Here is a 288358-nt window from a genome sequence, read left to right on the forward strand (position 1 = left end):
TGGGACAACCACATATCACAGTCATAGTAAATACATTTTTACTCAATAAAGTAGCTACCAGTGAAGTCAGAGCTAGTACACAACACACACTGACAGGCACACACACACAAAAGGCCTCCTGCGGGGAGGGGGTTGGGATTAAAAATCCAAATATAGGACAAACCACACATCACGACAAGAGAGACACAACAACAGTACATAAAGAGAGACCTAAGACAACAACACAGCATGGCAACAACACATGACAACACAGCATGGTAGCAACACAATATGACAACAACACGGTAGCAACACAACATGGCAGCAGCACAACATGGTAGCAGAACAAACATGGTACAAACATTGTTGGGCACAGACAACATCACGCGAAGCAGCCACAAGTGTCAGTAAGAGTGTCCATGATTGAGCCTTTGAAAGTAGAGATGGAGATAAAAACTGTCCAGTTTGAGTGTTTTTTGCAGCTCGTTCCAGTTGCTAGCTGCAGCGAACTGAAAAGAGGAGCAACCCAGGGATGTGTGTGCTTTGAGGACCTTTAACAGAATGTGACTGGCAGAACGGGTGTTGTATGTGGAGGATGAGGGCTGCAGTAAATATCTCAGATAGGGGGGAGTGAGGCCTAAGAGGGTTTTATAAATAAGCATCAGTGGGTCTTGCGACAGGTGTACAGAGATGACCAGTTTACAGAGGAGTGCAGTGATGTGTCCTATAAGGAGCATTGGTGGCAAATCTGATGGCCAAATGGTAAAAAACATCTAGCCACTCGAGAGCATCCTTACCTTCCGATCTATAAATGATGTCTCCTTAATGTAGCATGGGCAGGAAGGTCATCTGAATCAGGGTTCGTTTGGCAGTTGGGGTGAAAGAGGAGCGATTACGATAGAGGAAACCAAGTCTAGATTTAACTTTAGCCTGTAGCTTTGATATGTGCTGAGAGAAGAACAGTGCACCGTCTAGCCATACTCCCAAGTACTTGTATGAGGTGACTACCTCAAGCTCTAAATCCTCAGAGGTAGTAAGTACACCGTTGGGGAGAGGGGCATTCTTCTTAACGAACCACATGACCTTTGTTTTGGAGGTGTTCAGAACAAGGGTAAGGACAGAGAAAGCTTGTTGGACACTAAGAAAGCTTTGTTGTGGAGCGTTTAACACAAAATCCAGGGAGGGGCCAGCTGAGTATAAGACTGTAACATCTGCATATAAATGGATGAGAGAGCTTCCTACTGCCTGAGCTATGTTGTTGATGTAAATTGAGAAGAGCGTGGGGCCTAGGAGCGAGCGTTGGGCTACTCCCTTGGTGACAGGCAGTGGCTGAGACAGCAGATGTTATGACTTTACACATTGCACTCTTTGAGAGAGGTAATTAGCAAAACAGGCCAAAGACCCCTCAGAGACACCAATACTCCTTAGCTGGCCCACAAGAATGGAATGGTCTACCATATCAAAAGCTTTGGCCAAGTCAATAAAAATAGCAGCACAACATTGCTTATCAAGGGCAATGGTGACATCAATTAGGACCTTGCAGTGACACATCCATAACGTGAGATTGCATACCAGAGAGAATACTATAGACATCAAGAAAGCCAGTCGAGTTGATTATTGACAAGTTTTTCCAACACTTTTGATACACAGGGCAAGATAGATATTGGCCTATAACCGTTAGGATTAGCTTGATCTCCCCCTTTAAATAAACAACACACTGTGGCTGCATTCCAAGCACTGGGAACCTCCCAAGAGAGGAGAGACAGGTTAAAAAGGTCAAAGATAGGCTCGGTGATGATAGGGGCTGCAACCTTAAACTTGACCCTTTAAACTTGGGGTCAAGTTTAAGGAGCTCCTTTAGCTCCTCAGACTCAGTGACCGCCTGCAGGGAGAAACTGTGTAGCGGGGCAGTGGAAAAAGAGGGAGGAGCATCGGGGCTAGTTGCAGTAGAAGGTCTGGGAGATGAGGAAATGTTGGACGGGCAAGGAGGCATGGCTGAGCCAAATGAATGAAGTGGTGATTAAAGAGCTCAGCCATGCACTCCTTGTCAGTAACAACCACATCATCAACATTAAGGGACATGGGCAGTTGTGAGGAGGTGGGTTTATTCTCCAGATCTTTAACCGTTTTCCAGAACTTATTGGGGTTAGACCCACAGAGAGAGAACTGCTCCTTAAAGTAACTAACTTTGGCCTTCCAGGTAGCCTGAGTGCACTTATTTCTAATTTGCCTGCCAGACAGACAGCCAAAGTATTTGTGTGCCGAGCCTTCAGCCAAATGGTGTTCTTGAGGTGGAGTAACTCTGCCAGATAACGGTCAAATCAGGGGCTGAACCTGTTTTTAATTCTCATTTTCATTATGGGGTCATGTTAGTTAAGAATAAGAAGATCCAAGCGTCTTCATCAGAGGGGATCAAGCTGATTCTATACCAATTTACAGAGGCCAGGTCATGAAGGAAGGTTTTCTAATTCAAGTTTTTTAGTAATCGTCCATGACAAATCAGGACAGGTCGTTTAACTGAGCAGCCGTTACAAACAAAGGCTGTAAAACAGTGATCACTAAGGGCATGACACGACTTCCGCCGAAGTCGGTCCCTCTCCTTGTTCGGGCGGCGTTCGGCAGTCGACGTCACCGGCCTTCTAGCCATCGCCGATCCACTTTTCATTTTCCATTTGTTTTGTCTTTGTTTTACACACCTGGTTTCAATTCCCCAATTACATGTTCATTATTTAACCCTCTGTTTTCCCCATGGTTTTTGTGAGTGATTGTTTGTTGTATACGGTCCGTTATTTGTGGGCTAGCATTATTACTTTGTAATTGTATACTTTTGAGTAAATTACATTTTATTACTCATATCTGTTGTCCTGCGCCTGACTCTGCTACACCAGCTCCACACAGGATTTGTAACAGGTCATTACAGAAAACACCAGACTGATACCTATCAGGATTATTTGTGAGGATAACATCAAGGAGAGTAGCCTTTTCTGGGTGTTTGGCGGTATACCTCATGGGATTGGTAATAATCTGAGAGAGATTTAGGGAGTCCCATTGTTTTAGGACTTTGTCAGGTGGTTTAAGCATGTCCCAGTTTAGGTCACCTAGCAGGACAAATTCAGACTTAGTGTAAGGGGCCAGGAGAGAGCTAAGGGCATTTAAGGTACAGGCCACTGCTGATGGTGGATGATAACACCCAGCAAAGGTCAACAAATAGCTATTTGAAAGCTTAATCCTTAAAACCAGCAAATCAAATTGTTTGGGGAGAGACTTGGTGGAGACAACTAAGCACTGAAGGTGTTCCTTGGTAAAGATTGCCATTCCACCACCTTTGGAAGATCTGTCTTGCCAAAAAGGTTATAACCAGAAAGATTAACATCAGTGTTCAAAACACTCTTTCTTAATCACGTCTCAGTAATGACCAACACATCTGGATTGGAGCTTTAGTTAATAAGCTTCTAGTGTTAACGTGCAGAAACCCAGGGTTTTACGAGAGCAGAAATCAGTGAAGCAGAAATCAGAGCACAAGTCAGAATTGGGGCTAGCAACAGTAGATGGGCCAAGGGGTACAGGCACATTTCCAGATATAATCAGCAGTAATACAATCAGGGCACAGCAGAGGACAGGGAGAGCTCTGCTGTGTTGATTTTTTTATGACATTTGAATGGTAACAAGATCATATTGTACAGCAATTTCATCAGGTAACATGAATACAAAGCCGTCGAGAGGTGGTTAGAATAGGATGGGAGGCCAAGAGTCCATGTAACCAATAAAGAGTGAATGTCTCGAGTGTGGGAACAAACATTGTCATGGGGCAATGTTTATCACTTTGTCACTTTAACTCTACCTATATGTACATATTACCTCAATTACCTCAGCTAACAGGTGCCCCCGCACATTGACTCTGTACCGGTACCCCTTGTATATACAGTCGAAGTCGGAAGTTTACATACACCTTAGTCATATACATTTAAACTCAGTTTTTCACAATTCCTGACATTTAATCCTAGTCAAAATGTCCTGTTTTAGGTCAGTTAGGATCACCATTTTATTTTAAGAATGTGAAATGTCAGAATAATAGTAGAGAGAATGATTTATTTCAGCTTTTATTTCTTTCATCACATTCCCAGTGGGTCAGAAGTGTACATACACTCAATTAGTATTTGGTAGCATTGCCTTTAAATTGTTGAACTTGGGTCAAACATTTCGGTTAGCCTTCCACAAGCTTCCCACAATAAGTTGGGTGAATTTTGGCCCATTCCTCCTGACAGAGCTGGTGTAACTGAGTCAGGTTTGTAGGCCTCCTTGCTCGCACACGCTTTTTCCGTTCTGCCCACACATTTTACATGGGATTGAGGTCAGGGCTTTGTGATGGCCACTCCAATGCCTTGACTGTGTTCTCCTTAAGCCATTTTGCCACAACTTTGGAAGTACGCTTGGGGTCATTGTCCATTTGGAAGACCCATTTGCGATCAAGCTTTCACTTCCTGACTGATGTCTTGAGATGTTGCTTCAATATGTCCACATAATTGTCCTCCCTCATGATGCCATCTATTTTGTGAAGTGCACCAGTCTCTCCTGCAGCAAAGCACCCCCACAACATGATGCTGCCACCCCCGTGCTTAAGGGTTAGGATGGTGTTCTTCAGCTTGCAAGCCTGCCCCTTTTTACTCCAAACATAATGATGGTCATTATGGCAAAACAGTTCTATTTTTGTTTCATGACCAGAGGACATTTCTCCAAAAAGTACGGTCTTTGTCCCCATGTGCAGTTGCAAACCGTAGTCTGGCTTTTTTATGGCGGTTTTGGAGAAGTGGCTTCTTCCATGCTGAGCGGCCTTTCAGGTTATGTCGATATAGGACTCGTTTTACTGTGGATATAGATACTTTTGTACCTGTTTCCTCCAGCATCTTCACAAGGTCCTTGGTGTTTATACTTGCATACTATTGTTTGTACAGATTAACGTGGTACCTACAGCCATTTGGAAATTGCTCCCAAGGATGAACCAGACTTGTAGAGGTCTACAATTTTTTTCTGAGGTCTTGGCTGATTTCTTTTGATTTTCCCATGATGTCAAGCAAAGAGGCACTGAGTCTGAAGGTAGGCCTTGAAATACATCCACAGGCACATTTCCAATTGACTCAAATGATGTCAATTAGGCTATCAGAAGCATCTAAAGCCATGAGATCATTTTCTGGAATTTTCAAAACTGTTTAAAGGCACAGTCAACTTAGTGTATGTAAACTTCTGACCCACTGGAATTGTGATACAGTGAATTATAAGTGAAATAATCTGTCTGTAAACAATTGTTGGAAAAATTACTTGTGTCATGCATAAAGTAGATATCCTAACCGACTTGCCAAAACTATAGCTCGTTAACAAGCAATTTGTTGAATGGTTGAAAAACGATTTTTAATGACTCCAAGTGTATGTAAACTTCCGACTTCAACTGTAGCCTCGCTATTGTTATTTTACTACTGCTGTTAAATTAATGGTTATTTTTATTTAAAAATGTTTACTTATCTATTTTTTACTTTACACTTAATTCTCTTAAAACTTCTTAAAGCATTGTTGGTTAAGGGCTTGTAAGTAAGCATTTCACTGTAACCTGTTGTATTCGGCGCATGTGACAAATAAAATGTGATTTGGTTTTTAATTTTATTTGAATAGCATAAAGCACAAGACAGAAATCTAACAACTTGGAGCTAGCCATTGTAAGTTCAAAGAGTCAATTACCCCAACAAGATAACTTGAGAGAGTAGCTCTCTGATTCCGAGGGGTTGGGTTAAATGCGGAAGACATTTCAGTTGAATGCATTCAGTTATACAACTGACTAGGTATCCCCCTTTCCCTCTAGGAGTCCAGTAGGCTATAAAAGTCTGAGATAAAATAAGTAAATAGTAGGAATATACTAGTTAATTAAAGTGTTTCTGAGTAAGCTAACATAATAAACTTCACAAGTTAATTAACCTACCTAAAATTCCGATCAGTCCAAAGTCTCTGGTGTGTGTGTAAGTGTGTGTGTGCTGGAGGCGAGCAAAAGCTCGGGACAGAGGGGGGAGTTTGGCGGGGGTACCTGTACCAGACAGGGGGAGACAGGCCAGGGCTGCCCGGGAACAGATTGCCGGGTTGATCCAAGCAGCGGTGCAGCAGGCAACAGGAGTAGGCGTCACAACTGCTTGGGAGAAGCTTTTTTCGTGAGGCTGAGTAGCAGAGGAGGCTTTCAAATTTAACCGGTCAGGTAAGTGGTAGGGCAGATTAAAAAAAACGTCTGAAGTGAAAAGCTTGGTGAAAAACCATGGTAAAGGTGGCTTTGATACTCGCCAGACATTCGGGCCTTCAAACATCAATAGCTCAATGGAACACACACTGACAGGCACACACACACACACACACACACACACACACACACACACACACACACACACACACACACACACACACACACACACACACACACACACACACACACACACAACACACATTGACAAGCACACACAACACACACTGATGTATACACTTGATTGATAATTCCTCAGGGCTGTTGGGAAACACCTTATTCATGGCTGATTCAGCCATAATACCATGCTTGGCTCTGTCTGTGCGTTTGTGTTTTCTATTAGAAGTGACACCTGAAAATGATTCAACATTGAGATGCTTTCTAGGAAATCCGAACTTTCTTTGGTCCAGAATGAGATCATTTTAAAACATGACGAGGACAATATATTTTCAATCATCAGAATTCTATTCTGTGTGCAATAAACACTACTTGTAATCAATCAAATGATTGTACTATATCATCCACTCCTTGATCATAGCAAGATGTCCCTCTTTGTCAGACTGAGACCAGATGAACTCCTTCAGCTGTAGTTGAGAGGCTGTGTGTGAGCTGTGAGGCAGAGCCCTTGTCTTATATGTGTGGGCTGAGGCGGGTTGAGGGAGTCTAGAGAAGGAAAAGCCAAACAATGAGACAGAGTGGAGGGAGGAGGAATGGGCCGAGGCGCGGACAGATGGGGGGGGGGGGGGGGGGGGGGGTCAGCGGGTTCATCCACCTGCTGGTCAGGGGCACAGCACTGGAACCACCCCCCTCTCTCAGCTCAACAGGTGTGTTGGCCCCTGGCCGCCGTGGGCCCATCAAAACAAGAGATTCACACGACTAGAACCATAATGAGAGGACACACACAGAAAACAATCATTACATGCCGAGTGAGGGAGCGCTCCGGGTATCACCTGTTTTTGCTGTTCTTTTTTTGGTACCGCTGTGTGGAATCGGTCACCATGGCAACTCTACTACGAGTCATGCAAAACGCTATTCATATTGGTACTCGGGGAGCATGCAGTGATTGGAGCCACATTTGTTTTGGGGGCTTTAGTTTCCTCACGCTAGGCTGCTGCTGCCTGCTGCTCTGATCGCCGATTTCCCCTGAACTGGTCTGCTAATTAGGAACCTTTCCGTCAGGTTGGTTTGCTGTGAGCCACAGGATGCAGGAGGGACAGCGAGGGTGTTTTATAAAGTGAGGTTTATGTTACCAAACAGGAGATTGAGATCACAATGTGCACGGACAGCAAATGGGCCAGAACTCAATCTCCTTTACTCTCCTGTAGGGTTAGTCTTTAGTTCAGGATCATTTCACTCCTGTCAAGTGCAGAGGGTCTGGAGAGCTGTGTCCTTTCACTCATGCATTATAGTAGACATGGAGCCACGAGCCAAAAGTCAATATCTATAGCAAAAAACATGGTAAAATGGAGAAAATCATTGAACTGCACACACACAAGACACAACACACACACTCAATTTCTCTCTGAGCTTCTAGGGAAGCAGAGCTCTAAATGACAGGCAGGCTAATGGCTCCCATGCCAGCCGTATTGTCGTCCTGTGAGACTTCCCTGAGCGGAAAAACAAAGGTTCCCGACGCGAGTGAAAGCCAGCACACATGCTCACAGTCACAGGACTGCAATGGGCACCACATCACGGCCCGCAGGCTCCAGTCAGACCAACCAACGGTGGCACAAATTGGTCCCTGGTGTGCAATGAGGTGGTACTATTTACTATCTGCCACTTTATTCCTTGTACATATCTTTATTTCTAGTTTGTGTGCATATCTACCTCAGTTACCGCATACTCCTACACATGGACTCAGTACTGCTACCCCTTGTATATAGACAGCCAAGTTAACATTACTCATTATGTATCTATTATTACTTTAATTATTACCTGTTTTACTTTTCTATTATTTCTCTATTTTCTTTCTCTCTGCATTGTTGGGAAGGGCCCGTAAGCATTCCACTGTTAGTCCACACCTGTTGTTTACGAAGCATGTGAAGAACACAACTTGATTTGATTTTGATGAATGGGGATCAGGCAGGCATCACATGGTGGCACTTCCTGGTCCACTCTGCCTAGCGGGTCACGCCTGGTTACAGCACATAACACAGCTGCTGTCTATTGGCCATGCTCCACTGAGGACCAGAGGGATGTGTGTGTGCTCTCTCCCTTTAGCTTGTATTAGAATGCCTTTTTAAAACATTCATGTTCCCCTATAGAAACACAAACACAAGTCACAACCCACCGTCGTCACAATATAACTTGTTGTTGTAGACCAGGGGTGTTCACTCAGGGCTCCCTTCCAGTATTGCCCCCAGCCCCCACCCTTATTTCTATGGGCACAAGCACTGTTCAAAACACAAACTGTTCACAACCCTCTGGTTGTGGGGATAGAAAATGCTGATGGTTTAAAGCTTATTTCCTGCAATTCTACACATTTTGTCGTGGAGTGCAGAGAAAGGGAGACTTAAGTTGAAAGCCGGACTGAGTCCCTTAAAGAAAAATGTAGGGCGCGTTGCCCCACAGTTTGGGAACCCCTGTTGTAGAGGACAGAGGGTAGAGGGTCGTCGGTAAAGCATGGAAACCCTGAGGAGATGTGAACGAACAGAAAAAGAACACCTCGTGTGTCACGTACGCATCACTAGAGGAGAGGAGGTATTTGTTTAACGGCTCAGCCATGGACCGAAACCAGCCATAACACATACTGTGGAAAAGATTCCATCACACACACAAACACACACACACACACACACACACACACACACACACACACACACACACACACACACACACACACACACACACACACACACACACACACACACACACACACACACACACACACACACACACACACACACACACACACACACACACACACACACACACACACACACACACATGAGCACGGACACACAAGACTGTTCTTACCTTATCCTCCAGGCGGATCAGTCTGGCTCCCACAGTGTGGTATTCCTTATCTACGCCTTTCTCTGAAAAACAACAACAACACAGCATCTCCAACAGCGACGGAAGCCAGGTTTCATCAGCGTGTCACACACCACTTTGCAATGAGCTGGAGGCAGTAGCCTATGCATTTCTGAAAACATGTACTTAGTTGTTTGAAATAGGAACCTTTCGATACATGTTACGAGGCATGTCTTACTTCGCTTTCCAAGTAGCCTGGTAGATCTCCTCTCTACATTTCTAACGGATATTTCCATCTCTGTCACATGAAAACGCTCGCATGTGCGGTGCCCTTTTGACTGTGTTTTCCGATAATTGCATTATGTAACATTCGCACGTAGCCTCCTGCCTTGTGCGCAATGCTGCGCTCATAATGTGAATAAATAGCAGTTTATCAAGATCTGAAGCTATACATTGTGATCCGTTTCATCAGAATAATTGCTTTCTAAAGTTATTTTTATGTAGTCTAGGCCTACTGGTTGTATGAATGTGGGGTCTATCTTCCCACAACTGTCCCAGAGTCTGTTTGGAATAGGCTATTTCTTTCTCGACAATCTGACCAATAGAATAGGTAAACTTTTGTACTATGAGCGTTAGTAGATTGACATATGGTAGTGATTTTGCTGTTTGTTGCTCATCTTGTTGGCTGAGGAAAAGTAAATGTGGACTGTTAGTCTAAAATCTTCAAAAGTGCGCATCATAATTCCGTAAGAAGGACCGCACATCATTGCATCCTAGACCTGCATGTTCTGTTAATATGAATGACCATCATCGTAATGGGATTTCTGTCATTCTGAGCACCATGGGTGGACGCCCGAATCAGGTACCCACCCAATGCATATGGGTCCGGCAGATTTCTCAAATGTCCGGTAAATTAAAATGTTGCCTGTCAAATGTCCAGCGGAAACCATGGTACTATGGTATGCTTTACCACCCCTGTGTCACACACACACCACCCCCCAACACATGCACTTCTTTATTTCGGGGCCCCCTAACGCAAATAACTCTTAGTCATGCAATGAGTCCCGATAAACATAACAACAGTATATCAGTGTAGTGGGGCTCCATCCTAGGGCCAGGGCAGGCTCAGCCAGGCAGACTGGGGGTAGTGGGCTGTATTTGACAGGCAGGCAGGCAGCTGTAGCTGTAGTGTTATCCTGTATGGTTGGCCTGGTTGTAATGGATGTCTAGAGTAAAGCCCCAGACTCCTAATCCAATACCAGGGCCAATCAAGCAAGTGTTTAACCATCTTAGTTCCCTTGTTAGCTCCATGGGGCAGCCAAGAAACGGAGGAGGAGGAGGAAGAGGAGGAGGAGGAGGAGAGGTGGAGAGGAGGAGGTTGGTACACAGAGCAGGAAGAGGAAGAGGAGGCGGAGGAGAAGAAGAGAGAAGGATAGGAGGGTGGTATGGAAAAGGAGGAGGGGGAGAAAGAAGGAGAGAGGAGAAAGTGGGAGGAGGGGGTACGCAGAGGAGGAGAAGAAGAAGAGAGAAGGCGGCGGAGGAGAGGGAGAGGGGATGGCAGCGTTGTGCAGACAAATACTAGCGTGTGTACCAAACACACATAGTCAAACATATACACACTTGCACACTACGTATACACACTATACACACTGGGGATCTCTTCGCAGAAGATTTAGTCTAGTCCAGCCTTATCGTCGTTCCTCGCTGTCTTTGTTTGTGAGATGAGGGGGCACAGTGAGGAGTGACAAGAGTTTAGCAGATCAACTCTGGCCTGGTGAGTTTCCTCTGGTGGGTTTTACCTGGCAAAAACATTCCTGGTTTCCCCAATGTGTGGTCTAGTCTGGGAAAAGAAGGGGAACATGAGAGACACGTTATGGGAAAATTGAAACTTTGGACGAAGCTCTGTAGCATTTGTTAGTGTTTCATGTCTGTGACAGAAATAGTGAGAAAGAGAGAGAGAGAGAGAGAGAGAGAGAGAGTGAAAGAAAGCTGAGAGACAGATATAGATAGAGAGGAAGAGAGAGACAGACAGAGAGAGAGACAGGGAGAAAAGGAGAGAGCGAAAGAATACAAAGTAAAAAGAGAGAGAGATTTAATGGCCCACCTCCTCTGTAGCTCCTTAATGCGGACCATCATGGTGAGGTGTCCCTGGTTGTACTGCTCCATCACGTCCCTCACGTCGTACGGCTTCCTCGCTTGCTGTGGAGTGGGAATATTGTATTGTAGCAACACAAACACAACACACACAGCACATTGTCACCCACGGTCATCCCTCGGGTCAACACTCGTCGCTCTTGCTGCTGGTGATGCTCTGATCCACCTCTACGCAGACGACATCATTCTGTATACTTCTAGCCCTTCTTGGACACTGTGTTAACAAACCTCCAGACGAGCTTCAATGCCATACAACGCTCCTTCCGCGGCCTCCAACTGCTCCTAAACGCAAGTAAGGCTAAGTGCATGCTCTTCAACCGATTGCTGCCCGCACCTGCCCGCCCGTCCAGCATCATTACTCTGGACGGTTCCGACTTAGAATACGTGGACAACTACAAATACCTAGGTGTCTAGTTAGACTGTAAACTCTCCTTCCAGACTCACATTAATAAGCATCTCCAATCTAGAATCGGCTTCCTATTTCGCAAACAAAGCATCCTTCACTCATGCTGCCAAACATACCCTCGTAAAACTGACTATCATACCGATCCTTGACTTCGGCGATGTCATTTACAAAATAGCCTCCAACACTCTACTCAGCAAATTGGATACAGTCTATCACAGTACCATCCGTTTTGTCACCAAAGCCCCATATACTACCCACCACTGCGACCTGTATGCTCTCGTTGGCTGGCCCTCGCTTCGTATTCGTCGCCAAACCCACTGGCTCCAGGTCATCTATAAGTCTTTGCTTGGTAAAGCCCCGCCTTATCTCAGCTCACTGGTCACCATAGCAACACCCACCCGTAGCACGCGCTCCAGCAGGTATATTTCACTGGTCATCCCCAGAGCGATTCCTCCTTTTGCCGCCTTTCCTTCCAGTTCTCTGCTGCCAATGACTGGAACGAATTGCAAGGATTGCTGACGCTGGAGACTCATATCTCCCTCACTGGCTTTGGGCACCAGCTGTGAGAGCAGCTCGCGGATCACTCCACCTGTACATGGCCCATCTGTGGATGGCCCATCCAACTACCTCATCCCCATACTTTTTTTTGCTCCTTTGCACCCCAGTATCTCTACTTGCACATTTCATCTTCTGCACATATATCACTCCAGTGTTCAATTGCTAAATTGTAATTATTTCGCCACTATGGCCTATTTATTGCCTTACCTCCCTAATCTTACCTCATTTGCATACATTGTATATAGACTTTTTCTATTGTGTTATTGACTGTAGGTTTATTTGCTCCATGTGTAACTCTGTGTTGTTGTATGTGTTGAACTGCTTTGCTTTATCTTGGCCAGGTCGCAGTTGTAAATGAGAACTTGTTCTCAACTAGCCTACCTGGTTAAATAAAGTTGAAATAAAATATATATATTTTTTTATGTAAAAACACAGTGCTTTGTTGTTGCAGTGTATATTGACGATGAGGAAGCCAAGGGAAAAGGGCTTGTTCAGTAGGCTTTCACATGTTATGTTGGGGGAGTTGTTTTGTGTGAGGAGAAAGCTATCTTGTGACTGAGGTTGCATCACCCAATAAAACATGACGAGCCAGTATGGTGGGGTCTGTTCATCATCCAGAAATAATGAAGTAATGAGAACATGGCTGAATGTGAAGACAGAAACGGTGGCCTGGGTTTGTTGGAGACTGTTGGAGAACAACAACAACCACGTTCAGATCTTAAAGAGAGTTGTGGACTAAAGGCCAAGTGAGGCCATTCTGTGGTAGGTGCCTAGTCTCCTACAGCTGTGCAGCGAGAAACTAACCACACAAGCGGAGGTTAACAGGGTTCCCATGATACTGAGGCTGAACTGACGACAGGCCAGACACAGACGTGCAGGTGCAAGTTGCAGGCACAGACGCCGTCTTACACACACGTACACACGTACATTGTGCACGCACCCACACATTGCGTATATGCAAATGCAAGTGGGCACACGCACACACGTTAGTCCTGCAGCTGCACAACATGCCCTTGTGCTTACCCTCACCTTCCTAAGCAACCACAACACTATTCTCTCTATCCTCCCTCCTCCTCCCCTCTCTTCCTCCACCTTGTCTTTTACCTGAAATTTCTGTCTGGCCACAAAGTACTTCATTCTCCGGAGTACTTTGACTGCTGCTTTGTGGGCGTGAGACAACCTGAGGGAGACAAACACAGTTCATTTGGTTGCACTGTTGAGAGGAGAACTGGCAAGAAAGGATTTCATTGTTCATGACGCTGTATCCTGTGCACATGACAATTACATGTTGATTTGATTTGTTCCAGCACACAAGGGGTTAAGCCTGCAGATGTTTCCCCTCGTCTCAGTTGTATTCCTTTACAAATGCAACCTGGCTTGTTTTCTGCTCTGAAAACAACAGAACATTTGTACAACTTGCATGCTTCCAGCCATTCTAATTGGCTTGTACTGCATTCATTTATGCAGAATGTTTGTACCGTGCAATGGCAAAACACATATGGCTTCGAGGGCTAGGAGAGTCCCCCTCCCTACCACACACACACACACACACACACACACACACACACACACACACACACACACACACACACACACACACACACACACACACACACACACACACACACACACACACACACACATGCACGCGTGTGCACAAAAGCACACACACTCTCAAACCCACGCACACACTGTGTGCTAGAACTGTATGATCTCATCCTCTGGAACTAAACAGGTTTCTCATACAACTCACGAATGTTGAACTCTGATGAACTTGTTGTTCGTCTGTAATATTGAAACTGTGAAGTTGTGTCCTTCTTTGAATCTGGAACAACCAAACATCTTGTGTAATCTGAGTCACACACACACGCACACAAACATGCACACACGCACACACACACACACACACACACACACACACACGCGCACACACACACACACACACACACACACACACACACACACACACACACACACACACACACACACACACACACACACACACGCACACTGGCTCAACACGCCTCATTTGTGTCAACAAATGGGAGAACCACCGGCACTAAACTAAACACCATAACAGCACACATAGTAGCCTAGCTATAGCCGCAAGAGTACAGACCCACTTCCTCCATCACGCAAGTGCTTTACATGATGTGTTGATGTTCGCTTGGCTTCACTGTCTAAGCTGAAATGCACAACAAGATGCACACAGTTCTGGTAAAAAAAAATGTTTTAAGAAAATTTTGTTGTGAGCCAAATGTGACTGTTGGAGATGACACGGCCATATTTGGGTGTATGTGTGATACTTAGATGTGTGCGTGTGAGGGCAAAACTTGGGAGGGTGTTTATGTGCGGTTCGACTGCTGACAACTTCCATGGGTCATGGGGTCATGGCTAGAGGATGACCACAGAGCAGTAGAGGAAGTGGTGACCTGCTAGCTAGATCTGGAAATAGGCCCTCGGAGTCTATTCCAGAACCGTTTGGATTATTTTTGGTCCATGTATAGAATGTGTGCCCTCTCATTTTACAGTTTAACATTCATGCGGTGGTTTCATATTTCTGGACTGTTATTATATTGTTGTACTATGCTGTCTCTGTACTGGAGGTACTGTGTGCTAGGACTGCAGCGTGACTAGTAATGCGCACTCAATGAGAACCCGTGTGTCTCTGCCTGTTGCTTCTCTCTGACACTAGCTGTGCTGACAGATCAAAGAGAATGCAAGCAATTCAATATGGATATTTTTGGGGATCTGTCTTAAAAGCTGAGCTGAAATATCTGCTTTTCCTTCACGCGTGTTTTAAAACATGTGACCTTTACCCTTCGGCCTTATCGCTGACATCAAGGGGGCTGGGTAAGCCGCCCGGGACGGCGTTTGGAGTGCGTCTCGAGAGACGCCGGATTAACGCTGAGCGACGCCACCGGATTCTTTAACAATAACATTCTGAAGGAATTCAGAGCGGGGACACCTTGTAAAATAGCACAGAGATGAGAAACGGGCACAGGAACAAACGAGAGACAGAAGACGGAGTTGCCATCCCCTTCAGAGATAACGGCACAACATAGTCTACAAAGTCCCAAAGTCTGGAGATGAAAAGAACGTGGCCCCAAATCTCCCCCCAAAAAACTTCCTCCCATAACTAGAGAGAAAGTGTGTGTGTGTGTGAGACACACTTTGCCAGGGCTCTGAGCGTGACTGTGGTGAGAGATAAGGTCTTCTCTGCTGAAGTGCTCCAAAGCAAATGAATGGCTCCATTCTGAAGGCAGCAGCCCTTTGTTGGGGGGATGTATGGGGGTACAAGACTTGTTGTGACTGCTGCGTCCCAGCGCTACAGCTGGCTAGCTGGTTCTCTGTGAAGAAGCACACCCTCCCGCCTTTGTGGAGTCAACAAGCCCGGTCTGAAGACTTCATTAGTGGGTAGGGGCAACAAAAGGACTTAACAGACAATACACTGACAGGGGCCATAAAACATATGGATCAAAGCAGACTGCTGGGACTGCTTTTTCCGCCCTCAGATCTGGAACTATACGAGGAAATGCACACGAACAATACCAAACAAAAAGCAGAGGCGTCTTTTTTTCTCTTCATTTTTGTACCCCCTCCTCCGTCTTCCCAAGTGCGAGAAGGATGTGTTTTTGCGCTGAGTTGTAGATTGAACATAATTGGGAAAGAAAACACATGTAGGAAACAGAAAACACGTGCCGTTTCGATCACGGGACTATTTCCCCCCTCGCTTCCCAAATGCACATGCATGTTTGGCAAGTGACCGTGATAAAAGAATAACATATTTTGCACAACTTAAAGTCGGCCTGCCCCAGATGCGGCGCTCAACCACATTTGGCGCCCAGCAACCTTTGGAATGTCAGCTTTACCACATCTCTCTGTCTCTGGTTGATGACTCACAACACTTGCTGCTAGTCTCATTCTTCTTCTCCTCTTTTCTCCTTTCTTTTATTTCTCCCTCTTCTCACCAGACCAGAGCGTTTGCCACACAACACAATGCATCCCAGGGCTCCTCTGGAGTCAGCAAGCATTTAATCTCCCACACACAGACTTCAATATTGTTTTGATTGTCCTGTGCCGTATGATTTCAGGGCCAAGGGCGACGCTTGTTTATTCCAGTGAATACCCAGGCTTAAGACTGCCACAGTCTTCCACAGACTCACCATTCTTCACCAGGGCTACTGTGGTAAATTCAATTGGGTACAGTGTTGAGGAGAAATGAGTTGGTGTGGTCCTTTGAAATCCTGGACAGATTATAGCCACATGCCATCCATTGGCACTTGGAAGTTTCTCTCTTAATAAAGCTTTCTGGGTTGATTTTTCCAGGTGGTTACTTTAGAAACCTCATAGTAGTCCTTAGTAACAGTCCTCCTCTCTGCTGTTCCTTGGCTGGAGCCAGTCTAATATCCTGTCTGTGTTTCCTAGGAGCACACAGTGTAATAACGTCTGGGGACGGAGTCCATCAGGGGAAAGAGGCTTTAGAGTCTAGAGTTACAGGTCGATGGTCAGAGCACAGCAAAGGCACAGGCCTGTGGTCGATGATCAGCTTCAGCAGGGGACTTTGATCAACGCAAGAGAAAACAGACACCCACAACATTTCTGTATCAAATCAGAAGAGGCCCTTGATTATCTCTACACTTTACACTTGAAATATGAGAGGGGTTTAACTAGCCAGGAGCCAGTAACTGTCTTTCATGTCAAATTCAGTCGGTGTGTTGTTGAATCATCAGAGAGACAGAGAGGTTGTTTGCATGCAGGAGTCTGTCTCTAGTCTCTCTCTATCCTGCTGTGTATAGTTACTGGTGATGTGTGTTGTTGGTTAGTTACTGACCGCTCTCTCTCTCTCTCTGGGGGTGTCTGCTCCAGTTGTCTTTGTGTCTGCAGCCCCAGTCAGAGACAAGCAGGACTGATCAATAGGCCTTGATCACACAATGTTTGAGATGTTTGAAACAATAGCAGGCTGCACTCAGCGCGGCTCGGCCCGGCCCGGCTGGTAATGAGCACGTGAACACATGAAAGCCTGTGTATTTAATAGCTGACAACAAAGAGAGGAGAGGCCGTGATTTACGTGCCGTGCCATGTCACCACAGCAGAAATGAGGAACAGTGGGGCACGAAGCCTGCTGCAGCCTGCCACATCTGTCATACATTTCTGTCTCCCAGATTCACCAGAGGAAAGGGCTGGTTGACACTAGCATGGGGTGGTAGAGGACTCCGTTTCTCACTCTCTCTATCCCACACACACGTAAATACACACACAACCGCATGCTAGTATCACGTGTAAACACACACAAACACATCATTCCACCACCCTGGTGTAATTCTAAAGGTACTGCAATTTGTGGTTTGATTTCGAAATGGTTGAGAGAGAACCAAACAAAGAAAATTGCCTCTCTAGAATGACTGAAGATATCATTCTGACCAAAACCCCACCCACATTTAATGAACCCACTTTCACAACGTGTTATTAACAGAGGAGAAGTGGAAAAGGTACCTCGTTGCTGATAGGGGAGAACGCTCGAACCAAACCGTTTTGAACACGTACAGAGTTGAACAGTTGAACTTTGACAACCCTGAATCCTGTGCTTGGATAATACCAGGAAGAAAACCTCAAGTTATGGACATGCGCACGCACACACCCACACACACAGAGAAATACAATTATTGTTGGACAGGGTTTAGTGAGTAATGTCTAGTTCTCAGGTGCAGGCTACACACCTCTATAGACCTTAGACATCAGTAGGTCCTGAGTCCTGCTCTCAGAGTTCAGCTGACAGAAACACTAAAGGCAGTTCGGCTCATGAGGGTTAAAGGAAAACTCCACCCAAAGCAGCATCACACACGGATGATTTCTGTCATTTTGAAAGTTACATACACTGTATCTTGCAAACTTGAGTGCTGACAAGCAAAAACATTTCGGGACTATTTCAACAATGGACTAATGAAACAAATATCAAAAGATTGGTTTCAGGTGGAATTGTCCTTTAACTCATTATTTCCTAAGGGCTAAGTGACAGAGTAGGCTACTTCCCTATGAATGTCAGGACATGTCAATAGTGGATCTGCTACTGTTAAACAATACTGCTACATGTAAATCACTTCCACTACAGCTTTAGTTATGCTAAACAGCACACAGACAGATACATGATGTCATTGAAATGATTATGTTTGTACAGAACCAGATTTTTCACTTTGCATACTTTGGCTGGCATGATACAGTAAAGAGCAACCAATCCACAGGTGAATAGGCTAAACCATTTTTGAAATACAGTTTTATCTTATTTATTTAATGATGGAAAGTCAAAGAACAGTCCAAGAACTCGCTTAAGGGTGATTTGATTTGATTTGATATATGTGCGAGTGAAAGAAAGAAGCTCTGACCTCAGCTTCACAAAATCTCCTTAATTAGGGAAGTGGTGATGTTGGAGGTTACCTAAGCTAAGGAGGTTATTCGACAAAGGAGCCGGCCAGAGCAGAGCAGGAGCTACCCCTTCCATAGAGAGAGGAGGGCAGAGCAGGAGCTACCCCTTCCATAGAGAGAGGAGGGCAGAGCAGGAGCTACCCCTTCCATAGAGAGAGGAGGGCAGAGCAGGAGCTACCCCTTCCATAGAGAGAGGAGGGCAGAGCAGGAGCTACCCCTTCCATAGAGAGAGGAGGGCAGAGCAGGAGCTACCCCTTCCATAGAGAGAGGAGGGCAGAGCAGGAGCTACCCCTTCCATAGAGAGAGGAGGGCAGAGCAGGAGCTACCCCTTCCATAGAGAGAGGAGGGGAATGGGACATGTCTCTGGTTGGTTTGGGGCATAAACAGCCCTTCAAATATGTGTCCCAACACTTCAAAGGCTGGCTCACTGACTGACTGACTGACTGACAGACTGACTGACTCTGCCATATAAGGAGGGGAGGAGAACCACCATCCACACACATACGTTACACAATCATACACACAGAAGCACAAGTCTCCATACCTACACATATACAGTAAACGAACATAGACCTCCACTCCGAAGCACAGTCACACGCCACCCCTCCCTCCCCTGTTAGCCTGAGCTACGGTATTGAGGAGCGGGGTGCAGGTTTGGATGATGTGGTGGGGAGTGTGTATGTGCGCGTGTGCGCGTGGGTGTGTGTGTGTGTGGGTGTGATTGAGAAGTTGGCGAGGAAGAGGAGGGGTATTGGGTTTCTCCAGTGGAGGACAAGCTAGAGAGAGAGGTGCCGAAGCAGGAGCTATAATTCATGGTCTAATAGGATTTGGTGCTGTTTAGCAGGATTAGTGCATGTTAGAGAAATACTCCCTTTATAGCTGCCAGTTAGGGGGTCCTGGAAAAACACCACACTGGATCCTTGTTTTAAAAAAAAAAAACTTTTTTGTGATTACCCCCTCCAGCGGAGGCCCTGGCTCAGTCGAAGCGTCTTTCCTATAGCTGGCTGTATTGGGATTAAATTGGCTGCTTCTTTCATAGGCGTATGATAATCCAAGCACATGAGCCCAGCGTGGGGATGTGAAGAGGGGGACTGTGTGTGTGTGTGTGTGTGTGTGCGTGTGCGCGTGTGCGTGTGCGTGTGCGTGCGTGTGTGTGTGTGTGTGTGTGTGTGTGTGTGTGTGTGTGTGTGTGTGTGTTGTGTGTGTGTAAGAAGTTAGAAGGAACAATTAGAGACACCTTCTTTTTGGGGAGCCAGGGGCTGCTGGAGGTGCGGTCACAGGCTTGCCCACATTCGTTCAGCCTGACTTAGCTCTCTCTATGGGCCCAGCCAACGGGAGGGAGAGACAGAGAGAGAAAGAGAGAGAGGCGAGAGAGGGAGAGAGAGAAAGTGAGAGAGATAGAGAGAGAGGGCGAGGGTGAGAGGAAGGGAGAGAGATGGAATAAGCCCAGAAGGCAGAGAGAGAGAGGCTGACCCTGCGCCTCCAGAGCTGAGGGCTTCCTTTCAGAAGCTAGGCAGGATTATAAAACCATTCTTTCTTTGAAAGAAGTTATTCTTCCATTCTTGTTTTTGTGGTAAAATGGGTGGGGGGGTATGGGGGTCTGGCTGACATTAAAGCCTTGTGTTTAATTACTCTTTTCTCTTCTGATCAGGCCTTTTGTTCCCCTTCAGCTGTGGGAAGGCCTGGTTGGCTTCTCTACAGGGTGGTGTGTGTGTGTGTGTGTGTGTGTGTGTGTGTGTGTGTGTGTGTGTGTGTGTGTGTGTGTGTGTGTGTGTGTGTGTGTGTGTGTGTGTGTGTGTGTGTGTGTGTGGTTGTGTGTGTGTGTGGTTGTGTGTGTGTGTGTGTGTGTGTGTGTGTGTGTAAGAAAGAAAGAAAGAAAAAAAGAAAGAAAGAAAGAAAGAAAGAAAGAAAGAAAGAAAGAAAGAAAGAAAGAAAGAAAGAAAGAAAGAAAGAAAGAAAGAAAGAAAGAAAGAAAGAAAGAAAGAAAGAAAGAGATACTGTAGGCACAGCGAGAAAGTTCGGTGTATCAAAAAGTTCCCTTCACTACCCGCTATGTGCTCCCTCCCTCCGTCCAGATCAGTAGAGGGAGACACCTGCCACTAGAAGAGAGAGAGAGAGAGAGAGAGAGAGAGAGAGAGAGAGAGAGAGAGAGAGAGAGAGAGAGAGAGAGAGAGAGAGAGAGAGAGAGAGAGAGAGAGAGAGAGAGAGAGAGAGAGAGAGAGAGAGTGTGCCTACTTGTAAACAGTATGGTTATGTTATATAAAATGTTGTGAAATTTACCATATTAAATGACAGAAGGGCATGTACATGATAGGCCTACCTGGCTTATATGATTATGATGGCCATGATCTTTCTTGACAGTGTCATAAAGTGTATTTTCTTAGTCCAAGTAAAGTGACACAGGATGGTCATAACACTTCATGACAGTGCCATAAAGTGTATTTTCCATTACGATGGGGAAAAAAACTCACTGTAAAGAATTCATTAAAACAACAACAAAAAAGGGAACTAACTATAAATTGCATTATTTATTCAAGTTTGTTTCTGCAGCCTCACTCAAGGTCTTCACCTCCACCACTGGATGCAGCAGATGCATTACTTTCTCTGGAAAATATAGCTCAGTAAAGAACAGAAATCAGAAAAGTGTATGCTACAATGCAGTGACACGGTGTGATTGAGAAGTTGGCGAGGAAGAGGAGGGGTATTGGGTTTCTCCAGTGGAGGACAAGCTGAAAACTTCACACCAAATATATTATGAGAATAGCAAACACTTTCAGGCATGTTCAAATACATTACAATCCCATTTTAACATAGCTAAAGCTAGCTCTCAACTGTTCATGTAGCTAGCAAGCTAATGTTAGCTACCCTATCACTAAAGATGGTGGTGTACAAAACAACTAAATACACCCATGCCTTGTTGAGGCAACAACAGTACATTTGATTCACTCTATATACTGATAATAGATAATTGTACAACAAAAATTCTAGAAGAGGCCTGTGTATTAAATGTAACAAATACCCATAATAACAACTAGCTAACTATGGCAGGCTAGCTAGAGCTGAGCGCTGAGTTAGCTAACGTTAACGGTTAGCATGCGACCGTTAGATACACATAAAAAAATAAAAAAATAAAAAATAAAATACTTATCATTAGCGTGGGTCATATGGACTCATGTAAATATACTTAATATGAGCCATCTTTTGTAAAAAATGAAGAAGAAAAAAACATTTATGAGCCAAAACATTTATAACGAAAATATGTTTAATCTGAGACGCCATCTTGTCTCATTGACTTGCATACAAATTTAGCTAGCCATGTTTGGCTACACAAAAATCACACTTTTTTTTCACTCGGTCAAAACAGTTAAATTATAAATAAAGATTATGGGAAAACTCATCACGGTTTAGATAAACATGTTATCTCTAGATTTCAAAAACGAAATCATGCTTGTAAATATTACAAACTTGAAAACAGGATGAATAAGAAAACACTGACAATTAACATTTATGCACTGGGCTTCTCTTCCTCCTTCTCTTCTTCCAACGTATGTGGTGTGCGCCTGCAGCTAACAGTTTGAATGTCTCCCCCTAGTGGTAGCGTTAAATATACATGTAGCTATATTAAAGCAAAACCATGGAGGGCTACAATAGTAATGTGCTGAACAAACAAACTTAGATTCCATACATTTACATATTTTGGAATCAATCACAGGAGGTTTTTTGTCCTGCTCCTGCATTAATCCCAGTCATCAGCGACAGAGCATTGGGCTAAGCACATGTTTGACATCAATGTGTGAATAATTACAATGGTAATAAAATGGCAAATTTTTGGAAATGTTATATAACATACTATTTACAAGTAGAATGGAATGGTTTACCTTGTGTGGTAGGATTTGTGCACTTTGACACTTTTATATAGGTGTCATAACCAGCCATAAAATATTGCTATATATGTCACAACACATCTAAATATACAGTATGTGTCATGACAGTGTTGTGACAAAGTTATATGCCATGGTTAAATAAAATGTTACTGTATTTTCTGTGTGTGTGTGTGTGTGTGTGTGTGTGTGTGTGTGTGTGTGTGTGTGTGTGTGTGTGTGTGTGTGTGTGTGTGTGTGTGTGTGTGTGTGTGTGTGTGTGTGTGTGTGTGTGTGTGTGTAATAGAAAGAGAAAGAAAGAGAGGGAGGGAAATTGGTGTGGCCTTTCTTTGTATGAACTGTCACCCTGACAGGAGAGAGAGAGGGAGAGAGAGAGATAGCGAGAGAGAGAGAGAGAGAGAGAGAGAGCGAGAGAGAGCGAGAGCGAGAGCGAGAGAGAGAGAGAGATATTAAAGGGAGTGAGAGATAGAAGAAAAATCTGAAAATGCTCCTGTCAAGCAGCACTTATCTCCTCCTTGGGGGCATGAAGGTAGGAGGCCCTCCTAGGCCCCGTCAAGAGCCCCACTGCCCCTCAGACATAGAAGTGATCCATCACACACAAATATGCACACACGCACACACACACCACAGAGTAATTAGGCTAGCAGCAGGGTCACTCGTCCAAACAAGGTGCCAGTGATAGACAGAAGGGCTGTCTCTATAGGCTAGGCTGAGAGGGAGACGAGAGGAGAGTCACGGGAAGACAGGAGGGAGGTATATTTGAGGCACTAGGAAGGGCTCTACTAGAGTGGCATGGAACCCCCTCTCTGTTGTTTGGGTAAGGGTGGGGTTGAGGAGGGGGAGGACTAGTAATGAGTCGTGCATAACTCCAAATATGAATTGGTAGAAACTACAGCATACATAGAGAGTAGACTGGTAAACAAAAGCTTAAAATAAGAAACAATTCAACAAGGGTGAACTTTTGTGACCAATGGGAAAGGAAGAGAACTGCTATTCTATGGAAAGTATGCCAAAAGGCAAAAGAGCTAAAGTTGCAATGAGTTGACCTGACTTTTCCAATCCCCTAATGAGGAAAGAGAGGAGAGGATACCATTACAGGTAAGGGATATGGTGGAGCCCAGGCCAAAGACCAAGACTTCACTTCACTGGAACTGAACACGGGGAGGAAATCACTATGAACAGGCTGACTAATACACAACTAAATCTTTCTTTCTCTTTCTCCCTCTCCCTCTCACTCTACCTCACTTCACCCTCTCTTTCTACCTTCTTTCTCCTTTTTTTCACTGTGACTTTCTGACTGAACTTCCAGAGTAAACTAAGCCAAAGTGGAGAAATTGAGATCTTAATAACATTTGTTCTGACAATGTGAGAAATAGACAGAGACAGAAAGACAGTGAGGACGCCAGAAAGAGAGACAGAGAGAGCTAGCCAGCCAGCCAGTCAGTCAGATGAACAGGCAGCCAGAAAGACAGAGACAGCCAACCAGCCAGACAACCAGCCAGCCAACCAGCCAGTCAGATGAACAGGCAGCCAGAAAGACAGAGACAGCCAGCCAGCCAGCCAGCCAGCCAGCCAGATGAACAGGCAGCCAGAAAGACAGAGACAGCCAGCCAGACAACCAGCCAGCCAGCCAGCTAGTGGTTATAAAGGTATAGTAGAGCAGGTGGGGAATGTACAGCATCAGATGAGCTGCATGTCCTGGCAGAAACCTATTTTACAACGTGTTCCAGTCCCTCTCCTCTCCAGCATACAATTAACATTTATAGTTACAGAGCTTTGCAAGAGACAGCGATAGACAGACAGAGAGTAAAGAGAGAGATGGTGTGAATGGGTTTGTCTCTGTCTCACTAACTAACTGTTGCTTGGGAGTAAAGATGTTAGGGATAACACAGGATGAATCACAATACTTTTTTTCTAAAATAACAATTGCTTGCCAAAAATGTCATTTTTGTAATGGCAAATATTTTTTTATAGCTATATATAATGCAAATCGAGGTGAGGGTGATGGAAATGCTTTTGGCGGTTGATCTGCTTCTGTTCTGTGGTGTGGCACTGTGTGATCTTTTGGGCTAAGCAATTGGATATCACAAAAAAAAGAGAGTCCATTTTAACAAAGCAAATGGAAGGACAAACAGTACAGATAGATAGCAATAAAAAACGTACCATAGAGGCTCAGAATAAGTTAGAGGAAAAACAAAAAGAAATGAACTTATTCATGAAAGATCAAGTGTAATATACACTGCTCAAAAAAATAAAGGGAACACTTAAACAACACAATGTAACTCCAAGTCAATCACACTTCTGTGAAATCAAACTGTCCACTTAGGAAGCAACACTGATTGACAATACATTTCACATGCTGTTGTGCAAATGGAATAGACAACAGGTGGAAATTATAGGCAATTAGCAAGACACCCCCAATAAAGGAGTGGTTCTGCAGGTGGGGACCACAGACCACTTCTCAGTTCCTATGCTTCCTGGCTGATGTTTTGGTCACTTTTGAATGCTGGCGGCGCTTTCACTCTAGTGGTAGCATGAGACTGAGTCTACAACCCACACAAGTGGCTCAGGTAGTGCAGCTCATCCAGGATGCCACATCAATGCGAGCTGTGGCAAGAAGGTTTGCTGTGTCTGTCAGCGTAGTGTCCAGAGCATGGAGGCGCTACCAGGAGACAGGCCAGTACATCAGGAGACGTGGAGGAGGCCGTAGGAGGGCAACAACCCAGCAGCAGAACCGCTACCTCCGCCTTTGTGCAAGGAGGAGCAGGAGGAGCACTGCCAGAGCCCTGCAAAATGACCTCCAGCAGGCCACAAATGTGCATGTGTCTGCTCAAACGGTCAGAAACAGACTCCATGAGGATGGTATGAGGGCCCGACATCCACAGGTGGGGGTTGTGCTTACAGCCCAACACCGTGCAGGACGTTTGGCATTTGCCAGAGAACACCAAGATTGGCAAATTCGCCACTGGCGCCCTGTGCTCTTCACAGATGAAAGCAGGTTCACACTGAGCACGTGACAGACGTGACAGAGTCTGGAGACGCCGTGGAGAACGTTCTGCTGCCTGCAACATCCTCCAGCATGACCGGTTTGGCGGTGGGTCAGTCAAGGTGTGGGGTGTCATTTCTTTGGGGGGCCGCACAGCCCTCCATGTGCTCGCCAGAGGTAGCCTGACTGCCATTAGGTACCGAGATGAGATCCTCAGACCCCTTGTGAGACCATATGCTGGTGCGGTTGGCCCTGGGTTCCTCCTAATGCAAGACAATGCTAGACCTCATGTGGCTGGAGTGTGTCAGCAGTTCCTGCAAGAGGAAGGCATTGATGCTATGGACTGGCCCGCCCATTCCCCAGACCTGAATCCAATTGAGCACATCTGGGACATCATGTCTCGCTCCATCCACCAACGCCACGTTGCACCACAGACTGTCCAGGAGTTGGCGGATGCTTTAGTCCAGGTCTGAGAGGAGATCCCTCAGGAGACCATCAGGAGCATGCCCAGGCATTGTAGGGAGGTCATACAGGCACGTGGAGCCCACACACCCTACTGAGACTCATTTTGACTTGTTTTAAGGACATTACATCAAAGCTGGATCAGCCTGTAGTGTGGTTTTCCACTTTAATTTTGAGTGTGACTCCAAATCCAGACCTCCATGGGTTGATAAATTGGATTTCCATTGATTATTTTTGTGTGATTTTGTTGTCAGCACGTTCAACTATGTAAAGAAAAAAGTATTTAATAAGATTATTTCTTCCATTCAGATCTAGGATGTGTTGTTTAAGTGTTCCCTTTATTTTTTTGAGCAGTATATTATTTAAAAAAACAACGCGAAATGGATGGAATATGTGATCCGTTTCAGGAAACTAGGCGTATGTCGCGGGTCACTACTTCACAAGCGTAAACTTTTTATCAAAATGCGTTTTTTGGCAGAAATGCCTTCTCGAACATGTGAACTTTCATGTGCCTTAATAACAAACGTGTATGCCATCTGTAAATACGAATACAATTGTTAAATTACGAGTCCAGTTGGTTTAGCAAAAGAAAAAGTCAGTAACCTCCCCGCTAGCCATGATTGGCTGAGATAATGTGTGGGCTGGACAGGCCGAGAGATGAGTTTGGATTGGTCTACCATATAGCACACTTCTGTCTATTTGAGCTGGTCAGTATGTCTAGGTAATCCTGTCTAACACAGCTTTTTTTTAAATGTATTGTGTATTAAAACTACATAATTGTTGCTCTCCACTTTCTGGAGGACTGAGTTTTTAAATAAGTGGAATTCGAGTATGATAGCTAAGGAAATGGAGAAAACACCTGTCTCCGGATGACATCTTCAAACTAAGGGCAACCATGGCATCTGACAGGAGATGTGTCCAACCATGAATGATGTATACAGGTAAGATAGTCTAGCTAGCTACATTTTCAGATATTACATGTTTCTAATATTGACAGAAAGAGACATTTGCTTAGCTAGCTATAGCCTAATGTAAGCTAGCTAACATTGAACCTGGTTGGTTAGTTACCTGCAGTTTCATGCAGGGTAGTAATGTCATGAGTTGTGGTTATGCTTCATTGTTTAGCTAGCTAGCTAACATTAGCTGGCTGGTTCGCTAGCTAACGTTATGTGTATGACCTTATTATTCATTACTCAGAGCCATTTGCTTAGCTAGCTATAGCCCAATGTTAGCTAGCTAACATTGAACCTGGTTGGTTATCTACCTGCATATTCATGCACGGTAGTAATGTCATGAGTTGGGATTATGCTTTATTGTTTACCTAGATAGTTAGCTACCTACATGTCTTACAAAAGACTCCACGATGCAAGCAACCATTTTGGGTGTGTTCATGAATTTAGTCTGGCCATCTACTCCGATTTCAGCGCACTCTCATGCGAGTGTGTCAGGGAGCGCAGAATAACTGATGAACTTACGAACGCTTAACACCCATTGAATATGGCCGGTGTCAGCAAACGTCGGCAAAAAAGCATAATTAAATTGTTGCCAGCAGCACAGTTACAGTAACCAACAATCTGGAAAACATGAAAACAGCGCAACCAGCACTGCTAGGGTGAGTAAAATGGTCAGAGTGGGGTGTTCTCTCATTATGTGTCTGGAAGTAGCTAGCAAGCTAGCCAATGTTAGCTTGGGTGCTTGACTGCCGTTGTCAGGTCAGAATGTTTGGATCCACCCTACTCATCAGCCAGAGCATCCACTGTGCGCTCTGAATGCAAAATGCTCAGAATTTACGAACGGATAATCTGACAGCACAGTTGCATTGAATCTCTGGATAACATAACAGTCTAACCAGGTCTGCTAGGGCAAGTAATGTTCAGTGAGCTGTTCTCTCTCACTTAGATGTCTGGAAGTAGCTAGCAAGTTAGCTTGGGTGCTTGACTGCTGTTGTTAGTACATTCGGATCAACCCTTAAAGAGATGGGTGGGACTAAAGTTTAAGAGGGTGTGAACGATGCTGAATGGGTGTAGACAAAGAAGGGCTCTCCAGTGGTAGCACCAACAATTCAAAGGCCATTTTCTCAAAAGTGAGTTTACAAGTTTATCAACTTTCAAAGCAAAATTACTTTCCCATTGTTCCTCAACTGTAGTGTATGATATACCATTTTGTAGCTCTACTTTTATCCCATGTAAAAAACAGAATTTCAAATTCACATACGGTCACATACGGGGAAAAATGCACCAAATTATTTTTATTACTTCAACATAGAAATGCTACCAAAAATAATTTACTGAAACTTGTTACAAATGACAGAGTAACCCATGATTCACCAAACAATATTTTCAAAGAGGAAGTAATGTCACGACTTCCGCCGAAGTCAGTCCCTCTCCTTGTTCGGGCAGTGTTCGGTGGTCGACGTCACCGACCTTCTAGCCATCATCCATTTTTCATTTTCCATTGGTTTTGTCTTGTCTTCCTACACACCTGGTTCCAATCCCATCAATTACATGTTGTGTATTTAACGTTCTGTTTCCCCTCATGCCCTTGTCGGAGATTGTTTGTTGTATGTAGGTGTTTATTGTTATTTCTGGTGTGCGACGGGTTTTGCACCCTCTATTTGTTATTTTGTTTTTCGGAGGTTTTGATGTTTATTAAACAGCTCAGTTTTTACCAAGTTCATTCTCCTGCGCCTGACTTCCCTGCCACCAGCACGCACCACATTACAAGTAAAGTACTCTAAGTATATATTTCATTTCAGTGTCCTCCATCTACACTAACCGAAGCTAATTGTATGGATTTGTTTTCGATTAATAATGTAAAATTAACAGCTGTACAGAAAGACTCGTGAAGTCCAAATTACAGAGAAGGAACTTCTTGATGCAATTAAAGCCTTTAAGTCTGGGAAAACTGCAGGGCTGCATGGCATAACAGTGGATGAACAGTTGAAGTCGGAAGTTTACATACACTTAGGTTGGAGTCATTAAAACTCGTTATTCAACCACTTCACAAATGTCTTATTAACAAACTATAGATTGGGCAAGTCGATTAGGACATCTACTTTGTGCATGACTGTTACGGCTGTCGAAAGGAGTGGACCAAAATGCAGCGTGTTGAGTGCTCATATTTCTTACTATAATGAAACACTTAAACAAAGAAACAAAACGAAAGCAAACAGTTCCGTCAGGCAACAGACAACTAAATGGAAAACAACTACCCACAAAAACCAGGTGGGAAAATGTTGCCTAAGTATGGCTCCCAATCAGAGACAACGATAGACAGCTGCCTCTGATTGGAAACCATACCCGGCCAAAACATAGAAATAAAATACATAGAATGCCCACCCCATATCACACTATTATATTGAAAGGTAGCCCACGACCTTGAACATCCTCTGCTTTTTCAGCCTTTTTTTCACAACTAACTAAACAGAGAAAAACGTCTCTCTCAGGTCAGGGCGTGATAATGACACAAGTAATTTTTCCAACAATTGTTTACAGACAGATTATTTCACTTATAATTCACTGTATCACAATTCCAGTGGGTCAGAAGTTTACATACACTAAGTTGACTGTGCCTTTAAACAGCTTGGAAAATTACAGAAAATTATGTCATGGCTTTAGAAGCTTCTGATAGGCTAATTGACATCATTTGAGGCAATTGGAGGTGTACCTGTGGATGTATTTCAAGGCCTACCTTCAAACTCAGTGCCTCTTTGCTTGACATCATGGGAAAATCAAAAGAAATCGGCCAAGACCTCAGAAAAAAAATTGTAGACCTCCACAAGTCTGCTTCATCCTTGGGAGCAAATTCCAAACGCCTGAAGGTACCATGTTCATCTGTACAAACAATAGTACGCAAGCATAAACACCATGGTACCACACAGCTGTCATACCACTCAGGAAGGAGACGCGTTCCGTCTCCAAGAGCTGAACGTACTTTGGTGCAAAAAGCACAAATCAATCCCAGAACAGCAGCAAAGGACCTTGTGAAGATGCTGGAGGAAAAAGGTACAAAGATCGTACTTTTTGGAGAAATGTCCTCTGGTCTGATGAAACAAAAATAGAACTGTTTTGCCGTAATGACCATCATTATGTTTGGAGGAAAAAGGGGGATGCTTGCAAGCTGAAGAACACCATCCCAACCGCGAAGCATGGGGATGGCAGCATCATGTTGTGGGGGTGATTTGCTGCAGGAGGGACTGGTGCACTTCACAAAATAGATGGCATCATGAGGGGGAAGATTATGCAACATCTCAAGACATCAGTCAGGAAGTTAAAGCTTGGTCGCAAATGGGTCTTCCAAATGGACAATGACCCCAAGCATACTTCCAAAGTTGTGGCAAAATGGCTTAAGGACAACAAAGTCAAGGTATTGGAGTGGCCATTACAAAGCCCTGACCTCAATCCCATAGAAAATTTGTGGGCAGAACTGAAAAAGTGTGTGCGAGCAAGGAGGCCTACAAACCTGACTCAGTTACACCAGCTCTGTCAGGAGGAATGGGTCAAAATTAACCCAACTTATTGTGGGAAGCTTGTGGAAGGCTACCTGAAACGTTTGACCCAAGTTCAACAATTTAAAGGCAATGCTACCAAATACTAATTGAGTGTATGTAAACTTCTGACCCACTGGGAATGTGATGAAAGAAAAGCCAAAATAAATCATTCTCTCGACTATTATTCTAACATTTCACATCCTTAAAGTAAAGTGGTAATCCTAACTGACCTAAGACAGGGAATTTATACTAGGATTAAATGTCAGGAATTGTGAAAAACTGAGTTTAAATGTATTTGCCTAAGGTGTATGTAAACCTCAGACTTCAACTGTATATATATATATATGTATATTTACAAAAATATACACTTGTTTTCCTTGTTTTTGAAAGAAAAGCACATTTTTTGGTCCATTAAAATAACATCAAATTGATCAGAATTACAGTGTAGACATTGTTAAGGTTGTAAATGACTATCGTAGCTGGAAACGGCAGATATTTTTATGGAATAACTACATTGGCGTATATATAAAACACAGGAAAATCACGTTTTTGACTGCACTGGGCCTTTGAATGTATCACCTGTCAGGTATTTTAATTGTCTGTAATGTCTAACGTTACTTGTTAAATGTTTGTAATGCCTTAATGTAAATTGTAATGTCTTTTTAGTTCTGTGTTGGACCCCAGGAAGATAAGCTGACATTATGGTGTCAGCTAATGGGCATCCTAATACATTTTTTATTAAAATAACTCTCCAGGGCTGCATCTCATTCCGAAAAGATCCTTCCCTTCTAACACCACTAAATACCAATTCAATCATCTCAGATCCACCAAGAAAGTAAATTAAGACTGAGGGGCAGATAAGATAGCACTTTATTAATCCCCCAAAGGGGAGATTTGATAGCACCAACCAATAAATACACAATGAAACACAAAAAAACAACCTTTTGAAATGAAATGCAGCCCAGCATTATAACAGACATAGTATTGTCATGCATAGCATAGTAAACCTTCATTTATCCACAATGACGAGTCTTCCGTCATCCATTTCACTCTACCTTTCTGAGGATGACTCATTGGACAAACCCAGACCTCCATCCCTGGGCTCACTGGCCAATCAAGGCTCATATCTCAGGTCTAACCTGGTCAGGTTAGGAGCAATGCGTAACATGCTGTTTCCGGGAGATCAGGTGATTGTACATAGGGAATTCACAGCCTCAGAACAAATGAAAGATGGTAAGAGTGGGTTCTGTAGGGCAGCAGAGCTGTGTTGGGGAAGTTGACCTTGCTTCAGTTTCTGTGTGAAGTGAGATCTGAGAGGGGAGCGTGTCACACTGCATTATGGGCCTGCATCTTGACCTTTGACCTCAGGCAATAACTGACTAACTGAACTAACTTTTTCCCCCAACTGATTTTCATAAACTTTCCACACCAGTGAAAATGCAGAACTCCGGATGCAGAGATTGGGCTCTGACAGAGACGTGTTATCTAATTTGGGCAAAAGAACAAACAGTACCCCTCAGAACGTGTTGGAACACGTTGAAAACAAAACTGCTGCCAAAACACAAGAACACAGCATCCGATTCATAGAGCAGCGTTGATAAAAACGAATTCCTGAACTAAACACAATCTCATTATCCAGTGACTGTGATAAAAATTCTGTATGTATTTCTATGCTCTAATTACATGTTTGCTGTGCAAGGTTGCACCTATACAGTTTGTACTACAGAAAGAGTATTGTCCCATGTCCGAGGACTTTCTCCCAGTGCAATATCTGTGGTGATCATGATGACTTCAGCACATAATTTTCATAGCTAGCATGCATTTTCATCTAAGGCATAAAATCATTCTACTTTTGTTTCGTTGTATTTCTCGTATTGAGTAGGGAGATTCTATATGTAAAGTGCCTTCATAAAGTATTCATACCCCTTGACTTAATCCACATTTTGTTGTGTTAAAGCCTGAATTCAAAATGGATTAAATAAATAAAAAATCTCACTCATCTACACACAATACAACATAATGACAAAGGGAAAACATGTTTTTAGAATTTTTAGCAAACGTTTGAAAATGAAATACAGAAATATCTAATTTACATAAGTATTCACACCCCCGAGTCAATACTTTGTAGAAGCGCCTATGGCAGCAATTACACCTGTGAGTCTTTCTGGGCAAGTCTCCACACATGGATTGTGCAACATTTGCCCATTAATCTTTTCAAAATTCTTCAAACTCTGTCAAATTGGTTGTTGATAATTGCTATAGATTTTCAAGTACATTTAAGTCAAAACAGTCACTCAGCTACTCAGGAACATTCACTGTCTTCTTGGTAAGCAACTTGGCATTGTGTTTATGGTTATTGTCCTGCTGAAAGGTGAATTAGTCTCCTAGTGTCTGGTGGAAAGCAGTCTGAACCAGGTTTTCCTCTAGGATTTTGCCTGTCCTTAACGATTACAAGCATAACCATAACATGATGCAGCCACCACTATGCTTGAATATGGAGAGTGGTACTCAGTAATGTGCTGAATTGGATTTTCCCCAAACATAACACTTTTTATTCAGTATGAAAACGGAATTGCTTTGCCACACTTTTTGCAGTATTACTTTAGTGCCTTGTTGCAAACAGGATCCATGTTTTGGAATATTTTTCATGCTGTACAAGCTTCCTTCTTTTCACACTGTCAATTAGGTTAGTATTGTGGAGTTCCTACAATGTTGTTGATCCATCCTCAGTTTTCTCCTATTACAGCCATTAAACTCTATAACTGTTTTAAAGTCACCATTGGCCTCATGGTGAAATCTCTGAGCAGTTTCCTTCCTCTCCGGCAACTTAGTTTGGAAGGATGCCTGTATCTTTATAGTGACTGGGTGTACTGATACACCATCCAAAATGTAATTCATAACTTTACCATGCTCAAAGAGATATTCAATGTCTCTTTTTTTTTACCCATCTTCCAATAGGTGCCCTTCTTTGCGAGACATTGGAAAATCTGTGGTTGAAATTCACTGATTGACTGAGGGACCTTACAGATAATTGTTGGGTACAGATATGTGGTAGTCATAAAACAATTATGTCAAACACTATTATTGCACAGAGAGTGAGTCCATGCAACTTATTAAGTGACTTGTTAAGCACATTTTTTACTCCTGAACTTATTGAGGCTTGCCATAACAAATGGGTTGAATAATTATTAACTCAAGACATTTCAGATTTTCATTTTAAATACATTTGTAAAAATGTAAAAAAAAAAAAAATTATACACTTTTGATATCATGGGGCCAGTGACATTTTTTTTTTATTTTTGATAAATTCAGGCTGTAACACAACAAAATGTGGAAAAACTCAAGGGGTGTGAATACTTTCTGAAAGCACTACAAATCTCACACAAAACATAACTGTTAAGATGAGAAGGCAAATATCCTATGTTGCTCATACTTTACCTCATTGTACCACAACATAGTAAAAAAAGTCTCAATATACACTTGAGTGCACAAAACATTGTGAACACCTTTCCATGACATCGACTGACCAGTGTAGATGAAGGACAAGACACAGGTTAAAGAAGGATTTTTAAGCCTTGAGACAATTGAGACATGGATTGTGTATGTGTGCCATTTAGAGGGTGAATGGTCAAAACAAAAGATTTAAGTGCTTTTGAACGGGGTATGGTAGTAGGTGCCAGGCGCACGAGTTTGTGTCAAGAACTGCAGTGTTGCTGGGTTTGTCACACTCAACAGTTTCCCGTGTGTATCAAGAATGGTCCTCCACCAAACGGAGATCCAGTCAACTTGACACAACTGTTGGAGGCATTGGAGTCAACATGAGCCAGCATCCCTGTGGAACGCTTTTGACATCTTGTAGAGTCCATGCCCTGACAAATTGAGGCTGTTCTGGGGGTAAAAGGAGAGGGGGGGTGCAACTCAATATTAGGAAGGTGTTCTTAATGTTTTGTACACTCAGTGTATGTTGGGCTGTGAGTCACATGGAACCACTATGAGACATGAAGCCCCAGGGAGAACATTCACTGCACTGACATCCCTACAAATGGCATTTATTCACCATAAAAAGGTTTCATATGAGATCAGCTGATTTCTGTGTAAACGGTTCACCTAATCTTGAGTGTGATACGAAGCTGACTGCCTGTCATTGCAATATTTACACTTCCCAGGGGAGGAGAAGACTGAGAAGAATGAAAGAGGGCGAGAGGGAGAGAAAGAAGGATACATTCGTGGTTTCAAAGCAGCAGTTATGAAAGCAGTTATCTGGAATGAGGATCTGGGAACAGGACAGGGTGTTATGCCATAATTGGAGGCTTGTCCAGGGCCAATTTCTCCAAGCAAATTATCAACGCATGGATTGGATAGCAGGGACACATTGTGAAGACAGGGGGAACAGTGGGGGCTTTGAGAGGCCAGCGCTAATAGAATCATTTAGCTAGCGGCCTAGCTGTGCAGGGGTAATGACAGCGTGTGATGGATGGGAGAAGGGCCCGCATTTCAACGCATCTGCTGCTGTCTGCTAACGCCATTCGCTATAGGCCTCACTAAGACGGAGAGTAGCACTCCTAAGGTGTGTGTGAACAGATTATGGAGTAGGGTGTGTGTGCGTGTGCCAGATCAAGCCAGTGACACAGAGGGCCCTGTTCACAGTCTTGGGCCAAGGTCAGCCCAGGTGGATTAGAATAAAGGGGCTTGTTGGTTTTGGATGAGAGTGACGTGGCAACACAGGTGGAGCTCAGTGAACCACAGCTACTAATGCAATAAGTATCATAATGAAATGGATGTGTTTGGAGATATGGGTATACTAAACTATGTTGGCTACATATGCAATGAATATTGTAATGTGATGTATATTTTCGGTAATATAAGTTACTGAGCTCTTTTGGAAACATAATATGAACTCATTTAACCATGAAATTAAGTAATTCATCATGTGGAATTGTGGCGCCATGAAAAGTATTATTTCTGAACTGTATAGGAAACGATGAATGTATAGTATGTATTATACCCCAGGTCCTGGACTTAAACGTACCCATCACAACCCATTCATCACAAGCACTTTATTACAGCGCTGGCTGCCCAAGGACAGGCAGACATGGTGAAACTGTAATGAATTCAAAACAATCCATATAGTTTCCCTTCCATCTCCTACTGAACGTAAAGTTAGGAATTCTCCAGTTCTGGTCTCACCTATGAAATAAAGTTTTACTATTGAATGGAAAAGAAACCCTACAGGGCTCTGGAGAGAAAGTGTCTGCAATGATAGAAACATCCATCAACAATTCCAATTCAAAGAAAGGCCAAACATTTTAGAATGGCCAAGTTTTTAAAAGTGTCAAGAAAAAACAAAGTTGACTTTTTTGGAGTTGAACTAAGGTGCTGTTTATATATCAGAAAGAGGGGGTAGGAGGAGGTGGGAGGGAGTTTCATAACGGAGTGTAGTGGTGAGCTGCCTGCCTGTCTGCCTGTCAGGAGTGGTCCACTCTGCTCAGCCCAGGCTGCTCTATTTCTTCGCCCTGACACTTTTATAGATCTACTGGGAGAACAACGCACCACGGCTGGGCTGGCACTCCCTCCCTGCCTTCCTCCCCTCTACACTGCTGTGCACAGGCACACATGTTCACACACAAACAATATACGTGTGCACGCACATATACAGTTGAAGTTGAAAGTTTAAATACACTTAGGTTGGAGTCATTAAAACTTGTTTTTCAACCACTCCACAAATTTCTTGAAAACAAACTATAGTTTTGGCAATTCGGTTAGGACATCTACTTTGTGCATGACACAAGTAATTTTCCCAACAATTGTTTACAGACAGATTATTTCACTTATAATTCACTGTATCACAATTCCAGTGGGTCAGAAGTTTACATACACAAAGTTGACTGTGCCTTTAAACATCTTGGAAAATTCCAGAAAATTATGTCATGGCTTTAGAAGCTTCTGATAGGCTAATTGACATCATTTGAGTCATTTGGAGGTGTACCTCTGGATGTATTTCAAGGCCTACCTTCAAGCTCAGTGCCTCTTTGCTTGACATCATGGGAAAATCAAAAGAAATCAGCCAAGACCTCAGAAAAAAGTACGCAAGTATTAACACCATGGGACCACGCAGCCGTCATACCACTCAGGAAGGAGACACGTTCTGTGTCCTAGAGATGAACATACTTTGGTGCGAAAAGGGCAAATCAATCCCAGAACAACAGCAAAGGACCTTGTGAAGATGCTGGAGGAAACAGGTACAAAGTATCTATATCCACAGTAAAACGAGTCCTATATCGACATAACCTGAAAGGCCACTCAGCAAGGAAGAAGCCACTGCTCCAAAACCGCCAGAAAAAAATCCAGACTACGGTTTGCAACTGCACATGGGGACAGAGATCGTACTTTTTGGAGAAATGTCCTCTGGTCTGATGAAACAAAAAAGGAACTGTTTGGCCATAATGACCATCGTTATGTTTGGAGGAAAAAGGGGGATGCTTGCAAGCCGAAGAACACCATCCCAACCGTGAAGCACGGGGGTGGCAGCATCATGTTGTGGGGGTGCTTTGCTGCAGGAGGGACTGGTGCACTTCACAAAATAGATGGCATCATGAGGAGGAAAATTATGTGGATATATTGAAGCAACATCTCAAGACATCAGTCAGGAAGTTAAAGCATGGTCGCAAATGGGTCTTCCAAATGGACAATGACCCCAAGCATACTTCCAAAGTTGTGGCAAAATGGCTTATTAAGGACAACAAAGTCAAGGTATTGGAGTGGCCATCACAAAGCCCTGACCTCAATCCCATAGAAAATTTGTGGGCAAAACTGAAAAAGTGTGTGCGAGTAAGGAGGCCTTACAAACCTGACTCAGTTACACCAGCTCTGTCAGGAGGAATGGGGCAAAATTCACCCAACTTATTGTGGGAAGCTTGTGGAAGGCTAACCAAAACATTTGAAATAAATAATTCTCTCTACTATTATTCTGACATTTCACATTCTTAAAATAAAGTGGTGATCCTAACTGAGCTAAGACAGGGAATTTTGACTAAGTTAAATGTCAGGAATTGTGAAAAACTGAGTTTAAATGTATTTGACTAAGGTGTATGTAAACTTCCGACTTCAACTGTACAAACAGGCATAGATATATATATACATACACTCACACACACACACACACACACACACACACACACACACACACACACACACACACACACACACACACACACACACACACACACACACAGACAAAGAAACATGCAAACATACACACACACACACACACACACTCACTCACTCACACAAACATACAAGACAGACGGGGGGGTGATCACTATCCGAAAAAGAGCAAGAGAAAGGGCACAAGAAGAGAAAGAGTAAGACAGGAAGAAAAAGCGAACAAAATAAAAGTCAGTTACACAGAAGGAGCGAAAAGAGAAAAAAAGTGAAAAAAATGATGAACAAAGAAAACCAGTGTAGAAGTAAATAAAACAGAGAAAAACTAAACCCGGCTCCAAGGAGGAGGAGAACAAGAGGGAAGAAGATGAAGGAAAAGAGGAGAGGGAGGAGGAGAAAGTGTCAGGGCCATGGTGATTAAACCTTCTGTCTCCTCTCTCCAGACACGTGGACGGACTTAATCAAGTGGACGCCAGCGAGCCACATTTTCACATTACTCTCTGGCTGGGAGCCTGACAGGGCCGAGTGGAGTGAGGGGGCCGCAGCCCCCAAGCCCCCAGCCAGAGCCATGCCAGAACACATGTGAGTGGAGTTGGAGCCGGCCCAGGGCAGAGCAGGCAGGGCAGGGGGGAGAGGAGGGGAGGGGAGAGCAAACTCAACTGTTATTAGCAGGGAGGACAGACAGAGGAGAACAAGCCTCCCCATCTCATTCTCTCTATCTTTCTCCCTCTTTCTACTGTCTGCTATCCTTTACCCCCCCTTCCATCCACTCCTCCTCCTTCTCTCTCTCTTTCTCTTTCTCTTTCTCTACAAACACTCTTTGTCAGCCCCTTTTTCTTTCTCTTTTCTTTTCTGCTCTTATTTCATTTCTCCTGCTCTTTCCTTGCCAAAGGCCAAACGGCCGGCGAGGGAAGAGGTTTCATTAAATAAGCAGCTTATCTCCATGGAACAGACCAGAGAAACACTCTGATTCAGGCTGCTTCATGTCATTACAATGAATTACAGTACATTTAGTAATGAGTCGACTTTTAATCACTTTGTGTCATGTTTCTAGATTCAGGACTAGATGACCGCAATGTGCAATAAGCATAACTGCTGCAATTTGGGCAGTACTCAAAGAAGATGGATGTAGAATTGTATTTGCACATCTAACTAAGATATATGATGCACAGGGGGTTTGTTGATAAGGGGGTGGGGGTAGGCAAAGACAGATAGTGTATGTGTTTTATCCTCCAGGAGAATGTACCATGCATTTTATATACTGCCTTGAGTCAACCACACACAAAAGCAAAGTTGCACACACACACACTCTCTCACACACACACACTCTCACACACACACACACACACACACACACACACACACACACACACACACACACACACACACACACACACACACACACACACACACACACACACACACACACACACACACACATACACACACACACACACACACACACACACAGACATACAGGGCCTGCCTTCAGAGGCTCTCTGAGTGAGAGCTAATTAAGTTGGCGATCACGATGAACAAGAGCCTCCTATAGGCTAAGCCATCACTCAGGGCCCAGTGTAATGAACACCCACCTACAGGTGTGCTGATCCCTGACGCCCTGAATACATACCCACACACACATAGGCGTGGGGAAATGTTTGGGGGTGGGGGTGTTGCGTTATAGACAGCTATATTGGTTCACTAATACAGGACTAGTAAAGGCCCAGTGCACTATTTTTATGAAGAATCTTTTTTAGTATCCAGAATTGTAAATAATGTCACAGATCTGGGTTGGATCTGATATGATTGTCACGGGTATGTGTAATTATAACTGACTTGTCCGGAAGGGCGCGTGCATTTCCAAACGCCACTGCTGCATTAGAGAAAGAGAGAGAAATTGTATCATTTATGCTGCTGCTCTTGCTTTTCACAAGAGTGGAGCGTGTAGCTTGCTGTTGGCCAATCGTAAGTCATCAAAGAGGCAATAGGCTACAGTCATAGAACCTTGCTCCGTGTGGCAAAAGTTAGGAGATATCTAATCCATGGAAGATGGAATTACAATGACAGAATTAAAAGTTAAGGACAGGCATTAAAAGACAAGGCTACAACGACCAAGAGCCAACAGGCAGGATGCTACTTAATATTCTGAATGGAGGTGTTATTTGTAACTGTAGGATCAGAAAGCATTGCAGCCTCAATTAGCCTAGCTAGCTAACGTTAGCTTAACTAGCTTCTCCCGGATTGATGCAGTCAAGACAGGTACTACGTAATCATATTTGATGATAAATAACCTGGCTCTGGCAGCTATTAATCTACTATAGTTCGAGTCGACTTGGTGTCTCTCGTCTCTCCCTCCCTCCCTGCTCCCCAAGCCACTCGCTCACAGTACGGCCCTCCCCCGCCTGCTAGAGCTGCACCTCTCTCCCTTCTCTCATGCTGTATCAGCGCCGGTTAATAAAGTACCTTAAAAAATGTACTTTTCTGCTTCTTTCCTCACTCCGATCAGATCGGACTGAGTCTTTATCTGACGAGGTATATAGGGAACGGATCTAGTTGTCCTCTGGTCAGTTTGGAAAGTGTCTCTATTTAAAAAAAAAAAAAAAAAATATTTATGCATATCAGTTCCAAGTGGGAAAGCCTCAGGTTCATTTCGGAATGGGTCCAAACCCATGAAGACCTCTATTTCACACACATGCATGAAAACACACATATCTGCATAAGCACGTGACACATTTTAACGTGTGTGTACAGAAAGACACTAGCGCACACACACTCAATAGAAGACCTATCCACAATACACAGATTAATACAACACTTATCTCGGAAACCCAGAACTAAAATATTGTATAAATATTGATGCTCAATTAAATACTGGTGGCAGATGTGTCATAAAAGACACAAGAAGAGGAGCAGAAGCAGGGTGGTCACTCCAACCCCCTCTCTTTGCAAGTTACGGATAAATGCATGGGCCTATGTCCCCTCCCCATCCGAAATTCCAAAGATTCAAGCACTAGGGTTGAATATTTTCATGGTATTTTGCAAATGTTCCACCCCGAGAATAAATCACTTTCTCCTGGGTAACCCGGTATTTCCGGCCAAAACCGGAAGTTTTCAGAAGTCTTATAAAGCATATAAATGGGCCAATATCAGATATTTGATTAGAGATTTGATCAAAAATTCAAGCCTGATGCTACCTGAGCGTGATGAGCCATACATTAAATACATTTAATGAGCCCTACATTAAATACATTTTATGAGTCCTACATTAAAGACATTTAATGAGCCCAAGCCCAAAAAAGACCAAACAATTGTGCCATTTATCCAATACACATACAGTGCATTCTGAAAGTATTCAGACCCCTAGACTTTTTTCACATTTTGTTACGTTACAGCCTTATTCTAAAATGTATTAAATCGTTTTTTTCCCTCATCAATCCACAAACAATACCCCATAATCACAAAGGAAAAACAGGTTTTTAGACATTTTTACAAATGTACAAAAAAACAACAACTGAAATATCACATTTACATAAGTATTCAAACCTTTTACTCAGTACTTTGTTGAAGCACCTTTGACAGCGATTACAGACTCAAATCTTCTTGGGTATGATGCTACAAGCTTGGCACACCTGTATTTGGGGAGTTTTTCCTATTCTTCTGAAAATAGCTGTGGGGTGCGTTGCTGCACAGCTATTTTCAGGTCTCTCCTGAGATGTTAGATTGGGTTCAAGTCCGGGCTCTGGCAGGGTCACTCAAGGACATTCAGAGACTTGTCCTGAAGCCACTCCTGCGTTGTCTTGGCTGTGTGCTTAGGGTTGTTGTCCTGTTGGAAGGTGAACCTTCACACTGGTCTGAGGTCCTGAGCCCTCTGGAGCAGGTTTTCATCAAGGATCTCTGTACTTTCTTCCGTTCATCTTTCCTTCAATTCTGACTAGTCTCCCAGTCCCTGCCGCTGAAAAACATCCCCACATCATGATGCTGCCACCACCATGTTTCACCGTAGGGATGGTGCCAGGTTTCCTCCAGACATGACGCTTGGTATTCAGAACAAAGATTTCAATGTTGGTTTCATCAGACCAGAGAATCTTGTTTCTCATGGCCTGAGTTCTTTAGGTGCCTGTTGGAAAACTCCAAGCGGGCTGTCACGTGCCATTTACTGAGGAGTGGCTTCCATCTGGCCACTCTACCACAAAGGCCTGATTGGTGGAGTGCTGTCAGAGATGGTTGTCCTTCTGGAAGGTTCTCCCATCTCCAAAGAGGAACTCTGGGGCTCTGTTAGAGTGACCATCGGGATCTTGGTCACCTCCCTGACCAAGGCGCTTCTCGCCCGATTACTCAGTTCGGCCGAGCGGCCAGCTCTAGGAAGAATCTTGGTGGTTCCAAACTTCTTCCATCTAAGAATGATGGAGGACACTGTGTTCTTGGGGACCTTCAATGCTGCAGAGATTTTTTGGCAACCTTCCCCAGATCTGTGCTACAACACAATCCTGTCTCGGAGCTCTACGGACAATTCCTTTGACCTCATGGCTTGGTTTTTGCTCTGACATGCACTGTCAACTGTGGGACCTTATAAAAACAGATGTGTGCCTTTCCAAATCATGTCCAATCAAGTTGTAGAAACATCTCAAGGACGATCAATGGAAACAGGATGCACCTGAGCTCAATTTTGAGTCTCAAAGGAAATGGTTTGAATACTTATGTAAATAAGGACAGAGAGGACAGATTTCCACTGGTCTAATGTCCATTGCTTGTGTTTCTTGGCCCAAGCAAGTCTCTTCTTCTTATTGGTGTCCTTTAGTAGTGGTTTCTTTGCAGCAATTCGACCATGAACGCAGTCTCCTCTGAACAGTTGATGTTGATATGTGTCTGTTACTTGAACTCTGTGAAGCATTTATTTGTGCTGCAATTTCTGAGGCTGGTAACTCTAACTCTGACTGACCTTCATGTCTTAAAGTAATGATGGACTGTCATTTCTCTTTGAGCTGTTCTTGCCATAATATGGACTTGGTCTTTTACCAAATAGGGCTATCTTCTGTATACCACCCCTACCTTGTCACAACACAACTGATTGGCTCAAACACATTAAGAAGGAAAGAAATTCCATTATTCTGTAGAAAATAGTAAAAATAAAGAAAAACTCTTGAATGAGTAGGTGTGTCCAAACTTTTGACTGGTATTGTACTTTAATTTTTTATTTTACCTTTATTTAACTAGGCAAGTCAGTTAAGAACAAATTCTTATTTTCAATGACGGCCTTGTTTAGGGGCAAAACTATATTTTTTCCGTGTCAGCTCAGGGATTCGATCTTGCAACCTTTCAGTTACTAGTCCAATGCTCTAACCACTAGGCTACTTGCCCCCCCAAAAACACAGGACTAGAATTAGATCCAGAAGGCTTTCACTTCTCTTCACGAAGATTGAATGGTTATGGGTCTGAATAAATAACTGCTGTAGTCTACCGCCATGTCGTGTTCCCTCTTCTTTCAAACTACCTGTGTGTTCTATTGGCTGCTGTATTTAACATTCAACAGCAGTCTATTTGTATAAGAAATGCAAAAAAAGTATAATGTCCAGCAAGCTATTCTAGTCTAGATTTTCCTGCATGGGACTCCAAGAGCTAAGGAACGTTTTTTAAGGAGAGAGGCCAGTGGAGCACAGGTGTGTGCGTATTGCCCAAGAGACAAACGCTATAAATTAGAAACTCGTTATCTATACAGGGCTATACATCAATCTAACCCGAAAGGTTGCTGGATCAAATCCCCGAGCTGACAAGGTAAAAATCTGTCGTTCTGCCCCTGAGCAAAGCAGTTAACCCACTGTTCCCTGGGCGCTGAAGACGTGGATGTCGAGTAAGGCAGCCCCCTGCACCTCTCTGATTCAGAGGGGTTGGGTTAAATGCGAAAGACACATTTCAGTTGAAGGCATTCAGTTGTACAACTGACTATCCCCCTTTCCCAATCAATCTAGAACAGGATTATCTATTTTGGATGCAATTTGATGGAGAGAGAGAAAGACTGTGAGAGAGTGCTGGAGCGTGCACTGATTTAAAGCAATGATATTCGAGTGATAGGCTGTTTTAAAACTGCAGCTGCAATTTAAAAAACACCTTTACAATGAACAAAAATAAAGCGACCCCCAAAATCCAGATGGAGATGGGTAAATTAGATGCGTATTCGGTATTTATATTACATTTTTACATTTACATATTACTGTAGCGTATTCCGTCTTTATATTACATTTTTACATTTACATATTACTGTAGCATAGGCTATGCTGCAGAAAATGCAGGCCTACCTGTCACAAGAAAAAAAGTTACCATGATGAGATGATAGGTCTACATTCATTGTGAACTGCGCTATATACTGAGATAGGCTGTCTGTCCTCACCCTGAGCGTTGATGATTCATCATGCAGAGGCCGTAGAGAAGACAGATATAGATCGCATATAATTGAACAGTTCCATTTCACACCATGCTGTTCATATAAATCATTTATTATAATTTACCAGTGTCTCACAGTTATTTATCCTGGGAAATGGGAATGATTTTGGGCTGTAAATCTCAGTAATGTGGTTCCCGCCATTGAACCCTAACGAGCACCTTCCTCGCAAGTTGTCGCATCCCACAGTTGTTGACAGACGCTGTGTGTCTGTCCACGAGAGATTTAAACACAGCGCTAGAAATAACACTTTGACCAGAGGCTCTCCCAACTGATTCTCTTTTTCCATTTCCACGAATGATTCAAGTCCATCAATTCATTTCCTAGAAGTGTGCCAGATAGGTCCATGCCTCGAGTACGCTGCCCTGCTTTTACAGCACTAATTAATGGACCTTAATTGCTTTTGAGCAGAAATAGGTTGTATCCCAAATGGTACCCTATGCCCTATGTAGTGCACTACTTTTGACCAGGGACCATAGTAGTGCACTATATAGGGAATAGGGTGCATTTTGGGACACGCAATAAGTGGACCCGTAGAGACATCCTACTGTTGTATAAATGAACTGATTATTTCCTCTCTGAAAACAATAACCCAATGTTCCTGCTCCTCCCTGGAGGCTTGTAAAAAGCGGTCTTTCCCTCCGTTTCACATTTTACACTGGATGGATTGTCAAAGCTCAGGAGTTACCTAAATTCTTCTTGTGTGTCTGACAAATGAGACCGAAAGTTAAAGTTGTGATCCGCAAAAGGTGAAACGGCGCCACTGGTCGTCCAAGGCTCATTTGTTATTGTATTTGTTTTGTTGACAAAATGGAGGTGAGGAGCCTCCAATCGGAGCTGAGCAGTGTGTTAAAAACATTGTGGTACATATTCTGCTGTTCCATGTATTTTGTGAAGTGCACCAGTCCCTCCTGCAGCAAAGCACCCCCACAACATGATGTAGCCACCCCCGTGCTTCACGGTTGGGATGATGTTCTTCAGCTTGCAAGCCACCCCCTTTTCCCTCCAAACATAACGATGGTCATTCTGGTAAAACAGTTATATTTTTGTTTCATCAGACCAGAGGACATTTCTCCAAAAAGTACGATCTTTGTCCCCATGTGCAATTGCAAACCGTAGTCTGGCTTTTTTATGGCGGTTTTGGAGCAGTGGCTTCTTCCATGCTGAGCGGCTTTTCAGGTTATGTCGATATAGGACTCGTTTTACTGTGGATATAGATACTTTTATACCGGTTTCCTCCAGCATCTTCACAAGGTCCTTTGCTGTTATTCTGGGATTTATTTGCACTTTTTGCACCAAAGTATGTTCATCTCTAGGAGACAGAACGTGTCTCCTTCCTGAGTGGTATGACGACTGTGTGGTCCCATGGTGTTTATACTTGCGTACTATTGTTTGTACAGATGGATGTGGTACCTTCAGCCGTTTGGAAATTGCTCCCAAGGATGAACCAGACTTGTGGAGGTCTATAATTTTTTTCTGAGGTCTTGGCTGATTTATTTTGATTTTCCCATGATGTCAAGCAAAGAGGCACTGAGATGATGTCAATTAGCCTATCAGAAGCTTCTAAAGCCATGACATCATTTTCTGGAATTTTCCAAGCTGTTTAAAGGCACAGTCAACTTAGTGTATGTAAACTTCTGACCCACTGGAATTGTGATACAGTGAATTATAAGTGAAATAATCTGTCTGTAAACAATTGTTGGAAAAAGGACTTGTATCATGCACAAAGTAGATGTCCTAACCGACTTGCCCAAACTATAGTTTGTTAACAAGAAATGTGTGGAGTGGTTGAAAAAGGAGTTTTAATGACAAGTACAATTCCGACTTCAACTGTACATGTAGGAAGTGACTAGGCAATCAGGATAGATAATAAACAGAGTAGCAGCAGTGTATGTGTAGAATGTGAAAGTGTGTCTAAGTGTGTGTGTGTGTGTGTGTGTGTGTGTGTGTGTGTGTGTGTGTGTGTGTGTGTGTGTGTGTGTGTGTGTGTGTGTGTGTGTGTGTGTGTGTGTGTGTGTGTGTGTGTGTGTGTGTGTGTGTGTGTGTGTGTGTGTGTGTGTGTGTGTGTGTGTGTGTGTGTGTGTGTGCGCGTGTGTTGGAGTGTCAGTGCAGTATGTGTGAGTGTGCGAGTAATCCAAAAGGATCCTTTGACCTCCATGAAAAAAGGCTGAATGAGAATGATCAAAACCGCTCTTTGTATCAACATGCAGTTTCCTTCATTTTTCTAGTACAATGTCCACATCAGGAAATGAGGCTTGACTTCAAAGGCCAAATAGGAAGTAACTTTCTTCCCCCTCTGGGTGGATCTGATCTCTCAACTACACCTGACGAACACAGACTGCGTCTTAAGTGGCACTCTATTCCCTGCAAAGTGCACTATGTAGGGAAAATAGAGTGCCATTTGGAACATATCCAGAGATTGAACAACACTACCATTTTGTTCCCATATCATCATTTGAAGCACAAGATGAAATCATACTATTGTATAATGGTGGGTTGGTTTTACCCTCTAAGCTAGCCAGAAGCAAAAGAGGGGTGCTAGGCTTGTATAAGGCTGTATAGTTGGGGGGATAGTTGTCTGTGATGGAATGCAAATATTTAACTTGTCCCATGGTATAAAATGAAAATTACACAGTGCAATCCAAATACCTGTTTAGCTGCCCAGGTGACCGTCCCGCCCGCCGCCCGCCTGTCTCCTCCATGGACCTAAACACTGCAATTACCCAGAGGCCTCAGGGGCAGCCGAGGAGGGAGCAGTGGAGGATCTTATTTTCTCTCACCGGACCTGGATTTAGCAGGATATGCAGTTTTAACGTGTACTGCGAGACAACAGATGACATATCCAGTCAGAAAGGCCCTGTGAATGTTTACATAAGACTGTTTACATTGTAGACGTAAATATTTGTTTCTTCACGGTCACGAGCTGGCCTTTTGGAGTGCTCTGATGCAACACTGGAGGCTTGGGTCAAAACCACTAGAGAGAGGGGGGGAGTGGTCTGGTGACCGTTTTCACAGTGACCAGAATTAGATAAGGCTTGGACTGCTCTCTCGTTGAGACATTCTTACATCTCATTGTGCAAAGTGGTTGTTAATGGAAGGGACTGTGGCGATGTAAGACAACTGACTCAGAAGAGAGGAAATGTTGTTTACATTGGCTGTCCAGTCACAGTATACAGTGAGTGACCAGTAGTAGTGTCCAGACGGCCCGGCCATGACAACAGTGCCCCCTGTTGACCACAGAACCAACAGCAGCAGGACACAGGTGACCTTGATTTAGGGTCAGAGAGGAGCTCCGTGGGCAGTGAAACCTTGCTGACAAGTCATTGTCACAAAGGGCTGAAGAGATTTGAACAAAGTTGTACTAACGTCAATCACAGGGGACTACAACAACAGTGATTGGAGAAGCTGTGGTACCAAAGTACACAATGTATTTTACATGTGGACATTATGAGAACAATATTGTACTTACATTGGTAATGTGGCAAAGTACGGGATAATCAACGAGAGACTATGCTTTCTCTGGAAAATAATGCACGATGTGGAGGGTGTGTTAGTGGAATGGAATGGAGTGGAAATGACCTTCCACGGAGTTGCATTCTTTTTTCCAGAGAATGTATAGAGCTCTGACTTGATTATCTGTTTTATACCATAGCTATAATTTAACACATTTGCCACTAGAAATGTTTTCATTTGTCAGTAGAAATGTGACAACATCCACTGAAGTAGCTAGCAAGTTTACTAGATAGCTAGTGCAGTTACATTGGTAACCAAACAAACAGACTTGCTAGCTTAGCTAACAAAACCATCATCCTAGCTTGCTATTATGACAATTGAATTCATCAATGCCAATACAATAATGTTTTCAATTCGACTTTTGCTTTCAAAACCAGCTCAAACATAGAACATCTAAGAATGAACTTCATATCTATTGAATTACACTACCAGTCAAAAGTTAACACTACCAGTCAAGGGTTTGTCTTTATTTTTACTATTTTCTACATTGTAGAATAATATTGAAGACATCAAAACTATGAAATAACACATATGGAATCATATAGTAATCAAAAAGTGTTAAACAAATATTTATATTTGAGATTCTTCAAAGTAGCCACCCTTTCCCTTGATGACAGCTTTGCACATATGGGATGGCGTATGGCTACAGAATGCTGTGGTAGCTATGCTGGTTAAGTGTGCCTTGAAATCTAAATAAATCACAGGCAGTGTCACCAGCAAAGCACCCCCACATCATCACACCTCCTCCTCCATGCTTCATGGTGGGAACCACACATGCTTAGATCATCCATTCACCTACTCTGCGTCTCACAAAGACACGGCGGTTAGAACCAAAAATCTGAAATTTGGACTCATCAGACCAAAGGACAAATTTCCACCAGTCTAATTTCCATTGATGGTGTTTCTTGGCCCAAGCAAGTCTCTTCTTCTTATTGGTGTCCTTTGGTAGTGGTTTCTTTGCAGAAATTAGACCATGAAGGCTTGATTCACGTAGTCTCCTCTGAACATTTGACGTTGAGATGTGTCTGTTACTTGAACTCTATGAAGCATTTATTTGGAGCTGCAATTTCTGAGGCTGGTAACTCCAATGAACTTATCCTCTGCAGCAGAGGAAACTCTTGGTCTTCCTTTCCTGTGGCGATCCTCATGAGAGCCAGTTTCATCATAGCGCTTGATGGTTTTTGCGACTGCACTTGAAGAAACTTTCAAACTTCTTGACATTTTATGGATTGACTGATCTTCATGTCTTAAAGTAATGATGGACTGTCATTTCTCTTTGCTTACTTGAGCTGTTCTTGCCATAATACGGACTTGGTCTTTTACCAAATATGCCTATCTTCTGTATACCAACCCTACCATGTCACAACACAACAGATTGGCTCAAACGCATTAAGAAGGAAAGAAATTCCACAAATTAACTTTTAACAAGGCACACCTGTTAATTTGAATGCATTCCAGATAAATACCTCATGAAGCTGGTTGAGAGAATTCCAAGAGTGTACAAAGCTGTCATCAAGGCAAACGGTGGCTACTTTGAAGAATCTCAAATATAAAATATATTTTGATTTGCTTAACACTTTTTTTGGTTACTACATGATTCCATATGCGTTACGTGGTAGTGGTGTGTTAGAGTGAACGTCATTGAGACCAAGCAGCCAGTGATACATCTCCAGTATATTGGCCTTAACACCTTTTCTCCACAGCCTGTGAACCGCAGCACCTGCTTTATAATAAACACACCTGCAGCTAGAACAGCCATGAAATACACAGCATGACTGAAGGAGAGGAGCACACCAAGGGCCCGTCCCCCAGTGGCACCATATTCCCTATACAGTGAACGACTTTTGACCATGGTCCGTAGGGCTCTGGTTTACAAGTAGTGCGCCATGTAGGGAATAGGGTTTGGGATGCAGACCAATACAGTCACACAGGAAAATCTGTTAAAGACGACTGTCCAGTATTATTGGAGTAGCGTGCGAGGGGAGAGGAGAAAAATGACTAAATTGCTCGTAACACCACCACACCCAAACTTTCAGCAGCTCGAGCATAAACACACATGCTCTTCATAACAATTCAACCGAAATGAAGGAACAGAGCTCTGCTGGAGAGATCACTGGCTTTCCGTCCAAGCAGCATTTACCCTTCAACAGAGCCACAGCTCAGTGGAGACTGGAGAAAGAGGCACCTGGAGAGGGATAATGCCCAGTAATTGGTTGATTCACTGTGGCTGTTTATTTGACTGTGATAATGGAAAGGGATCAGTGACAGGTCCAACGCTGGCTCCAAGTGGAGCCGGTGCTGGTGTTGGTGCTGATGTTATACAGAGCAGCAGAGAGAGAGGCTAGTCCAGTTGGACCAGTGGAAAGCACTACTGCTCACTTACAGTCACACCAGTACAGCACTTCTCTAGCAGAACCCCGAGGGAGAGGAAATGAGCAGGGGGCTAGAGGACTATAGCAGATGGGGACAAGTGGAGCAGGGTAGTACGGAGCGGGGAAGTAGGGGAATTAGTGATAGAGCAGTTGGTAGAGGAGGAGGGGAAGAGTGGAGAAAGGGGAGGAGAGCAGCAGTGGCGTTGAAAAGCTCCAGAGATTTACTGCTCCCAGATGTGGGGAGGATGTGTGTGTGTGTGTGCGCGCGTTCGCGCGTGCGTGCAAAGGCCTCTGGCTGGATGGTTGGCGTGCAGTCCCCGGGCTCTGAAGCCCTCTCGCCGTTAAGTGTAGTCAGTCACGCAGGCAGCAGACACACAAACACAGGCAAGTCATTAGGGTGCAGGACTTGACAGTCGGGCCTGCAGGCCGTTCATCACCTAATAGACGGACATGACAGGGAACACAGAGTGAGGACGCGCGCTCCTTATCGCCAGGGGCCCCAGCTAAATACAAGCCACCTGTAGGGTCAGCTCCGAGGACACTCTACAGGGAAAAGATGGAGCTGAGCTCGCCGTGTGTAACCTGACACAGCACACACACATACACACTCTCTCGCATGCGCGCTCCCCAGTCCCTGCTCTGACAAATACACACACAAAATGACAATCACGCTCCACATCCAATGCCCCTAAAACACACATAAGCACACACGCTCCTCTAAGTGTACTAACTTGTTGCAGGTTTCTGTCCTCTCTTTTGATTTTTATTGTAAGTGTAACAATATTCGCCACATAATAAAATGCCTTTTACGGCCCCCCGCTCATCAGAAGGGGCCCCTGGTGCCGAGTACAGATATCACTGCACCACTCACTGCCATGCCCCGCACAGCTTTTATGATAATTCATCACATATGACTCCATATTTCTCATATAAAAATCAATTAAACGGTTAAATCTGACTTCCAGTCAACCTTTTGTCCGCCAGTCAACCATAGCCACCCCAATGAGTAACCAAGAAGTAAAAAAAAAAACAATTTGCTCTGCAAAACCAACGTAAATGTTGGTTTAGTGTTGAAATGGGGATATCTGTTTACTGCCAATATAGGGCTAGGGGTAAAGTGAGAGGAGGGTAAGTAAGTATACCGTTTCTGCTTTTTGCTTTCTGCCAGGCCTTCCAAGCTTTCCCTATTTGCCCACTGTTCTTAGATAGACGGTTGATAAACAGAGTGTAGCAAGTCAATCTCTAACTATCTCACTGTGTTATCCTGGTGGAGCTACAAGGTAGGAGGACTCAGGGGGAAGCAACAGGCCTTTTTATCCTCTGTGATTACACATTGGCACAGAAGGCCTGCTGGTACTATATCATCGGAGCACTTGAAAGTACATCTGCGTGACTGAGACTAAAACAGAGCCGAGATTCAACAGAATATCACAAGTTCCTGATTTAATCTCATAATAGTTGGCCTTTAATGTTTAAATTCAAGACATATGTGCTTTCGACTTGGGTTCTTTTCTAGTCTTGTGCACGTCTCTGAGGGCTGGACCAAGAGAGGAAACTGTGTGTGGGTGAGATGTGTTCTTGGGATTGATTCACTCTCTGGTTTAGTTGTTAAGGGAAGCTTAGACAAAACAGTCACACTTGATTCAATACTCCTGACCTCCTGAAAATGACAAATGATGACCGTAAAAGATGACAGATTTTCTTCAATTCATAGTTACAATCCCAACATCCTTGACAGTCATTCTCCTGTGAGAACCAAAAGCATGGCTCTCACTCTCATCATAACACACACACACACACACACACACACACACACACACACACACACACACACACACACACACACACACACACACACACACACACACACACACACACACGACTGCTCTGCCACACCACATTCTCCCGCTTACAATCGACCCGGATATTCATTTGCAACAGTGTGAGTGTTATGACTGAGAGGAAGCGATGGGATTTGACTAAAGCAACACCCCCAGCAGTGACCCAGTGTCCCATGTAGCCGGTGATATGAACACAAAGCCAAACCAAGATTCCACACTAGGACAGATATACCGTAGACAAACCATACACATACAGTAGTTGAGGCTTTTTTTGTGTCCGTGTGTTTCTCAAACAAAATGGTTGCCAGGTCCCTTCATATGGTCAGTCAGAGTCAGTGTGGCCTGAGATGGCTGGCAGCTAGGGGAGCTAGCTACAGTAGCAGTGTGTCCCTCCCTGTCACCACAGTGTCACCTAGCTCGGCGAGATTAATCCAGTGATAACACAGTGGCAGGGTCACAGCCAACAGCTATAAAGCTGATCCCCCCTGGCTGGTGTGGCTGTAGTAGGCACCGTGTGACAGGATGTATTCTCATTGTCTCTGGCCATGGGAGATATTGTCCCTGGGACCAGAGATAGAGACAACTTCAATATCCTTTAGGAAACTGGGTCGGTTTTGCACTGCGGTAGTTATTGTAGCTAATTAGGTATTGTTGGTAAGATCAACTAGAGTTGTGGGGTCAAGGCATTAGGAAAACCACACAAATGATGATGATGTCAATGGTAATGCTGACGATGATGGTGGTGGTGATGATGATGATGGTGAGGATGAGGATGGAGATGATGAAGATGATGATGAAGACGAGAACAATAACCAAGATAAATGTCATCTTCTAAAAAAATCTGTCTATCTGTCTTAGCATTAGTGTAATCAGTGTAATCCTACGAGTCATTAACCAAAGACTTCGATCAGAGGTTAAATCCGAGTCTCTAGCATAGCATGCATGGGGCTGGAGTCTGTCAGCAGTTGTCAGAGTGAGGTCTGAGGAGTGAACGCGTCCCTGTTGGAAGTGGTTACTGGACAGAGACAAGCGACACAGCCCAGGTCACTCCATTACACTGACAGAAAGGCTGGATCCAGAGATCTCTGTTCCATTATTAAAGCAGCCCAGGGGCAATGATGAGCCCAGCTGCAATCAGACGCCGGTTAGTGTTTTTAGTCATGAATCTTGTTCTGGAGGCAGCTCTGCAGAGTGGTCACTAGCTGGCATAGCCATAAAGTCATAAAATGTTCAACCTAACCCTAACCATACTGCTAACCCTAATGCCTAACCCTAATCTTAAAAGCTAATAAAACATTTTATGAATTTTTATTATAGACTATTTTGTCTTTTCAGCTGGCCTATCCAAGGGGAAATCACTCAGTTCTGCCTACAGGACAAGACTCATGACAATAAAAGTCTCATGGAGGCTTGTCACCATATCAGCTTTCTGAGATACATTGGGATCGAACATGTTAAGACTCCTAGGAGCGTGGAGATACTGATAATCTATTACTGAGAAGAGAAATGTATTGGATTCACTGTTTGTCCGCCATTTCTCCTAAAGGTCTTAACCAATAGTTTGATATCAGACCATTTCTCACATAAATATGTTACGTTGATTTGTCCTGCCATCCAGGTCTCATTTTGTACATATGCATATATTATATTTTCTGTAACTACTACATGTGCCCATTGATATCAAATTACTAGAGGTACACAAAAGGAGGAGGTCAAAAGGGGGGTGAGTGTAACCGATGTGAAATGGCTAGTTAGTTAGCGGTGGTGCGCGCTAATAGCGTTTCAATTGGGTGACGTCACTCGCTCTGAGACCTGAAGTAGTTGTTCCCCTTGCACTGCAAGGGCCGCAGCTTTTGTAGCGCGATGGGTAACGATGCTTCATGGGTGTCAGTTGTTGATGTGTGCAGAGGGTCCCTGGTTCAAGCCCAGGAGAGGGACGGAAGCTATACTGTTACACACACACAAACAGTTTCCTATCCCTGCATGAGCTGTGCAGTGTCCGCCATCTGCCCCTGCTGCAAGACAACAAAACAAGCCTCCGTAATACTTACAGTATGCTGAAGACAGGACATTCATAAAGGAGCTTGGTCCAGTGAGGAAAGAGCTGCCTGCCAGGGGTTTGACGTGGCAGCCAACAGCCACTTGACTTCCTGCTTGCACGTGTGTGTGTGTGTGTGTGTGTGTGTGTGTGTGTGTGTGTGTGTGTGTGTGTGTGTGTGTGTGTGTGTGTGTGTGTGTAAGGATCCGTGTTTGGAGGGGGGTTCACACAGACCCCCACAATGCCAGTCCGTCTGAGTGGAAAATCTCATCACAATGGACCAGCTTTAACAAAGCTCACCGTCTGCTTTCCGCCCCAGTAAAACTCTAACAGAGAGGCCCAGTGCTGCTCTGGCTGTCCTCCCGCCAATCTGTTTTTCTTTCTCTGCACTATCAGACCAGCTCATCTCACCCACCTCTGCACTGGGCCTGAGACCGACCAGCTAAAGCCTATAGTCTACAGTCAATCCACTGCATGGGGATATAGTGCTCTGGTTCCTGTCAACATCCTAGTGCTAGCATAATAGCTTACCGGCCGCTCAAATTAGAAAAACACAGAGATTGCAGATTCGGTTTCTTTAAATGATACAGTAATATGAGAAAGAGCCAATCAGACTTATGATCAAATCTACAGCGATGCAAACACTGAAGAACATCTGTAAGTTGTTCAACCGTCATCAGTTGTCTAACTGTCATCAGCTTCTAGTTCTAAGTTCCAGAAGACACAGTGTGCCTCGGCGAGGAGGATTTCCAATGGCCACAGGTGGTGCCAATATGGTGCCTGTCATAACACTGTCACAGGACCAGATCAAGCCTTAAAACAGATGCTGTCAGAGTAACGTCAATGGATTCTATGCATCACTCAGGTGTAGTCAGAGGCCCAGGATCTTTCCTGCTGTGTGTGCATGTGTGCGTGTGTGTGTGACACCTGCAGCCCACCACTCCGTCGTGAGGCCCCTAGTGTGTGTGTGTGTGTGTGTGTGTGTGTGTGTGTGTGTGTGTGTGTGTGTGTGTGTGTGTGTGTGTGTGTGTGTGTGTGTGTGGTGTGTGTGTGTGTGTGTGTGTGTGTGTGTGTGTGTGTGTGTGTGTGTGTGTGTGTGTCTGCCTGCGTCCTTTGGTGAGAAGATGTTCCAGAAACTCTCTGCCACACTCACTTATAGAGCCATGCCCCAGCCCCGTCCCCCATGCCCCAACCTCGTATCCCAGAGGTTTGGTTTTAGTGTGGATGGTGTTACAGTAAGTCCAGCTCCACTAAAAATAAACAGTTCATTTAACGATGCAGCAGCCGGGATGATTTATAGCTGGGTCCAGTCACAGACTAGTGGAAAGGCTGATGCTCTTTCACTGTACTGTACAGCTTTGACTTGCATGGCCCCAAGGCATCTCATCCCACCCCTTCCTCAGTCTCCCTGTATGTCTTCAACCAGAGCCTGAATTAAAGACACTTTTATATTATATTAAGGAGCTTGGATCATTATCTAGGGTTCATTCAGGCTGTCCATTCAGCAGCATGCAGATAGACAGTCACAAGGCTTCCATTCTCCACCAAGCTGGTGCTGTTTTCTCCCTTTTAAAAGATTAATTACACAGATGTTTCCTTGTTTTGCTGTTGGCTCTTTCTCACATAATATATCAAACAGAAAGTTAAGTCTCTCTCTCTCTTTCTCTCTCTCTCGTTTTGCGGTTGGCTAGTTTTCACATTATATATCAAACAGAAAGTAAAGTCTGTCTCACTCTGGGAGCAATGCGTTTTTTGTTCATATTTACAGTGCATTCAGAACCCCTTGACTTTAAGTATTCAGACTCCTTTACTTTTCCCACATTTTGTTACGTTACAGTCTTATTCTAAAATGTATTCAATTGTTTTTTCCCGTTCATCAATCTACACACAATACCCCATAATGACATCACAATACCCCATAATGACATCACAATACTCCATAATGACATCACAATACCCAATAATGACAAAGCGAAAACAGGTTTTTAGAAGAAGAAAAAAACGGGAATATCACATTTACATAAGTATTCAGACCCTTTACTCAGTATGCAGTAACTACAGCCTTGAGTCTTCTTGGGTATGACACTACAAGCTTGGCACACCTGTATTTGGGGAGTTTCTCCCATTCTTCTCTGCAGATCCTCTCAAGCTCTGTCAGGTTGGATGGGGAGCGTCGCTGCACAGCTATTTTCAGTTCTCTCCAGAGATGTTCGATCCGGTTCAAGTCCGGGCCACTCAAGGACATTCAGAGACTTGTCCCGATCCACTCCTGCGTTGTCTTGGCTGTGTGCTTAGGGTCGTTGTCCTGTTGGAAGATGAACCTTCACCCCAGTCTGAGGTCCTGAGTGCTCTGGAGCAGGTTTTCATCAAGGATCTCGCTGTACTTTTCTCCGTTCATTTCCCCTCTATCCTGACTAGTCTCCCAGTCCCTGCCCGCTGAAAAACATCCCCACATTATGATGCTGCCACCACCATGCTTCACCGTAGGGATGGTGTCAGGCATTCTCCAGACGTGACGCTTAGCATTCAGGCCAAAGAGTTCAATCTTTCATCAGACTAGATAATCTTGTTTCTCATGGTCTGAGAGTCCTTTAGGTGCTTTTTGGCAAACTCCAAGCGGGCTGTCATGTGCCTTTTACTGAGGAGTGGCTTCCGTCTGGCCACTCTACCATAAAGGCCTGATTAGTGGAGTGCTGTCAGAGTGACCATCAGGTTCTTGGTCACGTCCCTGACCAAGGCCCTTCTCCCCCGATTGCTCAGTTTGGCCAGGCGGCCAGTTCTATGAAGAGTCTTGGTGTTTACAAACTTCTTCTATGCAAGAAAGATGGAGGCCACTGTGTTCTTGGGGACCGTCAATGGTGTAGAATTTTTTTGCCACCCTTCCCCAGATGTGTGCCTCGACACAATCCTGTCTCAGAGCTCTACGGACAATTCCTTCAACCTCATGGCTTTGTTTTTCCTCTGACATGCACTGTCAACTGTGGGACGTTCTACAGACAGGTGTGTGCCTTTCCAAATCATGTGCAGTCAATTGAATTTACTACAGGTGGACTCCAATCAAGTTGTAGAAATATCTCAAGGATGATCAATGGAAACAGGATGCACCTGAGCTCAATTTCGAGTCTCATAGCAAACAGTCTGAATACTTACTTAAATAAGGTATTTCAGTTTTTTGTTTTTAAATATACTGCTCAAAAAAATAAAGGGAACACTTAAACAACACATCCTAGATCTGAATAAAATAAATAATCTTATTAAATACTTTTTTCTTTACATAGTTGAATGTGCTGACAACAAAATCACACAAAAATAATCAATAGAAATCCAATTTATAAACCCATGGAGGTCTGGATTTGGAGTCACACTCAAAATTAAAGTGGAAAACCACACTACAGGCTGATCCAACTTTGATGTAATGTCCTTAAAACAAGTCAAAATGAGGCTCAGTAGTGTGTGTGGCCTCCACGTGCCTGTATGACCTCCCTACAACGCCTGGGCATGCTCCTGATGAGGTGGCGGATGGTCTCCTGAGGGATCTCCTCCCAGACCTGGACTAAAGCATCCGCCAACTCCTGGACAGTCTGTGGTGCCACGTGGCGTTGGTGGATGGAGCGAGACATGATGTCCCAGATGTGCTCAATTGGATTCAGGTCTGGGGAACGGGCGGGCCAGTCCATAGCATCAATGCCTTCCTCTTGCAGGAACTGCTGACACACTCCAGCCACATGAGGTCTAGCATTGTCTTGCATTAGGAGGAACCCAGGGCCAACCGCACCAGCATATGGTCTCACAAGGGATCTGAGGATCTCATCTCGGTACCTAATGGCAGTCAGGCTACCTCTGGCGAGCACATGGAAGGCTGTGCGGCCCCCCAAAGAAATGCCACCCCACACCATGACTGACCCACCGCCAAACCGGTCATGCTGGAGGATGTTGCAGGCAGCAGAACGTTCTCCACGGCGTCTCCAGACTCTGTCACGTCTGTCACGTGCTCAGTGTGAACCTGCTTTCATCTGTGAAGAGCACAGGGCGCCAGTGGCGAATTTGCCAATCTTGGTGTTCTCTGGCAAATGCCAAACGTCCTGCACGGTGTTGGGCTGTAAGCACAACCCCCACCTGTGGACGTCGGGCCCTCATACCACCCTCATGGAGTCTGTTTCTGACCGTTTGAGCAGACACATGCACATTTGTGGCCTGCTGGAGGTCATTTTGCAGGGCTCTGGCAGTGCTTCTCCTGCTCCTCCTTGCACAAAGGCGGAGGTAGCGGTCCTGCTGCTGGGTTGTTGCCCTCCTACGGCCTCCTCCACGTCTCCTGATGTACTGGCCTGTCTCCTGGTAGCGCCTCCATGCTCTGGACACTACGCTGACAGACACAGCAAACCTTCTTGCCACAGCTCGCATTGATGTGCCATCCTGGATGAGCTGCACTACCTGAGCCACTTGTGTGGGTTGTAGAATCCGTCTCATGCTATCACTAGAGTGAAAGCACCGCCAGCATTCAAAAGTGACCAAAACATCAGCCAGGAAGCATAGGAACTGAGAAGTGGTCTGTGGTCCCCACCTGCAGAACCACTCCTTTATTGGGGGTGTCTTGCTAATTGCCTATAATTTCCACCTGTTGTCTATTCCATTTGCACAACAGCATGTGAAATTTATTGTCAATCAGTGTTGCTTCCAAAGTGGACAGTTTGATTTCACAGAAGTGTGATTGACTTGGAGTTACATTGTGTTGTTTAAGTGTTCCCTTTATTTTTTTGAGCAGTGTACATTATCAGAAAAATCTAAATGCCTGTGTTCGCTTTGTCATTATGGGGTATTGTGTGTAGATTGATGAGGATTTTTACTTTATTTAATCAATTTTAGAATAAGGCTGTAACGTAACAAAATGTGGGAAAATTCAAGGGGTCTGAATACTTTCCGAATGCCCTGTATGTTCTGAATGTAGAGGGATCTGTAGAGACTACTATTTAGTCTCCCAGCTGACTTTCAAACAAACGTGAATGTATTTTCTCAGATTTATCTGAGAAAATGAAAAAGAAAGTGGACCGACTGGTTTGGTATCATTGGAAAATGATTTGATTTCATGAAGTGAAATGAACCTTGGCTGAACATTGGCTGCTCCTCCAGTGATGTGTATCTTGACTCTTGTTCTGACTGATTGGGGCTGTAGGTTGGCTGACAGGGGTTTAAAGATACAGTAACACTGCAGAAAACTGAAACCTGGACGTCTCTTCCATCCCCCAACGTGTGTAACTCAAACCTGACCCCCCCTGACTCTCAGGCCGACCTGTAATACTAGCCTTGCCTTCGCCAACGGTACCCGGCAAAACACACACATACACACAATTGCAGCAGCAGCATCTATAATAGATGCCTGGAAACATATGCAGTGCCTGGGCCTAGAACAAGGAACAGTACCCTTTCTATACGGCCACTGGCCATATGGTGACCAGGACTCCTCTATGTGGTAATTGATGGTATCAGTCGGTGGAGACCCCTGGACCGGCAGAACGTACAGGATCCACGTTGCAATGAAGGGGGGGGGGGGGGGGGGGGGGGGGCTACTGTTTCAACCCTCCTTCTCCTTTCAGCCATTCATCCACATAAAGAGTTAACCCCCGCTCCCGAGCCCACCACGCTGCCATCGTGCCTCCCTCCGCTGGCTGATAAAGGGCCTTCTCTGTGGCTTGCCTGCTGGCCCAGACCCCCTCTCTCTGTGGCTTCAAAGCCTCACGGTGGCTCTGCCTGGCTGGCTGTCCCACCTCTGCTGCTCTGTTTAACCCCCAGACTGAACACTTTTGACTGGAGCACTACTGAGCCAGATGGTACCCGCTCCCTGGAAAACACGCTACGCCAGATTGGGAGTGGGGAAAAACACGACACCAGGGCGCTTTACGCCAGTGACCTCACAACAGCCACACTTCGGTGATGATTAACGGAAATAGTCATCCCCATCAGTCAGACATCGTGTATGTTGGATTTGATATGCGGAACAACTGTGAACCTCAGAAAGCATGGATCAACACATGCGAAAGGGTTGGAGGGAGTCCATTCAATGACTGTCTCAATCGGACAACTATAGACCATGACAACGCCGCTCAATACCGTGGCTAGGAAAATCTCTAAAGCCTAGCCAGTTGACCTCGCTATGAGAATGAAGAAAGACAGCATGAGCCAATGGAAAGTACACACACACACACACACACACACACACACACACACACACACACACACACACACACACACACACACACACACACACACACAGGACATCCCTTTTCTCAGGGTTTCATCCACTCACGTGTGAGTGTGAATTTTTCCACGGTTGTGTTCACCGCTCTCCCCCGTCTCAGGGGTGAGCGTCAGGCCATGGGACGGGGTGTGAAAGTGTAGGAAAGAGAGGACAGGAAATAGGGGGAGTGTGACAGCATTGTAGAAGGAGAAGACAGGAGATAGGGGGCTATAAAAGCTATTGACGTGCGCACTTGGTGCTGAACTTGACATTGTAAGCACTAAGTAGTCTGATGTAGCTAGCGACCCAGAATGGCCTCGTCTTTAGGATGACATCCTTTCCTGTTAGAGCAGGTGTGTCCAACTCATTCCATGGAGGGCAGAGTGTCTGCTGGTTTTTGGTTTTCCTTTCAATTAAGACCTAGACGACCAGGTGAGGGGAGTTCCTTACTAATTAGGGACCTTAATTCATCCATCAAGTACGAGGGAAGAGCAAAAACACGCAGACACTCGGCACTCTGTGGAACAAGTTTGACACATGTTAGAGGATGGACATTCCAGAGATTCAGCACCCAAAAAAGGTGCCATACGAAACCCTGCTCTATTCTCAATGTAAATTGGAATGATCTGACAGTCTATTAATTTGATCCTTGAAGTAAAGTGTGCAGCAGCAGCAGCAGCCACACAATGACTCTGGCAGGCTGCTCCTCTCTGTCTCTCCTCTCTGTCTCTCCTCTCTGTCTTTCCTCTCTGTTGCTCCTCTCTGTCTCTCCTCTCTGTCGCTCCTCTCTGTCTCTCCTCTCTCTCTCCTCTCTGTCTCTCCTCTCTGTCTCTCCTCTCTGTCTTTCCTCTGTTGCTCCTCTCTGTCTCTCCTCTCTCTCTCCTCTCTGTCTCTCCTCTCTGTCTCGCCTCTCTGTCTCTCCTCTCTGTCTCTCCTCTCTCTCTCCTCTCTGTCTCTCCTCTCTGTCTCGCCTCTCTGTCTCTCCTCTCTGTCTTTCCTCTGTTGCTCCTCTCTGTCTTTCCTCTCTGTTGCTCCTCTCTGTCTCGCCTCTCTGTCTCTCCTCTCTGTCTTTCCTCTGTTGCTCCTCTCTGTCTCCTCTCTGTCTTTCCTCTCTGTTGCTCCTCTCTGTCTCTCCTCTCTGTCTCTCCTCTCTGTCTTTCCTCTGTTGCTCCTCTCTGTCTCTCCTCTCTGTCTCTCCTCTCTGTCTCTCCTCTCTGTCTCTCCTCTCTGTCTCTCCTCTCTGTCTCTCCTCTCTGTCTCTCCTCTCTGTCTCTCCTCTCTGTCTCTCCTCTCTCTCTCCTCTCTGTCTGTCCTCTCTGTCTCCGCTGGGTAATGTCCATTCAATATGGCACTGGGCTGAGTGAGCTGAGTGGGCTTTGGCTCTCTCTCTGGTCTGTATATTGTAGGTCTTCTCTTGACCTTGCCAGCCAAACAAATATGGCTGAGCTGAATGGCGGGCCTGTTCTGGTGTGGCAGTGGCGTGACGGAGGGAGGGATGACAGCACATGGTGATGACAGCTCTACACAGCGCTGCCGCGACTCTGCCACACACAATACCTTCCACTGTACACCTGTCCTGCCCCCCCAGTCCTCCAGTCACTCCCCATCCAGGCTGCCTGCCTGTAGCCCACTTTATTCTGTTTTGGCCATTAACCCCCCCCCCTCCTGCTTTCAATTAACCTGCTCAAACCGGTGTGTGTGTGTGTGTGTGTGTGTGTGTGTGTGTGTGTGTGTGTGTGTGTGTGTGTGTGTGTGTGTGTGTGTGTGTGTGTGTGTGTGTGTGTGTGTGTGTGTGTGTGTGTGTGTGTGTGTGTGTGTGTGTGTGTGTGTGTGTGTGTGTAAGGGTGGTAAGTGGAGCCAAGACACAAGGGAGGTTAGTGGGGGAGGGAAGGACAGAGGGGAGGCAGAGGAGTGGAGGGCACTGCTACATGATCTCAATAGATCACCCCCTCCCTCACTCCCCTGTGACTCCATCATCCCCAGGACCATGGAGAAGTCAGGGCTAGTGGGGTGTCTGCTGCCCAGCTCCCCCCGGCAGAGCTCCTATTGTTGGGCCAGTGTTTGCCCTGCGCTGGCCTGTTTGCTCGGAGAGAAGGGGAGAGATGCCCGAAGAGGCTCTCCATTTGTTTAACGTCTCCCGCTCCATTCAGCCTGGTGGGCTTTGACAAATGAAGGCAATAAAGAGGCAGGCCTGGCAGGAGCTCAATTAACCACAAGTGGGGAGCATGGGGGATGGCTGAGACCCCTTCATGGTAGAGAGAGGAAAACTAAATCTTAGGGAGGGGTATTACACCCTGGGTACATTTGTCCGGCTGTCTGTTGGTCTATCCGTCTACCCATCAGATGCCCTGACTCTTGGTATATGGAAGCAACTTGAACTCGATGAACTGGCGTCAATAGCACTGAGAAAAAGGGTAAGGACATATCGGAAACAAATATTTTCTGTTGGCATGCAGATGTCATTGCATTACATTTCCACTTGTTGCATCATGACACTACAGTGGTATGACATGGTGGCGGATCACGGTCAGACAACCCATACAATGACATCATGACACACATGTCAGAGAGAATGGAAACTCCGATGCCTTTTAGGGCATATCCAACCCTAAGACTCTTCCAATTAAGTTCCTGTCAGCGTTAATGCTGGAGCAAATACTACTTATGCAGAGCCAAAGAGCCTACAGAGCTGAGGACAACAGGACAGACAGCTCTGGGTGTACCCATCCTCTGTGACACTCTGAACACTAGCTAGCCTCAGCCATTCATATTCAAATAGAAATGTCAATGGGGGACAATATCTTTGCTTAACCTGGTTCCAGATCTGCTTGTGCTGTATAGCTGACAACCATAGGAGTGTTGGCTATACAGCACAAACAGATCTTGGACCAGGCTAGTATAGGACTCCTCCGGTCTCTAGCCCAGCGTCTGTTGAACTTTGGTTCCAGCTTGTGGAGGCATTGACCCCTTTCAGCCAGCCTAAAGGGGAAGAAAGGCTCCTGAAAAAAACCCTGAAGGCTGCCTAGCGACAGAGAGATGAGTTAGTGGGATCAGTCAGTCCACGACAGCCCTTGAATTGTCTGTTAGTTTACCTCTTCTGTTTCTCAACCCGGCACGGGGGAGCGAGGAAAGGATGGGGAAAGACTGTACTTGGCTGTGGCATTTATTTAAATAATATAAATCTAAAACAAAGAAGTATGTAAAAGTCCTCCTTGGAACCCTGCCTTTAAAGATGAAAGGTTTCTCTCACTCTCACTCTTACACATGCACACGCACATGCACACGCACGCGCACGGTAGCTCAATTGGTAGATCTTGGCGCTTGCAACGGCAGGATAGTGAGTTCAATACCTGGGACCACCCGTACATAAGATGTGTGCACACATGACTGGAAGTTGCTTTGGATAACAGCATCTGCTGAATGGCAATATACTATATTATAGGTGCGCCTGAGCCATGCGAGAGAGTTGGAGTTGGGGCCACAGGGCCCTGTACTCTGCTGTGTTTTTCATGTAGGGGCTTGCTGTTGCCGTTGGTGCTCAGCCTCACCGCAGCAGACAGTTTCCTGTTCAAGGTGCTTTCCCTCTCACTGTCTGTGCTTCACTCACCACCGCCTCCACAGCTGTCTGACTGACAAACATGCACAAACACATGCACGCACACACAAGCACACATGCAGACACGCACACAGAGGTCTGTCATCTTCTGGTTTCGCCTCGACATATCAAACCCACACACACTTGAGAGAAGAAAAAGAGAGAGAGAGAGAGAAAGAACGAGAGAGAGAAAGAACGAGAGAGAGAGAGAGAGAGAGAGAGAGAGAGAGAGAGAGAGAGGTGGGTGGGTGGGTAAAGTACAAGCAGCTGTAGAGAGACACCTGTTGATGTGATGTGTTCACTTCATCTTCTCTCACGTCAGGTCCGGAGTAAAAAGACTCCAACATCACAGATCAAAAGAGTGTAACAGCTCTGACCATACAGGAGTACGCACATTCACACGTATGCACTGCACATACACACTTATGCACTGCACATGCATACACTTGGGACGGCACACACATGTCCACGGCTGTCAGTTTCGGGAGCAGGTCCCTCTGAGTGCATGCTGAGAATGCTAATGCAGTGATGTGAGCTCAGGTTTTCCACTTGGCTGGGCTGTCAGGCAGGCAGGGCCCCTGACACAAGGGCCACACCCTGGGCCCTGGGCTGGCAGATGTGGGATGTTTGTACAGTATGAGTTTCACTACTGACCCCAAACCAGCTAATCTATTTCATCTCTGAAAACAACGGAAATCAAATGGACTTTTCCATCATGGAATGGGTTGGCTGTGCCGGGCCTTGCCTATGGAAGATTTTTTTTTTTTACATAAATAGGGTTCCGCAAAAACACCTTGTCCGAAAAAATATTGTTTAGGGAAATAATTATGTTGATGTGTGTGAAAATCCTGTCAGAACTGATTTTTGACCTTTGCCCTCTGAGTCAGCCAGGCAGACAGTTTCCCCAGCTCCTATGGTACTGTATTGCTTCTCCTGACTGATGATGCACTGTTTCTCATTTCCTATTTGACCCTCTTCTTCCTCTCGCAGATATTCTCTCGAGGTCAGAAAAAAATAAACACTTTGTCAGGTTGTCATCTTGTCTTGTCAGAATGTACAGTACAGTGGATGTTTACTTAAACTCTTTGTCTCCTCATCAGTGCTCGTTATGTCAAAATCGTCACACAGGTAGGGGCGTGCTTGACAGGTTTGAAAGCGGAGATATTTTCACAGCCCACCTCCTATGCATCACACCCATCAGAATGTGTGTTGTTCTTTGGGGCTCAGCACCTTTTGAGTGATGAGTCTAATCGAAGGGCCCCCGGGGAGTGTGTTTCTGCAGCCGCAGCACAGAGCCGGAGTCTCCCTCCCTCCCTTCACCCAGCCAGCGCTTCGTGAGGTCAAATGCAGGTCACGGCGATAAAGGATGAACTCCTGACACTCATCCCCGGATGAGGCGCCTCATTGTGCCCAACAGATATCAGACACAATGAACAAGAAAGTCTAGGGACTATTTTCTCTCGACATGGTGCTTCTTTTTAGAGCGACGCTGCTTATAGGCACAGCCATTATGGCTGGGTAGTGACCCCATAATGGACGGGGCGCCTCGTCACATTTATTAAAACATTTCATATCAATGCAAATGAGCTGAGAGGGAGTTCATCCAACAAAGCTTTTGGGATGATAATGTCTCAGGGATGTGATGTGATGAAAAGACGGGGTGATTTTGTTTTGCTTCTTGTTCTCTTTTGAATTCATTACAATCACAAGCTACTCTTCATCGTGCGTAGAGAGAGAGAGAGAGAGAGAAGAGAGAGACAGACTTCTGCAGTATTTTTCAAAACAGCAATAAGAATACTTGAGGATACGTGAGGCTCGGAAGAGCGATATTCTGACAGGAACTCCACAAGAAACCTGGATTTCACCCAAACACAATATCACTTAAGACAAACCGTCATGGTTTATAACGTTTCTGTTTGAGTCTTTCCCCCTTCTTACGCTGAAGCAGAGGCAATTTACATGAGTCTCTCCTTAAAGTATTGTTTTGCTTCATGATAAATCAAAATCGTTTTCTAAAAGCTAAATTAGAGGGTGCGGACATGACCTGTGTATTTTTATGAATCGCTAGCAAAAACGGTTACATTTCTCTTAAAAGAAAACGTCTCAGAGCCGAACACAACACTGAAACATGATGAAAATAGGCCTATCCCTCATGAACTTTCAATATCAATAATCATACTGATATACTGGAGCAATGACATTATACACTATATTACCAGAATTGACTGTTGTAAGCCATTGTGTTGTGTGACAAAACTTCACGTTTAGAGTGGCCTTTTATTGTCCCCAGCACAAGGTGCACCTCTGTAATGATCATGCTGTTTAATCAGCTTCTCGATATGCTACGTCAGGTGGGTGGATTATCTTGGCAAAGGAGAAATACTCACTAACAGTGATGTAAACAAATGTGGGCGTAAGGAACATTTCTGGGATCTTTTATTTCAGCTCATGGGACCAACACTTTACATGTTGCGTAAAAAATGTTGTTCAGTATAAATACAAATAATTAAAATGAAAGGCGTTTAAGCCTGGTCTATAAAAGAGAAGATTCATGTGTGAAAGACATAGGCCTACACCCAATTGACATGCACTCTGCAATAAGCCTGGAGCAAAATATTTCATTTATTATAGGTCGCTCTTTTTCTTCTATTCAAGGGTTTATCAAAGAATTCTAAATTACACAATGGGCAAAACAACATGACATTTTCTCCTCATCGCTCAGCCAAAGGTCAGACATTTCTGATGCCAAGCTCCCCCTATGGAGAGGTCCCAATGAAAAACTGTGCTGGCAATCCAACAGTCTATTCCAAAGTGTCCCCATGTACACCTTCCATCTCAGGTTCAACTCATGTCCCCAGCTTTTGCACACCTTCCATCTCAGGTTCAACTCATGTCCCCAGTTATTGCCAGTAGATGCGCAAACTTGTTAACACCTAAAAAGTAAGGAACTGCTCTGTTATGGACAAGTAGATTTTTTAAAACCTTAAAGAACCCCATCCTCCTGCTGAATAGTCCAAAACGGGACACACACGTCTCACTCACGTCTCATCTTTCTGTGTTTTTGTTTTTCCTATAACTCCTCCAAGAGCTCTACTTGCTGAGTCGGCCAGGGCAGATGTGCAATACATAAAGGTGATTTTTTTTAAATCAAAATAAAGACTCAAACATTTATAATTGCTAGTAAACTCAAGAATTTCTTCACCAAAACAAAACTGAATAACCCCTCTCTTAGCACCTTGTTTTCTAAAATGCATTATCAGTGTTTTTGTCTGGTTGACAAAAAGTCTCCATCTTGACTGCACATACTAACTTGTTCAGTCTTAGCAGGCAGAATAATATCACCAGCATATAGGAGGACACTTAGCATTTCATTATCATATCTTACAATATTAACTGTTAAACTTTATTTTGCCAAATTATTAAAAAACATAACCGAGCTGGTGATAGAGCGTCTCCTTGTTTTACACCCGAGGGTGTTTGAAACCAATCTGTACCATATTCGTTAACATGCACACATTGTGTGTGTGTGTGTGTGTGTGTGTGTGTGTGTGTGTGTGTGAGTGTGTGTGTGTGTGTGTGTGTGTGTGTGTGTGTGTGTGTGTGTGTAGGGGCTATAGGGATCACAGCTGAACTCGTAAAGCCTTGGCCACAGAAGCTCAAACAGAGTCAGTCAACGCAGCAGAAGTGAAGGCCTCTGGGGCCGACAGACGAGTGAGGACGAGCTCTCTCTCTCTCTCTCTCTCTCTCTCTCTCTCTCTCTCACAAAGACCTCTCATACTGTAAACCGCTCCCTCTCTCACCTCTCTCTCTCTCTCTCTCTCTCTCTCACAAAGACCTCTCATACTGTAAACCGCTCCCTCTCTCACCTCTCTCTCTCTCTCTCTCTCTCTCACAAAGACCTCTCATACTGTAAACCGCTCCCTCTCTCACCTCGCCTCTCTCTCTCTCTCTCTCTCTCTCTCTCTCTCTCTCTCTCTCTCTCTCTCACAAAGACCTCTCATACTGTAAACCCTCTCTCACCTCTCTCTCTCTCTCTCTCTCTCTCTCACAAAGACCTCTCATACTGTAAACCGCTCCCTCTCTCACCTCTCTCGCTCTCTCTCTCAAAGACCTCTCATACTGTAAACTGCTCCCTCTCTCACCTCTCTCTCTCTCTCGCTCCTCTCTCTCTCTCTCTCTCTCTCTCTCTCTCTCTCTCTCTCTCTCAAAGACCTCTCATACTGTAAACTGCTCCCTCTCTCACCCCTCTCTAAGACCTTTCATACTGTAAACTGCTCCCTCGCTCACCGCTCTCTCTCTCTCTCTCTCTCTCTAAGACCTTTCATACTGTAAACCGCTCTCTCTCTCTGTCTCTCTCTCTCTCTCCCTCCCTCTCTCTCACAAAGACCTCTCATACTGTAAACCGCTCCCTCTCTCTCTCTCGCTCTCTCTCGCTCTCTCTCTCTCTCTCTCTCTCTCTCTCTCAAAGACCTCTCATACTATCAACTTCTCTCTCTCTCTCTCTCTCTCTCTCAATTCAATTCAAAGGGCTTTATTGGCATGGCAAACATATGTTTACATTGCCAAAGCAAGTTGAAATAGATAATAAACAAAAGGGATATAAACAATTAAAAATGAACAGTAAACATTACACTCACAAAAGTTCAGAAGGAATAGAGACATTTCAAATGTCATATTATGGCTATATACAGTGTTGTAACGATGTGCAAATAGTTAAAGTACAAAATGGAAAATAAATAAACATAAATGTGGGTTGTATTTACAATGGTGTTTGTTGTTCACTGGTTGCCCTTTTCTTGTGGCAACAGGTCACACATCTTGCTGCTGTGATGGCACACTGTGGTATTTCACCCAGTAGATATGGGAGTTTATCAAAATTGGATTTGTTTTCGAATTCTTTGTGCATCTGTGTAATCTGAGGGAAATATGTGTCTCCAGTATGGTTATACATTGGGCAGGAGGGTAGGAAGTGCAGCTCAGTTTCCACCTCATTTTGTGGGCAGTGTGCACATCGCCTGTCTTCTCTTGAGAGCCAGGTCTGCCTACGGCGGCCTTAATCAATAGCAAGGCTATGCTCACTGAGTCTGTACATAGTCAAAGGTTTCCTTAATTTTGGGTCAGTCACAGTGGTCAGGTATTCTGCCACTGTGTACTCTCTGTTTAGGGCCAAATAATAATATTTATAATTGCTAGTAAACTCAAGAATGTCTTCACCAAAACAAAACTGAAAAACACTTCTCTTAGTACCTGGTTTTCTGTGTTTTTATCTGTGTTATTATTATCTGTGTTTTTATCTGTGTTATTATGATCTGTATTTTTATCTGGTTGATCATAAGTCTCCATCTTGACTGTACATAATACCATTTTCTGCAAGTCTTGTTCAGTCTTAGCAGACAAAATAATATCATCAGCATATAACAGGATACTTAGCATTTCATCATCATATCTTACTCATATCTTACATATTTAGCTATTTACTTTATTTTGCCAAGTCATTAACAAACATAGCCAACAGAGTTGGTGATAAGGTGTCTCCTTGTTTTACACCCGAGGGTGTAGGAAACCAATCTGTAGGATATTTGTTAACATGCAAAGTGTGTGTGTGTGTGTGTGTGTGTGTGTGTGTGTGTGTGTGTGTGTGTGTGTGTGTGTGTGTGTGTGTGTGTGTGTGTGTGTGTGTGTGTAGGGGCTATAGGGATCACAGCTGAACTCCTAAAGCCTTGGCCACAGAAGCTTAAACAGAGTCAGTAAACGCAGCAGGTGTGAATGCCTCTGGGGCCGACAGACGAGTGAGGGCGAGCTCGCTCTCTCTCTCTCAAAGACCTTTCATACTGTAAACCGCTCTCTATCGCGCTCTATCGCTCTCTCTCTCTCTCTTTCTCTCTCTCTCTGTCTCTCTCTCTCTCTCTCTCTCTCTCTCTCAATTTCTCTCTCTCTCAGAGACCTCTCATACTGTAAACCGCTCTCTATCACTCTCTCTCTCTCAATTTCTCTCTCTCTCAGAGACCTCTCATACTGTCAACCTCTCTCTCAAAGACCTCTCATACTGTCAATATCTCTCTTCTGAGATGGCACACTGAGGTATTTTACCCAATTTTACCTAATACACAGTGTACAATGTAAAAATACAGGGAAATACAGTGCATTTGGAAAGTAGTGAGACCCTTTGACTTTTTCCACATTTTCCACATTTTTGTTACATTACAGCCTTATTCTAAAATGGACAAAAAAAAATTAAAAACATCAATCTACACACAATACCCTATAATGATAAAGCAAACCCTTTACTCAGTGCTTTGTTGAAGCACCTTTGGCAGTGATTACAGCCTCGAGTCTTCCTGTGTATGATGCTACAAGCTTGGCACACCTGTATTTGGGGAGATTCTCCCATTCTTCTCTGCAGATCCTCTCAAGCTCTGTCAGGTTGGATGGGGGGGCATCGCTGCACAGCTATTTTCAGGTCTCTTCAGAGATGTTTGATTGGGTTCAAGTCCTGTACTCCTGCATTGTCTTGGCTGTGTGCTTCTGGTTATTGTCTTGTTGGAAGGTGAACCTTCACCCCAGTCTGAGGCCCTGAGCGTTCTGGTGCAGGTTTTCATCAAGGATCTCTCTGTACTTTGCTCCGTTCATCTTTCCATCGATCCTGACTAGTCTCCCAGTCCCTGCCTCTGAAAGAAATCCCTACAGCATGATGCTGCCACCACCATGCTTCATCGTAGGGATGGTGTCAGGTTTCCTCCAGACGTGACGCTCGGCATTCAGGCCAAAGAGTTCAATCTTGATTTCATCAGACCAGAGAATCTTGTTTCTTATGGTCTGAGTCCTGTAGGTGCCTTTTGGCAAACTCCGAGCGGGCTGTCATGTGCTTTTTACTGGCCACTCTACCATAAAGGCCTGATTGGTGGAGTGCTGCAGAGATGGTTCTCCTTCTGGAAGGTTCTCCTATCTCCACAGAGGAACGCTTGACCTCTGTCAGAGTGACCATTGTGTTCTTGGTCAACTCCCTGACCAAGGCCCTTCCCCCCCAATTGCTCAGTTTTGCCGGGCGGCCAGCTCTCGGAAGTGTCTTGGTGTTTCCAAACTTCTTCCATTTAAGAATGATGGAGGCCACTGTGTTCTTGGGGACCTTCCATGCTGCAGACATTTTTTGGCACCCTTGATGTGGAAAATTGATGAGGAAAATGTTGTATTTAATCAGTCAACTTTCCGAATGCACTGTAGGCTAGTCCTCTCTCACAGACCTGTCATTGACCTTCAGCTCATACAATCTCTCACTGTTTTTCTCAGACGTCTCACAAACCACAGACTTCTTCTCTTAGACCTTCCACTTAAAAAATGGAGTATCCTTCACCAACTTCCATCATAAATTATATCTTACAGATCTCCCTCTTGCTATTACTCCTCCTTTCGTACAATACTGAGGACTCAGACCAGACCAGCCCAGCTGTGGCCTATATGCCTTTACCGTCTAATAACCATGACGTTCACGATCTGTGTGTCAGAGAGGGCTGAAAGGCTGTTCATTAGAGCCTGTCACACACAGAGAAAAAAAGGTCAGAACCACGGCTGGGACAACACAGCTGACGGACAGGGAAACACAGAGCCGTCTCACATACTTCTAGTACTATTGCTCCACCCTACTGAGCTTTGATAAGACGGTGGACTGCCTGCAGGATTTGTCGGAGATTTAAATTGACTGACGATTCAAGTTCATTATTTAAAGTATCATCAGATAAAGAGTATGAAATTAGATGTCTTTTAAACACAATATTGTATTTGGGGGAAATCAGACTAAAGGAGGAGCTACAAAGTGGTGCAAATGGTGCAATGTTCAACGGTCACGAGGTACAAATTCTAAAAGAAATCCTAATTTACCCGTGGTCTCAGCCTTGTACCTCGGTTCTGCTTTAGTAGGGGGGAAAGACTGCAAGTCATTCAGTTCATATTCTGCATCAACAACACTCTGGGCCTCGGGGTTGCAGTCTAAAAATAATATCTGGGTTGCAATGAGCCAACTTCCACAAACAAAAGTTTCAGGAAACCGCCTTTTCGCTGCATTGCCATGGTTACTCACCACACGCGCTGTGAGATAGGGGTGACTGGTCAAACTAAGAGCCCAAGACTCTCCTCTTCCCAACTTTAATACAACCCTGCTATAACTACTGACAGATGTGTTAAAGCATACGTTTCATATCCCAGAGAGTACACTAAGGCCATGACCCCCAGGTATACACTATATCTAGAGGCAGTACTACCACCTTCACACTTAAGTAATGTTGAAAGATAAACGCAATGCAATTTAAATCAATGTATCTACATTACCTACATAATCTGTGTTAGTAATGGTGGGGTATAGAAACTGAGACAGGGCAATCATTTAGGCAAGAACCCTTCCCCTCCACCACTGGGTAGCAGCTAGTGGCAGTGAGTTCAAAACACAACGACGTTTTGCTCCCCATTCAATGTGGACCACCATACTTTCTCCCTCTCTGTGTCCCTGCTCCTCCCCTCTAAACCAGGTTTTCCCAAACTCGCAGCCTCTGGATGCCTGTGTATAGTCTATCCCATGTACTGCATGGTGTATAGCCTGTTAGTGTCGGTAACGCGTTTGGTCATTAGAGCCTGTCTATGATTATTGTGTGCGCCGGTTTAGGCCTCAGGCAGACAGGCCACTCCTATATGAGGAGAAAGGAGGTAGATTTAAATCCATATGCGATGTCGGCTTGACTGAAGCCGAAGGTGAGAGGAGGGAGGAACTAATGGGAATGTCAACAAGCAACAGGCCTTTGGAAACAAAGACTGTTCATGTTCAGAGACTGTGTGTGTACAGCAAAAATATTGTTTTAAAGATTACACTGATTTATATAGATTCAAATCTCTGGGGTGAATTATTCCACAAGCCTCTTTACCCATTATCTAAACCACTAATTATCAAATGGATGAATTCATTTTAATGTAGGCCTAAAACAGATTGTGGTGATGTAATGTCAACGTGCTTTTATAGGCATGCTCGTGACATTCTGAAAGAGCCTGTATTCACAAAGCATCTCTGAGTGCTGATCTAGGATCAGGTCCTCCCTGTCCTTATAACCTTATTCAGATTATCAAAAAGAGAACAATAATCCTAGATCAGCATTCCTCCTAATTTTTAGACACTTCATGAATACGGGCCCAGTGCTGCTTTTCATGAGCTAAGAGTCAGTTGCCTGGACTCTGAAACTCATCTCCAGACAGGCAGGTTGAGAGTTTAGCCAGGGTTGAACGCTCGTGAAACGAACAGGTCAGAACACATGGTCTACTTTAATGGTTTCGTGCAGCTGGAGAAAACAGATTTCATTTGGCAATTGGCTTGACAAAATTCCCAGTTGCACATTTACATACTGTAGATTCAGAGCAGAAGAGAGCCATATAGTAATTGCTTCTCTCTGTGAGACGCTGAGGGTAAATGAAAGAAATAGTGCAAGGAAAATAGAATAATGTTGTTTGAGTCTACTTCCTCTGCTTGGCCCTCTTATGTTGAACATAATCAACAGCTCCCTATCCTCCGGATCTGTACCAAACTCACTAAACATGGCAGTAATAAAGCCTCTCCTGAAAAAGCCAAACCTTGACCCGAAAAATATAAAAAACTATCGGCCTATATAGAATCTCCCATTCCTCTCAAAAAAAATTGAAAAAGCTGTTGCCTTCCTGAAGACCATTAATGTATACTAAACGCTCAAGTCTGCTTTTAGACCCCATCATCGTACTGAGAATACACTCATGAAGGTGGTAAATGACCTTTTAATGGCGTCAGACCAAGGTTCTGCATTAGTCCTCGTTCTCCTAGACCTAAGTGCTGCCTTTGACACCATCGATCACCACATTCTTTTGGAGAGAGTGGAAACCCTAATTGGTCTACACGGACAAGTTCTTGTCTGGTTTAGATCTTATCTGTCGGAAAGATATCAGCTCGTCTTTGTGGATGGTTTGTCTGACAAATCAAGTTTAAGTTTTGGTGTTCCTCAAGGTTCCGTTTTAGGACCACTATTGTTTTCACTATACGTTATACCTCTTGGTGATGTCACTCGGAAACACAATGTCAACTTTCACTGCTATGCGGACGACACACAGCTGTACATTTTGATGAAACATGGCGAAGCCCCAAAACTGCCTACCATGGAAGCCTGTGTTTCAGATGTAAGGAAGTGGATGGCTGCAAATGTTTTCCTTTTGAACACAAACAAAATAGAGATCCTAGCTCTAGGTCCCAAGAAACAAAGAGATTGCATCCTCATAACGTTGCAAAAATCAGATTTTGTTTTATTTAAAAAATTATGCAGAAAAACTTTGCCACTTCTAGATTAGACTACTGCAATTCTCTACTCTCCTGCTACCCGGATAAAACATTAAATAAACTAGTGCTAAATACTGCTTCTAGAATCTTGACTAAAACCACAAAATTTGATCACATTACTCCAGTGCTAGCCTCTCTACACTGGCAGCTTCCTGTTAAGGCTAGGACTGATTTCAAGGTTTTACTGCTAACCTACAAAGCATTACATTGACTTGCTCCTACCTATCGCTCCGACTATATACTAGTTTCACAAGACGCAGGCCTCCTTATTGTCTTTAGGATTTCTAAGCAAACAGCAGGAGGCAGAGCTTTCTCCTATAGAGCTCCATTTTTATGGAATGGTCTGCCTATCCATGTGAGAGATGCAGACTCGGTCTCGACCTTTAAGTCTTTATTGAAGACTCATCTCTTCAGTAGGTCCTATGATTGAGTTTAGTCGGGCCCAGGGGTGCGAAGGTGAACGGCAAGGCACTGGAGTGACGAACCGCCCTTGCTGTCTCTGCCTGGCCGGCTACCCTCTCTCCACTGGGATTCTCTGCCTCTGACCCTATTACGGGGGCTGAGTCACTGGCTTACTAGTGCTCTTCCATGCCGTCCCTAGGTGTGCGTCACGTCGTGCCAGGCTTTTTTCTCTATACTCAACTTGACGTGATCTTCCTGTCCGGGTTATATCCTGCCTGGTCGGCCCTGTCCGGGGTATCGTCAGACAGGGCCACACTGTCCCCCGACCCTCCATGTCTCAGCCTCCAGTATCTATTCTGCAATAGTGCCGAATGGCTAGAATCAGTCTGTCCTATCTGGTGTAATTTTCCTGTCTTAACTGGTGTCCTGTGTGAACTTAACTATGCTCTCTCTAATTCTACATCTCTCTCTTGGAGGACCTGAGCCCTAGGATCATGCTTTGGGACGACCTGGCCTGATGACTCCTGGCTGTCCCCAGTCCACCTTGTTGTGCTGCTGCTCCAGTTTCAACTGTTCTGCCTGCGGCTATAGAACCCTGACCTGTTCACCGGACGTGCTACTTTGTCCCGGACCTGCTGTTTTTGACCCTCTCTCCCCTTCCCTTCCTCCCTCTCTCCCTCCCTCTACCGCACCTGATGTCTCGACCTCTGAATGCTCGGTTATGAAAAGCCAACTGACATTTTCTCCTAAGGAGCTGACCTGTTGCACCCTCTACAACAACTGTGATTATTATTTGACCCTGCTGATCATCTATAAACACTAGAACATCTTGAACAACGATCTGGCCTTAATGGCCATGTACTCTTATAATCTCCACCCGGCACAGCCAGAAGAGGACTGGCCACCCCTCAGAGACTGGTTCCTCTCTAGGTTTCTTCCTAGGTTCCTGCCTTTCTAAGGAATTGTTCCTAGCCACGTGCTTCTACATCTGCATTGCTTGCTGTTTGGGATTTTAGGCTGGGTTTCTGTATAAGCACTTTGTGACATCTGCTGATGTAAAGGGCTTTATAAATAAATGTGATTTGATTTGATTCGCACCATGTGAACTCAAAGTGGAAGTTCATCCAAAAGTTGCATTTCAAGCAAATGCTTCACATCTGGTGCTGCTTTTAGGTACCACTACTAGATACTTATGCTGGTTCTACTGCAATAGTATTATTACTACTATTACTGTACCTCGACTATCACTTCAAACAACCACTTTAACTTCTCTTTCACTACCACAATGACTATTTATCCGATGTAACTATTTACTCAAGCAAGTCTATTAATACTCTAGTGCTAGCACTGGGTCAGGTACAGTATAGTAGTGGCGTGTGTGGAGCAGGAGCAGTTAGCCAGGTGGGTCTGTCAGTCAGGCCGTCAGGTGGGTTAGTCCAGCAGGCAGGCAGGTGGGTCAGTCAGGCAGTCAGGTGGATTAGTCCAGGAGGCAGGTGGGTTAGTCCAGGAGGCAGGCAGGCAGGTGGGTTAGTCCAGGAGGCAGGCAGTCAGGTGGGTTAGTCCAGGAGGCAGGCAGGTAGGTGGGTTAGTCCAGGAGGCAGGCAGGCAGGTGGGTTAGTCCAGGAGGCAGGCAGTCAGGTGGGTCAGTCAGTCAGGCAGGTAGGTAGGTGGGTTAGTCAGGCAGTCAGGTGGGTTAGTCAGGCAGGCAGTCAGGTGGCAGGCAGGCAGGTGGGTTAGTCCAGGAAGCAGGTAGGCAGGTGGGTTAGTCAGGCAGGCAGGTGGGCTAGTCCAGGAGGCAGGCAGTCAGGTGGGTTAGTCCAGAAGGCAGGCAGTCAGGTGGGTTAGTCCAGGAGGCAGGCAGTCAGGTGGGTTAGCCAGTCAGGCAGTCAGGTGGGTTAGTCAGTCAGGCAGTCAGGTGGATTAGTCCAGGAGGCAGGCAGTCAGGTGGGTTAGTCAGTCAGGCAGTCAGGTGGGTTAGTCCAGGAGGCAGGCAGTCAGGTGGGTTAGTCAGTCAGGCAGTCAGGTGGGTTAGTCAGTCAGGCAGTCAGGTGGGTTATTTAGTCAGGTAGTCAGGTAGGTTAGACAGTCAGGCAGTCAGGTGGGTTAGTCCAGGAGGCAGGCAGTCAGGTGGGTCAGTCAGTCAGGCAGGCAGGTGGGTTAGTCCAGGAGGCAGGCAGTCAGGTGGGTCAGTCAGGCAGGCAGGTGGGTTAGTCAGTCAGGCAGTCAGGTGGGTTAGTCCAGGAGGCAGGCAGTCAGGTAAATGTCAGTCAGGCAGGCAGGTGGGTAGGTTAGTCAGGAAGTCAGATGGGTTAGTCAGGCAGTCAGGTGGGTTAGTCCAGGAGGCAGGCAGGCAGGTGGGTTAGTCCAGGAGGCAGGTGGGTTAGTCAGGCAGGCAGGTGGGCTAGTCCAGGAGGCAGGCAGTCAGGTGTGTTAGTCCAGGAGGCAGGCAGTCAGGTGGGTTAGTACAGGATGCAGGCAGTCAGGTGGGTTAGTCCAGGAGGCAGGCAGTCAGGTGGGTTAGTCAGTCAGGCAGGCAGGTGGGTTAGTCCAGGAGGCAGGCAGGGTCTCCTCAGCGAGCTGTGCAGCTGTGCTGCTGACAGATCTACGCAGGGCAGAGTGCATCCGCCCTCTCCAGCCTCTCACATCAAAGGGCCGTCCACAGCTCTCTTGAAGCCCCCAGGCCCTCCTGCAGCCCCCCCCCCCCCCCCCCCCCCCGGCCTACCACTTCAAAAGGCCTCTCAGCGCATCCCAGGCAGATTCCCATCAAAGGCAGGGACGGCTGCTCACCCGCTCATGCAGGCAGATATGATTAAAAGCACGTTATTGGAGGGAAGGAGGGAGGAGAGTGTATGGAAGAGATGAGAGAATATCTACACTCTTAGAAATAAGGGTATGGTTAGGGTACAGTTACAGGTACAACTAATCCAATCAGTTAGTTAGATTTCTTGCACCCCTTACTGAAATCGTTATTCTAGTTTAAATGGCTAAGGTATTCTCCTTACAATGTTCCTAACCCTGGCAGTCATTGTGAATGCAGGTTGCGGGTGAATAAAATATCCAACTGTTGGATAGATATCCTATCACTGGCTGGATTCCAATAGGAATAACACATCACTTTGCAAGCCAGCATAATGTGACTTGCAGGTAGAGTTGAATTCTGGGAATTTTGGGAAAGTCACCAGAATTTTGCTGTCCTGATGTGGCCTGTATACCAGGAGTTTCAGGCCACTGTATTAGGGTAAAACTAGGCCTCAAAATAAGGCAGGATGCCTGATGTCATAAAGAGTTTTGTTTTAATGATAACATACACTTATGAACTAACTTGGTGAAGGCACTGAAAATAAACAAATTCAACAACCATGTCTTTGTCATTAACAAATACAGTTATGGGTGGTAACAATTCACTCGAAAGAGCAAGGCACACTGAGAAATTATATTGGAGGCATGGCTTAGTGGGGGCTTAGCTGTCATTTAGTTATTTTTAGCCACCCGTGAGTGGAAGTATTGTACCAGTTTAAGTGGTCTATGGTAGAGGTTTTTGTCACTTACTAGGAACATATGGCTTTTCTAAATGAACGCTTTTGTACCTGTGGACTATATGTAAGAAAGGTACTATCTGAGCTAGGAACTGGGGTACAATTATGAACCTATAACTGAAGGTACAAAGTATGCCCTAACAGGGTACTACCCCTGTGACAAGCAGTACCCCCTTTAAGAACAAATCAAAACTTTTATTTCTGAGTGTAGGTGGAATCATTTATCTCTGTCTCGCTCTTCCTCTGTCTCTCTATCCCTCCCTATCTCTGTCTCTTTTACGCACTCTATTCTCCCTCTCACATTCTCTCTCCCTCTTTCTCTATATCCCTGTCTCCAGTGCCTGGACACTCAGCATCACTCAGACAGGGAGAGAGGGATGGATAGAGGGATAAAGAGAAAGAGGACACTCTTTGCAGGGTGATTAATATGTCCAGCAGCAGGAGCTCAGAGATGGTGTAGTTTGGCAGGACTGTCTGGCGCTCTCTCCCCCAGACCCGGTCAAGGTCAGGTCCCAGGTCATTTAATATAAGCCACAGGCTACACAGCCAATTCACACCTGAAATTGCCCCTCTGAGCTGGAAGTGTCCCTGAATAGCTGCATTGTTGTCCACCGGGAGTTTAGACAAGCATTGGTTCAATGAGAGCCTTAGGAGTTGGAATAATTTGACTAAATGCATGGGATTTGCAAATGTGGATTATCACTGGACCTGACCATCACACCCCCATGGTCAGGTCCAGCTAGGAGGCTTCCAGTCTAGTCTGACCAGTTCAACCATCCATTTTTTCATTGAAACACCAGTTGAACCAGATACACTTCTTACAAATTCCAGTATAATACAGTGTTTGAAACAGTTGATCTTTTGTATGATATAATTCAGGTGTTTTCTTGGTAACACAAACGCTTTAGATTCCATCAATATCTTCATTGTACTTAGCAATTTTCAGCATGTATCTACATTTCCATTCATTTCATGCTTGTTGCAGTTCATATGTGCAGCTTGTTGTTATTGAAAAGTGCCAGCGGTGTTTGGGTCATGATACCTCCCTGCACATTATCCCAACTCATTAGAGTAAATGTCCAGACGTCAGAAGAATGTTTTATGGACTCTTGAGAAATTACTCCCAGCACAAATCAGTCAGTGTTCTGCAATGCAGCCGGGAAGATAAGAGGTTTATATTCTTAAGGGGGGCAGGCTGCCTCAGAGAGGCTTAGGCCCAGTGTGGCGAATTAAATTGAATGCCCAGACAGAATTAGTTCTAAGCAGACTGAGACCCATTTTATGAAACTGAACAATTAGGAGGATTAAAACTAATAATTCAGCAGGGGGTGGGGGGGTTGGTGCAGCTGCATGACAGTTGCAACGGCAGTAACACCCAGCAGTAGGGGTGCTGGTGGTGAAGACTGGGACGGAGGGGGGTTTTCTGGTGCTTGTGTACGAAAAGTGACAACTGGCCGAGAAAAAATGAACTTTGTGAGAGAGGTAAACACAATCCCAAACACTATAAATTGTAGGCCTCACTCCTCAAACAGACAGCTGGAATGGGGTGGGGATTTTATGATTTAGGGGGATGCAATATGTAAATATAATATACAAAGTATTTTATTATATTTGAACAATATTTATACAATAAATGTTGTTTTATACAATTGCATAATATTTGTACACAGTAAATTTAGTCAAATCCATAAAAAAAATGTTTTTAAGCCAGTTGAGAAAATGTGGTATAAGAGGGAAGGGATAGCCCACTGGCTGACTGGCTGGCTGACCCGCTGGCTGATTGTCTGGCTGGCTGACTGACTGGCTGGCTGACTCGCTGGCTGATTGTCTGGCTGGCTGACTGACTGGCCGGCTGACCCGCTGGCTGATTGTCTGGCTGGCTGACTGACTGGCTGGCTGACTCGCTGGCTGATTGTCTGGCTGGCTGACTGACTGGCTGGCTGACCCGCTGGCTGATTGTCTGGCTGGCTGGCTGACTGGCTGGCTGACTCATTGGCTGATTGTCTGGCTGGCTGACTGACTGGCTGGCTGACTGGCTGGCTGACCCGCTGGCTGATTGTCTGGCTGGCTGACTGACCGGCTGACTGACTCGCTGGCTGGGTGCAGCAGCAGCCACAATCCCCCTGTCATCCACCTGTGTGTAAAAGGCCCTTTGTCAGAGCAGTCTAATTTGATCTGACTCACCCTACACATGTGGAACAGCTCAGCAGCTCCCCTCACTCCTACTGATTATACAGAGAGGGAGAGAGGGAGACGGAAAGAGAGACGGGGAAAGAGGGAGGGAGAGAGAGAGAGGAAGCGTGCCATTAACAGTGAGCTGAGGGGAGTAGAGTGCCGAGAGTGGAGTGTGGGCGCCCAAGCGTGAGGCTGTCAGGGAGGGTCACCTCATACACACCCAAGGCAAGGCTAGCTCCCCAGACTCTCCTAAGTTTGAATTTAAGCGGACCCCAAGGAGGAAGGATCCTAGTTTGCTGGTCCCTGGCACAAATAAGGTTGAGAAACATTAGTCTAACCAACCTCTACTCATCCCTAACCTCCCCCTTTTCTAAACATCTACCAAGAGCAACTCTACTCTCCCCTTCACACTGCCTAGAGGAGCCAGGGCTTTTGCTTACATTATGGGTGTGGTAGGTAGACATGGGAGAAGTTACCCTCGGTGTAGCTGCAGCTACAGTAGACCTGGGTAATGAAACACCTTAGATATTGGGAGAGATCAGCAGCCCTGTCAACCTTTCACTGGTGGTAATAAAGTATTCAAGACAAGTATCACTAGAGTAAAGCCAGCTCACCCATATCACTTCTCTGCATTGAGCGGTTGGACTAATCCGAAGTCACACAAACCACAGCAAACAGCACGACACATCACTCTGAGACCCCGAGGGCAAAGACATAGAACTGGTGAAAAACTGTATATACACCGGATTTTCTCACCAACCGTATGCCGTTGTTATTTCTACTGGTCCCGTGTGGCTCAGTTGGTAGAGCATGGCACTTTCAATGCCAGGGTTGTAGGTTTGATTCCCACGGAGGACCAATACAAATGAAAAAATGTGGCACTCACTACTGTAAGATGCTCTGGATAAGAGTGTCTGCTGAATGATTTAAATGTACGGGAAATATTTAATCCCCTCTCTAGTTCTGTCACCATTTGTAATTATAATCAAAGTACAAAGTGACCAGGATGAAGTTTATGTTTATTGTTACTCCAGAAAATAGTAAAATAACTCTATGACCCCAGCTCAACACCAGAACATCTCTCTTTCTCCTCGCAATGCCCCTTTCATTCATTCATTCATTCTCTCTCTCTCTCTCTCTCTCTCTCTCTCTCTCTCTCTCTCTCCACTTACCTCGCTTATAAAATATCCATTTATTCTATAAACATTTCTTTGGGGGGGGGCACTTTCCAGTTTCCCCTCGTACCACTTCGTCTTTGTCATGGGACAAATTCTCTTAACTACCTCCACCACCTTTTCTATGCTCAAACGACAAACAACAACACACTTCAACAAGTGAAGGAGTTAGAGTTAGCGTTCCACTACACAGTGCTATTCATTAGTCTCACATGTCAGCTCTCCCATCAGTGGGTGCATTGGGGAGAGGGAGCTACAGCGAGCTCCAGTGTGGACTCCCAGAATTCAAGGGGACTTCCCCTGGCCTGTTTGTTGCATGGGCTATTTGCTAAAGCTCGTCGGCACACACTGAAATTCCTCAACCCAATCCCCAAACCCACTTACCCCCCTCCTGACCCCCTCTGGTCACTGACCACTCTGAGACAGACAGACAGACAGACAGACAGACAGACAGACAGACAGACAGACAGACAGACAGACAGACAGACAGACAGACAGACAGACAGACAGACAGACAGACAGACAGACAGACAGCAGGAACTCTGGGGTCAAGACCAAACGCTGACCCCTCCAGGGACATGGCAACTCTAGTCAGACCCAGCAGTAAGGATGAGTGGACTCCCTCCAGACATGGCAACTCTAGTCAGACCCAGCAGTAAGGATGAGTGGACTCCCTCCAGACATGGCAACTCTAGTCAGACCCAGCAGTAAGGATGAGTGGACTCCCTCCAGACATGGCAACTCTAGTCAGACCCAGCAGTAAGGATGAGTGGACTCCCTCCAGACATGGCAACTCTAGTCAGACCCAGCAGTAAGGATGAGTGGACTCCCCCCAGACATGTAGGACCGGGACATACACTTGATCCTCTCGGTATGAGTGATGATGAGTGATCCTCTCAGCATGAGTGATGGTCCCATCAACGTCAAAGCAACATTGTATTAGCCTCCTCTCTACTGCTGTTCATAGGTCATGGGATGTTATAATGAAGTTGTGATTGTGGGCGTATGATTGTTTGGCTATTGCACCAGTCATGTGTACGCATTCACATTAGGAGTGTGATATCTTTAAATGTGTCATGAAATCAAATTAGTGTACTCCATGTGTTCTGTGCACTGTTTGTGTGTGTGGCTGTGTGCACACACATGGCCTTTTGAGTTTTGAAGTAGATATGATTGGATAATAAGAGCATTTAGTTTGGGAATTCCCAGTTTATGGCTGCTTGGACATCCCCAGTGTCATGGGATTGTTTGTTCACATATAATATGAAATAATAAGAAATTATTATTTTACTTTGTTTGTGGGTTTTCCCCTAATTTCCACTTGAAATGTCTGTTTTAATTTATTTTGCAACAAAATGATTTTGTTTCAATGAGAACACAGGTTAGTTCAGGTCAAATTTTATTGCATGACCCAAAACAAACAAAATGAAGTCAGAGGTACTTGGAAATACAATCATAAAATCATATCAGCTAACGAAATTGGGGGAAATAACAACGTCTGCTTTCAGGTCCAAATGGCTTTTATATAGCTACTGGGAAATTAGGAAAAATAGAATCATTTTAGATTCTTGGTCTCATCCCAAAACAAAGAGTTCATTCAACCTTGAATCACATTTTCCCATATAGTCGAGTGCGTTAATGTGTAGAATTTAGAATTTGGAAATCAGCTTTGTTTTGTCATATTGTCCAGGGCCTAGTCAGTATACACAGGGCTGGGTCTTTTCCCAGTGTTCAAGACCTATGGGTACGCTGTAAAAAAAATCATATTGTTTTTACAGTAACTTACTGGAAGCAAGCTACCTGTAAGATACTGTAAAAAAATGGAACAGTATGTAATCTTACTGTAAATCCTTATTTGCATATTTCCCAGAGTGCCTTGCCGTTCGAATGAATTCTAGATACCACCCATGTGACAGTATTTGTTAGTGACAGACTGTATTTGGTTGATGCATTCATCCGTGTTCAGTCTTGTGGCCTTCACTAAGTTCTTAAGCAAATAAAACTCATGGTTTACAGGCTTTCAAAATTCCAGTAACTTTCAAAAAATTCTCAGATTTCCCAGAAATCCTTGTTGAAAGATTTCCGATTTCCTGCTTATTCCTTCCCATTTCCAGGAATCTTCCAACCAGATACTTTATATTGGGCAGACAGACCAGTTCCCTTGCTGTAATCAATTAGTTGAAATCTTGGCTTGAGCAGAACTTCCCGTACAATTTCGATAACTCCATGAAAGACATAGCTCTACCATTGCAATTTACAAAATCATTTAAAAACAAAATAGCCTTTCTCATAAATACAGGTATTTTATCAACCAGCACATTTCAGTTTAACAGTAATATATGTTGTACTATTTGTTCCATCTTTTCTAGGGGATGAAATTGAAATTGTAACCAGCTCTGAATTACTTGTTTAAAAACAGAGAAACTTTGAACAAGGTTTCATTTTCAATTGCGCAAAGGGGAAAAAAATCCCTTTTTAAACAATGGACGAGCTTTTCTTAGTAATCGACTTGAGAACCATCTTATGATCCAAGTACAACTTTTGTATAAGTGAAGCTTTTAGAGAAAGGTTTAGTCATTTTATATTTAATAATCTCACCCACCCAGTTCATATTCATTATATAGATAGGCACGCTTTATCTTGTCTGGTTTAGCATCCCAGATAAAGCCAAATATTCTTTGCTCATATGATTTGAAAAAAACGAATCATCAGGAGTAGGCAGCGCCATAAGTAAGTGAGGAAACTATATATGTTACTGTTGATTATACAGCTACTTACATGACAGCTATAGGATTTGTTTTAGGGCTCTGGTCAATTTCAGAATTATTTTAGGCCTCTGGTCAAAATTAGTGCAGTAAACATTAGGAACACCTGCTCTTTCCATGACAGACTGACCTGGTGAATCCAGGTGAAAGCTATGATCCTTTATTGATGTCACCTGTTAAATCCACTTCAATCAGTGTAGATGAAGGGGAGGAGACAAGTTAAAGAAGGATTTTTAAGCCTTGAGACAATTGAGCCATGGATTGTGTATGTGTGCCATTCAGAGGGTGAATGAGCAAGACAAAATATTTAAGTGCCTTTGAACGGGCTAGTAGTAGAGGGGCCAGGCACACCGGTTTGAGTGTGTCAAGAACTGCAACGCTGCTGGGTTTGTCATGCTCAACAGTTTCCCGTGTGCATCAAGAATGGTCCACCACCCAAAGGACATCCAGCCAACTTGACACAACTGTGGGAAGCGTTGGAGTCAACATGGACCAGCATCCCCGTGGAATGCTTTCGACACCTTGTAGAGTCCATGCGCTGACGAATTGTGGCTGTTTGGGGGCAAAAGGGGGTGCAACTCAACATTAGGAAGGTGTTTGTAATGTTTTGTACTCTCAGTGTATAGGGAATAGGGTGTTATTTGGGACACATCCCTAGCCTCTGTCCATCAAGTGTCAACTCCACTCTGCCAAACACTGTCTTTTCACAAAAAGCTCATCTGAATGCTCTTGACAATCACGTGAGATGAGCCCAGTTACACAAACACAGCCTGCCCTATCCTCCACCTCCAACTCTCAAAAACTCCTCTCTCCTCACTCAGACATTTTCTTTGTCCACCCTCTCTTCAGTTCCCTATCCAATGATTTTCAGAGAGAAAACTAACCAAGAAAAGAGTTGTTACAGTTTTCTTCCAGTAAAATAGCCATGATTTTCCTCTGAGATTTGCTGCAATTATACACTGAGCCATAAATTCTCTACACTGAGTAAATATTGTGCGTTCTTACAGTAGGCAGTAGGTCACAGTAATCTAGTACATCACTGTCCTAATATTAATTGAAAATGTCAGACTTCTATTTTCGCCGGGTCTCGTGCCCCCTTCTGAATAACATTGTCAGTGACACCAGAAAGAGTGTTTCCCTCGCAGGCAGGGAGGGGTTCAGTCAGTCAGTCAGTAATCGGAGACCCAGGCTAGCTAATCTCAGCCCTGTTGTGGTGTGTAGGGAGACAAGGAATGGCCAGGGGTGCGACGTGCAGTGTGTCTCTGCCGTGAATGTCTCCCTAGAGAGAGAGAGCCAAAGGAATCTGTGTCCGCATGCTACAATATCCTGTTTGGGCTCAGGCAGAGCAGACTGATCAGATCACAGGCTGTTTCAGGCCTCTCCTCTCCTCCGCACAGCCCAGCCTTCTGCTCGTACATCACACTCATGACCTGTCGCCTGGCCTGGACCAAAACACCAGGCTCTGTTATTATCATTCTTGTTGTATGCACTTCTGCTCCGCAATGCTGCAAACAAATCATGCGAGGTTTCTTTCCATGATTATGTGATATATCATGTGAAAGGGGGAAAAAGAGACAGTTGACTGCAAGCCAAAATGGAGACTCCGCAACAACAATATACAACAATATACAGTCATTAAAAGCTAAACAATAGTGTAAAACAACTTGTATTCCCCCAGAGCCAACGATAGAAAGGGAGTGTCAGGGCTGGGGTGTGTGTGTGTGTCTGATAGGCTGAGGGATGGCTGCTACTCCTGTCGGGGGTGTGTGTGTGTGTGTGTGTGTGTGTGTGTGTGTGTGTGTGTGTGTGTGTGTGTGTGTGTGGTGTGTGTGTGGTGTGTGGTGTGTGTGGTGTGTGTGTGTGTGTGTGTGTGTGTGTGTGTGTGTGTGTGTGTGTGTGTGTGTGTGTGTGTGTGTGTGTGTGTGGGGGGGAAGGCCAGCCTCTGTTTTTGCATGAAATGAAAATAGAGTTGCGACGGTCTGCTTCTCGTAAGGAGCAGAAAAACAGTGCTGGCCAGTGGCAGGTACCTCACATCCAAACAACGTGAGTGCACTTCCTGAAACTGACAACATTGTACGGGGGCCAACGTGACAGCGGTCTGCCAGAGAGAGAGAGTGAGGATGGAGAGAACCTTTTAGTCAGTGGCGTAGCGCAGTTTTCGTTAACATTTTTGCATGCTACTCTAGATTTAGAACATAAAAGAACATTTATAAAGCAAACATTATCCCTTAGGTCCAGCACAGCAAATACTTCAATTGTTTAAGCATGTTTCAGAACAGTGATAAAAAAAAATTCAAAAATCTGAATATTGACATCGGTGCTGACAAACCACTGACAAAGTTGACGACAGATACTCAAAACAGACATATTTTTGCCTCCAAAAATAAAAGTTCAATAGAAATATAAAGAAAATACGGAAAAAGATTCATTTGAAAATCCACAGTAAAAACCACTCTGATGGAATTGACAGTAGACATTTTTTTTCTCAGTTGCTTCATGACTGTAAAACCGAATTAAATGTAACATATCTGAACAAAAATGTATATTCTATCTTAATATATCAGGGAGATGGAGTTGACAGTTTATGGTTGTAACCATGGTGATTCCAATATTGTTTGTTTAAATCTATTAAAAGTAGAGAGCTTTTATAGATGTGGTCTTTCTGCACTACATGTAATGAGGACATGAATAAAGGGGTCCTTAATGGTGGAGCTGTCCCTGCTCATTCCTAATTCACTTTGGATTTTAGACCAATCTGACAGAGTTTACCAAATCTCCAGACAATTGTTTTGAATTTTAAACACTTAAAATGTGGAGCCAACATGGAAAATTCCAAAAACAAATCTTTTCCATTTTCGACTAAATGAAAATGTTAAGATCAAATAATGCAACAAAATATATATATTTTTAACTATAAATATAAATGAAAGGAAATGATCTTTAAACTGCTCAATGTTCTCATAGCAAAATGTGTAGAATAGCAGACAATTAGCTCAGTGATTCTTGAAAGTCAGGAAATGTGGGCGGGGGGGGGGGGGGGGGGGGGGGGGGGCTAATCTTGCGCTACCCCAGTGCCTGCATCCTAATACACTGGGGCTGACCTGGATCACTTGCTTATATATAGGGCTGTATCACTGGGCTGTATTACTGGATTTTATCACTGGACTGTATGAATGGGCTAATCCTGTCACACACTGACTGGGTATAAGGGCTGGAAAGACAATAGGTTCTAATGATAGGCAGCAGGTAGCCTAGCGGCTAAGAGTGTTGGGCCAGTAACCGAAAGCTCGCTGGATTGAATCCCTAAACCGACTAGGTGACAAATCTGCCGATGCAAGGTACTTAACCCTAATTGCTCCTGTAATCGCTCTGGATAAGAGCGTCTGCTAAATGACTAAAATGTCTACAATAATAATATATCAAAGTCTGTTCCAAAAGACTGTGATCTATTCCAAAAGAAAAGTGGCATGTACTTCGTGCTGTCATCTGTTATAGGCTGTTATAGACTTTTCACAGCTTGAAAACAGTGCTGTAACTTCTGACACGAAAAGTGGATCCTTTTGGAAAGAAACAAAAAAATATGTATTTGACAGAAAAAAAGAAAAATATGGTTTCGATAATAAATTATTTTGTGTAATTCCTCTCTGTACAAAACTGGGGGGAAATAGTTTTAGACGTATAATATAATGAATTCCTTGCAGTGGCCAGGGAGAGGGCTTGACCGAGTTGGGCAGGCCCACCCTTACAAACCCTGGAAAACACTTAACATTGACATTTCCACTTTCACTCAGTGCTCTGCTGCTTAAAGGCCCAGTGCAATCAAAAATGTGATATACCCATGTTTTATATATACTTCCACACTATAAGGTTGTAATAATACTGAGAAATTGTGAAAATTATGATAATGCCCTTATTAATATAAGAGCTATTTGAAAAGACCACCTGAAATTTAAGCCTGTTTTGGTGGGATGGAGTTTTGGCCTATCTGGTGACATCACCAGGCGGTAAATTAGTTAATAGGCCAATAAGAAAGAGAGTTCCAAACCCCTCTGCCATTGACAGCTAGTTTTCCATTTTTCCCTCCACATTCAGACCACTCCCAGACAGTCCTAGCAAAATTATTACCTAAGAAATGTCTCTTCGCTAGGAAGCCATTTTTGTTTCTTTTTGACAATTTTAATTGAAAACTAACCCAGTACGGTACTTAATCGTTACCCAGAAATGATTTTATATTGAGATAAAAACATCTGCATTTTACATTTTTCCTTTTAGTCACTCTGGAAATCTGGCACGGCAGCAGTACGATTGAATGAATCCACACTATTCCAAGGACAAAAACAAAACCACATCTTAAATGATTGTATTGTGTAACTCAATATGAGTGTGAAGCAGATGAGTCTGGTGGTAGGAGCTATAGGAGGACGGTTTCATTGTAATGGCTGGAAGGAAATGAATGGAAAGAAGCCAAACATGTGATTTCCATATGTTCTATGTGTTTGATACCGTTCCATTAATTCCATAGCCATTACAATGAGCCCGTCTTCCTATAGTTTCTCCCACCAGCCTCCTCTGGTGTGAAGATAATTCAGTGCAGTGAGGAAAGATGCAGCTATAGCACAGCCTGGTGCTGACTGAAGAGATTTCTCGTAGTCTAACTCTGTTCCCATCCCCCACTTCATAGTAAGCTACTGCTGACGTTTGGCCTTTTTCACTCCCATGTTTGTTTTTGGAGTTTCTGTCTAGAATAACCTTTATTTTTCTCAGGGGAAGGAAGTATCAGCCAAAATAGCATTGCTACTATGAATAATTTCAATGGTATTTAAGTATTTTGTCCCAGTGTATAGAAAGGTGATGAACCTTTCTGTATACTAAAAGAGGGACAATAGGCACGCTGGTGAGTATGCCCTCCTCATATGCTAATGACATCAGGCTGTCTAGTGTCCAATAGTGTTTTCCGTTCCCCACCCTCATGACTCATAGAGCACCCGTTCCCAAAGAAAGTTCTCACATGAAGACCTGGAAATATAACATATTTTGTGAGACAACTTTTGCACCATAAACAGTACAAACTAAAAACACTTGATAATTCAGTCATATAGCTAAACCCTTATGTACCTAGAAGCCTTTCCACCCCTGTACCCTGGGTCTGGCTGGGTCTTATAAAGTTGTCTCACTGTGGACCCCACAGCTATCAAAGGCCTCTGCCCTCACTCCTTCAGTGAGGGGCGTTAACAGGAAATATAATGATAGGCTGGACACTTCCTGGGCCTCTGTGGCAGCCATAAAAGCCTTAACAGTCTGTGTCAGTCCACCCCAGACCCTGACCCAGTGCACTGCACAAAGCACGGTGCCATGTAACCACCTCTGATAATAACACATTCATAATCCATACATAATACATTCATAAGCAGTACATGATCATTTTACCACTATGTCCTTCACTTTTTCCCATTTGCCTCATAAAGGGGCAATCATCCATTTTTGTACTTCTAAATTAACAATCTGTACCCATTGAACAATATAACTTGTTTATGAATTTGAGAGTGGTTAAATGTATCCATACCCACTTTGTTATTTTTTCTACTGCTGATTGCCCCTTTAAACCAAACTTTTAATTAAAAAAACCCTGTGAAGTAAAACTCAACTTTCATCCATCAAAAGACGCTTCAGATTCAGCTTCAATCCCAAAGTTCCGACCAAAGACAGGGTTTTTTAATAAAGGATTAAAAGAAGCCATAAAGTTACAGTAGCATGCTGGAAAAGACTTTACAGCACATATACACTTGTAGGAGAAAAGTGCCAGCTTTTCAGCACTCTGAGAGACTTATTTAGAAGGTTATTAGTCCCACTTCCAGCCCCAGCTCCTGGGAGGGCTATCATTAGGCTAGGCTGGGCTTGGGCCTGGCTGTGTGTTTGGCTTCCATTAGGAGCAGTGGGAAATACACTACTTCTAGGGGACTGATGAATTAAGTTCACTGATGAATTAGGAACTCTCCTCACCTGGTTGTCTAGGTCTTAATTGGACACAAAATTGAAAGGAAAAAAATAAAACCAGCAGACACATGGAATGAGTTTGACACCCTTGATCTAAAGCTTTTCAAATCAAATCAAATGTTATTGGTTGCATACATATATTTAGCAGATGTTATTGCGGATGTACCAAAATGCTTGTGTTCCTAGCTCCAACAGTACAGTAATGTCTAAGATTTCACAACAACACACACAAATCTAAAAGTAAAATGGAATTAAGAAATATATAAATACTATTAGGACGAGCAATGTCAGAGTCCGGAGTATAAATATAAATATATATACAGTGGGGGGGAAAAGTATTTCATCCCCTGCTGATTTTGTACGTTTGCCCACTGATAAAGAAAGGATCAGTCTATAATTTTAATGGTAGGTTTATTTGAACAGTGAGGGACAGAATAACAACAAAAATATCCAGAAAAACACGTCAAAAATGTTATAAATTGATTTGCATTTTAATGAGGGAAGGTCCTGGGGATCAAATACTTTTTTCCCCCACTGTATGTGATGGGATGTATAGTTATTATGGAAAGAATATTTAGTATATCTGTAGAATACGTAGGATAGAATAGTACATATACAGCAATAGTTGAATGGGATGGCATTGACTAGAATACAGCATATAGATATGAAATGAGTATGAAATGAGTATGTAAACATTAGTGTGACCATAGACCAGAGATTCCTTGTCTACGTACATAGGGCAGCAGCCTCTAAGGTGCAGGGTTGAGTAACCGGTGGTAGCTTGCTAGTGACAGTGACTAAGTTCAGGGCACGTTACTGGGTGGAGGCCGGCTAGTGATGGCTATTTAACAGTCTGATGGCCTTGAGATAAAAGCTGTTTTTCAGTCTCTCGGTCCCAGCTTTGATGCACCTGTACTGACTTCCCTTCTGTATGATAGCGGGGTGAACAAGACGTGGCTCGGGTGTTTGATGTCCTTGATGATCTTTTTGGCCTTCCTGTGACATCCGGTGCTGTAGGTGTCCTAGAGGGCTGGCATTGTCCCCCTGGTAATGCGTTGGGCAGACCGCACCCCCCTCTAGAGAGCCCTACGGTTGTGGACGGTGCAGTTGCCGTACCAGGGGGTGAACCAGCCCGATAGGTTGCTCTTAATGGTGCATCTGTAAAAATGTGTGAGGGTCTTAGGGGCCAAGCCATATTTCTTCAGCCTCCTGAGTTTGAAGAGGCGCTGTTGTGCCTTCTTCACCACACTGTCTTTGAGTGTGGACCATTTCAGATTGTCAGTGATGTGTACACCGAGGACACCTACTCCACTGCTGTTGATGTGGATGGGGACGTGCTCCCTCTGCTGTCTCCTGAAGTCCACGATGAGTTCCTTCATTTTATTGACATTGAGGCAGAGGTTATTTTCTTGGCACCACTCCGCCAGGGCCCTCACCTCCTGCCTGTAGGCTGTCTCATCATTGTTGGTAATCAGGCCTACTACTGTTGTGTCGTCTGCAAACTTGATGATTGAGCACGCACCCTTATCCTCAACATGGGCGAAGAAGGTGATAGCTTGTCTGGGAGCAAGACGTCGGTGTCCGTGATGTGGCTGGTTTTCCCTTTGTAATCCCTGATTGTCTGGAGTCCCTGCCACATACATCTCATGTCAGAGCCATTGAATTGTGACTCCACTTTGTCTCTGTACTGACGTTTTGCCTGCTTGATTGCCTTACTGAGGGAATAAGTGCACTGTTTGTATTCAACCATATTCTCAGTCACCTTGCCATGGTTAAATGCGGTGCTTTGTCCTTTCAGTATTGTGCGAATGCAGCCATCTATCCACAGTTTCTGGTTTGGGTAGGTTTTAATAGTCACAGTGGGAACAACATCCCCATACTCTTACTGATTAACCTGTTATGACTAGGGGGCAGTATTTTCACGGCCGGATAAAAAACGTACCCGATTTAATCTGATTATTACTCCTGCCCAGAAACTAAAATATGCATATAATTATTAGCTTTGGATAGAAAACACACCAAAGTTTCTAAAACTGTTTGAATGGTGTCTGTGAGTATAACAGAACTCATTTGGCAGGCCAAAACCTGAGAAGATTCTGTACAGGAAGTACCCTGTCTGACCATTTCTTGGCCTTCTTGATTATCTCTATCCAATACAGGGGATCTCTGCTGTTACGTGACACTTCCTACGGCTCCCATGGGCTCTCATAAGGCGGCAAAAAGCTGAATCGTGGCTTTGCAGGCCCTGGCTGAAAAACATTAGCTCGTTTGGATAGTGGCCGGTCAGAGTACTATGAGACTGAGGCGCGTGCACGAGTCGACTCCATGTTTACTTTCTTTCTCTTTGAACGAAAACAACCACTCCCGGTCGGAATATTATCGCTTTTTTACGAGAAAAATGGCATAAAAATTGATTTTAAACAGCGGTTGACATGCTTCGAAGTACGGTAATGGAATATTTAGAATTCTTTTGTCACGAAACGCGTCGGGCGCGTAACCCTTCGTCACCCTTGGATAGTGTCTTGAACGCATGAACAAAACGCCGCTATTTGGATATAACTATGGATTATTTTGAACCAAACCAACATTTGTTATTGAAGTAGAAGTCCTGGGAGTGCATTCTGACGAAGAACAGCAAAGGTAATAACATTTTTCTTATAGTAAATCTGACTTTGGTGAGTGCTAAACTTGGTGGGTGTCTAAATAGCTAGCCCTGTGATGCCGGGCTATCTACTTAGAATATTGCAAAATGTGCTTTCACCGAAAAGCTATTTTAAAATCGGACATAGAGGAGTTCTGTATCTATAATGCATAGAGGAGTTCTGTATCTATAATTCTTAAAATAATTGTTATGTTTTTTGTGAACGTTTATCGTGAGTAATTTAGTAAATTCACCGGAAGTGTTCGGTGGGAATGCTAGTTGTGAACGTCACATGCTAATGTAAAAAGCTGGTTTTTGATATAAATATGAACTTGATTGAACAAAACATGCATGTATTGTATAACATAATGTCCTAGGCGTGTCATCTGATGAAGATCATCAAAGGTTAGTGCTGCATTTAGCTGTGGTTTTGTTTTTTGTGACATTATATGCTAGCTTGAAAAATGGGTGTCTGATTATTTCTGGCTGGGTACTCTGCTGACATAATCTAATGTTTTGCTTTCGCTGTAAAGCCTTTTTGAAATTGGACAGTGTGGTTAGATAAAGGAGAGTCTTGTCTTTAAAATGCTGTAAAATAGTGATATGTTTGAAAAATTGAAGTTTTTGTATTTTGTGAATTTACTAAATTACTCACGATAAATGTTCACAAAAAACATAACAATTATTTTAAGAATTATAGATACAGAACTCCTCTATGCACTCGATATGTCCGATTTTAAAATAGCTTTTCGGTGAAAGCACATTTTGCAATATTCTCAGTAGATATTACCTTTGGTGTTCTTCGTCAGAATGCACTCCCAGGACTTCTACTTCAATAACAAATGTTGGTTTGATCCCAAATAATCCATTGTTATATCCAAATAGCGGCGTTTTGTTCGTGCGTTCAAGACACTATCCGAAAGGGTAAATAAGGGTGACGAGCATGGCGCATTTCGTGACAAAAAAAAATCTAAATATTCCATTACCGTACTTCGAAGCATGTCAACCGCTGTTTAAAATCTATTTTTATGCCATTTTTCTCGTAAAAAAGCGATAATATTCCGACCGGGAATCTGCGTTTAGGTAAAAAGAGGAAAGAAAATAAAGCACGGGGTCGACTCGTGCACGCGCCTAAGCCCATTGTCCTCTGATCGGCCACTTGCCAAACGCGATAATGTGTTTCAGCCAGAGGCTGCCTCGATATCATTCAGCTTTTTCCCGGGCTCTGAGAGCCTATGGGAGCCGTAGGAAGTGTCACGTTATAGCAAAGATCCTCAGTCTTCAATAAAAAGAGCCAAGATGAACAACAACTTGTCAGACAGGCCACTTCCTGCATGGAATCTTCTCAGGTTTTGGCCTGCCATATGAGTTCTGTTATACTCACAGACACCATTCAAACAGTTTTAGAAACTTTAGGGTGTTTTCTATCCAAAGCCAATAATTATATGCATATTCTAGTTACTGGGCAGGAGTAGTAACCAGATTAAATCGGGTACGTTTTTTATCCGGCCGTGTCAATACTGCCCCCTAGCCCTAATTAATTGTGCAGTGGTAAATTGTATCATAAAAGTGGATGCATAGGTGTGATTCTAAATGACCTCAGTGAGTATTCTACAGGATGCTTGGGTGTGAGAAACTATGCCGCAGTTCCAATGAGGATTTACCGACGTGTTTTAACCAAAATACTTTTCTGTTTCCATCTACGCGGGCCGACACCCGTATCTCACTGGGCCATGGCTCCGGCGGACCTGCTCTCACTTGGAGTCAAGGCACTCAGTACTTTTCACCTTGCATTTACATAACAATGGCTAACTGTGAACTTTAACAGCGTCTCATAAAGAAAAAGTCTTGAATGATGCAGAGGTTCATGATTCTGCTCGCCACAACTCTTTGTCACTCTCCTGATGGAAAAAACAATAGGCCGTGGCTGCAGATCCAACATTTGTCTAACCTTTTTTTTCGCCAGACTGAAGGTCCTGAAGCGGATCACTTTCTACGCATCTGTTTTTCAACCTCTACTTTACACATTTTTGTGGTCTCCTTCCCTTCACTGTCAATCGTGAATGATAATTCTTCAAGTTTTACTGGTGAAATGTCCATGCAGCAGCTGCATATAAAACCATTTGATCTCAATCAGTTTCATGGGGATATGCATTTCCAGTGTTGTTTTGAATTTTAGAGCAGATGGTGTTAACAAACTTTAGCATAGCCTACCTATGTATTTTGCCTAGTAGTGAGCGCTGTTGAATTTTGGCCACATGAGAGAAAAATGCAGTGGTGTTTTACTCTTACAGTAAACGTTATTCCATGTCATTATATTCTGTTATGTACAATACTATCATTATGTGATCTTGCAGACGTTGATCCAGCTTTGATCTAAATTCATTAAACAAGAACGATTCGCCAGAATAGAATGTTCTCTACGAGTAAAGCAGAGACTGTGCGTAAAGTAGAGAAAAAAAACACATGTGCAGAAGTTTCGGGGATCTTTACCCCGGGGGAAAAAAAGGTCAGGGAAAAGTTGGCTCCACAGCCACTCCGAACACAATAACACTAGAACTTACATTAACATAAAAGACTGGCGGCACACTGGTGTGGGGGTAAGTCTCATTGGAAATGCACCATAACTAACTCGCTGCTGCTGTCCGTCAGTTTGGAGCAGTTATGTCAAGTATTAATGAGATATTATGTTCCTTCCAGGGCCCACGCAATAAGTGTAAGGGCTGGCTCTGTAGCACCATCTGAGTATATACAGTACCCACAGTACAACAGGCCTAATTCTGAATCTGTGATTGGTTCCATACACAAATCTGCTGTGTAATCTGACTGAGGGCTGCATAGCTATATGACACTGGCCTCAATCAAAGAGCTCTCCTGGCATTCCAAATATTCCATCATTTTTCATTCTTCAATGAAAAACCTTGTGGTTGCTTTACACATTATTTGCCTAGTATCATATTTGGGATGTTTCATGATGTTTCAATGATACACTTGTAGCATTTTGTTTGTTATTGAAGAATCATAAAAATGACACGTAAAAAAAAATCAATCCCCTCCCAGGGTTTATTCAGCCAGGTGGGGCTTGCTCTTAGCACAAGTGTGACTGACACACACACACATCCTGTGTGGTCAAGGCTGCTCCGGGCTGCCCTCTCCTCCTCAGGGTTCCAGCGGGAATCCGCCCTGGCCCAGCATCTCTCTGTGTGTGTGAGAGAGAAACCACAGGGCCCCATGGACCAGCTCCATCAACAGGCTCCTTATTCAGCCCCCAGCCTGAACACTGGGCCCTCTGACGGAGCCCAGGCACCTGGACGCGGAGCTGAGGAGCGCGGGAGACATCAGAGGCGGGCAGCGGCGAGGTTGCCACACCTGAATAAACCCTCCTGGACCACATCAATGCCAGGACTGGGCCACCTGAAACTGCTCCCCTGGCTGCCAAAGCCCCAGTCCAAGACCCAGCCCAAGCCCCGCATAGCGACGGCCAGCAGCGCATAAACAGCTCCACTCAGGTGCTTCTGTGTGCCACTGTTTTCATTACTGGGAGTGGAAACCGAGCCCAGTGGAGAGGAGGAGACACAGAGGAAGGGATGGAGTAGTATTTATACAGGTGTTTCAAATAGGTTGAGCCGCATGCGAGACAGATACACCTCTGAAATAGAGTGGATTTGTACTAGTCTGTGACTCCCTTCTCAGAAGTCCAGCTTTGTGGGCCTATGGGAGCCGGGCCTGATCAGATGATTAGGAGGTACTGCTGTAAGACACAGTTCGACTTCACATACAGCAGGGGTCGACAACAGGCAGCCTGCGGTCCAAAACTGGCTTTCTTTTTTGAGCCCCTTAAAGTTGTTAGTAAAAGAAGAACAAATATACAGTACCATTCAAAAGTTTGGGGTCACTTAGAAATGTCTTTGTTTTTTGAAAATAACTTCAAATTGATCAGAAATACAGTATAGACATTGTTAATGTTGTAAATGACTATTGTAGCTGGAAATGGCAGATTTTGTTAATGGAATACCTACATAGGCGTACAGAGGCCCATTATCAGCAACTATCACTCCTGTGTTCCAATGGCACGTTGTGTTAGCTACTCCAAGTTAATCATTTTAAAAGGCTAATTGATCATTAGAAACCCTTTTTGAAATTGTGTTAGCATAGCTGAAAACTGTTGTCCTGATTAAGGAAGCAATAAAACTGGACTTCTTTAGACTAGATTTGATTACAGGCTCAAAATGGCCAGAAACAAAGAACTTTCTTCTGAAACTCGGGAGTCTATTCTTGTTCTGAGAAATTAAGGCTATTCCATGAGAGAAATTGTCAAGAAACTGAAGATCTCGTACAACTCCCTTCACAGAACAGCGCAAACTGTCTCTAACCAGAATAGAAAGAGGAGTGGGAGGCCCCAGTGCACAACTGAGCAAGAGAACAAGTACATTAGAGTGTCAAGTTTGAGAAACAGACACCTCACAAGTCCTCAACTGGCAGCTTCATTAAATAGTACCCGCAAAACACTAGTCTCAATGTCAACAGTGAAGAGGCGACTCCGCGATGCCTTTTAGACAGAGTTCCTCTGTCCAGTGTCTGTGTACTTTAACCCATCTTAATCTTTTACTTTTATTGGCCGTTCTGAGATATGTATTTTTCTTTGCAACTCTGCCTAGAAGGCCAGCATCCCGGAGTCGCCTCTTCACTGTTTCTCAAACTATATACACTGCTCAAAAAAATAAAGGAACACTTAAACAACACAATGTAACTCCAAGTCAATCACACTTCTGTGAAATCAAACTGTCCACTTAGGAAGCAACACTGATTGACAATAAATTTCACATGCTGTTGTGCAAATGGAATAGACAAGAGGTGGAAATTATAGGCAATTAGCAAGACACCCCCAATAAAGGAGTGGTTCTGCAGGTGGGGACCACAGACCACTTCTCAGTTCCTATGCTTCCTGGCTGATGTTTTGGTCACTTTTGAATGCTGGCGGTGCTTTCACTCTAGTGGTAGCATGAGACGGAGTCTACAACCCACACAAGTGGCTCAGGTAGTGCAGCTCATCCAGGATGGCACATCAATGCGAGCTGTGGCAAGAAGGTTTGCTGTGTCTGTCAGCGTAGTGTCCAGAGCATGGAGGCGCTACCAGGAGACAGGCCAGTACATCAGGAGACGTGGAGGAGGCCGTAGGAGGGCAACAACCCAGCAGCAGAACCGCTACCTCCGCCTTTGTGCAAGGAGGAGCACTGCCAGAGCCCTGCAAAATGACCTCCAGCAGGCCACAAATGTGCATGTGTCTGCTCAAACGGTCAGAAACAGACTCCATGAGGGTGGTATGAGGGCCTGACGTCCACAGGTGGGGGTTGTGCTTATAGCCCAACACCGTGCAGGACGTTTGGCATTTGACAGAGAACACCAACATTGGCAAATTCGCCACTGGCGCCCAGTGCTCTTCACAGATGAAAGCAGGTTCACACTGAGCACATGTGACAGACGTGACAGAGTCTGGAGACGTCGTGGAGAACGTTCTGCTGCCTGCAACATCCTCCAGCATGACCGGTTTGGCGGTGGGTCAGTCATGGTGTGGGGTGGCATTTCTTTGGGGGGCCGCACAGCCCTCCATGTGCTCGCCAGAGGTAGCCTGACTGCCATTAGGTACCGAGATGAGATCCTCAGACCCCTTGTGAGACCATATGCTGGTGCGGTTGGGCCTGGGTTCCTCCTAATGCAAGACAATGCTAGACCTCATGTGGCTGGAGTGTGTCAGCAGTTCCTGCAAGAGGAAGGCATTGATGCTATGGACTGGCCCGCCCGTTCCCCAGACCTGAATCCAATTGAGCACATCTGGGACATCATGTCTCGCTCCATCCACCAACGCCACGTTGCACCACAGACTGTCCAGGAGTTTGCGGATGCTTTAGTCCAGGTCTGGGAGGAGATCCCTCAGGAGAACATCCGCCACCTCATCAGGAGCATGCCCAGGCGTTGTAGGGAGGCCATACAGGCACGTGGAGGCCACACACACTACTGAGCCTCAATTTGACTTGTTTTAAGGACATTACATCAAAGTTGGATCAGCCTGTAGTGTGGTTTTCCACTTTCATTTTGAGTGTGACTCCAAATCCAGATCTCCATGGGTTGATAAATTGGATTTCCGTTGATTATTTTTGTGTGATTTTGTTGTCAGCACATTCAACTATGTAAAGAAAAAAGTATTTATTAAGATTATTTCATTCATTCAGATATAGGATGTGTTATTTTAGTGTTCCCTTTATTTTTTTGAGCAGTATATATATATACAGTGAGGGAAAAAAGTATTTGATCCCCTGCTGATTTTGTACGTTTGCCCACTGACAAAGTAATGATCAGTTTATAATTTTAATGGTAGGTTTATTTGAACAGTGAGAGACAGAATAACAAGAAAAAAATCCAGAAAAACGCACGTCAAAAATGTTATAAATTGATTTGCATTTTAATGAGGGAAATAAGTATTTGACCCCCTCTCAATCAGAAAGATTTATGGCTCCCAGGTGTCTTTTACACAGGTAACGAGCTGAGATTAGGAGCACACTCTTAAAGGGAGTACTCCTAATCTCATCTTGTTACCTGTATAAAAGACACCTGTCCACAGAAGCAATCAATCAATCAGATTCAAAACTCTCCACCATGGCCAAGACCAAAGAGCTCTCGAAGGATGTCAGGGACAAGATTGTAGACCTACACAAGGCTGGAATGGGCTACAAGACCCTCGCCAAGCAGCTTGCTGAGAAGGTGACAACAGTTGGTGCGATTATTCGCAAATGGAAGAAACACAAAAGAACTGTCAATCTCCCTCGGCCTGGGGCTCCATGCAAGATCTTACCTCGTGGAGTTGCAATGATCATGAGAACGGTGAGGAATCAGCCCAGAACTACACGGGAGGATCTTGTCAATGATCTCAAGGCAGCTGGGACCATAGTCACCAAGAAAACAATTGGTAACACACTATGCCGTGAAGGACTGAAATCCTGCAGCGCCCGCAAGGTCCCCCTGCTCAAGAAAGCACATATACATCCCGTCTGAAGTTTGCCAATGAACATCTGAATGATTTAGAGGACAACTGGGTGAAAGTGTTGTGGTCAGATGAGACCAAAATGGAGCTCTTTGGCATCAACTCAACTCGCCGTGTTTGGAGGAGGAGGAATGCTGCCTATGACCCCAAGTACACCATCCCCACCGTCAAACATGGAGGTGGAAACATTATGCTTTGGGGGTGTTTTTCTGCTAAGGGGACAGGACAACTTCACCGCATCAAAGGGACGATGGACGGGGCCATGTACCATCAAATCTTGGGTGAGAACCTCCTTCCCTCAGCCAGGGCATTGAAAATGGGTCATGGATGGGTATTCCAGCATGACAATGACCCAAAACACACGGCCAAGGCAACAAAGGAGTGGCTCAAGAAGAAGCACATTAAGGTCCTGGAGTGGCCTAGCCAGTCTCCAGACCTTAATCCCATAGAAAATCTGTGGAGGGAGCTGAAGGTTGGAGTTGCCAAACGTCAGCCTCGAAACCTTAATGACTTAGAGAAGATCTGCAAAGAGGCGTGGGACAAAATCCCTCCTGAGATGTGTGCAAACCTGGTGGCCAACTACAAGAAACGTCTGACCTCTGTGATTGCCAACAAGGGTTTTGCCACCAAGTACTAAGTCATGTTTTGCAGAGGGGTCAAATACTTATTTCCCTCAGAAAAATGCAAATCAATTTATAACATTTTTGACATGCGTTTTTCTGGATTTTTTTGTTGTTATTCTGTCTCTCACTGTTCAATTAAACCTACCATTAAAATTATAGACTGATCATTTCTTTGTCAGTGGGAAAACATACAAAATCAGCAGGGGATCAAATACTTTTTCCCTCACTGTATATATATATATATATACTGCTCAAAAAAATAAAGGGAACACTTAAACAACACATCCTAGATCTGAATGAAAGAAATAATCTTATTAAATACTTTTTTCTTTACATAGTTGAATGTGCTGACAACAAAATCACACAAAAATAATCATTGGAAATCCAATTTATGAACCCATGGAGGTCTGGATTTGGAGTCACACTCAAAATTAAAGTGGAAAACCACACTACAGGCTGATCCAACTTTGATGTAATGTCCTTAAAACAAGTCAAAATGGGGCTCAGTAGTGTGTGTGGCCTCCACGTGCCTGTATGACCTCCCTACAACGCCTGGGCATGCTCCTGATGAGGTGGCGGATGGTCTCCTGAGGGATCTTCTCCCAGACCTGGACTAAAGCATCCGCCAACTCCTGGACAGTCTGTGGTGCAACGTGGCGTTGGTGGATGGAGCGAGACATGATGTCCCAGATGTGCTCAATTGGATTCAGGTCTGGGGAACGGGCGGGCCAGTCCATAGCATCAATTCCTTCCTCTTGCAGGAACTGCTGACACACTCCAGCCACATGAGGTCTAGCATTATCTTGCATTAGGAGGAACCTAGGGCCAAAACGCACCAGCATATGGTCTCACAAGGGGTCTGAGGATCTCATCTCGGTACCTAATGGCAGTCAGGCTACCTCTGGCGAGCACATGGAGGGCTGTGCGGCCCCCCAAAGAAATGCCACCCTACACCATGACTGACCCACCACCAAACCGGTCATGCTGGAGGATGTTGCAGGCAGCAGAACGTTCTCCACGGCATCTCCAGACTCTGTCACCTCTGTCACGTGCTCAGTGTGAACCTGCTTTCATCTGTGAAGAGCACAGGGCGCCAGTGGCGAATTTGCCAATCTTGGTGTTCTCTGGCAAATGCCAAACGTCCTGCATGGTGTTGGGCTGTAAGCACAACCCCCACCTGTGGACGTCGGGCCCTCATACCACCCTCATGGAGTCTGTTTCTGACCGTTTGAGCAGACACATGCACATTTGTGGCCTGCTGGAGGTCATTTTGCAGGGCTCTGGCAGTGCATCTCCTGCTCCTCCTTGCACAAAGGCGGAGGTAGCGGTCCTGCTGCTGGGTTGTTGCCCTCCTACGGCCTCCTCCACGTCTCCTGATGTACTGGCCTGTCTCCTGGTAGCGCCTCCATGCTCTGGACACTACGCTGACAGACACAGCAAACCTTCTTGCCACAGCTCGCATTGATGTGCCATCCTGGATGAGCTGCACTACCTGAGCCTCTTGTGTGGGTTGTAGACTCCGTCTCATGCTACCACTAGAGTGAAAGCACCGCCAGCATTCAAAAGTGACCAAAACATCAGCCAGGAAGCATAGGAACTGAGAAGTGGTCTGTGGTCCCCACCTGCAGAACCACTCCTTTATTGGGGGTGTCTTGCTAATTGCCTATAATTTCCACCTCTTGTCTATTCCATTTGCACAACAGCATGTGAAAGTTATTGTCAATCAGTGTTGCTTCCTAAGTGGACAGTTTGATTTCACAGAAGTGTGATTGACTTGGAGTTACATTGTGTTGTTTAAGAGTTCCCTTTATTTTTTTGAGCAGTGTATATATTAAATATATATATTTTTATTAGTTTGTTTAGACTAATATCATCAGGAATTCAGCTAAAAATGTGTTTATTTTAGAAAATATATATATGTTTTCTTGTGTCTCAATATAAGTTTTGAAATAATTGTTATTTTCAAATGTAATCTGTTTTTGGGCCTAGTTATGGTCAATTTGCAGTGTACAAGTTATTACAATTATGTTCCAGCCAGCCGACCAAATCTAGTTGCCTACCCCTGACATACAGTACACTGTACTGAGTGACTCTGATGACCATTGACCCTAGGATGACGTTTCTTACCCCCACAAAGATATTAACTCCACATTAGATTGAAATATTGCTTGATAGTATAGACATAATATGGCTTTCTCTACAACACAGAAACGTATACTTCCAGTCAGCAGAGTTGTGCCAATTTTAAAGTCCATTATATGGAAAAGAGACATATAACATGACGTATCCCCCTAGACACTGATGCTAATCTCTCATAAGTATAAAAGTTACAGAATGATTTGTGTTTGTGTAAATATATTGGTTCATAGTGTATTTTACATTTTAACCCCAGGTCACCTTTTCATTACAGCTTTTCTACACTAACATTGAAATGAATGGTGGTTAATTTAGTTTCCAAAAAAAGCTGATAAATGCTTAAAAAAGTGTCATGAACAAAATATATTATAATAGCTACGGATCAAAACACTGTAAATGTCAGTAATATAGTTTAGTGAGTGTGTGATTATTAATAATCCTTAGGCCTAATCATGACAAATACAACAGTAATTTCAGTGATATCTCCCTCTCCAAAACAAAGGGAGAGCAAACATGACATCATCAGAGTTCTGCGAGGCATGATGCAAAAAAAAACCCTGGCAATTTCCTGAGTTTATTATTCTTTTCAATCTCTCCCTTTTTTTAAATATCGTTTCAGTTACGTTTTGCCGTGGTAGGGACGGGCCGTACCAGAGGAAAAAAGAACAGAGTCTTGCTGCCAAAAGCGGCCTGGACGATCTGTTAGTTTAACATCTCACTACATAGGAAATCTATGAACTGCTGCTGAGCCTGAACAAATACACCAGCAGCATGAATATATGTACTTGGTGCTCAGACCTACACTATACACCACCATACATGCTCTTACCACACAATCAGGGCTTTTGTGTGGGGAGTGGGGACGATACAATATTTTGGGACTGTGCATAGTGCAAACAAACATACACACTACACACTACCACATACAATAAACACACACAATAAATCAAGAAAAATGTTCTTCTAGCCTCTCATATGATGCTCTTGTACTTCTTAGCCCTTGTATTTACTCAGCCTAGACGTACTACTGTTGATGTTAGCGAGAGTATTTTTATGCAGCACTTTTTATCTCCTGTAAGTGAGGATATGTTTTTATTTTCTATTTCCAGTCTGACTTAATTTACTGCTTAGCTGTGACTGCTTAGCTGTGATTTCAAATCTGCGGTGAGGGATCATAAAGGGGCATTCCTCCAGTGAAGATCCCTGCCCATAAACCCCAAGCCTCCACCACTGGGAGTAAACACTGGGCTTTAACGACAACACGCACAGGGCTTTCATTAATGCTGCCCGGCCAGTGTCAGCCCCAAGTAAATGTACTCTTTAATTAAATACTTTATGGAGGGACCTTTTATTGCCTTGGTCTGGCCTGGTGTACTATACCTCATTAAAGAAGGAAAAAAGCCTGTTGGTTGCTAACCTTTACATTCTAGTTGTTAGGACTTTGTTCCATATCCAATGATCTCTTTAGTATTGACTCTGTGGGGACAACTGTGGATATAAATCCAACTATGCATCTTCTGAACTGTGTAATACCCACTTCTTAATGTCTCCGCTTCAGTTTCATACAGACCCTGATATAATTCTGGGAGTTTCACAAGGAGCCAGCGTCTAGCTACATGAACGAATTCAATCAATCTTGGACACTCACCTAGAGGCTATCGGAGGAGCTTGACCTTCAGCTACCATTCATTTCAGGGACGCTGACACTTAATATGAATGTTGTCACCGTATCAAATAAAACAAACTCCGCACTGACTTGAGGATACTTTTTATGACTAAAATGTGCATTTATTTTCTTGTCAGCTGCAACCAAACACCTATAGTTGGGCTTGTTGGAACATTCTGGTGTCTCACTACACCGCTTATAATTTGTATTTCCACATCGTTCTTGAAATCCTGCGTGTTCAGATGCTGTAAAGCAGTCCCGTGAAGCATTTCAAATATGAGTAAGACATGTGGATGAGTGGGGACTGAGCGAGGGCTGTAACCACATAAAACTGCAGCATTTGTAATGAGATTAACTACTGTCTCCTATGGCAGTCATAGGGCTGGGCCAGTATGTCCAGGGAGATGAATCAGTATGTGGCTGTTTTATTACAAGCCTTATGATTATTTTCTCTCTCTCTCCCTCCCTCCTTTTTTTTACTGTTCAGAGCAGCCAGGCAGCATTAGACTAGCCCTTCTTTCTATCTAAAGACTGAGAGTGCATATATCTTACCTAATCCAGTGTGTGCTAAGATTTATATAGCCTAGAGCTGACAGAGAACATTGTCAACTTGTCACTCGACAGTAAGAAGAAATATTATGAAGATTAGTTGCTGATTTTCTAATTATTTTTCGTTGTTATATCCATCATGAAACTCCATAAAACATGCCCTGTTAACAACATACTGCATTAGTACTTGTGTTTTTGACCTAAAAAGTCATACTAGGTACACCAAGCAACATATAAAAGTATAGGGCCATATGGAGGCCACACCAATGTACATACAATCAATGAAAATTTATAACAGAGTGAGTTGCACAACAGACAAATGACTATCAGTGCAAAGGCAGCCAACACCGACGAGCTCGCCTCTCTCTCTCTCTCTCTCTCTCTCTCTCTCTCGCTCTCCTCTCGCGCTCTCTCGCTATCGCTCTGGAGAGGTGCCAGGGCACACCCCAAAGGAGGGACAGAGGAACTGCCCCGGGTCACTTGATGACAGACACACAACTCCAGTCCGCTGCCTTGGGACAGAAGAGGTAGAGAAGAGAGGGTGGAACGAGAGAGAGAGCGAAGAGAGGGTGGAGAAGAGAGAGAGACGAAGAGAAGAGAAAAAAAAGGAGAATGGAGGAACCGTAAATGAACACCACAATCAGCAATATACGGACTCCCTCTATTTGGGGCCAAATAAGTATTTAAAAACATTTACTTTTCCTGCAGGACTAAGCTCTGTGAATGTAAATCTGTCAGTTGGGTTTGTATCTTGATGACAGGGAAAATTAAACCAACTTCTCTCATAGATACACATACAGACCGTATATAGAGCAGTGTGTGTCATCATAGCCAGTAGTTTCTCACACATTCTGTTGAGTATAGCACAATTATCGGAAATAACTATTTATCACACTTTGCCCGAGTCCGGAGAAAGAGCGAAGGAATTTTAAAAAATGGCTAATTTATACGGTAACATAAACAAATGTATACAATCCGCAGAAGTGTTCTTTGTACAACAAACCCCAAACAAACACCCTCCAAAATGATGGTGAATATCACACTGACTACTTCAATTAATTCAGTGTTTCTCTCTGTTAAGCTTGCATTATGTGGGATTTCTGTGCATAAGGTTCAGATAATAAGTGAACAATTGGTCTCGGCGGAGAGGTTCTGGATACCTCAGACAGCCGCCTTCAGGCCAGTACGGGGGAGGGGGGGGGGGGTCTGTAAGACAGAGATCACATGGAGGGGTAGTGATAACAATCACATGGAGGGGTAGTGATAACTAGTGATAACAATCACATGGAGGGGTAGTGATAACACTTGTGTGGAGGGGTAGTGATAACACTCGTATGTAGGGGTAGTGAGACGGATCGCGTGGAGGGGTAGTGAGACAGATGGCGTGCAGACGCTGTGCAGTGCCACTTCCTCTTGGACAGCCCAGTGTCGTCACAGTCACACACGTATTTCCTCTGGTCTGAACCACTCGGAGGGAAGTCTAAAATCTACTACTGGCCTGCTATAGTCCTGCTATCTGCTAAAGTCCTGCTATAGCCCTGCTACTATAATCCTGCTATCTGCTATAGACCTGCTATAGTCCAGCTATAGCCCTGCTACTATAGTCCTGCTATCTGCTATAGACCTGCTATAGTCCTGCTGTAGTCAGCTGTAGTCCTGCTATAGACCTGATATCAGCTGTAGTCCTGCTATAGACCTGATATCAGCTGTAGTCCTGCTATAGACCTGATATCAGCTGTAGTCCTGCTATATTCCTGCTATATTCCTGCTATAGACCTGATATCAGCTGTAGTCCTGCTATAGACCTGATATCAGCTGTAGTCCTGCTATAGACCTGATATCAGCTGTAGTCCTGCTCTAGACCTGATATCAGCTGTAGTCCTGCTATATTCCTGCTATATTCCTGCAATAGTCCTGCTATAGACCTGATATCAGCTGTGGTCCTGCTATATTCCTGCTATAGACATGCTATAGACCTCATATTTGCTATAGTCCTGCTATAGTCCTCCTAGGAGACCTGCTATAGAACTGCTATATTCCTGCTATAGACCTGATACCTGCTATAGTCCAGCTATATTCCTGCTATAGACCTGATATCAGCTATAGTCCTGCTATAGACCTGATATCAGCTATAGTCCTGCTATATTCCTGCTATAGACCTGATATCAGCTATAGTCCAGCTATATTCCTGCTATAGACCTGATATCAGCTATAGTCCTGCTATAGACCTGATATCAGCTATAGTCCTGCTATACTCCTGCTATAGACCTGATATCAGCTATAGTCCTGCTATACTCCTGCTATAGACCTGATATCAGCTATAGTCCAGCTATATTCCTGCTATAGACCTGATATCTGCTATAGTCCAGCTATATTCCTGCTATAGACCTGATATCAGCTATAGTCCAGCTATACTCCTGCTATAGACCTGATATCAGCTATAGTCCTGCTATACTCCTGCTATAGACCTGATATCAGCTATAGTCCTGCTATATTCCTGCTATAGACCTGATATCTGCTATAGTCCAGCTATATTCCTGCTACAGACCTGATATCTGCTATAGTCCAGCTATATTCCTGCTATAGACCTGATATCAGCTATAGTCCTGCTATACTCCTGCTACAGACCTGATATCTGCTATAGTCCAGCTATATTCCTGCTATAGACCTGATATCTGCTATAGTCCAGCTATATTCCTGCTATAGACCTGATAACTGCAATAGTCCTGCTATAGTCCTCCTTATAGTCCTCCTAGGAGACCTGCTATAGACCCTGCTATAGAACGGCTGGGCATCCTTGCATCCTTGCGAAGGTTAACACTGTTAAATGTCTTACTCATGTTGGTCACAGAGAAGGAGAGTCCACAGTCCTTGGTAGTGGTCCGTGTCGGTGGCACTGTGTTATCCTCAAAGCGGGCGAAGAAGGTGTTTAGCTTGTCCGGAAGCAAGAAGTCGGTGTCCGTGACGTGGCGGGTTTTCCCTTTGTAGTCCTTGATTGTCTGTAGACCCTGCCACATACATCTCGTGTCTGAGCTGTTGAATTGCGACTCCACTTTGCGACTCCTTTTGTCTGTTTGATTGCCTTATGGAGGGAATAACTGCACTGTTTGTGACTATAACCGAAGAGAATTCTCAAAAGGATTTGAGTTCCTGTATGTTATCACAATCACACCATGAGTATCATCAAGAACCTTCGGGTGGTTGTTCTTGGCGACTGGGATCACAGTAGACGATTTCGGCACCCTCACATTTCGCCTCTTTCTGCAGCCTATTTAACTAGGTAAGGTTACCATCTTTAAATGACTTTCTCTTAGTTTAACAGCACAACGAGAGACTTGCTAACCCAGGGTTTACTATTGGGGTACACCTTCACAACCTTATCTGGGACGATATCTTCACAATATGAAACCCAAGAGCTAACAACATCAGTGAGCTCATCAATGTCTGTGCATGACTCTTTAAACGGTGTGTGTGTGTGTGTGTGTGTGTGTGTGTGTGTGTGTGTGTGTGTGTGTGTGTGTGTGTGTGTGTGTGTGTGTGTGTGTGTGTGTGTGTGTGTGTGTGTGTGTGTGTGTGTGTGTGTGCGTCAGTGCGTGCGTGAGTACGTATGTGTGTGAGTATGGGGCAGGCAGGGTGTAGCAGCGTAGCAGACAATGAAGCCAAATGATAGTGCTGCTGTCTTCCATGCCGTGACACTAAGTGAAAACAAAGCAGCTGTTATGGGAGTGCCCCCTTCCCAAATCTGTTAGAGCCTCTGGCTCAGCTTTACCCCCGTAGAGCAGAGATATGGACATGACAGTGTTCCATGACACAAACACACTAGCATACACTCATAGTGACCTACTGATGGCAATTATCTCAACATCTGCTCCTCACCACCCTATACACTCGGAGTAATAAACCAGAATCATCTCAGAAATGCCTGAATCAATTAATCTGCAAGACTGTGAACATACGGAATTCATTGACAAAAAGATAGACTTAGAGGTCAGACACACAGAGAAAACTGACAGCCGATAGGTACTTATCCCAGTAGCCTAGTGGTTAGAGTGTTGGACTAGTAACTGAAAGGTAACAAGATCAAATCTCCGAGCTGACAAGGTACAAATCTGTTGTTTTGCCCTTGAACAAGGTAGTTAACCCACTGTTCCTAGGCCGTCATCGAAAATAAGAATTTGTTCTTAACTGACTTGCCTAGTTAAATAAAGGTAAAATATATGTTTTTTTTCAAAAGCGGTACCTGTTGTGTACCAACGAATCTGACATTTCGACTTGTAGAATTGCAATGCTCGTTAGTGGCCAACGAGTTGACTTCGAGCCAATCAAAGAGCACAAAACTCCACGTGGGGGAGCCGACAGGAATGACAAGAAAAGGATAAAAGAGGGCACTTTCCCCGGTGTAATCCACCACCTTTTCATCAGAATTGTTCTAAAACAATACATCTGCATAATATAGATTTTTCATCTAGCTAAGGAGTTTGGTGCTTAGAGAAGGATTTGTTTGTTCAATTTGATAATGTGCACTACCTCAGCTAGTTAATGTTACCTTGCTAATTCCGCCAGGGAGTCACACACACTTCATATGAAACTGGGGGGGCAATTGCAGCACAATGCACACAACACTAAATGCTTTACCTTGGTGTATTTAAAGTGAACTGCCAACACTCTGGTGCTAAGTACCTCTCGGCAGTCAATAACCGTGGTGTGTCTGAGTCCTAAGAGTGTTTTTACTATAATAACACACAACACTATCAGCCACAAATGGTGAGTGGCCATTTTCACTGTTGATTTAGGAAAATGCTATCTTGTTCAAATCAGAATAAAAACGTGTGGGGAATTACTGTGTGTGTTGACCTAGAGCATAGTGCAGTGATGTAGCGGCATGTAGGCCAAACCTTTTTCGGTCATATCGAAGGATATCACACACAAAAACAGAACTCGCTTTTCAATTCTACCAAAACACGAGGCAGAGAACTCAACTTCCCGGGCATAGTTTAGGCGTAGCCTACCACTACAGTGTAACACAATACACTGGAGCATAAACAGTGCAGTAACAACATAACTACGGTACCAATAAAACATACAGTAACTGGATTATATCAGATATGTTTTTGCAACCTCAAACGAAAGCGGACATAGCTACACATAGTGGTTTTCCACCCTCCATGACGAATGAACTGAGTACAGTGTTGCCCCACTTAGATGTTGAAGTACTATATGAGTACTGTATCTGGTGTGTAATAGAAGAGGGCCATCTACTGTTGGGAGGGAGAAGGATCAGTTGAGCTTTGGACACGTCTTTACACGTCCATCATATGCCCTTCTAAAAGATCCAAGAGAACTACTATTCACATGATGGTCAGCCAGCTGACCTCTTATGATGCCCTTCCCATGCGCATCGTTTTCAAGGCCAGCAAACAACCATATACAAAAGCACATAGACGGAGGCTACATACTGTCAATTATGGCCTTGTTTAAGATACCGTAATAATAGACGGAATCTTCTCCACGCCCAGAGTTGATTAGTGTAGGTGCTGGAGGCAAAAGCAAAAACTGGAGAAATAGGAAAAAGTCTCCTCACACTTCCGGTAAGATGCAATTGTAGCTGAGCTTCGGTCAGTTGACCTTCAATGGAACATTTTCATTTTGTTGAAGAAAACAAAAAGATTGCCAGGTGAATCAAAAACATAACACGTTTATAGACTTGATTGAATCATTATTACAGGGGTGGAACTATCAGATTAGTGACGACCTATACCATTTGGATAGTCGTTCATTAGCTTTTATAAGATTTCCCACTTCAGTCATTCTTTTTACATGTGGATGGAGTATATAATTGGAGTAAATAACATCAGGGTATAAGGGAGGGCTGGGGGATAGGGGGGTAATAATAATAGTGTAAAACCCAGCAGGCAGTACAGTACCTTCTTGAATTAAAGTGGTGAGTTGAGACTGAGTCCTGGACCTTTGCCACGAATGGGCTTGGGAGAAGCATTTGTGTTCCTTTTACAAAGATTCTGGGCTGGGGGTTTGTCAGGAGAGGAGGATGGAGGGAGGGAGGAGAAGAGATTGAATCCAAAGAGGAATGCAGAATGAGGAGGGTGTTAGAGGTGATATTGGATTAGCTGAGCTGGGGAGTGGCAAGGAGGTCAGGGGAGAAAGGAGAATGCCTACTGTGTGGTGTGTATGTACACACCGAGAGACACACACATGCACACACACGCACACACACACGCACAAGCACGTATGCACACGCACTGCTCTGTACACTCGAGTCCATTGTATGTTCTCCCCCTTCCACAATTTTTTATTACACATTTTTTATTTATTTTATTTATTTATCCTTTATTTAACTAGGAAAGTCAGTTAAGAACAAATTCTTATTTACAATGACGGCCTACACCGGCCAAACCCTAACCCGGACGACATAAGTACGTCGAATCCAATTTGTGTAAATAGGTCATGCAAAACCCTTCACTCTACAAACTCTGCCGTAGATGGCTAGTAATAGGGTTAAGAAATGAAACAGTTCAGTTCAACAATTATATAATTGTAAGTAAATAGAATTTGCAGACCAATGCCACACGTGTGGCCAATTTGAAGGATCTCGAGGAAAAGAATACAACAGATGCTTCACTGTTGACTATTTGAAGAGAAGAAAACAGTATTTTAGGAAAATCCTCATTCAGCTTAAATAAGGAAACCCCATCTCATTAACATCTCATCACGGAGCAAAAGGTCAAGAATGGCCACACAACTACAACACATACAGTATGATGCACTGTAACTATTTCAGTCTCACACAAAATGATTGTAAGTTTGTCACTGAGCATGTGAACATTCTTTGGGTTTATCAACACTTTAAAGGAGAAAACTCGCCAAACCAATTGTCGGTCTGTATATTAGGGTGCCGTTGGTTCATTGCTGATGGTGCGGTGTGTTATAAAGACCACCCGTTGGTGGCCGACTGACGGACGTCATTTTCGCCGGTTTCTACATGTAGAATCGGTTTGCAAATTACGGCTGGGACGGTGATCAGAGGTACTAAGTACTCTCGGCCGGCAGACACTCGACAATCATACCGCTCTGTCCATGCCTTAAGTCAGCAGGCATGATATAGCCTAGCAGCCAGGTCACTTGATCCAAAAAGGGCACCAAGACAGACGTACCGTCACATTCTGAGGGATGACTACAGGCATTATTCTGAAGGGACACGATACACAATCATACAGTACAGTAGGCTACCTATAGTAGCTGAGTGAAATGACAGGCCTTGTGTGCATGCACCCTGCACCACACCACCCCTAGGCTGTTAATAGGGACGTCAAACGTTCAGCCTGCTGTACAGACCCTACGGACGCTTTGATCTAGAGCGCCTGGTTCAATGGTGCTTAGGGAAGAAAACAATGAATCTCTAAATGGTTAAACTAGTGAGAAATATATGTGATTATCGAAAAAAATCTATGAGTTTGCTTAATTTACCATCATCCTAAATTAAATTATTGAATCATTTTGCCATATCTAATTAATGTATATTACGCAATTCTCCATGATGTGGACAGTATACATAGTTATATATATTATTCCAAGTTCCTGTGTGGTCTTTGTATAATAAATGTTTAAACAGTCCATACAACCCACATTTTTGCCCCCTTTCTATTGATTTTAAGGTGATATCAATATGAGTGATTAAGAAAATAGTGTCGTGTTTAGCTTTCTGCGTTGGCGACCCACTTCAAACAAAACGCAACATCTGAAAATGTAGCTGGTTACATATATTCCCAGATTCCATGTGGTTTTTCAGTAGTGCAACTTTGAACGTGCAACCTGACTCCCCCCTCTCATTCTATTGACTTCCACCTGATATCGATATGAGTGATTGACAAATAAGTGTAGCGTTTCCCTTTCCGTTTTGGCGACCCCCAAATCAAAATGCATCACTCCAAAATGTAGCTGACTGTGTTCTGCAGGTTGTCCTCTAACCACTAAAAATATATCTCCAGTTTCCATGTGTTTTTTTAGTTGTGTTAGTTTCAACAGTGCGTACAACCTGATTTCCACCCATCAGCGATTTTTTTGGCCAAGGGTTTTTCGTGCGTTTGCAGTTTATAAGGTGCTCATTTAAAAAAATACAAGTAATATGATTACTATTGTTGCACATGTGTGTGGAGATAGAAATTTATGTTTAGGTTTTCAATATATCGCAAACTGTTTCTGTATATTGGCTATTGATTTGGACACGTTAAAACTGTGTTTTGACATTGGGCTAGTTATCAAAATGTCTTGTCAACAGGAAGCAGCAATAGCATAATTTTCAACTTAAATTTTAGGAATATAAATATAACTTTCAACATTAATGTCCAATGGTACTGTACTTAATCAGGTAAAAATGTCTAAAATGTGTCTAAAAACATGCTGCGATTGATTGATTGTGATGAAATACAAGAAATCACCAAAACTGGGTTGCCTTGCTTACTGTTAAGATGTCTGACACTCCACTTCTTCTGTCCTGTAGAGAAATAACTGCCATCCCCATAGAAACTTGTTGAGGATTTGACCCAGTCAAATGTATTTTCATCCCATTTGAGACAATGGCACCACAGCAGCACCTTTGGTCAGAGAGACAGTGCAAGGTCTTGCCACTCTGCAGCTCTTCTCTCGCTCATTGTCAATATGTCAGGTGACAGTTGACAGTGTGAAGTTGCAAAATAGGTTTGCCTCGGGGTGTTGGTCTCCGATAAACAACAGAAAGAACAATCATTCACAGTGAAAGTAGATACCCCTTGACTTATTCCACATTTTGTTATGTTATAGCCTGAATTCAACATTAATTAAATATATTATTTCCCACCTATCTACACACAATACCCCAAATTAAAACATGCCTTTAGAAATTACTGCACATTTTTTGAAAATGAAATACAGAAACATCTCATTTACATAAGTATTCACACCCCTGAAAAAAAAGCACAGAACTACAGAGTTCCTTGGCTGAGATGGGAGAACCTCCCAGAAGGACAACAGTCTATACAGCACTTCACCACTTCACCAATCTGTGCTTTATGGGAAGTGACCAGACGGAAGCCACTCCTGAGAAAAAGGCACATGACAGCATGCCTGGCGGCAATTACAGATTTGAGTTGTCTAGGGTATGTCTGTATCAGCTTTGCACATTTAGATTTGGGGATTTTCTCCCATTCTTCCATGCGGATTTTCTCAAGCTCTGTTAAGTTAGATCGGGAGTGGCGCTGAACAGCAATCTTCAATTCTTTCCACATATGTTCAATGGGATTCAAGTCTGGGCTTTGGCTGGGCCACTCAAAGACTTTCGCATTCTTGTTCTTAAGCCATTCCAGCATTGCTTTGGCTGTATACTTGGAGTCATTTTCCTGTTGGAACGTACATCTTCGTTCCCAGTCTAAGGTCACACTGAAGCAGATTCTCATTAAGGCTCCATTCACTGTTCCCTTGTCCTTGCCAGTATCCCAGTCCCTGCCACTGAAAATCATCCCCATAGCATGATGCTGCCACTACTATGCTTCACGGGATAGTGTTAGACAGGTGATGAGTTGTGCTGGTTTTCTCCAGACATAGAGCTTAGCATTCAGGCCAAAGAGTTATATTTTTATCTCATCAGACCACAGAATATTTTGCCTTATACCCTCAGAGTGTCTGTTTGCAAACTCCAGGCATGCTGTCATGTGCCTTTTTCTCAGGAGTGGCTTCCGTCTGGTCACTTCCCATAAAGCACAGATTGGTGAAGTGGTGAAGTGCTGTATAGACTGCTGTCCTTCTGGGAGGTTCTCCCATCTCAGCCAAGGAACTCTGTAGTTCTGTCAGAGTGGTCATTGGGTTCTTGGTCACCTCCACATCAGAAGCCAAATGTCATTGAATTGTTTGTTGCGTCTCGTTGTGTTGTTGTCCTGGAGATAGGGATTTGGACTTGTGGTTTAACTTATTTCTCCAAACTAGCCAATGATTATAACGGCAATTCTGATCCAACCATAACTTCATACATTGTGCCCCTGGCCTAAGTTCAATATGTAGCTAGATGTAGTAGGCTAATGTTAACTAGCCGGCCTGGCACATTGTTGCCTCAGAATGAAAGTTAGGCTAGCAAGCAAGCATTCTACCCAGGTAGCCTAGGACAACAAAAACTTCAAGCATGTACTGTAGAGTATGACAGAGTCATAGACCGTTTAGGAAACATGAAAGAGGATGACATTGGCTTTTCTCTACAAGTAGGGTGAGTCAAAATGTTTTTTTTCTACTTGCAAGCATGCACGCAGACACACCCCCCCCCCGTCCCCCCCCACACACACACACACACACACACACACACACACACACACACACACACACACACACGCACACACACACACACACACACAGCACACGCACACACACAAACAAACACACACACACACACGAGAGAAATCAGTACAAGGACAGCCACATCATATTTATCTTACGTTTATTGGACTAAATAGTTTTTTGAATCTTCTCGTTTTTCAGTAACTGTATTAGACTAAGCATAGGTGATTTGATGATGTGGAAATGTTGAAGTTGAAATGGTGCTGGAATAGTGGAGGCAGCACCTGTTTTCTATGCTTCTAAATCAATAGTTGTTAAGTAGTTTGAAAATGTCGTAAACATTGATTTGCTTGACCGTGCTCTAGGTCATACATCTATTTTTTACATGCAATGTGTTTTGTGGACTTCCCCGGACAGATGTTGCTCTCCGGCTTTGTGATAAAACAACGGTGTGGTTGAATTTATTCTGCCACTGTGTCTTCTTATTGTCTCGGCCTTACGCCTATATATCACGGTGTCAAGGCATATAATTGAACTAACAGTTTATAGAGCTAACAATGCAATTATCACAACATATATGTGGCATGGTTTCCCTGGTGATTTTACCGACGCACCGCTACTGCACACACATTCAATTATCTGTAAGGTAAGATGCAATTAGTTAACAAGTTTCTTTTTTTTCCTAAATGATTGTAAGAGATTCTTATATTTCAAGCAAAAATTCAACCACAAAGACCAGGGAGGTTTTCCAATTGCCTCGCAAAGAAGGGAACCTATTGGTAGATGGGTAAAAAAAAGCTGACGCTGAATATCCCAATTACTCTTTTGATCGTGTCTCAATACACCCAGTCACTAAAAAGATACAGGCGTCCTTAACTTAGTTGCCAGAGAGGAAGGAAACCAACAGTTACAGAGATGAATGGCTGTGATAGGAGAAAACTGAGGATGGATCAATAACATTGTAGTTACTCCACCATACTAACCTAAATAACAGAGTGAAAAGAAGGAAGCCAGTACAGAAAAAAAATATTTCCAAAACATGCTTCCTGTTTGCAATAAGGCACTAAAGTGCTTACCAAGACAACGTTGAATGTTCCTGAGTGGTTACAGTTTTGACTTAAAATTGGCTGTTTAGCAATGATCAACAACCAACTTGACAGAGCTTGAAGAATTCTAAAAAGAATAATGGGCAAATATTGAACAATCCAGGTACACCCCTTGACTTTTTTCTGTTACAGCCTGAATTTAAAATGTATTCAATTGAGATTGTTTTGTCACTGGCCTACACACAATACCCCACAATGTCAAAGTGAAATTACATTTTTCGATTAATTACTATTTTTAAGTGGAAATGTCTTGAGTTAATAAGTATTCAACCCTTTTGTTATCTCAAGGCTAAATAAGTTCAGGAGTAAAATTGGCTTAACAAGTCACATAATACTTTGCATGGAATCACTCTGTGTGCAATAATAGTGTTTAACATGATTTTTTAAAGTGGAACTGACAGCATTTTAGCAACATGAAATCTTATTCAAATCTGTTCATATACACCCCAGGAAGAATATGCAATGGGAAAGCGGCCATGCGTTTCGACAATCAATAAATAAAACCGAATAAAAAACATCTGTCTCATCCAGGACCAGAGTCTACACAGACCGGTGTGCTATAGACAATCAGAGCTACAGTAGGCCTACATGCAAACAAGCCATTTGCCAAATGAGCCTGCCATCATTCACTTTGAACTGGACTGTGTGTTTACAGGCAGTTAGTTACAACAGCGCGACTTTAGATCATTAGAACGCATTCAGCAAAAGCCACAAAATACACCTGAATGGATTTCTGCAAATATGTAAATACTACGGGAGACTTCTTACATTTGAGAACTTTACAGTCCTATTCATTAAACAACCATAACAAGGTAGGCTATATTTCTCTATATGCACATCAACAAGATCAACAGCTAATGCTAGCCAGAGCAAGATGAGCTAAAATCTAACGAAGGAAAATTAGATAAACCCTCTCAAAATCTTTCAGCTAGATGGCTGTCAAAATTGCACTGATAAACGATGGGGAATAGTAAGTAGCCTGCTCGTCCTTCTGCAGCTTGCCTGCCAATGTATACTTGTCCCAACCAAGCACCCAAGCTAACTGGCTAAAGTTGGCTAGCTTGCGCGTTCATAAATTCAGCAGTTATTCTGCACTCTGAAATCGGAGTAGATAGCCAGAGTGAATTTGCAAACGCAAGAGATATGCTAACTGGATAACAGTTGTTCATGTTCATCATAGCTAGCAAAGCGATTCACATTTCTTGCTAGATAACCAAATGACACCTGCATTTCTAGCTGTGTAGCCACCGAAAAACGATATGAGGGAAAGACTCAGTCACTCACCCACTCCTCCAATGACATGACATCCTCCTAGCAGCTAGCTATCTAACTAACATTAGGCTCCGTGTTTTCGGCTTGCTACATAAATAGATATGCTAGCATATTAGCCACGTTATAACTAACTTGTGATCATTTCCCTTGCTAGTTTGATTGTATTGACATTCCCAGCCTTAGTTACATTAATCCGTTTTTTGTACAAAATATTGAATAATTGAAACTGAAACAGTGCATCCCGAATGGAGGCTGCAAATAATGTACCAGGCCAGCTGTGAGTTACAACGTGATACCAATACTTTTTGGACTACTAAGAAATGTATTGGGGAATTATATGAATAATGCTGCCACGCCCTGGCCATAGAGAGGGTTTTGTTCTCTATTTTGGTTAGGCCAGGGTGTGACTAGGGTGGGCGTTCTATGTTCCTTTTTCTATGTTTTTGTATTTCTTTGTTTTGGCTGGTATGGCTCTCAATCAGGGACAGCTGTACATTGTTGTCGCTGATTGGGAGTCATACTTAGGCAGCCTGTTTTCCTTTGGGCTTTGTGGGTGGTTATTTTCTGTTTAGTGTTTTGCACCTGACGGAACTGTTCGGTTGTTCTTTTGTTTTGCTTGTTGCTTTAGTGTTCAGTTGTACATTAAAATGACGAACACTTACCACGCTGCATTTTGGTCTGATTTCTCTTCCCCTTCATCCGAGGACGATGAAGACCGTTACAGAACCACCCACCATAAGAGGACCAAGCAGCGTGGTAACAAGGAGCAGAGGGTTCAGGATTCGTGGACTTGGGAGGAAATTCTGGACGGAAAGGGACCCTGGAGAGAGGCTGGGGAATATCGCCGCCCGAAAGAGGAACTGGAGGCAGCAAAAGCGGAGATGCGGCGATATGAGGCAAGGCAGCGCAGCAGGCACGAGAGGCAGCCCCCAATTTTTTTGGGGGGGGGGCACACGGGGAGATTGGCGGAGTCAGGCGATAGACCTGAGCCAACTCCCCGTGCTTACCGGAAGCAGCATAGTACTGGTCAGGCACCGTGTTATGCTGTGAAGCGCACGGTGTCTCCAGTACGTGCTCATAGCCCGGAGCGCTACATGCCAGCCCCCCGCCAGTGCCATGCGAGAGTGGGCATCGAGCCAGGGCGGATTGTGCCAGCTCAGCGCGTCTGGTCTCCAGTGCGCCATTTCGGCCCAGGGTATCCTGTGCCGGCTCTGCGCACTGTGTCTCCGGGGTGCTGGGAAGGCTCAGTTCATCCTATGCCTGCGCTCCGCCCTTGCCAGGCGAAAGTGGGCATTGAGCCAAAGGGAGAGGTGTGTGTAGCAAGCATCAGATCTCCAGTGCTCCCCCACAGCCCGGTTCGACCTGTGCCTGCGCTCTGGAGGGGCCAGGCTAGAGTGGGCATTCAGCCTGGAGGAGGGGTGTCAAGCCTACGCACCAGATCTCCAGTGCTCCCCCACAGCCCGGTCTATCCTGTGCCTCCTCCACGGACCAAGCCTCCAGTGGGTCTCCCCAGCCTGGTGAATCCTGTGCCTCCTCCACGGACCAGGCCTCCAGTGGGTCTCCCCAGCCTGGGGAATCCGCCACCAGAGTCGCCTGCCTGTCCGGAGCTGCCAGAGTCGCCTGCCTGTCCGGAGCTGCCAGAGTCGCCTACCTGTCCGGAGCTGCCAGAGTCGCCCGCCTGTCCGGAGCTGCCAGAGTCGGCGCCTGTCCGGAGCTGCCAGAGTCGCCCGCCTGTTCGGTGCCCGCTGCGAGGGTCCCCAGTCCGGGATCGGCGGCGAGGGTCCCCACTCCAGAGGCACCACCTAAGTGGGCCAAGCTGAAGATGGAGCGGGGTCCACATCCCGCACCAGCACCGCCACCGTAAGGAAGGCCCACCCGGACCCTCCCCTTTAGAGTCAGGTTTTGCGGCCGGAGTCCGCACCTTTGGGGGGGGGGGTACTGTCACGCCCTGGCCATAGAGAGGGTTTTGTTCTCTATTTTGGTTAGACCAGGGTGTGACTAGGGTGGGCGTTCTATGTTCCTTTTTCTATGATTTTGTATTTCTTTGTTTTGGCCTGGTATGGCTCTCAATCAGGGACATCTGTACATCGTTGTCGCTGATTGGGAGTCATACTTAGGCAGCCTGTTTTCCTTTGGGCTTTGTGGGTGGTTATTTTCTGTTTAGTGTTTTGCACCTGACGGAATTGTTCGGTTGTTCTTTTGTTTTGCTTGTTGCTTTAGTGTTCAGTTGTACATTCAAATGACGAACACTTACCATGCTGCATTTTGGTCTGATTTCTCTTCCCCTTCATCCGAGGACGACGAAGACCGTTACAAATGCATTGAACTGCATCCACCTCTTATAATGTTGGTTTTGTAGCACAAACTATGAATTGTATATTTTTGACTGATATTATGATGTCAGTTTGTTTCATATCTGCAAAATAGTTAAATTGCCGTCAGTTCCACTTTAAATGACTACCTCATCTCTGTAACCCACACATACAATTATCTGTAAGGTCCCTCAGTCTAGCAGTGAATTTCAAACACAGATTCAACCATAAAATACCAGGGAGGTTTTCCAATGCCTCGCAAAAAAGGGCATCTATTGGTAGATGGGTAAAAAAGCAGACATTGAATAGCCTTTTGAGCATGGTGAATTTATTAATTACACTTTGGATGGTGTATCAATACACCCAGTCACTACAACGATCCAGGCGTCTTTCCTAACTCAGTTGCTGGAGAGGAAGGAAACCGCTCAGGGATTTCACCATGAGGCCAATGGTGATTTTAAAACACTTACAGAGTATAATGGCTATGATGGGAGAAAACTGAGGATGGATCAACAAAATTGTAGTTACTCCACAATACTAACTTCACTGACAGATTGAAAAGAAGGAAGCTTATACAGAATAAAAAATATTCTAAAACATGCATCTTGTTTGCAATAAGGCATTAAAGTAAAACTGCAAAAAATTTGGCAAAGAAATGAACTTTATGTCCTGAATACAAAGTGTTATGTTTGGGGCAAATCCAACACAGAACGTCACTGAGTACCACTCTTCATATTTTCAAGCATGGCTGTATTATGTTATGGGTATGCTTGTCATCGGCAAGGACTAGCCCGTTTAAAAAATTAAAAAATAACTGAATAGAGCTAAGCACAGGCAAAATTCTAGAGGAAAACCTGGTTCAGCCTGCTTTCCAACAGACACTGTGTCACGGTTGTCGTAAGAACGGGACCAAGGTGCAGTGGATGTTGAGTTCCACATATTTATTACAAAGTGAAACTTTAAGCAAAGGCAAATAAATCAATAAATGAACAACAAAACGTGACTACGTGGTGCACATGCACAAACACAAAACAATATCCCACAAACACAGGTGGGAAAAATAGCTACTTAAATATGATCCCCAATTAAAGGCAACGATTACCAGCTGCCTCTAATTGGGAACCATACCAAAACACCAACATAGAAATTTTAAACTAGAACAACCCTGGTCACGCCCTGACCTACTACACCATAGAGAAACAAGGGCTCTCTATGGTCAGGGCGTGACAGTACCCCCCCAAAGGTCCGGACTCCGGCCGCAAAACCTGAAACCAAATGGGGGGGTTGGGGGGGTTGGGGGGGTGACTAGTGTCGGTAGCGGCTCCGGTGCGGGTCGTAGCCCCCCCCAGACCCCGGATCCGACCATGACGCCGGGCTGAACGCCGTGCCTGGACTGGGCACCGGCGCAGAGGAGGGCTCCGGCCATGGAGCTGGGTTGGACGCCGTGCCTGGACTGGGCATCGGCGCAGAAGAAGGCTCCGGCCATGGAGCTGGGCTGGCCGCCGTGCCTGGACTGGACACCGGCGCAAAGGAGGGCTCCGGCCATGGAGCTGGGCTGGATGCCGTGCCTGGACTGGGCACCGGCGCAGAGGAAGGCTCCTGCCCTGGAGCGGGACTGAACCCCGTGCCTGGACTTTGCACCGGCGCAGAGGAAGGCTCCGGCCTTGGAGCAGGATTGGACGCCGTGTCTGGACTGGGCACCGGCGCAGAGGAGGGCTCCTGTCATGGAGCGGAACTGGACGCCGTGCTTGGACTTGACACCAGCGCAGAGGAAGGCTCCTGTCCTGGAGCAGGACTGGACACCGTGCCTGGACTGGGCATCGGCGCAGAGGAAGGCTCCGGCCATGGAGCTGGACTGGATGCCGTGTCTGGACTGGCCATCGGCGCAGAGGAAGGCTCCTGCCCTGGGGTAGGACTGGACGCCTTGCCTGGAAGCTCCGGACCGTTGACCGTCGCTGGAGGTTCCAGACCGTTGAACATCGCTGGAGGTTCTGGACCATTGACCGTCGCCGGAAGCTCTGGACTGGGAACCGTTGCCGGAAGCTCTGGACTGGGAACCGTCGCCGGAAGCTCTGGACTGGGAACCGTCGCCGGAAGCTCTGGACTGGGAACCGTCGCCGGAAGCTCTGGACTGGGAACCGTCGCCGGAAGCTCTGAACTGGGAACCGTCGGCGGAAGCTCTGGACTGGGAACCGTCGCCGGAAGCTCTGGGTTGGGAAACATCGCCTGAAGCTCTGGACTGGGAAACGTCGCCTGAAGCTCTGGACTGTGAATGCACACTGGAGGCCTAGTGCGTGGAGCCGGTGCAGGTGGCACCAGACTTGTGACATGCACTTCAGGGCGAGTGCGGGGAGGAGGCACAGGACATACTGGACTGGGGAGGCGCATTAGAGTCCTGATGCGTGGAGCCGGTACAGGTGGCACCGGACTGGTGACACGCACTTCAGGGAGAGTGTGGGGAGCTGGCACAGGACATACCGGACTGGGGAGACGCACTGGAGACCTGGTACGTGGTGCCGGCACAGGTGGCACCAGACTGGTGACACGCACTTCAAGGCTAGTGCGGGGTGCTGGCTCAGGACGTTCCGGACTGGGGAGGCGCACTGGAGGCCAGATGCGTGAAACCGGTGCAGATGGCACCGGACTGGTGTCATGCTCTTCAGCACGCCTGTGCTGCAGCATTCTGATCGCTACCACTTCTCGCCGGAATCTTTCATCAAATTCCTCCTCTGACTCCCAAACAGGCTCTGGCACTCTCCACTGCTCGACCGCCAGCTCCATGTGCCCCCCCCCAAATAAATCTTGGAGTTTCTGTGGCCGTGGTCCCCGGCATCGTCACTGTCCTTCCATGTTCCTTGGCGACTCCAGCCAAGGAAGGGTCTCATGTCCTCCCATGATTTCCTCCCATGTCCAAAACACCTTCCCCTCCATGGCACGCTGCTTGGTCCTTGCGTGGTGGGATATTCTGTCACGGTTGTCGTAAGAAGGGGACCAAGGCGCAGCGGATGTTGAGTTCCACATATTTAATTCAAAGTGAAACTTTAAGCAAAAGCAAATAAATTAATAAACGAACAACGAAACGTAACTACGTGGTGCACATGCACAAACACAAAACAATATCCCACAAACACAGGTGGGAAAAATAGCTACTTAAATATGATCCCCAATTAGAGGCAACGGTTACCAGCTGCCTCTAATTGGGAACCATACCAAAACATCAACATAGAAATTTTAAACTAGAACACCCCCTAGTCACGCCCTGACCTACTACACCATAGAGAAACAAGGGCTCTCTATGGTCAGGGCGTGACACACTGGAAGACAAATGTACCTTCAACAGGACAATAGCTTAAAACACAAGGCCAAATATACACTGGAGTTGCTTACCAAGATGACATTGAATGTTCCTGAGTAGCGTAGTTACAGTTTTGACTTAAATCGTCTTGAAAATCTATGGCAAGACAAGAAAATGGCTGTCTAGCAATGTTCAACAACCAACTTGACAGAGCTTGAAGAATTATTGAATGAATAATGTGCAAATAGTGTATAATCCAGGTGTGCAAAGCTCTTAGAGACTTACCCAGAAAGACTCTGCTGTAATCACTGCCAAAGGTGATTCTAAGATGTATTCACTCAGGGGTGTGAATACTTACGTAAATCTGTATTTAATTTTCAATAAATTAGCAACATTTCTAAAAACATGTTTTCACTTTGTCATTATGGGGTATTGCGTGTAGATGGGTGAGAAAAATCCATTTTGAATTCAGGGTTTAACAAAACAAAATGTGGAATAAGTCGAGGGGTATGAATACTTTCTGAAGGCACTGTATGCAAAGTTCTTACAGACTTACCCAAAAACTGTAATTGCTGCCAAAGGTGATTCTAACATGCATTGACTCAGGTGGTTGAATACTTATCTAATCAAGATATATTAGTGTTTTATTTTTCCCAAAACATTGTTTACCATATGTTTCTTCCAATTTGACATTACAAAGTATTGTGTGTGGATCGTTGACAAAAATGACAATTCATCCCCCCCCACACACACACACTTTGTAACATAACAAAATGCATAAAAAGTCAAGGGGTGTGAATACTTTCTCGAAGACACTATAGCAACTAGCCAACCAGTCACCTTACAAACATGTCACAAACAAACAAGGCTATTTTCTCCAACTCAGGGTTAATCCCTTCTATACCGTGCACTCAAGAAGCCATTTAACCCTCTCGTGAGTTGAACAGAGCAGCTCTACATTGACAGGGAGGGCTCTTTGGCCTATCAAAAGGCTTTATACCGTATGGATTACGGATGGACCTGTGTAAGAGGCAGGGAGGTGTCTATGGTATGGATTAATAAATTAATAAGGACAAGAGCATGGGTACAATACAATGGCTGTAGGGTTGATGAATGGCAGGCAGATGTACTGTAGTGAGTGACGGATGGAGGGGTAGTTAGGTACTCACTGTGCTGTATCTGTCACCATGGTTAAAGGGATGTCCTCGCTGACATAAGCCATGTCATCACACAAACTGTTCGTCCGGGAGATGTCCATGGAAGAGCCGTCCGTTTTTTTCTTAACTGTGGGAGACAACACAAGAGTCTTGATGATATACACAAGGATTCAGTTCAATGCAGCTTCCAATTTACTAAGTAAGAAGAAAATAGGCTAATTGAAAAAGTAAAGGATAGCCATTAGGGAAGTGTGAGGGTCTACCTGGAGAGGCAGGACAGCTCAGATTGAAAGAGGACCATGAGTGCTGAACGCCTGGAGTCAAGAAGAACAATAAGAAGAGAAAGAAAGAAAGAAAGAAAGAAAGAAAGAAAGAAAGAAAGAAAGAAAGAAAGAAAGAAAGAAAGAAAGAAAGAAAGAAAGAAAGAAAGAAGAAGAAAGAAAGAAAGAAAGAAAGAAAGAAAGAGAAAAAAGAAAGAAAGAGAAAAAAGAAAAGGAGTGTGAGAAACAGGTGGAACAAATACAGTGGAAGAAGATATGCTGACTAGTCAGTCAGTATACAGTATGTCATTGAATGGTATCATCACACCAATAAGTGGTTATTTTAGTCTGTGAAGATGATGATTGGTAACATCGCTTTCGAACCTCTACAGTTTGTTAGTGCAGCTAAAAACCATTGCACCGTGAAGGTTTTACAGGGAACTAGCTACAGTCCAACAGTCAGCATAGTTTCATAAAGAATGGAAGAAAATGGGGTTCCAGGAACTGGGTGACCACTCCAACCAAAGCAAAGGCAACTGAACCCTCTGGACCTTTACCATCAGTTTGTTTAACATTGTTCAGCCCGGAAGCTTCGACTACACTGTTACTTTAGACCCACTCACACAGAAAGAAGAGCGAGAGAGAGGGGGGGGGGGGGGGGCAGAGATAGAGAAGAGAGAGAGGGAGAAAGAGAGGAAGCGGTAGACAGAGAGAGAGGGGGGAGAGGTAGAGAGACACAGATAGAGACAGAGAGAGAAATAGTGAGAGAGAGAGAAGGGGAGAGGGAAAGGAAGAGAGAGGGAAAGTTAAGGACAGGGGGTACTGTGCAGCTCCTCCACTTCTCTCTCATTCAGTGGGACCGGGGGACGCGAGCGGGCTTATCTGCTACAAAAACACTGCAGGCTTATTAATATCTGGCCCTGTCAGAGCAAACACACTGGGTTAGGAGCACCAGAGAATGAAAACAAGCAGGGGCCAGAAAGCGAGAGATGGTGGGGGTGGGCAGAAAGAGGGAGACAGAGAGAGTGACAGAGTGACAGACAGAGAGAGGAGAAAGAGAGAGAGACAAAGAGCGAGAGAGGGAGAGAGAGTGACAGCCTGGAAAGAGAGCGCCCCATTGAAAATGGAGATTCTCACAGATGGCAGCCGGGCCAGAGGGCCAGACAGATAAGGGGAGTGATAAGCCGTACGTTGACTAAATCAAACAATGCCCAGTTTAATTCTGACCACTGGAGCTCCACAATGTCCGCTTATCACCCCAACCTCCCTCCCAGTCCCCCCTGTTCCCCGGTGAGTCCCCCTGCCCCTGACCCAGCCCTCACCCCGAATAGTGTTGGCAGGACAGCCAGAAAAGAAAACACCCAGGCTAGGCTGGTAGAGAGGAGAGGAGGGTGTCCAGGGCCTGCCTGCATCTGTCTCTCTGCTGGCTTCCAGTTTGCTCCGGTTGGTGACAAACTCCAGTCTAATTAAAATACAGTCTAGGTCATGGGAAAAAAAACAGCTAATTATTAACACAGAGGATCTCTTAAAGGGACAAAGGATTGAGCCTAAAACGGGGTGAGTTGGAACTGAAGCGCGTCACGAAGACTGGAGGTCATGGAGTGATGTCATGTAGGAGATGGTGTCTTAGTGTAGAGAGGTGAGGGCTCACCTGTTTGTCTGAGCATCCGGGTGATGACTGAGGAGGAAAAGAAAGAACTTCTCAAAATGATGTCTTCAAAACCACTGCCTTAATTCGACATACTGTATATAAAGAAATCAATCAACACAACCAATGGCATGGGATTTAAAATTTTTTTTTTTACCTTTATTTAACTAGGCAAGTCAGTTAAGAACAAATTCTTTTTTTCAATGACGGCCTAGGAACAGTGGGTTAACTGCCTTGTTCAGGGGCAGAACGACAAATTCTTTACCTTCTCAGCTCGGGGATTCAATCTTGCAACCTTTACAGTTACTAGTCCAACACTCTAACCACTAGGCTACCTGCCGCCCCGGGATACGACTCATCTCAACACTAGACCACTTTTGAGGTCTGAGAACATACGATAAACTTAGATTTCAGCATCAACCAACTCTTAATATAAGCGAGTGCAATGCCATTGCTGTTCCAACAACACTTTTCATTAACAAGAAAACTGTTCACAGTTTGTTTCCGCAGGATAAGAACCTTTATAAACACCCACGATCTCCAGGGACAGTTGAATCGGCAGATGTCTGTTTTTATACACTGTAAGCAGCAGAAAGCACACCATGCTGCCTGGAATTTAAACACGATCATTAGTGACAACATGCTGTTGAGGGTATGGTGAGCATGGCTACTTAAATGTCTTTATGACATCAACAGACAGCCTTTCAAAAGCCTTGGCTCCACTAACTAGCCTCAAAATACATTGACAAATATGCTTTTTTTCTCCCCCCTCTAAAGTTCAAAGGCAGTAAGACATATGTTCCTGTTCATTATCTACCATTACATCCCTCCAATTAAGCACCAAACGAGATAGCATTTTCCCCCATAACTCCTTTCTCTGTTGGTTACGTTCTGCGTTAATATCCCTCTCCCTCCTTTTATGATTATGTGTTTTGACAGGAAAAACTCCTAAAGCACACTTATTAACCTCCAGACTGGGACGATTCATTACACAGAAAGTCCCCCCCCCCCCCCCCCATCCCGGTTACATGGTGCAACGGTCTAGTTAGCAACATCAGTAAGGTGAATACTAAGTAACTGAATGCAACATCTGCGGGGAATGTTACCATTGATTCAACACAAAACACTAGCTTTCTGACTGACTTTTGCCACAACACCTCCTATTTTGAAGTACTTTCTGGCATTTTCTTCCGGTAAAATCAATCAAAGTGTGAGTGTCTGATGCCAGTGATGCGGACAAGTGGAGCAGTAAAGCGCTTGTACAGTATACATGAACTCTAATCACCAGTGACTCTAATGACTTCCATCTGGCCTGGCCTGTCCCTGTTGGTGCTGGAGCCTAACCCAGCCACGTGGCAGCCATCTTGTCTGTCTTTCTATCCCAGGGCCCCTGTTCCTCTCTCTGACTGACTGACATTCAAGCCCTGTACCAGCTACACAACACAACACCTCCCCCCATCCCTCTTCTCTCCCTCTATGGGGGAAGAGAGAGAATCACACCACTCACCAAACCCAACCACTCAGAACCTTACCCCTGATAGGCATGCTGAGTCAGAGCATTCTTCAAATCGTTACTGTGTCGTGTCCCACGCACATGACATACTGTACTGTACATTTAAACACATTCACTGTTACTTACAATTTACACCTTGAGCATTCAACTGAATGGTAAATAGCTAAGGATAAGCACCTAATATCCTCAGGGTTGAACTATACTCTACTACCAAGGAATAATCGCTAACAGGGTAAACACACATTGCATCCAATATATTTTTGTCTGAAATGTTTGATTTTTTTCTAATGATTCAACCATATACGCATCAGCAACCACAGCTAATGAAGTCATTGAAACCCTTAACAAAGAGTTGCAGTCTGTTTTGGAATGGGTGGCCAGTAATAAACTGGTCCTGAACATCTCTAAAACTAAGAGCATTGTATTTGGTACAAATCCTTCCCTAAGTTCTAGACCTCAGCTGAATCTGGTAATGAATGACAAGGCTGTTGAACAAGTTGAGGAGACTAAATTACTTGGTGTTACCTTAGATTGTAAACTGTCATGGTCAAAACATATAGATTCAATGGTTGTAAAGATGGGGAGATGTTTGTCCGTAATAAAGAGATGCTCTGCTTTTTTGACACCACACTCCACAAAGCAAGTCCTGTAGGGTCTAGTTTTATCTTAGCTTGATTATTGTCCAGTCATATGGTCCAGTGCTGCAAAGAAAGACCTAGTTAAGCTGCAGCTGGGCCAGAACAGAGCGGCACGTCTTGCTCTTCATTGTAATCAGAGGGCTAATATTAATACTATGCATGCCAGTCTCTCTTGGTTAAGAGTTGAGGAAAGACTGACTGCATCCTTCTTTTTATAAGAAACATTAATGTGTTGAAAATCCCAAATTGTTTGCATAGTGAATTTACACACAGCTCTGACACACACACTTACCCCACCAGACATGCCACCAGGGGTCTTTTCACAGTTCCCAAATCCCGAACAAATTCAAGAAAGCGTACAGTATTATATAGAGCCATTATTGTATGGAACTCCATTCCGTCTCATATTGCTCAAACTAACAGTAAACCTGGTTTAAAAAAACTGAGAAAGCAACACCTCACGGCACAACTCCTCTCCCCTATTTGACCTAGATAGTTTGTGTGTATATATTGACATGTAGACTATGTGTGCCTTTAAACAATATATATATGTAGTTCTGTCCTTGAGTTGTTCTCGTCTATTAATGTTCTGTATTATGTCATGTTTCATGTTTTGTGTGCAACAATTCATAGGGATCCTAATAAAATACCAAAAATACCACAAAGCTCTAGTATTTTTATTCTGGTTTACGTAAGTGTGTGTGTTCCTCTTCAAATAAACCACAATATATTACACATTCTCATATCAATGAGCTTGTTACTTCCTATATATCAGTTTGCAAGCAATGTAAAGAAAGATATATCATTGAGTTACAAACAAATCAAACATGGTCTATTTTTTGCTTTATTGAGTAAGGCAGTTCCAAAATGCAGGTGTTTCAGACTGGCTCAGTGTTTTCTGTGGTGGTGGGGCAGCCAGCGGAAAATACGGAGCGTTGGGGTTGGTAACGTTCTCTAGTTGCGTTGTGTTCAGTGTTCTGTCACTCATGTGGACACTACGTCACCGCAAAATCTACGGGGAGAGCTCGAAAATGCATTTCCCTTGGGTGCTGCCATAGACTTACATTAGAAGAACCCATCCAAGAAGGCTCAAGTTCATTGGCCACAGATAAAATTACGTCAAATCATGTTATATCTACTGTAGCTTTGACTGGACTGATCATGTCAACATCATACTTTCAAATTCTTAGCTAGCAAGCTAGACAAGCAGTCATAGTCATGCATCAAGTCGGCAATCTACTGGAAAATCCTTTTCAGGTGTAACAGTGGTAAGGATTCAATGCATGGTGCTGAAAAGAAAGCTCTGCTGTTGGGACAGCTTTATGTAGGACCTAACAGTTTGTGGGCACCGTTTCTCATTGTTATGGTGCAATTAATGTAAAAATCGCCACTGCCAATATGGCAGTATCCAACTGGGCATAAACTGGTTGAATCAATGTTGTTTCCACATCATTTCAGCAATAGAAATCTATGTGACGACATTGAATTAATGTGGAAAACTGATTATATTTGCTAAATGTCAGCAACGTAAGGGAATTTCATATTTTTTTCACCCAACTTTTAACCTACATCCAGTGACCTTGTGACATTTTTTGGTTGATTTCACGTTGAACTCATGTTAGTTGACAACTCAACCAAATGTGAATCAAAACAAGACGTTGAAATTACATCTGTTTCCAGTGGAATCTATGTTCACTTTAAGCCAAACATTAGGAGCGTCTGTAAGATGACCAACTGTAAAGAAACCTGTTCCTTCCAGTACTGTCCAGTTACCTGGCTGTTCTTCCAGAAATAAGGGGACCTCTTTCTTCTCGTCTTCATCCTCAACGTGGTCGAAGGTGATCTGAGGATTATACATCCTCTTCTCTCCAGTGACGGTCAGGGAGCCGTTGTCACGGACCATCTTCAGTTTCCTCTTGGGGCGCTTGTTCTGAAGACAGAGACAGAGGCACAAGAAGAGCATCACCGGGACTGTCCTGAACACAAACTCAGCATCGGTCATTAGGGCCAGGAGTTTCGCTGGTCCGGTTCATTTGGTCACTCCTGGTCCTGTGGGAATAAACAGGTAAGGCCAAGGATCGCATGTGGCCTATCACTACGTCCGTATGATAAACACGTTGTTTGATTATTTATTTTTTTGCACTTAGAGTTGTTTTAGCACTATCACCTCATTTGCTATTGCTGACATTGCATGTGCTGTCCAGTACACATTGATGCTGCATTGCATAACCATTCATAATGCTGATGCCCCAGTATTTGCTTTGTAAGCAATGATTTGTGCACACTTAAAACCTCTTCAAATAATACATTTCTGACATTTCAATTTGTTGGTCAAAGCTACCTGCACTATAGCATGGTGACTTAGGCCATGTCTTCTAATCTGTGCAGGTTTAGCCGAGGTCAAAGCTCTTTGAGTCTCTGAATGCCTCCGGACCTTTATTGTGCTCCACTCTGTCTCCCAGAACAAGCTTTATAGACTGACTGCTTTATAGAAACGGAATGATTTTTACTCAGTGACAGACACACAGTCTCCTGCCGTTGACTGGCCCACAGTCCTGTCCAAATACCAGAATGTGCCTGAATTCTGAATGACTCATTAGGAACAGAGGGGAGAGGGGATAGAGGAGAGTGAGAGAGAGAGGAGAAAAGTCACATGCAGAAACAGAAAGGGACGGAAGCAGCCTTCACTCTCCCTAATATGTGTGGGTTCAATGCTAAACAAAGATTTTTTTGTTGTTGTTCTACCAACACAAAGGTTTACTCCCATGAGAAAGGCAGCGGTGACATCATCTCAACTGACTGTGTCTTTGTGTGGGGAGACAAAGGCCTGGAGTCATCCTGGTGGCTCACTGGCTCAGGCCTCGAGGGGTAGGGGGTATGTGGTGTGGGTGGGGGCTGCTGACTGGGGAAAGGGAGTGGACGGGGTGCTTAACTTGTTCTTTCACAGTCAGTTCCATGCCCTAAGCACCACCACACAGCTAATGTAGTTAAGTTAAAAATCACATTGTCGAAGGGGATAATACTAGGTCTGTCTGCTAGATGGATGGCTCATATCCCCACTAAACAGATTTTTTTCTGAGGGCAGCTCTCTTTCTGTCATCTCTGGAAATTGAGATGGGATGCATGTGCTCCGAGCGACGGGTTGACCCGATATATTAGCTGTTGATTGACAAAGCAGCTGTAGTGCATCGGTAGAATGCAGAGGCAAACTGTTGCTTCTCTCTGAACAGGGTTAAAGGTACATAATGTGTGTATACACCTACTGTATTTTCCTTTTTAATAACTGAAGAGGTAATGCAGTTTTTACCTTGTTTCTGAGGCTTGGGCTGTTGCTTTCAGAATTCATGCTAGGGATGTAGTCTCCGGTGAGGACGTACATTTTCCAGGTGGCAGGACAGCCTTCTGGTTTCTCTGCTACATAGCACCGCCACAGCGTCTGAGGAAGAGGATGGACACAAACAGTGAACCAGTGTGATAAATGATTGAATCGTATCATTGACCAGGGTAAACCCAGCGGGTGAGCTGATCACCTGGACATTTTCTCAGCGCTAGGTAGAAGTTGGCCTTAGGCACAGATCTGGAATCAGACCTATCCAAACCTTAACCATTAAGTGGCGAACAGCTTACAGTATGTCAGTACAACACCGTGCCCTGACAGAGACAACTCTTCAATGTTTCCCAACTTCAGCCTGGCATTATTTGGTGAAAAATCCCATTCCTATTTTAGCTCGGCACCATCATCATCGTCATCATCATCATCATGTTTATTCAGTGTCTCTATGTTTCTAAATGTCACCACAATAAGGATTATCTTTGTAAATGCAGCTGTGGGCTTCTGTGTATGTTCAGAGTCAATGTGATCCTTGTGATGGCCAGCTCCTGGCGAATAAAAGCGGATGCTATTTGCCTGTTGTCTCTGTCTGGGAGAGAACAGAACAGGACCTTTTCCAGGACAGGAATATGCAGACTACAAACACTGCTACTCCTCTAATTGTGCTAGACCGCTTTCTGAAGCTGACATTGGCAAGATCTGGAGGGAACAAATGCGTTCTGTAAAGGATCGGATTCAGGAGATTTTGTGGTCTTGGACATGTTTTAATTCAACCTGTCTGACCTGCTAGCCTGGAGTTGTTACATGAGTGCACTAAATCAAAGATGATGTGCGTCAGACCAGACCAGCCCAGACCAGCCCAGACCAGCCCAGCTCCTACACACTTAGAAAAAAGCTGTCCCCATTGGAGAACCATTTTTGATACCAAGTAGAACCATTTTGGGTTCCATGTAGAACCCTCTGTGGAAAGGGTTCCCAATGGAACCCAAAACGATTGTAATTGGAACCAAAATGGTTCTACCAGGAACCAACAAGGGTTCTTGAAAGGGTTCTCCTATGGACACAGCCGAAGAACCTTTTTAGGTGTCTAGATAGCACCTTTTTTTTCTAAGAGTGTAGAGAGGTTCAATGGTCTACAGTACGTACCATATGTCATTACTCTGTTTAAGCTCTAAGTATACACTCTTTACTATACATGTTCTCTCCTATACACGGCTCTTAAGATCCTAGACAGGACAGAGTGAGTGATTGACTGGTGGGTGTCTGTCTGTCTGTCTGTCTGTCTGTCTGTCTGTCTGTCTGTCTGTCTGTCTGTCTGTCTGTCTGTCTGTCTGTCTGTCTGTCTGTCTGTCTGTCTGTCTGTCTGTCTGTCTGTCTGTCTGTCTGTCTGTCTGTCTGTCTGTCTGTCTGTCTGTCTGTCTGTCTGTCTGTCTGTCTGTCTGTCTGTACCTGGATTAGTGAGGCTGCAGCCGGGATCTGTCTGTTGAAATGTTTCTGTCTCTGTTTCTGCTGTACCTTCAGAGCAAAGCCCGAGCCCAGTATACCCTGGGGAGATAAAGAGAGAGAGAGAGAAAGAGAGAGAGAGACAGACAGACAGACAGACAGACAGACAGACAGACAGACAGACAGACAGACAGACAGACAGACAGACAGACAGACAGACAGACAGACAGACAGACAGAGAGAGAGAGAGAGAGAGAGAGAGAGAGAGAGAGAGAGAGAGAGAGAGAGAGAGAGAGAGAGAGGACATCACAACACTGTGAAAAGGACCTGGAGCTGCACACTGAGGCAACAGACAACACAGTATTGATGGAAGACAATATTGTGTATTATGCACACATGATGCTATTTAGGTTGTTAAGGAGGAAGAGGAGGTAGAGGAGGAGGGGTAATTACTGCAGGAAGAGCGAAGAAGGAGATGGCGAAGACGCTGAAGCAGGAGGCGATGGCCTTCCCTATCCACGTCTGAGGAACCTTGTCCCCATAGCCAATGGTGGTCACTGTCACCTGGGGACAAAGACAGTAGAGATGGGATGATACTCTACGTTAGGGAAAAACAAGGCAATGTTTCCACACACTGACTTTAATTTTTATTCACATGATAATTTCCTAGTATATATTTATAACATTTACATATCCATTTAACTGTCAACTAAAGAAGTTAAAATAGTTTTTAACGCGTTTCTAGTAATGAGCTGCTTGGTTGTAAAGAGGTCATTGAACACAGTGCTTTCACAGCTCCTTCAGCTTGGCGATAACAACAAGGGCCAGATCATGAAGAGAAAGTTCATCAGACTTATTGGCCCCACTCCATATCTGTCACTATTCAACAGTTGAACTTCACTCAATAGGAATACGATTCTGACTGGGACTAATCCACGGTGAAGGGAGGAATTCGGCCGAGCGGGAGAGGAAAACAAATCCCCCTGCATTTGCATGTACAATCACTCTGAAAGCTGAGCCAATTGTGACACATTGAGAGAAGCACTTGGCTTACAGTGGAGTGTCTTTGGGGCGCCGTGTGACCATGTGCTGTGTGCTGACACAAAGAGGGTGATGTAAGGTGAGATACTTAAAAGGCTTTGGGAGTAAAGAGGAAGAAGCCGAGTAGGAGGGAGGGAGAGAGGGGGTGGTTAATCCTCATCTACAAATTGTATGACTAAACAATAGGCCTGACATCAGTGTGGAATAGTCCACTCAACATCACCCCCGCATTCAAACCCCAGGGCCCAGTTTTTCAAAAGTTATCTATCTGGATGTATTTATCACAGAAATAGAATGAATAGAACGGAAGTCCCCATTCAAGTCAATGATTCGTCCGTTCTATTCATTGTATTTCTATGCATGCAACTTCTATGCACGTAACATGTAACTTTTGAAAAACTGGGCCCTGGTGTAAGCGCTGCAATCCAGGTATATGGCGAAGCCTCTACATGTCTTCACACAGGTCAAACAGACCATCTTGAGTTCTCACTGGGGCAAGGTCTATTTCTCCCTCTCTATGTCTAAGTATGTTTCATTGCCATACCATGCAGGCCATCCTATGGTTCATAGTAAACACCACAGACCCTATGTGTGGCATCACACCATAAACTAAGTTAATGTAAATGGCACACTGCTGCTCTCGCTCTACCTCTCCCTATCCTTCCTGAAATCAATCACTTTTCTGTCTCTCTCTCCAAATATCTTTTCTCAGAGGTTGAGCAGAGTGGTGGTGAAGCTCCGGATCAAACACTCTTCCTTGAACGACCTCTGTCTGCTTGGATGGACTGAGTGTGAGAGCTTGGATGGACTGAGTGTGAGAGGCGGATGAGAGAAGACACGGGGAATATGAATCATGCCATTGGCCCGTGGGCTCTGGGCCCGTCCTACAGCTGTGCCCTGCACATCCCACAATTGAAAACAGGCTGACAGGGAATACGTTGGGAAACACACACACACAAACCAGAGTTGAGTGACCAACGCTATTGGCACGGCATACCACAAGTCTCAAGTTCACAGTCTGTGAGAAACAAAGGAGAGCAAAGCTCCTATTTGGTTGTTTTGTTCATTGTGGGCTGCGAGACACAAAAAAAACTGCTTTTCTTCTTGGTTTCATTGGGCACCTGAACCGTTCTAACTCTCATCAAAAAACAGCTAGTAATCCTGCAATTACAGTTTTAATTAAACAGTCTTAATTAAACAGTCTTTTGTGGTGTATAGGTCCCCCTAGCACAAGACTACCGCAGGTTTCTCATTACCCACAGCTTTACATTCAACAGTTTAATGAACTGAACTGGAAACTTGACCCGCCACGGATGGAAACCTGATGGAAACAGCCACAACAACATGGGCACAACATCATAAGCTGCCTCCTTATAGACTGTGTATTGCACCAACTACTTCACGCATCAGCCACAAATGGGAAAATGTATAGTCATTGAGTGTAGTTCAATCTTTGGTCCCAACTAGGGTGGGCAGCATTTTCAAAATGTCCAATAAGAACCCCCTGTGTGTTATTGAAGCTTCAGGACTATGTCTGTATTCATCGTCTACTTAACTCCTGACACCTTTTGTCTATTTCCCTCAAACAAAACATCTTTCTCTGAGGCTAGCAATAGCTTTGTGTGACTGAAACTGGCTTAGGAACTTGTGTCTTCACGGTATTCCAGAACCACTCAAGGTAGAGGGGGACATTGACAGACACACACCACAAAACAACCACAGAGGTGGAAATAGAGGCTGTGGGTTTGATTCCTGCTGGGGTCACACACAGTTGAAGTCGGAAGTTCAACTGTATGTGAGAAAAACTTAGTTTTTCACAATTCCTGACATTTAATCCTAGTAAAAATTCCCTGTCTTAGGTCAGTTAGGATCACCACTTTACTTTAAGAATGTGAAATGTCAGAATAATAGTAGAGAGAATGATTTATTTCAGATTTTATTTCTTTCATCACATCAGAAGTTGACATACTGTACACTCAATTAGTATTTGGTAGCATTGCCTTTAAATTGTTTAACTTGGGTCAAACATTTCGGGTATCCTTCCACAAGCTTCCCACGATAAGTTGGGTGAATTTTGTCCCATTCCTCCTGACAGAGCTGGTGTAACTGAGTCAGGTTTGTAGGCCTCCTTGCTCGCACATGCTTTTTCAGTTCTACCCACAAATTTTCTATGGGATTGAGGTCAGGGCTTTGTGATGGCCACTCCAATACCTTGACTTTGTTGTCCTTAAGCCATTTTGCCACAACTTTGGAAGTATGCTTGGGGTCATTGTCCATTTGGAAGACTCATTTGCGACCAAGCATTAACTTCCTGACTGTTGTCTTGAGATGTTGCAATAAATCCACATCATTTTTCTTCCTCATGATGCCATCTATTTTGTGAAGTGCACAAGTTCCTCCTGCAGCAAAGCACCCCCACAACATGATGCTGCCACCCCCGTGCTTCACGGTTGGGATGGTGTTCTTCGGCTTGCAAGCCTCCCCCTTTTTCCTCCAAACATAACGATGGTCATTATGGCCAAACAGTTCTATTTTTGTTTCATCAGACCAGAGGACATTTTTCCAAAAAGTAAGATCTTTGTCCCCCATGTGCAGTTGCAAATCGTAGTTTGGCTTTTTTCTGGCGGTTTTGGAGCAGTGGCTTCTTCCTTGCTGAGCGGCCTTTCAGGTTATGTCGATATAGGACTCGTTTTACTGTGAATATAGATACTTTTGGACCTGCTTTCTAAAAGCATCTTCACAAGGTCCTTTGCTGTTGTTCTTGGATAGATTTTCACTTTTCGCACCAAAGTAGGTTCATCTCTAGGATACAAAACGCGTCTCATTCCTGAGCGGTATGACAGCTGCGTGGTCCCATGGTGTTTATACTTTTGTTTGTACAGATGGACATGGTACCTTCAGGCGTTTGGAAATTGCTCCCAAGGATGACCCAGACTTGTGGAGGTCTACAATTTTCTTTCTGAGGTCTTGGCTGATTTCTTTTGATTTTCCCATGATGTCAAGCAAAGAGGCACTGAGTTTGAAGGTAGGCCTTGAAATACATCCACAGGTACACCTCCAATTGACTCAAATGATGGCAATTAGCCTGTCAGAACCTTCTAAAGCCATGCCATAATTTTCTGTAATTTTCCAAGCTGTTTAAAGCCACAGTCAACTTAGTGTATGTAAACTTCTGACCCACTGGAATTGTGATACAGTGAATTATAAGTGAAATAATCTGTCTGTAAACCATTGTTGGAAAAATTACTTGTGTCATGCACAAAGTAGATGTCCTAACTGACTTGCCAAAACTATAGTTTGTTAACCCAGTTTTAATGACTCCAACCTAAGTGTATGTAAACTTCCGACTTCAACTGTATGCTCAAATGTATACACAACACACTTTACTAAAAGTGGCCTTGAATTTTTTTTGAAAGTTTCTGCTATATGGCATATGCTATGCTATTACTATGCCTTACCACGCCCCACCACAGGGCATCAGCATAGCTGGAGAAGCCAGTCTTGCCCTCCTCGTCCACAGCATCCTTCTCTGCCAGGTACACAAAGTAGGAGGAAAAGATCAGCCCCAGGAAGCCAATGTACAGCGTGGTGATCAGCTCCTACAACAGAGGAAATACACACCGAGTGTAGTTTGTCAGTTGTAATGTGTAGAAAATGTGTTGATGTTAAATGCATTTCTTGACATTATTTGCACATTTTACATAGCAGGTATGAACTGAACTAAAATGAAATGCATCTGGAACATATATCATTACAACACATTGTTTGATCAAGGCTACAGCAATGATTTAACATATACAGTGGATTCGGAAAGTATTCAGACCCCTTGACTTTTTCCACATTGTGTTACGTTGCAGCCTTATTCTAAAATTGATTAAATAAAAAATGTTCCTCATCAAGCTACACACAATACCCCATAATGACAAAGCGAAAACAGGTTTTTAGACATTTTTGCAAATGATTTAAAAACAAAAAACAGAAATACCTTACTTACATAAGTATTCAGATCGTTTGCTATGAGACTCAAAATTGATCTCAGGTGCATCCTGTTTCCATTGATCATCCTTGAGATGTTCCTACAACTTGATTGGAATCCACCTGTGGTAAATTCAATTGATTGGACATGATTTGGAATGGAACACACCTGTCTATATACAGTCCCACAGTTGACAGTGCGTGTCAGAGCAAAAACCAAGCCATGAGGTCGAAGGAATTGTCCGTAGAGCTCCGAGACAGGATTGTGTAGTGGCACAGATCTGGGGAAGGGTACTATAAAATGTTTGCAGCATTGAAGGTCCCCAAGAACACAGTGAACTCCATCATTCTTAAATGGAAGAAATTTGGAACCACCAAGACTCTTCCTAGAGCTGGCTGCCCGGCCAAACTGAGCAATCGGGGGAGAAGGGCCTTGGTCAGGGAGGTGACCAAGAACCCGATGGTCACTCTGACAGAGCTCCAGAGTTCCTCTGTGGAGACGGGAGAACCTTCCAGAAGGAAGCACTCCACCAATCAAGCCTTTATGGTAGAGTGACCAATCAAGCCTTTACGGTAGATTGACCAATCAAGTATTTATGGTAGAGTGGCCAGAAGGAAGCCACTCCTCAGTAAAAGCCACATTACAGCCCGCTTGGAGTTTGCCAAAAGGCACCTAAAGGACTCTCAGACCATGAGAAACAAGATTCTCTACTCTGATGAAACCAAGATTGAACTCTTTGGCCTGAATGCCGAGCATCACGTCTGGAGGAAACCTGGCACCATCCCTATGGTGAAGCATTGTGGTGGCAGCATCATGCTGTGGGGATGTTTTTCAGGGACTGGGTGACTAGTCAGGATCGAGGGAAAGATGAACGGAGAAAAGTACAGAGAGATCCTTGATGAAAACCTGCTCCAGAGTGCTCAGGACCTCAGACTGAGGTGAAGGTTCACCTTCCAACAGGACAATGATCCAAAGCTCACAGCCAAGACAATGCAGGAGTGGCTTCGGGACAAGTCTCTGAATGTCCTTGAGTGGCCCAGCCAGAGCCCGGACTTGAACCCGATCGAACATCTCTGGAGAAACCTGAAAATAGCTGTGCAGCGACGCTCCCCATCCAACCTGACAGAGCTTGAGAGGATCTGCAGAGAAGAATGGGAGAAACTCCCCAAATACAGGTGTGCCAAGATTGTAGCGTCATACCGAAGAAGACTCGAGGCTGTAATCTCTGCCAAAGGTGCTTCAACAAAGTACTGTAACGTAACAAAATATGGAAAAGGATCAAGGGGTCTGAATACTTTCCAATGCACTATATCTCTCTATCATTTCATACAGAGAGAAGACGTCAGCTCCCTTTGACTATTGATGTAACCCTAACACCAACCCTAAAAGATGACTGGTAGACCCATTGCACATCACAGTTCCAGTTCAAGATAATAATAATAATAATAATAAAGAAAAGTGTAAAGAAGAGCTGTTGAGCCTGACTCTCTACCTCTCTCTCCTTATAAAGCCTTGCGGGTCTCAGTGAGAGTATCAGAGGAATCTGTGATTGTGCACCGGGCTCTGTGGTAATCACTGGTGGTAATGTAGCATGAGAAACATGGATAGATGTCTGCCCATAACCAGACAGGCTAGGCAGGAGGCAGGAGGACGGGCAACTCAAACAGAACAAGTGTACTAATCCTCTAGAAGAAATGGCAGCAATGTGCACCCATCACCTGACCACAGGGTGTGTCCTTATTTGGTTAAGAAATGTCCAACACTAGTTGCTTTTCATTTTCAAAGCCATGACTAACCTCGTCTTAAGGCATCTCATTTACCTTGCATTTTCAGTTTCACCAGTTTGATTGACTGAGGATTTATAAGAAGCCTACTTAAGGTAAAAAAAAACAGTAGATCAAGTAAGATCAAGTAGGATCAAGGTAGATCAAGTCACTCTACTTAAAACAGCATTATGCTCCAGACGACCTTGTGATATTTAACTTCATGTGAGCACATACTGCACATAATTATGAGATGAAATGACCCCAAGGGATGTAAAGGGCTCTCCACCTGTCGATGGAGGAAGACTACAGATCCCAGAAGCCTCCATGTTCCTCCTTGACGATCCACGTGCAGCATGCGTAGAATCTGGAGGAAGCGAATCCCCCTGTAACCACAGAGACAAAAGGCAACCGATGTCAATCAAACCTGAGCCTATACCAATGAGAGAGCCTCCTATACCTCTGCTCTCTTCCGCCCGTTTCACTAAGCAACGCCAACACAGTTACAGTACAGCACAAGATATGCCACTTTTATTACACTGTTATTTGTAACGTACACAGTTACCTGATAGCAGATGTGGCAAACACCTGGCCATTGGAACCTACACTCAGCACTATGACTGAGGCAATAACCACTATCAGATCTGTGTGGGAGGGGGGAGACAAAGGAAACAGACACCATCTGTATTGCATTCTGTGCACCTCAACACATTAGCATTTAGCTCATCTTCAAATGTTTAAATTGCTATTAACATAAGTAGTAACAGTAGAAATAGTACTAGAAGAAGGGGGGGGGGGGACCATGTAATAACAGCGTCTGTCTGATTGCATGTGGCACAGTTGTGTGCGATTTAATAAAGTCGAAGCCAGGTGCACCAATGATCGATATGGGTTTCCTGATGAAGCGGAGTCGTCCCTTGATCCCCACATATTTGCTCCTGCAGCCGGCGGACCAGAGCCGCACCACGTACTCTGTCCCAAAGAACAGCACCAGGACAATCTCCTGTGGACCAGAACATAAGAAGTTATAGACAACAGTCAGGAAAACAGGCCTGGGGAAGAAAGGGGGAAGACACAAAGCATTCAAAACTACTCCATTGAGACTACTGCATTTTACTAATCGCAATTTACTACGACTTCTACACACAATCTATTTACTATTTCATACTACAGCATATGAGAGGGATATGAGTGTTTTTCTATGTCCAGTGCCAAGCAACGCATTGAGATCTCAGGTGTGATAAGAGCTTGGTGGGACAGGGTGTGCTGACAGAGAGACCGAGGTGGTCTGGTGGTGAGGGAACCATTCACACAGGCCCACCCAGAAAATGGGTTGATAGCATCTCTGATGACAGAGCACACTGAGCCAGGGTCAAAGACTGAGCGTCATGGCTGTGACAGAGCCTCAGCAGGATGTGCAGGTAGGATAATACTTAATGAGCTGGGTTGTGTTGGGAGCCCTTTACACATCTGTTGGGTGGTTAAAAGACAGTCAGAACCATTAGAGAACCTGACTGGAAGGAAAAAAAGAACTCTGGGATCTGATTAAAACAAAACTCCCGGTGGTTGATCCAGCATTATTCAAGTAACCATATATCCCCCAGCCTCACTAGAGAGAGCAGTCAGCAGTCACTGCAGTGTAGTCCAAATTCTCTCTTCAATATGAACCATTCATGGTCCTCCGGGAGCAAAAACAACATTTGAGTGTGTGTGCGTTTGTGCGAGCATCCATGCGTGTGAGCGTGTGCGCGAGCACGTATCGTAGAGGTTTGAATGTGTGTCATTTTGTGTAGGTGTGACACAACTTGATAAGTCCTAATGAACCAATATCTTTTTCATTAGCACCATGTCTCCATAATATTGTGCCAACCTAACGCTCAGCAACAGCCGTCCCAGTGTGGGTGGCCGTCCCATTGCTTGCTTAAACTGGCTTCCCTACCAGTCCTCCCTTACGAAACCGAATTCCAAGGCCCTGCTGCAACAACAGAGCTCCATAGTCACAAAAACAATCCCCTGACTGTCACTCACCCTATAGACATTTTCACGTACTACCACTGCAGTGACAGTGCCCTTCCTTTCCTCATAAATTATACTGTGCAGTGGATTGGATTGATGTTACAGGAACAAATAGCACTGTTGTGTAGATTTAGCATACAGTGCATTCTCCCTGTGGGAGAAATGCTCACTAACAAGGATGCTAGAAATACGCTTTTTGTGCATATGGAACATTTCTGGGATCTTTTATTTCAGCTCATGAAACATGGAACCAACACTTTACATGTTGCGTTTTATATTTTTGTTCAGTATATTTGTGGGTATTTGTGTCTAAAGGTGTCAGTGTCCTTCCAGGCAAGGCTATTTTCCCCACACCTGTTCAGACTGTTATCTCTAGGAGATAACTCTATTTGTTTGTCACCATGGCTTGTTGTGAGATCTTAACAGTATGTCCAAACAGTATGACATACAGTATGTCCAAATCAGAGTGGAACAGGAACGTGAAACATAGACGAATGACCAGATTGGGTCAGTGCTGGCTGAGAATAAAAAGCCAGGTGTTTAACTGGTTTTGGTTCTTCTCAGTCAAATAATTGAATTACTACATAAAAAAAAAACAGGTGAATTTGGAGAATCAAATAAGATTACAATAAATCCCCCAAATTCTAAAATGGGTCGAGCAGATTTCAGAGATTTTGGTGTGATGAAACGGTAACTAGACGTTTGCAGAAAACAGCTGATAGTTTCATTTAATAGTGTTCCCTGATCTCATAAAACTAGGATGGAGCTGATCCAGAGGTTTTAAATGTGATCAGATGGATGGAAGCTGGATTGGGCTATGTGAAACTCTTTACATGGGGCTCTGTGTTAAAATGGTGGAATGATGGTAGAGGCCAGTTTCTGATCAGATGTTTGATGGTGCCACTGTGCCGCACAGCTGTGACATCAGTGGACCTGGAGTAGACTGGAGAACGGGAGAGGAAAGGAAAGGAGAGACTAGAGCGTGTGAAACGTGATGGATGTCGGTGCGCCCCGCTGAACCTGGCTAGCTTTACTTTGGCAGCCGCCTTGAAAGCCAAATATCCTCGAGGACTAATGTCCTCTCTGCCATCCAAAACAAGCACGCTCTGATTCATGAATGTCAGCTAACCCTGAACTCGCATAGCCACTCCACAACAAATACGCACCATGATGACTCAAACTCCATACACACACACACACAACATATGGCATACACAAACACAATGACATCATACACACACACACACACACACACACACACATGCAGGTGCACCAATATAAATGGGGTTACACAGTTGAGTGTCAAATGTCATCCTTAGGACATTGCCGCCTGTTTTCTTTTCTAATGTGGTCTCTTGTAGGTTTCGTAACGCTCATGTCTTGAGTTACAAGTGTCTTTTTGAACCACGTTTTGTTACTCAAACTCTAAGTCTAACGTAACTACTGCTTTAGCTCAAAATGTTCCAGCTCGGTCCTCTGTCCTACCCACTGGGCTTTGCACTCACTTTTTCTTAGTTCTAATCAAGCTGCTGAGAATAGAGTTTTTCTTCCAAGGTGTAAATAAATGAATAACTCAGCAGCCAGTGAATCCTCTAAAGGGCAATGATGGTCGAAAGTTTAGAGAACACTCTCGTCCTCTGATTGCCCCCCACACTGGGGAGGTGTGTGCGTGTGTGTTTATGATGCAAATTCCTTATCCTGACCCATATCAGTATTTGTCTACCTGTGAGAGTAGGACTGATAGTACTGAGAGTGGCCGATAGAATCCACATGAACCAAATCCCCCCCAGCAATAAGTTCTGAAGCATGCCGACGATTAATAGACGTAGAGTTTCATGTGCCTTTATATATTCTTTCCATTTCATTTGAGGTTCACTACTTTTATCATACTGTTGAACACTGAGCTTGAAATCAGATGAATTTAAGATGGTGGTTAGTCTGCTTCCCACCCAAGATGTCCTACTCCCATCATGTGGATGTGGATGGTATTGCAATACAACAACAACAACAAAAAATCTAAGAGAGGAAATCCATCACAAATCCACTCACCATCCAGAAGAGAGTTCCGCTGGCGAAATCGGCATAGTGCTCTATGGTGGACAGGACACTGAAGATGAGGCACACTAGGACCATGAGGAATCTGTGGAGGAAAGGAACAAACAGCACTCTTACTATCTATCACATGACGTACTGTATCTAGAGCCCTGTGGCTTTCCTGACAACTGATCATGTACATAGTAGCTGTGCATAAGACCACACACAATGTTATGTAAGGTGTCTGGTCCTTGAACACAACAAGTTCACAGCCACGAGTCTGGAAGTCTGAGTCTGGAATGATTGAAATAAACCAAGCGAAAGTAGTCCTAAATAATGATATTACTCTGCAACATTTTAGTCTATCTACGGAGGGCCTTAGCCTACAAAAGTGGCAATATGTAACTTTTTGGGCGACTCAACCAAATTCACATAGAAATGTGGGTTATAGTTATATCATTCTACCTGAAAGCAAGTCTAAGAAGTGGTAGATACATTCTATGTGCACGATTTCTATGCTTCCCGTTCTTAAGTTTTGTTTTTGAAGTGCTTTGTAACACCAAAATGTGTGACAACTGAGCTGCCATCAACTTGTAGGAGACAAAACCTTAACTTTGCTGGAGTACTGAAACACATCATCCTGAGATGTTTTGAACATGACATGGTGTGTTAAAACACCACTTAATCAAGTGTTGCACAACACCTTGCCAGAAACTGGGAGCACTACTGGAAAGACCTGAAAATATTATGTTGCTGTTTTGGATCTTGTCTAGTGCAGAATTAGATACCTTCTTTGTTGGTGTCTTTTCCTCTCTCTAAAGCTTCTAAACACCGTTATAATGTTTTGAATCCTGTCTAGTGCAGAATTAGATCACTTTGACGGAAGTGTTTTAACGTTTAACATTGTTTTACGTATTTGATCAATTGACCTTTTTATACTGTTTTGGCAGGCATTGTCAAGCAGAGTGTTCAAACCACCAGCAATAACTGGCAGTTAAACAGCAAGAATTGAGGATTCTGCACTTCTGTGTCTTACATTGTGCGAATAGGTGCTGTCCTCATTGAACATCATTTTGCCAGGTGATTTTGATATGTGTTCATCCCGACCTTCTACACCTCATGGTACAACAAGCATTATATTTATAGAGAAAAATATGTTTCTTCCTTCAATGGATACAACATTGTGTGAAAGAATCACGGGACAAGATAAGAAATGCAAAGTGATTAAAACCAAAGACTTCTCTCTCTTTGGTTATCCTCATGAAAGATAATTACATTTTGAGAAACATATTAAGTTGTATTTATTCTTACATTATTTTGGTTAAATGAAAATAAGAAATAATTTAAATGACTTGCATACATTTAAAAAAAAAATGTTTGGGGGTATTTTGACACTTTATTGAGAGTTGTGAAATGACAGAGGGGATACAGATAGGTGGGAGAAACAGACTGAAGGGTTGGAGCGGGGAGTTGAACCCCAGTCTTTGGTGGGGAGAGGGGTGATGTGTCTAAGCCGGCTGAGTTAGCGCTAGAGCACGGGATCTGCACCACTTGCATTTATTTTGATGAAGTATATGTTGGTTATGGGTGCGCTGGTTTCCATGGCCGCCAGAGCGTCGGGCGGGGCTTGGTCTTTACCGCCCTTGGAAAATCCCTTTGAGCCGGGGGAGTGGGCTTCACCCTACTGGCGTCTAGGGGCGGGTGGGGGCGAGCACACCCACTGACCATAGCACCCACTGATGGCAGTTGTTGTTTTAATTTTTAAAAACTATATATAATAATAATACAAATAAGTATTTATTTTTTTATTTATTTTTTGTCCATGTCAATTCACCCCAGAATAATTTCTTAGTGTGGCTGTGTGGTTGAGTGGGTGAAATTCCACCGAAATGTACAATTTTACTGCCCCTCCTGTTTCTAATCTGTCTAAATAAAGCATTGACAAATAAAGGTGGAATTCCACAAAAAATATTCTCCATAGGCCCTAAATCAATATTTAGGCTATAAACCATTTGGTTTTCTAAACCATTGATTGTATGAGAAACATTGGTTTTGTGTTTTATGCTGCCTTTTACATGTACTGAAACCCCAAAAAGTGTTTTCATAACGCTCTTAAAAACACCAATATTCAAAATAAAGAACCACTTTGGGTGTTTCAGAGTACTTTATTTACATTTCAATACACATTCTGTGTATTCGAACACTTACATTGGGTTTACATTCAAACACTCTCCAAACACAAGATCTAAGTTTAGGTGCACAACTTCTCATGGTTTTATTACACAGTCATGGTTCTTTGAGACTTCCTGCTTGTATAGTGTACAGTAATACCCTCTCAGAGATGGTGTTAAATAGGGGACGCATAGTACCGACTGTACTGTAAGCAGTAGGTGTTGAAACCCCATCCAGTGTCGCTGACTGTGGGAGGGGTGAAGTGAGATTTGTGTTCTGTTAGAAACATGCACACCAGGGTTTCCAGGAGGATTCTCCTCACACTCTGTGACACATGGGCCAGATGGGGGAATGATTTCCCTCCACCTGGATTAAGGGCTGTCACACACATAAACACACACGTGTGATGATAATGTTCCATGTGCTTCATGTGAGTGTGAGTGAGAGTGAGAGAGAGAATACGACTGTAGTAACATCACATCCCAGATGTAGATTGCACTCACTTGGCATACGGGACTTGCGTGAGTTGACTACTAGACTGAGAAAGACATATTAAAGCCCAAAACCTCCTCAAAGAACAATAACACACTCTATAGGACTCAGCTGATCCAGCTACAACAGGCCTGTCTGAGAGATGGTAAGGAATAGCAAGACAAACCCAAACAATCCCAGACAATGATTGAGTTAGTTTCCATTCAAAAGCAAACTGACATCTAAAATGTGCCTAAACATCTATTGTACAGCTGCCTTTAAGAGTTTACTGAAAGGAACATTTGGAACGCTTATTTCACCGCAAATCATTCAACGCCAGAGGTGCTAAAACAGGAGCAGACAGAGAGGTAACATCAGTAGGACAGTAGGAAGCCCCCCCTCCCTGGGCTGAAGGCAGGATTAGTGGGGTGAAATGGTGGGAGAGGGTCTGGATTAGTACCACTGTACTCTACAGTGGTACTATTCAGACTCACGCAATCTCAGTTGAACACAATCAGCCTGTAAAACTAGAGAACGGTCCCTACGGTTCGCCCGTTGTCTTGACACATACCTGACTACCACTCTCTCGTTGGACTCTACAACCACAGCTGTCTCAAGACAGTTAACCCACTGAAATGCACAAAACCTATGGTCTACAACGGGTCAAATCTATCTCAAAGCACCATGACAAAAAACTGGAGAAGGTTTTTCTACTGGATAGCTGTAGTATGAAAACAAATTGTAACAGGATCACACGTCCTTAGCATTACAAGGTTCTATCTGTAAAAATGGCTTTAAAATGATGAACCCTAATAGGGTTGAATGGTGAGAGCAATTTTAATCTTGTATACTTTTTAATTGAACAACATGAATTGGAGTATTTGAGAGTACTAAAGTGTATAGGTAGAGAACATGAACAGAACAAGGCTATGTCAAAAACTAAATTGTAGACAAAAATGCAGACAGAACCTTATAATTCAGAGAGAGAGAGAGAGAAACTGATACATACTCATTTGTATAAAGGCAATGCTGAATTCCCTGCTGAATTGTAGCTATTGTAAATCCTCGATGAACTGAACAGATGTCCATACAAAACATGGAAGTAGCATTCCAGTATTTAGGCTATGAGGGATATCATCAAACATGTAGGGCTCCAACATTTAGGCCTACTCATGTTGGGATTAATAAAACACACATATGGGACGAATCATGAAAAGAGAATAAAGCATTTCTGTAATCTGAAAATCCCTGTCCTTAGTAGGAGTATATTGTGAACAAAATCATTGTAGTGGTTTCATCTGCTGACGTATTTTGATTAAATTTGAGCATTTTCTAACATCTGGAGAAGAAGTGAAGAAATTGGAGGGGGCAGTTAAACTCAAATTACATTTAATCCCTTAATCCTCTCTCTTGTCATAACAAGGGAGTGTCTTAACTGGATTTTTAGAAATGAAAATATGATGACATTGTTGGCTAGGTTATACGCAAGTGTCCAATTCCCCGGAGAAAATTATGTTACTTAGCAGTGTGAAATACTGCCTCTATTTTTGTTTGTTTCCTCACTCTGATTTCCCCCCAAAATAGTTGTACTGTAGAATACTGTGTGGCATTTCCTGTTGTGTAGTTATACCTGCAAGACTATCAATACAACACAAATAAAGACATCATCTGACAGGCCAGTCAAAGCTAGCCTGGGTGCTAGTCTGTTTTTGCTCTCTTGCCAACTCCTTATGGAATTGCCATGCCAAACATTGTAATTTGGCTTGACAATGACATTGAAGTAGGCAAAGGCACAAACAGAGCTGGGACCAGGCTAAGTTGAAGCTTTTGGAAGAACAAAATGAAGGTAGCTAGTAAAGTTATAATTTGAGAGGACTGAAGCAGATAGAACGACCAATCCCTGACCCCAGCAATATCAATAACACTTATCCACTGGAGCCAAATATGTATTTCCAAACCTCTGAGTGGTGTCTGGTAACAGCATAAATGCAGAGTATGATATATGAAGTACTACACAGAGTAAAACCAGACTTCAAGCTCTGCGTGTATCCAGAGTTCATACACTCTAAAATTACTCATGCCTAGTACAAAAACAGAAGATCCTAAGACAGAGCAAAAACAGAGGACAAATCCTCCTGAACAGGGTCCCATGCCAACAAAAAAAAACAATCGCAATTACATAAGACAAACTGCAGAGTCGTATTTTAATCAAACTCCAATTGAATAAAGCATCTTGTAGTTCCAGAAATGCAGTATAAACTACTATGTATTAGTATTTGTTTTTCATCTATTACATTTTTTAAATGCACACACTGTAGCCTTTTGTGACAGTTGTATAACGAAAAGTGCATGATAAGTGTACAAATATAAGTGGCAGCTAGCTAGACTAAGGTACTCTGTATTCCTCCTACAGTAATATGCTAATGGGCCTAAACCCTATCTGTGTGTATCCTGAAGACCCTGGAGGTGTTAACGTCGGGACAAACCAGGTCACAATCATTAGAGAACCTGATTGGAAGGACAAACCCCTTGGATCTGCTGGTGGTTGATCCAGAATTATTACAGTAACCGTATATCCCGCAGCCTCACTAGAGAGAGCAGTCAGCAGTCACTGCAGTGTAGTCCAAATTCCCCCTTCAATATGAACCATTCATGGTCCTCCGGGAGCAAAACAACATTGTGTGTGTGTGTGTGTGTGTGTGTGTGTGTGTGTGTGTGTGTGTGTGTGTGTGTCTGTGTGTGTGTGTGTGTGTGTGTGTGTGTGTGTGTATGTGTGTGTGTGTGTGTGTGTGTTCTTCTTGACAAGTGTCGGACTCTGAGACCCCAGTGTAAGGTCACATTGGTCCTACAGCCGAGCTGAATGAAAAAGCTAGGTGGTCTGTCATAATCAGTGGTTCAGTCAGTCGAGCCATTTGGCCAAAGCTTGTCACTGTCCATCTAGGGAAATCCATCAATGGCTATCTCCCTGGGAAATGAAAACGTATTCCAAATGAGGATTTCTGAATCAATGTCTCAAATTATGAATCAGCTTCTGTAACAGCAAATATACTGCGATATAAGAAGATAACGCAAGATCCGTTCAAAACGTCCGTTTCCTCATGGAACCTCATGTGTCCTCAGTTGCTTTAGAGCTCTGGTGCTAACACATCACAACGTGTATAGACCAACAGTAAGAAAAAGTAACAGTTTATAATGTGAAAGTTCCAAATCGACCAAAGACCATGACAAAGTCAAGGGTAAAACCTGATGGTAGTAACCAATAGCCTCCACTGGAGTGCATCATGAGTGGAGTGAGTGGAGATTCTGTGAGCACCTCTGACTGTGGCTGTCCTCTCTCATCACCAGGCAATTCAGAACAAGACTACTTATTCATGTTCACTGTTTCCAAGTAGAACTATCTGGTGGAAACATTTGCACTAGTTTCTAACGCCACTACAACTGACTAGACAGCTCAAGATCACGGAGATCTTTCCAGATGTCACCACACAGTATAATTCCAAAATAACCAAGTTGGCATGGCACTTGATTCAAAATTAGTTTGGGTATACTGTTGTAAAGATCGTGAATGAAACATGTTTGAAAGGCTCCTCAATAAAGTCTACCTGTAACTTACAAGCAATGTTGTTATTACTCAACTGCGACAACGTTCTCCTGAATATGTGGGTGTGTTTGGTTTAACAGACCTCAGATTCAAACCTGCAAGATGACTATGAAATAGACATGCCTCTTCTGATCATAACATCTGACCAGGCTGACGTGCTGAGAGGCAGGAGGACCTCGCCCTACGTTAGATTTAGGCTGGATTATACTTACAATACAGTATATATAAACTCAGCAAAAAAAGAAATGTCCCTTTTTCAGGACCCTGTCTTTCAAAGATAATACGTAAAAATCCAAATAACTTCACAGATCTTTATTATAAAGGGTATATACACTGTTTCCCATGCTTGTTCAATGAACCATAGACAATTAATGAACATGCACCTGTGGAACGGTCGTTAAGACACTAACATCTTACAGACGGTAGGCAAATAAGGCCACAGTTCTGAAAACTTAGGACACTAAAGGACTGCAGATTTGGCCACGGCAATAAATTGCAATGTCCGTACTGTGAGACGCCGTAGACAGCGCTACAGGGAGACAGGATGGACAGCTGATCGTCCTCGCAGTGGCAGACCACGTGTAACAACATCTGCACAGGATCGGTACATCCGAACATCACACCTGCTGGACAGGTACAGGATGGCAACAACAACTGCTCGAGTTACACCAGGAATGCACAATCCCTCCATCAGTGCTCAGACTGTCTGCAATAAGCTGAGAGAGGCTAGACTGAGGGCTTGTAGGCCTGTTGTAAGGCAGGTCCTCACCAGACATCACCGGCAACAACGTCACCTATGGGCACAAACCCACCGTCGCTGGACCAGACAAGACTGGCAAAAAGTGCTCTTCACTGACGAGTTGCGGTTTTGTCTCACCAGTGGTGATGGTCGGATTGGTGTTTATCGTCGAAGGAATGAGCATTACACCGAGGCCTGTACTCTGGAGCGGGATCGATTTGGAGGTGGAGGGTCTGTCATGGTCTGGGGCGGTGTGTCACAGCATCATCGAACTGAGCTTGTTGTCATTGCAGGCAATCACAACGCTGTGCGTTACAGGGAAGACATCCTCCTCCCTCATGTGGTACCCTTCCTGCAGGCTCATCCTGACATGACCCTCCAGCATGACAATGCCACCAGCCATACTGCTCGTTCTGTGCATGATTTCCTGCAAGACAGGAATGTCAGAGTTCTGCCATGGCCAGCGAAGAGCCCTTTTGAATCGGAGGGTGAGAGCTAGGGCCATTCCCCCCAGACATTTCCAGGAACTTGCAGGTGCCTTGGTGGAAGAGTGGGGTAACATCTCACAGCAAGAACTGGCAAATCTGGTGCAGTCCATGAGGAGGATATGCACTGCAGTACTTAATGCAGCTGGTGGCCACACCAGATACTGACAGTTACTTTTGAGTTGGATCCCCCCTTTGTTCAGGGACACATTATTCAATTTCTGTTAGTCACATGTCTGTGGAACTTGTTCAGTTTATGTCTCAGTTGTTGAATTTTGTTATGTTCATACAAATATTGACACATGTTAAGTTTGCTGAAAATAAACGCAGTTGACAGTGAGAGGACGTTTCTTTTTTGCTGAGTTTATATACAGTAAGTGTTGTAAATTGGGTTTGGGAAAAAAAGCACATCCTATTTCTCCTGAACTTTCATCACACATGTCTAACATATGTCAGGTACTGTTGAAGTAGGAATTTTACATACACTTATTCATACACTTATTCAACTGTTGAAGTAGGAATTTTGCATACACTTTTTCAACCACCCCACAAATTTCTTGTTAACAAACTATAGTTTTGGCAAGTCGGTTAGGACATCTACTTTGTGCACGACACAAGTAATTTCTACAACAATTGTTTACAGACAGATTATTTCATTTACAATTCACTGTGTCAGTTGTGAAAAACTGAGTTTAAATGTATTTGGCTAAGGTATATGTAAACTTCCGACTTACCTTAGCCAAATACATTTAAACTCAGTTTTTCACATTTCCTGACATTTAATCCTAATAAAAAGTCCCTGTTTTAGGTCAGTTAGGATCACCACTTTATTTTAAGACTGTGAAATGTCAGAATAATAGTAGAGAGAATGATTTTCTCCAGCTTTTATTTGTTGTTTCATCAGACCAGAGGACATTTCTCCAAAAAGTACGATATTTGTCCCCATGTGCAGTTGCAAACCGTAGTCTGGCTTTTTTATGGAGGTTCTGGAGCAGTGGCTTCTTCCTTGCTGAGCGGCCATTCAGGTTATGTCGATATAGGACTCGTTTTACTGTGGATATAGATACTATTGTACCTGTTTCCTCCAGCATCTTCACAAGGTCCTTTGCTGTTGTTCTGGGATTGATTTGCACTTTTTGCACCAAAGTACGTTCATCTCTAGGAGACAGAATGTGTCTCCTTCCTGAGCGGTATGACGGCTGCGTGGTCCCATGGTGTTTATACTTGCGTACTATTGTTTGTACAGATGAACGTGGTACCTTCAGGCGTTTGGAAATTCCTATGGGTTGGGAGTGATCAGCCAATGATCAGAGAACATTGTCTTCTTCAAATTGGGTGGCCTATGGTTTGTAAACCAAAGACTACGGTAATATCCAGGAGCCAAGACCAACATTTATACCAGGACATTGGTCCCAAGATCCAGATCCAGACCCAGATCCAGGCCCAGACCCAGATCCAGACCCAAACCCAGACCCAGGCCCAGATCCAGATCCAGACCCAGGCCCAGACCCAGAGAGTTGAGACCATGACAAGTTAAAGACTGAATTTATGCGGTCTTGGTCTCAAGACCAAGACCACTAGATCAAGAGTCCGTGGGCCCTTTCTTCAATTGTAATAAACTCAAATAAAGTAAACTTGAGTACAATACAGTACAGTAGAGCACAGTACAGTCAAGTACAATAGACTTCAGTAGCATAAAGTAGAGTACAGTGTAGTAGAATACAGTAGAGTACAGTAGAGTATTTTATTATTTGGGGGTGCTTATATTTTTCCTGTTACACACAAGTGTGTAATGGAAATGTGTTTATTGCATATCCTAACTCCCCTTGAGACACTCGCAGGGAGTGGGGTCACAACCAGGGTCACCATTGTACATCACACCTTGGTCAAGGGCACAGCAACAGATTTTTCACCTTCTTGGCTTCGGTATTCGAACCAGCGACAGTTACTGGTACAACTTCAAGGCTACCTGCCGCCCCTACTGTAGAGAACAGTACAGTAGAGTACAGTAGAGCACATTATAGACATCTATGTTTTGGCCAAATAGATGTCAATGTTTGGACTCTTGGAGGGTTGGACCCCCTCTCTGCTGGCTATGCATCTCAATACTCTACACTATTCCTGAAGTGTGCACTTATCCACTACCCACACGTTGGTCCTCTGTAGCTCAGTTGGTAAAGCATGGTGTATGCTACATAAAATGGGAGATAGCAAGGGCAGTGCCATTGAGGCTATCACAGACTCCATAATGGCATAGATACACAGACCTCTATATATCTTTATGGTGTAAAATGTTTCAAGTGTGACCATTTCGGTTTGGACAATTTTGACTTATTTTGGACTTTAAAGAATCCCCATAGCTAACATATTGCTGGCAATATTTCATTGGGACAGAAATTATGTTCATCCCAGTAAACATATATTTTAGTCCCAAAAACATGCTTTACATATTTCTTGATATATTAGATGTTCGGTAGTGAAACTTCTAAAAATACATTCAGATTTACCAACTTGCTCACAAAATGTTCTCCTAAATGTTGCAGACAGACTACTCCACCATGTGGCCATGCTGGAGAAGGGTGCAATCTCATCACCTGGTGATATTTGTAGGGGTGTGGCTTAAGGAACGTTCATTCTACACTGTTTTAAAGTGTGTTTCAAATCAAATCAAAGTTAAATCAAATGTTATTTGTCACATGCGCCAAATACAACCTTACCATGAAATGCTTACTTATAAGGCCTTAACCAACAACGAAGATTTAAGAAAATATTTACTAAATAAATTAAAGTAAAAAATAAAATAACAATAACGAGGCTATATACAGGGGGTACCGGTACCGAGTCAATGTGCGGGGGTACAGGTTAGTCAAGGTAACTTGTACATGTAGGTAGGGGGTAAACTGACTATGCATAGATAATAAACAACTAGTAGCAGCAGTGTAAAAACAAAGGGGTGGGTTTCAATGTAAATAGTCCAGGTGGCCATTTGATTAATTGTTCAGCAGGCTTGGAGGTAGAAGCTGTTAAGGAGCCTTTTGGACCTAGACTTGGTGCTCCGGTACCGCTTGCAGTGCGGTAGCTGAGAGAATAGTCTATGACTTGGGTGACTGGAGTCTTTGACAATTTTATGGGCCATACACCGCCTAGTATATAGGTCCTGGATGGCAGGAAGCTTGGCCCCAGTGATGTACTGGGCCGTACGCACTACCCTCAGTAGCGCTTTACGGTCAGATGCCGAGCAGTTGCCATACCAGGCAGTGACGCAACCAGTTAGGATGCTCTTGATAGTGCAGCTGTATAACTTTGAGGATCTGGGGACACATGCCAAATCTTTTCAGTCTCCTGAGGGGGAAAAGGCGTTTTCGTACCCTCTTCATGACTGTCTTGGTGTGTTTGGACCATGATAGTTTGTTGGTGATGTGGACACCAAGGAACTTGAAACTCTCGACCCGCTCCACTACAGCCCTGGCAATGTGAATGGGGGCATATTCGATCAGCTCCTTTGTCTTGCTCACGTTGACGGAGAGGTTGTTGTCCTGGAACCACACTGCCAGGTCTCTGACCTCCTCCCTATAGGCTCTCATCATTGTCGAGGATAAGGCCTAACACTGTTGTGTCGTCAGCAAACTTAATGATGGTGTTGGAGTCGTGGCTTGGCCACACAGTCGTGGGTGAACAGGGAGTACAGGAGGGGACTAAGCATGCACCCCTGAGGGGCCTCAGCGTTGAGGATCAGCATGGCAGATGTATTGTTACCTACCCTTACCACCTGGGGGTGGCCCATCAGGAAGTCCAGAATCCAGTTGCAGAGGGAGGTATTTAGTCCCACGGCCCTTAGCTTAGTGATGAGCTTTGTGGGCACTATAGTGTTGAACGCTGAACTGTAGTCAATGAACAGAATTTTCACATAGGTGTTCTTTTTGTCCAGGTAGGAAAGGGCAGTGTGGAGTGCGATTGAGATTGCATCATCTGTGGAACTGTTGGGGCGGTACGTAAATTGGAGTGGGTCTAGGGTTTCTGGGATTATGGTGTTGATGTGAGTCATGAATCAAATCAAATCAAATGTATTTATATAGCCCTTCTTACATCAGCTGATATTTCAAAGTGCTGTACAGAAACCCAGCCTAAAACCCCAAACAGCAAGCAATGCAGGTGTAGAAGCATGAACAGCCTTTCAAAGTGCTATGGGCGGTAGTCATTTAGGTAGGTTACCTTTGCTTTCTTGGGCCCAGGGACTTGGGCCCAGGGACATGTAGGTATTACAGACTCGGTCAGGGAGAGGTTAAAAATGTCAGTGAAGACACTTGCCAGTTGGTCCGCGCATGCTCTGAGTACATGTCCTGGTAATCCATCTGGCTCCGCGGCCTTGTGAATGTTGACCTGGATAAAGGTCTTGCTCACATCGGCTATGGAGAGAGTGATCACACAGTCATCCGGAACAGCTGGTGCTCTCATGCATGCTTCAGTGTTGCTTGCCTCGAAGCGAGCATAAAAGGCATTTAGCCTGTCTGGTAGGCTCCCGTCACAGGGCAGCTCGCGACTGGGTTTCCCTTTGCAGTCCGTAAGTGACATTAAAAGTGGAGACAGCATTTTTTAGAGAAAGATGTTTAAAAATAAACAAAACTACTAATAAGATCAGTATCTTTCAATGTAATAATAGAACAACTCAAGATGTTCTATTGAAGTAATTGTGTTTAAAAAATTGCTTTATTTTCAAACATGAAGTTTAGGATAGCCACCTCAATGGAAATAGGTTTATAGGGCCTCCTGCGCTGCGCAGCGGTCTAAGGCACTGCATCACAGTGTTGCGGCGTCACTACAGGCTGGGGTTCGATGTCACAACCGTCCATGACCGGGAGTCCCATTTGGCGGCACACAATGGTTGGGGAGGGTTTGGCCGGGGGGGCTTTACTTGGCTCATCACGCTCTAGCAACTCCTTGTGGTGGGCCCGGGTGACTGGAGGCTGACTTCAGTCGTCAGTTGAACAGTGTTTCATCCGACACATTGGCTTCCGGGTTAAGTAAGCGGGTGTTAAGAAGCGCGGCTTGGCAGGTCATGTTTCAGAGGACGCATGACTCGACCTTCGCCTCTCCAGGGCCTGTTGGGGAGTTGCAGCGCTGAGACAAGATCGTAATCATGAAATTGGGGAGAAAAGGGGGTTAAAAAAAGAAAGTACAAAAAAAGAAACAAGTGTACAAACAATGACTTTGTAGTACTATATTAATTTAACAATTTCAAGGTTTTTCATGAATCAAAAAGGGGCTTAGGTGGTGGGTGTGGCAGGGGGTGTGGTTGGACGGCTACCATTGCTAATGCTGTGTTATTTTGCTCAAACATAAAAAATTCATTGTTTTGGGAATTTTTTATTCTCCCCGACTGTCCAGTTTTTATTTTGGTGATTGTTAGTTCTCAAATATTATATTCTAAAAAAAATATATAGGTTCATTATCTTTTCTACATAGTTTAGATGTGGTTTTAGTAATTTAAGTTAACACTGAAAGTGTTTTTCCATCTCGAACATGTATATATTTTTTATTATTTTAGGCAGCCTGCCCAAGGATTTTAATGGCATAAAAAGCCCTGAATATGTTTGTTATTGCCTTGGATTTAATTAAAACACATCATGATGTAAATAAACTGTTTTTTTGGGAAAGCTATTTACATCACTTCTGTAGAATCACCCATACAGTACATAGCATCCACAGCAACAGAAAAATCATCCTGGTTTACCCATCTTGTGCATCATATATAGAAATTGAAATAAATCTACTTATAGCTGAAGATGATGGAAAGATCATCAAAGATAAACAGCATCATCATTCACAGCCAGCAGTAGATTATACCCTGAATATGCACTTTCTTCAGAATTAAAATCAGTTAGGGACTAGTCAGTCCAGAGCCATTGATGATCTGAAGAGAGAGTGAGAAGCTTGGCAAGCCACGGATCAAAGGAGCCTGTGGTCAGGGGCTGAGTGAGGCTGTGGTAACACATGCCTTATCTCCTGTGTAAGATAATGTCATATGAAAGACTGAGATCTACTGGTTCCTTATTCAACAGAGAGACATATTCATCAGAGATCCGAAGTGTCTGGTCTGTTCAATGTTGAGCCTGCAGTGACTCTTTATTGACACCTGTCCCAGTACAAGGTGGGTAACCAGAGGGATTTCTTCCCTACTGGACTATATGTATATCTGTATGTGTGTGTCTGAGAGAGAGACAGAGAGTGTGTAGAGTATGCATGGCTTTGTGCCCGTCATTATGTGTGGACCTGTGAGTCTATGGCCCAGGGACAGATGTAATTGCCATGAGTTGAGTCTGTTTCTCCTCCATCTCTGGCTGAGGCATTGAAGTACGTAGTCCCCAGCGGGACACTGTCCCTGGCCTGGCTCTGGCTTTGACCTCAGCCAGATAAGAGGAGTGACGGATAGGTCTGGAAACGCTGGCAGCCGGGCACACAACCACTCAACCCTCTCTGCCTATCTATCTGTGTCATCGTAATGAAGAGCAGGCCACTTAGCCCGTCATGGCTGCTGCACACAGCCCTTGATGTAGCCTTCCTTTCTCTCCTCTCCTGTCTCTCCCGGATGGCCTGATATAGAGGAGCAGAGTGGAGCAGAGCGGAGAGGAGGCCAAGCAGAATCATAAATACCCATTGACAAGTAAGAGTTACTTAAAGGAGCGTCAGCGAGGATGAATCAGAAGGGTTTAATTTTGTACGAGTCCAGGGGTTCTCAGGTTCTCTCTCTGTGAGTGGGGAACATTATAGCCTCAATTACTGCTGGGGAAGATTAGCATCAGAGAGGCCAGGCCACACACACACAACAAACAGAGAGGGGAGGAAAACAAGAGCTGGACGACTCAACGCTGTTTCCATTCACATGGTCATTCCGAGTCACTTATTGAGTCAACCGTTCATTCCCCATCCTCATACCATTAAATATCCTGGGATTATGGAATTAAACATTCATCATAGATTTCTATAGCTACAGTACATATTGTATACATGGTTGCAACATCTTTACCTCAAATTCAACATCCATGGTTTAAAGGGGCAATGTACAGTTGCTATATCCATATTTGGACTTATATATGAATGATATACACTACCGGTCAAAAGTTTTAGAACACCTACTCATTCAAGACTTTTTCTTTATTTTTCCTATTTTATACATTGTAGAATAATAGTGAAGACATCAACACCATGAAATAACACCTATGGAATAATGTAGTAACCAAAAAAGGGTTAAACAAATCAAAATATATTTTATATTTGAGATTCTTCAAAGTAGCCACCCTTTGCCTTGATGACAGCTTTGCACTCTCTTAGCATTCCCTCAACCAGCTTCACGAGGTAGTCACCTGGAATGCATTTCAATTAACAGGTGTGCCTTATTAAAAGTTCATTTGTGGAACTTCTTTTCTTCTTAATGCATATGAGCCAATCAGTTGTGTTGTGACAAAGTAGGGGTGGTATACAGAAGATAGCCTTATTTGGTAAAAGACCAAGTCCATTTTATGGCAAGAACAGCTCAAATAAGCAAAGAGAAACAACAGTCCATCATTACTTTAAGACATGAAGGTCAGTCAGTATGGAACATTTTAAGAACTTTGAAAGTTTCAGTCCCTATGACAAAACTGGCTCTCATGAGGACCGCCACAGGAAAGGAAGACCCAGAGTTACCGCTGCTGCAGAGCATAAGTTCATTAGAGTTACCAGCATCAGAAATTGCAGCGCAAATAAATGCTTCACAGACACATCTCAACATCAATTGTTCAGAGGAGACTGTGTGAATCAGGCCTTCATGGTCAAATTGCTGCAAAGAAACCACTACTAAAGGGCACCAATAAGAAGAAGAGACTTGCTTGGGACAAGAAACACGAGCAATGGACATTAGACCGTGGAAATTTGTCCAAATTGGAGATTTTTGGTTCCAACCGCCGTGTCTTTGTGAGCCGTGGTGTGGGTGAACGGATGATCTTCGCATGTGTATTTCCCACCATAAAGCATGGAAGAGGTGTTATGGTGTGGGGGTGCTTTGCTGGTGATTTATTTACAATTCAAGGCACACTTACACCAGCATGGCTACCACAGCATTCTGCAGTGATACGCCATCCCATTTGGTTTGGGCTTAGTGGGACTATCATTTGTTTTTCAACAGGACAATGACCCAACACACCAGGCTGTGTAAGGGCTATTTGACCAAGAAGGAGAGTGATCGAGTGCTGCATCAGATGACCTGGCCTCCACAATCCCCCGACCTCAACCAAATTGAGATGGTTTGGGATGAGTCAGACCGCAGCGTAAAGGAAAAGCACCCAAAAAGTGCTCAGCACATGTGGGAACTCCTTCAAGACTGTTGGAAAAGAATTCCAGGTGAAGCTGCTTGAGAGAATGCCAAGAGTGTGCAAAGCTCTCATCAAGGCAAAGGATGACTATTTGAAGAATCTCAAATATAAAACATATTTTGATTTGTTTAACACTTTGTTGGTTACTACATGATGTCTTTACTATTATTCTACAATGTAGAAAATAGTACAAAATAAAGAAAAACCCTTGAATGAGTAGGTGTTCTAAAACTTTTGATCGGTAGTGTATACCCATTGATTCTTGAAAAATATAACATATTAATGCCTCATGAGCTTAGTTGAACTGTTGTACTCCATCAGAGCCTGAAATATAAGCTTGTTTAACTCCAATGTTCGTAAAGAAACTAAATGTAAACAAATACTGTATCGCCTCAAAACATGGTTAAAACAATAATTTTGATATCATGGATGTCACTCCTGGCATCCATAGCTCTATCTATGAATTTGAGAGCGTAAACATTTTTCCAGCCTTTTCCCTCAGCTTTTTACCGAAACAGGGGCAGGGACCCAGCTTTAATGTCCTTTAATATAGACCACATGGATACATCAAAACATCTTTAATATGAATAAAGACTTCCCACTGAGCACACACTGGTTGATTGCACATCATTTCAATGAAATTACGTTGAACCAACGTGGATTAGACGTTGAATTGACCTGTGTGCCCAGTGGGTTGCTAAAGTGCCAAAATTCTGCATTTTGACATGTCACTCTGTGCACACTCTGTGACTTCTAGGAAGATGTTAAGTCCAAAATGTCTCCAAGATTTCACCATCATTGTAAAGCCCTAGTTATTTTGTTGCTTTGACAAAGTAATTTCTGAAGATGATTATTTCTTTCATGTGATTAGTGGTGATTCATTTACGTGTGTCCCTCATTTTAAGGTCAACCCTGTTACGTGAACTGAACTCTTGTTTTAATATGGTGAAACTATTCCTTTTGAAATATATTTTTTTAAAGAAACATTGAACATCTAATAGTCAAATCATAGTGTAAAAGCAGGTGAGCTGGTTCTACTCTTTTCGGCCATTTTCTGGTGTTTTGCGGTGGAAAACTGAGTGGGTCGAGCATAACAAGTCAACCCTGTTACCCAAAGATAAAAAGGCTAGAATTGTTTTAGGGCAATTCCACGATTATGGAATTACGCTTTGACTCAGTATTTTTCACTTTAAAATGTACACCAAACAAAAAACATTGATTTCAATGTTTAAGAAATCATACAACTCTATGCACAAAGACTACTTTTAACAATTTTCACTGTTAAATTTACAAAAATGTAATTAGTGGATGAACTGTGCATATGCAAACTTTTATTTTTTGTATTTTTTTATTTCACCTTTATTTAACCAAGTAGGCTAGTTGAGAACAAGTTCTCATTTACAACTGTGACCTGGCTAAGAATAAAGCAAAGCAGTTCGACACAAACAACAACACAGAGTTACACATGGAATAAACAAACATACAGTATAACACAATAGAAAACAGTCTATATACAGTGTGTGCAAATGAGGTAAGATAAGGGAGGTAAGGCAATAAATAGGCCATAGTGCCGAAATAATTACAATTTAGCAATTAAACACTGGAGTGATAGATGTGCAGAAGATGAATGTGCAAGTAGAGATACTGGGGTGCAAAGGAGCAAAAAAATAAATAACAGTATGGGGATGAGGTAGTTGGATGGGCTATTTACAGATGGAATATGTACAGGTGCAGTGATCTGTGAGCTGCTCTGACAGCTGGTACTTAAAGTTAGAGAGGGAGATATGGGTCTCCAGCTTCAGTGATTTTTGCAATTCGTTCCAGTCATCTGCAGCAGAGAACTGGAAGGAAAGGTGGCCAAAGGAGAAATTGGCTTTGGGGGTGACCAGTGAAATATACCTGCTGGAGCGCGTGCTATGGGTGGGTGCTGCTTTGGTGACCAGTGAGCTGAGATAAGGCGGGGCATTACCTAGCAAAGACTTATAGATGACCTGGAGCCAGTGGGTTTGGCAACGAATATGAAGCGAGGGCCAGCCAACAAGAGCATACAGGTCGCAATGGTGGGTAGTATATGGGACTTTGGTGACAAAACAGACGGCACTGTGATAGACTGCATCCAATTTGCTGAGTAGAGTGTCGGAGGCTATTTTGTAAATGATATCGTCGAAGTCAAGGATCGGCAGGATAGTCAGTTTTACGAGGGTATGTTTGGCAGCATGAGTGAAGTAGGCTTTGTTGCGAAATAGGAAGCCGATTCTAGATGTAATTTTGGATTAGAGATGCTTAATGTGAGTCTGGAAGGAGAGTTTACAGTCTAACCAGACACCTAGGTATTTGTAGTTGTCCACATATTGTAAGTCAGAACCGTCCAGAGTAGTGATGCTTGACGGGCGTGCAGGTGCGGGCAGCGATCGGTTGAAGAGCATGCATTTAGTTTTATTTGCATTTAAGAGCAGTTGGAGGCCACGGTAGGAGAGTTGTATGGGATTGAAGCTCGTCTGGAGGTTAGTTAACACAGTGTCCAAAGAAGGGCCAGAAATATACAGAATGGTGTCGTCTGCGTAGAGGTGGATCAGAGAATCACCAGCAGCAAGAGCGACATCATTGATGTATACAGAGCAACAACAGAATTACAACAGAATAACGGTAACAGAATTACGGTAAAATCTCCCTGAGATTTTTATGCGACCAAGTTTTCCAAATCCTAAATATCTGCTCCGAATTTGTCACACCCTGATCTGTTTCACCTGTCTTTGTGATTGTCTCCACCCCCTCCAGGTGTTGCCCATGTTCTCCATTATCCCCTGTGTATTTATACCTGTCTTCTCTGTTTGTCTGTTGCCAGTTTGTCAAGTCAACCAGCAGTTTTTTTTCTCAGCTCCAGATTTCCCCAGTCTCTCTGGTTTTGACCCTTGCCTGTCCTGACTCCACCTGCCTGACCACTCTGCCTACCCTGAGCCTGCCTGCCGTCCGGTACCGTTGCCCCACCTCTGGTTTACTGACCCCTGCCTGCATTGACCTGTCTATTGCCTGCCCCTGTTGGATTATTAAACCATTGTTAATTTGACATGTCTGCATCTGGGTCTTACCTTCATACCTGATAGATTGTTGTCTGCAGAAATAATGTGGTGGGGTTCTCAAACTTTTGGAGTCCAAGGATTCATTAGGGACCCCCTCATAATCAGAACACAATTTGAGTGAGAACACATTTGCATAAACAAGGAGTTTTACTATGACTTTGGCAGAGCATGGTTTGAAGAACCAAGTCCTGGGCCTTGGGAAGGGACATATTTAGCAAAAAGTTAGATTTTTTGTTGTTGCAGTTGAAGCCTTTTGCACACTTGGGGCAGAGAGACTTTGTTGTTCCAACTTTAAAGCAAAAATCTTGCTATTGTACACATTTTGCCATGAGGCAGAGATACATAATTTCAGTTTAAAATCTTGAATTAAAGTGCATTTATGTGCCAACATTTTTTAAGGGGAATACAAGTATGGAGTTAAATGTATAATTGGTGGAGGACTGTGGATACCAATATCCCTGTGAGCCTCCCAGGCCCATGCTGCCCAGGGTTAAGAACATACATTGTAGATTAAACGAGTTGTGTAATATTTTTGCATTGTAATTTCTTAAAATGATAGTGATTAACAATATTTTTTCTCACAAATGGTATAGCCTTCTTATTGGTCAACAAAAGACGGATTGTCTCTTGTCAAATTGACTAGGGCCAGCAAATCTCTTGTCAAATTTACTGGGGCTGAGCGATTTCTACATGTTTGATGCTTACCCTTTGCTGGATTTTGTGAAGCTTGCATTCAATTGCCACTCCCTGTAGCACACAATAAGCTTCCATTCCCCCTGTTTAAGAAGAAGTTGTCAAACCTGTTACTTTATTTGGCACTTACTATTGTACATTTTTATTTAACCTCTTAAAATGGAAAGACTTCTCAAAGGGCATCTAATTAGTAGAATGACCCAATTAATGGGTCATTATTGCATCAGACACAGTCAATTGTCATCAAATCAATGTTTGATTTGGGTGCCTCTTGATCTCCACTAAAAATCAAGAACCAAACATTCAGTTAACTTGTCCAGATTGTGTAGAGATGAATCCTAACCTGAGACTAAGGGTTAGTCAAACGCTGTTAAATTGGTCTGTTTTAAACAGCCTCTAGTGCAGTGTGTTCCCCTGGCCAGGTAAAGGTTAGGTAGTCTAGTGGTTAGCTCGTCGGGGCAGTACCCAAAAGGTTGCTGGATCAAATCCCTGAGCTGACAAGGTAAAAATCTGTCCTTCTGCCCGTGAACAAGGCAGTTAACTCACTGTTCCCTGGTAGGCCGTCATTGTAAATAAGAATTTGTTCTTAACTGACTTGCCTAGTTAAAGGCCAAATAAAAAAGTACTAGCAGCTCCATGCTTCATGCATGAACAGGGCTGATTTGTTTACGGCAGGTAAGAAAAGAGAGCAGTCGGACAAGAACAGAGGTGTGGGTGACAGGATGGTGTTGACTTCCTTCTGCCTGCTCTGTGGTCTCATGGAGGAATAACCAGAGAAGCCAGGCCACAGTGACAGACAAACCCTCCTTTAGTTACTGGGAACCAGAACATATTCCTTACAGCCACAACTATAAGTAGTGATTTACACTCGTACCCGTATACGGGTTGAAAATGGCATATTTGCGCCCTGATAAACGCCTAAATTGGAACGTAGTGGCTGTACGGTAACATGCTCTGCGCTTCACAGCGCAGTATGGGTTTTGACTGACAGCCGTTCTGAACTTCTGAAGAAGTCGCCCCCCATCCCTCCCGAAATATTTGGCAACTCTTGAAAACGTTTTGTTGTCTGAGTGACGGAAATGCTGTAAATTAAAAGGACTCTACGTATTTTCAAAGATAATAAATAGCTTTGATGTCATACAAGCAAGCCAAACACGCACTTCACATTTCCATATTATAAAACTTATGTCATATACTGTGTCAACATTTATGATCACCATGTTTTATGTAGCTACAAGATGACATGGTATCATACCCTGGGTTGCTCTGAACAGAATGAGCCTATGTTTGTCTATTGTGAAGAAAATTTGCCAAAGCACACGCACCTGAATGCACTCAGGACCACTTTCGATGCACACCAAAATTATAATCTGTTGCACTGAATTGCATTGTAAAAGCCTAAAACTGTAATATGGTATTGTATAACTTAGCTAGCCATGTTAGCAATAGAACAGGCTTTCAAATGATGTTCACCTGACTCAGATTGCGATTTATAATGGAACAATAGTCATATTGTGATGGCGTTTGTGTTCCAAATAAAACTACAAGTGCGCTTGATCTAGCTCCTCAATGGCACAGTTAGGAGAGCTCAAAAAAGCACCTTATGGTTGAGGACTCTTCTTTAAGTCATAAAAGTGCATTGAAATGACTTAGGAACTGTTCACACTTTGGAGAGGTGGGTGGCCCCTTGGAGACACCAGTTAGTCCTCTCACTCAAACTCTTGTCATTTTTTGTTTTATGTTGCACCTACCCCACATTTTCCAGGAATATTCTCATCATGTTACTGAATGTATCCAGAGTATTTTCAGATTTCGTTATCAACAAATGCAGAGGAAAACACAGTAAATGTTAAATGTTTGGATTCAGTCTTGTCTCCGGTGAACTGTGGTGTCCTCACCTTTGGTCTAATAATGACATTTTCCAAATCTACTGTTATTTTTTGGGGGGGGATGTATTTTTAGGGAACATTTGAAAGCCACTAATTCTGTATACTTCTAAATCAAAAATGTTTGTGTCATTTATAAGGATACATGTCATGTTATATTCACAAATGAAGGTCATCTAGGGAAGCAGTCTAGCCTTTTAGCTACCGGTATGTTGAAGTGACCAGTAGAGGGTGAAAAGGCAGAGGTACTCACACCAAGAAGTGGTAGAGGAAGCATCTCAATCCAGTGGGTCTCTCTAGGAAGTTGTAGACATCCCCCTGCATGCTAGTCTTCGATATGTAGGGGCTCTGGAAGTGCTTGGAGGAGAGCAGCCGGCTAGCTGGAGGGAAAGGAGGAGGGTTAGGGCAGCAGGCAGAGGGCCGGCTGTCGATCTGCAGCGCTGGGTCCTTTGTGTCCGTCTGCGGGCTGCAGGGAATGTCTGATCCATTATTCACCGCTGTGGGGTCCAGTTCCAGTGAAACAGGAGAGAAGCGTGTACTGTCAGCAGCAGCAGCAGCAGCACTGTCCATGGTGCCCGGGCCCTGGCTCCTATCCATGGTGCCCGGGCCCTGGCTCCTATCCATGGTGCCCGGGCCCTGGCTCCTATCCATGGTGCCCGGGCCCTGGCTCCTATCCATGGTGCCCGGGCCCTGGCTCCTATCCATGGTGCCCGGGCCCTGGCTCCTATCCATGGTGCCCGGGCCCTGGCTCCTATCCATGGTGCCCGGGCCCTGGCTCCTATCCATGGTGCCCGGGCCCTGGCTTCTATCCATGGTGCTCGGGCCCGGGTTGGTGAGGCTGGTGGTGTCATGACCTTTTGGCTCGAAGGTCTTGGATCCTCCACCACTACCATCGCAGTCTCTGTGCATGCGGTTCAGCAGCTGAAAGGAACTACCCCGATTCTCACCCATACTGCCAAAGAGAACGGTCCTGTTCAGAGGAAGAGGGGGCTGGGTCAAAGCTCAGACCTGAGGTCCAGGTGGGAGGAGATAAACAGCAAGGCACGTCCACCCCAGAGGCGTAAGCACGCTGTGTTAGGCTACATGTGTGACCAGACCTGCAGTAGAGAAGATGATGACATCAGAGTGGTCAGGGTGATCACAGTGACCCTGTAACGTAGTACATTCACTAACCCCGGTCCTGAGAGGGTTGGCACTTTGCAGGCTTTGGTTCCACTTAAACCCTTAACACCAACTAATGAAATAATCATCAAGACCTGGATTAGATGAAACAGGGTGTTAGTGCTGCATTGAAACAAAAGCAGCCAGCCCCGCCCTGTATCTCTCCAGGGCCAGGGTTGCTGACCAGAGTAGGGTAACAAGTGTTACCTTTCAGCCTACCACCAAAAAGACTAGTTTCTGACTGATTTAGTGACCATGATGTGTTCATCACATTTCAGACACGGGTCGGTTTCCTTAAGGAAAATATATTGACCCCTACTAGTTAGTGCACTTTACTTTCTGTTGGATGATGCTAGAGAAGGAGAGGAAGAAATAGGGGGTAGAGGAGCTTGGACATAATAGACTATGCCTAAGAGATGACATCTCTTACCTTGTATTCATCCTACATAGGCGCCGTTGCTTTTTGTCATTTACAATGGGAAACCAGACATTAACACTTCCAGGTCAATCTTAAAATGTTCTTTTCTTGTCCAAAGGGCAGTGAAGTGAACCTATCTTTAGTTATAAGAGTCCGATGACTAGTGCCTGTACTTAAGTAGGAGACCACTGTTACTCTACCCACAAGCAAGCATACAAGGGACTCCCTTGTCCCCCCTTCGGAAAATCAGATCTTGACTCTATACTTCTGCTTCCTGTCTACAAGCAGAAGCTCAAAGTACCCGTGACGAGTGCCATAGAGAAATGGTCCTCCAAATCGGAGGCTATACTACAGGACTGCTTTGCTAGCGCTGACTGGAAAATGTTCTGGGACTCAGCCGATAGCATCACGGAGCTAACCCCTACCGTCACCTGCTTCATTAGGAAATGTATCACCGACGTTGTCCCCACAGTGAAGGTTCGCTGCTTCCCCAATCTAAAACCCTGGATTAACACTGAGGTTGGCGCTAAGCTAAAGAACAGGGATACTGCACACAGGGTTATCACAGCCAACCCCAAGGCTACGGCTGAGGACACAAACAAGTACAATAAGTCCTGCTACGACCTCTGCAGAGCCGTCAAACAAGCAAAAGGACAATATAGGAACAAGGTGGAATCCTATTATATAGGCAGGGGCTACAGTTCATTGCAGATTACAAAGGAAGACTCAGCTGTGATCTGCCCAATGATGACTCTCTTCCAGACAAACTCAATGCATTTAATGTACGCTTCGACAAAGACAACACCGAGTCGTGCATGAGGGCCCCCGCCGTCCCAGAGGACAGGGTGATCTCTCTCTCCGAGGCCGATGAGAGTAAGGTTTTTAATCATGTCAACACTCGCAAGGCCACGGGGCAGGATGGTATTCCAGGGCGTGTTCTCAGATCATGCGCAGAACAGCTGGCAGACATATTCACGGTCATTTTCAACCTTGTCCCAGTCTGTAATCCCTACGTCTCAAGCTGACCACCATCATTCCTGTTCACAAGAACTCTAAGGGTACCTGCAATCTCAAATGCACTCCACACTGCCCTCACCCACCTAGATAAAAGGAATAACTATGTGAGAATGCTGTTGATTGACTACAGCTCAGTGTTCAACAACATAGTCCCCCCCCAAACTCGTCACCAAGCTTGGTAGCGTGGGACTGAACACCTCCCTCTGAAACTGGATCCTGGACTTCCTGACGGGCCGACCCCAGGTGGTGGCGTAGGCAACATTACCTCCGACACGCTGACCCTCAACACGGGGGCTCCACAGGGGTGTGTGCTTAGTCCCCTCCTGTCCTCCCTGTTCACCCTCTACTGCATGGCCACACATGAATACAACACCATCATCAAGTTTGCTGACGACACAACAGTGGTAGGCCTGATCACCAGTTGTTGTCCTAGTGCCAGGACAACAACCTCTCCCTCAACGTCAGTAAGACCAAGGAGCTGATCATGGACTACAGGAAACGGGGGGGCGAGCACGACCCGTTCCACATCAACGGGGCTGTAGTGGAGCGGGTCGAGTGCGTCTGTGTCCGAATCACTAAGGACTTAAAATGGTCCACACACACGCACACAGTCGTGAAGAAGGCGCGACAATGCCTCTTCCCCCTCAGGAGGTTGTAAAAATTAGGCATGGGCCCTCAAATCCTCAAAATGTTCCACAGCTGCACCATTGTGAGCATCTTGACTGGCTGCATCACCACTTGGTATGGCAACTGCACCACCCTCGATCGCATGGCACTACAGAGGGTGGTGTGGAAAGCCCAGTACATCACTGTGGCCTAGCTACCTGCCATCCAGGACCTCTATATCAGGCGGTGTGAAAGGTAGGCCCGGAAAACTGTTAAGGACCCCAGCCACCCAATCCATAGACTGTTCTCTCTGCTTCCGCATGGCAAGCGGTACCGGAGCAACAAGTCTGACACCAACAGGCTCCTGAACAGCTTCTATCCCCAAGCCCTAAGACTGCAAAATAGCTAACAAAATGGCAACACTGACTATATGCATTGAATCTTTTATTTTTGCACTGAATCCGTGCCCACTCACAGGACTATACACACTCACTCACACACACTCACACTGACACTCCAACACACACATACAGTACATTCATCATATGTGCTGCTGCTACTCCATTTATCATATATCCTAATGCCTAGTCACCTTACCCTTATACATACAGTATCTACCTCTACCATTCCAGTAACCCTGCACATTGTAAATATGGTTTTGGCCCTGTAACTGACCCTATATAAAGCTTACTTACTTTCTTGTGCTCTTCTTATTTCTATTTCTTGTGTTTTTGTTCTACTTTAATATATTTTATAGTACTATGGATATTCATTACTGCATTGTTGGGAAAGAGCTTGCAAGAAAGGCATTTTACTGTACTTGTGCACGTGACAATAAAACTTTAAACTTGAGTCATGTGCCCAGCCTGAGTCCTGAGAGATCTCACAGAGGATTCTGGTCCATTAATGTTGCATGAGGAATTGGATGAGGATAGACAGGGGATTACTATTGTAACTATGTATTTGGAGAAGTGTGGCATCGCTATGCATCATCATTACAGCTATCTCCTTTCACATGTGATCTGTGTTTACAGCATAACAAGCAGACAATATACTCACAATGTCCAAACAGGTAATGATGATGCATGTCAAGCAGTCCAAGGTTGAGAGCCATGAGACCATCTGAGTTTGGTGACAGATAGCGTGTGAGTGGCACCCTGAGCTCTGTGGATCCACTGACACCACTGAGTAGAAACAACACATGATACAGTACACAGCCAATGGTACAGACCAGAGGTCACCACACACAAGGTATACAACATATAGAGAGGATCACACAAGAGCTTTACCTCAGGTGAGATACCACCCAGCTAGCATTGACTTTAGGCATAGTCTATCCTATCCAAGCTCTACCCCCTCTCGCTCTCTCTCTCCCCTTCTCTAGCATCATCACCCAGAAAAGACAAGTGCACTAATTAGTAGGGGTCAATATACAGTATTTTCTGGAAACTGAACTGGGTCTGAAAAGAGACGAACGGATCATGGTCACTTAAGCCCTTGGAAACAAGCCTTTGTGGTGGGAGGCTGGAACGTAACAGGAGCTAGCAACCCTCCGTGTCTGTCCTCCACAGCAGAGAATGTGAAGACAGTCTGGTTTCAGAAACACTGCTGCTGTCCCCAGTTCCTAGATTGAGTTTCTCTGTTGTTTAAGCTACGCTGGACAACCATCAAACACACAATAACTCTGTCAGTCATAGGACTCCTATGTTTCCTTCAGTTACAAAGGGATACATGGAAAAATGGACAGGCAATTCCATCACTTCTTCCACATAGGAATATCATCCTCTTAACCTTAATCTTTTTAGTTTTAATATTCAAATGTTTAGGTCTAAACATATTTTGGGCAAACCATGTTTGTGTGAAAACTGAGAGGATGTTGAAATGATGATTAGAGCACATGGTTTATTGCATAGGGTATTTAACACAAACAACACATTTAAAAGAAAGACAACAGGCCTATAACTGTGACACCTGTCACAGCTGTCATGTGTGCTTGTGTTCAGGCTACAGTAGCTGTATTTTGAGCCATCAAACCAACAGATGTACACAGATCAGATGCTTCAGATGAGCTTTAGAAAAAGGTCTCTGCCAGACATAACACAAAATACAGAAATATTTGCAATATAATATTATATTAAGATGTTTTCATTTCAGCTAGAGTTATTACAAAAGTGCTAATAGGCCTAAAAATCCAATATACATTTTAATTATCAAAAATAAATAATTTCAGACAGCTTAGTAGCCTAAATTCCTTTCATGTTAAATAAAAATTGAACCTACCTTTCTCTTCAAAGTGGTACCCAACGGCAATACTTTTTTTGTGCGTAAATGACAGTGGACACCATGGAAAATGAAACATTAGAATACAGAAACTCAGGTCGTTGTTTCTGTCCCTAACAGCTTGTCTCGGATGTGTGTCTGTCAGGAACAGGGTAGTGTTGCGCTACTATATGTTAAAGCAGCAGCTGGCGGTGCGCTCAGGATGGCAGGGGTGCTGAAGGACACATGTGGACAGAGCCTATCATCTTGCGCACAGCGTTATCCACCTGACGGACTTGACCTCAGCGGCTCAAATACATGTTTTGGTTTATCAAGAATGAACCAATCAGAAACCGTACTTTTTCAGATAACGATCATGCGAGTAATTGGGTAATCCCAAGCATAAACACCATTAAAATATTGTTGAGCTCCTATATTGTAGTCTAACAGAAAAATAAGTTTAGAAATTCTAAAATAGACCTAGATTTTACGAAAATACGTAATAAAACACTTGTAATTGGCTACCGCTAATGCGTTCACCGTTTCCCATATTGCAGTTCATTATCTATACCAAAGGGGGGCGCTGATACCCAATGTTGTATTGATGTTCTATTTCGCAAGCGCTAAACGACTGTCCCTCTCGCCTCGCCATAGGTTGACATTGCCTCCTCAAACATGGCTGCACATACATTGAAGAAATCAATTTTGTCCTTAGGACGAATACATTGTCATATGTATGGAGTTCATGTGCGTAACCCGTTAAACAGAGCAACATATGCAACGGCTTTGTCTACCAATAATTCTAGTCAAAATAAAGGTGAGTTTCCATGCAATACCATGCCGTCACATCGAGGAGCTAATTTGCTAGCTAGCTAGCCTGGTCCAAATGACTATATGAACCCTGGTCGCAATGATGTCTAAGTTTCGTATAGAAACGTTCATATAGAAAGTTGGATGCCGCATAGCTAGCTGCTAGCATAATTAATTGGGCTGTATCGTGTTTTTCTGACACAATCGATATCGATTTCAGGCTTTCCTGACAGAGAGAACAGAGGACCTTTCAACCGAAGATCAAGGAGAGAGGTGAGTGAACAAATAATGTTTGTAGTAGATGTCTGGACGGGTCCAACAGACCCAAGATCAGACCGGTTCCGGGTCCAAAATTAGGACTTTTGTCTTAGATCTAGGTCGGTTCTGATATAATTTCCAGGGGTCTGGAGTATGTGCAATTAAAATTGACTTACTCTCAAGACCCGATTGGACATGTCCTCTGTTAATGTAGTGTTTGTGTGATGAGAATTGCACATTTTGGTCACAAAAAAAGGGAAATGGTGTGAGAATTGCATGCTGTCTAACCCTATATATCAGGGTTTCCGTTAGGAAAATGTGGCGCCAGACAATGTGACCAGCAATATTTTAATTTGCCGGCCATTTGAGAGATAAACCGGACCCATATGCATTTAGGTGCGTAACCCATTAGGACGTCCACCCATCGTGTTCAGAATGTCAGAAATCACATTTCGATTATGGCAATTCATCTTAACATAGTATGCAACACCTGTAATGAAGCCTCCAATAAAATGTCATTTTCAAGCATTTGCCAAAAGGCAATTCCAAACACCTCACCTGATGCAAGCGGTATATGACAGAGATCTCAGTTAGAAACTTAGAGGGTGAATCTGAAGATGCAACAGCTAGGATGGGTTGCTAATATGACTAGGATTGCGCCTTTGAATTCTGGACAACAAAAAAGAAAGTTGATATGCAAACCAATAGAACAGGACAGAGTTGGCCGCCTCGCTTAGCGTTCCTAGGAAACTATGCAGTGTTTTTTAATGTGTTATTTCTTACATTGTTACCCCAGGAAATCTTAGGTTTTATTACATACAGTCGGGAGGAACTATTGGATATAAGAGCAACGTTAACTCACCAACATTACGACCAGAAATACGACTTTCCTGAAGCGGATCCTCTGTTTGGCCCACCACCCAGGACAATGGATCGGATCCCAGCTGGCGACCCAAAACAACAGCGCCGCAGAAGGAGCGGTCTTCTGGTCAGGCTCCGTAGACGGGCACATCGCGCACTGCTCCCGAGCATACTACTCGCCAATGTCCAGTCTCTTGACACCAAGGTAGACAAAATCCGAGCAAGGGGTGCCTTCCAGAGAGACATCAGAGACTGTAACGTTCTTTGTTTCACGGAAACATGGCTCACTCGAGACACGCTATCTGAGTCGGTACAGCCACCTGGTTTCTTCACGCATCGCGCCGACAGAAACAAGCATCTCTCGTAAGAAGGGAGGGAGGGGTGTATGCCTTGTGATTAACGAGACATGGTGTGATCATAACAACATACAGGAACTCAAGTCCTTTTGTTCACCTGACTTAGAATTCCTCACAATCAAATGCAGACCGCATTATCTACCAAGAGAATTCTCTTCGATCATAATCACAGTCGTGTATATTCCCCCTCCCCAAGCAGACACATCGACGGCCCTGAAAGAACTTAATTCGACTCTATGTAAACTGGAAACCACATATGCTGAGGCTGCATTTATTGTAGCTGGAAATTTTAACAAGGCTAATCTGAAAACAAGGCTCCTTAAATTCTATCAGCATATCGATTGCGACTTGGGCTGGCAAAACCATGGATCATTGTTATTCTATCTTCCACGATGCATATAAGGCCCTCCCCCGCCCTCCTTTCGGAAAAGCTGACCACGACTCCATTTTGTTGCTCCCAGCTTATAGACAGAAACTAAAACAGGAAGCACCTGCACTCAGGTCTGTTCAACGCTGGTCCGACCAATCGGATTCCACGCTTCAAGATTGCTTCGATCACGTTGACTGGGATATGTTCCGCATAGCGTCGAACAACAACATTGATGAATACGCTGATTCGGTGAGCGAGTTCATTAGCAAGTGCATCGGTGATGTTGTACCCACAGCGTCTATTATTAAAACATTCCCCAACCAGAAACCGTGGATTGACGGTAGCATTCGTGCAAACCGCTGCTTTTAATCAGGGCAAGGTGACCGGAAACATGACAGAATACAAACAGTGTAGCTATTCCCTCCGCAAGGCAATCAAACAAGCTAAGCGTCAGTATAGAGACAAAGTAGAGTCGCAATTCAACGGCTCAGACATGAGAGGTATGTGGCAGGGTCTACAGTCAATCACTGAATACAAAAGAAAAACCAGCCCCGTCGCGGATCACGATGTCTTGCTCCCAGACAGACTAAACAACGTTTTGCTCGCTTTGAGGACAATACTGTGCCACCGACACGGCCCGCTACCAAAACCTGCAGGCTCTCCTTCACTGCAGCCAACGTGAGTAAAACATTTAAACGTGTTAAGCCTCGCAAGGCTGCAGGCCCAGACGGCATCCCCAGCCACGTCCTCAGAGCATGCGCAAACCAGCTGGCTGGTGTTTACGGACATATTCAATCAAGCCTTATCCTAGTCTGCTGTTCCCACATGCTTCAAGAGGGCCACCATTGTTCCTGTTCCCAAGAAAGCTAAGGTAACTGAGCTAAATGACTACCGCCCCGTAGCACTCACTTCCGTCATCATGAAGTGCTTTGAGAGACTAGTCAAGGACCATATCACCTCCACCCTACCTGACACCCCAGACCCACTCCAATTTGCTTACCTCCCTAATAGGTCCACAGACGACGCAATCACACTGCCCTTACCCATCTGGACAAGAGGAATACCTATGTAAGAATGCTGTTCATCCTCTACAGCTCAGCATTTAACACCATAGTACCCTTCAAACTCTCCATTAAGCTCGAGACCCTGGGTCTCGACCCCGCCCTGTGCAACTGGGTCCTGGACTTCCTGACGGGCCGCCCCCAGGTAGTGAGGGTAGGTAACATCTCCACCCCGCTGATCCTCAACACTGGGTCCCCACAAGGGTGCGTTCTCAGCCCTCTCCTGTACTCCCTGTTCACCCACGACTGTGTGGCCATGCACGCCTCCAACTCAATCATCAAGTTTGCAGACGACACTACAGTGGCAGGCTTGATTACCAACAACGGCGAGACGGCCTACAGGGAGGAGGTGAGGGCCCTAGGAATGTGGTGTCAGGAAAATAACCTCACACTCAATGTCAACAAAACAAAGGAGGTGATCGTGGACTTCAGGAAACAGCAGAGAGAGCAGCCCCCTATCCACATCGACGGGACAGTAGTGGAGAGGGTGGAAAGTTTTAAGTTCCTCAGCGTACACATCACGGACAAACTGAAATGGTCCACCCACACAGACAGTGTGGTGAAGAAGGCGCAGCAGCGCCTCTTCAACCTCAGGAGGCTGAAGAAATTCGACTTGTCACCACAAACACTCACAAACTTTTACAGATGCACAATCGAGAGCATCCTGTCGGGCTGAATCACCGCCTGGTACGGCAACTGCTCCACCCACAACCGTAAGGCTCTCCAGAGGGTAGTGAGGTCTGCACAACGCATCACCGGGGGCAAAGTACCTGCCCTCCAGGACACCTACACCACCCGATGTCACAGGAAGGCCAAAAAGATCAAGGACAACAACCACCCAAGCCACTGCCTGTTCACCCTGCTATCATCCAGAAGGCGAGGTCAGTACAGGTGCATCAAAGCGGGGACCGAGAGACTGAAAAACAGCTTCTATCTCAAGGCCATCAGACTGTTAAACAGCCATCACTAACATTGAGTGGCTGCTGCCAGCATACTGACTCAACTAGCCACTTTAATAATGGAAAAATTGATGTTATAAATGTATCACTAGCCACTTTAAACAATGCCACTTTATATAATGTTTACATACCCTACATTACTCATCTCATGTTTCATAGCATCAACAGCACCAAACATATATCTTCTCTTTACTTATTTCACTCACCTCGACATCATCACTTTTCAAACTGCGTGGACGTGTCCGAATCCATATCACCAACCAACATAGATACAGTCTATTTCACAGTGAAAAGTTGCCCGCTTCGGTGCCGTCATTTGGAGTAATGAAGTGAAAAAAACGTTGAAAAGTGAAATGACAGAATACCCTGTTTCCGGTTGATGACAACAGCCACGCTGTAATTTAAAGAAAGGCAGTTGATGGCCTCTGGCTACTTAACTCTTTAGAACCCAATGTGTTTTGTTTCATTTTAAGACATTTTCGTTGGCTAAATTAAGTTCAGAATTTATTTTGTGCTCTGTATTTAGTTTAAAAGTAGGCCTGTTGTGAAGGAAATAGCATTTGCCTATTGCTCTCATTTGTTGGGTAGGCCATCGCCTTTGTTGGTAATAGCTGCAAAATAAGCCTGTTCAAAACGTTTGAAGGTTTCATTCATGTTTTGAAGTTTAAGGACACGTAACTGTAGATCATTTGGCCAATATCACTTGTTTATTGATGGCGCTGGCAGCGCCCAGTTGGAGCTTTCTTTCTCTCGCTTTCTACTCTCGGATCTGAACGGGTCTCTCTGATCCGAACCAGCACGGGTCTGTTTTCCATCATCCTTTTCAGAACGGGTCTGACTTTCCTCAGGCTCATTCCAAACGGGTCTCCGTTTATTTATCCAATAAAATGTAAGCATATCGGGTCAGGTGGGAAAGTCACGGATCTATTTTGGAACGGGTCCAACTTTTTACACCATGAAGACCTCAAGTTTGTAGTGGTTAACCGAATCAAAAGTTTGATACCCACCCTAGCACAGTCGGGTAGGATTGCAAATGTTCGTAAACACGTGCTAAACAAACCGCTTACCAAAAGTATATTTTTGGCTGGGTCTTTTGCCCCCCATTTTATTAGCAGTAAAGATAAAACCATTCCATACTGGCAGATGTAGCTAGCTAATTACCGTAGGCACATATCATAGTTCGAAGTAGCTGTTTTTAGAAACGCTAGTATTTACACACTAGTATTGGTAGGAATTGGCTTGCAAAAAACACCCGGAAAAGTCCACTGGAAGTTAAATAAACTTACTCTGCTGATTGTCCGTAGGGTTGGTCCTCATGCAGGGGGGAAATTGAGAAATGACGACAATTTAAAGACTTTACAAATGTGGGTCTGTTGTAGACCTAATTCCTCTCCACTTACCGCATGTCAAAGTCCTGCATGTGTACCATACCTGCACAAAAAAAGCAAGAACTTGTGGGGAACTTTTATTTTTGACATGAGGTAAGCTCAAGGAGCTGCATGGGTCTACAACAGCCCCACGTTTGGAAATTCTGTTTAATTATACGTTCTATTAGATAAAAAAATATATATATTATTATTATTACCCACTGTATAAGGACCAAGCCTTCAGCCAATCGACAGAGTAAGTTTAAATGTAATTTGATTGAACTCCTGGCTTCAGGCGGATTATATTTTTTTTGCAAGTTAATTCCCAGCATTGCTAGTGTGTAACCAATGTTTCTCAACTCCAGTCCTTGAGTACCCAATTCATAAATGCTAACTACTTTAGCGCCTATTGACGATAGGATCTTCTTTACCAGGAGACTTTTGTTAAGAGCCCTGATGCTCGGTCTGAAAGTTAGCACACATCACTTGCAGTACTGTTTTGAGAAACATAAGGAACTTATCTTTCATATCAGAAAATTAAATATAATAATAACATTAAATCACTACACACCTTTTATAGTGTTAGGGTTAGTGTTCCCACATGGTTCTATCTCCATGTTACAACGCTTGTTTACGGGGAACAAATGGAAGACGTAGGCGGCTGCCTGTGCGAATTGTCTATGTAGTGTGTTCCAAACACCTCTGTGAAAGCGTAACTGGGGAGGAAGTGTAGTTCATCAACTGGAGGCACACACAGTTTTTTAAAACTTTATTTACCTTTATTTAACTAGGCAAGTCAGTTAAGAACAAATTCTTATTTACAATGACGGCCAAACCCGACAAACCCGGAGGACGCTGGGCCAATTGTGCGCCGCCCTATGGGACTCCCATTCGTTGCCGGTTGTGATACTGCCTGGAATCGAACCAGGGTGTCTGTAGTGACACCTCTAGCACTGAGATGCAGTTCCTTAGACCGCTGCGTCACTCGGGAGCCTCAATATGACACTATTCTCTAGTCGAGTGGCAGAAGTTTGTCTCTGCGATTTGAAGCGTGTTCGAAATTCCTCAAACAAAATGCATGGTGTTTTCTGAACAACACTCTGAAAACCATGTCATTGCTACCTTGAAAGGACATTCCACAGAGCAAGTCAAAACGCACAGATATCTGTGAGTTTGGCTGGGTGAGAAGCTGAGCTTCAATAATAATGTTGAGAACCTGGTAAAGAAACTGAAGTTGAGAGTAGGTTTTTATTACCGACATAAGACTAGTTTTTTTTCTTCCTTTGAGGCCATTAAAGAGACTGTATGGTGTACATTCTTGTCTGTCTTGGACTACGTTGATGTTATTTATAAGCAGACCTCAAGCACTACCCTGAAGGCACTGGATTCTGTGTATCATGAGGCCCTTTTAGGTTTATTACTAACCAAAAGCAGCTGACACGTCACTATGATCTCTACAGTGCTGTTGACTGGTCTTCATTAAGTCTATGTAGGCTTAAACATTGGTATACTCTGATCTACAAGACTGTTTTGGGAAATCTGCTGCTTTATCTCTGTTCTTCTTTTGACTAGGTCAGCTACGGTGTCACTCCCACTTTCCAAAAATCCAAATGGATCATGGCAAAAACGGTTTTAGTTACTCGGCTTCGTGGTCTTGGAACTGTCTCCAGACCAGTTTGAAACCCCAGGGTCTTTGGTGTTTTAAAGTTTGACCCTCCTGTTACTGAGGAACGTGATTTGTCATTAGGATTTCATGCAGTGGTACACGTGATAGATTTTTATCTATGGTGTTTGTGTATCTATGTATGTGATTGTAATTTATGGGTGTCTACGGCTATCGTTTGTTCATTGTGTTTCTATGTCTGTAAGTTATGTCTGAGATTTGTCTGAAACTTTGTTTCCCCCTGCTGCTGTCTTGGTTGGACCAGGTCTCTCTTGAAAAATGTATTTTATCTCAATGAGACTTCCTGTATAAATAAAGTTTAAGTAAAAATAGTGCCCTCTAGTCTACATATTAAGTGGAATATACAAAGACAGATAAACTGTATGGACTACACAACAGTGCCTTTAGAAAGTATTCATACCCCTTGACTTATTCCACATTTTGTTGTGTTACAGCCTGATCTACACACAATACCTCATAATTACAAAGTGAAAACATGTTTTTAGACATTTTTGCAGATATCGAATTTACATAACTATTCACACCCCTGAGTCAATACTTTGTAGGAGCACCTGGATCATTTTCCCCCCTCAATTATTCAAACTGTGTCAAATCGATTGTTGATCATTTTCAATTGGATTTTAATTCAAAACTGTAACTCAGCCACTCAGGAACATTCACTGTCTTCTTGGTAAGCAACTCCAGTGTAGATTTGGCCTTGTGTTTAAGGTTATTTTCCTGCTGAAAGGTGAATTCCCAGTGTCTGGTGGAAAGCAGACTGAACCAGGTTTTCCTCTGGGATTTTGCCTGGGCTTCGCTCCATTCAGTTTCTTTTTTTTTTTTTTTATCCTGAAAAACTCCCCAGTCCTTAACGATTACAAGCATGTCACTTGTTAAGCAAATTTTTACTCCTGAACTTTATTTAGGCTTTAGGCTTTCCGTAAGGGGTTGAATTACATTTGAGCTTTACATTTTTTATTTAATTTGTAACAATTTCGAAAAACATAATTCACCTTTGACGTTATGGGGCTATTGTGTGAAGGCCAGTGACACAAAAATCTCCATTTAATCCATTTTAATTCCAGGGTGAAACGCAACAAAATGTCAAGGGGTGTGAATACTTTCTGAAGGCACTCCAAGTAGGCCAACATGGCTACTACAGCACATTATGGTCCTTGGGGGGAGAGGGGCATGTCATGAATTCAGCCCACATTTTTTACTATTAAAAAAAGAAGTAATGAGGAATTTTTGATCAAGTTTATTCCAAGCTGTATATTGACAGAAAGAAAGATGTATATGTATTTTGAAGTTGACCCACATACTGTCTCCTTTCCATCTGTTCCCTGTCTCCGTGGTGTGTGTCAGGCGGGCGACCCCAGGACAGACAGGATGCCTGAAGACCAGGACTGGACTGCAGTCTACCCGACCGCTACCCCCTTCAGACAGGGCTCTGTGCCCCTGCCTGTCCGCATGGGCTTCCCAGTGAAGAAAGGGGTGCCCCCAGAGAAGAAGGGCAACCTGGAGCTCATCAAGGTCAGAGGTCTTATCTCCAACTTGGCATGATATGAGAGCTTTTGATGTCAGCATTATCTGGCAATGGGAGGGAAATTATTTGTACCATTTAAAGCTATATATTGTATTGTGCTGTCAGGTCATACTGGTTCCACATATGTTACTTGTACAGTGGTATTTCTGTTCTGTGCATTGTAGCTAATTCAGATTTTTATTAAAACGGTTCTCTTTTCAGATTCCAAACTTTTTGCATTTAACTCCATTAGCCATAAAGAAACACTGTGAAGCTCTGAAACGTAAGTCACAAAATTGCTTATTGAGTCACACTAATGTTACTGTAGCAACAGTATTTAATTGTGTTTCTGTTTCTCTTTTCCCTGAAGCGTTCTGCACAGAGTGGCCCTCTGCCCTGGACACAGGTGCTAAATGTGATGAGCACTTCCCTGTCAAAGTAGAGAGCAAGGACTACGTGTCTGCCGGCACCTCCCTCAGAAACCCATCTGCCCGCATAGTCCACCTCAGAGTAAGTTTCTGTCTGCCTGTGTTGTAGGCCTATATGGTCTGGGACTCAGGGGGTTTAGTTTACAGATTAAAATGCTACTATTTCAATTTGACTCTTTGACCTGTATTTGACCCTCTACGGAATTCATAGAAAGTGCAGACTTTTCCTCTTTTGTATAGAAGGGATCTAGAGATTCACTAAACAGCTCTCAGCTCATGTCCGGCTGACCTTTCAAGAAAGACCTCCATTGTCCGTATCTATGCTTTTACGCCTATGAAATACTGCTATAACATACTTGCCACAAATAGAGAACCGCACTAAAGGGGAACCTAAAAACAAATGCTTAGGGGAGAATGGGGTAAGTTGAGCCAAAGGGTTGTGCCACCCTTATTTCTAGGAAACCATACACTAAATTAATAATTTTACCAAATATTAAGGAAGAGGTAATTCTATGGAGTCTGAAGGAAGAAACCACATATAAAAAGTTAAGCAAGTTAGGTCCAAAAAAATAACAGATTTTCAACAAGTCAAGGTAGCCTAGTGGTTAGAGCATTGGGCCAGTAATCGAAAGGTTGCTAGATCGACTCCCCGAGCTGACAAGGTAAAAAATCTCCTGTTCTGCCCCTGAACAACGCAGTTCCCTGCTAGACTGTCATTGTAAATAAGAATTAGTTCTTAAGTGGCTTGCCTAGTTAAATAAAGGTTAACAAAAAATATGAGTTTGTGTTAGAGCTTTCATGATGCTTGTACAGTTGTGGGCAAATGCAGTATATTAGCACCCTTGCACCTTTATTAAATCATTCCTCATTTCTTCTAAAATAAGTAGAAATGTAGAACAACTTTTGGTCACCACACCTTATTGGATTTTCAACATTGCAGAACCAATTTTATTTTAGTAAACTTATGTTTACAATTGTAATGTAGAAAATAAAGACATGGTATGGACAAAAGTATTGGCACCCCAGAGCTAGTACTTGGTTGCACAGCCTAAGGCCAAGATCACTGCAGACAAATGCGTATTGTAGCCATCAATGAGCTTGCTGCAACCTTCTACTGACAATTTGGTCATCTTTTCAGCAGCAAACTGCTCTAATTCATCAATATTTGAGGGGTGCCCTCTACCAACTGCTGTTTTCAGATCTCACCATTGTTTGGATGTGATTCAGATCCGCCCTCTTCGCTGGCCAATCCAGAACAGTCCAGCATCTCTTCATAACCATTCCTGGGTGCTTATTTTGATGTGTTTTGGGGTCATTGTCCTACTGGAAAACACACAACCTTTAATGGAGACCCAGTTTTCTGGACACTGGGTTGAACATTGGAATACAAATCACATGATCATCTGCTGATTTCATGATGCCTTGCACACCTCCAAGGCCCCCAGTACCAGAGGCAACAAAGCAACCCCACAGCCTTATTAAACCTCCCCATGTTAGATTGTAGGGAGGGTGTTATTTTTTATTAAATCCTTCATTTGGTTGTCAGTAAAGACACCGCTCTGATATGTATTGACAAAGAGCTCTAATTTTGTTTCACTGGTCCACAGAACATTTTCTCCAGGATTTTGGGCTTGTTTAGATGGGTTTTTGAGACGTTCAATTGGGCTTTCTTGTCTCCTTCAGCAGTGGGGTCTTCCTATGTTTACCAACAACCAAATTAAGCGTTCAAAGAAAATAACTAATTGATTATGGGGGAGGTTCGATAATGCTGTGGGACTGCTTTGCTACCTCTGGTACTGTGTGCAAGACGTCGTGAAATCAGCGGATTATCAAGGTGTTTTGGAGTGCAATGTTCAACCCAGTGTCCAAAAATGGTGTACCTGTTGAAGGTTGTGTGTTTTCCAGTAGGACAACAACCACACACACACCCAGGAATGGTTCAAGAAGAAACACTGTTATGGAGTGGCCAGTGAGGAGTCCAGATCTGAATCACATCTATAACCTACGGCGTGAGCTGAAAACAGCAGATGGTGGAGGGCACACCTAAAACATTGAAGAACTAGAACAGTTTGCTGCTGAAGAGTGAGACCAGTTCCCAGTAGAAAGGTGCAGCAAGCTCATTGATGACTACAAGAAGCATTTGTTGGCAGTTATCTTGGCCAAAGTTTCTAAGCTTCAATACGAGGTCCTAAACCTAGCATGAAAGTGCATCCTTGTAGCTGTGTGGGCTAATATATTGAAAATGTCTGCCTCGGGGTTAAGTTGAGCAAATTGAAGTGTTTTCTTCCCAGGCGTAATGCAAGACATTATTGCTGGGATATGAGGTAACAACAGGCCTGGGCCTATGTTAAGTGTACAAAGGGGTTGTTAGGTCAAGCAGGTATGATTCATGCTGCAGAAAACATTATTCCCCCGTACAGCTGTGACGGCTGCAGTTCTTTGGAATCATTTTAAGCATAATTTGTGATGAAGTGTTTCACTGCTGCAGAGTTTCAACATTTAGTGTGGCACGGCGCTTATTTCAGATGTCATGAGTCAGGATGGACGGTTGCGTCTATTGTTTTTTTGCGTGCTAAAAGTGCATTGAGGGTTTCATTTTGAAGCAGCTTAGGCAAACCAAATAAGCTTCAGTATTATAATGTAAGATTGTGTTTCTGTCCGCTCAGCTTAAGCTCTCCTGTCTGAACTTGGATGACCATGCCAGGAAGAAGATGGTTAAACTGGTAGGAGAGAGGTACTGCAAGGACACGGACACACTCACCATCACCACTGACAGGTAAGCAGCGCTCCCTGTTGTTCAATGTACTATTACAAATATCGACTAGTTCCTCTTCGTTTAAAAGAGACTAAGTAAGTTATTGGTCCTTCACTGTCGTCATTGCTTTACAGTGACGTCTTTTGATGGGGAGGTTTTACTTCAACTCGCCCTGTACTTTCTAATCAATGTTTTATTTATTTTTTTCTCACCTTTGCCCTGCCAGCTGCCCTGTGAGACAGCAGAATTATGACCATGCCATGTACCTCCTGACTGTCCTCTATCACGAGTCGTGGGTAAGTGTCTTGCTAGTGCCAGGGGCGCGTTCAGAAAGTCCCGATGTTCTATTCAGGACATGTCTGTCTGCTATGTCAGTACGTTGCATCTTCCTGAACGTGACCCTGGTCAGTGCCAAAGAGCTTGAGTAGACATAATCTTCCACCTAACCTCACCACCCAGCCAATACGTGGACGATGAGTAGACAAATGGTCAGGCAGCCAAGTCCATCACTATCCAGAGAATCCGTGATGTACCAGGAAAGGGATGCCTGATACCTTAAGCCGTCCCTTGCGTATACATTAGGGATTTTTAAGTAGAAAGAGCATGACAGGCTTTTTTTGTTGCCTTTCAACCAAGTCATGAATATTTCAAGAGTTCACTATTCACAAGTCACACCCTCCCCACCAAACCCCCGTGTCCTGCTGAGACACTCGTGTGGCTTTTCCGTGCCCAATGCTCTTCCTCCCTCCGTTTGTCTGTTTTCATTTCCAACTGCTAAGACCATGTCAATCTAGCTAGCACCAATGGACTTGACACCTCTCTCTACCCTTGGTGTGAAAGAGAGAGCCTGTTAGGGAGCTATGAGTGGTGAATAGGCAAAAGGACGGCATACAGCAGCATTGTTCCACTGGCATTTCCCCTCTAAACAGGAGAAAACCAACACCAGAATAAGGTCCTGACCCCGCCACTTATTCACAGTGCGCCAACTCCAACCAACACCACACACCTGAGAAATCCACCACCAGGGTCACCAGCACAGGCTGCTTTCACATGAGAGTACAGCCACACGGGAATGAATGACTCTCCCTGTTGTGCCTGTGGCAGTTCTCTCGCCAAGGCAGCAGGGGTTTCTCTGGCCAAGGCAGCAGGGGTTTCTCTGGCCAAGGCAGCAGGGGTTTCTCTGGCCAAGGCAGCAGGGGTTTCTCTGGCCAAGGCAGCAGGGGTTTCTCTGACCAAGGCAGCAGGGGTTTCTCTCGCCAAGGCAGCAGGGGTTTCTCTGACCAAGGCAGCAGGGGTTTCTCTGACCAAGGCAGCAGGGGTTTCTCTGGCCAAGGCAGCAGGGGTTTCTCTGGCCAAGGCAGCAGGGGTTTCTCTGACCAAGGCAGCAGGGGTTTCTCTGGCCAAGGCAGCAGGGGTTTCTCTGGCCAAGGCAGCAGGGGTTTCTCTGGACAAGGCAGCAGGGGTTTCTCTGGCCAAGGCAGCAGGGGTTTCTCTGACCAAGGCAGCAGGGGTTTCTCTGGCCAAGGCAGCAGGGGTTTCTCTGGCCAAGGCAGCAGGGGTTTCTCTGGCCAAGGCAGCAGGGGTTTCTCTGGCCAAGGCAGCAGGGGTTTCTCTGGCCAAGGCAGCAGGGGTTTCTCTGGCCAAGGCAGCAGGGGTTTCTCTGGCCAAGGCAGCAGGGGTTTCTCTGGCCAAGGCAGCAGGGGTTTCTCTGGCCAAGGCAGCAGGGGTTTCTCTGGCCAAGGCAGCAGGGGTTTCTCTGGCCAAGGCAGCAGGGGTTTAGCTGGTAGAAAGCCTTGGCTTTTTTTTTTTTGTCTCTCTAAGAAATGGCGTCAGAGCCGGGAAGCGGAACACTGTCCGCTGCCCTTTACACGCACAATGGAAGGCACAGTGCAGCCTGCAGGTTGGTGGACGCTGGGAGGGAGAACCCATACACCGGTAGTAACGCAAGCCCACAAAGAGGCCAATTGTTAGTTGCCACTGAGGTGATTCTATCTCTTCGCTCAGTGAGAAGGACTCTTGACTCTCTGGGCCTGTTGCTAATTCTGCTGTGGGCTGTTGATCCGGGCCAGTGCTCTACTGGGACGGACCACAGTCCTCCACCACACCACAGCAGGAAGTCTACAGTACTTTACCGTCTGGCCCGCTGGGCACTAGAGTCGCTCCAATCCCCAAGTGACTATCTAATATGTCCATCTCTTATCTGAGCGCTCCAGTACTCTGTGTCCCATTCCAGTAATAAAACCCACAAATGTTTTCCTCCTCTGCATCTCCCTCTTTTCATTCACTGGGATACACTCTGTGGTGGGAGATATGGAGTCTGTCTGTCAGACCAATGGTCAACCATTATAGCTATGTACACTGAGTATACCAAACATTAGGAACACCTTCCTATTATTGAGTTGCACCCCCCCCCCTCCCCTTTTACCCTCAGAACAGCCTCAATTCACCGGGGTATGGACTCTACAAGGCGTCGAAAGTGTTCCACAGGGATGCTGGCCCATGTTGACTCCAATGCTTCCCACAGTTGTCAAGTTTGCTGGATGTCCTTTGGGTGGTGGACCATTCTTGATACACACAGGAAACTGTTGAGTGTGAAAAACCCAGCAGCGTTGCAGTTCTTGAGACAAACCGGTGCGCTTGGTACCTACTACCATACCCCGTTCAAAGGCACTTAAATTATTTGTCACCCTCTGAATGGCACACATACACTTTGAGACATGGATTGTGTAAAACATTTTCTTGAACCTGTCTCCTTCCCTTCATCTATGCTGATTTTGAAGTGACATCAATAAGGGATCATAGCTTTCACCTTGATTCACCTGGTCAGTCTGTCAATCTAAATAATTTTGTATACCCAGTGTAGTTTCATTTTAATTTACAATCAGATGGCTAGAGTCTGAATAAAACTACAGTACAGAACTGCATTACCTTAGCTGATCCTATTTTGTAGTGGCGTAATAATCCTGACAGTCAGGCTAACGGGGAGAGGACTGATCTCTTCTCCAGCCATCCCCACTGCACCACCTGTCCGCTGGAGGGGTTGGCCTCCAGCCAGTCTTGATATTGGGGACCATATAGACGTAATGAGGTCCATTAACCCCAAACACCTGGGCTGCAGGAGCGCCTGTGGCAGCCCCTGCTTTAAGCTCACACACAACGGGCCTATTGTCCTCTGGGGAATGTGATGGGAGGGAGACCGGCTGTGGTGGAGGGACTCAGCACCACGTCTGGAGAAACACTATCTCTGTGAGAGGACAGGAGAGAGGAGCGCCACAAAGGGTTGAGGGGCGACCAGGGCACTCAAGGGGTTCCACACATTGCTCTGTCCCCAAACCCACATTCCCATGACGGGCCATCACGGACCCCTGTGGGACACCTTATGTTAACGTGTCACATACCTCTCGTTATTGTCATATATTGAGGCATAAACAGAAGAATCACGGTTATGATTTTTTTGTCTGAGGTTATGTATGGTGCATTCAGAAAGTATTCAGACCCCTTTTTCTACATTTTGTTATGTTACAGCCTTCTAAAATTGATTAAATTATATTTTTCCATCAATCTACACACAATACCCCATAATGACAAAGCGAAGAAGGAAAAAATATCTTATTTACATAAGTATTCGGACCCTTTGCGATGAGACTCAAAATTTAGCTACAACTCATCCAGAACGCCGCAGCCCGTCTGGTGTTCAACCTTCCCAAGTTCTCTCACGTCACCCCGCTCCTCCGCTCTCTCCACTGGCTTCCAGTCGAAGCTCGCATCCGCTACAAGACCATGGTGCTTGCCTACGGAGCTGTGAGGGGAACGGCACCTCCGTACCTTCAGGCTCTGGTCAGGCCCTACACCCAAACAAGGGCACTGCGTTCATCCACCTCTGGCCTGCTCGCCTCCCTACCTCTGAGGAAGCACAGTTCCCGCTCAGCCCAGTCAAAACTGTTCGCTGCTCTGGCACCCCAATGGTGGAACAAGCTCCCTCACGACGCCAGGACAGCGGAGTCAATCACCACCTTCCGGAGACACCTGAAACCCCACCTCTTTAAGGAATACCTGGGATAGGATAAAGTAATCCTTCTAACCCCCCCTTAAAAGATTTAGATGCACTATTGTAAAGTGGTTGTTCCACTGGATATTATAAGGTGAATGCACCAATTTGTAAGTCGCTCTGGATAAGAGCGTCTGCTAAATGACTTAAAATGTAAATGTAAGCTCAGGTGCATCCTGTTTCCATTAATCAACCTTGATGTTTCTACAACTTGATTGGAGTCCACCTGTGGTAAATTCAATTGATTGGACATGATTTGGAAAGGCACACACCTGTCTATATAAAGTCCCACAGTTGACAGTACATATCAGATCAAAAACCAAGCCACCATAGGAATTGTCTGTAGAGCTCTGAGACAGGATTGTGTTGAGGCACAGATCTGGGGAAGGGTACCACAAAATGTCTGCAGCATTGAAGGTCCCCATCATTCTTAAATGGAAGAAGTTTGGATTCAAGATTCTCTGTTCTGATGAAACCAAGATTGAACTCTTTGGCCTGAATGCCAAGCATCACGTCTGGAGGAAACCTGGCAACATTCCCTACGGTGAAGCATGGTGGTGGCAGCATCATGCTGTGGGGATGTTTTTCAGTGGCAGGGACTGGGAGACTAGTCAGGATAGAGGGGAAAGATGAACAGAGCAAAGTACAGAGAGATCATTGATGAAAACCTGCTCCAGAGCCCTCAAGACCTCAGACTGGGGCGAAGGTTCACCTACCAACAGGACAACGACCCTAAGCACACAGCCAAGACAATGCAGGAGTGGCTTCGGGACAAGTCTCAATGTCCTTGAGAGGCCCAGCCAGAGCTCGGACTTGAATCCGATCCAACATCTCTAGAGAGACCTGAAAATAGCTGTGCAGCGATGCTCCCCTCCAACCTGACAGAGCTTGAGATGATCTGCAGAGATGAATGGGAGAAACTCCCCAAATACAGGTGTGCCAAGCTTGTAACGTCATACCCAAGACGACTCGAGGCTGTTATCACTGCCAAAGGTGCTTCAACAAAATACTGAGTAAAGGGTCTGAATACTTATGTAAATGTGATGTAACTTTTCTTTTTTGGCAGAAATGTGTAAACCTGTTTTTGCTTTGTCATTATGGGGTATCGTGTGTAAATTGATGGGGGGGGGGGGGGATGTTTGAATCAATTTTAGAATAAAGCTGTAACGTAACATTTTTGGGAAAAAGTCAAGGGGTCTGAGTACTTTCTGAATACATTGTAGCTAACAATGCTGTGCTGTTCCACTTACTCTTTCTAGAAAATTGAGGATTGGGAGTCGGAGAAGACTGTGGCAGACATGGAAGAGTACAGCTGGGAGGACAGCCCCTCTCAAAAGAACATCATGTCCACGTTGGTCCGCATGCAGGTAGAGGGGGACGGAGAGGCGGTGAGGGAGGAGCTGCTGGGGAGGCCGGAGGTGCTGGAGTACAGGGACTCTGTGACCAGACTGAAGAACGAGGGAGAGAGCGAGAGCAGCATGCACCAGTACAGAGACGCTGTGAAGAAACTGCTCAACCTTTAATATGCCCTCTTCTATACATGCAGATACACACAGGAGAGTGAGCAAGAACAGTCAATGGACAGTGTAGTCACCAATACAAAGCAAAGACCAGAACTCGACTGCTACACACTTGGGGTGACCAGTTCAATGTCTAGACAAACCTATCATCTGATTTCACCACACACAGCATTTGATGCCTGTAACTGTCTTTTTGTGAAATATTTATTGACAATAAATAAAAGGACCTCTGTTTATATGTCTGTAATACAATTGTCTAATACTAGTTATGCTAAACTGATAGCCAGAAGCAAAAAATGTATTCCTTGCATTTTAAATAAAAAGCTTCATTTTTCTCAAGTTCTGAAATTTGGGCTAAGTTCTTACTGTTATTTCAACAAGTGCTTTTTACATCACTAGACAGTGGACACAAATGTTTACTGTATTACCCTCTCTTCCTGGCTTCAAACCCATCACCTTCTCCCCTCTGGCCCAGGGGGACAAAGAGAAGCACCCTACTGAAATGACATTCAGCAATGGGCCTATAAAAAATAAATCACCAAACCCTTCAAAAAGGTTCCTGCTCTGGTCCATGTGATTCTGGGTCAGGTGAAACCCCATGTGCAGGAAAGATGTTCTGGAGGAGTGGTGGCAAGATGGGTCTGAGCCTAAGATACACCTCCACTCGCATACACCACAGTCCATTTAGCAGCTTACTGCCTCAGATCAAAACTTGGCTTGTTGCAGCAGCTTTTCTTGCTTGGAAGCCCCCATCAATGCACTTAAAGCAGAGCAGACACTGGGCACTGTCCATGGAGTTTGGCATCAACATCTGTTTGATTTCATTCGACCGCATCAAGATGTAGGTCTGCCAAAAGGACGTACGGTATCTTTAGGCAAATGACCTACAAATGCATCAGCAGTTACTGAAAGTCTCAAGCCATTACATCAGTATTAACCACAATCCTCACAGCAACTTTGGTCTCACAGTTTTGGCATGTACTTCAATTCATTCTCTACTGGGTCTACGGAATCTAAAATAAGCTCCATGCAGCTCATCTTTTCAAAACCACTAAAGTATAGGTATACATAAGTAAGATGATACTGAACATGTCAGAATGGGGAAAAAATAACTGCATTTCTTTTACCATTTACACCAGTGATGGTCCCGATCTTTGCTTTTCAGTTTCAGTGGTTTTTCCAGACTACACACACACACATACAGATTGTGTTTGAAGGGAGGAAAACAACATTCGCAGGTCGGTGGCAGGTCCCTTTGCTAAATTGATGATTGTTTCTGATGTAAACATTACTTCTCTAGTGGACTAGCATTACTTTACTTTTAAATGTGCAGTTCCCTGTAAAAGCTTTGTTAGTCCCTGTTTTGAACCCCATGGTTACCTCAGGAGCTCTCCCTGACAATGGCATACTTAATGAGGCGCATGGACCCCCCTTTCCCCCTCCAGGTGGTCCTGTACCGGCCCTTCCTCTTCCTCCGACCCCTCCAGCTCACCACTAGCAGCACGGAACAGCAGCAGCTCAGCAGCACCGTGACGACCGTCACCGCGGCAACCAGCAGGGTGTGTGCCGCTACGTGCCACCCTGGGCCCAAACCACCGGGTGAGGGGGACTCCACCGCGCCCTGGCTACCCTGGTCGCCTTCTCCCCCTGCGGCCTCTGTTAGGTTCCTGCCCACGTAGCCCTTGGTGTCGTTGAGGTCCTGCTTGTTACTGCCATCCACGTTGGCTGCAGGAGCCAGGGAGGTCAGGGGACTGGTGGTGGTGGTGGCCATCCTGGCTGTGGATGTGGGCTGCTGGGTAGGTGTGGTGGGATGAGGGGTGGTAGTTGATTCTCTGTGGGTTGATGGATAGGCAGGGATGGTCTGGGTGGTGTAGGGGGCAGTCGTGGTGGGGGTCGGGGGAGTGGTGGTGGGGGCCTGGGTTCCCAGGGTGGGCATTATGGTGGAGGAGGGGGTGGATGTGACGGGGGATTGAGTAGTGCCCAGAGTAGGGCTCTGGGGTGCGGCGGTGGTGGTGGTGGTGGTGGTGGTGGTGGCGGCGGTGGTGGCGGTGGTGGTGGTGGCGGTGGTGGTGGCGGGGGTGGTGGCGGTGGTGGTGGTGGCGGCGGTGGTGGTGGTGGTGGCGGCGGTGGTGGTGGTGGTGGTGGTGGCGGGGGTGGTGGTGGTGGCGGGGGTGGTGGTGGTGGCGGGGGTGGTGGTGGTGGCGGTGGTGGTGGTGGCGGCGGTGGCAGTGGTGGTGGAGATCCTGGCAGTAGGGGCTATGGTTAGAGGCTGGACAGGGGGGACGGGTGGCCGGTTGAACTGGCGCTTGTCTGAGGCTAGGGGCTGTGAGGCGTTGACTCTGGTGTAGAGGTGGGGCAACACCCGCACGTTGGAGGTGAAGTACTTTCCAAACACCAACAGGTCCGGATCCACCCCTGTGTGAGACCCAAGACATCCAACCCCACAGTCAAATGCTGTCAGAGTAGCAGGTGATAAATCATTTCACTGAAGCCTATACCATCCCAAATCACTCAATATAAGCTATAAGAGTGTATAAAGTGCCTGCAATGTTCTAGGTAAAGCTTTTTGTGTGTGTATTAATAACCAGTAATATACATCTGTGTTTGGCTTCTTTTAGAATTCATAGAAACAAACAGCACTAAAGCACGACTTAGTTCCTGGGTCTAAACATGTTTATCTTATGGAGGCTCACCTTTGGTGATGTTGTACAGGATGACGTTGCCTCTGTAGCTTAGGATACAGCTCTCCAATGTTGGACAGTGCATATGAAAACAGTTCACGTTCTCTTGGATGGTGTCATAGTGGAATATCGCCAGGTTACAAGAAACTAAGGAGTTACATAAAATGTTAATTATCCATCGACGCACCCTGCAACAGATGAATAAACTTTTGCGTAGCGCAGTCACACATGACATGCTACGCCTGTCCAACTGGCAGGGCACCTGATTATAATATTGTACAAAATTGCCTCCAATAGGTCATGAATTAAACATTTGAGAATACTTTTTTAATGTCGACATTTACATAATGGTACATTTGGGTTCTAGTAGGGTTAAACTGATATCGCTGCGCATCTAGTATATAGTACAAATCCGATACAAAAATGAACAATTACAGTAAACTTACAATTTCTCGTAAGGCAACAGGTTCGGCTGCATTTCAGAGCTGTCTCTTCTTGGTAATACTTCAGAAGCTGAGCGCCTCTTCTCTGAGATTCCTCAATGTCGATGAATATACCAGGGTATTGACGAATCCAGCAGTTTTTATAATAAGTAGTCGGCGAACACCTCGATTCCGTGTGGTACACCAAACTCAGAATCGTTAGCAAACCCCATGGAACAGTCATTGCGCGTGTAATATGTAATCAAATCATGTTAAAATTCAAGTTGAATAGAGGATCGTCAACATTTTCGGACACATCTGCGAGGTTCTCTTGAACTTGGTCGATTGACAGAAATGATGTCGGACTGCTTGCGCCAGCTATGTGTGTCCTAGCCAGGTGTGTCACGACTACGTAGGCTACCAGAGGACGAGTTTGCGCGGAATCTCTCTGAGTCAAGCCCACATTGTTTTCGCGGTTCTATTTGCGAGGCCGGTATGTCTGATCTCTGCAAACTGTTCATTTATGTACCCTACCACTAGCAGTAATGTAGTACTGGCTTTATTATCAGTTGCAAAGAAAACGTAGAGTAGCGGTACTTGCCAAATAGGCTTCATTACGCTTGCCAAGTGGGTGCCAAACGTCCCCATCTGGTTGCTGCTATTCACATTATAGCCTGTAGCGGTTTAGCCTGTATTATTGACTCTTAGACTCAACTCAATTAAGTAAACGTTATTTATTTTTACCATTATACCGTTAGATCAGTGCACACTGACCCTACCTCAATACGTCATCGGTAAATCCAAACAGACAGGGAATGCCACAACCCATTGTTCCCACTCTCCACAATATCTGTTTTCAGGGGCAGACATATGAGAGAGGATTACCATAATTGTAACTAGCAGCCTAGATTCTTAAGAACTAGATTACGAGACTAAGATATGTTTCTCCCTCACTCCCTTTTGTTCCACATGTTTCCCACCTATTGTCAGCATGTCGGTCAACCACGGTGCCACATTCCCATTATCCACATCTTGGCCCAGCTAGGGTACTGGCTCACAGGTTTAGATAGAATACTTACAAATTGAAGTGTTTATGCAAGGTTTGGAGTCCAGCTCTGATAGTGAGGAAAAGAGTTTCAACTAACAATGACCCATGGACCCGGGAAGGCTGCTCATAGTGACCTGCCAGCGCAGCACAGCCTGAAACTGGCTTCCGCCCCAGACAGAGACTACACACCAGCGGGGCAGGCTTTAACAGTCATAATGAGCTACTGCTACTGGGGTATAATCTGTGGATTGGTAATGATGACGTTTGTATGCCAGGCGCCCAGACCACAAAATTGAACATTGCTGGAGGTTACATCTCTGAACACAAATCAGATATTTCGGGGAGATGCCTTGCAATGTAAATTATCTCAGGTAGTATGCTTATAGTTGGTTACTCATAGAAAGATAGATACCATATCATACGTGCATATATTTTCCATGAGTGGTCCCATCGGGATTTGAACCAACAACCATTGGTGTTGCAAGGGCCACGGTCAACCAACTGAGCCACAGAAGACTAGGACCATTTACGCCGTCCTGGGTGTGGTACACAATGGTATTCACCATATAAAAAACTGACTACTAACATACTTCATTCAATACACTTATGGACATCTGCAATATGGGACCAATTATATTTATTGCTGATTAAACGGTCAAACGTTTTGAATGTTTACTATTGCACTATTTATCTAGCTCATCAGAGGATCGTTTTGTATATACGCTTTCTAGCATCAGAGGATAAACGACTGATAATGGAACAGTGTCGCAAGAGAGAGAAGAGAACAGGTGAAGACACTTCAATTAATACGTTTATCAACATGTATTCTGTTGTGGATAAAACAGAATGTTCATTTATATGAATCGTACGTTTTAGATTTGTGTCATTCCTGAAATATCCGTCATTAGGGCTGCAATGAGGGGTTAGTTTATCTGGCCCGGGTTACTCCGGTGGGATAAATTTCAATTTGGTGATAAATTTGAACCTTAGTTTTGGAACTGGGCTGCCTCCCGGGCGTAAACGTGATGCCCTGCTCTGGCGGACAGCGAGGCGGCTCAAAACAAAAGTGACGTAATTAAGCACGTGGAGAGATGAGTAGGAGTCTGTGTTTTCACCTGCAAAAGTGATTGCTTTAGATAAAAACGCTTTATCTGCCAATGAAAACTCGTTTGAAAATGTAAACATATATTTGATGGAAAATAGATGTATGTTTCTGGAAGATGCAGCATGCTGACTTGTTGACATAAATGACGGAGCAGCGCAGATTAATGTTTCATTTGAGATGGGCGCTCCTCCATCCCCGATTTCGCCCGATGACGTGACGGTTCAACCCAGGCCAGCCCAATAGAGCTGCCTCAATGATATTGTTTCCTCATGTGTATCTTTCGATGTTCAATCGGATTGAAGCCTGTGCCACAATCAGGACAGTAACAGCCTAGATTATCCCCTGTGTCAATTTGGATGCACATTTTTAGATCGTTGCTGGAGCTGCAACTTTTGCCACAATGACTGTAATTATATTATCTCTTCCTGTGTGGATCGTTCTGTGATAGCTCAGAGTTCCACTCTGATTAAATGTTTTGCCACAAAAATGACAGAGATATGATTTCTCCCCTGTGTGAATCCTCAAGTGTGTTTTTAGATTTCCATTCTGGTTGAATCCTTGGCACAATGACGACAGTTAAATGATTTCTCCCCTGTGAGAATCCTCATATTCATTTGCAGACGTCAACTCCGAATGAACGTTTTGCCACAAACTATTTGGCTGCTCCCCTGTGTGGGTCCTCATGTGTATTTTCAGATTTCCATTCTGATTTAAGGGCAGGTAAAATAAGTTTCCCCTATGTGGCGTCTCATGTGCATCAGTTTACCCTTCTTGCTGAACCATTTACCATAAACATGACAACAAAAGCTATCTGCATTGTGAGTTTGGAGGTGATCTTTCATCATTTCCGTGGACTTTGTATGTTTTCCACACAGACCACAAATCTGTTAATTATCCGGGTTTGCACATGTTTAATCAATGAGCCCGTATGATGAAAAGATGTGCCACACACCTTACAACAACAGGGATTAGCATGACTTGCCTGGGTGATTTCAGGAGGGACAACTGTGTGGATGTTATCCCTTAGTATTGATACGGGACCTTTGTCCTTTTACCATATTTGTTCTCTTTGATTTGACTGGCTTAAAACCTGACACGGGTCCTCCATTCTCCACACCATTGTCACTTTCATTGTTTTCACCCTGAGCTGCAGAACAGTCTGGATTTACTGCAGATAATGTCTCCTCAGCAGCAGCTGTTAATCTGTCATTGAGAAAATCCATACAGAAAAGTAATACATGGCCATATATGGACTTATATATCAAAGAACGTGACATATATTTTAAAATATATGTTAATTTATTCAAAACCCATATATAAACGTAACATACATTTAAAAATATATAATTATATATTTCAATAGCCTACTATATTTAAATCTCACAACCCCATACAAACAATAATAGCATGGATGTACTGAGAATATTACTTTGTTTTAGTTCAATGCCTTTTCTTTACATGGCATATATTTAAAAACAATACATCGATTTCACACTTAGAAAATAATTCACCCCTAACTGAATTTAGTGTTAGGCAACCTTATGACTACTTTGCTGTTTCTTGTATCTACTATAGATGATACTTGCCATCTCATTTTGAGATTAGATTGAGAATGCGGAGACTATTGTAGGTTTATCATTTGTGACGTACACATCTTTGAAAACCCACAGAAACCTATCGAAGTATGAATGTTTATAAAACATGGTTTAGATATTGTTGTTGTCAGTGGCGATTTTAGACTGTAAATCTTGGTGGGGCAAAAAAAATAAAAAAATATGCCAGCAAAGCCACTACACAACACTAAACAATACATTAAATGCACTATAACGGTGACAAACAGTACCCTCAAACTGTTAGGCCCTACATAAAGCTGTCCTAACAGCAGTCCCAACACCTTACCACTGCTACACCTGGCTATCAGCGGAGCCTTGTCTGGCAGTGGAACAGTTCATTCAGCCTCATATATTGCCTTTTAAAAAAACATAGCTGATATGACTGACTTGCAAAAACAAATGTGGTTTCTAATGACAATTGAGATGTACAAACTATGGCGTAAGGGGACGACAAGCAGATAAGAGGCAATCCATAATTTTGATTAAGACATTACTGAGCAAGCTAGGATGGACATAATGTTAGTCAATATAGCTATTTGGTTAGCACTTTTGAAATGTACAGCGACAAAATTCTGATCATGGGCCTTTCTTACAGTGTTCTCCCTATACGCCAAGTCAAAACCGTAGGATAAATAAAGGGGGCATATAAGCAGACAATGAAAGCTCTTAAAGTGCATGATAATAATATTTCTCTAAAACAGCTTATAGGCTACATGTGCACCACCAAGTCAGAATAGTAGGTAAAATTAAGAGTGGTAAATAGACCTAATTATTAGGGTGAGGCACATGAGCTACTAACATTTTGCTACACAAAATACAATTAGTTTTACTTTCTTAGCTACAGTATACATATCTCCCTGGCATATTACATCATATATGCAGCAGCATACAATACATTTTTGAACTCACCTTGTTGTGCTGTGCTCACTTGAACAGGAAGGTGGTGCGGCGGTCCTTCGTGGGCAAATGTTGTCATCAAAGTCTGGCATTCTCTGGCTTTATGGTGCTTTCAAAACAACTTGAGGCCGGATTTACAATTCCAAATTTGGATGAAAGTTCAAAACATATTTCCCAGTCGGAGCTCGTTTATTCCTGACTTCCCAGTTGTCTTGAACTCACCGAAGTCAAGTTTTTGCAGTTCCGAGTTAACAGTTGTTTTGAGCGCGGCACAAATCATGCTTCATTGACAGCATTGCCAATGTTGAATGTTTATCATTTTAAATTTGGAAAAGAGCCCCTTAAACCCAGATTTGGGACCACACAGCCACTGTCACTGATTCCTTCCAAACCACTCGTTGAATTTGTGATTTTCAACTTTGTTGTGTAATGTTTATGTCCAATGGATGATGAGCACCTATACTTTTTATCTAGAATTTGTCTTCATTATTTCTCTTCATATGACAAGGATTAAAAAGGATTTGCCAGTAGATTGTCAACTTGATTCATGATGATGACTGCTAGCTAAGATTTTGAAAGTATGATGTTGACATGATTCGTCCAATCAAAGCTACTGTACATATAACGTGATTTGACGTAATTTTATCAGTGGACAATGACCTTAAGCCTTCTTGGATGAGGACTTCTAATGTAACTATGGCAGCACCCAAAGGGATAGAATTATCGAGGTCTCCTCTTAGACTTTGCGGTGACGTAGTGTCCCCGTGAGTGACAGAACACTGAGCCAATCACAGCGCAACGCTCCGTATTTTCTGCTGGCTTGCCCCACCACCACAGAAAGCACTGTGCTAGGCTGAAACACCTGCATTTTGAAGCTGCCTTACTCAAGAAAACAAAAAAAGAGACCATGTTTGTATGCAGCTTTATTAACTCAATTATATATATTCTTTTTACATTGTTTGCAAACTGATATGTGACACGTATTAATGCCAAAATAACATGAAAACAGGCAAACCCCCATTAAAAATGCTGGGCTCAAACATATGTATGAATGACGGGTCACCACTGGTTGTTGTAATCAATGACTGTATATGGCTGAAATCCTTGAGTTCTCCAAGGTTTTCCATTGGGAATTCCTTATGCCTGTTGCCCACAGCAGGGGGCACAGGCATCTCCCCTCCCCTCAACAACACTCAAAGAAGATGCCTGTGACAACAACTACAACTGTTTCTTCTCCTTTCTCTTTTTTCTTTGTTCTCATAAACAGGTATGTGGTGTAGACAAGCACATATTCTATATAAAATATTAGAGTCGAAATGGTTATCTGAGTGACGCTTACCTTTTATGTTGAAATTGTAAAGTTGAAATGTGTAAATTGACGGAGTGAAAACTGTTAGCGATCTTGACATAGAGATGACTGGGTTTGCGGCTATACAAGGCTAGCCCACAGAATAACATAAGAAAGAATTGCGCCAGATAATATTCTGGTTTGAAATGATTGATTTAAATAAAGGTTAAATAAAAAATAAAGAAATGGGACTCCTGATCACGACCGGTGTGATACAGCCCAGGACCGAACCTGGGTCTGTAGTGACGCCTATAGCAGTGCCTTAGACCGCTGCGCCACTCGGAGTCCCTATGTGTGTAACAGTATAGCTTCTGTCCCTCTCCTCGAACCAGGGACCCTCTGCACACATCGACAACAGCCACCCTTGAAGCATCATTACCCATCGCTCCACAAAAGCCGCGGCCCTTGCAGAACAAGGGTAACACCTACTTTAAGGTCTCAGAGCGAGTGACGTCACCTATTGAAACACTATTAATGCGCACCCGGCTAACTAGCTAGCCATTTCACACCGGTTACATGTGGATTCTTTTTTCGTGAAACGTAGTACACGATCATTAACTTTTACATCATCTGAGATTAAGATAAATAATGAGAACATATATTTTTTAATACAAGTCAATGTATTAGCTAATATAACTATTTTAAATAGAGGATGTGTTGTTACTGTACTTACAATACTTTCTAGTCTTTTACAGCATCTGAGTGAATTATTTATGTTTTGTAGATTGAAATTCACCCAGGCTCAAACAGTTACTGTCCCAAAGAATGTCTGGATGGCGGAGTTGTCAACCGTGATGGAGAGGTCTTGGAGTGGCCATCCCAGGAGGAAGAGCAGCTCCGTTTTGTTGAGATCATGGCTAGGAGGGGCCTTGGGGATGAGGGAGGAGCTTTCTCAGGCTCAATAGAATTGTCACATTTTTGGAGGTCTCCAACTCAGAATGAACGTATAAGGATAACAGGTGTTGTGTCGGAGATACACTATATGACCAAACGTATGTGGACACCTGCTCGTCAAACATCTCATTCCAAAATCAAAGGCATTAATATGGAGTTGGTCTCCCCTTTGCTGCTATAACAGCCTCAACTCTTCTGGGAAGGCTTTCCACTAGATGTTGGAACATTTTTGTGGGGACTTGCTTCCATTCAGCCACAAGAGCATTAGTGAGGTCGGGCACTGATGTTGGGCGATTAGGCCTGGCTCACAGTCGGCGTTCCAATTCATCCCAAAGGTGTTCGATGGAGTTGACAGTTATTTTGCTGATGTTGCTTCCAGAGGCAGTTTTGAACTCGGTAGTGAGTGTTACAACCGAGGACAGACAACTTTTACGAGCTTCAGCACCTGGCGGTCTCGTTCTGTGAACTTGTGTGGCCTACCACTTCACGGCTGAGTCGCTGTTGCTCATAGACGTTTCAAATTCACAATAACAGCACTTACAGTTGACCAGAGCAGCTCTAGCAGGGCAGAAATTTGACAAACTGATTTGTTGGAAAAGGTGGCATCCTATAACTGGGCCACATTGAAAGTCACTGAGCTCTTCAGTAAGGCCAATCTACTGCCAACGTTTGTCTATGGAGATTGCATGGCTGTGTGCTCAATTTTATACACCTGTCAGCAACAAGTGTGGCTGAAATAGCCAAATCCACTAATTTGAACAGGTGTCAATATTAATTTTGTATATATAGTGTATCGGTCTCCAGGCATCTGTGAGCGCATGGGCAGCGCCATTGAGACATACAACGTTGTGATCTGCTAGCTACTATACCAGGAGACCAGCAATCTTGCTAAGCTAATGATATGCTAGCTTCAATCATCTCCAAACTGCACGCAGAGGCATACATTTTTTAATGAGTTCATCTGACTCTGGGTAAGTAGAAAAAGTACCTAAATCTCAAATTCTTGCCGTATCCCATTAAACATGAATACACCATCACATGGTTGGGGTCAATTTCAATTCAATAAACTGAAGGATGTTAAAGGGATAGTTTGCTGTTTTACACCTCATAGTCAGATTGCTAACAAACAAAAAATAATGGGGGTGATGGGGGCAATTAGTCAAAGTTTGTGGCCAAATCCCCTCAGGTTACCAGTGATTATTCAAACAACTCTAAGTAATGGATTACAGTTTCTACTGGCCCATGGACTACTTTCAGGGTAAGGAACCATCCGACTGACTTCGGCGTAAAAAAGTTAACTATCCTTTAATTTACAAATCAATCATTGCAAATAGGGCATTAATGTTCAAGGATTTTTAAATGAAACTGAATTGGATCATTTAATGACCCCAAACCCAACCCCTAACTGTTCTATGTGCTCTTTATTTTATATTTGTTGCTTTCCCCCCCACAGATGCTGTCATGAAGCACTTCCTGGATGCAACAAAAGGGACAAGTGGGAACGGTTTAGAACAGTAAAATGGCTGAATTGAGAAGTGATGAAAGAAAAAAAATGAAAGAAATGTCATCCTAATCAAGTTGAGTGTTTAGTGTAGTTTGTTCTAAGGTTTTATTACCATGACTACAAAGATCACTCAAATAGTGATCCCGTAACATATATGTTAACACATACTGTTAACATATAAAGGGACATATTTGTAATAAACATTTTAATACTACATGTCACACATGAGCATTTAAGTATTATACATGTATGCAGATATACTGAAAAAAATGATAAAATAATAATAAATATATATAAATGCAACATGCAACAATTTCAAAGGTTTTGCTGAGTTACAGTTCATATAAAGGAAATCAGTCAATTGAAATAAATTCATTAGGCCCTAATATACAGATTTCACATGACTGGGCAGGGGCGCAGCCATGGGTGCAACATGGCCAAGTGCAACATGGCCAATGTACGGAATAAATGCACTTGTAAATGTAGAGTGGGAAACTGATTAAAACATACAATCCCTGGATGAAGAAAATATCATTTCCAGAAGTATCCATCATATGAATCGGCCCACTTGAGCATATCATCAATCATTGCATCTTACTTGTCTCTCCCGTGAGTCCTTGTGTACTTTTAAGATTTGATCCTGAAACATCTGTCACAACAACTGCAACGATATTATTTCTCCCCTGTGTGGGACTTTCTATGATATTTCAGATTTCCACTCTGATTGAACGCTTTGCCACAATCAGGGCAGCGAAACGGCTTCTCCCCTGTGTGAATCCGGATGTGTTTCTTCAGATCGCCGCTGGTGCTGAATCCTTTGCCACAAACAGGACAGTGACACGTTTTTTCCCCTGTATGGCTTCTCATGTGCACTATCAGATTGCTGTTTAAGGTGAACCATTTACTACAAACATGACAACAATACCTAGCTGCAATATGAGTCTGGAGGTGATCTTTCATACTTTCTGTTGACGCCATATGCTTTCCACACACTCCACAAAGTGTTTCTTTATCGTTTGTATGAGTTTGAACATGTTTAAATAATAAGCCCATGTAATGAAAATACTTGCCACACACCTTACAACAACCAGGAGTAGCATGATCTTGCCGGGGTGATTTCAGGTGGAACAACTGTGTGGATTTGTTATCCTTAGTGTTGATAAGGGAGCTTTGTAATTTTACCATCTTTGTTTCCTTTGATTTGACTGACTTGAAACCTGACGGAGGTCCGCCAGTCTCCATACCACTGTCACTTTCACCGTGTTCACTCTGAGCTGCAGGACATTCTGGATTTACTGCAGAGAGGGGCTGAAAGACACTGGTTGGTTCTGATTCTCCGTAGTCCTTTCCATCAGGTTCTGTTTTGATCTGTTCAGTTGTAGTGCTGGGTAGAGTGTCTCTCTCTCCGTTCCCTTCCTTTTGGGCTTGATAGGGATGTGAGGGTTGAGTTGGGTCTTCATCATAAGCGGGAGTGAATATGGAGTCTTTAGTATGAGCCTCAAGCCCTTGAAGCTGCTCTTCCTTCTGAGTGGCCCCATGTTCCTCTTTGATCTGTGTGGACTCTGGGTTCTCATGCCTCAGACTGGAGCTCCACTCCTGCTGCTCCGGGGGAATGTCCACTTCAGAGACAGAGAGACAGAGCTGCTGGAGGTCTGGGGGGAAAGGAGAAAGAATGAAAATTAGTGCTGACATTATGCCAAGGTTTATCCTAGGAATTTTTCAGCAGTGACTCTCTTGCACTGGCTCTATGCACACTCACTGGACTCTGCCCACACACACACACACACACACACACACACACACACACACACACAAAAGTTTGGGGTCACTTAGAAATGTCCTTGTTTCTGAAAGAAAAGCAAAAAAAAAAAATCTCCATTAAAATAACATAAAATTGATCCGAAATACAGTGTAGACATTGTTAATGTTGTAAATGACTATTGTAGCTGGAAACGGCAGATTTTTTATGGAATATCTACATAGGCCCATTATCAGCAACCATCACTCCTGTGTTCCAATGGCACATTGTGTTAGCTAATCCAAGTTTATAATTTTAAAAGGCTAATTGATCATCAGAAAACCCTTTTGCAATTATGTTAGCACAGCTGAAAACTGTTGTCCTGATAAAAGATGCAATAAAATTGGCCTTCTTTAGACTAGTTGAGTATCTGGAGCATCAGCCTTTGTGGGTTTGATTACAGGCTGAAAATGGCCAGAAACAAAGAACTTTCTTCTGAAACTCATCAGTCTATTCTTGTTCTGAGAAATGTAGGCTATTCCATGCAAGAAATTTCCAAGAAACTGAAGATCTGGTACAACGCTGTGTACTACTCCCTTCACAGAACAGCACAAACTGGCTCTAACCAGAATAGAAAGAGTAGTGGGAGGCCCCAGTGCGCATAACACCAGTCTCAGCGTCAACAGTGAAGAGGCGATTCCGGGATGCTGGCCTTCTAGGCTAAGTTGCAAAGAAAAATCCATATCTCAGACTGGCCAATAAAAATAAAAGATTAAGATGGGCAAAAGAACACAGACACTGGACAGAGGAACTCTGCCTAGAAGGGCAGCATCCCGGAGTCGCCTCTTCACTGTTGACGTTGAGACTGGTGTTTTGCATGTACTATTTAATGAAGCTGCCAGTTGAGGACTTGTGAGGCGTCTGTTTCTCAAACTAGACACTAATGTACTTGTCCTCTTGCTCAGTTGTGCCCCGGGGCTTCCCACTCCTCTTTCTATTCTGGCTAGAGCCAGTTTGCACTGCCATTGGAACACAGGAGTGATAGTTGCTGATAACGGGCCTCTGTACGCCTATGTAGATATTCCATAAAAAAATAGTTTCCAGCTACAATAGTCATTCACAACATTAACAACGTCTACACTGTATTTCTGATCAATTTGATGTTATTTTAAAAATGGACAAAAAAAAAGGGCTTTTCTTTCAAAAACAAGGACATTTCTAAGTGACCCCAAACTTTTGAACGGTAGTGTAGATACACTTTCACATACGCTGCTGCTACTCTGTTTATTATCTATCCTGATTGCAGAGTCATGTACGTATTAACTCAACTACCTCGTACCCCTGTGCACCCCTTGTACATAATCTCATTATTGTTATTTTATTGTGTTAATATTTCCTTTTATGCTAATTATTCTTACTTTCATTGGGAAAGGGCTCGTAAGTAAGCATTTCACTGTAAAGTTTACACCTCCTACACCTGTTGTATTCAGCGCATATGACAAATAAACTTGGATATGATGGGTAGGGTGGAGGGGTGCATTGCTGCTAGCGTTAGTGCAATGACAAGCTAGCTGTTCCTGTAGACTTCCACCCCGTTCGCTTCTACAGACAGTGAGTCACATGGTTGTGTCTTGCTATATAAAGCAGACAGACATCGAGGTGTTCAGTTACTGTTCAATTGAAGGTTAGAACGGGATCTACGGTCTCAGAAAGGTCACCCTCCAGTGGCGGTTCTAGGCCATTTCAACTGGGGGGGCCAAGCTGGGGCCAGTTGTACTGTTAGAGGGGCCAGTTACATTAGACGTTATTGTTGTCATATCGTTTTCTTCACTGCATTGCAGGCATTAGCAGGCAAAAGACCATGTTCATAATCATCATCGTTGCCACTGTCTAATAAGGATGTAAAAAAAGAATGATAGCAAAAATTACTTATGTACAAATTATTTCATACTCCACATTTAGAGGGGCCACAAGGGGGTCCAAAATTGTTGTCACAGGAACATCCAGTCAACGGCAGTCCTATTGGTGAAAACGGTTCATTGATGGGAGAGGTCGAAGGAGAATGGCAAGAATCATGCAAGCTAACAGGCGGGCCACAAACAGGCAAATAACGATGCAGTACCACAGTGGTGTGGAGAATGGATGGGCTATTGCAGCAGACGACCACAACGGGTTCCACTCCTATCAGCTAAAAACAAGAAAAATATGGTTTACCTGGTACTAGATGGGTGTACAAAATAAACTGGCCGGTGAGTGTGTATGTATCAAATATTTTTTTGCAGCAGTGGCAACAATTTAGCAGGGGTGGGCCACCACTGCTAAAAGAATATAAGTGAAACACTGCATTATGACATTTAGACCTACCTACTACAGGTACACTTCCTCTCAAAAATAACTATCTTTGGCATTGCTCCTTTTGTTTCATAAAATGAAGGTTGAGTAAGTTTGACATACGTAATGAGTAACAAACCTGCTCTGTCTTGCTTTATCTCAGGTTGAAGAACAATGTCGAGTAGCCTCTGTAGACGGACAACTTCCTCCTGATTCTCTGCAATGGTTTTTTCAACGACATCGAATATCTCCTCAGCAGCAGCTGTTAATCTATCGTAGAGAAAAACTCTCAACAACTGTATTTTAGACATGTTTAGATAATGCAAGATGATTAGCTAGCTAGCTGTGTTGTTTTAATCGTCTGAAATTCCGCAACACTAAAAAAGTACTTCCGGATCACGGAATTTCGACAAAAATTCAAAGTAAAAGTCCCCACGTAATAGTATAATCGTGTCAATAACCTGTATTTAAATTAGCTAGCTATTTGATTATTTCTCTAGCTAGCTAACGTTAGCCATGTATGCTTATGTCGATGTCGATTAGTATGAAGACGGATTCAAGGCCACCATAGAAATATAAAACATCTAATATTTTAACCCCCAAAATGTATAAGACTCTTTGACAACCTGCTCTTTAATTGTCCAAGTCACTTGTCAATATTACTTATCAGCTACTGTTAACTTTAGCTAGCTAACTGTATAAATGAATAGCACACATAAGAGGGGTAATTACATTTTCGATCTAACGTTAACACATCCACTGAACAATCATATGCAATACTGCCATAAGGGTGTAGACTCAGGTCTTTACCTATTAAACCCAAGAGCCGCTAACAGTTTTGTACCGGCATCAGTACGGGTTTAAAAATATTTGTGTGACTTACATTTATCTTGTATACCTTGTAAGCATTTGCATCTGTCACGTGAATGTTCTATTCTACAAAATGTTTTACATTTCTCAAGGCCATCTGGTCAGACTGAATGATTGTTAAGTTACACACAGTAACACATTTATACACTGCATGGTTTCCCCTATATCTAAAAAAACAGACAGGAAATTGAAACTCGCCTTTGAAAAGACAAAAGGATTTCTGTGCCCAAAGTGCTGAATTCCACTCCTGAGGAACTTCCTTTGTTTTTAGAGAGGAAGGAGTTGACGAGAAGTAATTAAGGCTCTTAAGGCTCTTGGCCTCATTATAACTAATATATTGTTATTTTTAGAGTTGTTACTGTTTTCCTTGTGTGGGGCCAATATCTCAAGCCTTGATTGTCAAAAAGTTAATTGGCAAACAACCACCAACTTGGCATATACAGGCATTCAGAAAGTATACAGACTCCTTGACTTTTTCCACATTTTGTTACTTTACAGCCTTATTCTAAAATGGATTAAATAGTTTTTTCCCCTCATTAATCTAAACTCAATACCCCATAATGACAAAGCTAAAACTGTTTTTTTGAAATGTTTGCAAATGGGTATTGGTTATCTTGGGTGTGACTCTACAAGCTTGGCACACCTGTATTTGGAGAGTTTCTCCCATTCTTCTCTGCAGATCCTCTCAAGCTCTGTCAGGTTGGATGGGGAGCGACGCTGCACAGCTATTTTCAGGTCTCTCCAGAGATGTTCGATCGGGTTCAAGTCCAGGCTCTGGCTGCGCCTCTCAAGGATATTGAGATTTGTCCCGAAGTCACTCCTGCTTGTCTTGGCTGGGTGCTTAGGGTTGTTGTCCTGTTGGAAGGTGAACCTTCACCCCAGTCTGAGGTCCTGAGTGCTCTGGAGCAGGTTTTCATCAAGGATCTCTCTGTACTTTGCTCCGTAAATTTTTCCATCAATCCTCACTAGTCTCCCAGTCCCTGCCACTGAAAAACATCCCCACAGCATGATGCTGCTATCACCATGCTTCACCGTAGGGATGGTGCCAGGTTTCCTCCAGACGTGACGCTTTGAATTCATGCCAAAGAGTTCAATTTTGGTTTAATCAGAACAGAGAATCTTGTTTCTCATGGTCTGACAGTCCTTTAGGTGCCTTTTGGCAAACTCCAAGCGGGTTGTCATGTGGCTTTTGCTGAGGAGTGTCTTCCATGTTGCCACTCTACCATAAAGGCCTGATTGGTGGAGTACTGTAGAGATGGTTGTCCTTCTGGAAGGTTCTCCCATCTCCACAGAGGAACTCTGGAGCTCTGTCAGAGTGACCATTGGGCTCTTGATCACCTCCCTGACTAAGAAGAGTCTTGTTGGTTTCAATTTTTTTTTTTAAAGAATGATGGAGGCCACTTTGTTCTTGGGGACCTTCAATGCTGCAGAAATGTTTTGCTAGTTGAAGAAGCATCTCAAGGATGATCAAAGAAATGTTTTGCCACCCTTCCCCAGATCTGTGCCTCGACACAATCCTGTCTCAGAGCTCTACGGATAATTCCTTCAACCTCATGGCTTGGTTTTTGCTCTGACATGTACTGCCAACTGTGGGACCTTATATAGACAGGTGTGTGCCTTTCCAAATCATGACCAATCAATTGAATTTACCACAGGTGGACTCCAATCAAGTTATAGCAACAAAACAAAAGAAATATATATTATTATTTAACTAGGCAAGTCAGTTAAGAACAAATTCTTATTTACAATGACGGCCTAGGAACAGTGGGTTAACTGCCTTGTTCAGGGGCAGAACAACAGATTTTTACCTTATCAGCTCGGGGATTTGATCTAGCAACCTTTCGGTTACTGGCCCAACGCTCTAACCACTAGGCTACCTGCCACCCTCAAGGATGATCAATGGAAACAGGATGAAAATGAGCTACATTTCGAGTCTCATAGCAAAGGGTTTGAATACTTATGTAAATAAGGTATTTCAGTTTTAAATATTTTATACATTTGCAACAATTTCTAAAAACCTGTTTTCGCTTTCTCATTTCTCAATCTCGTTGATTGACGAGGAAATAAATGTTTTTTAATCTATTTTAGAATAAGGCTGTAATGTAACAGAATTTGGAAAAAGGGAAGGGGCCTGAATACCTTTCCTATGCCCTGTAGGTGTTCCTCATCTTGTAGGTGAATGCACACAGGTTCCGTTACTTGATACTGAATTCACACTGAGTGTACAAACATTAGGAACACCTGCTCTTTCCATCACATAGACTGACCAGGTGAATCCAGCTGAAAGATATGATCCCATATTGATGTCACTTGTTAAATCCACTTCAATCAGTGTAAATGAAGGGGAGGAGACAGGTTAAATAAGGATTTTTAAGCCTTGAGACAATTAAGACATGGATTGTGTATGTGTGCCATTGAGGGTGAACGGGCAAGACAAAATATTTAAGTGCCTTTGAACGGGGTATGGTAGTAGGTGCCAGGCGCACCGGTTTGAGATTGACAAGAACTGAAACACTGCTTAGTTTTTCACGTTCAACAACTTCCTGTGTGTATCAAGAATGATCCACCACCCAAAGGACATCCAGCCAACTTGACACAACAGTGGGAGGCATTGAAGTCAACATGGGCCAGCATCCCCGTGGAAAGGTTTCGACACCTTGTAGAGTCCATGCCCCGACAAATTGTGGATATTCTGAGGGCAAAATCTGGTGCAACTCAATATTAGGAAGATTCTCCTAATGTTTTGTATACTCAATGTATACTTTAGTTAAAGAACAACCAGTGAATGCTGTGTGACATGCAATTCTTGATTATAGGCCACTCAGGAGTCCTGTGCTGCAGAAGCCAATGATTACGGTGCCGGCAGAGACCACCACTGACACAAGTGATGACAAGGTGGTGCAAAAAATGCAACTCAGTGAGAGTAAAGCGTTTCATAAAGATGCTGACCAAGGAATTGAATGAGGCCACAGACAGATGTAAGACAATGGAGACAGAGGTGACAAACTACAGAAAACTGAACGTGGATCTACAGGAATGCCTGATCGACGATTTATAAACGGATGTGTAAGTGCACTGTAATCGGTATATATTGTATATATATTTTTTTTAACACTGCACTTTAACATGAATATGTTAATGAATGTTTTCACCAAGATGAATGTCAAATATACTAAATAACTTTACTTTTACTTCTCTATCAATAGAAACTCCCAGGACCTTGGCCCTGCTGGAGCCCCTTGTCACACCCGGAAGAGACCACCTGAATGATAAGGCATTCTATTCTAGTTATTATGATGTATACAAAAATATTTCCAAAGTCTGATTGTTGTGGCTATTAATCTTAGATGTCAAGTTAGCCAGTTGATGCTTGAGTGAATGTTGACTGCATTGTACACGCTTGGCAAACAGTCTTGGAGAGGAGGACAGGGCATAGAGTACAGGTGAGTCTTGGCTTACTGTAACTTGGCATACAGTACAGGTGAGTCTTGGAGGTCAGGGTTACTTAACATACAGTACAGGATACGATGTCAGGGTTATCCAAATCTAGGGACAGGCCCACTGGGCAGAAAGCAGTTGAATCAGTGTTTCCATGTCATTTCAACCCCCAACATCTGTGATGACATTGAATCAATGTGGAAAACTAGTTGGATTTGCAAAAAGTCATCAACATAAGGGCATTTTGTATTTTTTTCAACCAACTTTTATCCTAAATCCAATGACAGGGTGAATATTTTTTGTTGATTTCACAGTAATTGACAACTCAACCAAATGTAAACCAAGACTACACGTTGAACTGAGGTCTGTGCCCAGTGCGGGGGTCCAAAAAGACCGACCTGGTGCACAATGTTTAGTTAATGTTGGTTTGCCTGTTAAATAATAGGGTAGAAAGTCATTTCTTCTTGATCCAACATACTCCTGATGAAGTCCCTGATGGAATGATGTTTAAACCTATATGATTATGTTTTACAGATTGGAGAGGGAGTTTTCATCCAAATGGACCAGTTGAAAAACAAAACTGCAAATCAGAGATTCCATGTTTGTGAAAGAATTTACCACGTCAATCTAGGGTTCAGCAACCCTCAGCACCACGAGGGAAAAGCCTTCCCCACATTAACAGCTCCAAAACCTCCCCTGACTCTGAAGAAATATAAGGCCTTAAGTTGTAATTAGCTATAATTACCCTTCATGCCCATACTCTTTTTTTTTTGTATTGCAAGCTATGATCCTTTAGTCTGGGTACCAGTCTTTTTAGCTAACATTCCACTCCTTGTCATTTGCCAAAAAGACTGGCCTTTCGGCTATCTCAATGATTTATGGCGCAGTTGCTAATTGATAGTTGGAAACATCACCGTTGCCGCCTGCTATAGACCCCCCTCGGCCCCTAGTTGTGCTCTGGACACCATATGTGAACTGATTGCCCCCCATCTATCTTCAGAGCTCGTGCTACTAGGTGACCTAAACTGGGACATGCTTAACACCCCAGCCATCCTACAATCCAAGCTTGATGCCCTCAATCTCACACAAATTATTAATGAACCCACCAGGTACAACCCCAAAGCCGCAAACACTGGCACCCTCATAGATATCATCCTAACCAACGTGCCCTCTAAATACACCTCTGCTGTTTTCAACCAAGATCTCAGCGATCACTGCCTCATTGCCTGCACCCGTAATGGGTCAGCGGTCAAACGACCTCCACTCATCACTGTCAAACGCTCCCTGAAACATTTCAACGAGCAAGCCTTTCTAATCGACCTGGCCCTGGTATCCTGGAAGGATATTGACCTCATCCCGTCAGTAGAGGATGCCTGGTTATTTTTTAAAAATGCCTTCCTCACCATCTTAAATAAGCATGCCCCTTTCAAGAAATTTAGAACCAGGAACAGATATAGCCCTTGGTTCTCCCCAGACCTGACTGCCCTTAACCAACACAAAAATATCCTGTGGCGTTCTGCATTAGCATCGAACTGCCCCCGCGATATGCAACTTTTTAGGGAAGTTAGAAACCAATACACACAGGCAGTTAGAAACGCCAAGGCTAGCTTTTTCAAACAGAAATTCGCTTCGTGCAACTCCAACTCTAAAAAGTTCTGGGACATTGTAAAGTCCATGGAGAATAAGAACACCTCCTCCCAACTGCCCACTGCACTGAGGATAGGAAACTCTGTCACCACCGATAAGCCCACTATAATTGAGAATTTCAATAAGCATTTTTCTACGGCTGGCCATGCTTTCCACCTAACTACCCCTACTGCATTCAACAGCACTGCACCCCCCACAGCAACTCGCCCAAGCCTCCCCCATTTCTCCTTCTCCCAAATCCATTCAGCTGATGTTCTGAAAGAGCTGCAAAATCTGGACCCCTACAAATCAGCTGGGCTTGACAATCTGGACCCTTTCTTTCTAAAATTATCTGCCGAAATTATTGCAACCCCTATTACTAGCCTGTTCAACCTCTCTTTCGTGTCGTCTGAGATTCCCATAGATTGGAAAGCAGCTGCTGTCATCCCCCTCTTCAAAGGAGGTGACACTCTTGACCCAAATTGCTACAGACCTATATCCATCCTACCCTGCCTTTCTAAGGTCTTCGAAAGCCAAGTCAACAAACAGATTACCGACCATTTCGAATCCCACCGCACCCTCTCCGCTATGCAATCTGGTTTCAGAGCTGGTCATGGGTGCACCTCAGCCACGCTCAAGGTCCTAAACGACATCGTAACCGCCATCGATAAGAAACATTACTGTGCTGCCGTATTCATTGACCTGGCCAAAGCTTTTGACTCTGTTAATCACCACATCCTCATCGGCAGACTCAGTAGCCTTGGTTTCTCAAACGATTGCGTCGCCTGGTTCACCAACTACTTCTCTGACAGAGTTCAGTGTGTCAAATCGGAGGGCCTACTGTCTGGACCTCTGGCAGTCTCTATGGGGGTACCACAGGGTTCAATTCTTGGGCCAACTCTTTTCTCTGTATACATAAATGATGTCGCTCTTGCTGCTGGTGAATCTCTGATCCACCTCTACGCAGACGACACCATTCTGTACACTTCTGGCCCTTCTTTGGACACTGTGTTAACAACCCTCCAGACGAGCTTCAATGCCATTCAACTCTCCTTCCGTGGTCTCCAACTGCTCCTAAACACAAATAAAACTAAATGCATGCTCTTCAACCAATCGCTGCCTGCACCTGCCCGCCTGTCCAGCATCACTTCTCTGGACGGTTCTAACTTAGAATTTGTGGACAACTACAAATACCTAGGTGTCTGGTTAGACTGTAAACTCTCCTTCCAGACTCACATCAATCATCTCCAATCCAAAGTGAAATCTCGAATTGGCTTCCTATTTCGCAACAAAGCATCCTTCACTCATGCTGCCAAACATACCCTCGTAAAACTGACCATCCTACCAATCCTCGACTTCGGCGATGTCATTTACAAAATAGCTTCCAATACCCTACTCAACAAGCTGGATGCAGTCTATCACAGTGCCATCCGTTTTGTCACCAAAGCCCCATATACTACCCACCACTGCGACCTGTACGCTCTCGTTGGCTGGCCTTCGCTTCATAATCGTCGCCAAACACATTGGCTCCAGGTCATCTACAAGACTCTGCTAGGTAAAGTCCCCCCTTATCTCCGCTCACTGGTCACCATAGCAGCACCCACCTGTAGCACGCGCTCCAGCAGGTATATCTCTCTGGTCACCCCTAAAGCCAACTCCTCCTTTGGTCGTCTCTCCTTCCAGTTCTCTGCTGCCAATGACTGGAACGAACTACAAAAATCTCTGAAACTGGAAACACTTATCTCCCTCACTAGCTTTAAGCACCAGCTGTCAGAGCAGCTCACAGATCACTGCACCTGTACATAGCCCATCTATAATTTAGCCCAAACTACTACCTCTTCCCCTACTGTATTTATTTATTTAATTTATTTTGCTCCTTTGCACCATATTATTTATATTTTATCTTTGAACTTTCTTCAAACTACAAATCTACCATTCCAGTGTTTTTCTTGCTATACTTTATTTACTTTGCCACCATGGCATTTTTTTGCCTTTACCTCCCTTATCTCACATCATTTGCTCACATTGTATATAGTCTTATTTAAAAAAAAAAAAAATTTATTCTACTGCATCATTGATTGTATGTTGTTTTACTCCATGTGTAACTCTGTGTTTTTGTATGTTGTCGAACTGCTTTGCTTTATCTTGGCCAGGTCGCAATTGTAAATGAGAACTTGTTCTCAACTTGCCTACCTGGTTAAATAAAGGTGAAATAAAAAAAAAAAAAAAAATGGAACATGCGGTTAAGTTATATTATTTGTCCCTCTTCTCTTATTAATTGATGTAGTCCAGACAGGCTACTTTAGGAAACTTTCTGAATTGACAGATAATTTGTGAACTCACACACTAAAAGTCTAGACGATAAAAGGCTACACTGATCACTTGTGCTTGGCTGTCAAATGTATACGTCTCCCCAGCCATAGGCCTAATATTTAAATTGAGGAAATGCGATCATAGCCAAATCATTATTTTAGCGATCCACGTTAGACGTCCCTCAAAATGAAAAGCCCCCCCCATCCTGCTGATGTGAGCTGCTGGGCAGCGCACTTGCACTTGATATGCGTTTATGGAACTTGCCATTTCCAAAAAGGAGCTCAGTGGGGAATCGGAGATTCCTTGTTTTGCGATATGTTGCCTACGTCAACAGCCAGGGTTTCATTAAATTGGTCTAGGCACTATATTTTCTTGCACATTTAATTACACATTTAACTGATGTTTTTTGGCGGTGTTCAACTTACATTTTTTTGCACAAAATTGTGCGTCAGACACCCAAAGATGGCGGTTCCCACCGTGAAGCATGGAGGAGGTGTGATGGTGTGGGGGTGCTTTGCTGGTGACACTGTTTCGCTGATTTATTTAGAATTCAAGGCACACTTAACCAGCATGGCTACCACAACATTCTGTAGTGATACAGCATCCCATATGGTTTGTGCTTAGTGGGACTATCATTTGTTTTTCAATAGAACAATGACCCAAAACACACCTCCAGACTGTGTAAGTGCTATTTGACCAAGGTCTGCTGCATCAGATGACCTGGCCTCCACAATCACCCGACCTCAACCCAATTGAGATGGTTTGGGATGAGTTGGACCGCAGAGTGAAGGACAAGCATCCAACAAGTGCTCAGCATATGTGGGAACTCCTTCAAGACTGTTGGAAAAGCATTCCAGGTGACTACCTCATGAAGCTGGTTGAGAGAATGCAAAGCTGTTATCAAGGCAAAGGGTGGCTAATTTGAAGAATGTCAAATATAATATATATTTTGATTTGTTTAACACTTTTTTGGTTACTACATGATTCCATGCGTTATTTCATAGTTTTGATGTCTTCACTAGTATTCTACAATGTAGAAAATAGTAAAAAAAAACTTGAATGAGTAGGTGTCCAAACCTTTGACTGGTACTATATATATATATATATATATATATATATATGATGCTACAGACCCTAGTGAGTATTACCAACCCCACTTTTACATCAGCACATATAATATTTTTCAATATAAGCCAATATGTAATTTATAGGCCTAATGTCCTCCTAGCATTGCGGCCATCGGCATGGGTGGAGTAGAAAGGGCTGCTGGGTATTTAGACCACACTTTTTCAAGAAATAACACCATGTACAGGCTCCAGCCGTTTCTCAGTGTGCTCCACTTTATAGTATTTATCTTATTTAAAGTAGTAATTCCCTTTAGTTTAGATTTTTCCTCGGTGTAGTTATAATTTTGTAACATTATTTTAACATTACCCACTATGCAAAGCTGCAAAAATGATTAGCTGTACATACGAAATCAGCGTTTTACCGCATGCTTTTATTTTGAAGGTAAAATCTGAACCGGAAGTCGTAATATTTGTGCCGGCACACTAATGTTGCTTTCATGACAGCTACGCTAATAGAGAGAGACAATAGTAACGGTGTCTTTGTGTCGGTTCCTTGGCAAGGCCTATGAGGAAATGAATGGCGTTTTTGTAGGGTTTTTGGATAAACGCCGAATAATTTCTGTGGTAAACACAGGCTTAGGAGATACGTTTTGTTCATCACATGCGGCATCAGCGATACAATAATACGTTGCATCAACAAGTAAAAAAATGTGCCCTCTTGGTCGTGCGCGGGTAAATACGTTTAGCTTTATCGCCACCTGCTGGAATGGAGTGCGACTGGGTCAGTTCAAAGAGCCTGTTGAAATAGCCTACAGGCAAAATGCTTCCTCAATTATAGTATATTATTAATAATATATTCAGGGCCCGCAAGAATATGATCAAAATAGTCCAATCATACCCCAAACAACTAAGAGCCTCAGTTAAATGTAATTTGATTGGCCTTTACAGTGCTTTTTACACATCAAAGACATTAACATTTTTGAATATTCATATAATCATGCAAAACTGTCAGAAGAAAGAGAAGAGTGCAGGTAAAGACATTATCAACATGTACTCTGTAATACTTTGTATATAAAACGTACAATCTCTGGAGGAAAAATAAAACACATTTCAGAAGGTTCATTTATATGAATGGTTCACTTGGGCTCATCATATCAATTGTCTTAATGTTAGTCACAACATACAAAAATTCTATAAAAATGTACATTCCCGCAAAGTGGATATTGACATCAAGGCCATAGATACTGACAAAATAATTGGTGTGTTTAAGATTCTCTCAGCTTCTCTAGAAACCAGGAGGGCACATAAACACAAAGTAACAACATCAAAACAGATATAATGTAGCCTATTTCAACATATTGACAAATTTTACTCCCAAAACAAAAACATGTGTTTTGTGCAAAACGAGGACATGGGTTCAAAATTGTCTTTCTGTCATTCTACAGGTAATGAGAAGGCACTCCTGTTGCTCAGAAAAAAATCCACTAACTACTCTCTGTTAGACAGCGATGGGGGGTTGTGATGTTCAAGCAGTAATTCAGTCATATCTTATCCACCCAAGATTAGTCCTGAGGGTGGTTCCATATGATTTCAATCTGACTGCACCCTTTTTGATTTGAATGAAACCTTTCATACATACTTGCTCATGGTGGATGTGGTCAGAAAGTGACTTTTTGGACCTGATTTCTAAAACATTCAGGAGATAGAGGTGCTCAAATTTGACCTATTTTGCATAAACCCCACCGTACCATGAGACATTCATGTCGTCATCGCTAAAAAAGATAAATGGTTGAGTTTGATTTCATTTGAAAGCTTACAAAACAGGGTTGTTGTCAGAGTATTCTATGATATTTTGAAATAAAGTTAAAACATTTAAATTTTGTACGTTTTAACGTTTTTCACAAATGCTGTAGCTTAGATCCTGTTTTACATCATCTAAAATATTTTTTGGCCCCATCTTCGGTTAAGATACAGCATTGTCTTGAATACAGGGTGGGTGTTATTTCAATCATAGAAATATAATTTATAGAATGGACCTATCCCTTCAGACCACTGCTATTTAGCTGCTACATCATTGAAATTAAATTGACATTTTAACTTCCAATTAATACCAGTAAGATGACCACCGGTCCAACCACTGTAAATGTCAATTTGAATGGGAATGTATATTCTATTATCTATATTTCTATGATTTCAATAGGGTTCCTATGGAAGATTGACAGTTTAATTTAAAACAATGGATATTCCCTCTCAAGTCAACGTTATTTGATGTGTGGATCTACAATCATCTTTGTGATACCATTTGAAAGTTGAAATGTCAACTTTATTCACATTTTAGTACATCTATTAGCCAAAACATGACATCCACCCTGTATTCAAATCAAATCAAATTTGTATTGTCACATGCTTCGTAAACAACAGGTGTAGACTAACATTGAAATTATTAATTACAGGCCCTTCCCAACAATGCAGAATACAATAAAACAATTTAAGAATAGTATACATAAATATACATTGAGTAATGATAGGTTGGCTATATACAGTACCAGTCAAAAGTTTGGACACACATACTCATTCAAGGGTTTTTCTTTAGTTTTACAATTTTCTACATTGTAGAATAATAGTGAAGACATCAAAACTATGAAATAACACATATGGAATCATGTAGTAACTAAAAAAGTGTTAAATAAATAAAGATACATTTGAGATTCTTCAAGGTAGCCAGCCTTTGCCTTGGTGAAAGCTTTGCACACTCTTGGCATTCTCTCAACCAGCTTCACCTGGAATGCTTTTCCAACAGTCTTGAAGGAGTTCCCACATAAGCGTAGGACTTGTTGGCTGCTTTTCATTCACTCTTTGGTCCAACTCATCCCAAACCATCTCAATTGGGTTGAGGTCGGGTGATTGTGGAGGCCAGGTCATCTGATGCAGCACTCTTTCACTCCTTGGTCAAATAGCCCTTACACAGCCTGGAGGTGTGTTGGGTCGTTGTCTTGTTGAAAAACAAATGCTAGTCCCACTAAGCGCAAACCAGATGGGATGGTGTATCGCTGCAGAATGCTGTTGTAGCCATGCTGGTTAAGTGTGACTTGAATTCTAAATAAATCTTAGTGTCACCAGCAAAGCACCAACACATCATCACACCTCCTCCATGCTTTACGGTGGGAACAACACATGGGGAGATCATCCGTTCACCTACTCCGCGTTTCACAGACACGGCGGTTGGAACCAAAAATCTAAAATTTCCACCGGTCTAATGTCCATTGCTCGTGTTTCTTGGCCCAACAAGTCTCTTCTTATTGGTGTCCTTTAGTAGTGGTTTCTTTGCAGCAATTCGACCATGAAGGCCTGATTCACACAGTCTCTTCTGAACAGTTGATGTTGAGATGTGTCTTTTACTTGAACTCTGTGATGTATTTATTTGGGCTGCAATTTCTGAGGCTGGTAACTCTAATGAACTTATCCTCTGCAGCAGAGGTAACTCTGGGTCTTCCTTTCCTGTGGCAGTGCTCATGAGAGCCAGTTTCATCATACCGCTTGATGGTTTTTGCGACTGCACTTGAAGAAACTTTCAATGTTTTTGAAATGTTCCGGATTGACTGACCTTCATGTTTTAAAGTAATGATGAACTGTCATTTCTCTTTGCTTATTTGAGCTGTTCTTGCCATAAAATGGACTTGGTCTTTTACCAAATAAGGCTATCTTCTGTATACCACCCCTACCTTGTCACAACACAACTGATTGGCTCAAATGCATTAAGAAGGAAATAAATTCCACAAATTAACAAGGCACACCTGTTAATTGAAATGCATTCCAGGTGACTACCTCATGAAGCTGGTTGAGAGAATGCCAAAGAGTGTGCAAAGCTGTCATCAAGGTAACGGGTGGCTACTTTGAAGAATCTCAAATATAAAATACACACTTTTCTGGTTACTACATGATTCCATATGTGTTATTTCATAATTCTGATGTCTTCACTATTATTCTACAATGTAGAAAATAGTAAAAATGAAAAACCCTTGAATGGTAGGTGTGTTCAAATTTTGGACTGGTACTTTACAAGGGATACCAGTACCGAGTCTATGTGCAGGGGTACGAGGTAATATAAGTAGATATGTACATATAGGTAGGGGTAAAGTGACCAGTCAACAGGATAGATAAGACCGTAGCAGCAGCGTATATGATGAGTGTGGAAGTGTATGCCTGTCTGTACGTGTTATGTGTGGTGGAGTGTTAGTGTGGGTATGTGGGTAGAGTCCAGTGTGTGTTGATAGAATCAAAAAGAGTTAGTGCAAAAAGGGTCAATGGAGATAGTCCGGGTAGCTATTTGGTTAACTATTTAGCAGTCTTATAACTTGGGGCTAGAAGCTGTTCAGGAGCCTTTTGGTTCCAGATTTAGTGGTCCGGTACCGCTTGCCGTGCGATAACAGTCTATGACTTGGGTGGCTAGAGTCTGCAAATTTAGGGCCTTCCTTTGTCATCACCTGGTATATAGGTCCTGGATGGCAGGGATTTCAGCCCCAGTGATGTACCTTTGTAGGAGTTCTAGCATTTAAAAAAGCTGCAATCATTGCACTTATATGTTCAATGGTTAACTTGAATAACAATCAGACACAGAGAAAGCATTGTATGATACACTGTGCTTCCTCCGTGTGCCTTTGATTGTTATTCAATGTAACTGATTAGGAAATGCATTGTCTACTATGAGGACATCAGTATGGTCTCTCCCCTGTGAGTCCTCATGTCAGGTGTGTCAAAATCATTCCATGGAGGGCCTAGTGTCTGCAGTTTTTTTCCCCCTTTCAATTAAGACCTAGACAACCAGTTGAGGGGAGTTATTTAATATTCAGTGACCTTAATTCATCAATCAAGTACAAGGTAGGAGAGAGAACCTGCAGACACTCGGCCCACCTTGGAAGGAGTTTGACACGTGCCTTATGTGTACTTTCAGGGTTCTTCTGTCTCTCCTGTGTGAATCTTCATGTGCAGATTACTGGCAACTCTGAATCCTTTGTCACAATCAGGGCAGCAAAAATGATTTCTCCCCTGTGTGAATCCTAATGTGTTTTGTTTTTTCAGATCGCTACTGTTGCTGAATCCTTTGCCGCAATAAGGGCAGTGATATGGTTTCTCTTTTGTGTGACTCTTCATGTGTATTTTCAGACCATTCTGATTGAAGGATGCACCACAATCAGGGCAGGGAAAAGATTTCTACCCTGTGTGGCTTCTCATGTGCACTATCAGCTTATTGTTGAAGGTGAACCATTCACTACAAACACAACAAAACCTCGGTGCAATTTGAGTTGAGGTAATCTTTCATACTTTCTGTGGACTGAAAATGTTTTCCACACACTCCACAAAGCTGTTCTTTATCCTTAGTATGAGTTTGAACATGTTTAATCAATGAGCCCGTGTGATAAAAAGATGTGCCACACACCTTACAACAACAGGGATTAGCGTGACTGACTGAGTAATTTCAGGAGGGACAACTGTGTGGATTTCTTACCCTTAGTATTGATACAGGAGTTTTGTCCTTTTACCATCTTTGTTCTCTGTGATTGGACTGACTTAAAACCTGATGCAGGTCTGCAAGTCTCCATCCCACTGTCACTTTCACTGTTTTCACTGAGCTGCAGAACAGTCTGGATTTACTGCAGAGAGGGGCTGAAAGACACTGGTTGGTTCTGATTCTCCGTAGTCCTCTCCATCAGGTTCTGTTTTGATCTGTTCAGTTGTAGTACTGGGTAGAGTGTCTCTCTCTCCGTTTCCTTCCTTTTGGGCTTGATAGGGATGTGAGGGTTGAGTTGGGTCTTCATCATAAGCGGGAGTGAATATGGAGTCTTTAGTATGAGCCTCAAGACTGAATTCCTCCTGTTCCTCTTTGATCTGTGTGGGCTCTGGGTCCTCCTGCACTAGACTGAGGCTCTACTCCTGCTCACAGTGCTGCTGTTCAGGGGGAATCTCTGCTTCAGAGAGAGTGAGTGAGCTGCTGGAGGAAGAACAAAACAGAGAACTCAATGCTTACATAGGCGTACCAGACGGAGGGTAATTCTGCAATAATTCAATTCTGAGTCATTCCATCTCAAAGCACAAGAAAGAGAATTGACATCCACCATCTCAAATTGTTCTGAAATCGTTTCTATAGTTAGAAACAGACAAGATTAGCATTTCTGAAACATTATTTTGTTGAAAGCCACCCATGAGAAATGAAGCTAATTGATGCACCCAAATTGACTATCAGTTTATAGGATTCATATAATATTCAATAACTATAATACACAATGTCCGATTTGGACCAAACCTCTTCCTAACAATGGTAAAAAGCCACCCACAGACCCCCTCAAACCACACCCCAATGGCCAGTATACAATACTCTGTGTTTGACAAGTAGTATAAAGCTGTGGCTTGGAGGATTGCTTATTCAAGCTAAGTAATGTGTCCTCAATGAATTTGGTGATGTGATTTCCCCCCCCCCCCCCCCCTGTTCAGAGAGATTAGGCATTGAAGTTGTTAGGTTTATGTCCCATCATACAATCAGATATTACCAGGTTCTGACCACTAGATGGTGTGAAGAATCCCCCCATGTTAATTCAAATCTTAAAGATGTCTTCCAGCGATTAAAAAAAATAAAAAATCATGTTAAAAAGCGATATCCCAAGTATAAAGTACACACACTAAAGGGTAAAAAAAGGTATGTTTTGAACAAAATATATATTTTTTAAAACGGCAAACTTCAAGAAGTAGGGCATCCAAGGTATTACAGAATCCCCCTGCCGAGGCCGCTGTGGGTCTAATTTTCAGCGTGTATGTTGCCTACATTTGTCTGGCACGGTGTAGTCTAGCTCTCCCCCTCAGATGACAGTTATCGATCACCCCAGCTCGTGGCTTCAGCCAATCAGACACTGCCCATGCACTGATCACGCATTCTCTGATTGGTCAAATGCTCACAGCTAGCCCTGCACTTGTCAGACAGATCCATTGCGCACTCCTGCAAAGGTATAAATATTGCCCTGAGCCTGACGGCGTTACGGTGGGTGGAGTTGTGCATTGGATGCGTGAACTCAAAAACCATCCCCATGTACATCTTCATCAGTGTGAGTGAATAAAATTCCTTATGTGTGTTAACTCTTGGGCTGACTAAAGGTGTCCTCATGCTTCCCAGCCGAAACAGTTTGGTAGAGTTCGCATGTATTATGATGACATTTTGTGACGTTTTTGTTCGTTATGGACTTCAGTGAGGTTTTTTTTCTTCAGTTACTCGGGCACACAATGCTTTCTCAAGGCAAGCCAAAGTCTACGCCCCTTTGTCAGTGATTGGTCAACAGTAGGGATTCTTCAATAAAGTCTGTGGTCATTCATGACTCATTTTCATGCACATTTTTTCACTGAGAAATACTGCACCAAACATCTTCGATATAAAATTAGATGGAAGATCTCCTTGGCAAAAACTAAAAATTAAATTACAGATTTGTTTTAGTTATCTTAGATTAATCAGAACTATTTTGAGGAAGTGTATACTGGCTACGAAGTCTCAAAATGGACAAACAGTACTATTGCCACTCTTTATTCGTTTTTCAAGCAAAGGTCTTAATGGATAGCCCCCTTTTTTTAAATTTTCACCTAAAATGACTACCAAATCTAACTGCCTGAAGCAAGGATATGCATATTCTTGGTACCATTTGAAAGGAAACACTTTGAACTTTGTGGAAATGTGAATTGAATGTTGGAGAATATAACACTATAGATCTGGTAGAAGAAAATTACCACCATCTTTCAAATGTAAGATGTAAATGTAAGGTCCCAGTTCTAGCCATCACTCTGGATGTAATTCCGATGGTGTCCACAAGATGGCAGCAGTGCATGTGCAAAGTTTCCGACGGATTACTTGAAGCATGAGCGTTCTCCATGACATTTAGTGTGAAGTCATCCAGGTACATTTGGGCAAATCGTGAAGGAGACAGTTGCATTCATACTACATTTTTCTGCAAGAATATCGTCAAATCTGTATACTTGGACTTTGATTGAACTTTTCCAGTATTAGTAGCCATAATATAAGTTCAACCAGTTTTCATAACTCTGAAAACTCTTATCATTTTTGTCCAAAAGGAAAAGGCATGCTGTCGCAAAAGGTTAGCACCTACATTTTGCGACAGACACAGGGTTTCCGGATACTCCCGTGAAGCCCAGCTCATTGGCTATCTAGCTAGCTTTGTTTGACCCCGATTGGTGCTTATTTGACAGTTAGAGTCGTTCAAGTGAAGACTGCCCGCATCATCGGCGTGCCATGAAGGCGTCGCTCTCTGACCAAATATGGTGTCCTATAGGATATACTACACCCCTAATGTTATAGTGAAGTCTGGTAACATTCTAGGATCTCTGAGGAATACATACGAACACGATTTGACTGGTTGAAACAACGTTTAGGGTTAGATTTTCACAGATAACTTTCTTTGCAAATTGAATGAGTGGAAATACAAAATCGATCGTGCATGCTATATGGACCTTTTTAGGATATGAAAAATGATTCTTATCTAACAAAACGACACTTCATGTTATCTCTGGGACCCTTTGGATGATAAATCAGAGCAAGATTTCAGAATGTAAGTACACATTCCACCTCCAGAGGTGAATTTATCAAACCTATCGTGGTGAAAAAAGTGTTTTGTTATTAGGAGCTCTCCTGAAACAAGAGCATGGCATTTTTACGCAGTAATAGCTACTGTAAATTGGACAGTGCAGTTATATTAACAAGAATTTAAGCTTTCAGCCGATATAAGACACTTATATGTACCGACATTTGTTGTTTCTCAAAAATCAGCGATCTTGACACAAGGCGCTGCATGATTTACAACTGTCCCGTCGACGGGACGCCGATCTCTAAGAAGTTGGAGTTATTCCAGAACACTCGTTCGGTTCGCCTAGCCGACTAGGCGCCAGCCGAACTGAAGCCTTCACTCCCTTCTAACCGTGGGCAGTGTCATTGAGTCACACACAGCAAAAACATAAAGCCGGGTTGCTCTTTCATTTTTTATTTATTTACAATGACGGCCTACCCCGGGCCAACAGTGCGCCGCCCTATGGGACTCCCAATCACGGCTGGATGTGATTAAGCTTGGATTCAAACCAGGGACTGTAGTGACGCTTCTTGCATTGCGATGCAGTGCCTTAGACCACTGCACCACTCGGGAGCCCATAAGAAACACACCATGACAGTCGTGAAGAGGGCACAACCAAACCTTTTCCCCCTCAGGAGACTGAAAAGATTTGGCATAGGTCCCCAGATCCTCAAAAAGTTCTACAGCTGCACCATCGAGAGCATCCTGACCGGTTGCATCACCGCCTGGTATCCTGTGCAGGTGTTGTTACACATGTCTGCCACTGCAAGGACGATCAGCTGTCCGTCCTGTCTCCCTGTAGCGCTGTCTTAGGCGTCTCACAGTACAGACATTGCAATTTATTGCCCTGGCCACATCTGCAGTCCTCATGCCTCCTTGCAGCATGCCTAAGGCACGTTCCCCGTGATGAGCAGGGACCCTGGGCATCTTTCTTTTGGTGTTTTTGAGAGTCAGTAGAAAGGCCCCTTTAGTGTGCTAAGTTTTCAGAACTGTGACCTTAATTGCCTACCGTAAGCTGTTAGTGTCTTAACGACAGTTCCACAGGTGCATTTTCATTAATTGTTTATGGTTCATTGAACAAGCATTGGAAACAGTGTTGAAACCCTTTACAATGAAGATCTGTGAAGTTATTCGGATTTTTATGAATTATCTTTGAAAGACAGGGTCCTGAAAAAAAGATGTTTCTTTTTTTGCTGAGTTTATCTATTTATCACACACAAAAGTACGTAGACAGCCCTTCAAATGAGTGGATTTCGCTATTTCAGCCACACCCATTGCTGACAGGTGTCAAAAAAAAAATTGAGCACACTGACATGCCATCTCTATTGACAAACAATGGCAGTAGAATGGCCTTACTGAAGCGCTCAGTGACTTTCAACGTGGCACCGTCATAGGATGCTCGTAGAAATCGTCTATCCTCGATTGCAACACTCACTACCAAGTTCCAAACTGCCTCTGGAAGCAACTTCAGCACAAGAACTGTTCGTTGGGAGCTTCATGAAATGGGTTTCAATGGCCGAGCAGCCGCACACAAGCCTAAGATTACCATGCTCAATGCCAAGCGTCAGCCGGAGTGGTGTAAACCTCGCCGCCATTGAACTCTGGAACAGTGGAAACGCGCTCTCTGGAGTGATGAATCACGTGTCACCACCTGGCAGTCCGATGGACGAATCAGGGCTTGGCGGATGCCAATAGAAAACTACCTACCCCAATGCATAGTGCCAACTATAGAGTTTGATGGAGGAGGAATAATGTTCTGGGGCTGTTTTCATGGTTCAGGCTCCTTTGTTCCAGTGAAGGAACATCTTAACTCTACAGCATACAATGACATTCTAGATGATGCTGTGCTTCCAACTTTGTGGCAGTTTGGGGAAGGCCCTTTCCTGTTTCTGCATGACAATGCTCCCATGCACAAAGTGATATCCATACAGAAATTATTTGTCGAGATCAGTGTGGAAAATCTTAAGTGACCTGCACAGAGCCCTGACCTAAACCCCATCGAACACCTTTGGGATGTATGAATTGGAACGCCAACTGCAAGCCAGGCCTAATCGCCCAACATCAGTGCACGACCTCACTAATGCTCGTGGCTGAATGATAGCAAGTCCAGGCAGCAATGTTCCGACATCTAGTGGAAAGCCTTCCCAGAAGAATGGCGGCTGTTATAGCAGCAAAGGGGGGACCAACTCCATATTAATGCCCATGATTTTGGAATGAGATGTTCGACAAGCATGGGGCCACAACTTTGGTCATGTAGTGTATAAATCATAATTTGATTAAGTTTTGAATTGACATTGGAACACCAGGAAGTGGTCAGAACCTGATAATATCAGGGTGTATGATGGGACAGCAATTACTAATTGAAGTAGTTAGGTTTATCTGAACAGTGGGGGGAAAACATCACCAAATGACCTAGGTTGAATAAACAATTCTCCAAAACACAGCTTCATATTACTTGTCAAACATAAAGAACTGATAGTGTATGATGGCTGTTGGGGTGGGCTTGGTGTGTGGTCTGGGGGGGGGGGGGGGGGGGGGGGTCCGTGGGTGTCTTTTGACTATTTATTTGGATTCCTCACAACTTAATCATTGTTAGGAAGTGGTTTGGTCCAAATTGGACTTTTGAGTACTATATTTATTGAATTTTACATGAATCACAAATTGAAATGCAATCAATTACTTTAATTTCTCATAGTTCAAATTGTCTTTCAACAAAATAATGTTGCAATAATGCTTAGCTATGGGTTTCTAACTGCAGAAACCATTAAAGAAAAAAAATCTGAGATGGTGTGTGTCATGGCTTGCTGAAATGGAACGACCCTTCTAGTAAAATATACTGTAAATTAGGGTAAGCGTAACACATAAGGTTGGTGGCACTTTAATTGGGGGGGAAGGAATGGTATCAAACACATACCCTTTAAGCTAATGGGTGTTCTGAATAAGCCCACCTCTTAAATAATACATGAATGAATTTCCAAACGTAAAAAAAAACATACAAAATGTCATGTCTTATGTAAGCTTAAATTATAATACATTAAGTATGATCACTTATCTGAGAACGTACTAAAAATAACGGGAAAATGTGTTTATCTGCGAGTCGCCTCCATACTAGTAGGAATTTACACTGTCAATAACTTAAAACATCTGATTGGCTTAGAATAAAAATGGGTATGGATACAACAACCACATGAAACATTAAAATAGCAGAAAATTCATATTTTTTTATTTGAATCCAAATATGGAAGCGGCTCCTGAGTGACGCAGTGGTCTAAGGCACTGCGTCTCAGTGCAAGTGGCGTCACGACAGTCCCTGGTTCAATTCAAGGGTGTATCACATCCGGCCGTGATTGGGAGTCCCATAGGGCGGCGCACAATTGGAGCAGCGGCGCACAATTGGAGCAGCGTCGTCTGGGTTTGGCCGTCATTGTAAATAAGAATTTGGTCTTAACTGACTTGACTAGTTAAATAAAAGGTTACATTTTAAAGCAAAAAATATTAATGGGTACGTGGGCTTAATTGGTACACTAACCCCAACTGTAACCCTACACCTCGTCTCAAAAACAACTTAAACTAACATTACCCGAATGTCGATACATTTTAGGTTGAGTAAGTTAGACAAGTGTAATGAGTAACAAACCTGCTCTGTGTAACGTTAGCTTTATCTTTGGTTGAAGAACAATGTCGAGCAGCCTCTGAATACAGCTTCCTCCTGATACTATCGTTTTTTGGACTAACATTTACATCTCCTCAGTAGCAGCTGTTGATCTTTCTTTGAGAAAACCCCTGAACTGTATTTTAGACATTTTTAGATAATGCAAGTTTATTAACTAGCTAGCTGTGTTGTTTTCATCACGTGTTGCACCAGCGACAAAAGCATTTGTATTTATGGATCCCCATTAGCTGCTGCCAAGGCAACTACACAGCTCCTCTTCCTGGGGACCGGCAAAATAAAGGCAGTATCCGGTTGCATGCACGAGTAAAACGTTTGAACTCTCGGTCGGACAAGTCAACACATTTTGCGTTATCGCCACCTGCTGGAGGGGTGTGAGACAAGGTTAGTTCGGCATTTAATTGCATCATTTAAACCAGGTGAATACAATATTTATTTTTAATTTGCCTGTTATTTTCCATTGAGATTCTTTTTCAGTGAAGATGGGTACTGTACATTACATTTTTACTCATAACACAAATATTGGCACTAAAAACACTGACATGGATGTGCAGTCTTGGGCTTTATAGTACTTTTTTGTCCTCTTGCCCTCTTTTCTTTCTTCTGTGTGCAATATACATTAAAAGTCATTAGGTGTCGCCCATGGACAACCAAACACAATCCCGCTCATGCAGCTGCGTAAAAGAAACTAAATCAAACAAGCAAGCACTAGTAAAATGAGATGAAAATCTACTTTCTCATGCATCGTCTTGACGTTTGGCTCCTCTGGTACATATAGATATACCACAATGAAGGTTCCCACCCTCTGCTCCTCATTTTCATATCACACAGTTGTAAAGTTCACTCTAGCTCCCAATGCTCTCAATCCACTTCTTCCACAGTAGTTTCAAGCAAGCAACTCTCCTAGTGCTTCTTTGGGTCCTGATAGACAATCGTATGGTGCTTGCAGCTTATATAGGAGATTGTCCAATGTTGGGTTTGTTGTTGTGCTATAGTGGTTCTCTGTCCACAGGGCTCTCTCAGTCTTTGACAAGCCTGTAAATATGGTGCTGGGCTCCATGCTCACTAGTAGACACCTCAAAGACATAGGCTATACACAGCAGCGTCTCCAGTGTGTCCCTGTTGGTCACCACCTAAAGAGAGACACACATTGTCCTGTTATACCACCACTACAGCATACTTCCTTTGTGAAGAAATAAATCAAATGTTCATTATTTTGCATACAGGTGGGTCTCAATTCTCACTAAGAACATGACAGAGAAGCGAACTACACACATTTGAATTGTCAAAATACTTTGTTTGTAAATGATGTCTGAAGGTTGAAGTGTGCCCCTGGCTATCCGTACATTAAAAAAAGAAAAAAGAAAATTGTGCTGTCTGGTTTGCTTAATATATGGAATTAGAAATTATTCATACTTTCACTTTTGGTGCTTAAGTATAATGAACAAAAATATAATCGCAACATTTCAAGTGTTGGTTCTATGTTTCTTGAGCTGAAATAAAAGATCCCAGAAATGCTCCATACGCACAAAAATCTTACTTCTCTCAAATGTGTGCACACATTTTTACACGTCACTGTTAGTGAGCATTTCTCCTTTACCAAGATAATCCATCCATCTGACAGGTGTGGCATATCAAGGAGCTGATTAAACAGCATGATCATTACACAGGTGCACTTTGTGCTGGGGACAATAAAAAGCCACTAAAATGTGCAGTTTTGTCACAACACAATGCCACAGATGTCTCAGGTACTGAGGGAGTGTGCAATTGGCATGCTGACCTGAAGAATGTCCACCAGAGCTGTTGCCAGATAATTGTATGTTCATTTCTCTACCATAAGCCACCAACTTCGTTTGTGAGAATTTAGCAATACGTCCAACTGGCCTCACAACCGCAGACCACATGTATGGTGTTGTGTGGGCGAGTGGTTTGCTGAGAGTGCACCATGGTGGAGGTGGGGTTATGGTGTGGGCAGGCATAAGCTACGGACAACAAATTTAATTGCATTTTATCGATGGCAATTTGAATGCACAGCCATACCGTGAAGAGATCTGAGGCCCACTGTCATGCCATTCATCCACCAACCATCACCTCATGTACACAATTCCTGGAAGCTGACAATATCCCAGTTCTTCCATGGCCTGCAGACTCACCTATTGAGCATGTTTGGGATGCTCTGGATAGATTTGTATGACAGCGTATTCCAGTTCCTGACAATATCCAGCAACTTTGCACAGCCATTGAAGAGGGGTGGTACAACATTCCACAGGCCACAATCAACAGCCTGTTCAACTCTATGCGAAGGATATGTGTCTCACTGCATTTGGCAAATTGTGGTAACACCAGATATTGACTGGTTTTCTGACCCACGCCTTTACCTTAAGGTATCTGTGACCAACAGATGCATATCTGTATTCCCAGTCATGTAAAATCCATAGATTAGGGCCCAATTTATTTCCTTATATGAACTCAGTAAAATCTTCAAAATTGTTGTATTGAGTACTAATAATTTTGTTCCGTATATATTTAAAACAAAATACTTTTAGACTTTTACTAGAAAAATACTTTACTGAGTGACTTTCGCTTTTACTCAAGTCATTTTCTATGAAGGTATCTTTACTTTTACTCAATCATGACATTTGGGTACTTTTTCCACCACTGGGTATCTGTTTCCCTAGATGTCCAGCTATCCCTGTCTAGAAATATTTGAATCCTTATTGTACGAATTATGTATACAATATTTAAAAATGTGCATTTGTGTGTGCTTGTGTACCTGTAGGATGGTGAAGTTCTCCAGTACACTGTTCATCATGTACTTCTCTGGCAGGTGTTTGAGCTTGTGGATGAAGTTGATCATGTATTCACACAGTGGGGACCGGTGGATTCTGAACACATACCGCCCATTCTCAAACCGTGCATACTCCGTCTGGTGAGACAAAATATATCCAAAATATGATTTACAGTACCAGTCAAAAGTTTGGACACACCTACTCATTCAAGGGTTTTTATTATTTTTTTATACTATTTTCTACATTGTAGAATGATAGTGAAGACATCAAGGAATCAAGTATTAAATCAAAATATATTTTAGATTCTTCAAAGTAGCCACCCTTTTCATTCTCTCAAACAGTTCCATGAGGTAGTCACCTGGAATGCATTTCGATTAACAGGTGTGCCCTGTTAAAAGTTAATTTTGTAGAATTTCTTTCCTTTTTAATGTGTTTTAGCCAATCAGTTGTGTTTTGTGATAATGGTCAAGAAACCCGAGTAATGGACATTAAACCGGTGAAAATATGTCCTTTGGGCTGATGAATCCAAATTTGAGATTTTTGGTTCCATCCGCCGTGTCTTTGTGAGAGCCGCAGAGTAGGTGAACAGATGATCTCCCCATGTGTGGTTCCCACCGTGAAGCATGGAGGAGGTGGTGTGATGGTGCTTTGCTTGTGACAGTGATTTATTTAGAATTCAAGGCACGCTTAACCAGCATGGCTTCCACAGCATTCTGCAGCGATACGCTATAACATCTGGTTTGCACTTAGTGGGACTATCATTTGTTTTTCAACAGGACAATGACCCAACACACCTCCAGGCTGTGTAGGGGCTATTTGACCAATGAGAGTGATCGAGTGCTGCATCAGATGACCTGGCCTCTACAATCACCCGACCTCAACCCAATTAAGTTGGACCGCAGAGTGAAGGAAAAGCATCCAGCAAGTGCTCAGCATATGTGGGAACTCCTTCAAGACTGTTGGAAAAACATTCCAGGTGAAGCTGGTTGAGAGAATGCCAAGCGTGGTCAAAGCTGTTATCAAGGCAAAGGGTGGCTACGTTGAAGAATCTCAAATCTCAAATATATTTTGATTTGTTTAACACTTTTTTGGTTACTACATATGTGCTATTTTAAAGTTTATATGTCTTCACTATTATTCCACAATGTAGATAATGGTAAAAACAAAAAAATCCTTGAATGAGTAGGTGTGTCCAACCTTTTGACTGCTACTGTATGTTTAATATATCATGAGCTGGTCACACTGAAAATACATTAGATTATTTCATAGATGAAATTCAAGGTAATACATGTATAATTTAGCTGATATATGGCAAGATAGCTATAGCATTAAACAAACTGTAGGCAATGGTTACCATAATCAAATTGATGTCCCCGTTGAATGTCATTACATTATAGCTAATGGCCCATAGGGCTCTGGTCAAAAGTAGTGCACTACATACGGAATAGGGTGCCATTTTTTTATTTTAAAATGTTTAATTTAACCAGGTAGGCCAGTTGAGAACAAGTTCTCATTTACAACTGCGACCTGGCCAAGATAAAGCAGAGCAGTGCGACAAAAACAACATAGTTACACATAAACAAACGTACAGTCAATAACACAATAGAAAAATTGGCGCCCCCCTCGGGTTGTGCCGTGGCGGAGATCTTTGTGGGCTATACTCGGCCTTGTCTCAGGATGGTAAGTTGGTGGTTGAAGATATCCCTCTAGTGGTGTGGGGGCTGTGCTTTGGCAAAGTGGGTGGGGTTATATTCTGCCTGTTTGGCCCTGTCTGGGGGTATCGTCGGACGGGGCCACAGTGTCTCCCGACCCCTCCTGTCTCAGCCTCCAATATTTATGCTGCAGTAGTTTGTGTTGGGGGGCTAGGGTCAGTCTGTTATATCTGGAGTATTTCTCCTGTCTTATCTGGTGTCCTGTGTGAATTTAAGTATGCTCTCTCTAATTCTCTCTTTCTTTCTCTCTCTCGGCAGACATGAGCCCTAGGACCATGCCTCAGGACTACCTGGCCTGATGACTCCTTGCTGTCCCCAGTGCACCTGGCCGTACTGCTGCTCCAGTTTCAACTGTCTTGCCTGCGGCTATGGAACCCTGACCTGTTCACCGGATGTGCTACCTGTCCCAGACCTGCTGTTTTCAACTCTCTAGAGACAGCAGGAGCGGTAGAGTTACTCTGAATGATTGGCTATGAAAAGCCAACTGACATTTACTCCTGTTGCACCCTCGACAACCACTGTGATTATTATTATTTGACCCTGCTGGTCATCTATGAACATTTGAACATCTTGGCCATGTTCTGTTATAATCTCCACCCGGCACAGCCAGAAGACTGGCCACCCCTCATAGCCTGGCCCTTCTCTAGGTTTCGGCCTTTCTAGGGAGGTTTTCCTAGCCACCGTGCTTCTACACCTGCATTGCTTGCTGTTTGGGGTTTTAGGCTGGGTTTCTGTACAGCACTTTGTGACATCAGCTGATGTAAGAAGGGCTTTATAAATACATTTGATTGATTGATGTACAGTGTGTGCAAATGTAGAAGAGTAGGGAGGTAAGGCAATAAATAGGCCATGGAGGCGAAATAATTACAATTTAGCATTAACACTGGAGTGATAGATGTGCAGATGATGATGTGCAAGTAGAGATACTGGGGTGCAAAAGAGCAAGAGGACAAGTAACAATATGGGGATGAGGTAGCTGGGTATGCTATTTACAGATTGGCTGTGTACAGGTACAGTGATCGGTAAGCTGCTCTGACAGCTGATGCTTAAAGTTAGAGAAGGAGATAAGATTCCAGCTTCAGTGATTTTTGCAATTAGTTCCAGTCATTGGCAGCAGAGAACTGGAAGGAAAGGCGGCCCAAAGCAAGTGTTGGCTTTGGGGGTGACCAGTGAAATATACCTGCTGGAGCGCGTGCTATGGGTGTGTGTTGCTATGGTGACCAGTGAGCTGAGATGAGGCGGGGCATTACCTAGCATAGACTTATAGATGACCTGGAGCCAGAGGGTTTGGCGACGAATATGTAGTGATGGCCAGCCGAGGAGAGCATACAGGTCGCAGTGGTGGGTGGTATATGAGGCTTTGGTGACAAAACGGATTGCACTGTGATAGACTACATCCAATTTTGTTGGAGGCTATTTTGTAAATGACATCGCCAAAATCAAGGATCGGCAGGATAATCAGTGTTACGAGGGTATGTTTGGCAGCATGAGTGAAGGAGGCTTTATTGCGAAATAGGAAGATGATTCTAGATTTAATTTTGGATTGGAGATGCTTAATGCAAGTCTGGAAGGAGAGTTTACAGTCTAACCAGACACCTAAGTATTTGTAGTTGGCCACATATTCTAAGTCAGAACCGTCCAGAGTAGTGATGCTAGTCCGGTGGGAGGGTGCGGGTAGCAATCGGTTGAAGAGCATGCACTTAGTTTTACTTGCATTTAAAAGCAGTTGGGGGCCTCGGAGGGAGTGTTGTATGGCATTGAAGCTTGTTTGGAGGTTTGTTAGCACAGTGTCCAAAGAAGGGCCAGAGGTATACAGAATGGTGTTGTCTGAGTAGAGATGGATCAGAGAATCACCAGCAGCAAGAGCGACATCATTGATGTATACAGAGAAAAGAGTCGGCCTGAGAAATTAACCCTGTGGCACCCCCATAGAGACTGCCAGAGGTCCGGACAACAGGCCCTCCGATTTGACACACTGAACTCTGAGAAGTAGTTGGTGAACCAGGCGAGGCAGTCATTTGAGAAGCCAAGGCTGTTGAGTCTGCCAATAAGAATGCGGTGATTGACAGAGTCGAAAGCCTTGGCCAGCTCGATGAAGACGGCTGCACAGTACTGTCTTTTATCGATGGCGGTTATGATATCGTTTTGGACCTTGAGTGTGGCTGAGGTGCACCCATGACCAGCTTGGAAACCAGATTGCATAGTGGAGAAGGTACGATGGGATTCGAAATGGTCGGTGATCTGTTTGTTAACTTGGCTTTCAAAGATTTTAGAAAGGCAGGGCAGGACGGATATAGGTCTATAACAGTTTGGGTCTAGAGTGTCTCCCCCTTTGAAGAGGGGGATGACCGCGGCAACTTTCCAAACTTTGGGGATCTCAGACGATACAAAAGAAAGAGGTTGAATAGGCTAGTTATAGGGGTTGCAACAATTTCGGGGGTCCAGATTGTCTAGCCCAGCTGATTTGTAGGGATCCATATTTTGCAGCTCTTTCAGAACATCAGCTGTCTGGATTTGGGTGGGGGGGGGGGGGGGGGGCCTTGGGCAAGTTGCTACAGGGGTTGCAGAGATGTTGGTAGGGGTAGCCAGGTGGAAAGCATGGCCAGCCGTAGAAAAATGCTTATTGAAATGATCGATTATCGTGGATTTATCGGTGGTGACAATGTTTCCTATCCTCAGTGCAGTGGGCAGCTGGGAGGAGGTGCTCTTATTCTCCATGGACTTTACAGTGTCCCAAAACGTTTTGGAAATAGTACTACAGGATGCAAATTTCTGTTTGAAAAAGCTAGCCTTAGCTTTCCTCACTGACTGAGTATATTGGTTCCCGACTTCCCTGAAAAGTTGCATATCGCGAGGGCTATTCGATGCTAATGCAGAACGCCGCAGGATGTTTTTGTGCTGGCCAAGGGCAGTCAAGTCTGGGGTGAAGCAAGGGCTATATCTGTTCTTAGTTCTACATTTTCTGAATGGGGCATGCTTATTTAAGATGGTGAGGAAAGCACTTTTAAAGAGCAACCAGGTATCCTCTACTGAAGGAATGAGGTCAATATCCTTCGATACCCGGGCCAGGTCGATCAGAAAGGCCTGCTCGCTGAAGTGTTTTAGGGAGCGTTTGACAGTAATGAGGGCTGGTCGTTTGACCGCGGACCCATTACGAACGCAGGCAATGAGGCAATGATCGCTGAGATCCTAGTTGAAGACAGCAGAGGTGTATTTAGAGGGCAAGTTGGTCAGGATGATATATAAGAGGGTGGCCATGGTTACGGATTTAGGGTTGTACCTGGTAGGTTCCTTGGGACGTGACCAGTGAGTCAGGGTGAGGAGGAGTGTAAGTGATGTCTTGTAATTTGTGTGGCCGTCTGTTCTAGACCACAGATCGTTGAGTAGTGAGTTGAATCCATCCCTACCCCTGGTTGGGTTATTAATTTACTCTCAGAGTGATAATCATTACGTTCATGAACAGTCATGATCTCAAACGTTGAGATCGCAGGTCTAAAACATTTATTTTCATGCCAATCCTGGAGTCTCCATAAAAACTTGGTTGGTTGACCATCTCGAAATAATCCATTTCTGTTTAATTATGTACTGTAAACCAACATACATGTCTGTCTTTATCTACACATCTATGGTATGTATTTTGTACTGTATATGCATATTGTATATATACTAGGCTTGGGCGATATACCGTTTATACCTTATACATGGGTATTTCGAAATACCGATATGATTTTCAATACCGCAAAATATAAACGGTATTCAAAATCATACCATCGGTATTTCAGGGGTGGGTGCTATGCCACTGCTTATAACTAACTATAAGTTAACTATAAGAAATCTAAGATGTGTCAAATAAATGATAACCAGCTCAGGCCTCCAGCTATGCATTTGGTTTGCTAACTTACTAAGTGGTTAGATGTCAAGATCAAGCTTCTTGGTTACAGCAGAGACATTCAACCCCCTCCTGGATCAAGATCCCTGTTGCCTTAATAGTTTTGTGTGAAACATAAAAAATAAATAAGTTTAATAGCGGCACTTGTGTGCACTTCCGGTAATACCTTATACCCCGGTATGGTATAGAAACAGTATGAAGATTAGACTATCTGGATACCACCAAACCCTAACATAAACAGTATGTAGTGTGTACTAAGCATTAGGAACACCCATGCTCTTTCCATGACAGACTGACTAGGTGAATCCAGGTGAAAGCTATGATCCCTTATTTATGTCACTTGTTAAATCCACATCAAATAAGTGTAGAGGTGACAGGTTAAATAAGGATTTTTAAGCCTTGAGACATGGATTGTGTATGTTGCCATTCAGAGGGTGAATGAGCGAGACAGAATATTTAAGTGCCTTTGAACAGGGTATGGTAGTAGGTGCCAGGTGCACCGGTTTGAGTGTGTTAAGAACTGCAATGCTGCTGGGTATTTCACACTGAACAGTTTCCTGTATGTATCAAGAATGGTCCACCACCCAAAGAACATCCAGCCAACTTGACATAACTGTGGGAAGCATTGGAGTCAACATGGGCCAGCATCCCTGTGGAACGCTTTCGACACCTTGTAGAGTCCATACCCTGACGAATGGAGGCTGTTCTGAAGGCAACAGGGGGTGCAACTCAATATTTGGAAGCTGTTCCTAATGTTTTGTACACTCAGTGTATATTGCATGTATATTTACTAGATCTCTATTCATGGACCTGGAACAATCCGTTGTTTCTCGCTCACCTCTACTTTCTCCACCACCTGCTTTCCGAAGGAGCAGACCTTGGTGGAGGAGGTGATGATCATGTTCTCAGAGCTCTCGTACTGACTGGACACGCCGTAGAAGAAACTGCTGTCGTCCTGCAGGTTGGCACTCAGATCAGCCTGCACAAAGAGAGGAACCACACACCCAGTCAACAACAACAGATCAGCCTGCACAGAGAGGAACCACACACCCAGTCAACAACAACAGATCAGCCTGCAGAGAGAGGAACCACACACCCAGTCAACAACAACAGATCAGCCTGCAGAGAGAGGAACCACACACCCAGAAAACAACAACAGATCAGCCTGCAGAGAGAGGAACCACACACCCAGTCAACAACAACAGATCAGCCTGCAGAGAGAGGAACCACACACCCAGTCAGTAACAACAGATCAGCCTGCAGAGAGAGGAACCACACACCCAGTCAACAACAACAGATCAGCCTGCAGAGAGAGGAACCACACATACAGTCAACAACAACCTGCTAGTCCCTCCCCCTTTTTTTGAAACAGGAAGAGGTCCACACACAACCTGTCAGTCTTACCAATATGATAAGGCATTGTTCAAACAACCTGCCAGTCTTTAAGAGGAGACCTTTTTAGTTCCGGACAGTTCAATCAAAAATCTGAAGAAAAACCTGTATGTCACTTCAGTCATAACACATCAAGCTTTCTTTCAGTAATGCCAGGTTCTTCTCCTCAGTTAATATACTTAATTTTAAGGAACAGGGAACGTGTGTGTGTGTATATGTCTTAGTTGGCTTTCCAGAACGTATTTCCCCAGTGTGATGGCTCAACAAAGCCTGCGACTGATTCTCTGCAAAGCCCAGCAGCCTCTATTGCTGTTGCCTGTGTTGACTTAGCTTAGGCTGCCAACCCAGCCACTGCATTCCCAAGATGCTGTGTCTAGCTGTGGCGTTAGTCCCGTCTGGGCCTCTCTGTCAGGTGCATCCAACCTCCTGTCTGTCTGAGAAAGTAGAATCTTCCCCCTAACGGTTAAGGGAAGGATCTGGGTCAGGGTAATCTGATCCTAGATCTGATTTCACATTTAGACGAGGTGTCATCTCTGTCATGGTAGAGAAAGACAGACAAACATTGAGAGGGTTTTACCTTTTCCCCTCTCAGGCTCGTCTCCTAATTGGTCATTAATACAGCGCTCAGCCTCTCTTCATCGCCCTGCTCCTCGTCTTCATCCCTCGCTCCTGTAATTCTATCATTTGTCTTCATCCCCGAGGCCCTGTGACCCTCCCAGAACCCGCGCTCCCCCCCTTCTTTAACGGCCTGCGAGGGAATTCATCCAATTACAATCAACAGCCCACAATTGGCTGATTAGATCAGCCAGGCCGGGCTCCTGTGTAACAATTTACAAGGGCCGTCTCAAATCGGATTCTCCGGGCACTTCAAAGGCGCTAGACAATACGTTAGGACAGGGCCATGGGCACTACGGGGAGCAGGCTGGGCCGGCTGTGGAGCTGGAAATTCAATCTAGAATGCCATAGCTTTGGAGATGTGCAAGCAGCCTGTCACAGTCGCCATGACAACCGGCCAGAGCCTCAGGACGCCCCCAAGTCATGACCCGGCTGGCTGGATGCATGGATGGTTGTTTGTGTGTGTTTTGTCATGGGTGCCATGAGGGTTAGGACAATCGGACCCACTATAATATGATGTGGTGAGGTATCTGGCGCTAGCAGCAGTCATATGGGGTTGTTTTCTCCAGTCGCTACCGTAATAAATGGCTTGGACACATTCCCCTCCCTTTCTCTCCCACTTTCATGATACATGGCTGGGTCCCTCGCTCCCTCCTTCCCATTAACCCTGCATCAAATGCCATGGCTCTCAGCAGCTGCTTCTTCCAAGGGGGGAGATGGCGGCTTCATATGGGTGTCACTTACCAATGTCTTATCTCTCAACAATAAATAAGGCTTCAGAGGAGCATGTGAGGGGGACTAACAACTCATGTACAAGCCAACTGGAGGTGGAGATCGTTAGGGGGGGGGGGGGGGCACATTCTATATTTGGGAATGTAGAGTTGGGATGTAAAGGTGTGACTGAAAATCTTCATTCTGTAGAATATTGCATGTATAAGTAATGTTTCTGAAGCAAGTTATGCACATTCTGCGCAAAGAAATGGTCAGAGAAGATGGTCACTCACTCTCTCACTGTGCATTCCCTCTCTCTTGGTTGGGGGGAAATCTATAAATAAGTGGATGCATGTGGGGTGGGTTCAGCCAAATAGCGAGTGGACAGGTGCCCAGGCTCAGGTTTCACCAGTGAAAGAGCAGCCCTGCCCCCCGCCTCACACACACCACAATGTGTCCTCTATACCCGCTGTACCCATGGGCAGAAAACAGCCACGTTTTAAAACAGATTACTTTTAATTTGTTTCAAACAATAAAGAGAATTCTAAACCGATCTGCCAATAACAGTTGGTTTTCAGTTTTCCCCTCCCCACTCAGACTACTCCGACAGTCCTAGCAAAATGCTTGCTTAAGAAATAGTATTTAGCTAGAAAGCTATTGTCAATTTTTATGGAACTCTGTTAGAGTAAGCAGGGCCGGATTAATGCAGGGGCTTACCGGGGCTGAATCCCCTGGACCCAGGCCCGTGGGGGGCCCAAAAGGCAGCAGAAAAAAAATGAAAAAAAGTAGACAAAAATATACAAACTGTATACATTACCCAGTAAATACTCTTTTTTTTTTTTACTGCAACCGCCAACCTCAGGAGGATTCAGGAAGCTGCTTTCAATGAGTGTAGACAGCCTGCTGCCGCTCTGCTAATTATTAGATGAGGGGAGGTAAGGGGCCCACGTGGGTAACTGGGGGGGACCTGCCTTGATTGGGTAACTCATTAATAAAAACCAAAAATGTAACTGCATAATAAATCAATATGACTGGTCAATTGTGTGAGTCAGGCCCAAGCCCACAGGAGGCCCAAGAAGCAAAAACAAACAACAAGAAAAAAAAAAAAACATAACGTCATTGTTTTTTTTTTTATTACATTTTTTACATTTTATCCAACCACAGGAGCCCGCTCTCAATGTTTAAAATACACCAGAGAGCATAATTTCACCACAGATCAACATTTTATCACAAGCTCATACAGGTAACTGCCAAAATAAAGGAAACACCAACATAACGTGTCTTAAAAAGGTCTTGGGCCACCACAAGCTGCCAGAACAGCTTCAAATTCACCTTGCCATAGATATTACAAGTGGACCTAAACCACGCCAGGAAATTGCACCCCACAACAAACCTTGTATCCTTCATTTGTGTTTCCTTTATTTTGGCAGTTACCGATTGCCTACAGTTGGGAAGGCCGCAATTTGGGCAGAAGGCTTTTAGAACCTCTTAACCTGGCAATTTGAGTGTTAAACTCATGGGTACACTAGCAATGGCTGCCAGTCCTGACTTGAATGGGAACTGACATCTATGGATTATATTTCTATGGTTGGTTGTGGCTGTCTGCCTTTTGCAAATTTCAAAATACAAATTGGGGGAAAAATTGTGTTTGGAAAGCAAGGGCCTACCGCTGAAAAGAGAAGACTAATATGTCTGTAGAACCAATAGAAACAACTTGTTCTCAACAACTCCCTAACTGCGAACCAATCATTTCATCGCTGCAACTCCCCAACGGGCTTCGGAGAGGTTGAAGATCGAGTCATGCGTCCCCCGAAACATGACGAGTCAAACCACTCGCTCCTTAACACCCGCCTGCTTAACCCGGAAGCCAGCCGCACCAATGTGTCGGAGGAAACACCATTCGACTGACGACCGAAGTCAGCCTGCAAGTGCCCGGCCCGCCACAAGGAGTCGCTGGACTGCGATGAGCCAAGTAAAGCCTCCCCGGTCAAACCCACCCCTAACCCAGACCTATGGGTCTCCCGGGTCACGGCCGGTTGTGTGACAGCCTGGGATCGAACCTGGGTTTGTAGTGACGCCTCAAGCACTGCGATGCAGTGCCTTGGACCGCTGTGCCACTCGGGAGGCTGAGCCTATGATTTCTTAATCTGGCCCTGACAGTAAAGTACTTATTTGTTACTCAGAAATTTGAGTGATTCTCTGCTTTGCTTCTCTATGATTCTAGTCAGAAAGCAGAAAGACACACTAACACACAGTTTTGTATTGCAATCCATGTGTGGACCAAATAATTGATTCCCACCCAAAATTATATTTTCCCTAACCCTAAACTGAACCCTAAACCCAAACCGTATCCCCTAACCTTAATTGTAACCCTAAACCTTAAATAGCATTTTTCCTTGCGGGGACAGGCAAAATGGCCCCACTTGTCCAAATTGGCCTTGTGAGGACATCTGGTACCCAAAAGGATAGTTAAACAAAAACACACACAGTCACACCTGCATGCACACACAAACACTACAATGTGGCCTCTAACACACACCCCGCTTTGACTCACCCAGAACTTGACGAGGAAAAAAGAGTTGGGCGGCCCCTTCTCAAACAACTCCTTCATCCCTCCCTTCTTCTCAGGGAACTTATCGTAGATCTGTCGGATGTCCACTGCCTCCAGGTACGGATCACTGAAGGTAGGGTTGGACTGAGCGATGTGCACAAACAGGTGCTTGTTAAACTGTAAAACAAAGGGGAGAGAGAGATGTTGATTAGTATCAAAGCACTGCTTCAGTTCATGGTCAAGATGCTGTCATGGCCTGAGGAAGGAAGTAACACCTTTAAGAAAAAGGCTTGTTGGATGAAAGTGAGCATAGATATTTATTTAAAGCTGTATGTCGCACACTTGTACATTGATGAGATCTGAAATGTTGCTTACTAATTTGCAGTGCCCCTATTAAATAAGGCTGCATTTAAAAAAGGCAGCTCAATTCTGATTATTTTTTCACTAGTTGTCGGTGTCAACGCAGCGTACGTGAGATGATTATGGAGGCTTATCAGGCAGGACGAGGGGCTACTAAGTGACTACTCACGGTCTCTGGGTCCTGAGGCTGCTCCAGGAAAGCAGAGAACTCTAGCATGCGAAGCTTGGAGCTGGCGATACTGCGTCCCTGCCACGGGGGGGTGCCCGGCGACATGGACAGGCCTGCCGTGCTCTCATAGCCTGGTGAAGAGGAAGGGTGGGGGCCAGGGGTAACAAAATATACCAAAGGTTTATAAAATGTTACATTCTGTCTTTCTCTGAGCTTTGTTGGAGCTCTTCATTGGCATCTTGTGTATTTCATCACTTGCAGACCATGACAGCATCTGTCGACACATAGGGATGTGAGGGAAGCTGGGAAAACCCACCTGTTATGGGGGGCGGGCCAGACGCTTGCATGGCGTAACTCTGCTGGGAAAAGGGCTTAATGCTGGAGAGACGAGACAGGCAGTAGACACATTACACCCTCACCCGCCTGACCCCGCACACACACACACACACACACACACACACACACACACACACCTAATTGACTGACCCTTAAACACACTGGGGGCTCAGCTTGATCAACTAAAGTGCTTTTTAAATAAGATGTTTCTCATATTCAGTTTGGACGGATTGCGATTTCCATTTATTCCATTGCAGTAAACCATTGCCTTTTGACAGACAGGACAGACAAACAGAGAGTCAGGCACGCACACACACACAGGGTTTTAACTTACTCTTCAGGACCTCTAGGCTGTCCTGGAAGGCCGCCATGCCAAAACTAAAGAAAAGAAAACATGGAAACATCTTTAATTACACACACTACCTCTCCTTCTATATGTGTCCCTCAGTGTTGCCCAAGGACAGGGTGTGTGTGTCCATGCACATACTCACCCCGCCAGCAGTGGGATACGGCGGCCTGGACAGCCCCTGCAGAGCCATCTTGTTCTGAAAGGCAGTGGCGGAGATGATCTGGGCAGAGGACATGGTGGCCATACTCTGGAGGGCCTTGTCTTTGGCAGCCTGGTCCTGCAGACACACACAGCAGGCCCCAGGGGTCAGACAAACACGCTTTCCACTTTAGTCAGCGACCTGTTTTCCTGGGAACACTTGCCCCACTATGTTAGTTGGGTGGGAAAAGAGGGGCGGAAGGTTGCATCATCCTGTGCTGGTCTGGGAGGCTGGGTGATATTGCAGTCAAGGGCCCTGGAGTCGAAAGTAAGGTTTATAGCCTTGGCAGAGGCCGGGAGGTGTTGACAAGCAGTCTACGTCTTTGCTAGAGGTCAGAGTTGGAGCTGGCCCGGGCATGTCAGAGGGCTAGCGCCATGCTAATGCCAATCAAGCTGGTTCACGGATAAATGCTAACGCTAAGCAGGAGACATGGTGGCTACCAGAAAAGGCAGTCATTCCTGTCTAATGTCTTTGGTAAAGCGTTAATGTTCTGTGCGCGCGTGTCCATGTTGACGTCAGCAGTTTCCAACTCATCTGGAACTACAAACATTGTCAGCCCAACCCTTTAATGCAAGGCCAACCAGCACATTCTTTTTCCCAGAACCGGCCGACACAAAGGCATAGCCGAAATATGGGGAGTACATCTGCTAATGTTCTCAGTTACAAGAAAGACCTATTTAAAAAGGCCTGTCAAAGGCTTGTGACCAATGCTGAGGCCCAGTGGCCGCCGTCCAGGGAGACGGAGAGCTGTGTCACCTGGTGTGTGTGTGTGTACGGACGCGTGCTTGCATGTGCGTGTCTGTGGTGAGAAACGTAAACACGCAAGCGCAGGGGACGGAATGTGTAAGGAAAGTTCTCACCCACCAAACAGGAACACTTTTATTGAAATACTTATGAAATGCCTGGAAGGAACAATACAAACATTAATTTATATCCTGACAAATGCATTTGTTCATATTGTGCACAGCAAGCCTCAGGCCAGGGATGCTGGAGCATATTTAAATTGACTGTGGGGACTTGTAGAGATGCATCATCTGTACTGAGCATTGCATAAAACGCTCATACAAATGAAGGGGGTGCTATTTAATACAACCCACTCTCTCTGTTTCTAATTGTTTGTCTCTCCACATTGTTTTCACTGAAATGTAGGAATGGGAATCCATTAGAAATTCCCTATCGCCATAGTATATTTAGTTATTTTTTTCATGGAATCAAACCTCAAAATGAGAAGAGAATAACATGGGTTAAGGTACAATGAAGACCATAGGAAGCGTTTCTGGTGATCTCAGCTCTGTGGCTTTAAAGGAACAACATCATAGTTACAACCAAGCACCCCCACAGCCTCCCCAACAACCCACCATATTAACTTCACACGTTCAAAACATCAGCATGCTACTCCAAATGACCTGCATAGCTAGTGCTGTAGCAGACAGAATTGGAATGGGTAGAATGGTAGACATTCCCATTGAATGCAAGGTCCCTACAAATGGTATGTGGACTGAGATACATTGGTGAGGAGGATTGGTATTTGAATATCTTGTGTTCTAAACGCAATCGTGAAAGGTTGAATTGCGCCTCCATTTTGGCAGATCCTGCATAATTTAGAAACTGTGATTGGTTTTTCTACACATTCCATTGCAACAGTGAGGGGAAAAAAATATTTGATCCCCTGACGATTTTGTACGTTTGCCCACTGACAAAGAAATGATCAGTCTATAATTTGAATGGTAGGTTTATTTGAAAAGTGAGAGACAGAATAACAAAAAAATCCTGAAAAACGCATGTCAAAAATGTTATAAATTGATTTGCATTTTAATGAGGGAAATAAGTATTTGACCGCCTCTCAATCAGAAAGATTTCTGGCTCCCAGATGTCTTTTATACAGGTAACGAGCTGAGATTAGGAGCACACGCTTAAAGGGAGTGCTCCTAATCTCAGTTTGTTACCTGTATAAAAGACACCTGTCCACAGAAGCAATCAATCAATCAGATTCCAAACTCTCCACCATGGCCCAGACCAAAGAGCTCTCCAAGGATGTCAGGGACAAGATTGTAGACCTACACAAGGCTGGAATAGGCTACAAGACCATCGCCAAGCAGCTTGGTGAGAAGGTGATAACAGTTGGTGCATTATTCGCAAATAGAAGAAACACAAAAGAACTGTCAATCTCCCTCGGCCTGGGGCTCCATGCAAGATCTCACCTCGTGGAGTTGCAATGATAATGCGAACGGTGAGGAATCAGCCCAGAACTACACGGGAGGATCTTGTCAATGATCTCAAGGCAGCTGCGACCATGGTCACCAAGAAAACAATTGGTAACACACTACGCCGTGAAGGACTGAAATCCTGCAGCGCCCGCAATGTCCCCCTGCTCAAGAAAGCACATATACATGCCCGTCTGAAGTTTGCCAATGAACATCTGAATGATTTAGAGGACAACTGGGTGAAAGTGTTGTGGTCAGATGAGACCAAAATGGAGCTCTTTGGCATCAACTCAACTCGCCGTGTTTGGAGGAGGAGGAATGCTGCCTTTGACCCCAAGAACACCATCCCCACCGTCAAACATGGAGGTGGAAACATTATGCTTTGGGGGTGTTTTTCTGCTAAAGGGACAGGACAACTTCACCGCATCAAAGGGTCGATGGACGGGGCCACGTACCGTCAAATCTTGGGTGAGAACCTCCTTCCCTCAGCCAGGGCATTGAAAATGGGTCGTGGATGGGTACTCCAGCATGACAATGACCCAAAACACACGGCCAAGGCAATAAAGGAGTGTCTCAAGAAGAAGCACATTAAGGTCCTGGAGTGGCCTAGCCAGTCTCTAGACCTTAATCCCATTGAAAATCTGTGGAGGGAGCTGAAGGTTCGAGTTGCCAAACGTCAGCCTCGAAACCTTAATGACTTGGAGAAGATCTGCAAAGAGGAGTGAGACAAAATCCCTCCTGAGATGTGTGCAAACCTGGTGGCCAACTACAAGAAATGTCTGACCTCTGATTTCCAACAAGGGTTTTGCCACCAAGTACCAAGTCATGTTTTGCAGAGGGGTCAAATACTTATTTCCCTCATTAAAATGCAAATCATTTTATAACATTTTTGACATGCGTTTTTCTGGATTTTTTTGTTGTTATTCTGTCTCTCACTGTTCAAATAAACCTACCATTAAAATTATAGACTGATCATTTCTTTGTAAGTGGGCAAACGTACAAAATAAGCAAGGGATCAAATACTTTTTTCCCCCTCACTGTATATTGAGCAAACCCATGATGCAGTGCAACAATTGAAGATCCAAAAATGAGGGAGACTCACGTAGCATACCTTGAGCTTCACCTGGATCTCCCGGGCCTTCCGTCGCGCTAGCACCTGGATGTGACTGGACACCTGGAGGAGAGGGAGGGAGATCAGGTCTTTGGTAGATGTGTCCATGTTGATGCCAAAATGTGCGGCAAAACAATAAGATTGATATTCTCATTCTTACGACAGTGCAATGTCATTGTCTTGAAACTTTTAGTACCAACATGGAAAATAAAAAGGCTGCACACTGCTGCTCATGCTCCAAGGTGATGTCATAACGTTTCAACCCTTAGGTTAATTCATGGATGCTTGATGAAGACCTACAACTCCTGCAAAAAGTATCTGGATGTGACAATGTTCTTCAGTTTTTTTACTAATTAAGAATGGCATATTTACAAACTGATTTACACTACAAAGGTATGTGGACACCCTTTCAAATGAGTGGATTCAGCTATTTAAGCCACACCCGTTGCTGACAGGTGTATAAAATCGAGCACACAGCCATGCAATCGCCATAGACAAACATTGGCCCGTACTGATGAGCTCAGTGACTTTCGACAGACGTAGCACCGTCATAGGATGCCACCTTAACAACAAGTTAGTTCGTCAACTTTCTGCCCTGCTAGAGATGCCCCGGTCAACTGTAAGTGCCCTTTATTGTGAAGTGGAAATGTCTAGGAGCAACAATGGCTCAGCCGTGAAGTGATGCGAAGTGGCTATACAAGCTCACAGAAAAGGACGACCGAGTGCTGAAGCACGTAGCGTCTGTCCTCGGTTGCGACACTTACTACTGAGTTCCAAACTGCCTCTGGAAGCAACGTCAGCACAAGAACTACTCATGGCTAACTTCATGAAATGGGTTTCCATGGCCGAGCAGCCGCACACAAGCCTAAGATTACCATGCACAATGCCAAGCATTGGCTGGAGTGGTGTAAAGCTCATCGCCTTTGGACTCAGGAGCAGTGGAAACGTGTTCTCTGGAGTGATGAATCACGCTTCACCATTTGCCAGTCCGACAGACAAATCTGGGTTTGGCGGATGCCAGGAGAACGCTACCTGCCCCAATGCATAGTGCCAACTGTAAAGTTTGGTGGATGAGGAATGGGTCGGGCTAGGCCCCTTAGTTACAGTGAAGGGAAATCTTAACGCTACAGCATACAATGACATTCTAGACAATTCTGTGGTTCCAACTTTGTGGCAACAGTATGGTAAAGGCGCTTTCCTGTTTCAGCATGACAATGCCCACATGCACATAAAGAAATGGTTTGTCGAGATTGGTGTGGAAGATCTTGACTGGCCTGCACAGAGCCCTGACCTAAACCCCATCGAACACCTTTAGGATGAATTGGAACGCTGACTGTGAGCCAGGCCTAATCGCCCAACATCAGTGCCCGACCTCACTAATGCTGTTGTGGCTAAATGGAAGTAAGTCACCACAGCAATGTTCCAAAATCTAGTGGAAAGCCTTCTCAGAAGAGTTGAGGCTGTTGTAGCAGCAAAGGGGGGACCAAATCCATATTAATGCCCATGATTTTGGCATAAGATGTTTGACAAGCAGGTGTCCACATACATTGCTAGACACTTCCTCAACTCATTAACCCCAACCCCTCTCCCCCTTTACCCCCATCCCATAAGGGGTCAAAGATGACCCCCCCCCCCCTCACTCTCTCTCTCTCCATGTAACGCAACATCAGCCAGTGCCAACCTGTCAGTCAGTCACTCCATATCAAATTCCATGTCCCAGATAGGGTTCCAAATCCCTGCCTCATCCAGCCCTCTACAGCGTCCTCTCTGCTGCAAAGATCCTGTACTTTTTGCTCTCCTAACAAGGTTGGGCTATGCGCTACGTGAGGAAGTGAAGAAACACAGTCATCTGATCCTATAGCATCTGTGCATTGGGCCCCGGCCCACTAAATCACTCAGCAGTAGCCCATTTCAGCGTGAGAAGGGGGCTAGGGCTCGGGGACTGTGCAGGAGCGAAGGCAGCATCATTTCCCTGTCATAGCTGTTCTATTGCTTTCTCTGTGTCTTTGTTTTTTGCCTCTGATTGGAGTAGACCGCTAGGACAGACATGGGGTGGGGGTGTGTTGTGTACGGGGTGCACAGGGCTCGGAACATATAGAGCAGGAGTGGGTTGGTGCTACGTGAAACTCACCTGCTTTCTTGTCCGTGTCTTCCCAGTGCGTAGCTTGATGTACCGTGCTATCAGCTCGTTCCGTCCTGTAAAAGCCAAGACAATATACATTTTTGTTGAATTTCTTTTTTTTTTAAATGGCATGAAGAAAATGCAAATAATCCAATATAAAAAAAATTATATTTGTAGATTTGTTTAGATACAAAGCTTGATTTTGGTTTCATAGTGTCATATATGATCCAAAGGTGTTAATCCTAGTTGAACGCAGTTAAATACAACAAGCTGGGTGCCAGTTGATATAAGGTACTGTAGATGATGAGGATGTTATAACCGGCAGGAATTACAATGTTTACTGAAGCTAACTCATCCTCAGCAAGCTGGACGTGCCTGGCTGGGCAAATCAGCTGCAGAGGTGGGAGGGGTGTGTGAGTTTGTGTGCTAATGTGTCCGATGTGTGCGTAAGTGTGTGTAAATGAATGTGTTCAGTAAAAGTGTAATTTTGTTTAAGGCCAAGAGTGTGTGTGTGCGCTTGCCCTGGTCCATGTGCCCTGTGGGGCTGTGCTGCTGACAGACAGGTCACAGTGGCTGAGCAGGTGAAGAGGTATAGCAGCCATGCTCAGAACAGACACGCCACGGCCACACCGAGCGCGATGAAGGAGGCCTGGAGAGGCTGCTCGGCAGCTGGTGTGTGTGTCAATGTTTATGGAATATGCCTTTACGCCTGCAGTAAATCTTGGGCTTGTTTCACCATCAAGGGCGAAGGACTTGTGATCTCATGTGACCTCTTCTTGGCCCTGCACATACATGCACATTTATGGCACGCACAGACACCCACAACGTACACACTTTAACACACTCAGCCAGCCACCCAGCCGTAGAAGGGTCGAGTTTGCGCTACCTCTTAAACACTGTCATTTTTCGTTCTCACACCACATCTTCATGTGAAGTAACACATATCAGTCACGCATCGCAACCTGGAACAACCAGCATAAGACTTTCCTCACATAGTGATGCTTGGGTCAGAAAACCCTGCTCTACGCCGCTGACCAATCAGAACGCCCGGTCAGGTTGAGGAAAGGCAACCCGAACCCTAAGGAGCCCAGAAACGCTGGCAGGCAATAAAAGTGATCAGATTCAGCTTACGTCCCAAATGGCACCCTTTATTCCCTATATAGTGCACCACTTTTGACAAGCCCTGGTCAACAGTAGTGCACTATGTAAGGAATAGGGTGCCATTTGGGACGCACTTTCCGAGTGGAATGCAAAACACGGTTTCTCCAGCCCTCCTCTGAGCCACACTGTTGGGGATAAGGTTCTAGCAGACACCGTTTGTAAGGACATAACTTTCCACTAATCAATCTCTAAAAAGATTCAAGTTTAATTGGGGACTAGTTCACCGCCTTCTGAAAGTAGCAGCTGTATGTATGCACATCCTACCATTCCAGTGTTTAATTGCTATATTGTAATTACTTTGCCACCATGGCCTATTTAAATAAAGGTGAAATATTTGTATTTATTTTTAAATCAGAGGGTATTGCGGTCAATTTTGGCGGTGATGGTTTTCTGTGAAGTGGTGACATGTTCACAAGGAGGAATATTAAGTAGGGCGATGCTAACCTCTTTACACACACACACACGAGCGCTTACATGCAAACACAGACAGAGCAGTAGGGCTCCCTTTGTGTCAGGTTTTTGTGGATTTAAACCCTTCGCTCAGTCTCCGTCTGCCTCCACACAAGGCCCAGTCACGGCACTCATTCACCCTCAATCTTATTTTAATTTCTGGGCTGGAATTGCTCAAGCGTTCAGTGTTTATATCGGAAGGTGCACTCGCGCGCCGATCGTTTAAGCACCTGAATTCATATTTCTTTAATCCCTTTGGATGAAAAACGTGTTCCACATTTCTTGTGCACTTTGCAGACGCTGACGGAAGGCGAATACTTTTTGTGAGGTCACTGAGGTAAACTCCTGGATTCCGTAGAGATGTTTTGTCAGGCGACGGACTACAAGGTGTAAGGGTGAAGGCAGAGAGCTCTCTTATTTCATGACCTCAAATGAACAAGGCAACTTTAATATCAATTCCCATTATTCTGTTACTCTAGATACCACTAGTAGTTAATCATTTAGAAAGCACATTGTTAGGAAAAGTACATGTAGGCTACGTAAAAAGTAACAAAAATGTGAGTACAGTATACTTCACATGTACTTGAGGAAACCACTACATTATGTTCCATCTAACTTTGTAAGTGCTGTGTTACAAAAAAACTTCCAGAAAATACGTAGTTTTTTTTAAAGTTTATTTGTAATCTTAACTATTGATCTCTTCCATTCATTGACAGTGGAATCTTGATTTTCAGCATCGTGCTTATAAAATAATTTGAGCCATGATTCAGCATTATGCTTACATACTGTCATACACAGCACCCTCCCAGTCCATTCAAAATTAGCATACTGTATTTGTGACCATTACACCAAGTCATTAATGAGCTGTTAAGAGGCTGGTCTTTAGGTGTTTATATCAGATGTCCCTGCCACTCCTACAAATGGACGGGTGGTACGATTAAAAAAAATATTCCGACAAGTGCGAGATCACAGATCAGAGGAGGAGTCGGTCAGTCACACAATGATGTCATCGTGACCGTGTCCACTGGGAGCGGTCCAGAGAGGGTGACAGACAGAGACAGAACCTGACCCCGGTCAACTCCGTGCAGTGCAGGCACAGCATGTCCTTAACCACTGGTCCAAGGCCAGTTTAAAATGTGTAGGTTGCTCTCATTGTTTAAGGATAAAGAGTCAGGGACTGGGATCAGGTCAAAGGACCCTGTGTTAGTTCTCAAGAGCAGTCAGTGACCGACCACAACAACAATACTCTACTCGTCCGACTCTGGGACCATCTGGGAGAGTTGGTCTCCCCCTACCGCCCCCCTCCAGTTCTGTTTGTTGGGGTCAGGGAAAAGTCAGAGGGGGTTAGCGGTGGTTGCAGACTGTGTAGCCCTCCCCTCCCTGTCATACATATATATGCCTCCTCTCAGAAGGATGGGTTCCTCTCTGGCCCTAAACGGCCTACCCTACCCTCTGACCTCTATCCTCCCGAGCATTCCTCACATACCAACACACTGCCTGCTGCAGCACCGGCCCTGCATCTGTTCTCTTTGCTGCTGCCTGCCTCAGGGAGGCTTACTGGGTTGGGTGTGTGTGTATATGTGTGTACACACCCTTTAACCCTTTTGCAAAAGCATTCACACCCTCATGACCCTGCCTAGAAGGACAGCGACTCACACCTTAGCACATAGCCCAGCCCCCCCCAGACGACAACAGAGGACTCAGCTTCTTACATTTACTCTCTATTCTGCAGTGGCAATCGATGGGCACGATAGGAGGCCAAATATGCCAGCCAGGGAAAGCGCACACACAGCGAGCCCCTCTCTGAACACACATCTTCCAGCCATACGGCTTCCGCCAGCACATGTGCCTCTGTAGGCGAGAATTTAAAAAATATTAATAATCACATTTAGGCCGCAGGAATGTGTTGGCAGGGTACAATTTCCCCTCCGATAGGATAGTGAGTTGAGCAGCGTGGAGACTCCTGGCGAACAGGCCCGTCTCTAAAGCCACTCGGCTATTTCACCCCTCTCTCAGGGACACTGTCTAATACCGTGCCGTCCCTGTAAAGACTTAAGAGATTTAAAAAAGGTACGTCCACATAGCATTGCGATTCATTCAGAGGCGTTACCATGGTAGCAGCGGTAGCTGACTTTTTACCGTCAGTTTCATTTGAATTAAGTGAATCCTGGCCATACAGTATGTATCTCTACACTGGCTACATAATATTCTCCCCGTCTCCTCTCGTGTGAATACTTTTAGTACCTAATCACTGATTTACCACCATTGGATAGGTGCAAGGGCAAGGGATTTCAATACGTAGCTTTTATCTTTCTATACAGTCATGCTAGATCTTGGATTACGTTTATGGGAGCGAGCGCTCGATCAGGGCCCTATAATGAGATGCATGGAGCCAAGCAGACAGCCATGTCTGAAGGCACCTTAGCAGAAAGGCAGTGATGGTTCCTCAATGTCGCTGAGGGGATCCTATCACAAGTGAGAGTGAAGGTCAAGACAGGGGCTAGGGTTACAGCCAGGGTCCAGTTCAGACTCCGGATCCTCTCATGTGAGGGCTGTACCCTCTAGCACCACACACACCCCACTACCCAGCAACCCCCTGACCTGGCCATACTCTCTCTGGAGACAGTGACCCCACTGCCCTAGTACACATTGTGGAGACTCAGCAATGATATGATGACCGTACAGAGAACTCGGTCCTCTCAGCGGCAAAGACTAAGAAACATAACACACAAGCACTTTCTCAAAAGGCTACTGGCCACACAGCCTTCGGTCAGTGAATCTCTCACTTGACTGGGAAAGTTGGGACCTAGGTGAGGAGGAGAACCATTTATTTCCATTGGGCCTTTCCTCTACATCATGTACTTTATTAACGAGGGTTGAGCTGACAGGAAAAACTGCTGCCCTCTGCTTGCAGGGCACTTTGACTTTGTACACAAGACAGACAAACATGTCAACATGTTTATCGGCAATAAAACCCTTGTAATGAAGGACAGGGAAAACAGATTTTCACTATAGGTGTCAGAGGGAGAGCAGGTGTGAAAGACTGAACAAAATATGATAATGTCAGTTATTTCTGCATTAGGAATAAGAATAGACACATTTTTTGATTATGTAAATAATAAAAAGGGATTACAAGAAGAGTTATGGCTGATAATCCAATCACTGTGAATAAACAGCCAACATAATCACATTTACAAAGTCATTTTTCTCTCCATATACGGCCTATATGGGTATCCTATACCTCGGGACAAAGCACTTATCCAACCGTCCCTCCCTCCTCCCTTAACACACATCATTTGTCATCCCGGAGCTGAAAAGCCATTCTACCCGGTGGATCCCCCGTTACTTTACACACCGGCCTAAGACCAATGGGGCCTAGCACAACAGGGACCCATGGAAGATAGGACATGTTTTCATTGGCAATGCATGTCGAATGACTGACCGCCGCACAAAAAAAACACAAAAGAGCTACTAACTTGAATGTGTAATCGGCACGACGGCCAGCGCTATGCAGGCTATTACCAGAACAATCCCATGAATGCATGAGGAAATATGGGACAAAAACATTCTTCTCCGATATAAGAATTTACAAAGGATTGAAGAGGATTCACACACACACACAATACAATTAACGGTTCGCCATCTTAGTATGGCATTGTTGCCTCTGAAATGAACATCAGTCTGTGTTGTAGAGAGGAAATCAAACACACACTCTAAATTCCTGATTTCTCCCTACAGGAACCTTGTAACATCTTAAAATAGACATTTTCATAGGCTGCATTAAGTGAGAGGAAAACCTAACAATTTCCTTATGTCAAAACCTCAACATGAGAATGAGAGTCACATAGCTTTAGGTTGAAATTAGTAGAGTTGTAGCAAAGAGTCAAAAGGGCTGTCGATGACCCTGACAGAGCTGGAGGGAGGGAAGCTTTAGCTGTTTAGGGGCTGATGGGGTGTAAGGGGGGGGGGGGGGGGGGGGGGGGGGGGGGGCTACGAGCTTAGTTTTGTCTCTTTTCTCATGTTGTAAATCTGGGCTGGCCGCGAGGCTGGGGTGAACTTGGGGAGCAGCTGGAGGTTAGCTGAAAGGCAGCCAGACTCACTGACAGACTGACGGACAGACCCGGAGGGAGGGGGGGGGGGCGACTCTGGCAGGGCCTACGGTGTGTGTGTTTGTGTGTGCGAGATGTGGAAGGGGGATAGAGTGCATGAGGGGCTGGTAAATCACAGAAATAGCAGGGAACAGAGGGAGGCATAAAGACACCAGGGACAGGTGCAGAGCACCCCACAAGACACCGCCACTACCTTGGTGTTTATTTGTTCCCCCCTCCAGGCGCTCAAAGGGTAAACGTCTATTCGGGTATAGGGTTACAGCGGCGCTGACTTGAACTCCGGCTCCAAACGCATACCATTCTTAACGGGCCATCGTACTCCCTGGTGCACATCACCCGACCCTGACCCCCGTGGGGAGGAAGGGGTACCTCAGCACCCCCCCCTCCCAGCCCTCAACACCCTTCCCCTCTTTTCCCCCCATACACAGAATGTGACACCTGCCCCGTCTCCTCCGCCCCCATTATTGCAGGCTTTATAAGGGTTTAGAGTTGATCAAGGGACGGCTGTGACCTCACCGGACCTAGCTAGCCTAGCGTGTGGCTAATGACTAATTGCTAGAGGAGTTGGCGCTGTGACGGGCCATGGCAGACCGCATATGATAAGCACACAACCACCCATTCTGTTTGGGCCCCTCGATTTTCCACCACCGGGGGTCCGGATTAGCTATCAAATAGTCAAGCAGACGAGCTGTCAGCTAGCCATATGTTACCAGACGTCTATCAGCTAGCCATATGTTACCAGACGTCTATCAGCTAGCCATATGTTACCAGACGTCTATCAGCTAGCCATATGTTATCAGACGTCTATCAGCTAGCCATATGTTATCAGACGTCTATCAGCTAGCCATATGTTATCAGACGTCTATCAGCAAGACAGTGTGACCTATAGACCCTTCAGAATGTCATACAGTGACTATGAGCACTCTATACTATTAGCATACTATGGTAGACAATACAATCCATTGTGTACAAAACACTTACCTAAATATGACCTCATCAAGACATACACTGAGTACACAAAACATTAGGAACACCTTCCTAATATTGAGTTGCACCCCCTTTTGCCCTCGGAACAATAAGGGATTATAGCTTTCACCTGGATTCGCCTGGTCAGTCGGTCATGGAAAGGGCAGGTGTTCCACACTCCATGTATAACTTCTCAATTTTTGTTCTTCACTTTTCATTGGACTACAACACTTAAAAGCCAATGACATAACATAGGTAGGAAGGCCAATGTGCAATGAAGTAATGCTATACAGTATACTGTACCTATGACTGGTAATGAGATATGGCCAAACCAATTCCTCGCTACATAGTTACGTAATTAAACACTAGAAAAGTACAGGAATGTCAGAGAGAGTGAAGTTAAGCAGATCCTGTGAAGTATCAATCAATTAGAATGTGAGCAGCAACATGGAGAGGAGAGTGGCACACATCAAATCGTGCCATCACACGCTACTCAGCCACGTGGACGGAGGGAAAGGGTATTTTATTAGGATCCCCATTAGCGGCTGTGAAATCAGCAGATACTCTTCCTGGGGTCCACACAAAACATGAAATAATACAGAACATTAATAGACAAGAACAGCAAGGACAGAACTACATTTAAAAACAGGGACAGCTGTGTGATGTGAAGAGCGCTCTGAAACATGAAGATGGTGTGTACGTGTCTATTTGTACATAAAGGTTGCACAAATATGTGAGGGACAGCGCAACATACAAATATCACCAGAAAAAAAGGGAATATCTTGCACATCAAGGGACAGCGCCTGAGAGCGTGTGTCCATATAAGAGCGAGGGGACGGCAGAGCCATCACATAACACCGGGGAATAGATGGAAAAGGGTTGGGCGTACCGTACATCTTTCCCTCATCGGAGAGGATGATCTTCCTGCGTCCGCAGGGCGGGTAGATGGCCAGGGCCTCCTGGAAGCTCTGCTCGATGTCGGGGCTCCACACGCCCTCCGCATCGTTCTCCAGAGGCTTGTCCAGAGGCTCGTTCAGCTCCTCACTGGTGCCCCCAGGGGAGGGGGCCGGCACCCACTCCGCAGACGTGGTGGGGGGCCGGGAGGACCACAGGACAGGGCTGGGAGGAGCAGGGGGTAGAGGGTGCGTTCCAAGGGCCGAGGACAAGACAGGACAAGGCGATCCTGAGGAAGCAAAAGACACAATATTTAGGTAAGGGGAGGTTGAGTCAAGGAGTGCTGGCTTGGAGAATGTTAGACCACGAACATAGGAAAGCAATACCCATTGTAAAAAAAAAAAAAAATGAAGTACCATATTATGCACTTGTCAGGATAACAAGGATTGGTTTCAAATATTGATTATGCTGCTAAGCATTCGGTACTTTGAAATGTCTTGGGGTCCATAGTACTAGTCTGTGACTACATATGGTCAGCTATTCAACATCTTGCCAGATCTCCCTCAAGAAGTTCAAACATCAAGAAATGAAGACGAAACTAAAACCACAAAACAATACTCAGGTCCTTTGACGTCCGCCCAAGGAGGCGCTCCATCTAGAAAAGTGATAGTTACGTCAAGAGTGCAGTCATAATGAAGAGCGGTGTGCGTGCGTAGGCTATAAGATCTTGGACCACATCACTGGGGAGTCGCTAATCCTACTTGGAAAAAGCACCTCGGATCAGAAATGTAATTATGGAGGCATGAAAACAAACAGCATGGCACCTAGAGACAGAGGGTGGAGGAGTCACTAAGCCAACAGATTGGGAAACACATTCAACTGAGATCCCCACCACACCGCCATTGATAGAGAAAGACTTGGGCAGACACATCAAGGAGATCATGTCAGGGTTGTTTTAAGTCTATCATCTCTCTCCGTCTAGTCAAATTACACTTTAACACTCAAGCCTTTAACACTCAAGCCATGTACAGTACCAATCACATGACTAGGGTGGGCCAGGAGTTTTTGCTGACCATGTGACCTGAATACATCATTAGGTTTCTCAGTAATGCATAATTAGGACCTGGAGTTTTTCCTGCTCGGGTCACTGGGTGAGGCCTGTCTCGATCGTTGTTTGTTTTCCTCGAGGCAAATATGGGCTGCCAATTGAGGGGGGGGGGGGGGGGGGGGGGTGAAAAGTGGGACAGGAGGGAAGGGGTGGTCCTGATGAGTCACAGGGTGTCACGTCTGAGTGAGGAACAATCTCTTCCTCTGAGCCTCCCGACGTTCCAATGGGCTTCCTGTAAATGAGCTGGCCAGTTAACCCTGCTCACACACACATGCACCTAACAACACTGTGAAACAATGGAGGAGGGCAAACTTACACTGTAGAATCCCTTTCTTTGCTCTGGTGGTAAACCTTAGTAACTTTTTAAATGAGGGGTCTATGGTGAAATGGTCACTGTTGTGCTCAAAGAGAGTACATTTAATTGCTTTGCTTACAGAGTAACCAACTGTAATTAAAATGTTATAGTGCAACACTGATGAAGTAAGAGAAAGTTAAGTGTAGAGAGCTGTGGGGCATAAACCATTAATGCTGGTTAGGTTCCTCAGCCAAAGTGTCCAACAGGGTTAATTGACGTAAGCCCCTTAAAATCAGGTGGCCCCTTCCAGTTCTCCATCTCGGCCCCTCTCCCCTGGGCCCACTCAAATGGGATAATCTCCCAGCTGATGCTGCGCTCAGGGGGCACACAGGAAGCAGGTGTGTACTTCTCAGAAATGCACACACAAAAGTATGGAACAAATCCGATATGCACTCGTAAAGACGCACACTCACAAATATACCCTGACACTTTCACTTCAGATACCAGAAATACACATAGGACTACACCACACACACACACCCACCTATACAAACTATGCAGCGTTGCCCACTCCCTCGCCACCCTTCGACCCCCAGTCATAAGAGGGAACAGCTGCATCAGTTTCGACTTGCCCCTGGCACAGTGCTCACGGCCTACTCAGTGTGTTGTGGGGTGGGTAGGACTGCAAGGGGCGTCAACGCCAGAGAGGGTTAGGGGTGAAGGGGGACAGGAGAGACGGGGGTGCTCCACTGGACAGTCTCCTCTAATCGGGACCAGAATGTAATTCTCGGAAACATACCCTCATAAAACGCCTGATCCTAGAAGACCATAGCTGTGTCCTAAATGACAATATATTCCCTATCTAGTGCACTACTTTTGACCAAAGTCCTATGGTTCCACTATATAGGGAATAGATTGCAATTTGGGACACAGCCATGGTCTTCTAGGATCAGGCATTGGCCTGGGTGGGGAGAGAAAGGAACATATTTGATTGGCATGTTTTGTGCGGTGTCCCACTGTGTTGCCCTGTCAGGAGCAGATCAACTCAGCTCTCTGAGCACACACAAACAAACACACTGCCTAATTACATGTAACATCCTGTGCCAATGCCACTAACGCTTCCATACACCTCGACTAGCCCCACATCAAAACCGATCATGAAAATCCCACAGTATATTCAAGTCATTCCTCACAATAACCACAGGATTACAGGGTCAAGACGGAGTTCAATCCAAGGTTATCCCTACAGAGAGATCCATCAAACATGTGCACTAAAACAGCCCAATGACTTGTTGGACATATGTATGTGGAGACTAGAGAGGAGGATTGTTGGCAGACGTGGGTTGTTGGGGCTTGGAGGCCAGGGGGTTTCTTTGTTCTGTAGGGCTCATATCTAAGGCATTATTCTGCTTTCTCGTGTGAGTGGAGGAGGAATGCTCGCTATGTGGGATGAGCACACTGAAGTCTCCTCAGCACAAGGACAGTCTCAGGGCAGCGCAATATACACATGCTCACTCACACACACAGGCATACAAAGGCAAAAGAGACGCAAACACCAATACACACAGCTTATGAGTTTTTATAAATTGCAGAGACCTGATGATATGGACACACAGACAGAGACAGAATGACAAGTTAGCAATCCATCATTATTAGGCTACAGTATGTACATTAAAAACAGACTAGGGTAGTGAACTCAGAGACCCCAAGACAGAAAAACAAAAAGTGAGAAAGGATGGATTACATGAATAACCCTTGGCTGTCATACAGTAGTTTTAAGAGAGTGCCCTAACAGGGGTGTGCTTGCCCCCTACCTCTCCAAGGCCCTGGCCCATTCCACCTGTTGACCCGGGGGAGGGATGGATGGACTCTCACACACACACTAACCCTGCTCTGGGACCCAGACCAAAAATACTCCCTCACACAGCCTGTCAGCACCACCATGACTAGACTCTACACAATTTATCCACTCCACTACAAAACCAAACCCTGTGTGTGTGCTGATCGGTCATCACTGGCTACACACAGCGCACACAATATGCCAGGTAGCAGTGGTTGGATTTGGGGACTCAAAAACAGCACACCAAGTACACGACATCATAAACAAAGCGAAAATAAAATTGCTTGAAAATGTGGACGTTTTAAAACTATATAAAACGTATGCCTGATAATTGAATTTAGCTTGGGCACAGACAACACAGTAAACCACATTTTGTTGACTTAACAGGCATTCTGTAAATGTATGGTATGTGGACTTTTCACACATTATATTAACATGTAAGATCATGGGAACTACTTTCATGGGCATATAACAAATATGAATAATCATAGTCACATAATACACATGTAATTGTTTTCATTTCTCTCTAGATATAGTTATTGAAGATATAGCTCAAGTGCTAAATTAGTATTAATAGCTGTAGTTATTGGAAGTAATTCAGAGTAATAGTTATTAATAGTAGACTGGTATTTTTATTTTATTATTTGGCACAACAACAAACAAACAAAAAAATCACTCATTTCTATTATTTCGGAAACATTCTCAGATTTTCTGACAACTGACATTCTCAAATGAGGCAACTGAAATATCTATTTTGTAAACATATCTTTTCATTTTATAATTTCAGTAGCCCATCACCCACCGGTGCCCTAACGTTTAACTGCGCGCTATGACGTTTAGTTTCCTTTAAAAAGTTCCGTCCGAAACGCAGGAAGTACAGTGCAGGGATACAAATTTAGAAATTCGACAACAACAAAAAAAAATGTCAGAAATGTAAAGAATTTGTACCTCAAACAGCGTTTTATAAACAATGTAACCGGCAGACAACTGTACTACGGCTACAGCTGACCAGTCTAACTCCGATACAGAAAGTTTGGTAACAACTTGAGAGGCATTGGTTTATGAAAGAAAACAGATGTTCACCTCACAATGCAAAGAGACAGAAACATGTTGTAAACGTACCTGTTGAAAGTCAAGCAACAGACAACACCGCTGGGTCAAACAGGCAAGTGGAATTTCTGGGGTCAGATTTCTGTGAAGAAATGTATTTAAATTGGTCGCCCCTTTCCTGAGTCGTTTGAAGCGCGAAGAGGGCTGGAATGTCAGGAATTAGCTGTGGTATGACATGAAGCCTGGAAGGGAGAGAAAAAGACGAGGGGAAATAGGGAGGCAGGACCGACCGGTCAACACGTAACGAGGGAGGGGGATTCGAGGGGACGGCGCACCGAAAAGGAAAAGAAAGCCAGCCTTGGTAAGGGGGAAAAAGGAAATCACAAAGAAAAGAGGTCGGGGACAGTCATTGCCTCTTTACAGAGGGACAAACACACAAAGGGACAAAGCTATTACGAAACCTTATCAGCCCTCATCGAATTATCTGAAGTTGTTAAATAACCCTATAATGAAGATACAAAATCTTTGTTTATTGGACACTATTCAAGTAATACATTTGATAATATAAATTACTATTTATATTAGGTTAACTATAAATAGGCTAACTATACAATTTAAAAAACGTGTAATGCTCTTTGGCAAAATATGTTGATATATTTCGTTCATAATAATGATTTTTCGTTCGATATCGATGGTCATTTATGTATAGCAAACGAGGAAAATGGATTGTGCTATTCATCTTTAAGGAAACCATAATAAATCGAGCACTGGTAGAGTGGAGTCTGAACAACTGGAGCGTCAGTACTGAATGAAATGGGTAATAGCGAGAGCCCTCCAGTGGATAATGTAGAAAATGACTTAAATTAAGGGCTCAATTGTACAATACTGTCCTTTTGTTTCGTGACATCAAGTCAATAACCCTTTTTGAGTGATAATATGTGTGATTACATAATCAGTTTATAACGTTGTAATAGCTGTTAGTTCTTCAGCAATAGCAATCAGGCATGAATGAGGCCCACATCCTTGTATTTATTAATTAAAAATAACTTTATTTGCTTCATAACATTTTCAAATCAGGTTTAAGGCAAAACTAGTGGTGTTTTACAATTACATATCGATTTGTTGTAGGCCTACTTTGCCTTCTCCAAGGTATGATTTGCTGATCATTTCTCTTTTTTGGATTACACCCATTCCAATCCATAGTTCACTCTGTCACAGCTGTATATTCCCTCAATAGTAACCCAGTGGTCTACGACCCCTCCTCCATACAGACTACATAACGCCCATCACAAAACTACAGGATATTCTTTTGCTTTCATTTGAAGGAGGGAAAATGGAAGCAAAAGTTATTCTAAAAAGTACACAGTATAAATTAACTTAAGCCTCCTGTTAACATAGAAGTTGTAGTCAATAGAAATATGTGGAATGTTTAAACGGTACTGTACAAAATGGAATGGTCTTTTGGCCCACCCAGCAACAGTGGAGTCTTTCAGGTTTGTGGGTGGAGTCATTCTATCCCAACTCTAGGAATGGAAATGGACTGTGCTATACAGTACATCAATGTACACTATAAAGGCCGACAGGTTTACAAAAGTAAGCTCTCAGGTGCAACAGAGACACACTCTGGAATGATAAGACCTCAAAGGAGAATGACGTTCCTTGATGGGTCTGTGTCTTTGGGGCTGCGACAATATGAATGTTTTTGGTCCGATTGCTAAACCCCAACACCCTCCAAAGTCCTTCATGTTTAGTCCAAATATTGCCAAGAGTGTTCGGTCCTTGCCCAGAATGTCTCCTTAAGCTTGTGGACACACAATCCCCTTCTTCATGCTATCCACAGGGACTTTGGGTCCTTAGACAAAGTGTTTTGTTCTCTGCCTCTTTTGAACATGCTCCCTCTCATGGAGTCCCCTCCCGAGGCATCATTTCTTGGACAGGAATTTCATCTTATTTCCTGAAAATAAAAACAGGCAGTAGAACCGGATCAAAATAACTTTGGCGTGAGTGACAACCTTTTCAAACATGGAGGAGGAATGTAGTTTCATGAATGTAACGCCTATTATTCAGAGTGACTTGGTATATGATGCATGTAGGTACTAGAGTGGATAGGGTGTATGGGAGAGGATTTGGGCCTCACCTAGACCCTTGAGGAACTTGTTGACCCCACGATGTTCGCTCCCTGGTAGAGAGTCCAGGTAATCTTGTGACCTCACCTCAAACAAACCTGGACAGACAGACAGGTAGAAAGACGAGAACACACAAAACTAGTAGACAAATATGCAAAATTCTCATAATGATGCATTTCAGACAGGCATACAGACTCCAAAAGCAGACGTATCTTATGGGAGTGCCCACAATCAGGCACTAACAAAATTCAAACGCTCTACTACCCATCTCCACACCTCTTAGACCCTGCCTGCGCTGCTCCCTCTCTGCCACAAACCCAGCGAACATCTGGGTCTCCATGAAGACCTCCAGGAACCTCTTCAGACTCTTGGAAGTGACGGCCTTGCGAAAGGCCTCGCGCTGGAAGCAGGACGGGGTGGGCGAGGAGGGGGCTCCAGACTCGTCCTCTCGATCCCCCCCGCTCATGAAGAGAGGGTAGTGGCCCACCATCTCCACGAAGAAACGTACAAAGGTCTCCGACACCACCATGCTGAGGGAGCTCGAGTCTGGAGAGAGACAGATTCAACATGGCGGTCATGAGAAGGCATATGGTAATTAACATATATCAACAGTCGCATAGACCTTCGTCAAGCCAGTATCAGTCACAACATTACTTTTCTGTGAGAGGTGTTAATATAGTAGCACTGACTCACCGGTGGGCATCTCACTGGCCAGTTCCTTCCTCTTGTCCAGAACGTGTTCCAGAGCAGCCTGCAACTTGTGAGGCAGAATGGAGTCCTCGTCATCCAGCTGGAGAGGAAAGACCGGGGTGTGAGAGGAAATGACGACTGTGTCCCATGAGCAGAGAGCTGTAGCTACATCTATGGGTGTAGCCAATTATGTAAGAGACACACAGTATGTTGTTTGTCTATTGCTATGGGTACCGTTGTTAGGGATGTATACCTGTCTGAGGAAGCGGCTGTTGCCGAGATCAACCACCAGGACCTGAGGAGAGAGCCGTATGTCATTTCCGCACAGTGTGGCAGCCTCAGCTCTTTCTCAGAGTAGACCCACAGAGATCATTGTTTATTGAGGAAAGGGATGAGGTTAGGGGTTCACACACACACACAGTGGGCTGGGCTCAGGGGCCTGGTCTCACCTCCTCGATGGGCAGCTCTTTGAGGCTGGGCAGGGAGCTGGATAGCAGACCCACGATGAAGGGGGTGGGGGTACATACTATGTCCAGCATGGAAGGGGGCAGCACAGGGATGTAGGTGTGCTGCCAGGTGAACGGGTAGAGTAGAGCCACCATCGCATGGCAGCACTGAGACAGTGTACTGCAGAGAGAGGGAGAGAATAGGATGTCAACTGACAGAATTGAACAAGTTGTTAACATTAATTAAAAACCTAACGGCAAAAATATGACTGTAGTGGCAGCCTACACATAGCCACGTAATATAAGTCAGTGTGCTTTGTACTGTATTCAATGCAGTTCTATAATCCACCACAAGGTGGTAGTAGCAGATTCTTCAGCTATTATCAAGACTTGCTTTAGAACATAAAACTGAACATTGCACTTTGTAAAGCTTGCTTTTTGAGGACTTGTTCATGAATCTTTAGGGGGCGTGATTTAACACTACAATATATATTGCGGGAGTGAATGAACTAACCCAGCGCTGTTAACTTAATGCCTCCAATGTGCGTGTCTGTTTTCATTTAATTAAGTCAAAAACAAAAATCTGTGATTGTGGGCCAAGTTTCCACTCATTTCAATGCAACAGTAGAACAACAATCTATTGTGGATTCACAAGCTTTTCCTGCTGGGTTTTCAGAAGCATTTAATGATGCAGAGTCTACACAGGTAGCCCAATTCAGATCTTTTTCCACTAATTAGGCTTTTGACCAATCAGATCAACTATTGCCAATAATTGGGCAAAAGATCAGAATTGAGCTGCCTATGTCAACAGCACAGGGAAATGCACATCCAAGAAAGACCATAAAGCATTTCCAGGGTCCATCTCAAGGCACCCGTCAATAGCAGGTGAATAGTGGATGATAGTGCGTCAAATCGGTTGCACACGGCTGTCTTAACGCTTTCCCTTCTACACCAACCCTGTATTTGGCTTCCATGACATATTTCCAGAGAGAAATGATTGTTCCCTAGACAACTGTATAACACAACAGCATTCCTTCCTTAACACTCTTTCTCTGTCTCTATTCCAAGATCCATCTGTCTGTATGTCTGTCTGGTGTGTCTGTCTCATCCTGTTCCCTCTCCTCTGCCTTTCACCTGATCTCACTGGTGTCAAGTCGGTTTACTCAGTATATACATTTACTTAGTATATATACACAGTATAACAAAAAAGGTAGCTAGATAAGTACTAAGTTGTACTGATCCATAGCTGACAGTAAGTACTCAAAAGACTACGGTGGCTGAAAGCGTGAGGCTTAATTGAGGATGGGCAGGAGGACGCTGCGCAGTGGTGCCCTGCAGCGTTTGTCCGTCGTTTAAACTCGTCCGTTTTTGTTGCTTTGTTTATTAGTGTTTTATGTTGCATCGGATTACTGATTAGGCTACAGTAGAGCGACATGACGTGCATACAGTGGATTATTCTCCTACTTTGATTCATCTTGCTGGTACCTGAAACAGCATGCGAACTTCTGAGAAAGTCGGCGGGCACCACACATCCGCTATAGCTCTTTTACAATGTAATAACGCACGTTCGGGAGAATGGATCAAAGGGGACATACCTGCAGAGATGGTGAGACAAAACAACCCGGTGAAGGAGGAAAAGGAGGTGTGCGGCAGAGGTTGAGGAGGAACAAAACAAAGATTCCGCTCACAACTACCCGTTTCCAACTACCCTGCTTGGTATCTATATGAATACAGGGAGGCCTGTGTGATGGCCTCTGAAACTTGGCTGTCGGAGGCGGTGCCCGACTGACGTCCCCCCTGACGGATTCACCATCACTCGTATGGGCAGAGAAGCTAGTGGTAAGGAGCACGGAGGCGGAGTCTGTTCTGATAAATGATATAAAACTACAATTGTCAAGGGAAGAAAATATGCACTCCTAATAGAGAGCTACTGTCATTGTCACTGCGCCCCTTCTTCCTCCCCCGTGAATTCCACCCAGCTTTTTATAACAACTGTTTATATCTATCCAAGAGCAAACCGTGTCAATGCAGCGGACAAAATTTCAAACCTCACTCAAGAGCTTGATGCGATTTCCCCTGATGCACCCAAATTCATCATGGGGGATTTCAATAGCTGCACGCACACACAGTACTTTCACCCAGTATGTGACTTGTTTAACAAGGAAAAATAAGATCATTGGTTTGTTTTACGGCTCGGTCATGAAAGTGTATTCATCCTTGGCCAGACCTCCACTGGGTGGATCAGATCATAACACTGTTTTCTACGAGCAACTTATAGACAGTTAGTCAAAAGGGGGAAGGCGGTGGAAAAACAAACACAGGAGTGGGACAAGGACAGTAGTGATCAATTGCAGGGATGCTTTGACTACCTCATTTAGTGGATTTGAAGAATCATCAGCTGACCTGAATGAGTTGACTAATGTAATATGACTATATTGAATTGTGTTTATTTGGCGATCCCCCCCAAAAAACATGTAAGATATATCTTAGCGTACCACGGGTGACCAAAGAATTGAAAGTAGTGCTTAACAAGAAGAAACAAGCGTTTGCCTCCGGGAATCCACTCGAAGAGGTAGAGAGAGAGGTGAACGAAGAGATAAAAGGCAAGATGCCAATACAAGGATAAGGTGCAACAGATAATGTTACAGGGAGACTCCATCTGCCCGGTTGGGCAAACGCCCCTTTCAAAGCGAGGCAACGTATCGATCCCTGCCTGGACGAGAGGGTGTGCCCTCCACAGCCAACAAACTGAAGTTCTTCACTCGTTTTGAAACAGGGGGCGCCCCCGCTCCCCTGGCCTGTCTGGAGGAGGATGTCATGGCAACAGAGAGCGTGATTGTCATCGATGAGGAAGTCATACAACGAGTATTCAAAAGCACTGGAGCACAACAGAGCCTGGGGCCTGATAATGCAAGTGGTCGTGTCTTGAAACACTGTTCCACTCAGCTGAGTGGTATCTTCTGCTCTCTTTCAGCAGTTCCTGGATACATTGGAAATTCCATCACTATGGAAAAAAAAAATCTATTGTTGTACCTGTTCCAAAAACCTCCCATCCATTTGCAGCAAATGATTACAGACCTGTCACTCTTACCTGTCTTGAAAAGATCGTCAAGGCATACATAAACCACCACTAGACACCTTCTTGAACCCCTCCAATTTGCAGTACTATACATACTGTATACAGACAGCTGCCGGAGCCGGTTCCCAGGGTGCCACCTGATCAAATATGCTGACAATACTGCTTTGGTCAGTCTTCTTGAAGCGGATGAAACCGAGCTCGGACCGTCTGAATCATTTTACTGTCTGGTCGGAGTCATCCATGTAATATTAAATACATCAAAAACAAAAGGACATGGTGATTGACTTTCGAAGGAACACTACCATGCACACACCATCACTGATAAAAGGAGAGCCCATTGAAATAGTGGAGGAGTACAAATACCTTGGTCTAGTCATTGACGACAAGCTGTCCTGGGATCAGTGTACTGATGCTATTTTGAAGACCAACAGACTATTTCCTACGGAAACTGCACTTTAATGTTGATCTAACCATCATGGTTCTCTTTTATAAATCATTCATTGAGAGCATTCTGTCCTACTGCTTGACCTGCTGGTTTGGGAATATCAAGGTGGCACAGAAAAATAGGTTGGGCAAGATAGTCAGGACTTGTGGAAAAATCATGTGGCAGCAACAGCAGGACAGGTCATCTCTCTACTTGGGCAGAGCCCTCCAGATGGCAAGTATAATAGTGGTGGACACTTCCCATCCACTCCACCCTGAATTCCAGCTCCTTCCTTCTGGCCACAGGTACAGACTACCTAAGGCTAAAAAATAAAAATAAATATTTAAAAAACATAAAATATAATGGGGCCAAGTACTCTTATTCCAAATGCAATTCTGCAACTTAAAATGTTGGACTAATTATACTTAGCACATGCACGATGAAACTGCACTTACCCTGCCTATTTGCTTGTAAATATCTTTGCTATTTATTTTAAATGTGATATGTTTTATGACTGCTGCAAGATGAATTGCCTCTGAGGACATTAACGTTTTCTGAATTTGACACTGAGCAACACATACTCATTAGCCAGTCCATAAACAACCTCCAACCTTAGCCCCTAGTTACTAGACTAGGCCGAATAGAGGCTAGGGCTTGTTTTGGGCTAGGAATTTCTAGGGACCTCACACGATACGATATTATCATGATACTTAGGTGCCGATACAATATGTATGGAGGTTCTCACGATTCTATATGTATTGCGATTCAGTACTGCAATTTTATTTCGACGTTCCAAACATATTGCTCTGTATAAGTCTGCAGTAGAGAGACAAAAGAGAACATGAGGAAATTAGTTTTGATCAGTCATGGGGGGGAAAAAAATGCTGAAAAAAACCTTGGAGAACAAGCTATAGGATGAAGTATAGCTGCGTTTTTCCGCAGGCCGACTAGCGCTAGCTAACGCTACCTAGCAACAAAAAAAAAACGGACAAATCGATACTTGGAGTATCTTGCCCAACTGTATAGATCCCCCCCATCACTAGTGGCCATAGAGCACACAGTAGTGTCCCACCTGAGTTTGTCAGCGGTGAAGATGACCCTACGCTCCAGCAGCAGAGAGGCGAAGACTCTGAGGAGCAGACGCAGCGACAGAGAGGAGAACAGACATTCAAAGTCCACATGCTCCAGACGAGAGTCAGACGGACGACACAGCTCTATCACCTGAGAAAGATGGAGAACGAGAGAGAGAGAAAGAGATGTATTTACATAGACACACAGGCTACTAACGTCACAAAACACACTTGCATACAGCACAGTGTACACACATCCAAAGTTTATAACGTACAAGATAAACACCTCAAGTCAATGACGTTTTCAGTAAAGCGAAGGCCGCCTCCTATGGCCAGTGGTGGAATCGACTCTAGCCACCCCTGCTCTGTAACGTTATTCCCCCTCACCTCAGTGCCTGAGCCAGGTAGGAAGTTCTTCACAGTGATGGTTCTCCCCAGGGCGGGGAATGGAGCCTCCATGATGCCCCTCATGAAGGGCTGCACCAGGGCTGGAGAGATGGCCCTCCTCTTTTCTACCTCATCCAGGATCTAGGGGGAAGACAGCACACACATTCACAATGGAGTAGCAGTACACTATACTTTACCCTAATGCACATTAACTTACACAATTAAGTATGGTATAGAAAGTACACTTAACAGTACGCTAAACTGAAGCTTATAGATATAAATGCACTACAACACATTTAAGTAATGCTAGGACACAGCCCTTAGCCATGGTATATTGACCATATACCACAAACCCCAGAGGTGCCTTATTGCTATTATGAACTGGTTACCAATGTAATCAGAGCAGTAAAAATACATGTTGTGTCATACCCATGGTATACGATCTGATATACCACGACTTTCAGCCAATCAGCATTCAGGGCTCGAACCACCCAGTTTCTAATATATTGAACACTCAAATATACGCAAGCAGCACGGGCTACTGCACACTCACATACATGCATGTAGGCTGACACACATAAATCAGTGGCTCATTATAGGGGAGCCTATGCCAATATTCCACTGTGGTAACCACATCAGCTGGGGTTCACATGTGTCTTTGTGTACTGGGGCCAGGGCTGCAGCTTGAAAAGCTGTGGTGGGAAAGTTACAAACAGGGAGAGGGAGGGGCTCTGTGGGTACATGTGGGCTCCAGTTCCTCTCACTGTGGGTGGCCATACTGAACTGCAGGCCAGGATTTTGGCCTGAACATGTGACCTGACCAGGAAAAACTCCAGGCACTGTGTGTATAGTATACTGTACCTTAGAGAAGAGGTCGAAACAGCCCAGCCGGCTGACGATGCAGTAGACTTCTGGCAGCCTCCGGCTTTTACCACTGGGCTGCGGACCCAGAGCAGGACAGTGCAGTGAATGATAGGGCCCTCCATTTTGAATTCAAATCAACACAGGGATTTCCAAATCACTGTCAACACTCAGGTCAGTGACACACACCTGGAAGTGGGTGAAGTGGAAATAACAAAAGTAGCCATTTGAGTAGCTTACCAGTAAACGACGACAGTATCCAAACCGTCTGCTCCCGTCCTCACCAGTCAGGACGAAGGAGAACGTTTCACTGGAAAATAAGATAATTCACACAGGTTGGAAACTATTCATATGTAGGAGCAATAAAACTGTTAAGAAATTGAGTGAGTTGTGTGTTGAAAATAGAGCACTCAAACTCCTGTCTGTATTTCACAAAACAACATCAGATTAGCCAGCCAACTTTGAAAAACATACCTCTTATTTCCGTGATTTGGAAAGAAAGTTGGGGGAAAAAAATGGTTCACTGTCTGTGCACCACCCATTTTAAAGTAATCTTATCAACTTTAAGAACGTCTAGGATAGTTCGCTGTGTCGCCAACCCATTGATCCTGTTTAAAGGAAAAATCCAACCACCCTGGTAATTTCTTGATATCAGTAAAACCAATAACCCCCTACTTTGTTCTCCAGTCCTCCCCTCAGGGCAGACTTACTCTGCATAAGCCACACAAAGACAGCTCCAGTCTGTCTGACAGGTGTGCATTGACCAACCCTGGCTCTCTGACAGGAACCGTGTCAGCCAGCTCAACGTCTCTGCCCTGCAGGTGTGTGTAATGGGGCTCTGACTGCATCCCAAATGGCACCCTGTTCGCTATATAGTGCACTATTTTTGACCAGAGCCCTTTCGAACCTGGTCAAAAGTAGTGCACCAAATAGGGATAAGGATCCCATTTGGGATGCAGCCTCGGTCTGCTTGAGCTAACATTCCAATAGCCGGTACCCATAAAACATTTAGTAAAGGGTAATTATTACCTGTCTCCCACCAGAAACACACTTTCACCTTTGGAAACAAAGTAGTGCTTGTGAGATTGACCTGGTCTAGGTACTATTGGGCAATGTGTGTCAGGAAGAAGTGACAGGTTGTTTCATTATACCTGAAGCACTTTATTAACAGCTCACTAGCCTCCCATTCATCATTTGTCAACACCTCCTATATGGGGTGGGGTGGGGGGTTCATGTGTGTATGAGCAGCCTGACCTGGGGAAGTTGTCAACGGGGGCCCAGTCCTTAGCGTCAGGAAAACAGAACTGAGGAATGACCTTCAGTTGGTCTTCTGTTTCCCGCATGAACTTGAAGCTCCTCTCCAGCTGACAGAGAGAATAAACAGGTTAGCTTCAATGCTATGGTACCAGTCAAAAGCTGACGCCTACTCATTCAAGGGTTTCTTTATTTTTAACTGATTTCTACATTGTAGACATCAAAACTATAAAATAACTAACTAATAACACACAATCATGCCGTAACCCCAAGAGAGTGTTAAATCAAAATATATTTTATATTTGAGATTCTTCAGTAGCCACTCTGTCTTGACAGCTTTGCACCCTCTTGGCATTCTCTCAACCAGCTTCATGAGGTAGTCACTTGGAATGCGTCACAATTAACAGGTGTGCTTCGTTAAATTGTTAATTTGTAGAATTTCTTTCCTTCTTAATGTGTTTGAGCCAATCAGTTGTGTTGTGACAAGGTAGAGGTGGTATACAGAAGATACAGTTTTTCAACAGGACAATGACCCAACACACCACCAGGCTGTGTAAGGGCTATTTGACCAAGAAGGAGAGTGATGGAGTGCTGCATCAGATGACCTGGACTCCACAATCACCTGACCTCAACCCAATTGAGATGGTTTGGGATGAGTTGGACCGCAGAGTGAAGGAAAAGCGGCATATGTGGAAACTCTTTCAAGACTGTTAGAAAAGCATTCCAGGTGAAGCTGGTTGAGAGAATGCCAAGAGTGTGCAAAGCTGTCATCAAGGTAAAGGGTGGCTACCTTGAAGAATATAAAATATATTTTGATTTATTTAACACTTTTGTTACTACATGATTCCATGTGCTATTTCATAGTTTTGATGTCTTCACTATTATTCTACAATGTAGAAATAGTACAAATAATGAAAAACCTTGAATGAGTAGGTGTTTCCAAACATGTCTGGCACTGCATGTCTGATCACGCACACACACGCGCACACACGCACACAGTAGGTGCACTCATTTTAAAAATGTTTTTTTTTCACTTATAAGATAAACACATGAACACTCCAGTTGGTTGAGGACTAGCTGTCAGCTCGGACTACCTTGAGGGGGAACTGCTGAGTGACCTCTGGTAGATAAGGAGCTCCAGCCTTGGTATTCTGAAGTGCCACCACTATAAAGTACTCAAACAGCTTCCTCTCTTGTAGGTCCATCAGGCCCCTTTCCAGGGTCCGGAACCGCCCCGTCTGCCTCAACATGGACTGCACCGACGACAGACGCTGGCTGTGAGCTGACACATCATTAAAATACACTTAATCCAAAGGAATGGCAGATTTCATCCAATCATTCCCCCTCTAGAAAGGAGAGAGCACTATACATTTCAGTACACGCACACACGCTCACACAGACAGTCTTGAGGATGTCCTCACCTTTCAATTTTTCCTCTGTGTCACTCTCGGACTCACTGTTGTCATCGGTCACTGCATCAAAGAGAAACAAAGTAACAAAATAACGAGTGAATGTGACCACATTGTAAATAATGTGAAATAACATTTGAAGCAGAACATTTCCACATATGGCATAGTACTCATTCACAATAACAAACTCTTTCCACATTTGTGTTTGATTAAGCAACAACAAAACGTTCGTCTGAAAAATGGGTCAAACGCAACTGACCCAAAAACGTAAACATGCCCATAAAGCTAAGTGGACACATATGGAGGAGTGTTGTTGCTTTTATGGAGATATGAGGCAGTGTTGTCCAAACTGTGTAGCGAAAGCAGCTGTGAAACTAACGGCTAGGGGGTAAGGGAGAAGGGGGTAGGGGGCTAGGGGAATAGCGGGATAGGGTTGTAAGGGGGTAGAGGTGTAGCAGTGTAGGGGTAAGCCTTTAAGCAGCTCGAGCCCCTCACCCTCGGTGTGTTCCTGGCAGGTCTACCCCAGCCTCACCTCTCCCTGAGCTGGACTCCGTAGACTGAGACACCCTCTTCATGCGTTTCTTCCCTCTCCTCAACTCGAAGATGCCGTTGATCTTCAGCACCATCTGTAGGGAGGAGAAGTAGCACAACACAAGAATCCGCCGTCGTAACTTCCCAGAACCACCCTCTCACTACATAGGTTAACCTGAGTGCCAGTCTATTTCTGCTTTATTAGCCAGCTCCTTGGTCATTACCTTGCCAAAAAAGGCAATTACGACAGTATTATTGGCAGAGGCATTAACAGACTGGCAGCCAGACCGGCAGCAACCATACAGTACTATTCTGAGAGTTGTTGGACACAACACTTGTTGGGAGACGTTCTCTCTCCATGGAAATATATTGTCAAAATAAATCTTTAACTGTCCTGTCTAGGTACATCCTCTTAACTGTCTCTGTCCTGTCCAAGTTATTCCCAGACAAATGCATGAGGCAGGCCATGCCTTGGCACTAGACTGGGACGCATGAGAGCACCAGGCACCCCAAAGCAGTAGACTGTGCCTGTAAATCACTGAGGATGGGGGGAGGTTAGGTGTCTGGTAGGCACCCCATTTACCTTGGGGATCTTTCTGCGCCTGCGGTTGTAGGGGTCTCCTGAGAGACTGGGAGTGTCGTCAGGGCTGCTGGGGGTGGAGGGGGGGCTGATGCGGGAGGGCGAGGAGATGCCGGTGTCCCGGTTGGTCTTACGCAGGTCCAGGAGCTTGAAGCTGCGGCGTTCTGAGTTCTGCCTGAAGAAACCTGGCTTTGAGGAGAGCTGGAGGGAGACAGAATAGAGGAAGAGGGGGAGGCCGAGACGTGTATCAATGCGTTTTTTTTTTTTTTCCTGAAATTGTGTAGTGGGCCTCTATTGCTTTTGATTAGTTCACAATCTGATCACTACAAGCAGTTGATCACTATGGTCACATTCACTAGAAGCACAATGCACATTACTATCAGGGACAATTCATTCTACATTATGTACCTTGGCCGGTGTGTCGGGGACAAGGGATGAGGGAGAGGAGATGGGTAAAGAGCGCTTGTTTCCAGGGCAACTTCTCTTCAGCTCTATATCTTCGTAAGGGTTCTCCTTTGACGGAGGGTCTGCAAAGGATACAGACCGCCACATAAAAACTCAGCAACATGCTATCGAACCACGGTTCTAATGTCCTACGTTTCTAATTGGACGGCAATCTACCCAAATGAGTGCTCTAATTCATTGCCGGTATGTTTTGGTTGCGTTTCCAATATTTTTGCTCCAGATGTGTGTGTGTGTGTACAGACCTGCCAGCAGCGCTTGCTTGCAACCAAGCTCATATTTCACCAAGATAAACTGTCCGCTCTAGCTCAGATGCAGTTTACACTAAAGCACCAGTAACTCCAACCATTGCTGTGAGCGCAGATAAGAGAGAGAGAGAGGCAGGGACAGTGAGGCCCATTTTCCAGAGCCGGGGCCGGTCTCTTCTCCCTCGTCAATCCATCTACCAGATGGACCTGTTGGAGGGGGACGTCAGACCGGGACATACAGTTCTTCCCCCTCCTCTCCTCAGAAAAACAAGGGATCAGCTAGAGTACTGGTTTTCACATTTCACTGGCAAACATCTCTATATCATTATAGGCCTACTATGGTCTGTGATAGAGATTTTTCTAGTTTGAAAGAGCAAGCTCAAGTTGGTTGTGTTTAGCGTTGGGGGGGGGGGGGGGGGGGGGTGTTAAATGGTGGAGAGACACTGATACCCAGTTATAACAGTCTGCTGTCTCGCCTTTGTCTCCCTCTTTGTAGCTCCAACTCCAGCTCTTCCTCCCATAGGCACTTAAAGCTGCTCCTACAGTGAGTCATGAGTTACTTTACCCATGGGGGGCCGGGGGTTCGGTAGACCATGTCTGAGAAATCACTCTAAGTACTCCACTTAGACACTAAGAAAATACAGGCTAAGTATAGGCAGCACCCAAATGCAATAAAATACACCATTTGATTGTTATGGTTAAGCTCTAAAGCACGGACCTGAATATACCCTACATGTAACGACCAATACTCATAGTGTGAGTGATGAAAACCATAGAAACATGGAGAATGTTGCCAAAAATGCACCAGGGGACTAAGCCCCAAATATGCCGCCCCCCCCCCCCCCCCCCCCCCCCCACACACACACACACACACACACACACACACACACAACTCCATGCCACAGAGTTCAGGGGCATGTTCAGTAGGGTACACTGTAGCATAACTCAGTGGAAAACAAAGCTGTTTTCTTATTGGACAAGTTCTGTTTCAATGAATTTAAAAAGCATTTGTTACTTACTGAACACAACCCATGACCGCACAAAACTCCATTACACCAACATGATATTAAACAGGCTGGAGGTGGGGTTAGTTCAACACAGTAGACATAACGTAGAAACGTAGGTAAGAGAACCACATTGTTACTAATAACAATACCGAAGCAGCATGACTCTTAATAAAAAGCACAAAAGAACACCTTAGGAACACATGGGTTGTGTTAAGTAAGTAACAGATGCTTTTTAAATTCATTGAAACAGAACTTGTCCAATAAGAAAACAGCTTTGTTTTCCACTGAGTTATGCTACAGTGTACCCTACTGAACATGCCCCTGAACTCTGTGGCATGGAGTTGTCCCTGAGCAGAAGGGCCCATGACACGAGTCAACCCTTAAACACTTCCACTATCCAGTGTTAGGAACGTACGGTATAAGAACATACTCTGTATATATGGTCCATGCAGAAATTCTGATGTTGCAAACCAACCAACACAGCTCCAACCAACTGAGCCATCAAGCCCATGTTAGGAACATATACCTAGGGCCAGAAAGAAGGTGCGTTACCTAGGATATCCTCGTAGACATTTTCCTCTGATAAAGTGCGTGTGAGGCCCAGTCGGGACTGAGCATACCAGTCCACCCTGCTGCTCTCTGACGACTGCAGCAGATCCTCAAACTCATAGGACTTCCTGTAGGACAGACACATGGGATCAGCCGGGTGGGAGAAACATATTGGTAGTGGAAGTAGTGGATTTAAGGTAAGGAACACAAATAATCTGTCTTGACAGTATTGGCTGGTGGTGAAGATTCAAGATGAACTGTTTGCATATGGTCTCTCTCTCTACCTCTGGGACCTGGGTAAAGGAAGCAGAGAAAGACATTTCAGTCTAGAACTACCTATCTCTATAGCCCTCCAGATGGTAAAGGTGTGTGTGTGTGTGTGTGTGCATGCGCACGCTTGTGTGTGTGTAGGCAGACTGACAGATAATCCTCTTGGCCAGCTCTGAATGCCCATCTCTGTGTGCGCATCACTGCTGCCAAACAGTCTGGCCCAGTGGGAAACAGACAGTATCTCTTCCAATAGGACTATTGTTCTGTAAAACCCACAAAAGACTACCATTTTGGACAGCCTCACCCTATTCCATATATAGCTCACTATTTTTTAGCTCACACTCTCCCAGCTAGCACATTTGTTTCTTTGGAAGTTGTGGAAACATGTATTTGGTTCCCGATTGCTTCTGGGAACGAAGCCATACGTTTTTTTTTTAAACGTTCTGAGAACACTTGTTCTGGGAATGTACATTTTTAGGTTGCAGGGGGGTTGGGAGAAGATTTTACTATGGTTCCCTGAAAGTTTTCCTGGGAGGTTATAAGGTTCTGAGAACAGAAATTATAGGATATTTGAAGGTAATAAAATACACGTTCTGAGAACAGCTGCTAAATGTTGTAATTGTTTAGAAAGAAATTTAAAGGAAATACATTACGTTTTTGAATAACTTCCTTAAACTTTCACTGAATGTTTCAATAAGACTTAATAACACTGCAAGCTTAGTTTAACTTTTGAACTCCAAGCACAGATAGGACACATGGAAATTAATTTGCTTAGGCATTAATCATGCAAATGCATTACTAAACATTTTTGTGGCACTGCATCAGTGAGGAGCAAACTTTTTCCCCCTGGCACATTTTCTGGCTGGCGCTCGTATTGCCTTCATTGTTGTTTTCCTTACAAATAATAATTTAGGAATGCACACGTGTCCAATCAAACTAACTGCATTATTGTCTGTATATTGTGTTGTCATTCCCAGGGGCTCAACGTTGGTTTTAGAAGCGGGGGGTATATTCTTATCTGACTGGATATTATTATTTTTTTTTAAAGTTAAACACACCAAACAGCCTACCCGACCACTCGGAGGCGTCCACAGGGTCCTAAAGCACACCGCTGCCTCGTTTTGTATCACATTCCAATTATAAAACTGAGGGGGACAAAAGTGCAATTTCACAATGTGGGGGGGGGGGGGGGGGGCGTGAAAGTTGTGCCCCTGGTAATTTTTTTGTGTAGCATAATGCATTTACAGTTTTATTCACATATCTTCAAGTACTGGTGACAAATCATGCATTCCGATGATTGCATAGATTGTAATGGACATCTGTGTGTGTAAAATACTTTTTTGAAAGTTGTACTGATTATAATGAGCTAATGCTAAGCTCTTTGCCAGCTATGTGTGGTGCCATGTTTGTTGACATTATACAGTACATTCTGGGTGTCACGTAAATGTCTGTCAGATCAAAGATGTTATAAAATGAAGTGAAGGAATGGTTCACTCATCTTTTGAGGAACTTCCAGAAGTGAATGAAGGGAAGTGAATGAATGCAGTATGCATGTTGAAGGGGGTGTGTCTACAAACAGACCAAACTCCTCTTTGGTTGATGCGAAAAAAGAAACATGGTGGCGCGCACAAACTATCCATCGTCGGATTACTTTTGATTTCTAGAAAGTGTTTTACTCAATTGTTTTGACCAATGGTGAGTTCACCTGTGATGTGATGAATTGTAAATAGTAATTGCTATTAGCTAATTAATATTGTGGTTTCTGTCAGCAGAGAGTTGGGTAAATATGACCGCTTGTGTGATGTCAATCTTTCCTCAGTTAGCGCTAGGACTAATGTAGCCTACATTTTCAGGTTTGGATGATTGTGTTATTCACAGAAGTATCGACAGCATGTCTGTACATTGCATCCAAAAAATAAACTGGTCAAATTCATGGGATAACTTTGTTAGGACTGTGTTTGTGACAAATGTTTGTGAAAAAACTGTGTGGACAGCTCAAACGCTGACTGCTGCTTCAATCGAAACTGGACGTTCTAATCACACCGGTTTGAGCGTACGCTGCAGGGACCACTGTAGAATGATCACACCCGTTTGTTGGCATGTGTCAAAGGGTTAAGTGCTAGCTGGGCTGAAACTTGGGCCGACTTCACAAAGAGTTTGGAAAAACAGACCTCAGCTGTGTGAAACCTCCATATTTGGTATGGAACGTTACACAGCCAGACTAGGTCTTACGAGAATGCAGTCGACTAAAGAAATCAACAATAGAAACATGCAAACGCTCGAGTCCAGACAGGGGGTTTCTTTAGTTCTATACTTGAAAACACATACTGTGCTTTTAGAAGCCTTGGATGAACGTCGTCTCTTTATAGCCTCGCACTTCAGTGAAAATGAAAAGTAAAATCAATGCCACGTAAGGGCTATAAAATGACTCCACCAAAAGCCCTTGATATTCCAAGGACCAATCAACCACAAAAACACAGTACAACATGTTATTGTTTCCTGCCAGGAGTCTCTTGGCAAGGTTCATGTTCCATGTGTACATTCCACAGCTCCAACCAATGACCTCACCCTCTAGAATGCTATGATGAGCAGAATGACATTGCCCCCTCTGATTCAGTGCAGATGTGCAGAATGAGACGCTGCACTGGATTAATGGATGAAGTATGCGGTTAGGGTAAAACATATACAGGGAAAGACTGCTGTACCGAAAGACAACACCGCCAATCTTAGGTGTGGCAATGAATGAATCTGTATCTGAATCGGAGGGTGCTGTATTTCCTCCCATATTGTCTCATTTCATCTCCGTCTGATCTCCGTCTCTTACCTGTTAATGCTGTCTCGGGTTCGGTCTGCCCGGGGTCTCCTGCAGACTTCTGGCGGGGGGCAGGTGGGTAGGGGAGGCGGGGGGATGGAGGGCAGAGGGGGAAGGTCACGTCTCCCCTTGCCCAGGCTTAGTCCCGAGGCTGGGGTGCTGGGAGGGGTGTGGTGCTGGAAGGTGCGCTGGGGTTTAGGTAAGGGGTTGATGGAGGGACTGGCAGCGCCAGGCTCAGTGTACACATTCTCAGGGTCACCTGACCTCCGCTGCTGCGATGACCCCACAGGCATTAACCCCATAACGTCCAGTGTCCCAAATATGGGCTCGTTCCCCCTCCTTTCTGCCTCCTCTGGCTCCTCGGAAGGAGGGCAGAAATAGTTCCCAGGCAACACCAAGGAGGGATTGGTGGGATCCTCTTTCATGGCCTGCTCCAGTTTCTTAATGTGAGTCAAAACTGACTTATTTTCCTTGGCTGTCTCTGTGGGTTTACTACTGCCTCTGAGGGGTCCTCTATCCAGTATCACCTCTCGGTTCCCCTTGGTAGTGGGGCCCTCAGGTGACTTTGGCCATAAATCCCCCAGCTTTCCTGCATGCTCCTTCCCAGAGTCCTGCCTCTCCCAGCTGACCAACCTCTTACTGTCCGGCCTGTGGACCTCCGAGATCTCCTTTCTCACAGCCTCTGGTTCCTTGTGCACTGTGGTCAGCAGGCATGGACCACTTCCAACTACTGGGGCGGTAGGGCGGGTCTCCTTTTTCCCCTCCCATTGCGAGATCTTGTCCCGGATGCTGGCGCTGGTCTTCAGACCCGCTGGGGTCTTGTTGAGTTTGCTGCAGCCGACCAGTCCATGCTCCATGGTGGTCTGGGGGTCCGAGGTGGCTCTCCTGTGAGCCAGGATGGCGTCAGTGGTGTCTGTCCCGTCCACAGGGGAGACCAGGGGGGAGAAGGGCCGCTTGGAGGTGTCCCTGTCCCCACACACCACGTCTGGCCGCAGGGGGACCGCAGACGGAGCCTCCCCAACCTTCAAGCCGCAGCACTGGAGCCTGCACACATGCATAGGAACACACGCGCACACACACAGATTAGAGATGGCAGTGCCAAACCCATCCCAGACAAAAACAGGTGTAGACAAAGCACTGATCATCGAGCTCAATTCTGGATTTCCACATAATATCTCTGTGTAAGTATGTTTAAAATTCCAAAATAGTCTAGGCTCTTCAGATATAAAATAACTGGCACTTGAATTTATGGAGTAAATAATTAGTAATTCTCGTAAAACAACAGTATGCGTTTCTGCACGATGAGTGGGTCGTGACTGTTTGAACCTGAGGTCAAAGTTCACAAGCAACAACCATTTCTGGGGGGGAGGAAAGTGTACACAGCCAGGAGAGAGGCGGCAGAGAGCAGACGTGCATCTTTTCTAAACTAAAGCTGACCCACTAACTGACCTCTTGTTGGATCAAGGCCAGTTCATCAAATGATTTGGTTTTAAAACAAACAGAGGAAGCACAACCAATGACTGCAACTTTCGATGACATTGCTTTATTGTATATAGGAAAGGGAGAAATCAGCAATCTTGAGGGAAACCTAAAAGAAACGGCCAGTACAACTTCCCTTCGCTCCCTTAAACAATTTTGGAATGAGCAAGATAGAAGAGCAATTGTGAAAAAGATGCAAATTATCTTGGTTTTAAAAGCTCTGACGACGGCCTTGAGGCCGATACGTAAAGCTTAATAAAGAGCAGTGAATATTATCAAGAGCAGTGTGGGGGTTTCTTCTTTTATCTCAGCTCAATCAACTGCTACCATGCACCTGCAACAAAGATCCCTCAGATGTGTGAGTGCCTTTTGAATAGTTCAAAAAAATTAATGCCTCTCCCTTCAGTTGAGGCTGTAGTTTTTATGAAGCAGCAGAGGAGAAAAACTAGCTAGGTCAAACTGCAAAGCCAAGACAAAGTGGGAGGGGGAGGAACAGACAGACAGAGGGAGGGGAGGCAGAAGGGGATCAATAGGGTTCTTCTTCTTGGCAGGGAGAGGCCTGTTTCATAAAGAGAGCCTGGCTAAAAGCGGGGAACTATGGGAAGGCTGTTCTCACCCACAGACGAAGGGAGTAGGACGGTGAGGGTGGAGGGGGCCTTATGGGGCCGGAAGAGGGTTACAACAACCCTCTCTGGCCAGCTGAGCTAACAGAGCATGAGGAGACGGGAAGAGATAAGGGGAACGAGTTGAAGAGGAGTCTAATGAGGGGGGAAAATAGATCTGTTGCTTGGGACTTTTCCAGGTATGTTGGTATATCTTCAAGTTGTGAAATCTATAGCTTTTACATGCCAAAGAGGGGTGGGGATTCAAAACAAGGAAAGAAAAGAATGAATGCACTGCCATGTCGGGAAGATCTGTTGGTTAAAATGTTACCACAGATACAGTGGGGAGCTTACAGGGCTATAGGGCTTCACTCACCACTAGTGACAACAGGGTGACCAGTAACAGTATCCAGCTGGCAGATGGCAACCTCTGCCCTGCCGGCCCTCCATTGTGGGAGCACCACATGGGACAGTTGTGGTTGCCCTCGCCTATTTCTAAGGGGTTCCATGGAGTGGACTGTAAAATGTATACAGGAAGTAGTGCAATACATACCCGTTGACTGATTGGTAGACACAGTTGTCAGTGTTGGTACAGAGTAGCAGGGCCGTCCCACCAGTCATTGTGCTAGCAGCTGGCATCCTGGAATGACAGAGAAAGACAGTCAGACACAGAAGTATCCAGGTAGTAGAATTAGATTGCTATTGGTCTGTTAGAGGAGATCATTTGTGGATGACTTATTCTCCTCATGCAGCAAAAGGGTTGGAGTCGGACTGTCACACAGAGATATACGTAAACACTAAGAGTCAGACAGGCTAATGGGTATGCTATATACTGGTGGTTTTAAGCCTCCATCTGAGTTCTGTGAGCCTTGAAACGGCTGTAAATCAAAACCGCAGAAAGAGGAACAGACCTCACGGGTTGTGAGGAATCTCCCCAAACTGTAGATCCCTACTTGATTAGTAATTGGAGGATAAACTTGTAAATGATGCTTTAAATTATGTTGAACCCACAGAAGTTAACAGAGGACAGTCCATGTGGCACATGGGGGAATTTGCAGTATTTTCCATTCATGTAGCTTACCGTAATGCAATTAAGGCCTATTAGGAAAACATCAGCAACATTCCGACACAAAAGAAGCAGTATTCAGTTCAACTTGAGAGGAATGTTTTTCACTTGACAACCGATCACACAATCGATCCTCTTCACTGACTAACTACCTCTCCAAGAAGACCTGGAACGTGTTCAAGAGCAGTGCTGAAGCATTTTGTTTACCGTGTTACCCTCCATCAATCGTGGCTCCCCTCCCATTCTCCAGCTGACATTTTCCTCTGTACTTTATTACTCTAAAAACATAGTCAAAAGTAATGCACTATATAGGGAATATGGTGCCAATTGGGACACAGACTAGACAAGCACTCAACGACCAGGCCCATAAACGCTGGTCAAGCGTCCTGGCATGATTTGGCTCAGGGGACGCATCTGGGCAAACGCCTGTTAGCAGTTACTCAGACAGACTGCTGGACAGACGCACACGTCCCACACACACACACACACACACACACACACACACACACACACACACACACACACACACACACACACACACACACACACACACATACATATATACACAGCTAGACAAAGCAGTTCCCATACCAACAGATGGGGGAATGTGCGTGTGACCTCACCCAGATGTGCTAGAGGGCTCCAGGGCATCCATGGGCCGTTAAACCATTTCCTGAGCACTGCCCACTCCAACAAACGCCCCCTCAACCCCCAATAAGCACACATTAGCTAACCCTGCTGCAACTCCTCACCCCAGCCCTCAGGACGCAGGGAATGCCTGCCCAGTCGGGCAATATGCCATACATTGCTGTCCCCTGAGTAGCTGAACAAGTCATTGAAGAAAATGTCCCAATTTGGCTGAATTACATAAAAGTTGTTGACTAGCTGAACTCTTCCTTGGCGGAGTCAACTGTGTAATTGGCCCAGTGGGTTCGTCCAGCGTTTTGAAACTGCACAGCTCAGGGGTTGTTTTTTTCCACTTCAGTGTTTAAGTATAACTTGACACTGGAGAAATTATGCTTTTGGCTGACAAACCTCTTACCGTAACCAAGTGCATTTTATCTGTCCGTCTCTATTTCTGTCTCTCTCTACTCCTCCAACCCGCTCTCCCCTTCTGGCGTCTGTTGGAGAAGTACTGGGCTATTCCCCCCCACAGAGAGGGAGAGGAGGGGTTTGCGTCAGGCCCTCGCCTGCAGGCTCAAATGACTTTCAGCTGAGCACTCTTCACACGTCTGAGGAGAAACATCAACCTCCCCCCTACCTTCCCTCGCTGCAGGACCATTTTTAAAAAACAGAAATCCAGTGGATAAGGGCTGGAACTTGTATGCATCCTCCAGAAAGATGAAGTGTAGCTTTACATTTAATTTATTTTCTGGGTCAGCAAGACGGGGGTGCGCGTCACCGAGGGAAAAGTGAGGGAGTGGAAGGAAAGGAGAGAGAAAATGGTGCGAGAGAGAAAAGAGGGAAGGAAAGTGGATATTGTGAATTGTAATACAAGAATAACGTTACACAGTGAAAAAGGTTGAGGCTTTCAGCTGTCATTCATCTTTGCGAGCCCCAGGGTGAAAGCAAAGTGCTGTTCTAGGAGCTCTGTGATGGAAAGCTGACTGCCTCGCTGCGACACTGCGTTCTCCACAGTTGAACGTGTTCCGTGGACTCAGTCCCACAACTCAAACTGAGGAACACTTAATTGTTGAGTGTAACTGACTGACCATTACAGGCTCCAGGTTTTCCAAACGAGTCAAAGCCTGGCACTACAGTAGCAGGCAGCTCCATATGATACACACCACCCCACCCCCCCCTTCACTCAATGTGACAGCCAATGAATCCGTATCTAGTAAAGTTGTAAATCTGACAGCGCTGCCAGGGAGTTTTATTGGGACCAAGCCCGTTACTGGGGTAACTAACTCCATTGGAGAGAGCGCGAGAGAGAGCCAGAGGGCCTTAGCCACCTCTTTGTCCCTAGCAGCCGTTAACCCTGACCCAGGAAGGGAGAGATGACAACCTCCACAATGATGTGGCCAAGGGACGCCATCTGCTCCGGCCAATAAAAACATCACAGGGAAATGTGACCCCACTGACCTTTGCTCTCTGACATCTGATTGGGGTGACAGCTGATGCACGCTGCGGCAGAGGAACTATGGGAATGAGCATTGTTCAGAAGGGTCTGGGACTGTTGATGTGTGAGAGAGGATCGATAGGACTGGCTGATAATGCCCAGACCTTGTCATCAAAACACATCAGTAAACCCCTGGCCCTGCAAGAAGACCAAAGCATAACGTGTGTGTGTGTGTGAGAGAGAGTGAGCTTTAGCCAGAGGGTCAGCAGCAGGGCATCAGGGCCCATCAGTTGCATAACAAACCCAACAGGACAGCAGGAGATTCCTATCAACAGATGGCTGGTCACTAGGTGTCTGGACACAGATACAGTTACATAAACACAGGGGTGAGCCAAGTACGAAACTGCAAAGGGGACAGTGTCACGGTAAGACAGGGAAGATGGTATGCGAATTTAAATATAGGGAAGTAGGGTCACAGTTATCATCTTTTTAGCATGTTTGTGCAAGATGTATTCACGTGTGTGTGGAAGAAATAAATGTGTTTGAGCATTGTAAGAGTGTGTGATACATTCACTGGTGCATGCGTGTCAAAAAGACAGGGAACAGAAGAGGAGCACAAGATGTGCTAAAGGAGGAGCAGGGGGACTATGACCATCTGCATTGATGCTATAAATCCCTGTTCCACAAAGACCTGTAGACAAACTGCTGTAACCCACACAAACACGCCACTGAGCCTGATACCGGGCCGGGGCTGGGTTCTGTGGACAATAGCAGCCCCACACTGATGGCCCTGGAAGCCTTTGACAGAGCCCCAAGGACCCTGGTTTGCTTTACATAGGACACTAACACAGCAGGATTCGCAACCTAGCTACAGCCGGGTCAAGGAAACAGACTAGCAAGCCCAGAGGAGGCACCACGACATTCCACAACAATAGGGCAGCTACAAACAATCCACTGTCGACTTCAGATTCCAGCTTTTCATGGCATCTGTGACTAAATAAGAGTCTGCATTCCTAGCCTTACAGCACCTCATGGCAAATTAGACATGGACTTGTCATTGTCACTCATTTTGTCAGTACCAGTATAAGTGGTGTGTTCATTGGTGCGGAATCAGCATTTATGACTTGATGTGATGGTGCTGAGGTCCAGTGCTGAGGTCCTGTGTGATCATTGGTGTCGTCGGTGTTGTCGTTGGTGGTGTGAGTGCTGAGGTCCTGTGTGGTCATTGGTGTTGTCAGTGCTGAGGTCCTGTGTGGTCATTCTTGTTGTCAGTGCTGAGGTCTTATGTAGTCATTCTTGTTGTCAGTGCTGAGGTCTTATGTAGTCATCGGTGTTGTCAGTGCTGAGGTCTTATGTAGTCATCGGTGTTGTCAGTGCTGAGGTCCTGTGCAGTCGTCGGTGTTGTCAGTGCTGAGGTCCATGGTGTGGTCAGAGTTTAGACCAGAGGCGGCTGGTGGGAGGAGCTATAGGAGGACAGACACATTGTAAAGACTGGAATGTAATTAATGGAACGGTATCAAATTCAAACATATGGAACCCCCATGTTGGCCTCCGTTCAATGAATTCCATTCCAGCCATTACAATGAGCCCATCCTATAGCTCCTCCCACCAGCCTCCTCTGCTTTAGACCTGGTATTATCAGTGTCAGTTCTGTTGTCAATGTGAATTCTTGAATGTCAGTAGTGTTGTCAGTAGTACTGTCAGTGATAAGTCTTGCTGTTGTGAACAGTGTTGCAGATCTCTGAGCTGTGGAGGCCTGCAAGCCGCTCCTCACAGCTGCATCTCAGAAAGACATGACATCACCCGTCTTCTAAGGGAGCCTCCGGAATGGGGGAGCGCTCAGTCATTTCCACATACCTAAAAAGGACAAGTCACCCACGGCGGCCCCAGATATCACAGCTAGCAAGAAGGGACCCTACGCCAAAGAGTGATTGTCCAGGATGATGATTCACCACAAGTGGTTAAACTCAAATTACTACTTCATGCCCAAGGAGAAAGGACTACAGTCCTTCAGAAAGGTAGCAAAGCAGCAGATGGCGAGAGCTGCTCAAAACTGCAGCAGAGAATTTAAGTGCAGGAGGCTCTGATTAAATTTCTCGCTCTCCCTGTATGGCTAAGTATAGAGCTGTGTCTATCCCCACACAGTGTGGTTTGCTTTAACAAATGCTAAAGCCTCGTCTGCAATCAATTGAATGCACCACTTCACATTTAGCAAGCTCTCTGCGGAACAGCAAACTTTGCAGACTCTCGCCCTCCCTTTTCCCTCGCTGTTGGAGAGCAAGATGATGAGAGCTGGAGGGAGGGAGAGAGAGAGAGAGAGAGAGAGAGAGAGAGGGAGGAATTTATTTTTACTCTGAAGGAACTTCCAGAGTATGCCAGAGGTAATGCTAAGCCAATTTGTTGTCAGCCCTGCTGCAGGATGTTGTAGGGACCCAGGCCAGATATGAAACAATGTGGCAGTTCAAATTATGTGCTAGGGATTTCACCTGCTCACATGCTGACTTGACCTGCTTCAGTCTGACAAAGATTCATGAGAAAGAAGAGGGGGGTGGGGGAGACATGAAGGCTGTATGGAGGGAAGGAGGGTTTGGCAAATGAACAATGGAATATTATCTAGGCTCAGCAGTAAGTCTCTCTCTTTCTCTCCCTCTCTTTCCTCTCTCTCTTCCCTCCTCCACTGCCTGTCCTGGGTCCCAGCCTCTTTCCCATGCTGATTCCATAGCAGGGGTCTGGCTAGCAGCCAAGCAGGTCGACCGTGTGTGCAACAGGCCTCTGGACTTCGCTCCCGGTCCTTCCCCCTCTCCCTTATTTTATCACCCGTTTCCCTCTCGCTCACCATCTCTCTCCCGTGCTCACTTTCTCTGTTGCTCACTCTCTCCCTTGCAATTATCCCCTAGCTCCAACCGTCTCTGCATTTCTTCACTGGATGTAGTAAACATCCCTATCAGGCGACCCATGGGAACCCAGAGCGAGTAGACACACAGGGGCCGCCCTGCTGCCCACGTCCCGTCCAGGCCCAGCGGGACTCCCCCTAGCATGGCGTGCCTCTGCTCAGCCACGTCGCCTTGCCCCTCTTCCTCCATTGTTAGCCGTTGGGAAAGGATGGCCAGCAGACAGAAACAAAACGGGGTTAGCCACAGAATGAGACAGGAACTCAAGGGGATACCACAAACAATTAATTGTATCAATCCAATCTAAAAATAACCTTGACATGTATTGTCATGCATTTTTCACACCCAAGTATAGCATTTCTTGTTATTGTATGTTTGTATACAACTGTAAGTAGTTGCTTCCAAGCCAAGGGTTTGTACCGTCTACCCCACAAAGGACTGTAGGAATGAATTAAATATGACCACAATGGGTCCCCAATTGCAAACCTCACAGGATATACAGTAATTATGGTGCATGACCACAGGGTTACCACGGCTACTCAGAAACCGCTTACTGTTCTGGGTAAACACTATGACAAACATTTGTCTTGTTTGCCCTTGTGTTTTTTTTTATGACAGTCATACAGACAGAGAAAGTGTGAATGGCAGGATGTGGGTTAAGGGTACTATTGCCTGTGCCCTCTCCATCCCACCTCACTGTGGTGTAGGCAGATAAACTGTGAAAACCGAGAACTCTTTTGACAGTTCCTCTGCCTTTCACCACAGTAAGTCCACTGTTCTACTCTAGGGCGGAAACAGGAAGCACCAGTCTTTATGGAAACGACCTTACTCCGATCCACCTGTCAGAGTGGAGATTGTAAATGGGGTGAAAACCCCACAGCACGCCGATCGGAAACCGCAGCAAGCCTTTAATAGTAAGGGCTTTCCTTCTCTTCCCAGTGAAACCCATTCCACTGACGTTGCAAATGGTGTGGCTAGCATGTTAACGATCTGCTTACGGCCTAGCAGTGATTCGACCAGGCTCCAGAACCAGAGGTTTAGGGTGAAGCTACTGACACCGCAGTCTGGAAAGCAGAAAGACATTCTCACTAAGAAACTGGTGTGGTTACTTTTAAGGAGGTTGACAGTTGTTGGACTGGGCTCAACTCAACTATGGAAAGAGTAACCTTGAGAGCAGACGAGAAGAGGCGAGAATAGAATAAGGGAGAAGACAGCAGAACAGAGAAGAGCAAAATAATATAAGTGAAGCGAAGGAGAAGATGAATCAATGAGCAGTGAGGGAGGCAGAGGAGTAAACGATCACCATTCAACCCATCTGGAAAGAAGGATCAGATTTCAACAGCACACTACTCCTCCATACTCCCTTCATCCCCTCCTCTACAGACCTGTCTTCCCCTCCTCCTCACAGGAAGAGACTCCTACATGTGCTGCCCCTCAACCCAATCTGCTACCAATTACCCTGCTGGCTCCACTGACCATGGCCTATGCCAGCTAATCTCGAAGCCTGCTTTACTGAGAACAGCTAGCTACCGCTATATTAAATGATCCAAGCCTGCTCTACTGAGAACAGCTAACTAGCTAGCTACCACTATATTAAATGATCCAAGCCTGCTCTACTGAGAACAGCTAACTAGCTACCACTATATTAAATGATCCAAGCCTGCTCTACTGAGAACAGCTAACTAGCTACCACTATATTAAATGATCCAAGCCTGCTCTACTGAGAACAGCTAACTAGCTACCACTATATTAAGTGATCCAAGCCTGCTCTACTGAGAACAGCTAGCTAGCTACCACTATATTAAGTGATCCAAGCCTGCTCTACTGAGAACAGCTAGGATCCAAGCCTTCTTTAAGGTGGCAGGTAGCCTAGCTATTAAGAGTGTGGAGCTAGTAACCGAAAGGTTGCTGGTTCAAATCCCTGAGCAGACTAGGTGAAAAATGTGCCCTTGAGCAAGGCACTTAACCCTAATCACTCTGGATAATTGCATTTGCGAAATGACTAAAATGTAAATAGTTACAACTTTGGCATATACTAGCTGATCCAAACCTGCAGAGCTTTCTGAATAAAGCTTCAACTTTGGTCTGAATTAGTTCATCATCCAAGCCTGCTGAATACCATAAACTCCAATCTTCATAGCTGATCCAAGCCTGCTCGTGTTCACTTCATCAGACCTCTTCAGAGTGGTCTTCTCTAGATGCACAACAATCAGAAAGTCTTGCACAACATCCATCGAGCCATACTGTAAGCAAAAATGCAACATGCATACAGCTGCAATAAATCAACCAGTGACAGATTAAGTCAGGCCATTAACTATTAGACTTGCTAAAAAAAAGCAGCTCTGGAAATGAGTCTCCTGTGTGTAGCTGAAGTGTTGGCTAAGGGTTTCACAGGGTGAGGAATACGCTATGTAGCAACAGAAAATATGCAACACACACACACACACCACAGCCGATGAAGCTAGATGAGGTTTCACCTTGTCCTCAACCACAATGATAAGGGGTGAGAACATGTCTTGTACTTCAGTTAATGCTTGTATCTGTTATTGGAACACCAAAACCTGTCGACTCCAGAAAGGAAATGTGCTATTCATTAACCCAAGATCGAACAGCTGATGGAAAAGATAGTTTTATTCACAAGGAACGGTCTCATGAAATAAGTTTAGCGTTTCTTTATGACTTGAACACTGCTGGTCTTGAATAGGCCTCAGTGTATATGGACCCTTTGCAATGCACTTGTTCACTTATTCTCTGGTCCCGGATCATATTTGTCCTCCTAGCCAGTCTCTCCCAAATGAGCTCGCTGCCAAATTCTCCTTCTCTTCCTGTTTTCACCCGCATTTCTGGGGTTCCGCCTAAGAATTCCCTGCAGAGAGCTCCCGATCCCATCCCCGCACGCCTGTGCAAGAACAGATTTGTATAATTCCCTTGCTGCTCCCAGAGGAATGGTGTGAGGCGAGAGCTTGGGAAAATGGTCTCCCAGAGACAAAACTCCACAGCACAGCGGAACAGACACTTTTGACCCCCACACACCCAAAGACCGGCAACTGTGAGCCTAAGCCAAGAGAGAACTCAAGATACAAAACCTAAAATGAAACAGAGTGTAAAGACAAGCGAGAACTCAAGAGAAAACCTAACTGAAAGAGAGTTATGCTGCAGTCAGTATGATCTTGTTGGAGACAGACACTGCAAGTGATGCGTTTCTGCATGATCAAAGATGCCAGGGTCTCTCGAGCCATGCTCATTTCGTTTTTACACCTGGGTGAATCTCCAGGCATTCTTTGAATTCTCAGAAGTGAATCTAATTGTCAGAACCATTATTATCTCTGTTTCTCTTTTCTAAGGTTTAGTTTGAAAATAGCAACTTTACATTTTAATTGGACTAGGAGGATTCAATCTTTTTAACTCTAAGACACAAATGTTTGAGAATGGTGCTATTAAAATGCCCCCACAAAAATCACCAAACAAGATGGTATATTCCACTAATTGCAACATCTGAGGAGAGCCTACAGTAGGCTACATGTTTTGGGGGTTATTGGGTTGCCTTTGGGGGTTCCCATTGTCAGACCCTGTGGCCATATTATACACACACAACAAGGCAAATATGTGCTGGAATATTTTCCACCTTCACTGTAAACGCAGAGCAGA

General features: G+C 44.2%; 6 protein-coding genes across 7 annotated transcripts in view; 1 reads left to right on the forward strand and 5 right to left on the reverse strand.

The window, feature by feature from the left end:
- Window positions 1-6765: 6765 nt before the first annotated feature.
- On the reverse strand, window positions 6766-127719 carry LOC145850443 (potassium voltage-gated channel subfamily KQT member 1). Its single transcript, XM_082956619.1, has 8 exons — window positions 127707-127719; window positions 124279-124393; window positions 13449-13524; window positions 11331-11425; window positions 11026-11066; window positions 9230-9291; window positions 7026-7129; window positions 6766-6916 (listed from the first exon to the last, which is right to left on the reverse strand). The coding sequence occupies exons 1-8, from the start codon at window positions 127717-127719 to the stop codon at window positions 6766-6768; spliced, it is 657 nt and encodes a 218-aa protein (XP_082812745.1).
- Window positions 127720-129118: 1399 nt separating this feature from the next.
- LOC106560953 (potassium voltage-gated channel subfamily KQT member 1) lies at window positions 129119-166497 on the reverse strand. The gene is made up of 10 exons (XM_045688129.2): window positions 165658-166497; window positions 143945-144035; window positions 140756-140882; window positions 140445-140523; window positions 140169-140265; window positions 137599-137739; window positions 133553-133663; window positions 133106-133201; window positions 131633-131761; window positions 129119-130255 (listed from the first exon to the last, which is right to left on the reverse strand). The coding sequence occupies exons 1-10, from the start codon at window positions 166353-166355 to the stop codon at window positions 129971-129973; spliced, it is 1854 nt and encodes a 617-aa protein (XP_045544085.2). The 5' UTR covers window positions 166356-166497; the 3' UTR covers window positions 129119-129970.
- A 4989-nt stretch (window positions 166498-171486) lies between these two features.
- On the forward strand, window positions 171487-189185 carry LOC106560988 (small ribosomal subunit protein mS35). Its single transcript, XM_014124499.3, has 8 exons — window positions 171487-171682; window positions 171896-171948; window positions 179936-180103; window positions 180318-180378; window positions 180466-180605; window positions 183190-183299; window positions 183505-183574; window positions 188586-189185. Exons 1-8 carry the CDS (start codon window positions 171541-171543, stop codon window positions 188847-188849), a joined length of 1008 nt encoding a protein of 335 aa, XP_013979974.1. The 5' UTR covers window positions 171487-171540; the 3' UTR covers window positions 188850-189185.
- A 1042-nt stretch (window positions 189186-190227) lies between these two features.
- On the reverse strand, window positions 190228-193135 carry mansc4 (MANSC domain containing 4). Its single transcript, XM_082956620.1, has 4 exons — window positions 191974-193135; window positions 191540-191674; window positions 190996-191261; window positions 190228-190761 (listed from the first exon to the last, which is right to left on the reverse strand). The coding sequence occupies exons 1-4, from the start codon at window positions 192191-192193 to the stop codon at window positions 190228-190230; spliced, it is 1155 nt and encodes a 384-aa protein (XP_082812746.1). The 5' UTR covers window positions 192194-193135.
- Window positions 193136-226435: 33300 nt separating this feature from the next.
- Window positions 226436-259267, reverse strand: tead4 (TEA domain transcription factor 4). 2 transcript variants are annotated; one of them, XM_045688130.2, is made up of 12 exons: window positions 258481-259267; window positions 254111-254404; window positions 246545-246609; window positions 244414-244476; window positions 241042-241176; window positions 240885-240928; window positions 240531-240592; window positions 240215-240345; window positions 239689-239862; window positions 235255-235395; window positions 228800-228952; window positions 226436-227159 (listed from the first exon to the last, which is right to left on the reverse strand). In XM_045688130.2, exons 2-12 carry the CDS (start codon window positions 254115-254117, stop codon window positions 227046-227048), a joined length of 1089 nt encoding a protein of 362 aa, XP_045544086.1. In that variant the 5' UTR covers window positions 254118-254404; window positions 258481-259267; the 3' UTR covers window positions 226436-227045. The 2 variants fall into 2 exon arrangements, with proteins under 2 accessions (XP_045544086.1, XP_013979972.1); XM_014124497.3 differs by having other exon boundaries at window positions 244405-244476.
- A 150-nt stretch (window positions 259268-259417) lies between these two features.
- The window catches only part of LOC106560985 (DENN domain-containing protein 2A), a 35636-nt gene continuing 6695 nt past the window's right edge, over window positions 259418-288358 (reverse strand). Inside the window, exons 2-20 of the mRNA XM_014124496.3 lie at window positions 279248-279334; window positions 276626-277657; window positions 273535-273659; window positions 271674-271792; window positions 271269-271466; window positions 270687-270780; window positions 270167-270217; window positions 269840-270027; window positions 268746-268855; window positions 267732-267801; window positions 267492-267569; window positions 266631-266771; window positions 266246-266394; window positions 261674-261851; window positions 261478-261519; window positions 261228-261324; window positions 260811-261080; window positions 260546-260632; window positions 259418-260362 (exon numbers count right to left, since the gene is read on the reverse strand). Coding sequence (XP_013979971.3) covers window positions 260331-260362; window positions 260546-260632; window positions 260811-261080; window positions 261228-261324; window positions 261478-261519; window positions 261674-261851; window positions 266246-266394; window positions 266631-266771; window positions 267492-267569; window positions 267732-267801; window positions 268746-268855; window positions 269840-270027; window positions 270167-270217; window positions 270687-270780; window positions 271269-271466; window positions 271674-271792; window positions 273535-273659; window positions 276626-277657; window positions 279248-279333 — 3147 coding nt within the window. The 5' untranslated portion in view covers window position 279334 and the 3' untranslated portion in view covers window positions 259418-260330. The remainder of the gene's footprint in view (window positions 260363-260545; window positions 260633-260810; window positions 261081-261227; window positions 261325-261477; window positions 261520-261673; window positions 261852-266245; window positions 266395-266630; window positions 266772-267491; window positions 267570-267731; window positions 267802-268745; window positions 268856-269839; window positions 270028-270166; window positions 270218-270686; window positions 270781-271268; window positions 271467-271673; window positions 271793-273534; window positions 273660-276625; window positions 277658-279247; window positions 279335-288358) is intronic.

This window comes from Salmo salar, chromosome 10, assembly GCF_965601325.2.
Source record: "Salmo salar chromosome 10, fSalSal1, whole genome shotgun sequence".
Classification (NCBI taxonomy): domain Eukaryota; kingdom Metazoa; phylum Chordata; class Actinopteri; order Salmoniformes; family Salmonidae; genus Salmo; species Salmo salar.

Coding starts and splice junctions, on each gene's coding strand:
- LOC106560988 (XM_014124499.3), top strand. CDS start 171,541: ATGGCTGCACATACATTGAAGAAATCAATTTTGTCCTTAGGACGAATA. Junction 180,379..180,465: donor ACACTGTGAAGCTCTGAAAC/GTAAGTCACAAA, acceptor TTTTCCCTGAAG/CGTTCTGCACAGAGTGGCCC. Junction 183,575..188,585: donor TCCTCTATCACGAGTCGTGG/GTAAGTGTCTTG, acceptor TACTCTTTCTAG/AAAATTGAGGATTGGGAGTC.
- tead4 (XM_014124497.3), bottom strand. Junction 240,346..240,530: donor TGGCCCGCCCCCCATAACAG/GTGGGTTTTCCC, acceptor CCTCTTCACCAG/GCTATGAGAGCACGGCAGGC. Junction 235,396..239,688: donor TTTTCCTCGTCAAGTTCTGG/GTGAGTCAAAGC, acceptor CTCTTTGTGCAG/GCTGATCTGAGTGCCAACCT.
- LOC106560953 (XM_045688129.2), bottom strand. CDS start 166,355: ATGGGTGAGAATCGGGGTAGTTCCTTTCAGCTGCTGAACCGCATGCAC. Junction 140,883..143,944: donor GCGGAACTCTCTTCTGGATG/GTGAGTGGATTT, acceptor TCTGGTCCACAG/GAGATTGTCCTGGTGCTGTT. Junction 131,762..133,105: donor CTGCAGCCTCACTAATCCAG/GTACAGACAGAC, acceptor CCTCTTCCTCAG/ACGCTGTGGCGGTGCTATGT.
- LOC145850443 (XM_082956619.1), bottom strand. Junction 11,426..13,448: donor TGGCCAGACAGAAATTTCAG/GTAAAAGACAAG, acceptor CCCACTCCACAG/CAAGCGAGGAAGCCGTACGA. Junction 6,917..7,025: donor GCTGTGCCCCTGACCAGCAG/GTGGATGAACCC, acceptor TTCCTTCTCTAG/ACTCCCTCAACCCGCCTCAG.
- mansc4 (XM_082956620.1), bottom strand. CDS start 192,193: ATGACTGTTCCATGGGGTTTGCTAACGATTCTGAGTTTGGTGTACCAC. Junction 191,675..191,973: donor CTGTTGCCTTACGAGAAATT/GTAAGTTTACTG, acceptor GTAACTCCTTAG/TTTCTTGTAACCTGGCGATA. Junction 191,262..191,539: donor CCTGTACAACATCACCAAAG/GTGAGCCTCCAT, acceptor GGTCTCACACAG/GGGTGGATCCGGACCTGTTG.